The sequence below is a fragment of the Coregonus lavaretus genome (assembly GCF_964263955.1).
Source record: "Coregonus lavaretus genome assembly, chromosome: 15".
In the NCBI taxonomy this organism is placed as follows: Eukaryota; Metazoa; Chordata; class Actinopteri; order Salmoniformes; family Salmonidae; genus Coregonus; species Coregonus lavaretus.
Genome location: NC_140002.1, coordinates 6556972 through 6845329, shown reverse-complemented (window position 1 = coordinate 6845329; position 288358 = coordinate 6556972). Strand labels below are relative to the sequence as shown.

Here is a 288358-nt window from a genome sequence, read left to right as displayed (position 1 = left end):
ATGTATTGTAATGACATTCTGAGATTGTCATTAGGCCTACACTTGTAGCCTGAATTGATGCATCAACTGTTGTCCGGTACCAACTCAATGTAATGAAGGTGTTCCTAATGTTTGGTATACTCAGTGTATATACTGTATTCTAGTCATTGAACACTGGTCACTTTTAAAAAGTGTACATACTGTTTTACCCACTTTATGTATACTGAACAAAAATTTAAAAAACTCAGTATGTAACGTATTGGTCCCATTTTCATGAGCTGAAATAAAATATCCTAGAAATGATCACATGCACACAAAAAAAAAAGCTTACTTCTCTCAAATGTTACGCACAAATTTGTTTACATCCCTGTTAGTGAGCATTTCTCCTTTGCCAAGATAATCCATCCACCTGACAGGTGTGGCATATAAGAAGCTGACTAAACAGCATGGTCATTTCACAGGTGCACCTTATGCTGGGGAAAATAAAAGGCCACTCTAAAAATGTGCAGTTTTGTCACAAACCACAATGACATAGAGGTCTCAAGTTTTGAGGGAGCGTGCAATTGGCATGCTCACTGCAAGAATGTCCACCAGAGCTGTTGCAAGAAAATGTAATGTTCATTTCTCTACCATAAACCGCCTCCAACGTCGTTTTAGAGAATTTGGCAGTACATCCAACCGGCCTCAAAACCGCAGACCACGTGTCACCACACCAGCCCAGGACCTCCACATCCGGCATCTTCTCATGCAGGATCTTCTAAGAACAGCCACCCGGACAGCTGATGAAACTGTAGGTTTGCACAACTAAAACTTTATGAGCAAACTGTCAGAAACCATCTCAGTGAAGCTCATCTGCGTGCTCGTCGTCCTCATCAGGATCTTGACCAGACTGCAGTTCGGCGTCGTAACCGACTTCAGAGGGTAAATGCTCACCTACGATGGCCACCGGCACGCTGGAGAAGTGTGCTCTTCACGGATGAATCCCGGATTCAACTGTACCGGTCAGATGGCAGACGTGTATGGCGTCGTGTGGATGAGCGGTTTGCTGATGTCAACATTGTGAACAGAGTGCCCCATGGTGCCGTGGGGTTATGGTGTGGGCAGGCATAAGCTACAGACAAGGAACACAATTGCATTTTATCGATAGCAATGTGAATGCAGAGATATCGTCCTGAGGCCCATTATCGTGACATTCATCTGCAGCCATCACCTCATGATAATGCGGTAATTTCCTTCTTTGAAATGCTTGCGTTTATATTTTTGTTCAATGTATATATACACACTGTATTCTAGTCATGGCTCATCCTACACAGTGCATTCAGTTTATATTTTTGTTCAATGTATATATACACACTGTATTCTAGTCATGGCTCATCCTACACAGTGCATTCAGAAAGTATTCAGACCCCTTGACTTTTTCCACATTGTTACATTACAGCCTTATTCTGAAATATATATATATTTTTATCTCATTAATCTACACACAATACCCATTATGATAATGTGAGAACAGGTTTAGACATTTTTGCTAAAGTATTACAAATAAAAAACAGAAATATCTTATTTACATAAGTATTCAGATCCTTTGCGATGAGACTCGAAATTGAGCTCAGGTGCATCCTGTTTCCATATATCATCCTTGAGATGTTTCTACAACTTGATTAGAGTCCACCTGTGGTAAATTCAATTGATTGGACATGATTTTGAAAGGCACACACCTGTCTATATAAGGTCCCACAGTTGACAGTGCATGTCAGAGCAAAAACCAAACCATGAAGTCGAAGGAATTGTCCGTAGAGCTCCGAGACAGGAATCTGGTGAAGGGAACCAAAAATGTCTGCAGCATTGAAGTTCCCCAAGAACAGAGTGGCCTCCACCACTCTTAAATGGAAGAAGTTTGGAACCACCAAGACTCTTCCTAGGGCTGGCCGCCCGGCCAAACTGAGCAATCGGGGGAGAAGGACCTTGGTCAGGGAAGTGACCAAGAACACGATGGTCACTCTGACAGAGCTCCAGAGTTCTTCTGTGGAGATGGGTGAACCTTCCAGAAGGACAACCATCTCTGCAGCACTCCACCAATCAGGCCTTTATGGTAGTGGCCAGACGGAAGCCCCTCCTCAGTAAAAGGCACGACAGCCCGCTTCGAGTTTGCCAAAAAGGCACCTAAAGACTCTCAGACCATGAGAAACAAGATTATCTGGTCTGATGAAACCAAGATTGAACTCTTTGGCCTGAATGCCAAGCGTCACGTCTGGAGGAATCCTGGCACCATCCCTACGGTGAAGCATGATGGTGGCAGCATCATGCTGTGGGGATGTTTTTCAACGGCAGGGAAGGGGAGACTAGTCAGGATCGAGGGAAAGATGAACGGAGCAAAGTACAGAGAGATCCTTGATGAAAACCTGCTCCAGAGCGCTCAGGACCTCAGACTGGGGCGAAGGTTCACTTTCCAACAGGACAACGACCCTAAGCACACAGCCAAGACAACGCAGGGGTGGCTTCGGGACAAGTCTCTGAATGTCCTTGAGTGGCCCAGCCAGATCCCGGACTTGAACCCAATCTAACATCTCTGGAGAGACCTGAAAATAGCTGTGCAGCGACGCTTCCCATCCAACCTGACAGAGCTTGAGAGGATCTGCAGAGAAGAATGGGAGAAACTCCCCAAATACAGGTGTGCCAAGCTTGTAGCATCATACCCAAGAAGACTCGAGGCTGTAATCGCTGCCAAAGGTGCTTCAACAAAGTACTGAGTAAAGGGTCTGAATACTTATGTAAATTTATTTTTCACTTCTTTATTTGTAATACATTTGCAAACATTTCTACAAACCTGTTTTTGCTTTGTCATTATTGGGTATTGTGTGTAGATTGATGAGGGAAAAATGTAATTTAATCAAATTTAGAATAAGGCTGTAAGGTAACAAAATGTGGAAAAAGTCAAGAGGTCTGAATACGTTCCGAATGCACTGTATAACTACTGCTGTACACACCTTTTCTATTCATATACTGTTCATACAGTTTAGTCATTCGCTCTGGATAAGAGCGTCTGCTAAATGACCAAAAATGTAAATGTAAATTTAGCAAGCATTTCGCTGCACCTGCGATAACATCTGCAAATCTGTGTACGCGGCCAATACTGATTCCGGACAGGGCTGAACTGTAGTTTGCTATTCTTTACATGTTGGGCTAGGCCTATATCCTGATCATGTGACCTGACCAGTGAAAAACACCTGGCCCTGTAGTATCTACTAAGATGAGTCATCTGTCATCCATGTTCCTTAAGAGGGTCTTCTTCCAGGAAACTGCTGGGAGGAGTGCCCAGCCCTAGTCTTCCTATAACCCATATGATAAGAGATTTACAGGCCAGACTCAACTACTTTCATAGGCTATATTACCTCATTTTGAAAAGTAGACCTCTTCATCCACCAGCTTGACAACACAAGCCCCAATGAATTGGATATGAAGAAGATGCCAAACAATTGCCTGAAAACACACGCTACAGTAGACTTCATTTGCAGCACTGTCTGTAGGAAATAGCCCTAGGCCTGCCCCGCTTTCAACTCGGAGGAAAAAGACAACTCATGAAAACAATGGCAGCAGCATTCTGTAGTATACCGACGGCTTCTGAGCTACTAAAACTGTATTGACTATACCTCAGAGCTAACTGGGTTAGTGAGAGCAGCTTCTGCTGTGGCACGCACTATTCTTCCTGAGGCCAGGGTAGTCGGCCGGGTGAGAACAGGGTGTGCGTTCCAAATGGCACCCTATCTCCTATGTAGCGCACTACTTTTGACCAGGGCCCATAGGGAATGGGATGCCATTTGGGACACAGACAGTGAGTGCAGTATGGGGCCGGCCGGGGCAGGAGGCGACGGAGGCCAGTATTGTGTTCAATTCAGGCCAGACAGACCCCAGTCTCTTAAAGTCAATGTGGCCCACAGGGGCCATCCACTCAATATGCAGGGACCGCTCAGAGCATCCTCTCACTGGGGGGCAAGGCCAAGCCAATGGTTGTCTAGATTTAAAAACACTGATGGTCTATAGGCTAAGGTCTACAACTGGCCTCTGTTCCAGAGAGCCCACCCTACCTAATAATAATAATAATAATAATAATAATAATAATAATAATAATAATAATAATAATAATAGCCATTTAGCAGACGCTTTTATCCAAAGCGACTTTTCATGCGTGCATTAATTTTACGTATGGGCTAACAAACCCATAGCCAACAACAAGTCTGCTCCCTTTCAGTCATCGATCAGACTAAAGCAGATCATCAATAGCCCCAGACAGGATGTCAGAATCACCAGCGTAAACAATTCAAATAAATTGTCTCCCCCGTGGAGTGCTGTAACTCAAATCACACCACAACAAAACTCCAGCTCAAGGCTGCTTTGCAAGGTGGGGGTCAATTCCATTTAAATGAGCCTACTCTAAGTTCATGTAATCAATAGGCAAATTCCAATTGTGTAAGCTATTTAAATGCAATTTACACACACCCTGTTCCTTTGACTTGAACTATGTTGGTAGGCTACATATCGGTGAGACGCTGGAACTCAAGTTTACGCCTCCAACCATGTAGCTTATCTCAGGTAGACTGTGACCTTGTGTTCAAGCTCACCCACGTGGAATATGTCTCCCTGTCCTTTTGCCCTGAGAAGTTGGCTGGGGGCAAGACGCACTCTACGGTGACCCAGAGGGTCACAAAGTGGCCCGACCCCATCTGTGATATCATCACAGTGTGGAATAATGCATTATAGGGCTGAATACATTTAGTCGACTGGTCGATTGTTTGGTCGATAGGCTGTTGGTCGACCAACATTTTTTTTTGTTGAGCAGTGGCAAATATATTTTACAAAATTATGGCACTGGAGACACCTTGTCTGATTCACGCCTGTTTGAGTGGACTGATCTATTGCGGAGGCCGAGGGGATGGCACACCAGTATCACCAGTAGTATATTTAACGTTAATTACCATAATTTCTAATATACAATGTTTGTTTGGTTACAGTAATTTCTGTTAATGCATTCAATATATTATTATTACAGTCTTACTATTGTCATTGTAGGAGCGGACACATTGTTTGCAGAGCGCACAACCTAGGCTACACTTGTGAGAAAACACTTTTGGTTAATTTCATTCCATTTACCAGTTCTCAATGTATTCATTGTCTTTTGTTTGGAGTGCTCCTGTCAATCTTGAGTAAGAACACGCACCTGATTACGCATATAGAAGTAGGACTAGTCTACCTGGCCTGCGCGCAAATGTAGTGCCCATTTGGAGATCTGATACTATTTCTGACTGTCTTAACTCACCATCACTGTGGAGCTTCTCAAAGTATTTATTTATTCGCCTCAAAACAGCAAGTACAGGAAGTCTGTTTTTACATCCATTGAGAATGACAACAGTTCCTCAACATAGCCTATTTGAAAAATCTTTCTAGCACTCTCCCTTTCGATTACCACTCAGCATGAAAGGGAGAAAAAATATGTCATGCTCTGATCCGGTGGAAAAGTCATAAAATAGGCCTACCTGATTACTTCTTATCCCTTCCGCAAATAGCCTATAGTAGTATATGTTTGTTTATCCTGAGCTCACTGGCCTAGGAAACTGAGGGCCCAGAATATTTTATACAATGTTGCTAGTTGATACAATGTTTCAAATTCCTTGCAGACAGGCCATGCATAGCCAATGTAATTTATAGGATAATTAATTTTAAAAAAATCAGGATATTTTCTACCTGTAGGCTGCAATGTTTTTATTTGTTGGCTTTACCAATTTGTAAGTCGCTCTGGATAAGAGCGTCTGCTAAATGATGTAAATGTAAATGTAATGGTTGGCTACTTTTACATATTGGCAATGGCAATAGAAGTTACGTTTTAGATTTGTATAATTTTCATTTGGATAGAATTTTGATTAACCACATGACAATGATTTTGAGATATGAAGACTTTATTATAAATTAAATTAAAACTGTTCCACAAAATGTGCATATGAAAATCATCACTGGCACGCAGATCAGTAGAAATGTTAGGATAACTTGGCACTCCAAGTGGAAAAGGTTACAGACCGCTGGTGTAGCCTATTACCGGCAACTTCAGGAGCGTAGCGGCAGATTCTGCTGAGGCCAGCGGCAGCGGCCGGCAGCGGGAGGAGGGGGGTTGGGAACGCCCTCTTTAGTCATTTGTGTTTCTTCATTTTTAATCGCAGCGCTTAAAGCATCAGACAAGCTCAGTAGCTTACATATAGTTGATTTTATTCAAACATAGGGTGTGTCTATATGGAAAAATACACATTTTAAAATGTCACCTTTTTTCATTTTTTTCGGGGCAGCCCTAATCCATTAACAATGCCAATTGACAACAGAAAGGATTTAAAGGAATAATCCACCCAAAACCACTAATAACTTTAATTTACAGTGTTAAATAACACAATATTTTTTGTGAACAAATGTTTCATTTTGCCGTTATAATAAGGTTGGTAGCAAAATGGAAAATCGTTGTGGAAATCTGATGCAGCTCAAGTCGACTACAAAATCCGCAATGCAATGCTCTCTCTATGGGCTGCCTGGTAAGCCAGCAAGCAAACGTTGCTACACACAATAACCTCAAAGACAATATGAGCATGTAATGTAGCTAGTTAAAACCGCACTACCAATATAGGAGTCTACAATCTCACCATGTTCAACCTTTAAATCGATGTGCCTCACAGAGTGGAGTCTAACAGTCACAAGATGGGAAACGTTGCCCATGCTACTTCAAAAGGGACGCACGGTGCATTCTGGGCGATTCTGGGACAAGGGGCCCTCTCCTTCAAGGAGTGAATGCGAATATATTGGGCACAAGCTAGAAAACCCAACATTAGCACGAATTTCATCAACAAGAAGTACAACATTACAAATATTTTCCGAGATGTGAGAATTAACTTGCTATCTGTAGTATCGTATAGCTTTGAAATTGTGACATTATGTACTTTCGATGAAAATAGTCACATTTCTCGACATATACACTGACTTTGAGAAGGGATTGCGTGACGATTAGTTAAGCAAATGTGTGACGCAGCATGACAACGTGAACACGATTGGTCCACAGTCTGCCGGGTGGGGCGTGATACGTTCATTGGATTCTTATCTCCTTTCTATAACATCTCTGGCAACCGCAGACAAATAGGAAAAATATGCTAGACTCTGTTAAATTACACATTTCTAGGTAGGAAATATCAAATGGCTCATTCGAGAGAAGACATCCTCCCGAGTTATGACATCGGCCAGTATTGACATTTTTGTTCAGTTAAGAACAAATTGTTATTTAAAATTACGGCATCCCAAAAGGCCTCCTGCGGGGACAGGGCCTGTAATTAAAACTATAGGACAAAACACACATCACAACAAGAGAGACACCACAACACTACATAAAGCGAGACCTAAGACAACAACACAGCATGGCAGCAGCACAAAACATGGTACAAACCTTATTGGGCACAGACAACAGCACAAAGGAAAGAAGGTAGAGACAACAACAATACATCATGCGAAGCAGCCACAACTGTCAGAAAGACTGTCCATGACTGAGTCTTTGAATGAAGAGATGGAGATGAAACTGTCCAGTTTTAGTGTTTGTTGCAGCTTGTTCCAGTCGCTAGCTGCAGCGAACTGAAAAGAGGAGCGACCCAGGGATGTGTGTAATTTGAGGACCTTTAACAGAATGTGACTGGCAGAATGGGTGTTGTATGTGGAGGATGAGGGCTGCAGTAGGTATCTCAGATAGGTTGGAGTGAGTCCTAAGAGGGTTTTATAAATAAGCATCAACCAGTAGGTCTTGTGACGGGTATACAGAGATGACCAGTTTACAGAGGAGTATAGAGTGCAGTGATGTGTCCTATAAGGAGCATTGGTGCCAAATCTGATGGCCGAATGGTAAAGAACATCTAGCCGCTCAAGAGCACCCTTACCTGCCGATCTATAAATTATGTCTCCGTAATCTAGCATGGGTAGGATGGTCATCTGAATCAGGGTTAATTTGGCAGCTGGGGGTGAATGAGGAATCGTGAAATCTGACATGTATGATAGATGTTTTTGCAATCTAAAAGTTGTATTCCTATTAACTTCCAGTGTAGTGAGAGCGACTTTATCACGGTGCTACGTAAAACCGGCCATATTTCTGCCTGCTTGAACGCCAATAACTCAGATACACATGAAAACATTAAACTGACCCAGGGAATCGTTATAACATCTCTCAGAGATGCAAAAAAACAATAACATTCAAAATCGGTTAACCTTTCCTTTAACACATAATGTTTCACTTACAACTGACATTATCTGATCATCTGACCATGTCAGTTTACACAAAATCAAAATGTACAATAAAATAATGCTCTCCATTTCGCATAGGTGTATGCTTGACAAAAATTTTGAAATAGTAGAAGATTAGAGATGCCTATTTTTTTTAAATCACTCGAGGTATGGTTGTGCTATATATCGAATTCATTTGATTAATTAGAATGTATGTTTTAGTGCGATGTTCCAAATGCCGGTATCGCAAGAATTTAGGTAATTATTTTTTTGTTTTTTTTGGTCTCGTCTCCTTTTGTGCACTTTCACCCTCACACACAGACACCAAGCCCCTCCCCCTGCCACTCACAAAGATAACTTATTCCTCTCTGACGACAAAATGTTTAAACTCGCTATCTGCATTTGAGGTTTGGTCCAACAAAATCGGTCACAGACACCGAAATGGTTAGAGACATTATTTTACTGTAATAAACGAGAACTTAACCTTTCTAACGATACCCTTTTTATGTCTCAACTCCGAAAATGTAGAACAGAACAGACCCTACTAAAACCAGAGGATTAATTAACATATTGTGGAAAATTAATGCTCCGTTTCTGTCGCTAGCAGCATTTTAGCCACAGACTAGTCTGTGTTTTATAAATGTACAATGAGCATAAACATATGCATTTATAAGGAATTGGGAACTCGTTCTCATTCTGAGAAATAAGGTAAGCCACTTGAATTCAACATCTAAACAGTGAACAGGCTGTTGTTCAAACAGTTGGAGACGGACTGGAAGGTCCATTCATAACAGTTCAACTGTTCTACTTTGTTAGCAAGCAAATAGACTTGAAATAAAGATTAGCTAGCTACTCACTAGCATGTGGTGCTTGAGATATTGTTTATGAGACCTGTGTTAATTTTCTAGAATGCCTGCTACAAGAAGTTGGTCATTATTAGTGGATGTACAATGTGCATGGTTTGGGTTAAATGTGTAACAAAAAAGGTACTTTCATAGACAGACTTTAAAGCCAGATCAGTGATTATTGCAAATAAGCAAATTAAATTAAATTAAATGATTAGTGTGTCTTATGGTGGTGGAAGGCTTATATTTAGCCTACGTATAATTTTACAAGCCCTGAATTCATTTGATTATTCCAAACTGTTTGAAATGCAGTGTATCAACCTTTAAATTGTGCAACAAAGCTTATTTAGAGAAAAAGCATACGTTTGAAAAAAACAAACATTATCTTTATATAAAAGCCGCAAAGGACATCAGCAATGATATTGCAACTGATCATATAATTGAACTGCAATCCAATTATATATATGTCCTTTTGTTTCCAGGGTGACACACAGGTACAGTATTGCTGCCACCTTCTGGCACAGAGGCTGCCTGCTCCTCAGTTGACCCTGTACAATAATTATAACTAAACTCTTTCTCACTACAGAAGCACAACCCTGTCTATAGACTAGAGTTCAAATGGTATTTAAAGTCTACATTAAAATATACAATTACAGAGGGGGCATTGTACATAAAACTACAACACACCCATTCAGGCTGCAGAACAAGCAACCATTTACATAGACTTCTAAAACCTACTGTCAACAGTAAAAAAATAACATCTGAAGACTTCATACATTCACTGCCATTCACATTTCATCCTGGTATCTTAAGCATGACGGAAAAACAGGAGACTCTCTATACCTCATTTCATAATACACACATTATTTGAGGCTTGGAGTACACCCAGGCAGAACTGAGTGAATGTAGGCTAACTGTAGTGCAGGGCCATGCACCCTTCTCACCTCAATGGCCTCTTTAACCCCCTAAAACAATATGCTCAGAGAAACTGAGCATTTCAGATCAAAACTCTAAAACCAGAGAGGCTGTAGTAGCAGTATGCTACTAATACAATCCTTACTCAAGGCTTAATAGAGTTTCCATTAACGGGTTGACGCATGCGTGCCTGTAATGTGAGATATGACCAACGGTCTTAAGTGGGATAAAATCATAAAGCGTCAAAGCGCTCGGGTAATCCCCTCTGCTGTTAGCGCTTTATCAAGGGGTCAAATCAGGCGTTCAGTTAGGACTACAGCGCTTAAATTTTGCCATACTACTGAACGTCAACGTATTCAAATGGAGCTTAGCCTTAGTAGCCTACATAGAGTTTGGAGCTTTTAGGAGAGTGCAGTCGGGTTTCTCGGCCCCCGAAGTCCAGACTTTCAGCACGGTGATCCCTTACGGAGTAAAAATAAAAAGTGGGTCTTTGGTGAAGTTCTTAAAAGCATGTAAAAATAAAAATAAAAAAAATAGGAGCTTATGAAAAGGCCAGCTAGTAATAGGGCATCATGGAAAAGAGAAGGTGGTAGATGGCTACACCCACCACACTACAGTACAGTTGCCATCTCTCCACCAGCCAGCCCTGTGCCAGAACAAAAAAAAGTAAAACGCTCATCTGGAAAACACAAATCTTGACATTGTCACGGAAACCCTGGAAAATTTTACCCATTACGTAACCTAGCTAATTCGCAGAGACCTTGCCAAGCTTTGAAATATATTTAGACTGAAGAGAACAGTGAAGTTATGACAGCAACTTGGAGCCTCAGGTTTTTGGCATCCTAATAACTCCAAGTCATAATCTAAGTTATGAACAACCTGTAGGTTTACTCTTTATTGTAAATTGTAGCTATAACAAAAAGTTACGGTTAATTTTTTTTCTCTATCCCCAAGCCTGGAAGTCAACTTGTGGGAGAAGCAAAGTGTGGTTAATCTACAACAAAGCAGATGTTCTAGAGAGCAAACAGTGCTGAGCTCACTGTGGTGAGGCTGTAGCCCCACTGCTGACAGCTCAGCCGACAGTAAATGTTTGAGGCTGGGCAGCTGGGCTTACACACACACACACACACACAATACTGTAGATAGCTAATACATACATCCCTGACACACAGGCAAACTGCAGGTTCTGTGAGGCTGTGGGCTACAGGCTTTCACTTGTCTCAGTCCACAGGGTGCCTGCTAAGCCTAGCTAGGTGTCGAAGGCAACTCAACAGCAGTGTTTTAATCACAGACTGACTTCTGCTGTGCTACAATGAGTCACGTACAGTAACATTTATCAGACAGCTGTGTATTGGCTGGTGGATATTAAATACACTAAAATTGACACTTAACAGGCAGTGATATTATAAAAGGACGGCACATTAGGGATTAGCTATAAATTAGAGAGAAAAAGCCCTCAACCACATCCCCCGGTATGAATACATTTGCATCATGGGAAATCAGAAGGTATGTTGGCTGAACATGGCTAGCATGATGGTGACTACAGAGTCACTCATCACCTCGGCAGCATTAACATGTCTGTAGCCCGGGGGAATGGCATTTTATCAGGGGGACTGAGAAGGAACACGCTGAACAACAGATTGAACTTGAGTGCTTGTGTAGCTTGCTGCTTACCCTTTTGTTCCTAGTCCCACACAATACATTAACCGAGCAGGACTGATGGAAGTTCAACCACTAAGAACAGGGTTTTTTCTCCATGGAGCTTAGATTTTATTTAGCATTTTTAAAGCTAATTTCCTGCAATTCAACATATTCTGCCATGGAGCTGAGAATTTAGCAGTTTTAAAGCTAGTTTTCCTGCCATTCTATGCATTTTGCCATGGATAATGCTGTGTTCTTTTGCTCAAACATAATAACAAAATTAATATTGCTAAATTCATTATTTTTTGGAATTTTCAATTCTCCATATCTATTTTTTATTTTGGTGATTGTTATTTATCAAAGATTATATTATTTAAAAATAGCTCCATTATCTTTTCTACATACTTTATATCTGGTTTTAGCCGTTTAAGTTTACACTTAAGGCGTTTTTCCATCCCGAAAATCCATTAAAAATATATTTATTTACAGGTGAAGGCGGAAGTTTACATACACCTTAGCCAAATACAATTAAACTCAGTATTTCACAATTCCTGACATTTCATCCTAGTAAAAATTCCCCGTCTTAGGTCAGTTAGGATCACCTCCTTATTCTAAGAATGTGAAATGTCAGAATAATAGTAGAGAGAATGATTTATTTCAGCTTTTATTTCTTTCATCACATTCTCAGTGGGTCAGAAGTTTACATACACTCAATTAGTATTTAGTAGCATTGCCTTTAAATTGTTTAACTTGGATCAAATGTTTTGGGTAGCCTTCCACAACCTTCCCACAATAAGTTGGGTGAATTTTGGCCCATTCCTACTGACAGAGCTGGTGTAACTGAGTCAGGTTTGTAGGCCTCCTTGCTCGCACACACTTTTTCAGTTCTGCCCACAAATGTTCTATAGGATTGAGGTCAGGGCTTTGTGATGGCCACTCCAAAACCTTGACTTTGTTGTCCTTAAGCCATTTTGCCAGAACTTTGGAAATATGCTTGGGGTCATTGTCCATTTGGAAGACCCATTTGCGACCAAGCTTTAACATCCTGACTGATGTCCTTCCTCATGATGCCATCTATTTTGTGAAGTGCACCAGTCCCTCCTGCAGCAAAGCACCCCCACAGCATGATGCTGCCACCCCCGTGCTTCACGGTTAGGATGGTGTTCTTTGGCTTGCAATCCTTCCCCTTTTTCCTGCAAACATAACGATGGTCATTACAGCAAACAGTTCTATTTTTGTTTCATCAGACCAGAGGACATTTCTCCAAAAAGTACAATCTTTGTCCCCATGTGCAGTTGCAAACCGTAGTCTGGCTTTTTTTAATGGTGGTTTTGGAGCAGTGGCTTCTTCCTTGCTGAGTGGCCTTTCAGGTTATGTCGATATAGGACTCGTTTTACTGTGGATATAGATACTTTTGTACCTGTTTCCTCCAGCATCTTCACAAGGTCTTTTGCTGTTGTTCTGGGATTGATTTGCACTTTTCGCACCAAAGTACGTTAATCTCTAGGAGACAGAACGTGTCTCCTTCCTGAGCGGTATGACAGCTGCGTGGTCCCATGGTGTTTATACTTGCGTACTATTGTTTGTACAGAAGAACAGACTTGTGGAGGTCTACAATTTTTTTGCTGAGGTCTTGGCTGATTTCTTTTGATTTTCCCATGATGTCAAGCAAAGAGGCAATGAGTTTGAAGGTAGGCCTTGAAATACATCCACAGGTACACCTCCAATTGACTCAAATATGTCAATTAGCCTTTCAGAAGCTTCTAAAGCCATGACATCATTTTCTGGAATTTTCCAAGCTGTTTAAAGGCACAGTCAACTTAGTGTATGTAAACTTCTGACCCACTGGAATTGTGATACAGTGAATTATAAGTGAAATAATCTGTAAATAACTGTTGGAAAAATGACTTGTGTCATGCACAAAGTAGATGTCCTAACCGACTTGCCAAAACTATAGTTTGTTAACAAGAAATTTGTGGAGTGGTTGAAAAACAAGTTAATGACTCCAACCTAAGTGTATGTAAACTTCCGACTTCACAACTGTATATTTCACACGCTCTATGTGGCCCATGGTGACAGGTACAGCACATCTGAGGAGCTCAATAGAATGCACATGACCCTCCCTGCTGCTGCTCCCGTCCTCCTCGCTACCATCCAGCAGCCCTTCAACTAGAAGGGGGGGGTTACAATGAGCTCCAGCAGCCCACTGGAGGCCTGAAACGGACCTCAACTCACACAGCATGTGCAGAGCCTCTTAGCCAGGAGAGACATAGCCACTTGCTGCTGTCAGTGTGTGCTGCTGTTGTCTGATAAGAACAGGATGAAATGGTAACAATCACAGGGCAATAAATGAGTGTACGTACTCCTTGACAGTGTGTCATAGGGCAGGAGGTGAGATATATTTGTGTGGACTTTCACAATACGTCTGAACATCCTGTAGTAGAATGTAGGGTCGGGCGATGTCAGCCTTTGTCCTATCGTGATTATGTAACCAAAAAACAATTTTATATATACAGTGGGGAGAACAAGTATTTGATACACTGCCGATTTTGCAGGCTTTCCTACTTACAAAGCATGTAGAGGTCTGTCATTTTTATCATAGGTACACTTCAACTGTGAGAGACGGAATCTAAAACAAAAATCCAGAAAATCACATTGTATGATTTTTAAGTAATTAATTTGCATTTTATTGCATGACATAAGTATTTGATACATCAGAAAAGCAGAACTTAATATTTGGTAGAGAAACCTTTGTTTGCAATTACAGAGATCATACGTTTCCTGTAGGTCTTGACCAGGTTTGCACACACTGCAGCAGGGATTTTGGCCCACTCCTCCATACAGACCTTCTCCAGATCCTTCAGGTTTCGGGGCTGTCGCTGGGCAATACAGACTTTCAGCTCCCTCCAAAGATTGTCTATTGGGTTCAGGTCTGGAGACTGGCTAGGCCACTCCAGGACCTTGAGATGCTTCTTACGGAGCCACTCCTTAGTTGCCCTGGCTGTGTGTTTCGGGTCGTTGTCATGCTGGAAGACCCAGCCACGACCCATCTTCAATGCTCTTACTGAGGGAAGGAGGTTGTTGGCCAAGATCTCGCGATACATGGCCCCATCCATCCTCCCCTCAATACGGTGCAGTCGTCCTGTCCCCTTTGCAGAAAAGCATCCCCAAATAATTATGTTTCCACCTCCATGCTTCACGGTTGGGATGGTGTTCTTGGGGTTGTACTCATCCTTGTTCTTCCTCCAAACACGGCGAGTGGAGTTTAGACCAAAAAGCTCTATTTTTGTCTCATCAGACCACATGACCTTCTCCCATTCCTCCTCTGGATCATCCAGATGGTCATTGGCAAACTTCAGACGGGCCTGGACATGCGCTGGCTTGAGCAGGGGGACTTTGCGTGCCCTGCAGGATTTTAATCCATGACGGCGTAGTGTGTTACTAATGGTTTTCTTTGAGACTGTGGTCCCAGCTCTCTTCAGGTCATTGACCAGGTCCTGCCCTGTAGTTCTGGGCTGATCCCTCACCTTCCTCATGATCATTGATGCCCCACGAGGTGAGATCTTGCATGGAGCCCCAGACAGAGGGTGATTGACCGTCATCTTGAACTTCTTCCATTTTCTAATAATTGCGCCAACAGTTGTTGCCTTCTCACCAAGCTGCTTGCCTATTGTCCTGTAGCCCATCCCAGCCTTGTGCAGGTCTACAATTGTATCTCTGATGTCCTTACACAGCTCTCTGGTCTTGGCCATTGTGGAGACTGTTTGATTGAGTGTGTGGACAGGTGTCTTTTATACAGGTGACGAGTTCAAACAGGTGCAGTTAATACAGGTAATGAGTGGAGAACAGGAGGGCTTCTTAAAGAAAAACTAACATGTCTGTGAGAGCCGGAATTCTTACTGGTTGGTAGGTGATCACATACTTATGTCATGCAATAAAATGCAAATGAATTACTTAAAGATCATACAATGTGATTTTCTGGATTTTTGTTTTAGATTCCGTCTCTCACAGTTGAAATGTACCTATGATAAAAAATTACAGACCTCTACCTGCTTTGTAAGTAGGAAAACCTGCAAAATCGGCAGTGTATCAAATACTTGTTCTCCCCACTGGATACACAGCTGCGGAAAAAATTAAGAGACCACTGCAAAATTATGAGTTTCTCTGGTTTTACTATTTATAGGTATTTGTTTGGGTAAAAATATATATATTTTTTTATTCTATAAACTACTGACAACATTTCTCCCAAATTCCAAATAAAAACTGTCATTTAGAGCATTTATTTGCAGAAAATGACAACTGGTCTAAATAACAAAAAAGATGCAGTGTTGTCAGACCTCAAATAATGCAAGAAATCTATATTTGGTGGAATAACCCTCATTTTCAATCACAGCTTTCATGCGTCTTGGCATGCTCTCCACCAGTCTTTCACATTGATGTTGGGTGACTTTATGCCACTCCTGGCGCAAAAATTCAAGCAGCTCGGCTTTGTTTGATGGCATGTGACCATCCATCTTCCTCTTGATCACATTCCAGAAGTTTTCAATGGGGTTCAGGTCTGGAGATTGGGCTGGCCATGACAGGGTCTGGATCTGGTGGTCCTCCATCCACACCTTGATTGACCTGGCTATGTGGCATGGCACATTGTCCTGCTGGAAAAACCAATCCTCAGAGTTGGGGAACAACGTCAGAGCAAAAGGAAGCAAGTTTTCTTCCAGAACAACCTTGTACGTGGCTTGACTCATGCGTCCCCAGATCATCACCGATCCTACACCAAATTTCACAGTGGTTGCGAGACACTGTGGCTTGTAGGCCTCTCCAGGTCTCCGTCTAACCATTAGACGACCAGGTGTTGGGCAAAGCTGAAAATTGGACTCATCAGAGAAGATGACCTTACTCCAGCCCTCTACGGTCCAATCCTTATGGTCTTTTGCAAACCTCAGCCTGGCTCTTCTTCGCTTCTCATTGATTAAGGGCTTTTTTCTAGCTTTGCACGACTTCAGCCCTGCCCCTAGGAGCCTGTTTCGAACCGTCCTCGCTGTGCACTTCACCCCAGCTGCCGTTTGCCATTCTTTTTGTAGGTCACTTGATGTCATCCTACGGTTGTTGAGTGACATTCGAATGAGTTGGCGGTCATCCCGGTCAGTAGAGTCGTTTTCGCCCTCTGCCGGTCTGTAGCTTTGTTGTCCCCAATGTCTGCTGCTTGACCTTGTTCTTATGAACCGCCGTCTTTGAAATGTTAAGGATGGAAGCAACCTGACGCTCACTGTATCCCTCTGCCAGTAAAGCCAGAATTGAACCCTTGTTTTCCTCACTCAAAACTTTCCTTTTCAACTCTTTTGGCATGGTCAATAGTTATTTTTTGATTAATATTACTTTTGAGGTACTATTAGCACGGTTTTTGCCATCCAGCTGGTACTATTGCAAGATGATAGTGATGACCACAGCAGTGGTTTTTATACTTTTCCTCGTTAAATAAGATTTGGTTCATGTGCTCACCTAATCATTACCTAATTCAGTAGAATGAGGTGTGCCTGTGTTGGAATTCAACAGACACTGGAATGGAATGGCTGGCATACATGTAGAGATGCTGATTTAACAAAAATTTGCAGTGGTCTCTTAATTTTTTCCACAGCTGTATATATACAGTACCAGTCAAAAGTTTGGACACACCTACTCATTCAAGGGTTTTTCTTTTCTTTTTACTATTTTCTACATTTTAGAATAATAGTGAAGACATCAAAACTATGAAATAACACATGGAATCATGTAGTAACCAAAAAAAGTGTTAGACAATCAATATACATTATATATTTGAGATTCTACAAAGTAGCAACCCTTTGCCTTGATGACAGCTTTGCACACTTGTTATTTTTCTATTTTTACTTATCTATTTTTTACTTAACACTTATAGTTCTTAAAACTGCATTGGTTAAGGGCTTGTAAGTAAGCATTTCACTGTAAGGTCTACACTTGTTGTATTCGGTGCATGTGACAAATAATCTATTTGATTTCTTTACTTCACGGCACCAGTCAAGTTCAAATAGTCTAAACCATTCTCTGTCACAAGACTATGTCATCACCATTGACGGTGGTTGTCAATAATAATAATAATAATAATAATAATAATAATAATAATAATAAGCCATTTAGCAGACGCTTTTATCCAAAGCGACTTACAGTCATGCGTGCATACATTTTTGTGTATGGGTGGTCCCGGGGATCGAACCCACTACCTTGGCGTTACAAGCGCCGTGCTCTACCAGCTGAGCTACAGAGGACCACCGATCATCGCCGATAGACGATGCTATCGTAATAATCGCCCAACCCTAGTAAGGTTAGACTACATGAGCTGGCAAAATCATTCCAGTTCACTTTAAACTTGACATTGCATTCAACTTATGGAGGCATACCTTCATAACATAAGCCAAAGATACATAGCCAACAACACACGAAGACAACAATTCTCTACAGGTCTCCTGCATGTGTGGATTTACCAGACTTGGGGGGAACGGTGCGCTGACGCCAGACAATCCCAAGCTAATTGGATTCCCACACCTATAAAAGGGCCAACCCCACTAAATAAGTCATCCATTTAAGCGGAGGCCTCAAGCTGACAAGCATGGGGAGTGGAGGAGTTAGCAGAGCCCGTCATTAAAAACAAATCTTCTACGTGACTTCTCACCTCCTGACCCCTCCACCTTGTTGCCCACTTGGTCACCCGCTGCTCTGAGGCTGAACACTTCAAAATCACAAAGAGTGAACAGCCTGAGGGGTGGGCACTTCAGTGAACCAGCTCAGATTCCTGGCATGCCGGAGGTGTGGATGCCGCATTCTTGTCGCAGGCGTCAGGGCTTCAAACAGTCAGTTCAGGTCCAGTTCAGGTCCAGCTTCATTATTTCATGTTAGTAGTCCCAGTAGAGGCAATGTTCAGAATCAGCACATTCTGTGGGCGTGTGTCAAGTTGTGAGGTCTTTGATCCGTGTGTTTTGAAGCAATATTTAGCTGTGTCCTGCCAGTATTAGTGTAAAAAAAAATGGCCTTTGAGAGATGACTGGGCGGGGCCATAGCCTTGCAATTAAACACAGCAAACCAAGCAACGGGTGATCCACTTCCAGAGCAGTGTTTAGAGAGGACCAGACAAGAGCGAGGGAAAATGTGGGACTCACTGCAATAAGGTATTTTGTTGTAGTGGGTGACTCCACTTTTCCATAGTGCGATCAACAGGGGTGTCTCCACATTGACAAAATGGTACTGGTTTAAGACCAATGACAGTACATGGATTATACCCTAAACAAGTAACATCAAACAAAGTGTCAATATTTAATCTTAGGGAACATAATGGCAGCATGGCTCATCAGCTCAGGAAACGGTGATTGTTATGCCTAATTGCATGAGCAATGTTCTACTCTAAATTGGCAAGATTATATTACTAGCTTTTTTTTTTTTTTTTTTTACATAACTTCTTACAGGGAATGCAATGCAAAAGAGAGAGAATGACCATAGCCCAATCTAGACTATTCTGTCCAAAGACACTCAAAGAAACCGCACATTTTCCAGATCATTCTCTAGCCTGTTGAGCGGAATGTTATTGTGCTAAATTAAGTCTCAATGGGTTCTAGACAGGATGTTTGTAACCTAGCTAGATATTTGAGCTGGCTTGAAAGAGTAGGAGAGGAGTTACAAGGCCCGCTTTTCTTTATATATATATATAAATAAATAAATAAATAACTCACCCAGAGAAGAGTTAAACTGACACAGACAGGGATTCCAAACCAGTTTTGCAAGGTAATAAATACACTTTAATAAGACTACCATGGCGACAGTTTTAACACAAGAGCTTGTACATTTACATTTTAGTCATTTAGCAGACACTCTTATCCAGAGCGACTTACAGTTAGTGAGTGCTGAATTTTTTTTTTCTCATACTGGCCCCCCGTGGGAATCGAACCCACAACCCTGCCGTTGCGAGCGCCATGCTCTACCAACTGAGCTACACGGGGCCCTACCGTAGTCTACTTCCGGTAGTCCCTATAGAGAGATAAGAACAATAGAAGCAAACATAAAAACATGTCACTCTTTAACCAGTTAAATGTAACTACATGTCGTCTACGTAATCCCCAAAAGTAATGATTTATTATTAAAGGGCCATAAACAATAACTAGTAATGCTGCATACCCCAAAAAGGTTAAAATCGCACCTTTCTGGAAAAAATAGTTATAAATTGCTGAGGTGTAGTAACTTTTGAAGACAAGCTCATGTACACAGTACAAAAATGATAAAAAATGAGTTTATTCAAAAAAACTTTATGAATAAGGCTTGAAATTACTTATGCTTTCTAAATAAAGTATAATCAAATTATAAAAACGACTAACTATAAGATTTCACCTTCCTTAGAACTGTAAAATACATATTTGTACACTTAGTGTTAAAGAAAATTTGCATATTTTCTAAAGGTCTCTCGATCAGAATGTCACAGAGCTCTGGATTGGCTTCCTGAACTTGTTAGGAACTGACCTTTCATCTCATATTAATCTTGTCCATCTATGACAAACAGAAAATGTTTTTTTGTTTTGTCAGTGGCTGTGAGATAGGGTTCAGCCAGGAGTTGATGGACAGTCGGAAGAGTGAATTAAAATGGTATAAGGACTTCCCAGCTTCAAGTGGTGCCAGATTTCACATCCTATGTCACACAGGTGGAAATGAAGGAAAGGAAGGGAAAGGGGATACCTCTGTGTCCGTGAGAACCAGGGCTACCGCTCAATGCAAGCCATTTCGATCTACGGTGCCGGCAGATGGATTTATACGCGGAAATGTCAGTCAGAACCGGTACAAGAACCACACAGGGGGCTTTACATTTAAGAGATTTTTAAAAAGACATAGAATCCTGATTTTTGGAGGGTTTGGACACATGCCCTTCATTTAAAATAACAACCTTGCAAAACGAAGAAATTATTTTCAGGACATGTTCTTTTCAGGAATTCAACAGGAATTCCCATTGCTCCACCACAGTGAAACGTTGACCTTTGTGACTAGTGTAGCCTTCCTACTTCAGAGTGGCCTGCAGCGTCTGCTTTCACTATCAGTAAAGTGGCTCTGAGGGAATATTCCTCTTCACACCTAGAGTACTGCATGGAATGCTGCTTTACACTAGAGGTCTGCTTGGGAATTATTTATTCATCCCGCTGCTGCCTGCATCTTTTCATACTGCACCCGCCCACACCCGCTGGCTTTCTGTCTGACTCCCACCCGCTACCGCAAGAACTGGTCCTGAATACAACCGCAGTCCCGCAACGTTATTTTAGGCGTATGTGACGACGCAGCTCACTCGCCAGCCATGGTCGCAGCAATTGCGCGCCCTATAGGCAATATAAAAATGCACAAAAATAACCTAAGAAATAGGTTAAATTACCAGAGATTCTCACGTGGCCCATTATATTAAGCTATCGGTATTACTGGGCTATATCAGCTAATTGGCTAGACATAGCTTGAAGAGAGTTGGAGAGACTTGCACTTTCTCTTGAGCTATATTTAGGAGTGGAGTGGGACGATTTTCAGACACACAAATATGGGTGATCAATATTTATTTCTAGGCAATATAGTAAACTATAGCCTAATCATATTAAGAAGTACATTTCATTGGAAAAATAACTGCCTACTCTGTTTTATTGACACCACACATATACTAGGTGCACTTGATCTCGCACGCCCAACAAGGAGAGGAAGGCTACTTAAGTTGAAGCAGCGAATTCTGAGTGTGTGAATAATGCGACAATGATGTGCTTTTAATACAATAAGTAGGCTAACGCATACAAAGTAAAAAGATGACCGTTTCCAAATAATCTACGGGACAACAAAAATATTTTCAGCGCAAAGTTGTCTGATCTGACCGCCCGCTCCCAACCGCAGCATGAAAACTGCTGACTGCGCCGCTATGATCTCTGTCCTGACCCGCAGGTGAATGCAGCCTCTACTTCACGCCACACATTTGCTTGTCTTGTACCAACACAAATACGTTTTAGAAGTAGGCCTACTAGACAATATCTGAAACAAGCAGCAGCTCATAGACCAGACAGCGTGATGTCATTGAGATCCTGTGGATGAGATGTAGTGGCCTAGTTGGTGGTGAAAGTTTATTTGGAACCTATAGGCTATAACGTTTGAACCTGCAGCCAGCCAGATTGGCCTACTACTGCACAATCAGTGACTTGACTCGCTGGCAACAATTTAAAGCGCATTCTCTGGCCCTCTAATTTGTTTGCTTGATCTGAACCATTGGGATTTTATTAGTGTATACAAGGAGTGCTTTCAGGGTCCCAGGTAGGCCGTGATTGCTCACCGAGTCCCTCCAGAGACCGTACAAGAACATATACAGGGCTCGACATTAAATATTGTCCGCTTGCCCAGGGCAAGTAAAACAAAATTGTTAGACAAGCAGATTACAGATTGAACTGGTCCGAATGGACAACATTAAACAAATTAAAAATAACGCTACAATCACAATATCTAACAATCAGGTTACTCCGATCATAATTGGATCAAAGTGTCTTTCGGATGCAATGTTTTACTCACCGTCCTCCCAGTCTCTGCACAGCGCATCGGGGTATAATTATTGTAGGCCTGCATTGACAGGCACGAGCGTTCTTTCAATCATGCAGTCAGTCACGAGATGCATTCTTTAGATCAAAGCGAGCTGCATTTGCACATTTGTTGATAATAATTTCTAGTGAGTTATTTTCCCAGTTATAGCTCACTTTTGGTCAGCAATGAAAATCCTGAAAAAGTAATGGTGTGTGCATCACCGGAGTGTGCCAGTGGTCCATTGCCAGAGGCGAGAGAGCAAGAGAACGATTTGCTCAGCAGGTAAGATAATGATATACAACAGACTAACTAGATAGCCAATTCAAAACATAGTGTAGTTTGGCTGGTTAACTATTTAGCATGCATTAATGTCATGTCTGATGTCCTAAAATAACTTTCCACCGGCACTCGTATATAACTGAAAATGGCCAACACAGTTGATACCGGTGCGCAGCTGATGAAACCAATGTTGCATACTGTTGTAAAACCGTCTCAAGCGCTCAAAATTGGCTAGGATTCTCCTCTATTCAATACTGCCCATGTAATTCTGACCAACTTAACAAATATTATTTGTTTTATTGACAAGTAACTCCTATGCTGTCAAGATCTCCCCTGATCACCTGAAGATTCTTACCTTACAAATTACAGTGCATTCGGAAGGTATTCAGACCCCTTGACTTTGTCCACATTGTTACGTTACAGCCTTATTCTAAAATGGATTACATTGTCCCCCCCATCATCAATCTACACATAATACCCCATAATGACAAAGCAAAAACAGGTTTTTAGAACGGAAATATTACATTTACATAAGTATTCAGATCCTTTACTCAGTACTTTGTTGAAGCACCTTTGACAGCGATTCTTGGGTATGACGCTACAAGCTTGGCACACCTGTATTTGGGGAGTTTCTCACATTCTTCTCTGCAGATCCTGTCAAGCTCTGTCAGGTTGGATGGGGAGCGTCGCTGCACAGCTACAGTTGAAGTCGGAAGTTTACATACACTTACGTTGGAGTCATTAAAACTCATTTTTCAACCACTCCACACATTTCTTGTTAACAAACTATAGTTTTGGCAAGTCGGTTAGGACATCTACTTTGTGCATGACACAAGTCATTTTTCCAACAATTGTTTACATACAGATTATTTCACTTATAATTCACTGTATCACAATTCCAGTGGGTCAGAAGTTTACATACACTAAGTTGACTGTGCCTTTAAACAGCTTGGAAAATTCCAGAAAATGATGTTATGGCTTTAAAAGCTTCTGATAGGCTAAATGACATAATTTGAGTCAATTAAGGTGTACCTGTGGATGTATTTCAAGGCCTACCTTCAAACTCAGCGCCCCTTTGCTTTACATCATGGGAAAATCAAAAGAAATCAGCCAAGACCTCAGAAAAAAATGGTAGACTTCCACAAGTCTGGTTCATCCTTGGAAGCAATTTTCAAACGCCTGAAGGTACCACGTTCATCTGTACAAACAATAGTACGCAATTATAAACACCATGGGACCACGCAGCCATCATACCGCTCAGGAAGGAGACGTGTTCTGTCTCCTAGAGATTAACGTACGTTGGTGCGAAAAGTGCAAATCAATCCCAGAACAACAGCAAAGGACCTTGTTAAGATGCTGGAGGAAACAGGTACAAAATTATCTATATCCACAGTAAAACAAGTCCTATATCGACATAATCTGAAAAGCCGCTCAGCAAGGAAGAAGCCACTGCTCCAAAACCGCCATAAAAAAGCCAGACTACGGTTTGCAACTGCACATGGGGACAAAGATCGTACTTTTTGGAGAAATGTCCTCTGGTCTGATGAAACAAAAATATAACTGTTTGGCCATAATGACATTTACATTTACGTCATTTAGCAGATGGTCTTATCCAGAGCGACTTACAAATTGGTGCATTCAACTTATGATAGCCAGTGGAACAACCACTTTTTTTTTTTTTTTATGGGGGTGGGGGGAGAAGGATTGCTGTTATACTATTCCAGGTATTCCTTAAAGGGGTAGGGTTTCAAGTGTCTCCAGAAGGCGGTCAGTGACTCCGCTGTCCTGGCGTCGTGGGGGAGCTTGTTCCACCATTGGGGTGCCAGAGCAGCGAATAGCTTTGACTGTGCTGAGTGGGAACTGTGCTTCCGTAGAGGTAGGAGAGCTAGCAGGCCAGAGGTGGATGAACGTAGTTCCCTCGTTTGGGTGTAGGGTCTGATCAGAGCCTGAATGTAAGGAGGTGCAGTTCCCCCACAGCTCCGTAGGCAAGCACCATGGTCTTGTAGTAGATGCGAGCCTCAACTGGAAGCCAGTGGAGTGTGCGGAGGAGCGGGGTGACATGAGAGAACTTGGGAAGGTTGAACACCAGACGGGCTGCAGCGTTCTGGATAAGTTGAAGGGGTTTAATGGCACAGGCAGGGAGCCCAGCCAACAGCGAGTTGCAGTTTTTTTTTTTATGGGGGGGTGGTAGAAGGATTATTGACCATTGTTATGTTTGGAGGAAAAAGGGGAATGCTTGCAAGCCGAAGAACACCATCCCAACCGTGAAGCACGGGGGTGGAAGCATCATGCTGTGGGGGTGCTTTGCTGCAGGAGGGACTGGTGCACTTCACAAAATAGATGGCATCATGAGGAAGGAAAATTAGGTGGATATATTGAAGCAACATCTCAAGACATCAGTCAGGAAGTTAAAGCTTGGTCGCAAATGCGTCTTCCAAATGGACAATGACCCCAAGCATACTTCCAAAGTTGTGGCAAAATGGCTTAAGGACAACAAAGTCAAGGTATTGGAGTGGCTATCACAAAGCCCTGACCTCAATCCTATAGAAAATGTGTGGGCATTTTACCTCAAATACCTCATTAAATGGGGGCATAGACTATATAAACCTTCTGGTCTTTTGTTTCTACAACAGAATCACACATCAGTGCTTTTCTGTGTGATAGAATCCAGGGACCTTACCATATAAGAAAGGTTTAGCCTCTCATGGATGGACCACACAATCTTCTGAAGAACAACACATGGTGCAACCAGAAGGAGAACCCGTTCTTATCTTTTATACACATTTTGAAAAATCTGTCTTTGGGGAATCCAGAGAGATCCGCTCAAACAGAGACAATTCCAGTTCCCAGAGTAAAACATCCACCACAATGTTATGCCTATAAAATAAACCAGTGTGATATGAGATCCATCATCTGGTGCCTGTTACTAGGTGAGCTTTGAAAAGATGGTGTGGACTGCTATAAAAATGTCTGATACCCATGCTATACTAAATAGCAGCATAGTAAATCATGCACTTCTACTGGCACAGGGGATAGAGGAGGATGATGAACTGGAAACTCAGGACATCAGTTTGTCCCAAATGGCACCCTATTCCCTATATAGTGCACTACTTTTGACCAGGGGCCATGGTGTATTACTTAGGGAAAAGGGCACCATTTGGGACGCCGCCCATACCTGCAGCATAAACATCACACACAAAGCCCAACATCTGAGAACAACGCATGCCTCTCTTGGCCTACAAGGTAACCAGTTTCAAAAAGCACCACATTTTCATTCATATCACTCACAGGACATCAAACTTATCCCTCCTAAATAGTCATTTTTATCAACTGTTTGTTTATGTTTGAGGACTAAAACATGTTTGTTAGAGAGAGTTTGTTGTCACTTTGTATTATGTACGCACTCTCTGAAAAGGTGCAAAGAGTACTTTCTAGTCATTGAGTGAAAACAAACAGTGGATCAGTGAAAATAAAATAGGCTTTTGAACTGGGCTGTAGGTCGTGTTTAACCGATTGTACTTTGAAAAAATGCTTGCAATTCAAAATGGTATGCAGCTAAACACAGTAGGCTCCTTAGGGATCTAGTATAGCAAAAGAAGTGCCAACACAGCTGCGACTCAAGTTTTAATGGGCTGAGGTTTGGATTGTCAGAGAATAACAGTGACTAAAACTGCTGATGGATTGCTAAATGCTGATGTTTACATAATGAAGTTCTGTATCTGTGGGATGACTGGGGAATGAAAGGACGATGGATAATGTAAGTATTCTAAAAGTAGAAGCAGACAACCACATTTAGATTTAGGAGAGAGATTCTCCTTCCTCACAAAACTCCTAACAGTAATCAAACTGACAGTCACAGAGAGATACTATTGAAAATAGTTGGCCTGAGCCCGGCCCTATAATAGGTCAACAATTGCATAATAATTTAACATTTCAAGATGCAGCTTTTCAGAAAACTAAAAAAAGGAGACTATAACGTTAATGAATGATCTTAGTGACGTCATTTAAATATGATTGACAACTCACTCACGCAGTAACGTTAGTTAGCGTGCTTGCTCTCATGTTGTTGGATAGCCAACTAGCTTAGTAACTTCAGTACACACAACACAAATAAAATAATAGCTAGATGGTTCATTCATATTTTCCTGCTAACAAAACCAACTCCGTGACTGGCTGGATGAATGGTTAAAACGCTGCTCCTCATCAACTCGTGCTTTAGCATGCTAACTAGCTAAATTACTCCAGCTAGCTAACAGTAGTTAGCTACTTTAGCTTTCTGACTCTTGAGAAATTCAAACCAAGAACACACAGCTTAGCTAGCTTCAGCTTGCTTACCTCTGCTGTCCGCAGTGATGGAGGTTTCTTTAAAGCTTGTTTGAAATAATTGTCCATTGATCCAGTCATTGTCATAACTTCACACCAGAATCAAATCCTCAAGAGATCCCAGTCTCACTTTTTAAGGCCGATACCGCTAAACTTCCATCCTGTTGCTCTTTCCTCGCCCGAGCATGGAGTGAAAATGCCTTGTAAAAATGACCACAAGACTAACCTCAAGAACGCAACTGTTCCCCATAAAATTTACCAAAAGTAAATAATACAAAAATGGATGTGAAAATCCTTGTGTAGAACGAGATGCATCTTTAGCATCCAGTTAGAAAGTTGCCTCCCTCTGATCATCAGTTCTTCATTTGGGACGAGTTGATTTCTGTCTCGACGCCGGAGTCGAATCTTTGATCCCTCCTGTTCATTGACAGCTCAAGAACGCAGAGGAGGCTATCGAACAAATTGCGCTCGAGCTGCGACTAGTGTATAAAAAATAAAACAGTAATAACGTTATATTATTCAACAAAACGTACATCAAAAGGAAGTTAATAGTAAAACAGTAGATAATGCGCAAACTAGCCCTTCACTTCTTCAGCTTGCCTTGAGCAACAGGCTACTCTATCTGTGGGATAGCTGCTAACGTTTCCTCACTCCTCCCAGTTCTCAAAAACCAATCTCATCAGCTGATAAACCCTCGGCTTTGAAGTGTTTTTCAGAGCCACCAACTCTCTGTCCTTCTTGCAAAATCAAGCCAACTGTTTTCTATACTGTAAGATATTACACTACACGTGTTAAGCTCCTGCATAAATAAAATATTAGTCTATCAGCTTCAGGTAGCTGGGAGTCGGTTTTTGTTATGCATTAAAAAAGTCACTCCTTGTTGCGCTCGGTCGTCATTAGTTACCACAGCCACAAAGTCATAAACTGTACATTTTAACTTCTTAAAATGTGATTTTAAACCTAACCTTAACCAGACTACTAACCTTATGCCTAACTCTAACCTTAAATTAAGACCAAAAAGCAGATGTTTGTTTTCATGGGTTTAAACGATGTAGCAAATGTTGACTTTGTGGCTGTGGTAACTAGTGGAAAACGTTGCGCTCACTCCCTCGTTGATGTCCAGAATATCGCGAGAGAAACATATTACTTTCCATCACTGACAGCAGTGAAAATAATAACATTTACATCATTTAGCAGACGCTCTTATCCAGAGCGACTTACAAATTGGTGCATTCAATTTATGATAGCCAGTGGGACAACCACCTTTATTTATTTTTATGGAGGGTGGGGGAAGAAGGATTACTTTATACTATACCAAGTATTCCTTAAAGAGGTAGGGTTTCAAGTGTCTCCGGAAGGTGGTCAGTGACTCCGCTGTCCTGGCGTTGTGGGGGAGCTTGTTCCACCATTGGGGTGCCAGAGCAGCGAAAAGCTTTGACTGGGCTGAGCGGGAACTGTGCTTCAGTAGAGGTAGGGGAGCTAGCAGGCCAGAGGTGGATGAACATAGTTCCCTCGTTTGGGTATAGGGTCTGATCAGAGCCTGAAGGTAAGGAGGTGCCGTTCCCCTCACAGCTCCGTAGGCAAGCACCATGGTCTTGTAGTAGATGCGAGCCTCAACTGGAAGCCAGTGGAGTGTGCGGAGGAGCGGGTGACATGAGAGAACTTGGGAAGGTTGAACACCAGACGGGCTGCAGCGTTCTGGATAAGTTGAAGGGGTTTAATGGCACAGGTAGGGAGCCCAGCCAACAGCGAGTTGCAGTAATCCAGACGGGAGATGACAAGTGCCTGGATTAGGACCTGTGCCGCTTTCTGTGTAAGGTAGGGTCGTACTCTGCAAATGTTGTAGAGCATGAACCTGCAGGATCGGGTCACCGCTTTGATGTTAGCGGAGAACGACAGGGTGTTGTCCAGGGTCACGCCAAGGTTCTTTGCACTCTGGGAGGAGGACACAATGGAGTTGTCAACCGTGATGGCGAGATCATGGAGGGGGCAGTCCTTCCCCGGGAGGAAAAGCAGCTCCGTCTTGCCGAGGTTCAGCTTGAGGTGGTGATCCGACATCCACACTGATATGTCTGCCAGACATGCAGAGATGCGATTCGCCACCTGGTTATCAGAAGGGGGAAAGGAGAAAATTAATTGTGTGTCGTCTGCATAACAATGATAGGAGAGACCAAGTGAGGATATGACAGAGCCAAGTGACTTGTTGTATAGAGAGAATAGGAGAGGGCCTAGAACTGAGCCCTGGGGGACACCAGGGTGAGAGCACGTGGTGCGGAGACAGATTCTCGCCACGCCACCTGGTAGGAGCGACCTGTCAGGTAGGACGCAATCCAAGAGTGAGCAGGGATCGAGTGTAGGTTTTTTGAGGAGGGGTGCAACTCTCGCTCTCTTGAAGATGGAAGGGACATGGCCAGCGGTCAAGGATGAGTTGATGAGCGAGGTGAGATGGGAGAAGGTCTCCGGAAATGGTCTGGAGAAGAGAGGAGGGGATAGGGTCAAGCGGGCAGGTTGTTGGGCGGCCGGCCAGCACAACAGCATCCAAAGTAGTTTGTAGAGTGTAAGACTAAGACGTTGTTGGGGGGGAGCTAAACTGACATATGGAATTGTTTAAGATGGTCATACTATGGATCACTTAGCTATGTGATTCAGAATTTTAGGACCCCTTTAGGTATCAAAAATATATATAAAAAAATTTGGGGACAAAATATTGATTTTGGCCTTGACTACTAAAGCCCAAAGAAATGCATTGAATAACACATTCAAAACTCATGAAATATATATTTACACATATTTAACCCCTTTTTGAGAATCTCCCCTTTCCACAGTGGGGTCCAATTAGTTTGTAGTCCAAACAGAAGGTGACACATCGACAGTACCGACGAGGTCAAACCGTTCGGACACTACAGACGTTTTTGTGATAAGACCAATTTTCGGGATGTCTCATGTTCTGAAACACCGCTCTTCGCTCTGCCACCCTTCAATGCAGATGTGGAAGTGCGACACTGGCAGATGCGGTGGATTGAGACACATCCAATGCAAAAAAAACAACATCTCGCTTACATTGATGGATTTTGATAGGGATTTTTTAAATGTAATTTAGATTGAAATGACTCAAGGGGGTTAAGGGCATATAATCCAACAACCCTTCAAGGCATTTATTTGGTCTGATTTAATTTATATACGATTTAATGCCTAAATCATGCACGAGACCGTGAGTGACAACGCCAACCTTCGTTGTTTAACAGTTTTTTGGCATGTTGAAAACCGCTCAATGTAACTAAATTTAAAGTCAACCCATGATATTAAAGGCTCTTTAGTGACCAGGCTATTAAAAAAGCTCCCAAGGCACTTCCCTATGTGAAAAAGGTAATGCAGTAAGCTGCAGTAATTTTGTTCGCCATTTCCCTTTTAATTGGCATCATTCTTACTGAAATGAAACATGAATTTGGACTGAAACATTAATACTGAAAGTATGTACTGAGACACTTGCATCTACAACATTGGCATCTTTATTGCACAACATTCCCTTAAAATTGGGAAAGTATCATTTTAGAAACAATTCATATTCAAAAGACATTATGTACAAATAAATGGAAATAAACTGAATATGTACAATTTACATGAACCGTTACACACCATACTAAATCATTTATTCATATTCATGTATAAAGAGAACAGTAGATATAAAGTCATACCTCAGAGAAATAATCAGGGGCTTTACAAAATGCAATAAGAAGAACATATCCCGAAGTGCCTAGCATCTTACATGATATGCATGTAAAAATCATTTCAACCAGCAAAATAAAAATTATTCAGAAGCCCCTGATCCATTCATGCCACATGTCCATTAAGACTCCATTGCATGGCACACTCTCCAGACAAAGTACTTCCAAATCAAATGCAACATCAATTATCATGGTTGGTAAAAAATATTTGTAAAAAAAAAAATTACAACAAATCTGTGGTATAGATTTGTGGTTTTGCGCCTTGCTTTTGTAAAATCAATGCAGCGTAAAAAAAAAAAATGTGCTAACATATATTCCACAAACTCTCCCTTTGTAGCATGCAATACAGCCGTAAACATGGTATAATGGTGGCAAAGCAATACAAATGTTTTAAACTTGTGAAAATATTTCAGTTTGAAAATATATGTAGATCATTATTTAGAAATTAGTTATTGTTGTATTCCAAAGATAAATACAAAAAGGTTTTCCCCGTTTTAAAATATGAAATTATTAACATCCCTTTTTCAATAGAGTACAGCATTGGGTTCGCATTTTTATTTGAACATTCCACTGATTAAAAATACAAATAATTATCTCAGGCTTTTCTAGTGGGCAACTATAAAAAGCGTGTAGCATCGATTTCCCACTAAATATCTGAGGTAGTGCTGTACCTGTGATCAAGCGTGTCAAAGCTACACGTATCATTTTTCAAACTGCAGTTAAGAATTCAAATGAAATGTGTATAAATTACCCAGATATGACCTCCAGGCCTAAGTTTATATAATTAGTGTAGTTCATTTTCAAATGAAATCCAATGAATTATGGATCATTGAGGGAAACATTTCAGGTCAAGTACACTTGTAAACAAATACATGAAGAACACAGAAACATAATTGACAAAGTGAATTTGATCATATTCTCTATAATATTTACTACAAGTAACAACAAAACTCATCCTATCTATCACCTGTGCTTCCTGGATAAACGGGTTAAAAAAATTGCATTGATTGAATTGATGTCTTGATTATTATTCATACTCAACAGAAAAAGTATTTGGCTTTCTTGTCCTTTAACAGGGTTAAAATAATCTGGATGCAGAGGAAGGGGAAAACATTCAAAAATAAGAGAATGCGCCACAGCATTCCTCTCTGGCCTGGAGTGGGCCAGCAGAGCTTCATCTCTTACAAGCAGAGGAAACCGTGGACAATGCTGTCCCCTTGTGGCAGTATGTCTGTATGCCCAGTGGCAGCAGCAGTAGTAGCCAAGGTCTCGGATCCATCCAGGAGGCCCTTCTGCATCTCAAATGAAACCCTATTCCCTACATAGTGTACAACTTTTGAATAGTATGCAATTTGGGATGCACACCCTGTCCAGGAGACTGCACTGCACCGGCCCTCTCAGAGCATCAGCAGGACGTCAGTGGACAGGGTCAAGCCGACATGTCGGGTCAGGGTGGAGCACAGTATCCTGCTCCTCCAGTCCACAGTCACACTCCATCTCTGGCTTTGGTTCCATCTATTATAGCAGTATTTGGGCCACATAGGGAGAGTGAGTGCTTGCCACTGCTGCCAGCAGGGGAAGGTCACTGGACTCAATACTGAAATGACAAGAGCCATGCTTAGAATATTGTACATAGTTGAGCAACAGAACAACAAGCCAAGGGTATATTCTCCTAACTCAGTTACTATGATTGTTATTAAGATGTGAATAACACAGTGCAGTATTTTAAAGGCCCAGTGCAGTCAAACACTTGATTTCCCTGTGTTTTATATGCACTGAGTGTACAAAACATTAATGACACCTTCCTAATATTGAGTTGCGCATGAGGTTGGAATAATACTGTCAAATTGTGAACATTATGATAATGCCCTTTTAGTGTAAAAGCTGTTTGAAAAGACTGCCTGAAATTTCAGCATGTTTTGGTTGTATGGAGTTTTGGCCTGCCTGGTGACATCACCAGGCAGTAAATAAGTTAATAGACCAATAAGAAAGAGTTCCAAACCTCTCTGCCAATAACAACTCTGTCCTAGCAAAATTCTTGAGAAATTGCTCTAGCTAAGAAGCTACTTTTGACCATTTTAAATGAAAACAATCACAGTTAGGTACTTAATTGTTACCCAGAAATGATTTGATATTGAGATAAAAACAGCTGCATTGGGCCTTTAAGAACAGAAAGACAACATGGATTACAATACTTATATTTTAGAATAAATGGTACCCTATTCCCATAGGGCTCTAGTCAAAAATAGTGCACTATATAGGGAATAGGTGTCATTTTGGATGCAGAGCCACTGTATAAAGACAGTTTAGGTGCTCACCCCAGGACCATCCCCAGCTCCTTGACGTGCACTCTAGTCTGTCCCTTCAGGTACTCTGCCAGCATTTTACTCTTGAAGTAGATCTCCTGGAGTCTGTCCTCAAGGTGCATTATGCACTGAGGAGAGGGATGTCAATCTAATTACAACTTTATTACTGATTACCCTTGTGTTAATGATTAACCTTTTGTTACTGAATAGATTTTTTTTACAATGCTAATAACTGCATAGTTATTTGGCATTTGTATGAACTTACAAAGTTGGGGGAGAGGTTAATCTTGTAAAGCAGGTGGGTGGACTGGAGCAGGCTGGACACGAGGCTGGACACCAGGACCTCCTTCCCCAGTTTGTTGTTGTCCGTGGCTCGTCTCTGGCTGCTGGCTACCTGCACCGTCCACTTATCAGTGTCTGCGATAATGCAGACCGCCTCTGCAATGGGCTCATCCAACACTGGATGCTGCGAAAAGAATAAGAAAACTTTTGGCTCCGACAGATGCAGACCAGATACAGTGGTGCTCTCCTGTTGATGCCTTATGTTCCTCAAGCAAGCATAAAAAGGAATTAGTTAGTTAGGCTCTCATGAAGACTCATAATCCAGTTAACACAAGCTTCAGTGCTTCAGGTATAAAGCAGTCTCTTACCTGTACAGCGTGGGCTAATTCTGACATGAGGCCCTGCCTTAGTTTGTCATCGTTGGGCATCCCCTGCAGAACAAAGTCTGGCACATAGGTTGTGCAGTACCCTCCGAACAGTGACCTCCCAAAGTTGGCAATGCTCGGTTTGGAGAAATGCTCCACCAACTTTGACCTGTTGATTTAAAACATGGCATAGATAGACAACATCAGAACATATTCTAACCCAGAAATGTAACTCCCATAGAAGTTGATATGTGTCTTGAAAACATAATATGAAGGCAAACACGTTTTTAATGTTGACATCAATAGCACTGTGTGTATCTCACCCAGGGAAGGGGATCTCCACCTCCTCCTGCCACTCGTCTGGCTCCTGATCCTCTCTGTAGTAGGTGCGGCCATCACTCTGCCTGTGGATATCCTGCCCTGCGTCTTCGCTCTCGCTGTCCCCCAGCGCACTGTCTGAACTCTCGTTCCGGGGGATCTCACAGTCATTAAGCGGGGCTCCCTTCTTTTGTTGGTCCCCTTTGTGGTCCCCTTCCGGGATGGTTACTGAAATCAGGATGCCCATGTCCTGCTCAGCAGAACAACTTCTACAGGAGCGTGATTTCGATGTGTCTGTGGAGCCACACCTACACCTGGTCTGGACGTCATCCTCCCTCCCACACCTGGTCTGGACGTCATCCTCCATCCCACACCTGGTCTGGACGTCAGCCTCCCTCCCACACCTGGTCTGGACGTCAGCCTCCCTCCCACACCTGGTCTGGACGTCAGCCTCCCCCCCACACCTGGTCTGGACGTCAGCCTCCCCCCTACACCTGGTCTGGACGTCAGCCTCCCCCCTACACCTGGTCTGGACGTCAGCCTCCCCCCTACACCTGGTCTGGACGTCAGCCTCCCCCCTACACCTGGTCTGGACGTCAGCCTCCCCCTTACACCTGGTCTGGACGTCAGCCTCCCCCCTACACCTGGTCTGGACGTCAGCCTCCCCCCTACACCTGGTCTGGACGTCAGCCTCCCCCTTACACCTGGTCTGGACGTCAGCCTCCCCCCTACACCTGGTCTGGACGTCAGCCTCCCCCCTACACCTGGTCTGGACGTCAGCCTCCCCCCTACACCTGGTCTGGACGTCAGCCTCCCCCCTACACCTGGTCTGGACGTCAGCCTCCCCCCTACACCTGGTCTGGACGTTAGCCTCCCCCCTACACCTGGTCTGGACGTCAGCCTCCCCCCTACACCTGGTCTGGACGTCAGCCTCCCCCACACCCACACCCACCTGCCCTGTCCCCTTCTGTCCCTGATCCCCCTGCTCCTTACAGCAACTGCTACTCTGGACTCCCGAAGGGTCCAGCAGCTCTTTTTGGGTTTTGTCTGTGCCGCTTGACAAGTCCAGGCATTTCACCACGTCGTCTATAGTCCTGGTCTCTACAGGGTTGTCATCACTGAAGTACTCGTCGAACAGCTCCAAGCACCCCTCCTCGCTGACAGGGTTCCACTGGGGCATCTTACTGGAGACACGCATCAGAGTCTTCTTTCCGCCCGCGTTGGTCTTGGTTTGGTCCGGTGATGTGCTGGTAGTAGACTTCACCATATGATCGCCGCCTTCGCCGCACCCACTCTGCTGCTGCTGTTCTTGTTGTTGTTTTAGCGGTTGTTGTAGTAGCGGTTGTTGTAGAGGTTGCTGTTGTTGTTGTAGCGGTTGTTGTTGTAGCAGTTGCTGTTGTTGTTGTAGCTGTTGTTGTTGTTGTTGTTGTAGCAGTTGCTGTTGTTGTTGTAGCTGTTGTTGTTGTTGTTGTAACGGTTGTTGTTGTTGTAGCAGTTGCTGCCGCTGTTTCTCCTTGATGCATTTCTTGTGCTTCTTAATGTCCTCCTCCAGCTTCCTCCTCCTGCTCTCTGTGTCTGACCCTGGAGACTGGGGGTCGCCGATGAGAAACAGCACTTTGGTGGCAGGCTCCTCCTGGTGGTTTGACAGAAAGGGGCCGGGTACAGGTACAGGTATGGTCTTGTCAGGGGGCTTCTTCTCCAGTGGTATCCCTGAAGAGCGGAACACCTTGATGGGCAGACTCCCCATCTCCTCCTCGCTGGCCTTGACCTCTAGCTCGGCCTCAGGCTTCGTCTCCAGCAGCACACAGGCCTGCTCCCTGGGGAAGGCCGACCCCACACGCACCACTGTTTCCAGCTTGGCCTCCACACAGGCGGTTGGTGACTCCTTGAGCGGCGTGGGCTCACTAACATCCTCCGTGTGGATGATGGGCACAGCGTTAGTGTTGGTGTTGTGGCTGGAGTGGGCCTGGGCCTGCAGGCCACTGCTCTTGGAGCCCTGGCTGTTGTTACTACTGTCTCCCTCCTCAGGGTCTGTGTCTGTGTAGGTGCTGCTCTGTAGGCTGTTGTTGCTGTCTGAGCGGTAGCTGCTGTCCTCTCGGGGCTCGGAACCCTGGCTCAGGTAGTTTCCGCTGGGCTTGTGCACGGTGACCAGCACATAGTCTGACTCCTCCACCTCCCCACGCTGCAGCGAGGTGGTGATGAGAGAGCCTGGAATGACGATGGCCTCGTCCTCAGCGCTGTCCAGCATGTGGGTCTCCAGCAGCTCCGAGCAGCGGATGAAGTAGGTGAGCACATAGAGGAGTCTCTGGACTAGCTCCCGTCTCCGACCCACCACCACCGTCCTGGACAGACGCACCGGGGAGCCGATGGCCCCATACAAGTCACCTAAAGGCACAAGACACCACAGTTAACTACACATTTCTTATTTTCACTTTGTTGCATATGTAAAGCCACATTTAGAATATGAAAATGTGGTCAAATATGTATAGCTTATTTTTTCCATTTAACATTTGGGAGTGAAGGAAATCTCCAACAGCATGTATCCTGTTCAACCACTAGGTGGAGTTGTACACCAACGTTCCAAACTGTTGCCTGTACTGAAATGTAGCCCACTATCTGGTATTTACAGCTAGTTATTGCTAAGTATAGGAGCATCTTTTAATAGTTGACTATACAGAGATATTATTTACCATGAACTGAGTGATAATGAGTTTTTTACCATCAGACAGCTTGAAAAAGCTATAATAACAAACACGTTGGAATGTAATTTAAGGATTTTGAGCACTGGCTAGTTGACTGCGATTTCTAATAGCCTGGGTAACATTTGGGTAAAAAATCTTTGCCTTGGGTTATTTGAAAATACACAATTTCACAGGCCTGTGGAGCTAGTTTGGCACATTTCCTACTAGCTTGGTCTGAAAAGTACAAGCCTCTGGCAAGATTAATCTCCATCCCACATGTGCGTGGACTCCCTCATTCTGTTCTATCTATCAGAAACACTAACACATAAGACTGAAGAGGTTTTCAACCAGAGTCCTGGCCTGTAGTCTGTTCTTACCGAGCTGGGCCCACAGTGGGTTGTACGGGTGGCTCTTGGCCAGCCTATCCACGCTCTGAGACGAGTGTTTCTCCAGGAACATCTTGATGGGCGGCTGTCCGTTGGGCATGACAGTGGGCACCCAGGCCAGGTGGTTGGTGAGGATGGCTGTGAGGAGGGCAGGGAGGAACCTGGGAGAAGAAGAGAGAGCGGTCGGGTCAGGCACCTTCTCTCCAAAGACTTGGTATGTCCCAAATGGCACCCTATTCCCTATGTAGTGCACTACTTTTGACCAGGGGAAATCGGGTGCCATTTGGGACACAGAACTCTAATGTCTACCGCTTTCACGCTCATTTTTCTTAATCTCCACCACCACCGTTGCCTCGTGTTCTGCTACTTCCCTCTTCTCTGATCATTCAGAGCTACGTCACAGCGGTCAATGGTCAGTCTAAATCACGAGGCAGACCTTCGTAGACTACTGCATACTAATGCAGTGAGTGGAACATCGGAGAAGTTCTATGGATGTCTTGCTACCAATTGATACATCGACAAATGATTCAGCTTGGTTTTGTAACATCGACAGTAACAAGCTAAAGATTGGCAGGGATTTCTGACTTTTCAGCTCATTCACTATTGAATGCAGTAACACACAAAACAAAGTATCGCGCACACACACACAGACAGGCATACAGAGACAGACAGGAGCACTCAACTGGTTCTTTGAGGCCTGCTCCATGAGCAGGGCGAGCTCCCTCATGAACTGTCCACAGAGCTGGTTCTTCTCGGGGGCTCCAGACATCATGGTGAGCCAAACGGGCTCGGCCACACGGGGCATGGTGTAAAGGTTGACGATGGTCGTCCTGGAGTGAGGGAGGGAGAAACACAAGCCATCATTGTCTCGGGGTGAACAAGAGGGCCTCAGTTCTCAGTCCAGGCCCTGCTTACAAGGGACACCCTCTCTGAGGCAATTCAGCGTCTGGAAATTCCACAGCGGGCAGCCATCCAGAGCTTTACACAGAGCTGAGGGAATCTCTGAGGATGGAGGAATGTGTGGAATTATATGGGGCGGAATTATAGTTTTAGAGCCCAGATGTTTGCTGATGACTGAGGAAAACAAGTAGTGGAACTATCGAACAAGAGCTACAGGTTATAGACAGGAGAAGACAGGTAGTAAGGAGATTGATGATTGGTACATGGTCTTTCCCTGACAAGAATTCACAGAAATGAAAGATAAACACCAATAACCCCACTTGAAACCAGGGCTCAAGTTGCCTGACCGACAGGCTGAAAAGGCACCTCCTGTTAAAACTGTAGCGTTGTTTACATAACATTTTGGGCTATGCTGTTTTTTACTGACTTGGCAAATTTTGACACATTGCTAGGAAATATGCAGAAATGGCCTAACTAGAATCCTGTTATAATTCAACCAACACGTAACTCCAGAACCTTTTGATAAATTTGATCCCAGCAACACTTCTCAGTATCTGATATGTAGTAACCTATTAAAAGCCCCTGGCATGGCATGGGTCGTGACGTGGGGAAGCCAGCTCAGGGTCTTGCCTTACAGTCTGAACTTTAAGGTAGCGATGGACGTGAAGGTACGTCCAGTGGACATTTATAAAACCGACCGCATCTAAGTTTAGACTTAATTAATTCCCTCTGACCTCAATACCGATTGTGCAGGCAAAAGCATATCAAGTCAGTCAAGAAACAAAGAGACTCTTGAGCAGGGGTGCGTTCAGTTCGATTCAACGTTTGCTACATTGCCTGACTGTTTGTACTAAACGACACGTTACCCCAAAACAGCCTTTGAGGTAAGTCTGCTCCCGTTTGGTGGGTGTGGCCTGATCAATATGGGTGTGACCATTTAGAAAATTGCAAAACTCCCTCTGGAACACCAGAATTCTTCAACTGGTCATTCAGTACATTACCATTTCCGTTAAATTAACAACTGAACACCGCTCTGTGGTACCGAAAGCACTCGTTTTCTTCATATCCCAACCCTGGCAGATATCCAATCAGCATGTGTGTGCGTGTGCAGTGCCTCCCGTGGCTATTGGTGTTTGTTAGGCCAGACTGGGTCATGTAGAGTAGAGTATTACTTTATTAATACCAACTTGGGAAATTGTTTTATCACAGCATGCATCATTAATGACTTACAATGACAGGACACGCAACAATGACCAACACATGATTTTAAAAAAACGACACATTAAGAAACAAAGGCATATGCACCATAGTACCCCTAAAAGAATAGTCTGATTCAAGTGCTGTTTTCTATCCTACTCTGGGGGAAAAACTGTCAACATCAAATGGCATTTCTTCATTTTATGCGCCATCATGTTCCATGACCTAAGAGGCCTAACGGTTAAACACACATATACATCAGGGGATGTATATTTACACGTTGAAGGTGAGATTTTTTTAAATATTTGTTTTTCCCCAGTGAAATTGATCGTCCTGCTGATGGCACTGACATATAATTCATTATTCTGGTAGCCTGGACACTGTTTGAGGAAGATAGTGTTTCCTCAGCTGGGGCTCGGGTTGCTGTGGCACCGCGCCAGCAGGCATATGACTGCAGCAATGGGAAGCCTTCAGCTAGGAGAAAGAGTCTGAGCATGTGGCCATTGGCCAGTGGTGCAGAGACACAAACCGCCCCACACGTCTCTCCTTTCCCTCCCACCGCGTCAGTGGCTCTGCAGCAGTGGGGTTCCCAGCATGCACTGGGAGCAGCATGGGTGTAGCCGGCACTTCATCACCGTGTGCGAGTGTGGACAGGACAGGTAGGGACTGCGTGCTCCCTCTCTGCTTACAGTGCAGATTATTCATGTGCTTATTTTGGCTGGGCCTGAGAAAAAACTCTGTGTGGACACTACCCAGTTAGGAAGGTTAGACGATATCTACGTCACACTAACTATTAAACTAAGGTGTGGATTAATGATCTACTACACTCTAACACGGATAAAATATACAGAGTCCCTATTGCAACAAACCATACCTCTCAAACCCACTCCCTCCCTGGGCTCCTAGGTAACAAGCTAAGGGATTTGCCTCTGCTACATTCTCAGTGTGGTTTGCCTTGGTCTCAGTAAACAAATGAAAGTAACAGTAACTCACCTGAATTCATTGAGGCCATCCACCATGCGGCTGTAGGCCAGAGCCCTCTGACTGGCGTCAGCTGATCGCCGGCTCATTTTCATGGCCTTTTAAATGAGAACAGAGGCATGCCATGTAATTAAAGAGGGAGGGGAAGAGTGGGGAGAAGAGTGGCAGGCTGCACTAATTCACAAGAACAGAGAACAATAAATACATACAGCCTCAAGTAAACATGGTACTGACAGATCTAACACAGAAATCAATGGATTCTATTTTAGGCCAACATACAGTGCATTCGGTAAGTACATTCGGAAAGTACAGCAACCCAAGTGACTTTTTCCACTTTGTTACGCTAAGCTGCACAGCTATTTTCAGGTCTCTCCAGAGATGTTAGATCGGGTTCGAGTCCGGGCTCTGGCTGGGCCACTCAAGGACATTCAGAGACTTGTCCCGATGCCACTCCTGCGTTGTCTTGGCTGTGTGCTTAGGGTGGTTGTCCTGTTGGAAGGTGAACCTTCGCCCCAGTCTGAGGTCCTGAGCGCTCAGAGCAGGTTTTCATCAAGGATCTCTCTATACTTTGCTCCGTTCATCTTTCCCTCGATCCTGACCAGTCTCCCAGTCCCTGCTGCTGAAAAACATCCCCACAGCATGAGGCTGCCACTACCATGCTTCTCCGTAGGGATGGTGCCAGGTTTCCTCCAGACCTGATGCTTGGCATTCAGGCCAAAGAGTTCAATCTTGGTTTCATCAGACCAGAGAATCTTGTTTCTCATGGTCTGAGAGTCCTTTAGGTGCCTTTTGGCAAACTCCAAGCTGGCTGTCATGTGCCTTTTACTGAGGAGTGGCTTACGCCTGGCCACTCTACCATAAAGGCCTGATTGGTGGAGTGCTGCAAAGATGATTGTCATTCTGGAAGGTTCTCCCATCTCCCCAGAGGAACTCTGGAGCTCTGTCAGAGTGACCATCGGGTTCTTGGTCACCTCCCTGACCAAGGCCCTTCTCCCCCGATTGCTCAGTTTGGCCGGGCGGCCAGTTCTTGGAAGAGACTTGGTGTTTCCAAACTTCTTCCATTTAAGAATGATGGAGGCCACTCTGTTCTTCGGGAACTTCAATACCGCAGAGGTTTTTTGGTACCCTCACCCAGATCTGTGCCTCGACACAATCCTGTCTCGGAGCTCTACGGATAATTACTTCGACCTCATGGCTTGGTTTTTGCTCTGACATGCAATATCAACTGTGGGACCTTATATAGACAGATGTGTGCCTTTCCAAATCATGTCCAATCAATTGAATTTACCACAGGTAGACTCCAATAAAGTTGTAGAAACATCTCAACGATGATCAATGGAAACAGGATGCACCTGAGCTAAATTTGGAGTCTCATAACAAAGGGTGTGAATACTTATGTAAATTAGGCATCTTTTTTTCTTTTCTTTTTTTTACATTTCCAAAAATGTCTACAAACCTGTTTTCACTTTGTCATTATGGGGTATAGTGTGTATATTGATGAGGAACATTTTTTATGTAATCCATTTTAGAATAAGGCTGTAACATAAGAAAATGTGGAAAAGGGGAAGGGGTCTGAATACTTTCAATGCACTGTACATTTTATATGTTTAAAGCCTTGAGCAAGTCTGATTAAATGTAGTACACTGCTCAAAAAAATAAAGGGAACACTTAAACAACACAATGTAACTCCAAGTCAATCACACTTCTGTGAAATCAAACTGTCCACTTAGGAAGCAACACTGATTGACAATACATTTCACATGCTGTTGTGCAAATGGAATAGACAACTACGGTGCAGTCGTCCTGTCCCCTTTGCAGAAAAGCATCCCCAAAGAATGATGTTTCCACCTCCATGCTACACGGTTGGGATGGTGTTCTTGGGGTTGTACTCATCCTTCTTCTTCCTCCAAACACGGCGAGTGGAGTTTAGAGCAAAAAGCTCTATTTTTGTTTCATCAGACCACATGACCTTCTCCCATTCCTCCTCTGGATCATCCAGATGGTTATTGGCAAACTTCAGACGGGCCTGGACATGCGCTGGCTTGAGCAGGGGGACCTTGCGTGCGCTGCAGGATTTTAATCCATGACGGCGTAGTGTGTTACTAATGGTTTTCTTTAAGACTGTGGTTCCAGCTCTCTTCAGGTCATTGACCAGGTCCTGCCGTGTAGTTCTGGGCTTATCCCTCACCTTCCTCATGATCATTGATGCCCCACGAGGTGAGATCTTGCATGGAGCCCCAGACCGAGGGTGATTGACCGTCATCTTGAACTTCTTCCATTTTCTAATAATTGCGCCAACAGTTGTTGCCTTCTCACCAAGCTGCTTGCCGATTGTCCTGTAGCCCTCCCAGCCTTGTGCAGGTCTACAATTTTATCCCTGATGTCCTTACACAGCTCTCTGGTCTTGGCCATTGTGGAGAGGTTGGAGTCTGTTTGATTGAGTGTGTGGACAGGTGTCTTTTATACAGGTAACGAGTTCAAACAGGTGTAGTTAATACATGTAATGAGTGGAGAACAGGAGGGCTTCTTAAAGAAAAACTAACAGGTCTGTGAGAGCCGGAATTCTTACTGGTTGGTAGGTGATCAAATACTTATGTCATGCAATAAAATGCAAATTAATTACTTAAAAATCATACAATGTGATTTTCTGGATTTTTGTTTTAGATTACGTCTCTCACAGTTGAAGTGTACCTATGATAAAAATTACAGACCTCTACATGCTTTGTAAGTAGGAAAACCTGCAAAATCGGCAGTGTATCAAATACTTGTTCTCCCCACTGTATGTGAGGACCTCCTCACCTGTTCGATGGCACTTTTTAGTTTGTTCATGTGGCTCTCGAAGAGGGGGAAGTGGGAGAAGAAGAAGTCTTGGAACTTGATGTTCTCCTCTTCGTCCTGGGAGAGGAGGAAGATGACGCCGATGGCAATCTTCTTCTTCCTCGCCACGCCCAGGCTGGGACCTCCGCTCTCGTCCGACATGTTGAAGCTCTCTTCCACAGACCTGGAGCAAGGTGGACACATAGAGAAGTACTATGGAGAAGTGGACAGCAGGATTCTTAACAGGCTACAGTCAAAGGTGAAAATAAAAGTAAGTATGATGGCATAAACTCTCAACCTGTGGCTGGGGGAAAACCATGGACAATAGGTAACAACAACTAGCCATGGATCTTCTAGATGGCTACGATGGTGTCGATATAGCCAGGACTGAGGTGCTGATCTGTATCACGTCTTTGCAGTGTGATCAGTCAACATTTTAGTCATTTAGCAGACGCTCTTATCAAAAGCGACTTACAGTTAGTGCATAAATTTTTCATACTGGCCCCCCGTGGGAATCGAACCCACAACCCTGGCGTTACAAGCGCCATGCTCTACCAACTGAGCTACAGGAGGCTACATGTTTGAAATGTATGCACTCACTAACTGTAAGTTGTTCTGGATAAGAATAAGAGTGTCTGCTAAATTACTCAAATGTAAATGTAAATGTTTCTCTGCATCTAAAAAGACACACATACACAAATTCATGGAGCTCTACAGCTCACCTATGACTTCTGGGAACTGATTGTAGGCCAATACATAAATGTCATTTGTAACAGTCTACTGGTCATTTACTATTCAAAGCCAATGCCAGTGACAGTGTAGCTAATATGTGTAGTTAGAACTCAGAGTGAGTCATTGGGCCCACACAGTATCATCACCCTACTGTCCAGTTATTTGTATACGCCCCCATGGGTGTACGAGAGGCCCTAACAGGGGGGACACCAGAAGGAGAGTGTGTGTCTGTATAATTGTGTGTGTGTGTGTATTTGTGTTGAACTGCTGTCTCTCACCATCTTGGGAAGACCCCGTTCTCCAGACTGGTGGTCTGGCTGCGGAGCCAGCGTCTCTGGTAGCTACTGGCCTGACTGCTGGTGAGGGAGGAGCCCGGGGAGGGGAACGGAGTAATCAACAGACTGCTCAGAGACGCTGTGTAGGGAGGGAGGGAGAGGCAGAGATGGAACGAGTGAGAAGTATGTAAGAGGGGAAGATGGGAGCACAGAGAGAGAAGTGTAGAAGCCATAGAAGTGTAGAGAGCAAAAAAAGAGGAGTTGAGGAATGAGAGAGAGGAGACAACAGAAGGAGAGAACAGAAGAGGGGGGAGGGTGATTCAGTCAGTGAGGTTACTCATACACAACAGAACAGGGGAAAATCACATAGAACACGTCCACACTGCATTAGTTCAGCTTCCCACAGCCCACCCTGATTATTAGAGCATGGCTGGGACATTCTATAATCACCTCACAGTCACGATATTACAAGAAAAGCTGGCCCAATACCAGGTACAGTTGAAGTCGGAAGTTTACATACACTTGGAGTCATTAAAACTTGTTTTTCAACCACTCCATACATTTTTTTGTTAACAAACTATAGTTTTGGCAAGTCGGTTAGGACATCTACTTTGTGCATGACACAAGTAATTTTTCCAACAATTGTTTATAGACAGATTATTTCACTTATAATTCACTGTATCACAATTCCAGTGGGTCAGAAGTTTACATACACTAACTTGACTGTGCCTTTAAACAGCTTGGAAAATTCCAGAAAATGATTTCATGGCTTTAGAAGCTTCTGATAGGCTAATTGACATCATTTCAGTCAATTAAGGTGTACCTGTGGATGTATTTCAAGGCCTACCTTCAAACTCCGTGCCTCTTTGCTTGACATCATGGGAAAATCAAAAGAAATCAGCCAAGACCTCAAAAAAAAAAATGGTAGGCCTCCACAAGTCTGGTTCATCCTTGGGAGCAATTTCCAAACGCCTGAAGGTACCACGTTCATCTGTACAAACAATAGTACGCAAGTATAAACACCATGGGACCACGCAGCCGTCATACCGCTCAGGAAGGAGACGCGTTCTGTCTCCTAGAGATGAACGTACTTTAATGCGAAAAGTGCAAATCAATCCTAGAACAACAGCAAAGGACCTTGTGAAGATGCTGGAGGAAACAGGTACAAAAGTATCAATATCCACAGTAAAACGAGTCCTATATCGATATAACCTGAAAGGCCGCTCAGCAAGGAAGAAGCCACTGCTCCAAAACCGCCATAAAAAAGCCAGACTACGGTTTGCAACGGCACATGGGGACAAAGATCGTACTTTTTGGAGAAATGTCCTTTGGTCTGATGAAACAAAAATATAACTGTTTGGCCATAATGACCATCGTTATGTTTGTAGGAAAAAGGGGGTCGCTTGCAAGCCGAAGAAGAACACCATCCCAACCGTGAAGCACGGGGGTAGCAGCATCATGCTGTTGCTCACATCAACACCATTATCCCAGAAACCCTAGACCCACTCCAATTTGCATACCGCCCCAAAAGATCCACAGATGATCCACAGACTGATGCAATCTCTATTGCACTCCACACTGCCCTTTCCCACCTGAACAAGAGGAACACCTACGTGAGAATGCTTTTCATTGACTACAGCTCAGGATTAAACACCATAGTGCCCTAAAAGCTCATCACTAAGCTAAGGATCCTGGGACTAAACACCTCCCTCTGCAACTGGATCCTGGACTTCCTGACGGGCCGCCCCCAGGTGGTAAGGGTAGGTAACAACACATCTGCCACACTGATCCTCAACACGGGGGCCCCTCAGGGGTGCGTGCTCAGTCCCCTCCTGTACTCCCTGTTCACCCATGACTGCATGGCCAGGCACGATTCCAACACCATCATTAAGTTTGCCGACGACACAACAGTGGTAGGCCTGATCACCGACAAAGATGAGACAGCCTATAGGGAGGAGGTCAGAGACCTGGACGTGTGGTGCCAGGACAACAACCTCTCCCTCAACGTGACCAAGACAAAGGGGATGATTGTGGACTACACAAATAAAAAGAGGACTGACCACGCACCCATTCTCATCGACGGGGCTGTAGTGGAACAGGTTGAGAGCTTAAAGTTCCTTGGTGTCCACATCACCAACAAACTATCATGGTCCAAACACACCAAGACAGTCGTGAAGAGGGCACGACAAAGCCTATTCCCCCTCAGGAGACAGAAAAGATTTGGCATGGGTCCTCAGATCCTCAAGAAATTCTACAGCTGCACCATCGAGAGCATCCTGACTGGTTGCATCACCGCCTGGTATGGCAACTGCTCGGCCTCCGACCGCAAGGCACTACAGAGGGTAGTGCTTACGGCCCAGTACATCACTGGGGCCAAGCTTCCTGCCATCCAGGACCTCTATACCAGGCGGTGTCAGAGGAAGGCCCTCAAAATTGTCAAAGACTCCAGCCACCCTAGTCATAGACTGTTCTCTCTGCTACCGCACGGCAAGCGGTACCGGAGTGCTAAGTCTAGGTCCAAAAGACTTCTCAACAGCTTCTACCCCAAAGCCATAAGACTCCTGAACAGCTAATCATGGCTACCCAAACTATTTGCACTGCCCCCCCACCCCATCTTTTTACGCTGCTGCTACTCTGTTAATTATTTATGCATAGTCACTTTAACTCTACCCACATGTACATATTACCTCAACTAGCCGCTGCCCCCGCACATTGACTCTGCACCGGTACCCCCCTGTATATATAGCCTCCCTACTGTTATTTAATTTTACTTCTGCTCTTTTTTTCCTCAACACTTTTTTGTTGTTGTTTTATTTTACTTTTTTAAATAAAAAAATTAATGCATTGTTGGTTAAGGGCTGTAAGTAAGCATTTCACTGTAATGTCTACACCTGTTGTATTCGGCACGTGGCCAATAAAATTTGATTTTATTTTATTAACTTTGCTGCAGGAGGGACTGGTGCACTTCACAAAATAGATGGCATCATGAGGAAGAAAAATGATGTGGATATATTGAAGCAACATCTCAAGACATCAGTCAGGAAGTTAAAGCTTGGTCGCAAATGGGTCTTCCAAATGGACAATGACCCCAAGCATACTTCCAAAGTTGTGGCAAAATGGCTTAAGGACAACAAAGTCAAGGTATTGGTGTGGCCATCACAAAGCCCTGACCTCAATACTATAGAAAATGTGTGGGCAGAACTGAAAAGGCGTGTTCGAGCAAGGAGGCCTACAAACCTGACTCAGTTACACCAGCTCTGTCAGGAGGAATGGGCCAAAATTCACCCAACTTATTGTGGGAAGCTTGTGGAAGGCTACCCGAAACGTTTGACCCAAGTTAAACAATTTAAAGCAATGCTACCAAATACTAATTGAGTGTATGTACACTTCTGACCCACTGGGAATGTGATAAAATAAATAAAAGCTGAAATAAATAATTCTCTCAACTATTATTCTGACATTTCACATTCTTAATATTAAGTGGTGATCCTAACTGACCTAAGACAGGGAATATTCACTAGGATTAAATGTCAGGAATTGTGAAAAACTGAGGTTAAATGTATTTGGCTAAGGTGTATGTAAACTTCAGACTTCAACTGTATGTGGAGGGTGTATGCTGCTCACGTTGTCGTCGTGTAGGCATAGCTCAATGAAGGGACGCCAAATGTGTGGGTGATTGATGACTAGGGGAGGCGTATGGGTATAGGAGGAGTTGAAGGAGAGTGTGTGTGTGTGTGTGTGTGTGTGTCTGTGTGGGAGACGAGAGGGGACCAAATTAGAACTTAATTTACTAGTACCGGGTTTTGGGAGCTGCTATATTTAAGCATATGCATGTGACGCGGGTGTTCAACAGAAAGTGAGATTCCCCTCATGCCGGCGATGCAAGGGCTGGGGGTCAGTTTCCACTGCACAAGGTTTTCCAGCACCTCTCTCTCCTCCACACCCCTATAGAGGACGGAGGAGGGCTAAACTCTGGCAGCGGGGTCAATGGAAAGGTGTGTCCGTAAACGTCTCCGCTGTGCCATCATTACAGAGGAGGGATAAGCTGGTGTCCCAAATGGCACCCTAACGCCCTACATAGTGATCTACTTTTGACCAGAGCCCTATGGACCACTGTCCTGGTGTCACTCTCACTCCAGTTTGACCTTGAAGAGAAGGAATGCTGTGTGGAGCTGACTGGTCTGCAGCCGTGACCCAGTAGAATAGGGTTTCATCTAAACCGATTAGTTGCATCCCTCTTGTTAAGAGATGGTTCAGCGAGAGAGAACACACTGAGGTGAATCTAGTGCTAAAAACCTGCTCACCTAGTTGCATCATCTCAGAGACACAAAGAAGGCTTAGTATGAGTGGAGGGTGTCTAGAGAGGCCAATCTTGGATTTAGTTAAGAGTCATTACCTGATCTGGCGATACCGCTGTCTCTCTCGTCGTACAGGCTTCTGCACGGCATGTCCATGGGGTTACTGTGGCCTGCAGGAGAGAGACAGGAGGGGAAAGACTGAGAAACAGATCAGGAACGACTCAGCTCAGCAATACTGAGGAGCCCAAGCAGGGAGGGGTGCGAGTGCTTTTCCCACCACCACTCTCAAAGCATGGGGCCACCTTCACCACCACCGAACATTCATTTCACAATGATCAAGTCCACAAATGACATACCACCACAGTGCAAGACACTTCCTACAGGCAAAACCATAAGCAGGTGCTGGCCCTCTACTATAGTACAGTGGTGTGTTGTTCACTCTAACGCCACTCTGTTGAAGAAGGTGCAGCATCGGCAATACACAACAAACAACATGTACGCTTGTATGTTCTCAGATGTACTTAACATCTCGTTAACACACAATAGGCAAAATTACAAAATGAATGTTCACGCTATAGTTTACGAGTGCAGAAACCGCAAACCCTTCATTTGCATGTGTTGCAAAGGCACCATTTGGTGTTGTCCTGTTGATATGATTTACGGTCAAATCAACACTAGCTTTGCTGCAAAGTGTCTGTGCCCCGCCCACCCTGGCCTGCGACCTAATGAGCATTCCACTATTGCATAACTGAAGAGCTACATGCCGTGCCACAGAGCTGTGGCTTACAGAGGGCTGCATGGAAGCTATTTACCGAAATCACCACCCCTGTCACCAGGTTATGGTAGGGAGGGAGGGAGGGAGGGAGGGAGGGAGGGAGGGAGGGAGGGAGGGAGGGAGGGGAGATGGGGGGATGGATAGATTATGGTACGGAGGGTGGGAAGGAGTGATGGAAGGAGGATGGGAAGGAGTGAGGGAAGGTGTGTGGGAAGGAGTGATGGAAGATGTGTGGGAAGGAGTGATGGAAGGTGTGTGGGAAGGAGTGATGGAAGGAGGCAGTGAGGACAGTAGGGAGTACAACAACCAGCAGCAAGCACTCTAAAGCAGATATTGAGCATGCCCGTAGTACACTTGCAGACACATGCAATGTATGTACACGAGCATGCAACTGCACACGAGCACACTGCAAACCTGAAAAGAAAGAGGCACTCTTGATGAGGCGGAGAGGGCCCTGCTCAGAGAAGGCCCGGCGCGGGCTGCAGAGCTGAGAGAAACCTGCGCAGCACAAACGGATGGGGAGAAGAGACAAGCAAAACAAAACAGGACATGAACCACGGTTAGTAGTGAAGCAGGAGGTCAAATATAACGTACACACCCCAACCCGACGGAGAGAGGGGACAACCTGAGGCAGTTTGGGACAGGCAGCCCAATTCTGATATTTTTTCCACTAATTGGTCTTTTGAGCAATCACATCAGATCTTTTCACATCAGATCTTTTTCATTGTGGTCCCAAACTGCTTCAGGTTGTCCTGAAATGGACGTTAAAGAGGGAAAAGAACACACAAAAAATGTGCCTGGAGAATACACCTGGATTCAATTCAAGTCAATTCACACGTAACAAACTTACAAAGATAGTCAGTGTCTGACAAGGATTTGCAACACAGATAACATACAGTATATACATGAATAAAACGATAAATTAAACAAGTTAAACAAAACGGTGCTTCAGTACTACCAAAATAACTGAAATGGCATAGGTGCTGATATGTACAATATATATCCATTCGTGTCCTTTATGTGCCAGTCAGTTGTACTGTAGTGCTGTGGTCCTGTCTGTAGTTGTTGTTGTGGTTACCTATGTTCCCCAGGAGGCCGTTGGTCACAGTGTTCTGATCCGGCCTCAAAGCATTGGGGTCCTGACCCATGAACTCCAGGCTGTCTTGCAGTCTGCCAGGAGCACAAAGACAACGGCACAGGTTCAAAGGGTATCAGGAGAGATTGATATCAAGAATAGAAAGAGGAGAAGAAAGTTAGAGAGAGAGCAGGTTTAGAAAGGAGAGAGAGCAGGTTTAGAAAGGAGAGAGAGCAGGTTTAGAAAGGAGAGAGAGCAGGTTTAGAAAGGAGAGAGAGCGAGAGAGCAGGTTTAGAAAGGAGAGAGAGCGAGAGCGCAGGTTTAGAAAGGAGAGAGCAGGTTTAGAAAGGAAAGAGAGCAGGTTTAGAAAGGAGAGAGCATGAGAGAGCAGGTTTAGAAAGGAAAGAGAGCAGGTTTAGAAAGGAGAGAGCATGAGAGAGCAGGTTTAGAAAGGAGAGAGCAGGTTTAGAAAGGAGAGAGCGCGAGAGAGCAGGTTTAGAAAAGAGAGAGCAGGTTTAGAAAAGAGAGAGCACGAGAGAGCAGGTTTAGAAAGGAGAGAGAGCAGGTTTAGAAAGGAGAGAGCGCGAGAGAGCAGGTTTAGAAAAGAGAGAGCACGAGAGAGCAGGTTTAGAAACGAGAGAGCAGGTTTAGAAAGGAGAGAGAGCGAGAGCGCAGGTTTAGAAAGGAGAGAGAGCGAGAGCGCAGGTTTAGAAAGGAGAGAGCAGGTTTAGAAAGGAGAGAGAGCAGGTTTAGAAAGGAGAGAGAGCAGGTTTAGAAAGGAGAGAGAGAAAGCGAAGGAGGGGTGAGGGCAGAGTGTGGTAGTAGGGCTTACGTGTTAAGGCTGCCATAGACACTGCTCCCTGTTCGGGCTGTAAACACTTTACTCAGCATCAGCTGAGGGGGTGACCTGTGGACAGACAAGGGAGGGAGAAAGGGGGAGAAAACAAAGTCACGATGACTTGGTGCTCCTGACGTGTGTTATGTATTTAAGTGTAATAATGACATCACATCAGGACAACTGATGTATACATTTCTCTGATCTCTGCTTCAAAGTGCTGTGTAGGACAGACTGCAGGGTTTCCGTTAGGAAAATGTGGCGCTGAACATTTGACACGCAGCATTTACATTTTACTGGACATTAAAGAAATTTCCCGGGCCAATTTGCATTGGGTGCATAACCTGATTAGGGCATCCACCCACAGTGCTCAGGATGACAGAAATCACATTTAGCATTTAATCTTAAAAGAACATGCAACTCGAGGATGCAACAGCATTTTCCTCAGCCAACAATGAACAGCAAAATCACTAGCCTATGTCAATCTACTTTCCACTATAGTAGAAAAGTTTACCTATTCTATTGGTCAGCTTGTCGTTCTGTGCGAGAAATAAAAAGTATATTCCAAACACTCTGGGACAGTTGTGGGACGATAGATCCCAAATTCATACAACCAGTAGGCCTCGGCTACATCCAAAAAACGTTAGAAAGCAATGAGGCTCATGCAACAGATCAGAACGTTTAGCTTCAAATTCAGAATGTTCGTTCCATAATGCAATTAGCGGGAAAACCTTTGTCAAAAGCACACCGCACATGTGAGCGGTTTCATGAAACCGATGAAAATATCCATTCAAAATTTAGAAAGAGGGGAGATTTAAAGATGCAACAACTAGCATGGGTTGATAATATGACTAGAATTGTGCCTTTGGCTACTGGACAATTTAAAAAAAAGTTGATTACAAAACCAATAGAACAGGAGAGAAATAGGCTACTGGTTTCAATGGCATAAAATAATTTCCTGTACGTTTGGTTGGATTTTGGCTAGGCTACTTTGAAGCAAGGTAAGACATAATATGTAGTGAAACGTTCAGGTTTCAAAAAATTAAGTATACGTTTTCAAAATGAATACTGCCTCCAGCTCATTGCAAAGTTGTGTATGACACACTGAAGCCTGCCTAGCTGCCTATGCACTTGAATGGGAAGCACACTTCAATTACCAGTTGAAAAATACAAATACATTTAGTAGCCATTTTTAATTGTGGCCATTGTTTTTAACACGTGATTACATTTAGAACTGTTGTGCAATGATTGGGCTTATGAAAAGCACACGTTTCACTCCAGCAGCAACAAACAGCTGTTTGATGAGCTGTAGCAGCAGCTCTCACGCTACATCGACCGGTATTTCAATCAATGAACAGGCTAAAATGCATTATTTCGCAATGGGATTTTATTTTTATTTTTTACAATTGGCCGGCGTCAATTTTATTTAAATCGGCTTTTCATATTATAATTTTTTGTCAAAAAACGGCTATTACCGGCTAACGGAAATCCTGACATACTAACTGTAACTGACTTCCCTCCCCCTCTTGCCTTGTTCCCTGGATCTCACCGTATCTGGTGGATCTTGAGTGTGGAGCCCTTGTAGCTCATGGCCACCGAGCCAAACATCATCTCCCCCAACATGTTGGCGTCAGATGAACACCGCAACCCCTGAGACACAGGAGAGGAGGGGGAGAGGGGGAGAGAGGGAAAGGAGGTGGAGAACAGAGAGCAGGTGAAGAGAGAGGGTGAAGAAGGTGGAACGGGACTGACATAATAGGTTTTGAGGGTCGTTTGATCATGATATAGGGACTGTTCTCACTCATAGAGATGTACAAGAGAGCTCATCTATCAATGAAACTTCCCATTCTAAAACAGGCTTTGGTCCAAGTGCACCCTCTATCACACACTACGTTCTCACCTGGAAGCGCAGCCCTTGTTCCCTGGGTTCCCGGGGCTCGGAGGCGCAGGAGCTGTCCAGAGAGTTGGAGCTGCCCGCTGTAGGCCTCAGCTGGCAGCACTTCCCATACATCTTTACCTGGGCCTCGCTACTGCACATCTTCTGCTGTGGGGAAGACCACACAAATAACACATTCACATATGTAGAATATGGCCCTGGTCCTAGCATAGGAGTTTCTCTAGTTTCACTATTTGGGATGTTGGTGCAAGTGTTTTTGACTGGCTACCCTTTTACATTGCTCCGGCAAAAGTGACGTTTCTTCTCCACGATGAGTCTGGATTTGCCTCCTTCCTTGACGAGTTCTAGAATGCGAACACATTCTGACCATTCTGATTTGTCCCAGAAACCGATGGGTTGGGCCAGCGCCGGCCTACATGATGGCGTTAACAACTTTGATACTCTTGATTCATTAGAGACTCCAATCGCTGATTAATTTCTGTAAACAATGCTCCTCATTTTGAAGTCACAAACGACTTCTAGGATGGCAGTTTCAGACAATGTATGTAGTGATCGATAGAGCAGCGGAATTAAATTCAGGGTGAGTCACCAGGTAACGAGTGTTTAGTCACGCCTATCACATAAAGAATAGGCATATAGTCTCTGTCCTAGGATTTGAGCTGTTTTCTGATCTTTAAACACTAATGCTGCATATATTTTGCAGTGTACTATATGTATTTAGGGCACACAGTATTCTTACATATACTGTTGCATTCCTAGTGTGTGTAACAGTACAATATATCCGCAAATAATATGACCGTATAGCAACTAAAACGTTGTTCTGTTAATGCTTTATGTTATAGGCCTACATCACTTAAATACAGTGTATTGAGTGCACTAGTTTGGAAGAAACTAAATATGTTAGTGAAGTAATAAAAATACAAAAATAACAAATCAGGCCTCTGTCTCGTATTTCTAAGCAAACACAACCAACATACAGTATTTACACAGGCTTTCTTTACCTCTTGATATGAGATGATTGATGTCAGAGCATACAATGTTCTATCCGTTAGTCACAAATCCATACAAACTAAACTCCAATCTGCTTTCCCCCATGTGATGTGCCAGAGAATGGCACCCTATATTGCACTGGAATGCTTTTGTGGACTGCGTGCCTTGCTTTGCTATGGTAATGGCTCGCATCAAACAAATGTCTGGCCTGCCCCGATAGAGAACAAAAAGGCCTGGAACATGTGAATGGCTGTCATAGGACTTCCTCAGGAACTTGCGAGCTGGAACTACCTCCCTCTCATTGCTCTCCCTCTAGCTCTGCTACCCCTCTCTCTAGCTTGCACTACCTCATTGCTCCCCCCCCAGCTTGCTCACTCTCTCTAGCTTGCTCTCCCCTTCTCTCTCTAGCTTGCTTCTCTCTCTAGCTTGCTCTCCCCTTCTCTCTCTAGCTTGCTCTCCCCTTCTCTCTCTAGCTTGCTCTCCCCTTCTCTCTCTAGCTTGCTCTCCCCTTCTCTCTCTAGCTTGCTCTCCCCTTCTCTCTCTAGCTTGCTCTCCCCTTCTCTCTCTAGCTTGCTCTCCCCTTCTCTCTCTAGCTTGCTCTCCCCTTCTCTCTCTAGCTTGCTCTCCCCTTCTCTCTCTAACTTGCTCTCCCCTTCTCTCTCTAGCTTGCTCTCCCCTTCTCTCTCTAGCTTTCTCTCCCCTTCTCTCCCTAGCTTGCTCTCCCCTTCTATCCCTAGCTTGCTCTCCCCTTCTATCCCTAGCTTGCTCTCCCCTTCTCTCTGAGGCTTGCTCTCCCCTTCTCTCTGAGGCTTGCTCTCCCCTTCTCTCTGAGGCTTGCTCTCCCCTTCTCTCTCTCGAGGCTTGCTCTCCCCTTCTCTCTCAAGGCTTGCTCTCCCCTTCTCTCTCAAGGCTTGCTCTCCCCTTCTCTCTCGAGGCTTGCTCTCCCCTTCTCTCTCTCGAGGCTTGCGCTCCCCCTCTCTCTCTAGCTTGCTCTCCCCCTCTCTAGGGAGAAACAATATCAGGCAATAAAGCATGATGTGCTAGGGGTCAGACTTCACGTTAACCATGCTGCAGAAATGCATTGCTTGGCAATGACAAACATAGGACACACTTGTTGAATAGACAGGCATAGCTAATGATGGCCCTTATCCATTAAACTTATTGCTTTCTAATCCTAACATGTACAACAAGGATTTAGAACAGGTTAAAGTAAATGCACACATTCTATTTGTCAACACCACAGTAGATTGCAGCAAGTAACCCATGACAGCACAATTACAAAAGGGCTGAAGACTTGAGAGAGGGAGTCAGTCACAGAGACTGTGGTCATGTGAGTCTGGAAGTATGCTTACACATCAGTGGCGGGTGTCAGCTGATGCCATTATTATTGGAGATCTGAGCTCCAGTTCAAACCAGTCAAGCCCTCTTTAATATAGCCACAGGAGTAGCTCTAGACAGCATTTCCTATTTCCCCCACACTGTGGTGTACATCCCCATAAAACACCCCCGTCAGTCAGTCACACTTATCCCTCACCCCAGTGTCACTCACCGAAGCAGGGGCATCCTCCGCGCTCCTCTTTTTGGCACTGGAGTCGAAGAGGACATTTCTCCCCCGTCGCTCACAGTCTTGGTACAGTATCAATCTGATCTGGCTAGGGTCCAGCTGTGGGGATGACCAGCTGGAGAGAGAAAAGGAGGGAGGATAGAGGACACAAGGATGAAGCATATGACCACGTTGGCACTACTAGCAATGAATGTAGACCTTCTACTAAAACTGTCAAACTCCCAAAACATCAACAGCACGTCGAGACAGACATTCCCCAGTCAGACCTGTCCTCACACAGTCAAAGTAGCAAAGGCCATCAAATGAAACTGGGTCTGGTTACATAAGTATGAATAATCATAAAATGTAAAGCGAGGTGACAGTGATGGACTGACAGTTGGTTAATAAACTCTTAATCCGTCAGCCCTTTGGGTCGTCAGCCCTTTGGGTCGTCAGCCTTTTGGGTCGTCAGCCCTTTGGGTCGTCGTGCCATTGCTGCCATTCCATCCATCATACCGTCGCCTGCCTGATGGGGACGAGAGACGGCTATGGTCACCCACTATCCTCCACCACAGGGGGGAGCAGAGACAGCTATGGTCACCCACTATCCTCCAACACAGAGGGGAGCAGAGACAGCTATGGTCACCCACTATCCTCCACCACAGGGGGGAGCAGAGACAGCTATGGTCACCCACTATCCTCCACCACAGGGGGGAGCAGAGACAGCTATGGCCACCCACTATCCTCCACCACAGGGGGGAGCAGAGACAGCTATGGTCACCCACTATCCTCCAACACAGAGGGGAGCAGAGACAGCTATGGCCACCCACCAGCCTCCACCACAGGGGGGAGCAGAGACAGCTATGGCCACCCACTATCCTCCACCACAGGGGGGAGCAGACACAGCTATGGTCACCCACTATCCTCCACCACAGGGGGGAGCAGAGACAGCTATGGTCACCCACTATCCTCCACCACAGGGGGGAGCAGACACAGCTATGGTCACCCACTATCCTCCACCACAGGGGGGGAGCAGAGACAGCTATGGTCACCCACTATCCTCCACCACAGAGGGGAGCAGAGACAGCTATGGCCACCCACCAGCCTCCACCACAGGGGGGAGCAGAGACAGCTATGGCCACCCACTATCCTCCACCACAGGGGGGAGCAGACACAGCTATGGTCACCCACTATCCTCCACCACAGGGGGGGAGCAGAGACAGCTATGGTCACCCACTATCCTCCACCACAGGGGGGAGCAGACACAGCTATGGTCACCCACTATCCTCCACCACAGGGGGGGAGCAGAGACAGCTATGGTCACCCACTATCCTCCACCACAGAGGGGAGCAGAGACAGCTATGGCCACCCACCAGCCTCCACCACAGGGGGGAGCAGAGACAGCTATGGCCACCCACCAGCCTCCACCACACCACCAGCCGTGTGATTAGTTCTTATTAAGCCTAGAGTCTAAAGCCCCCCGTCTCAGTCCCCAGTATCTATGCTGCAATAGTCTATGTGCCGGGGTGGCTAGGGTCAGTCTGTCCTATCTGGTGTATTTCTCCTGTCTTATCTGGTGTCCTGTGTGGTCTTAAGTATGCTCCCTCTAATTCTCCCATCTCTCTCTCGCTCCCTCTCCCATCCCGGAGGACCTGAGCCCTAAGACCATGCTTCAGGACTACCTGGCCTGGCGACTCCTGGCTGTCCCAGTCCACCTGCTCGTATTGCTGATCCAGTTTTTGCTTTTCTGCAAGCGGCTATGGAATCCAGACCTGTTCACCGGACTTGCTACCTTATTCCGGACCTGCTGTTTTGACCCTCTCTCTCGCTCTACCGCACCTGCTGTCTCGACCTCTGAATGCTCGGCTATGAAAAGCCAACTGACATTTACTCCTGAGGTGCTGACCTGGTGCACCCTTCATAACCACTGTGATTATTATTTGACACTGCTGGTCATCTATGAGCGTTTGAACATCTTGAAGAATGATCTCCACCCCTCAGAGCCTGATTCCTCTCTAGGTTTCTTCCTAGGTTCCTGCCTTTCTAGGGAGTTTTTCCTAGCCACCATGCTTCTACATCTGCAGTGCTTGCTCTTTGGGGTTTTAGGTTGGGTTTCTGTATAAAGCACATTGTGACATCTGCTGATGTAAAAAGGTTTTTATAAATACATTTGATTGATGAAGGAACTTTTAAATCAAATTCTCCATTGCTGATTGCTCATCTCAAAATTGTTCAAAACATATTTACATTTTAGTCATTTAGCAGACGCTCTTATCCAGAGCGACTGACAGGAGCAATTAGGGTTAAGTGCCTTGCTCAAGGGCACATCGACAGATTTTTCACCTAGTTGGCGCGGGGATTAGAACCAGCGACCTTTTGGTTACTGGCACAACGCTCTTAACCACTAAGCTACCTGCCGCCCCATTATTAGCCTAACACATAATGGCTATATATTATTCAACTTGATTCAGCGTCACAATTATCTGGGTACAATATTCCCTTTATGTCCCCATCATCAAACCTTCACTCAATGACAGCACTAATCAAGCAGATTAACAAAAAACAAGATTCAAGAAATTAAGGCTAGAAAGCAAATAAGGTGATGGTACCGTACATGAAGCCTAGTCATCATCCTTGGACTCAGTAAAGGACACCAAAGTTCCAGACTTGTCCATGAGGCCTACCCTGGGATGAATCAGCATTCTAAAGGCAGGCCAAGAATACTCCCATCCCAATTGTAGAGAGCAGAGCAGAATAGCTAGTCAAACACTCTGCCTGCATCCCAAGTGGCACCCTATTCCCTATATAGTGCACTACTTTTGACCTCTGCTCTGCTCTGGGGTCTGAATTGGGACGCAGCCTGAGACAGCCCAGGTTTTCCATAGCTCCATCTGTTCAGAAACCTATTCCCCCCAGACAACTAAGTCATCAATGATGTCCGCTCTGAGGCATGCATGAGGTATTCACTGACGGATGAAGAACAGATTTGTCACCAACACACATTAGGCTATTCATATCCAACTAGTCTCACTATGGCCTTCAGTTTTAGGCAGTGTGACGTAAATACTGTACAGCCTACATTATGGGATCCAATGACAGTCCCGCCAGCCTAGAGCCCCTGTCAATGTTTCAAGACCACGTTATTACTGCTCAGCACGCTGCTTTGATAGCCATCTTCTCATATAACCTTGGGAGTAATACGATTCAGCCTAACAAACAGACTATAAAAACAAAACAAGCTTTGCAAATCATTTCAGCAGCTAGGATACTCAATTGAGTCGAATCAGCACTCTCTTATCAGAGCAGAAGTCAGCAGAGGAGAAGGTGGAGCAGTTTAAGAACTTTGTATCATTGAACCAAGGAGAGAGAGAGAGGAGAAACAAGGAAACAGACCCTGTGACAGTCAGACATCAGCAGAGCCATTCATAAAAATATCAGCACATGACTACAAGACTGTTACATACAGCAGCACTGACCTCCATTAGGACTGAGCCTATAAAGAGCCTACACAAAAGGCCTAGAAACAACATTCATTTCCTTGTAGAAGCCATCTCTCAAAGCATACAAGTGTTTCTCTATCTCTCCCTAAGTTTATGATTGTTTAAAATGTACTACTAGTTCGCCTTCGTAATAACAACAACAATTTCCTTATAGATCAAGTCTATCAATCAGAGCTACAAATAAGCAATGTGTGAGCCGGAGCCCTGCAGTGCCAAAGTAAACTCACTAAAAATTACAGAAGACAGACAGCCTTTGACTAAAAGGCGGTAAACACTGGTTCCAAATAAAGAAGCAACTCTAAGCCGTCAGAGCAGTAAATCTCCACCACATTAAGTTGCATAACATTGCAGCACATTTACACCACTGTCTCTCCTATATTCATTTAGCAGCAGCCGCTGTAAAAAACATGTCTTTATATATACACACTTCTTCTTGCTTTTAAATGGATAGTCATTGGCTAAATGACTGGAACTCGCTGGCCTCCGCTAGTAGTAATGCACTCAACCCCCCCCCCCCCCCCTTGCTAATTGTGATAATCTATAGCACCACCGCTGAAAAACGAGTAGATCCAAGCACAACACACACACTCTGCAGCTCTCTCTGTGAACCTGAAAATACCCTCCAGTTAGGAATTCTAACCACATTCAAATCCAACACAGTCAAAGCCTAAAACAGTATCACAAAAACCCCACAATAACGATGCATGCAATAAGCAGCAAACTGGGTAAATATTACTGGGTACCTGGGCATCATTGTGCGTCTGACAGTCTTCCCCCCTCTCTCCCCCAGAGTGTGGCTAAGTATAGCGCTGAACTAAATGCACACAACAACATGAGACTGTCAGGTGATCTTTGCGCTGTGCTGGACAGCGCCTGGACAAAGGCATCCAGGCACTGACCACTGGGCGGGCGTCTTGTCCCCCTCTGAAACTGAAGAAAGAGACCGGCAGAGCTCTACACTGGAGGACTTTACAGGGAATAATCTGTCCTCCTCTCTGTGACCTCAAACAGCCCTCCCTCCCACCGGACTGGCACGTGCTACTCAGGCCATTGGCACACTGTGTGACCGTGTACTTATGACGTTCAAAACAACTGGGAACTTGGAAATCTCCAACTTGCGAGCGTTCAAGACAACTGGGAACTTGGAAATGTCCGACTTCCGAGCATTCAAGGCAACAGGGAACTTGGGGAGGGGGGGGACGAGCTCTGACTGGGGAAAAATATTTTGAACGGTCATCGAACTCGGAATTCCAAGTCGGAAACTCTGACATCTTTCTAGAGCTCCGACTTTCCGACCTAAAGATCATTGACATCATGATTTGACATTGTTTTTTTCAGAGTTCCCAGTTATCTTGAAAGCACCATTATGTTCCATAAATAATCAACCTAAGCTGTGACGCTTTTCCTACGTCTGATGGTGGGGGTCGTTTTTGAATCCACAGCGGGTACTATTCCAGTGAGCCGAGCCAGCTAGGCTATATTATAACACTCTGGGCTGAAAATTAAACCCTGCTTTAGGACACTGTTGGCTAGAATAGCCTAATCACGCTTTCTTGTGGGTGAAAGAGGACACCTGCTTACCCCTCCTCATTGTCCACTCCAACACAGTCAAACACACAGCAACTGGATCTGTGGGCAACACACACAAACCCCTACTAGTTTTGCACGGTATACCGAAATGTTGGTACTTTTCGATACCCCAAAAATTATAATACTGTTCGGTACTAGAATTTGTCATGTTCGGTACTTCTGTCAAATGTGTCTCACGTGATTGAGAGGATCAAGTCTATTAGCACACCCCCTTTATAGCGCGAAGAGACAAGTGCCTGCTCCACTTCCTCAAATCATTGTTATGAACACACTTGAATAACGCAACACGGCATGTAAAAGTGTTGAAACTGTTCATTACTGTTCGCAAAACAATGGCCATATGGGCTAGAACACTTTCACAATGCAAGACGATACCGGTAGCTTTCAGCTTTAATTAAATGTAGGCTAACTTTCCTTGCTAGTTCACAGCTGAAGCAAACATCAATTCACTACCCTAGTACTTTGCTTGTGATAATATGCTAACTATAACGCAAAATATACTGATTTCAATGCTTGTCACAACTTTCAATGCTGATCCATAGCCAAAAAGTCAGATTCCACAGCCACGTTCTGCCTCGCTAATGACATCATCACTTTCCTAAAGAGACAGCACACACTTTTATAAAAGAGATTGCGTCAATGCAATTGTTGATCAGTACAATAAAATAATATATTCTCCTAGCAGTTGCCAATAAAATAAGTCCAAAAATGGAAGGGATTGTTCGTAATCTGTAGCCCCATGAAATCAGCTAAAACAAGCTCAATAACTCAATGCATGCACCACACTCCTATTGAATAATATGCATTCACCTGTATTGTGAATAGGCTACATCTTGATTTACCCAGTTTATCAAGAAATTGTCCATTCAAATAAATGATTATCATTGTTGTTTTGTAGTTAGATTTGTACAATTGATTCATTAATAGATACATGGTTGTCTTTAAAAAAATACAAGAATACTTGTTCAAATGTAATGATATTGAACTCAAAAGATGCCCAACGATTGAACAGAGCAGTAGCTGAGTTTATCTGGCTGGATCAAGTCCCACTCTATATGACTTTGGCTAATAAGCCTGTTTGTTTGTTGTGGTATTGTTTTGGTATTGTTGGTAGACTAGTGATACTAAACCTGGTATCGAAGTCAGAATTCTGGTACATTGACAACACTGACCCCTACTACAAATAAAAGAGTGTGTGTGTGTGTGTGTGTGTGTGACCCCTCGAAGAGTGTGTCAAGATGTGAAACCCCTCTCTCTGGGACAGGGTCAGAGGGCACTGGAGGAAGTGGGAACCCTCTCTCCAGTCTCTCACAACCTCAGACAAGTCAGAAGATGCTAAACACACACAAGCTTCAAAATGTTCAAGTCAACATCTATTTACTTTCTTTGACAACAGGAATGACTGGATACTACTAAACAGTTTCTTCCGACGGCCCTACCATGGCTGGCTCACTGAGACACCTGACCGACAACCTGTTGTGTTTCCTTGGTTTCAGCCAGGTGAGCACTCACTTCTGCATTCCACACTCACATGATCTAATGAGTCACATGATCCATGAGTGTGTGGATGACATCACATCCACATCCCTAGGCCAACCATGTTCAACCACTGATTGTTCAATGGATAGGAATCCAGAGGAAACCATAAACCCAAGGTCTGTGTGTCTATGACGGAGTGGATTCTGCTCCATGGCGAGTGTGTGTAAGAATGTTGTGTAATGTGTTTACTTTACGCCAGTGGAGGCTGCAGAGGAGGACGGCTCATAATAATGGCTGGAACGGAGCAAATGGAATCAAACACATGGAAACCATGTGTTAGACGTAGTTGATACCATTTCACCTATTCCGCTCCAGCCATTACCATGAGCCCATCCTCCCCAATTAAGGTGCCACCAACCTCCAGTGCTTTAGGCATCTTATCAGACTTGCCAAACTAACATTCTCTCTGGGGAAAATAAAGTTATTCTATGTTATAGTGCTGAGCAAGAACTGATTTTTTTCCTTTTTTAAAACAACGAATTGACCAATGTCGGTTCAATTATTTGAATTTCATTTCATTCTGGTTTTTTTTCCTCTGAGCTCAATGCGCATATTGTGCCATTTTTACTAGCGATAAATCAGATCAAGCCTGAACTGTGCGATGTAGTTAGGAGTTGTAGTTTACAACAGGCCAATATTCTACATACAGTCGTGGTCAAGAGTTTTGAGAATGACACAAATATAAATTTTCACAAAGTCTGCTGCCTCATTTTTCATGATGGCAATTTGCATATACTCCAGAATGTCATGAAGAGTGATCAGATGAATTGCAATTAATTGCAAAGTCCCTCTTTGCCATGAAAATGAACTTAATCCCAAAAAAAACATTTCCACTGCATTTCAGCCCTGCCACAAAAGGACCAGCTGCCATCATGTCAGTGATTATCTCGTTAACACAGGTGAGAGTGTTGACGAGGACAAGGCTGGAGATCACTCGGTCATGCTGATTGAGTTAGAATAACAGACTGGAAGCTTTAAAAAGGAGGGTGGTGCTTGAAATCATTGTTCTTCCTCTGTTAACCATGGTTACCTGCAAGGAAACACGTGCCGTCATTGCTTTGCACAAAAAGGGCTTCACAGGCAAGGATATTGCTGCTAGTAAGATTGCACCTAAATCAACCATTTATCGGATCATCAAGAGAGAGGTTCAATTGTTGTGAAGAAGGCTTCAGGGCGCCCAAGAAAGTCCAGCAAGCGCCAGGACCATCTCCTAAAGTTGATTCAGCTGCGGGATCGGGGCACCACCAGTGCAGAGCTTGCTCAGGAATGGCAGCTACAGTCCCCTGTAGCTCAGTTGGTAGAGCATGGCGCTTGCAATGCCAGGGTTGTGGATTCGTTTCCCACGGGGGGCCAGTATGAAAATGTATGCACTCTGGATAAGAGTGTCTGCTAAAATGACTAAAATATCAAATCAGCAGGCAGGTGTGAGTGCATCTGCACGCACAGTGAGGTGAAGACTTTTGGAGGATGGCCTGGTGTCAAGAAGGGCAGCAAAGAAGCCACTTCTCTCCAGGAAAAACATCAGGGACAGACTGATATTCTGCAAAAGGTACAGGGATTGGACTGCTGAGGACTGGGGTAAAGTCATTTTCTCTGATGAATCCCCTTTCCGATTGTTTGGGGCATCCGGAAAACACCTTGTCCGGAGAATACAAGGTAAGCGCTACCTTCAGTCCTGTGCCATGCCAACAGTAAAGCATCCTGAGACCATTCATGTGTGGGGTTGCTTCTCAGCCAAGGGAGTGGGCTCACTCACAATTTTGCCTAAGAACACAGCCATGAATAAAGAATGGTACCAACACATCCTCTGCGAGCAACTTCTCCCAACCATCCAAGAACTGTTTGGTGAGGAACAATTCCTTTTCCAGCATGATGGAGCACCTTGCCATAAGGCAAAAGTGATAACTAAGTGGCTCGGGGAACAAAACATCGACATTTTGTGTCCATGGCCAGGAAACTCCCCAGACCTTAAACCCATTGAGAACTTGTGGTCGATCCTCAAGAGGCGGGTGGACAAACAAAAACCCACAAATTCTGACAAAATCCAAGCATTGATTATGCAGGAATGGGCTGCCATCAGTCAGGATGTGGCCCAGAAGTTAATTGACAGCATGCCAGGGCGGATTGCAGAGGTCTTGAAAAAGAAGGGTCAACACTGTAAATATTGACTCTTTGCATAAACGTAATGTAATTGTCAACAAAAGCCTTTGACACTTATGGAATGCGTGTAATTATACTTCAGTATACCATAGTAACATCTGACAAAAATATCATAACACTGAAGCAGCGAACTTTGTGAAGACCAATACTTGTGTCATTATCAAAACTTTTGACCACGACTGTAGTTCAGAGCAGAAAGCATGGTCATTAACTACAATGACCATAATCCATTGCGCACCTACTTGTCCGGTCTGTGTGTTTCTTTAACGTCTGCTACATTATGTTAGTGTGGGGCAGACACAGAGAGAGAGAGAGGAGGCAGAAGAATGCGTGATCAAGAGGTATCTCTACATGGAAAATACATGATCTAAGTGATTAATAGTTGGCATTCAGCAGTCATAAGAACTACTCAAATAGTGATTTTGTCAGACAGCATAGACAGCAGCTCTATAGAGATGAGATGACTTGGAGTGAAATAATGAAGTCATCAAATAAAACAAATGTAATATATACAAGTGAAATATACTATTAAAGTAATGTGAATAAATGATGGTTAATAAGTGATAAGCAGTACATGGGCAGTCACTACCATCATCAGACTTTTAATTGTTTTATTCTGTTTTGTTACAGTATTCAACCCACATAATGCATAGTGCCATTTCATATTTTTCAAAAATTATCAAAACCGAAATCCAACAAAACCGACCTCAAAAAGCACTACTCAGCACTAATGTTATCAACAATCTCAGCCAAACCTGTCTGTTTTGGTTTTATTGCTGAATAACCAACCCGTCTATGTTTCTTTTCCTTTTAGATTTACCCCACACCAGAGGGCATTGTTTTATGTTTATGTAAGCTCTAGTGTTACTGTTAAAGCTGGGCGATATGGACAAATGTAACTATTTTGCTCGATAAGGATCAACACTTTTTATGGACAGTTAGTGAAAACATTTTTGGGGTGCCAAGACAGACAACGGAGATGGTATAGCCTATGATTAAAAAAGTAAGCTATTTCATCTAACATATCCAGGGAATGCATGATTGATATTTTGATGTGCAACCTGTCAAAATAGGATCCAGAATGATCAGATTTATTTGTGGCTCTTCAGGGATGAATTTGCTGACATATTTGTGCATAGACCTACTGGCCCAGGCCAGGGGTATTTACATTGTACATTTTAGTCATTTAGCAGACACTCTTATCCAGAGCGACTTACAGTTAAGTGAATGCATACATTTTCATACTGGCCCCCCGTGGGAAACGAACCCACAACCCTGGCGTTGCAAGCGCCATGCTCTACCAACTGAGCTACAGGGGACTCTTACCCTTACCCTACGACACGTGTCAAATTCATTCCACGGATGGCCGAGTGTCTGCGAGTTTTCGCTCTTCCCTTGGACTTGATTGATAAATGAAGGTCAATAATTAGTAAGGAACTCCCCTCACCTGGTCGTCTAGGTCTTAATTGAAAGGAAAAACCAAAAACCAGCAGACACTAGGCCCTCCATGGAATGAGTTTGAAACCCCTGCCCTACGAGGTCTGAAGGCGACTGCTGGTTCTCTGTTGTACCTGCTGATTAATTTCACCCACCTGGTGTCCCAGCCTAAATCTGTCCCTGATTAGAGGGGAACAATGAAAAAAACACAGTGGAACTGGTTTAGAGGTCCAGAGTTGAGTTTGAGGGGCCTAGGCTCTATTATTCACCACCTGAGGAAGTAGGAACTCAAACCACTTAGCTAGATTGCCAACTATAAATATGATCTTGTTGCTAGATAGAATAATCAATTATTCCTACATGGTGAGAAAACAAAAAGGTGAAAAATAAATTGTATACTCACAGAAAGCTGTGACTCTCCTCTCTGTAACTAAATTTAGCAAAAAAAAGAAACATCCCTTTTTCAGGAACCTGTCTTTCAAAGATAATTTGTAAAATTCCAAATAACTTCACAGATCTTCATTGTAAAGGGTTTAAACACTTTCCCATGCTTGTTCAATGAACCATAAACAATTAATGAACATGCTCCTGTGGAACGGTCGTTAAGACACTAACAGCTTGCAGACGGTAGGCAATTAAGGTCACAGTTATGAAAACGTAGGACACTAAAGAGGCCTTTCTACTGACTCTGAAAAACTCCAAAGAAAGATGCCCAGGGTCCCTGCTCATCTGCGTGAAAGTGCCTTAGGCATGCTGCAAGGAGGCATGAGGACTGCAGATGTGACCAGGGCAATAAATTGCAATGTCCGTACTGTGAGATGTCTAAGACAGCGCTACAGAGAGACAGGGCGGACAGCTGATCGGCCTCGCAGTGGCAGACCACGTGAAACAACACCTGCACAGGATCGGTACATCCGAACATCACACATGCGGGACAGGTACAGGATGGCAACAACAACTGCCTGAGTTACACCAGCAACGCACAATCCCTCCATCAGTGCACAGACTATCCACAATAGGCTGAGAGAGGCTGGACTGAGGGCTTGCAGGCCTGTTGCAAGACATCACCGGCAACAATGTCGCCTATGGGCACACACCCACCGTCGCTGGACCAGACAGGACTGGCAAAAAGTGCTCTTACATTTTACATTTCAATTTAAGTCATTTAGCAGACGCTCTTATCCAGAGCGACTTACAAATTGGTGCATTCAACTTAGGATAGCCAGTGGGACAACTACTTTTTTTTTTTTTTAATTTATGGGGGGTTGGGTAGAAGGATTACTGTTATTCTATTCCAGGTATTCCTTAAAAGAGGTAGGGTTTCAAGTGTCTCCAGAAGGTGGTCAGTGACTCTGCTGTCCTGGCGTCGTGGGGGAGCTTGTTCCACCATTGGGGTGCCAGAGCAGCAAATAGCTTTGACTGGGCTGAGCGGGAACTGTGCTTCCGTAGAGGTAGGGGAGCTAGCAGGCCAGAGGTGGATGAACGTAGTGCCCTCGTTTGGGTGTAGGGTCTAATCCTGAATGTAAGGAGGTGCCGTTCCCCTCACAGCTCCGTAGGCAAGCACCATGGTTTTGTAGTAGATGCGAGCTTCAACTGGAAGCCAGTGGAGTGTGCGGAGGAGCGGGTGACATGAGAGAACTTGGGAAGGTTGAACACCAGACGGGCTGCAGCGTTCTGGATAAGTTGAAGGGGTTTAATGGCACAGGCAGGGAGCCCAGCCAACAGCAAGTTGCAGTAATACAGGCGGGATTACTCTTCACTGACAAGTCACGGTTTTGTCTCACCAGGGGTGATGGTCAGCTTTGCGTTTATCGTCGAAGGAATGAGCATTACACCGAGGCCTGTACTCTGGAGTGGGATCAACTTGGAGGTGGAGGGTTCATCATGGTCTGGGGCGGTGTGTCACAGCATCATCGGACTGAGCTTGTTGTCATTGCAGGCAATCTTAACCCTGTCCGTTACAGGGAAGACATCCTCCTCCCTCATGTGGTACCCTTCCTGCAGGCTCATCCTGACATGACCCTCCAGCATGACAATGCCACCAGCCATACTGCTCATTCTGTACGTGATTTCTAGCAAGACATGAATGTCAGTGTTCTGCTATGGCCAGCGAAGAGCCCGGACCTCAATCCCATTGAGCACATCTGGGACCTGTTGGATCAGAGGGTGAGGGCTTGGGCCATTCCCCCCAGAAATGTCTGGGAACTTGCAGGTGCCTTGGTGGAAGAGTGGGGTAACAACTCACAGCAAGAACTGGCAAATCTGGTGCAGTCCATGAGGAGGAGATGCACTGCAGTACTTAATGCAGCTGATGGCCACACCAGATACTGACTGTTACTTTTGATTTTGACCCACCCTTTGTTTTAAGGACACATTATTTAATTTCTGTTACTCACATGTATGTGGAACTTGTTCAGTTTATGTCTCAGTTGTTGAATCTTGTTATGTTCATACAAATATTTACACATGTTAAGTTTGCTGAAAATAAACGCAGTTGACAGTGAGAGGACATTTCTGTTTTTGCTGAGTTTAGAACAACAATAGTTGCTTTGAAAACCGTCTTTGTCCCGCAATTGCATTTTGAGCTATGGTCATATGCTTGTGCTTATCAGAACGCATCTCTCCCTCCTCTGTGCTCACAGTGGGGAAAGGGAGTGAGATTGTCTCGGTCACACAGCATCCGACAGCAAAACAGGGACAGGCAGATACTTTCATAGCAGGAATCAACATAATGCATAGGCTATTACTTTTGACCAAATATTGGTTTTAGATTGTATTTTTTTCCGCAGGAATCTGCAAAAATTACCGACCTAAGCAAAATGCTGCGGTAAGAGAAGGGCAATGTCGTCGTCGGTAATTTTCGGTTTATCTTTGCAGCTCTGGTTATTTTCTAGACACTAAAGATTTGTGGCGAGCAGATCAACAACATCTGCATCATTCAAGACTGTTGCTTTGTGAGAAGGTGTTTAAGTTCACAGTTATCCATTGTTATGTAAATGGAAGCTGAAAGGTACCAGTGGCCATGCCTTTTTAATTGTTTTGTCATTTAGCAGATCCAGAGCGACTTACAGTTTAGTGAGTGCATACATTTTCATACTGGCCCCCTGTGGGAATTGAACCCACAACCCTGACGTTGCAAACGCCATGCTCTACCAACTGAGCTACACGGGCCTTGGCTCCAAGTTAGAGCAGGTCAGCTGGAGCCATGGCCCATTGAGACACGGGTGCCGGCCCGCATAGATGGAAAAGGAAAAGTCAGTATTTTGGGTAAAACACTGGAGTAAATCCTAATTAGAAATGCGGTATAAAAGCTCCTACAACATTGACAGTCTCACTCGCTGAGAAAGAAAGTAGGCAATCAGGCGACTGTGGTTCCATCCCAAAATGTCACCCTATTCCCTTTTCTAGTGCACAACCAGAGGGCTCTGGTCAAAAGTAATGCACTAGGGAATAGGGTGACATTTGGGACGCAGCCAGTGTAATAGCGCATTTTCTGGTTAGATTTGATAATCCCACAAACTCCGCACTGTGTCAGTGTGCTGATGTCTAAAGATAACACTGCCACCTCACACCATCTATGATATGGGACTCTGTCTCCTAAATAGGTTAGGGCTAGATTACATTCTGATAGGCCTTTAAAGTTTTCATATCAGTCTGTGGAGTGTAACATCAAACATGATTCATAATCTGATTCCTGCTGTAATTGTCCACACCCAGCAACACCACACAAAAAGGAGACTGCCGGTACCACGGCCCTATTATGCAAAAGCAGTATTAGCGGTGATAAACACACCAAACCAAAGGCGTTCTGGTAAAGTTCGTTCGGGGATAGGCTGGCTACCTAGCATTATTGATACCACAAGCCGTGTTCCATAACTCTCTGCGTCCCAAATAGCTCCCATTCCCTTTGCAGTTCACTACCTCTGACCAGGGCCCATAGGACTCTAGTCAAAAGTAGTGCACTAGCCTATATAGGGAATATGGTGCCTTTTGGGAGACAACCTCTTGGAAAGTTAGCATTAAAACCAGGGTTAGAATTGAGAGTTACATTAAAATCAAGAATAAATGCAGGTACACTTCAAAAACCAGCTTTTCAAAGGCTTTGATGTGGTTTATGAAGAAACCCTGATTGTGCTGCTAACTAACAGAGCATAGAATAGTTCCAGAAATAGGCCTAGTAGGTTACACAACTGTACATTTGATAGCCTAAATCTCACACAAACAGGCTGATTAATAGGCTAGTCTTTCAATTAAAAAGGGGCAATCTGCTAAATGAACAAAGTGGCTCCCCTCCTCTGTTTTAGTAAAGTTAAAGTAAGGCTGACCCAAATTAGTCGACTGGTCGATTGTTTTGTCGTTAGGCTGTTGGTCGACCGAGATTGTTTTAGTTGAGCAGTAACAAATATTATATACACTACCGTTCAAAAGTTTGGGGTCACTTAGAAATGTCCTTGTTTTCGAAAGAAAAGCAATTTTTCTATCCATTTTGCGGGTACTATTTAATGAAGCGGCAAAAGGGTTTTCTAATGATCAATTAGCCTTTTAACATGATAAACTTGGATTAGCAAACACAACGTGCCATTGGAACACAGGACTGATGGTTGCTGATAATGGGCCTCTGTACGCCTATGTAGATATTCCATAAAAAAATCTGCTGTTTCCAGCTACAATAGCCATTTACAACATTAACAATGTCTACAATGTATTTCTGATCAATTTGATGTTATTTTAATGGACAAAAAAAAAAGCTTTTCTTTCGAAAAAAAGGAAATGTCTAAATGACCCCAAACTTTTGAACGGTAGGGTAGTTTATTTTATTAAAACACATAGGGTGGGTCTATATATGAAAAAATACACAATTTTTGGGGGGGACCAATCAATTGGTCAAAAGAACAGAACTTCCAGTCGACCAATTATTATTTTTTGGTCGGGGACAGCCCTAAGTTAAAGGAAAATATATTTGGGTATTTGTTTCATTAGTCCATTGTTGACATAGTCCCAAAATGTTGTTGCATTACAACCTGTAATTGAAATTGATTTTTATTTGGATTTCATGTAATGTACACACACAAAATAGTCCAAATTGTTGAAGTGAAATGAAAAAAATAACTTATTTCAACAAATTCTGAAAAATAAATAACGGAAAGTAGTGCGTGCATATGTTCATAGCAATTTGCATTGCTATGAAGCCCCTAAATAAGATCTGGTGCAACCTTCAGAAGTCACATAATTATTTAAATAAAGTCCACCTGTGTGTAATCTAAGTGTCACATGATCTGTCACATGATCTCAGTATATACAGTGGGGAGAACAAGTATTTGATACACTGCCGATTTTGCAGGTTTTCCTACTTACAAAGCATGTAGAGGTCTGTAATTTTTATCATAGGTAGTACACTTCAACTGTGAGAGACAAAATCTAAAACAAAAATCCAGAAAATCACATTGTATGATTTTTAGGTAATTAATTAGCATTTTATTGCATGACATAAGTATTTGATCACCTACCAACCAGTAAGAATTCCGGCTCTCACAGACCTGTTAGTTTTTCTTTAAGAAGCCCTCCTGTTCTCCACTCATTACCTGTATTAACTGCACCTGTATAAAAAGACACTTGTCCACACACTCAATCAAACAGACTCCAACCTCTCCACAATGGCCATGACCAGAGAGCTGTGTAAGGACATCAGGGATAGAATTGTAGACCTGCACAAGGCTGAGATGGGCTACAGGACAATAGGCAAGCAGCTTGGCGAGAAGGCAACAACTGTTGGCGCAATTATTAGAAAATGGAAGAAGTTCAAGATGACGGTCAATCACCCTCGGTCTGGATCTCCATGCAAGATCTCACCTTGTGGGGCATCAATGATCATGAGGAAGGTGAGGGATCAGCCCAGAACTACACGGCAGGACCTGGTCAATGACCTGAAGAGAGCTGGGACCACAGTCTCAAAGAAAACCATTAGTAACACACTACGCCGTCATGGATTAAAATCCTGCAGTGCACGCAAGGTCCCCCTGCTCAAGCCAGCGCATGTCCAGGCCCGTCTGAAGTTTGCCAATGACCATCTGGATGATCCAGAGGAGGAATGGGAGAAGGTCATGTGGTCTGATGAGACAAAAATAGAGCTTTTTGGTCTAAACTCCACTCGCCGTGTTTGGAGGAAGAAGGATGAGTACAACCCCAAGAACACCATCCCAACCATGAAGCATGGAGGTGGAAACATCATTCTTTGGGGATGCTTTTCTGCAAAGGGGACAGGACGACTGCACCGTATTGAGGGGAGGATGGATGGGGCCATGTATCGCGAGATCTTGGCCAACAACCTCCTTCCCTCAGTAAGAGCATTGAAGATGGGTCGTGGCTGGGTCTTCCAGCATGACAACGACCCAAAACACACAGCCAGGGAAACTAAGGAGTGGCTCCGTAAGAAGCATCTCAAGGTCCTGGAGTGGCCTAGCCAGTCTCCAGACCTGAACCCAATAGAAAATCTTTGGAGGGAGCTGAAAGTCCATATTGCCCAGCGACAGCCCCGAAACCTGAAGGATCTGGAGAAGGTCTGTATGGAGGAGTGGGCCAAAATCCCTGCTGCAGTGTGTGCAAACCTGGTCAAGACCTACAGGAAACGTATGGTCTCTGTAATTGCAAACAAAGGTTTCTGTACCAAGTATTAAGTTCTGCTTTTCTGATGTATCAAATACTTATGTCATGCAATAAAATGCAAATTAATTACTTAAAAATCATACAATGTGATTTTCTTGATTTTTGTTTTAGATTCCGTCTCTCACAGTTGAAGTGTACCTATGATAACAAATACAGACCTCTACATGCTTTGTAAGTAGGAAAACATGCAAAATCGGCAGTGTATCAAATACTTGTTCTCCCCACTGTATATATACACACACCTGTTCTGAAAGGCCCCAGAGTCTGCAACACCACTAAGCAAGGGGCACCACCAAGCAAGCGGCACCAAGACCAAGGAGCTCTCCAAACAGGTCAGGGACAAAATTGTGGAGAAGTATAGATCAGGGTTGGGTTATAAAAAAATATCTGAAACTTTGAACATCCCACGGAGCACCATTAAATCCATTATAAAAAAATGGAAATAATATGGCACCACAACAAACCTGCCAAGAGAGGGCCACCCACCAAAACTCATGGACCAGGCAAGGAGGGCATTAATCAGAGAGGCAACAAAGAGACCAAAGATAACCCTGAAGGAGCTGCAAAGCTCCACAGCAGAGATTGGAGTATTTTTCCATAGGACCACTTTAAGCTGTACACTCCACAGAGCTGGGCTTTACGGAAGAGTGGCCAGAAAATAGACATTGCTTAAAGAAAAAAATAAGCAAACACGTTTGGTGTTCGCCAAAAGGCATGTGGGAGACTCCCCAAACATATGGAAGATGAGACTAAAATTGAGCTTTTTGACCATCAAGGAAAAGATTGCTGTACACCAGCAGAACCCATCCAACTTGAAGGAGCTGGAGCAGTTTTGCCTTGAAGAATGGGCAAAAATCCCAGTGGCTAGATGTGTCAAGCTTATAGAGACATACCCCAAGAGACTTGCAGCTGTAATTGCTGCAAAAAGTGGCTCTACAAAGTATTGACTTTGGGGGGGGTGAATAGTTATGTACGCTCAAGTTGTTTTTTGGTCTTATTTCTTGTTTGTTTCACAATAAAAAATATTTTGCATTTTCAAAGTGGTAGGCATGTTGTGTAAATCAAATTATACAAACCCAAAAAAAATCTATTTTAATTCCAGGTTGTAAGGCAACAAAATAGGAAAAATGCCAAGGGGGGTGAATGCTTTCGCAAGCCACTGTAACTTTCAAAATACACAAATCCTTGCATGATACAATTTGCATCATATGATGCAAAACGCAGCAGCATATTATGGGATGATTTCTGTATTTTGAAAGTTACATATCACTTAAAACAGGGGAAGGAAGACATTGGGAGTAAAAAAGCAATAACTTTCCCTCATCTAACCTGGCAGTTACGTTTATAGATTGTGACTGACTGGGGAATACAGACATGTGATACTCTGGCAGACGTTATGATTGATGATCCCTCACATGACACACACACTGTTTTGAAACTATGTGCAAAGGGCCGGGAGAAGGAACTTAAGCCTAGATTTCTCCTCTCTCAGCCATTTCACTACTACGGCTTAAGGCTTAATAGACAAACAGAAATTGAAAATCTGAAAAACAGAACTGGCCCATGACATTTCTCCCGCTCTTACCACTCAATACAACATTCAAAAATATATAAGGTAACCAAACGAACCAGAAAAACAGATGTTTAAAAATCACAACAAAACCATTATGGCCCTCCAGATTAGGGTACATTATCTATATTGATCTGGCTGGGGAAGGAGCAGTGTGTTAAGTCCACACTTCAGGCTGTGCTGTGGTACAGGAAGGAAGTTGTTTGCAGCAGGGGAGCAAACAAAGCCCTTGGGTGGGATCTCTCAGCAATGTACAGTATGCTGCCCTTGGGTCACTCATAGCCAGGGAAATACGAGCACTGTTTAGGTTTTCCTCAGAGGGTCAGCCAACCTGCTGCCCTGCCTGGTATTCTTAGGGAGGGATAGTGCAGTGATGTGGCAGTGCTGTTCCAGGCCCAGTCCAACAGAGCCTCCTTAACATTAAGTTTTGCTTACTTGTCTCATATTGATAAAACTATGGGTTTAGGGAAGAGTCATTGATAAGTAGGCGGCACAAAGTTAACTTTTTCACAGTGACATCTCCATCCCAGCGTGTTCGAGCCCTCACAAACTGTTCCAGATGAAAATATCTTCTTAAGGCTCAATCACAGGTGTCAGTATACGAGTAGTGTCACTGTCAGATAAGCAAATCAATAATTTTGTAGTAAGAGACACCAAAGTGTTGCTTCTTCAGACCTGTGCCTGGGTGTTCCAGTGAACACCTGTCTGTCAGTCCTGCGTGTCTGATGAATGAAGCCTGTGTGCCAAAGAAATGTACTGACGTGTGGGCCAGAAAGGGAATAGTAAGCCATGCCCCAATCGAAGCCAAAGTGTGAAATGCACTCTGCTCCATTTATCTCCCTCAGACAGGACATATTTCTGGCTGTAGAACGTGGTTGACACATACAGTGGGGAGAACAAGTATTTGATACACTGCCGATTTTGCAGGTTTTCCTAATAATATGCCATTTAGCAGACGCTTTTATCCAAAGCGACTTACAGTCATGCGTGCATACATTTATTTTTTTTTTTATTTTTTTTTGTGTATGGGTGGTCCCGGGGATCGAACCCACTACCTTGGCGTTACAAACGCCGTGCTCTACCAGCTGAGCTACAGAGGACCACTATTTCCCAATGTTTACACAAGTATTTGATACACTGCCGATTTTGCAGGTTTTTCTACTTACAAAGCATGTAGAGGTCTGTCATTTTTATCATAGGTACACTTCAACTGTGAGAGACGGAATCTAAAACAAAAATCCAGAAAATCACATTGTATGATTTTTAAGTAAGTAATTTGCATTTTATTGCATGACATAAGTATTTCATACATCAGAAAAGCAGAACTTAATATTTGGTACAGAAACCTTTGTTTGCAATTACAGAGATCATACGTTTCCTGTAGGTCTTGACCAGGTTTACACACACTGCAGCAGGGATTTTGGCCCACTCCTCCATACAGAACTTCTCCAGATCCTTCAGGTTTCGGGGCTGTCGCTGGGCAATACAGACTTTCAGCTCCCTCAAAAGATTTACTATTGGGTTCAGGTCTGGAGACTGGCTAGGCCACTCCAGGACCTTGAGATGCTTCTTACGGAGCCACTCCTTAGTTGCCCTGGCTGTGTGTTTCGGGTCTTTGTCATGCTGGAAGACCCAGCCACGACCCATCTTCAATGTTCTTACTGAGGGAAGGAGGTTGTTGGCCAAGATCTCGCGATACATGGCCCCATCCATCCTCCCCTCAATACGGTGCAGTCGTCCTGTCCCCTTTGCAGAAAAGCATCCCCAAAGAATGATGTTTCCACCTCCATGCTACACGGTTGGGATGGTGTTCTTGGGGTTGTACTCATCCTTCTTCTTCCTCCAAACACGGCGAGTGGAGTTTAGACCAAAAAGCTATATTTTTGTCTCATCAGACCACATGACCTTCTCCCATTCCTCCTCTGGATCATCCAGATGGTCATTGGCAAACTTCAGACGGACCTGGACATGCGCTGGCTTGAGCAGGGGGACCTTGCGTGCGCTGCAGGATTTTAATCCATGACGGCGTAGTGTGTTATTAATGGTTTTCTTTGAGACTGTGGTCCCAGCTCTCTTCAGGTCATTGACCAGGTCCTGCCGTGTAGTTCTGGGCTGATCCCTCACCTTCCTCATGATCATTGATGCCCCACGAGGTGAGATCTTGCATGGAGCCCCAGACCGAGGGTGATTGACCGTCATCTTGAACTTCTTCCATTTTCTAATAATTGCACCAACAGTTGTTGCCTTCTCGCCAAGCTGCTTGCCTATTGTCCTGTAGCCCATCCCAGCCTTGTGCAGGTCTACAATTTTATCCCTAATGTCCTTACACAGCTCTCTGGTCTTGGCCATTGTGGAGAGGTTGGAGTCTGTTTGATTGAGTGTGTGGACAGGTGTCTTTTATACAGGTAACGAGTTCAAACAGGTGCAGTTAATACAGGTAATGAGTGGAGAACAGGAGGGCTTCTTAAAGAAAAACTAACAGGTCTGTGAGAGCCGGAATTCTTACTGGTTGGTAGGTGATCAAATACTTATGTCATGCAATAAAATGCAAATTAATTACTTAAAAATCATACAATGTGATTTTCTGGATTTTTGTTTTAGATTCCGTCTCTCACAGTTGAAGTGTACCTATGATAAAAATGACAGACCTCTACATGCTTTGTAAGTAGAAAAACCTGCAAAATCGGCAGTGTATCAAATACTTGTTCTCCCCACTGTATAAGTGAGGGTATTTATCATCGGGAGTCTCGCGAGTGACACCTGACATTTTTCTTTAAATTTAAATTTTTGGCCTATAATTCACAAATAACATTATATATTTTGGGATGATATGGATGACATGACGCCAGTATTTAAGAATTTATAAAAGGATTTCCCAATGCGCAGTAACAGAAGGTCAATGTCATCAATGCTTTGTAAATTCATGGTAATCAGAGAAACTATAGCACAACTAATGTATTTACTGAGCCTTCACAGCGCAGCGTCAGTTTACCAGCCATCTAGCTGTCATTGGCCCAGCCATTGAGCAGTCACGTGCACCGTTGCACGTACACACAACTACTGTGCCTGCGACTGGGTACAGTAGCATACATGCAGGTTGTACTTGGCACCAAGTGATAATACTCTTGAATTGTAGCTAGTTAGTTATGAATTCTTGTTGTTTGTGTGAACAGATATTCAACATAAAACCGATAACTTACAGTGGATAACTTACACACACCAAGATTAACACCCTATCCAGCACAACACAAAATAGTAACATCATTTGCTTTGCCTCGTGTTACTTTGTCTTCAAGTAATTTCCAACAAAAGAGCGGAGGCATTGCCTTACTTTCTACAAAGACCCAAATTCTTTCTCAAGCGATTTCACGATGTGGTTGGAGTGGGTTAGCTGCAGTTAGTTGGTGGCAACAATTAAAGGCAGCATACAGTTGCCGTTATCGGAATGCTAGGTGGTTAAAACACGTTGCATATTACGGATTGCATAACTGTATCTTAATACCTAATACTCGTGACAACTTCTGCTCACCCCTTTCACAAGAGAATGAGCTGCTCAACTAACGTTAGCTAGCTATAGCTTGCAGCTTATTGTGGATAGCATGCGCACGTACCTGAACGCGGGGTCCTCTTTGTTGCATCTTGGGGGCGGCGAAAATGAATTTCTCTTATTAAAAAGTTTCTGGAAAAGAGTTGGAGGCATTTTGTACCAAATTATTTGGTACAGAAAGTCTCACTTTCTTTCAAATCCAAGTGCAGCCCTAGTTCCTTGAAACTAACTCCATTTGTGTCAGAGTCATATGACAGGCATTAGTCACACGAACTGCTTGGAAACCCACTAGTTTTCTGATTGGACGACGATCCACTGCTCCTCGAAAATACTTGATTGGCTGATATTTTTGGCCAAGCACCACGTGGTCAAAATAATCGCTCTGTTTATGTTTTGGCTTAAAGTTACAATACGAGACACCAAATAAAATGTACATTCAACACCTAAAACATAATAAATAATTTGTATACATCACAGTCCAATTCTAAGCCTGAAATATATTTCACATGTTCAGTCAAACAAGCTCAGATACAGCAGGACTGTATTTTATCAATTTATTATGTTAACAATTAAATTAAAATATTTGAACATTATGTATCTACATTATCTATTACAGAAACAGAATTTCATAGTTGTTTTTATTTTATTATTTTAAACCATGACAACCTGTCCATGGACTGTGAAAACCTTTGGGGATCAGAATTGTCCTAAAAGAGAATGAAGAAAATGGTCATTGTGAGATTAATGTTTAGAGAAAATGGCATGTAAAATAAGGTTAAAATATGATCTTCAGACAATGTGCTTTGTTTGCTTTCTCACCTGTATTGATGACAGCTTTTACAAGTTGTGGTAGCTTTACGTCCTGGAGGGCTGGAACCGGCACACCTTCCACAGATGGTTCAGCCCTTTAAACTACTTGGTACTTACATCTTTGAACTGCAGAGTGAATAAAGCACAATGTTCAATAACAACAATGGAAAATGAACAAAAGTAGCAGCAGATCAATCATACTCAACCATTACTATAAATTATAAAAACAAAACAGTATGTTTCATGGAAAGGCCAGCAGGGATTTCTCCCGAGTAGGAAAAACCTCGAGCCCGATTTACAGCTAATAACTAGAGCCAAAAGCTTTTTCTGGGGTGTATTTACTACGGAAACTGTTTACTGTTTAAAAACCAAACGGAAGCAAACAGTAGTGAGTGCATACATTTTCATACTTTTTTCTGTACTGGTCCCACCATGATCTACCAACTGAGCCACAAAGGGGCAAAACGAGAGTTTCTATTCAGGTAGGTCCCTCCCCGTTTCATTCAGTTTGCTTCCATTTAAGAAATGTTTTGCAACAGAATTGGCGTAATGAATACACCCCAGGTTCGGTCACATTGGTCAGGAAAAACTCCTGGCCCTACTCATGGAAATACTTCAGAGGACGCAATGAAAGGTCTGATGAGAAGAGAGGCATGACCTCTACTGGACGTCTCAAGTAATGACATTTCTGCAAGACATTTCTGTGCATGGTATAACAGAGTCCTGCAGATATTTTTTTTACTAACATCTGCAGGACTTCATCCTATGTAGAAATTGTGCTTACCAAACAACATCACCCTCATCTTCAAATGTATCTGTCGAACGCCCACCAACATCAACATTGGCGAATATACTCTGGTGACAAAAAATACCAGGACCATGGTCAGTCAAACAACATACCATGACAGCAAATCCCTGATACATGGCATCTGAAATCATCCAGAGACTGACCATTCAGAGAGGATGCTTACCCTCATGGAGGAGTACCTCTGCCTCAACTTTTGAAAGAAGGTGTCTTTTTCTTTCTTGTCTGCAAAGTCAAAGGACTTGGCTTGCTCTGGTGAGTGATGTGTGGGTCTTTTCAGGACTTGTGGGACTTCTTCAGGGGCAGCAGTCTCTCTGTTGTCTACTGTGTCTCTGGTCCTCTCACTGACTTCACTGGCCGTATGGTCACTGACAGGCTCCACATTGTTCACTACCATCTTCTCAGCGGTAACAGAGCCACTGAATGTTACTCTCTTCCTGCATTTGATCTTCCTGGGTCTAATCGTCACTGGCTGTGAGAGGAGGACTTCATTACTAACTGACATTCTTACACTTGCAGATGATCCACAGTTTCTCTTTACATGCCACTTGTAGCTCAGATAGAATCTGAGAAATACAAGACAGGTGAGCGTTTTCATACCCTTGGTCTTTTCTTGGGGACTGAGGGCACAGTTACTCCTCCAGCTAGGGGTGTGCTTTCAATGGACACATAGGCATTGAACAGCTTGTCTACAAATACATGGAAATTATATGTGTTCTCCTGTTTTTGTTAGGCATAATAACAATTTTAAAAAATTACATAAATGACTGTATTAGTTATTTAAAATCAGGATAAAATATATTATTTGTAAGTCGCTCTGGATAAGAGCGTCTGCTAAATGACTTAAATGTAAATGTAAAATTATAAGCAAATACCTGAAGATGTACTTCTAATGGGTAGTGCTAAGTGGCTGTGAAAAAAATGAATGTTATTTGTTAGAATATAAATTACTTTTAATTCTATGAAAAAGTTAATTTCACATCTTATAAAAAGGGGCGGGGCCATTCAATCAAATCTACCTTTTTTCCTGATCTTTTCCATCATTCATTTGGGAGATGTCTGCAAAGAAAGAAAAGTACATTTTGTGAACATTAGGAAGCATGGAATACTAAACCTCTCCAAGGTTGACAAGGTTTCAGGGTTCTTTAAAAAAAAACACTTGTGTGTCCCAAATGGCACCATTTTCCCAAGATAGGTCTCTGGTCAAAAGTAGTGCACTATGGGCACAGATAAAAAATAGTAGTCTATAAAGTGAATAGGGTGCCATTTGGGAAACATCATGTATGTCCAGTATTGTGCTGTATCTCTTACCAATGATGGAAGACAGGTTAGGAGGCTGCTGCATATGGATGTCCTCAGCATGGCTGACATCTAGGAGAGTGGAGTTCTTTACATGCAGGTCCAACATCTCCTCACTGGGGAAGGCCACTATCTCTTCTAAACCGCAAAAAAAGATTGAAAAAACCCTGTCACTCAACTTCTTAGGGCATGGGCCGTCAGCCATGTCTTTTTACAGTGCCTGTTGTGTCCTAGACCAACACACACACCATAGACTTCCTCTCTGCGGAACAGCTCAGGTGAGGGCAGACTGCTGGAGCTGGTATCGCTGGAGATGATGTCAGCAGAGTCAGTCTCATCACAATCCAACAGGAGGGAGGAAACACCCACTTGTGAAACTGCACATAGAAAAAACATTACGTTCAATAATTAACTTTCTGACCCATTCATTTGCAATTACCAATCCAAAAAACACGAAGGACCAAAGTGAGCATGGGTTTATCCATGAACTGACAAAAAAACATGTTCCAAACTCAACTTGAACTGTCTTCTGTGCTTGAATGTATTGTGCTCTCCTGAAAAGAGAAAATGGAGCGTGATAAGTTAAAGTAGAGTGAATTGGAGGTGATGCGAACTGGTTTAATGAATGTTTTCACTCACAGTTCCATTTGATTCCAGCATTCTGTTCATCCAGGGAGCAGTTGACGAGACAGATCTGTTGAGGTAAGCATAACAATGGGATGTACTAGGAATGATAATTCACGTTAATGCTAGCTACAAATCTTATCTGTCTGCATCCCAAATGGCACCCTACTCCCCATTTAGAGAACTAATTTGATAGTGCTCTGGTCAAAAGTAGTGCACTATATAGGAAATAGGGTACCATTTGGGACTTAACCCTTTTCTAACTGTTATAAATTGTTGAGCAGATGAAGCAACTCACCCGTGGTCAGTGCATGTTGACTCATTTATGGGTGACAGAACATGGCCTTTTGGCCGTGCGCAGAGGGGTTTAGGGAAGAGTCGTTTCAGTTCTGAAATTTAAACAAAAGATGTGATCAGCTTGCCTGGCATCCAGACCAATTTGCTTCTGCCAGGCAAGCTATCAGCAACCATAGTAGTCAAACCTAATGATCGGCTATGAGCAAGGTTTAGCTTCCTCTGCTTGGGAATGAGTATACTGCTGGGCTTGGTTAACTTTTTTTGTCCACCAGTTGTGCTGCATGTAAGGTACCAGTCAAACGTTTGGACACACCTACTCATTCTAAAGTTGTTCTTTATTTTTTACTATTTTCTTAATTGTAGAATAATAGTGAAGACATCAAAACTATGAAATAACACATATGGAATCATGTAGTAACCAAAACAGTGTTCGACAAATATTTTATATTTTTCAAAGTAGCCACCCTTTGCCTTGATGACAGCTTTGCACACTCTTGGCATTCTTTCAATCAGCTTCATGAGGAATGCTTTTCTAACAGTCTTGAAGGAGTTCCCACATATGCTGAGCACTTGTTGGGTGCTTTTCCTTCACTCTGCATTCCAACTCATCCCAAACCATCTCAATTGGGTTGAGGTCGGGTGATTGTGGAGGCCAGGTCATCTAATGCAGCACTCCATCACTCTCCTTTGTCAAATAGCCCTTACACAGCCTGGAGGTGTGTTTTGGGTCATTGTCCTGTTGAAAAACAAGTGATAGTCCCACCAAGAGCAAACCAGATGGGATGGCGTATCGCTGCTGAATGCTGTGGTAGCCATGCTGGTTAAGTGTGCCTTGAATTCTAAATAAATGCCTGACACCCCCCCACCATCACACCTCCACGCTTCACGGTGGGAACTACACATGCGGAGATCATCCGTTCACCTAATAATAATAAATAATATGCCATTTAGCAGACGCTTTTATCCAAAGCGACTTACAGTCGTGCGTGCATACCTACTCTGCGTCTCACAAAGACACAGCAGTTAGAACCAAAAATGTCAAATTTGGACTCATCAGACCAAAGGACAGATTTCCACCGGTCTAATGTCCATTGCTCGTGTTTCTTGGCCCAAGATTCTTCTTCATATTGGTGTCCTTTAGTATTGGTTTCTTTGCAGCAATTCGACCATGAAGGCCTGATTCATGCAGTCTCCTATGAACAGTTGATGTTGAGATGTGTCTGTTACTTGAACTCTGTGAAGTATTTATTTGGGCTGCAATCTGAGGTGCAGTTAACTCTAATGAACTTATCCTCTTCAGCAGAGGTAACTCTGGGTCATCCTTTCTTGTGGCGGTCCTCATGAGAGCCAGTTTCATCATAGCGCTTGATGGTTTTTGCGACTGCACTTGAAGAAACTTTCAAAGTTCTTGAAATGTTCCATATTAACTGACCTTAAAGAAATGATGGACTGTCATTTCTCTTTGCTTATTTTAGCTGTTATTGCCATAATATGGACTTGGTCTTTTATCAAATAGGGCTATCTTCTGTATACCACCCCTACCTTGTCCCAACACAACTGATTTGCTCAAACCCATTAAGAAGGAAAGAAATTCCACAAATTAACTTTTAAGAAGGCACACTTGTTAATTGAAATGCATTCCATGTGACCACATCATGAAGCTGGTTGAGAGAATGCCAAGAGTGTGCAAAGCTTTCATCAAGGCAAAGGGTGGCTACTTCGAAGAATCTCAAATATAAAATATATTTTGATTTGTTTAACACTTTTTTGGTTACTACATGATTCCATGTGTGTTATTTCATCGTTTTGATGTCTTCACTATTATTCTACAATGTAGAAAATAGTTTTAAAAATAAAGAAAAACCCTTGAATGAGTATGTAGGTCCAAACTTTTGACTGGTACTGTAGATCCGTGTGTAGCTGGTTGTCTGAAACTGTTTTTGTAATCCTTTATAGATTGCTACATCTTATCTGTGTATGAAGATATCAGGGGAGAGATGGTCTTCAGGACAGGTATAATCATAGTAGCTCATACTGTCACTGAAAGGCATCCCATTTCTTACTGCCTCTTGTGCCACCTGACTTCAAAGGTGTATCGCGACTCTGCCTTCTGGAGCTGCGGCTGAGCATTCCTTCTCGTCTTGTGATGGTGTCATCACTCCGACGTTTTGAACGAACCATTCCATCAAAAACAAGATTATTCTTTGGAGAGAAAAGTTAGTTTAATCAAAACACTATTAGGAGGCTCATAGATGTATTTACATCCACTTTATATGAAGTCAAGGTGAGAATGAACTTTCAAACTTGTTAGCTAGCTAACGTGTTTGAGTGACCCGATAATGACGCCTGCTAAATTAGCTACAGTAGCTAGCTAACGGTAGCCAACATTTGTTTGTTTTTTTGGCCAGGCAGGTGTTTCACTTGTTAGATCAAGGTATAAAGCCAGCAAACCAACTAATCAGAAAGATACAGCTTGAACAAACTATTCTTCATTCAATTATTAAAACGTTGTCATTGGCCAAAGCTCTTTTTTTTTATTTTTCTCACAAACCTGTAGGCCTCTGGAGCGTCAGCAGCTTCTTCTTTGGTATTATGGCGGTCCAAAACAAATATTATAGGTGCATGGCGCCACCTACTGTATTGGCTGTGTATTAGCCTACTATTCTGTGGTATGAATTCATTACACTTTGTGAAAAAAATGGCACCCATTAAAACCTAACCACTATTCCACTACTTCGGCCCTATCTGATCCTACTCCAGGCCAGCAGCCTTGAAGGATGGGACACTATCATTCAAAACATCTTGTAACTCTTCTGCAGTAAAATCTCATACACCCAAGTAGTTCTCTGTAGCTGCCACCAGAACATCTATCCTCTGTGATTTAAGTTCCATTGCTGCCGTACAATTGACAACCATGGCCATGAATGCCAAAAAAACAACCTTACTGAAGCACATGTTATTCCTATCCCTCTCTATTAGCCTCGGCCAACATCTTCCTCTTCTACTCTCTTTACTGTCTCAGCATACCACACCTTCTGCACTACTCTGAACCTGGCAACCTCAACCTGCCTTTCACCGGACACCTCTGATCTCCAGCACCATGGGTACCCCTACAGTTAACACACACAACTCTTTCCACCAATACTCCACATTCCTTTGTCTCATGTCCTCCTGAACACTTCTCACATCTAGGAACCTCCCTCCTACATACTGCTGCTACATGACCATAAGCTTGACACCTAAAACACTGTAGTGGATTGGGACAAAAGCTCTCACGGAATAACTGACACATCCTAACTTGACTTTATCTGGTAAAGACTCCGCATCAAAACTCGGTAGTACTGACAGTGTCTTCTCTGTTTCACCACAATCTCCACTGGGTCTTCGTCGCACCAAACGGCTGGCGTCACAAACACAGAGAGTCTTCAACGTCAGTTGACCCTCCTCAACACTTAACGCCACTCCAGTTATCACTCCTTTCAACAGTATGTCACACTTCTTGTCCCCAGTCGCGTGGTGCGACACGATTCCACTTTGAGTCACTTTCACCAACCTAACATTCCCCAACCTCTTCTCCACCCAACCTGACACCACATATGGATCAGCCAGAAGGCAAGAATCCATTCTCTCCAAAAATCTCGCTCCAACTGGGCCAAAATCATCTTCATCACCATCGGGAGGAGGCTCAAACTCTGCGGTCTTCACAGCACCTGCCACCGCAGTTAATTCATCCTCACTCTCGTCATGTTCAATTTCCTTCTGCAGCACTCCATATTTACTCTTAATATGTTCCCCTTTCTTCCTTTTTTTTCCTGCCAGCCTTCTTATCAACCTCTATGGGTTCCTCTGACTCCACCTCCAAGTCTGACAACCAATCGGGTGTAGGCCTACCTGTCATCTTGTCCCCCCCAAAAAGCTCTTAAAAAAAAAGATGTGTGGCGATGTTCCCCATAATTATGTTGGCGCTCCTTGCTGGCCATGAAAATCAAATGCAAAAATAGAGTACGGTAACACTGTAGCAGGTTTGAGACATGACCACTCACCTAAAATAGTGTCCATTAGTCAAAGAAGGAAAAACACTGAGTATTAAAATATACAACATGTACAGCTTTATTCCTGTCCTACCTACCGATCTTAGATTTACTATAAAACATATTATTCATATATTTTTTAACATACTACAGGATTCTTTATGACCTGCCCTGTTTACATTCATCAGTTGGAATATTACTATGTAATCTTCATTGATTCCTAACCAGTCCCATGGTTTCACTTGCAATTATATAAAAAAATGTCATACTTTAAATTCATTTACAAAAGTGCTGTACAAGCATGCCTGTTCTTCCAGATGCAATGTACACAATCCTCATACCCTCCCCAAATAGTCCTATGTCAATCACATCTTATCTGTGAAGTGGATTCATGTGATCGTCTGAACGGCTTGTATGTAAGTGACTCATTTTTGTGGTTTGATGTTTAGTGACAGTTGTAGACCTATTTGTCCAGGCAGAAATGACTGAAAGTAGCCTCAACATGGTGAGACCTGGAAAAACTTGCCCCGATGGAGGAGGACATTTGTCAACGGCCTATGCTCCTACATCTGCATTGCTTGTCAAGTAACAGACACATCTCAACATCAACTGTTCAGAGGGGACTGTGTGAATCAGGCCTTCATGGTCGAATTGCTGCAAAGAAATCACTACTAAAGGACACAAATAAGAAGAGACCTGCTTGGACCAAGAAACACGAGTAATGGACATTAGGCCGGTGGAAATTTGTCCTTTGGTCTGGAGTCCAAATATATTTTGATTTGTTTAACACTTTTTTGGTTACTACATGATTCCATATGTATTATTTCATAGTTTTGATGTCTTCACTATTATTCTACAATGTAAAAAATAGTAAAAATAAAGAAAAACCCTTGAATGAGTGGGTGTGTCCAAACTTTTGACTGGTACTGTATCTACTGCTGTACTACATTTGTGATTCTTTTTTTACATTTTGTATTATTGTGTGCTTGTTTGACTATTACTGCATTGATTGATAGGAACTAGAACAGAAGTATTCATTGCACCCTCCATAACACCTGCTAAACTGTGTACGCAACCAATACAATTTGATTTGATCTCATCACCCTATATCACGACCGTGATCATTGCTATTATACTGCGAGATTCAGGCCCTTGTTCTACTTACCCAGAGTCAGATAAACTTGTGGATACCATTTTTATGACTCTGTGTGCAGTATAAAGTAAGTTAGCGGTAGTTTCGGAAGCAAACGCTTACTAGCGTTAGCGCAATGACTGGAAGTCTATGGGTACGGGTACAGAGACATAAAAATGGTATCCACGAGTTCATCTGACTCTGGGTAAGTAGAACAAGGGCCCGAATCTCGCAGGATCCCTTTAAAGGTCCAATGCAGCCGTTTTGATCTCAATATCAAATCATTTCAGGGTAACAATTAAGTACCATACTGTGATTGTTTTTCAAATAAAATGGAAGAAAATATTGGCAGAGAGGTTTGGAACTCTTTCTTATTGGTCTATTAACTTATTTACTGCTTGGAATACCATGGAAGGCCAAAATTCCCTCCCACCAAAACAGGCTAACATTTCAGGCGTTTCTTTCAAACAGCTCTTACAATAAAAAGGGCACTATCATAATTTTCACAATTTCACAGTATTATTCCAACCTCCGGGTGGAAATATATATAAACACAGGAAAATCACATTTTTGACTGCACTGGGCCTTTAACACTTTCTGTCTATATCGCCCAGCCAAATGAGTATGTGTTGCAATGCAAAGGTAATTCTGTTTTAGTTTGTTTAAGCATCACTTGACATGGAAAAGAATAAAGAAAGAATAAATTAAAATCATTCCAGAATGTATTTTATTTTTCTCTGCTCCATCCCCACCCCACCCCTAATCCCTGTTGCTGCACTCATTCAATACAAGGATATGGTGCTGATTCCATTTGACAACAGATTAAATAAAGTTACAATTCATTTCACTACACGCAAAAAATCCATTCAAACCATTGCTTAAATATGCTTATGTCTAATTGTCCTTAATATGTACATCTACATAGTAATAATTTGGGACTGAAATTAACTCAAAAGCCCATACATTTGTACAACATAAACCCACTTTTTCACAGTCCATTTTGTTTTAACCTCCGTCAATGAGTGGAGCCTGTCGATCTCGACTACATGAGAAAGCCTTGCAGTATGACGGTTGACGGTGTTGGTATACCAGGGGTGTTTTCATTAGTCGGATTCCGTTGCAAAACGTTTTGCATTGCAACGGAAAGCATTTACCGTTTGCTTCCATTTGGTTGCTAGAGTAAACAGAATAAACGGAATGAAACGGGGAGGGGCCTACCTGAATTTGTCCAATAAAAACTCTTGATTTTGTTGCAAAATATTTTACGTTTTGATTGAACTGTTTCTGTTGCAAAACGTTTTGCAACAGACAAAATGTTTTTACACCCCTGTTGACTGCCTTAAAAGCCCAGGACTCATTTTGAAGTCTCCTGCAACAACGGTCCCAGCAATGCAGGGCACACTGCATGCAATGCCTTTAGCCGAGGTCGGTATGTTCTTACCAGGCAAATTCTCTGAGCACATCATGGAGAAAAACTTAAAGATTGCATCAGTTTTTTGTAATGATTTGATAGGCCTACAAAAGAAAGAGGAACATGCAGGCTATGTTGACTGTCTGATGCTGGCGTTTCAAGATAAGAGATGAGGCTGATTTGGTTTTAGCTCTACATTGAAAAAGAAATAAAAAATGTATTGTCACATATACCTAATACTGTAGGTGAAATGTGTTGTTTCACACGGTCAGCCATAGTAGTACGGCGACCCTGGAGCAAATTAGGGTTTAGTGCCTTGCTCAAGGGCACATCAACATATTTTTCACCTTGTCGGCTCAGGTATTCGAACTAGCAACCTTTCGGTTACTGGCCCAATATGCTAACCGCTAGGCTGCCGTGGAGCAGCAGACAGCATTCGGTCAGTGGGGGTCTAAGTTGATTCTTCCTTCCTGACCCACGGTCAGTAACTTGTTTGATTGGTTTGAGTCTGTTTTGTGGTTGGATGGGGGTGAAGGGGAGTGAATTACAAATGTTAATGAGGAGTGATGTTGCTGAGAAACTGGCTTTTATTTGGTGGTCGTGGTAGTATTTCACATGGAGATGTTTTCGTACAGGTCTTCGATCTTCTCCTTAAAAAACTCCCTCAGCTCGGGTCTCTTCGCTTTTAATGTGGGAGTCAACAGGCCATTCTGTATGGAGAACTGCTCGTTATGGATGTATATGTTTTTCACCTTGGGAGAGACAGAATACATTAGATCCTTTGTCAGGTCAAGTGTGCATATCAGCTGTTTGTCATCATCATCTAGCAATTCTCTTTCAGACAGTTGTCATTTGCCCTCACCAATGAACACCTCACAATTGACACACGCACACACACACCTGCTCAAACGAGTGGAGGCCACTGGCCTTTCCCAGTCGCTGCAAGTCTTCCATGATGGCTTTCTTCAGGACCTTTACACAAACACAGACAAGACACCATACCATAACTCTAAGACAATACCATGTATTATGTTATGTCGGTCTATTCAACAAAAGGACAGGGTGCAACTAAAAGGGTTCAACAAGTTGCCCTTTCCTTTTCTTTACTCAGTTTACTCAGGATCTGAGGATCTGATGATCTTTCTCTAAAGCGCAGTACCTACACATTAATGGTGTGCAACAGGAATCCTTTCTTTTGATTACGTCAATCTATTCACATCTATTTACATAGTTGATTATTTCAACCCTCTCCTTCATCATGGCAACAAACAGAATGAAAACGCCATTGAATGTAGACGATGGGATTGAAATCACGTACAGTATTTTTACAGAGGTCCCGATAGCTCCCCTCCATGCCTTTCTTCAGGGCCCAGGCAGGCATCGTCTCTGGGTCAGGAACAACTATGGCAACCAGACAGGACTGGAAGAGAAACACACCAAGTAACCTTTAGAAATGAGAAATAATCAGATGTTGTCTGTCTTTATCGCTCTCTCTTTCTCTCTCTCGATGGGCTTAAGTAAGTATGTGTCTCTCTATGAAACCAGCTGTGCATAAACAGTATCCAGCATAAACTGTGGCTTTAACCCATTACAGTCTATGCCCTGTCTAAGCCGGAGGAGGAGGGGGGGGGGGGGGGGGGGGGGGGTTCTACTAAGCTATATGGAATTGTTTTAAGAAAGTCATACCAAGGATCATTTAGCTATTTGATTTTGAATTTTAAGATCCCTTGAAGTATCAAAAAAATGTCAACAAAAATTATTTGATTAAAAAAAAAATGTTGGCCTTACTGCTATTAGCCCATATAAACTCATTGAATAACATATTCACTATATGGAACAACAGATAGTCCCAACAAAAAATCTAAAGGAAGTTTGTTCTGAAGTGTCTGTCCTATATCTGAGAGATTTAAGAAAGATCAGGAAGGTTTTGTTATTTTTTATTTTTACATTTAATTAACCTCTTATGTTTGGCACTAAACAGTCTCCGTATATACACTGTACAAAAATATAAACGCAACATGAAACAATTTCAAAGATTTTACTGAGTAACAGTCAATTTAAATAAATTCATTAGTCCCTAATCTATGGATGTCACATGACTGGGAATACAGATATGCATCTGTTGGTCACAGATACAGTGGGGGAAAAAAGTATTTAGTCAGCCACCAATTGTGCAAGTTCTCCCACTTAAAAAGATGAGAGAGGCCTGTAATTTTCATCATAGGTACACGTCAACTATGACAGACAAAATGAGATTTCTTTTCTCCAGAAAATCACATTGTAGGATTTTTAATGAATTTATTTGCAAATTATGGTGGAAAATAAGTATTTGGTCAATAACAAAAGTTCCTCAATACTTTGTTATATACCCTTTGTTGGCAATGACACAGGTCAAACGTTTTCTGTAAGTCTTCACAAGGTTTTCACACACTGTTGCTGGTATTTTGGCCCATTCCTCCATGCAGATCTCCTCTAGAGCAGTGATGTTTTGGGGCTGTCGCTGGGCAACACGGACTTTCAACTCCCTCCAAAGATTTTCTATGGGGTTGAGATCTGGAGACTGGCTAGGCCACTCCAGGACCTTGAAATGCTTCTTATGAAGCCACTCCTTCGTTGCCCGGGCGGTGTGTTTGGGATCATTGTCATGCTGAAAGACCCAGCCATGTTTCATCTTCAATGCCCTTGCTGATGGAAGGAGGTTTTCACTCAAAATCTCACGATACATGGCCCCATTCATTCTTTCCTTTACACGGATTAGTCGTCCTGGTCCCTTTGCAGAAAAACAGCCCCAAAGCATGATGTTTCCACCCCCATGCTTCACAGTAGGTATGGTGTTCTTTGGATGCAACTCAGCATTCTTTGTCCTCCAAACACGACGAGTTGAGTTTTTACCAAAAAGTTCTATTTTGGTTTCATCTGACCATATGACATTCTCCCAATCCTCTTCTGGATCATCCAAATGCACTCTAGCAAACTTCAGACGGGCCTGGACATGTACTGGCTTAAGCAGGGGGACACGTCTGGCACTGCAGGATTTTAGTCCCTGGCGGCGTAGTGTGTTACTGATGGTAGGCTTTGTTACTTTGGTCCCAGCTCTCTGCAGGTCATTCACTAGGTCCCCCCGTGTGGTTCTGGGATTTTTGCTCACCGTTCTTGTGATCATTTTGACCCCACGGGGTGAGATCTTGCGTGGAGCCCCAGATCGAGGGAGATTATCAGTGATCTTGTATGTCTTCCATTTCCTAATAATTGCTCCCACCGTTGATTTCTTCAAACCAAGCTGCTAATCTATTGCAGATTCAGTCTTCCCAGCCTGGTGCAGGTCTACCATTTTGTTTCTGGTGTCCTTTGACAGCTCTTTGGTCTTGGCCATAGTGGAGTTTGGAGTGTGACTGTTTGAGGTTGTGGACAGGTGTCTTTTATACTGATAACAAGTTCAAACAGGTGCCATTAATACATGTAACGAGTGGAGGACAGAGGAGCCTCTTAAAGAAGAAGTTACAGGTCTGTGAGAGCCAGAAATCTTGCTTGTTTGTAGGTGACCAAATACTTATTTTCCACCATAATATGCAAATAAATTCATTAAAAATCCTACAATGTGATTTTCTGGAGAAATAAAATCTCTATTTGTCTGTCATAGTTGACGTGTACCTATGATGAAAACTACAGGCCTCTCTCATCTTTTTAAGTGGGAGAACTTGCACAATTGGTGGCTGACTAAATACTTTTTTCCCCCACTGTACCTTAAAAAATGTTTGCCTCATGTAGCGCCACACATCTCCTTCGCATAGAGTTGATCAAGCTGTTGATTGTGGCCTGTGGAATGTTGTCCCACTTGTCACGGTTTCGGCCGAGGCTGCCTCTCTCCCTTGTTCGGGCAGGCTTCGGCGTTCGTCGTCTCCGGAATTCTAGCTGCCACCGATAGATGTTTCATGTTCGTTTGCTTTTGTCTGTTTGTTTCCACATCTGTTTCTGTTTTACGTAATTAGTGTCCTATAAGTTTCTCGTTGTGTTTGTCTAGTGTTGTGTATGATTGTTTCCGTCAGTGTTGTGTGTTGCTCGGTTGAGCGTATTTCTCCACTGTGCTGGAGCTTAGTTGCACTTGTGTGTGCACCGTTTCATTTTGTCGCACCTGTTAGTGCGCATTTGCCTTTCGCCTTCGTGCGTGGTTTTGCTGTCGGGCTTAGTTGTCCTGTTGCCTGTGTTGGGCTAGAAATACAGCTTTTGGAACCTTCAGTCTGCGTCCTGCATTTGATTCCTACACTACACCATACTACACGCCCTGACAGAATCATACACCTCCAATGGAATCAGCAGGAGCCGAAGCAGCCCAGACGAGACTGGAAGCCCAGGTTCGGGACCAGCAAGAGCAGCTCCTGCAGATGGGGAACGCCCTGCAGGAGGTGATTACCACACTCCGAGGCTGGGGTTCGCCTCCACCGCCGCCCGCCCTGCCAGCACCATCGGCCAGCCCGCCCATTCCAGCGCCGGAACCTCGAGGAGTCCGACTATCTCTCCCGAGGGCCTACGACGGGACCGCGGCTGGGTGTCAGGGATTCCTGCTCCAGGTAGAGCTATACCTGGCCACCGTGCACCCGGCACCTTCAGGGCACGAGAGCGTGTCCGCCCTGATCTCCTGCCTGGCCGGAAAAGCGTTGGAGTGGGCCAACGCGGAGTGGAGGAAGATCGACGCCACGACGATTACGTACACCGAGTTCTCCCGCCGCTTCAGGGCGGTGTTTGACCATCCCCCGGAGGGGAAAGCGGCGGGGGAGCGTCTGGTCTTCCTCCGGCAGGGGAGGAGAAGTGCCCAGGAATTCGCGCTCGAATTCCGTACTCTAGCGGCAGATGCAGGGTGGAATGATCGGGCCCTCATCGATCTATACCGATGCAGCCTACGAGAGGACGTCCGTCGGGAGCTGGCTTGTAGGGACACCAGCCTCACTTTCGACCAGCTGGTGGATATGTCCATCAGGCTGGATACCCTGCTGGCTACCCGCGGACGTCCTGCGGAGGGTCCGTCCATTCCACCCTCCAGCGCCTCCGAGCCTTGTCCTATGGAGCTCGGGGGCGCTGGCGCTAGAGAGAGGAGGAGTCGGCAGGCTAGGGGGTCCATCCACTGCACCAACTGTGGTCGGGGAGGACACACCGCGGCTAGGTGCTGGGGATGGCCTCCTAGGGGAGATGACGACAGGTCCCGCACTGGGGATTCCCTCCAGGTGAGTAGGCGCCCCACTCACCCAGAGCTCTCTGTTGCCCATTTTTGTATGCCTGTACGTTTTCCACAGGTAGCACCTCATTCCCAGCATAAGGCGCTGGTAGATTCAGGCGCGGCTGGGAATTTTATTGATAAAAAGTTTTGTTTAGCGTTAGGGATTCCCCTCATTCCTGTTGATGTTCCTTTTCCCGTTCACGCCCTAGATAGTCGTCCGTTGGGTACGGGCTTGATCAGGGAGGTCACGGCGCCACTTAGGATGTGTGCGCAGGGGGATCATCAGGAGATGATTCAGCTGTTCCTGATTGACTCTCCTGCGTATCCGGTGGTGCTGGGCATGCCCTGGTTGAGTACCCATAACCCAGTGATTTCGTGGCAGGAGAGGGCTCTGATGGAGTGGTCTGCTCAGTGTGTGGGTAGATGTTTGGGCGTTTCCGTAGGGGCTACCTCGGTGGAGAGTCCAACCCAGGTGCCCGCATTGCACGTTCCACCTGAGTATGGGGATTTGGCTATTGCGTTTAGTAAGGCGAGGGCGACGCGGTTGCCACCCCATAGGCAGGGGGATTGTGCGATAAACCTCCAGGCAGGAGCTGCGCTCCCACGGAGCCATGTGTATCCTCTGTCTCAGGAGGAGAAGAAAGCTATGGAGATTTACATAGACGAATCGCTGAGACAAGGATACATACGGCCGTCCACTTCCCCCGCGTCCTCGAGTTTCTTTTTCGTGAAGAAAAAGGATGATGGTTAGCGCCCATGCATCGATTACCGTGGTCTCAATCAGATTACGGTGAAGTATAGTTATCCACTCCCGCTGATTGCGACCATGACTGAGTCGTTGCATGGGGCGCGTTTCTTCACGAAACTAGATCTCAGGAGCGCGTACAACTTGGTGCGCATCAGGGAGGGTGATGAATGGAAAACAGCCTTTAGTACCACCTCGGGCCATTACGAGTATCTGGTCATGCCATACGGGTTGATGAACGCTCCATCAGTTTTCCAATCATTTGTGGATGAGATCTTCAGGGACATGCAGGGGCAGGGGGTGGTGGTGTACATTGATGACATTCTCGTGTACTCACCTACCCGTGTCGAGCATGTGGCCCTGGTGCGCAAGGTGTTGCGGAGGCTGGTGGAGCACGACCTGTATGTGAAGGCAGAGAAGTGTCTGTTTTTCCAGGAGTCGGTCTCCTTTTTGGGTTATCAGTTGTCTGCGTCAGGGGTGAGGATGGAGGTAGACCGGGTGTCGGCCGTGCGTAATTGGCAAACACCAACCACTGTGAAGGAGGTGCAGCAGTTTTTGGGGTTTGCAAATTACTACAGGAGGTTTATCCGGGGTTTTGGACAGGTGGCAGCTCCCATCACGTCTCTGTTGAAGGGGGGTCCGGTGCGTCTGCAGTGGTCGGCCGAGGCGGACAGGGCATTTGGGAGGCTGAAGGACCTGTTTACCTCGGCCCCGGTGCTGGCGCATCCGGATCCCTCTTTGCCGTTCCAAGTAGAGGTGGACGCGTCGGAGGCCGGTTTAGGAGCCGTGCTTTCACAACGATCTGGCGCGCCACCTAAACTCCGCCCCTGTGCTTTTTATTCTAAGAAGCTCAGTCCGGCGGAGCGGAACTATGACGTAGGGGACAGGGAGCTGTTAGCCGTGGTACAGGCTCTAAAGGTGTGGAGGCACTGGCTTGAGGGGGCTCAACACCCTTTCCTCATTTTGACGGACCACCGTAACCTGGAGTACATCCGGGCGGCGAGGAGGCTGAACCCTCGCCAGGCAAGATGGAGTATGTTCTTGACCAGGTTTACGTTTAAGATCACGTACATCCCTGGGTCACAGAATGGCAAGGCAGATGCGCTGTCTCGGCGGTATGACGCGGAGGAGAGGTCCGTGGAGCCCACTCCCATACTGCCTGAGTCGTGTCTGGTGGCACCGGTAGTGTGGGAGGTCGATGCTGAACTCGAGCGGGCGTTAGGCACCGACCCTAGTCCACCACAGTGCCCGGAGGGTCGGAAGTACGTTCCGCTCGAGGTTCGGGATCGATTGATCTATTGGGCTCACACGTCACCCTCCTCTGGACATCCGGGTATCGGCCGGACAGTGCACTGTCTTAGTGCCAAGTACTGGTGGCCCACGTTGGCTAGGGATGTGAGGGTTTATGTTTCCTCCTGCTCGGTGTGCGCCCAGTGTAAGGCGCCTAGACATCTACCTAGGGGTAAGTTGCTACCCCTGCCCGTTCCACAACGGCCATGGTCCCACCTCTCAGTGGACTTTATAACAGACCTTCCCCTCTCCCAAGGGAATACTACCATCCTGGTCGTTGTGGACCGGTTCTCTAAGGCCTGTCGTTTGCTCCCCATGCCGGGTCTTCCTACGGCCCTGCAAACTGCCGAGGCACTGTTTACCCATGTGTTCCGGCACTACGGGGTACCCGAGGACATTGTGGCTGATCGGGGTCCCCAATTCACCTCCAGAGTCTGGAGAGCGTTTATGGAGCGGTTGGGGGTCTCGGTGAGCCTCACCTCGGGTTACCACCCGGAGAGCAATGGGCAGGTGGAACGCGTAAACCAGGATGTGGGTAGGTTTCTCAGAACATACTGCCGGGACCGGCCGGAGGAGTGGTCAAGGTACGTTCCCTGGGCCGAGATGGCCCAGAATTCCCTACGCCATTCCTCCACTAACCTAACTCCATTTCAATGTGTGTTAGGTTACCAGCCGGTTCTGGCACCCTGGCAGCAGAGCCAGATCGAGGCTCCTGCGGTGGATGAGTGGGCGCGGCGCTCGGAGGAGACTTGGAACGCTGCACACGTCCACCTGCAGCGGGCCCTCCGACGTCAGAAGGCGAGCGCTGATCTCCACCGCAGTGAGGCACCGGTGTACGCACCTGGTGATCGAGTCTGGCTCTCTACCAGAAACCTGCCCCTCCGCCTGCCCTGTTGGAAACTGGGTCGGCGGTTTGTAGGGCCATTTAAAGTCCTGAGAAGGTTGAACGAGGTATGTTATAGATTACAGCTACCTGTGGAGTATAAGTGTATTAACCCCTCGTTCCATGTGTCCCTTCTCAGGCCGGTGGTAGCGGGCCCACTCCAAGAAGATGAGATCTTGGAGACTCCTCCGCCCCCGTTGGACATCGAGGGGGCACCGGCGTACTCCGTGAGATCCATCTTGGATTCGAGACGTCGGATGGGGGGTCTCCAGTATCTAGTGGAGTGGGAGGGGTACGGTCCGGAGGAGCGGTGCTGGGTGCCGAGGAGAGACGTGTTGGACCCGTCGCTCCTGACGGAGTTCCATCGGAGGCATCCGACGCGCCCTGCGCCGCGTCCCCCTGGTCGTCCCCGAGGCCGGAGTCGGCGCACGTCTGGAGCCGCGCGTCAAGGGGGGGGTACTGTCACGGTTTCGGCCGAGGCTGCCTCTCTCCCTTGTTCGGGCAGGCTTCGGCGTTCGTCGTCTCCGGAATTCTAGCTGCCACCGATAGATGTTTCATGTTCGTTTGCTTTTGTCTGTTTGTTTCCACACCTGTTTCTGTTTTACGTAATTAGTGTCCTATAAGTTTCTCGTTGTGTTTGTCTAGTGTTGTGTATGATTGTTTCCGTCAGTGTTGTGTGTTGCTCGGTTGAGCGTATTTCTCCACTGTGCTGGAGCTTAGTTGCACTTGTGTGTGCACCGTTTCATTTTGTCGCACCTGTTAGTGCGCATTTGCCTTTCGCCTTCGTGCGTGGTTTTGCTGTCGGGCTTAGTTGTCCTGTTGCCTGTGTTGGGCTAGAAATACAGCTTTTGGAACCTTCAGTCTGCGTCCTGCATTTGATTCCTACACTACACCATACTACACGCCCTGACACCACTCCTCTTCAATGGCTGGTTGAAGTTGCTGGATATTGGTGGGAACTGGAACACGCTGTCGTACATGTCGATCCAGAGCATCCCAAACATGCTCAATGGGTGACATGTCTGGTGAGTATGCAGGCCATGGAAGAACTGGGACATTTTCAGCTTCCAGGAATTGTGTACAGATCCTTGCGACATGGGGCCGTGCATTATCATGCTGAAACATGAGGTGATGGCGGCTGATGAATGGCATGACAATGGGCCTCAGGATCTTGTCACGGTATCTCTGTGCATTCAAATTGCCATCGATAAATGCAATTGTGTTCGTTATCCGTAGTTTATGCCTGCCCATACCATAACCACACCGCCATCATTGGGCACTCTGTTCACAATGTTGACATCAGCAAACCGCTCGCCCACACAATACTATACAGGTGGTCTGCGGTTGTGAGGCTGGTTGGACGGACTGCTAAATTCTCTAAAACGAAGTTGGAGGAGGCTTATGGTAGAGAAATTAACAATCAATTCTCTGGCAACTGCTCTGGTGGACATTCCTGCAGTCAGCATGCCAATTGCACACTCCCTCAAAACTTGAGACATCTGTGGCGTTGTGTTGTGTGACAGAACTGTACATTTTAGAGTGGTCTTTTATTGTCCCCAGCACAAGATGCACCTGTGTAATGATCATGCTGTTTAATCAGCTTCTTCATATGCCACACATGTCAGGTGGATGGATTATCTTGGCAAAGGAGAAATGCTCACTAACAGTGATGTAAACAAATTTGTGCACAACATTTTAGAGAAATAAATGTGCATATGGACAATTTCTGGAATCTTTTATTTCAGCTCATGATACATGGGACCAACACTAAACATGTTGCTCTGTCAGGAGGCTGATGTGGATGTGGTGTAGGAATCAAGCGCAGGACACAGAAGCTTCGTCTAACCAGACTTTACTAGACTACAAAAAATAACAAAACGGGCCTAAACAAACCCGGAGGCGAACGATTACGCAACAGTGCGTAAAACACCAAAACACTGATAGCGCACGAAAACAGTGCGACGGTCCTAAACAAGCAATAGGCAAAAGGACAGCACCAACAGACAGGCGGAACAATTACACACAACACACGACTAACAAACGAGAAACTTATAGGATACATAATTAACACTAACAGGGAACAGGTGTACAAAGAAGACAAAACCAAACAAACATCGATAACATACAACGGTGGTAGCTAGTACTCCGGGGACGACGACCGCCGAAGCCTGCCCGAGCAAGGAGGAGGAGCAGCCTCGGCCGAAACCGTGACATGCGTTTATATTTTAGTTCAGTATACTTCCATTAATTTTTCCAACTTGTACGGGGGACCTTCAGACGAGTCTTGTGAGGCCTGTGGGCGTCCTAGAGCAAAACAACATATTCGTGTTCGTGAGAGTCTCACCTTTCCACAGAGGGGTCATATTAGTGGGAAGCCCAAACTGTTCGGACGCTACAGACAGAAGTTGGCAGATCGGCTGTACCGACTTCAGGCGAGTCCCAAGACTCTTGTGGAGGCCGTAGCGCAAAACGGAGAACACCATTGTGTTGGTGAGAGTGTCATCTTTCCACAGAGGGGTCATAATAGTCAAACCGTTCAGACACTAGAGACGATTTTGGGTAAGACTTTACTTGAAACACAGCGTCATAACACATTATGACACGGTCATAACCTGTCATAATATGGTCATAACACTGTCATGACCCATATTTACACCTGTTGTGACATATATTGTGTTATTCTATGGCTGGTTATGACACCTACATAAGAGTGTCAAAACTCACATTTATTCAAATTATTTATTTCCCTGCCAAGAAGTTTCCTTTTGTTTAAAAGTTTGTTTCTTAAGTCCTTTGTTGTTGTTGTAATTAATTATTTACAGTCGTGTTTTTTTCCATCATATTTTAAATAACCTGCTGAAAATACACTTTATGACACTTTCATGAAGCATTGTGACCATCCTGTGTCACTTTACTTGGACTAAGAAAATACACTTTATGACACGGTCAAGAAGCATTGTGACCATCCTGTGTCACTTTACTTGGACTAAGAAAATACACTTTATGACACGGTCAAGAAGCATTGTGACCATCCTGTGTCACTTTACTTGGACTAAGAAAATACACTTTATGACACGGTCAAGAAGCATTGTGACCATCCTGTGTCACTTTACTTGGACTAAGAAAATACACTTTATGACACGGTCAAGAAGCATCGTGACCATGACCTTATGTCAGTCATCAGTCAAAAAGAGGGTGCCTTATCATGCTCCTGAAATCTGCTCATAAGCAACAGAGCATTGGGGTAGGTGCATGTTTTGTGGGTTTTGACATTCTTATGTAGGTGTCATAACCAGTGATAAAATCATGCAATATACAGTATGTCACAACAGTTCTAAATATATGTGTCATGACAGTGTTATGACCATATTATGACTGGTTATGACAAGTTATGTCAGCTGTTATGACATATTATGACTGTGTCATAACGTGTTATGATGCTGGGTGTCAAGTAAGTGTTACCTGATTTTGTGAGAAGACCAATTTTCGAGATGTCTCATGGTCTGACAAACACCGCTCGAGCTCTGCCACCTTTCACCGCAGATGCGGAAGTGCAGATGCAGTGAATTGCAAAAAAATTTAAAAAATATCTCTAGCTTAAACTGGCAGATTTTTATGGGGATTTTTTGTATTATGCTAATGTCTAGCTGTGTGCCAGTGGTTCTGGGTCCAGTGCCCATCTTTAATGATAATGCCCAAACAACTCTTACCATGGGCTGTCATGCGATAACAACGAAGTGGTTAGGGAGATCACCTGTAGGCTGTCACCATGGACGTAGAGCTGGGTCACGGGCTCACAGCGGATGTAAATGTTCTCTATCTTCTCAGGAGAGATGTACTCTCCCTGGGCCAGCTTAAAGATGTGCTTCTTCCTGTCAATGATCTTTAGTGTACCGTTCTGAGGAGAGGAGAGGAGGGCAGACGTCAAAAATATGCTCATACCTTACATTTTAATTGAGATACTTGTGAATGTCAAGTTAGGATTTGGCCCTAATATTGAGGGTACATAACACAAGGAAGGCAAATAGATGTTTGAGGAAAGGTATTTTCAAGGGAAGGGTCATAAACAAGCATGTGTACGAACAGGTAACCATTTCCCTATGTCTCCGGTGTGGAGCCAACCGTCTGTGTCCAGGGTTTCAGCAGTCCTCTCAGGGTCTTTGAGATAGCCCTTGAAAACATTGGGTCCTTTCACACACACCTAATGGATGATCAGCGAGAGGGAGACAGCCACAGAGTGAGAATGAAAGAGAATGTGTTCAGCACCCAACTATCACATTGACCAATGTTTACATAGCCTCAGTGATCAATTGTCTATGGCCCTGTTCAAATAGGGATTATCCTAAAATATCCATGATGATTTATTGAACTCACCTCTCCTTCTCCCTTGCATGCAAAGTAGTTCTTCTCAGCCACATCCACCAGCTTGATGAGGTTACATGGCAATGGTGCCCCAACATGACCTAGAGTTAGTCATCAAACCAAGGAGAAGTATTAGAAACAAATCTAGTGTACAGACAGCTGTGAAGTCATGTCTTAATTTGTTTGACTGAAGTCATTACATAGTAAATTGGCTGCCACCAAAAATGATGCATTTATACAGTATCAAGCCAAGCAGCAACGTGAAGCTGAAAATACGAAAATATAGAATCAAACCAGTAGGGGGAGCAGTTGGATAATATTTTCCAATTATAGGGTGTGTGAAGATCTGAAATTGTTATTCCCCACTGAGACCCCTGAATGTCATCCACACACATTCAGTTGTGTCTGTTGCCAAACTAACAGTGGGCTGCCCCACTGCCCAGGTACTGTAAGAGCACAGTGCCTTATTAAGAGAGTGTACTGATCAGGGTTGCCATGTCCACGTTTTTCCTGCCAATTTAACTACTTTGAAAACAATGTCGCGGGTGAAAATGTATTGGTCGCGGGTTTTTGGGCTACTTCTAAATTGTACCGCCGCTGCCATGGGATTATCATATATCTTTTTGAATCTATTTATTTCACTGTGACCTGCTGCTACTGATAATCAGGTAGTGGGGCAGTCGGTTGCTGAGTGAGTGAGTGGTATTGATGGAGGGGGAGGGCCTTGTGTTGAGAGAGGCTGCAGCAGGCAGCAGGCAGCTGAGTCACGTGGGTGAGGGAGAGCAGCACATGTGCACGTCATGACAAGTATTGTGAGAACAACAAACGAATAACAGCACTAGTTCCATATGTATTTATAGTGCAGAGGAGTATAATGCACAGGGCCTATATAAGTCCAGAGTAGCTTCCGATCCCTTGATCAAGATCACACAAAAACATTTTTTATGTAAGCAATACCACCCTGCAGTATACCACCCTGCAGCATACCATCCTGCAGCATACCATCCTGCAGCATACCACCCTGCAGCATACCACCCTGCAGCATACCACCCTGCAGCATACCACCCTGCAGCATACCACCCTGCAGCATACCACCCTGCAGCATACCACCCTGCAGCATACCATCCTGCAGCATACCACCCTGCAGCATACCACCCTGCATCCCACTGCTGGCTTGCTTCTGAAGCTAAGCAGGGTTGGTCCTGGATGGGAAACCAGATGCTGCTGGAAGTGGTGATGGAGGGCCAATAGGAGGCACTCTTTCATCTGGTCAAAAACAAAAATCCAATCCCTCAGGGCAGTGATTGGGGACATTGCCCTGTGTAGGGTGCTGTTTTTCGGATGGGATATTAAATGGGTTTCCTGACTGTCTGTGGTCACTAAAGATCCTATGGCACTTAATGTAAGAGTAGGTGTGTTAAGCCTGGTGTCCTGGCTAAATTCCCAATATGTCCACCTAATCATCCCCAGCTTCCAATTGGCTCATTCATCCACCCTCCTCTCCCCTGTAAATATTTACCAGGTTGTTGCTGTAAATGAGAAATAAAACTCAGTCAACCTAGATTGTCATTATGGAGACACCTATTTGGCAACTCCTCTTGCTGAAAAAACAACAACGTTTTCAGGCCTTGCGGGCGGGTTTTGAGTGGTCCTTGGACTAGAAACTTTTGCTAGACCTTGCAAAGTCTGCATCATTAAATAATATGTAATAAGTAATGACATTACTAGGCAGACAGGAGATCATGGCTGTATTCCAAATTACACCCAATTCCTTATATGGTGCACTGCTTTTGACCTGGGCCCATAGGGCTCTTATATAGGGAATAGGGTGCCATTTGGGACGCAAACGATGGTTCAATGGGTTGATAGGTGGTTCAGGTGTTACAGCTACTATAGCATCCATTCAAATGTACTGCAGCTCAATATATTACCAGTGTAACCTTTGGCCATCGCTGTTTCACAGAGACAATAAAGTGTCTGTTGCATGGTTGGGTTGTCATACCGAAACTGCCAACGTGTTGTACCACAGCACAGTACGTGGGTAAATACTGTCTGCGATCCACAGGTCTTTGACCTAACTGTAATTAGGCCTCCCGACCAGTTGCCCCTGTTATCACACATTACAGAGGGGAAATGGTTGTGGCCGTGACACCTGCAGCCAGCCGGAAGCCACAGAGCTAAAAACAGTGAGAACCTCAAAGCCTGTGTTTGTTTGTGTGAGTCTGAAGCTGAAAGCACTTACGTGCGGTGGAGGAAGGAGTTCGCTTCAGCTGTATATTACGTGTTGCGTCGGTGCTTCCGCTGAAAGTATGTGATCCTGACTCATAACCCCATCTCCTCAGGACATGGAGGGCCTTGTTGATATTGGCATCAGTCAGCAGCAGCAGCTACAGTCAGTCACACTATAATGTTTCCCCAACACACAGCGTGTTATCTCTGTGTGCTTGTGTTTCCACCGTTGTAAAACCTCTGAGACTTTCACCCCAGTGGTGAAGTATAAGGCTTTTACAGTTTTTCTCAATTGCTAAAACACTAAACCCTATTGTCTGAACCAAATGCTCAGTTGCCTGAACCCACTGATTGAATCAATCACTCTTTTGGCAAAACCATAAGCACTTTTCACCTGTTTAGACATAACTTGCCAACACATTTTCATTGTGATGCACCCGTGCTGCATAATGGTGAGCACAGGTGACAAAAGTCAAACACAATTAGAGCACAGGTGTCACTACTTGAACACAACAACTCAAAATTGATCACACTTGTGGCTAATGATGTGAGGGAACATATACAGTAAGCCAGTTCAGAGAGCACTGGTTTGTGAGGCCCTACAATGGATAGAAATCTGAGAGGAAGAGTTCGTGTGAGAGGAGGTCGAGGTGGTCGAGGTGGTCAGCGAAGACAAAGAACAGTAATATCTGATGAAATCAGAGCTACTATGATTGACCATGTTCTTGTCCATGGTATGAGCATGAGGGAGGCTGGACAAAGGGTACAACCAAACATCAGTAGATTCACTGTGTCCACCATAATCCGAAGATTTAGAGAAGAGAACAGGTAATTACCTTTTTTTGACATTATAGTACAGTATGTAAATGTTGACAGCAATTACTGTATGACATACTATATACTGTACCACACAAAGGGTACAACCAAACATCAGTAGATTCACTGTGTCCACCATAATCCGAAGATTTAGAGAAGAGAACAGGTAATTACCTTTTTTTGACATTATAGTACAGTATGTAAATGTTGACAGCAATTACTGTATGACATACTATATACTGTACCACAGTATACTGTATGTAAATATATGTTTCAGTACATCACTGTACCAATGTACTGTAGTATTGTAATGGAGGGTTGGTCTAACTGTTTGTAGGCCTAGTATTCCATGTATATTTTTTGTAACTCCATGTTCTCTTTTTGTAGAATTGAAAGACTGCCACATGGGGGTGGGAGGACAGGTATGTTCTCCCCACACCAAGAGACCATAATTGTTGATATGGTCCGTGAGAACAATGCCATTAAACTGAGCGAAATTCAGCAGAAGATCATTGAGGACCATTTAAATTTTGAGGGTATCAACAGTGTCAGCCTCTCTACTGTTGATCGTGTCCTCAAGCGCAACAGACTGCGCATGAAACAGCTATACAGAGTGCCCTTTGATCGCAACTCAGACAGAGTCAAAGAGCAAAGATTCCAGTATGTACAGGTTGGCATATATCCAGACACATTCAATGTTGATTACTCTAAGTAGTGATTTACTGTAGTGGCCTAAATCACTTTTTCCGTATCACTTACAAAACTATATCTATTTCTACAGAGGGTTTTTCAACTGGATGCAATGGAAAGACCCCATCAATACATCTACATGGATGAAGCTGGGTTTAATCTCACCAAAAGGAGAAGGAGAGGCCGTAATGTGATTGGCCATCGGGCCATTGTTGGTGTTCCTGGGCAGCGTGGTGGCAATGTCACATTATGTGCTGCCATCAGCAATCATGGGGTTGTCCACCATCATGCCAACCTGGGGCCCTACAACACTCACCAGCTCCTCATTTTCCTCAATCACATGCGAGATGCTTTGTTAGGGCAGCAGGATGAGCATCCCATCTATGTTGTTGTTTGGGACAATGTGAGTTTTCACAGAGCCCTCCAGGTTAGAGAGTGGTACAATATGAACCAAGGTTTTATCAATCTTTGCCTTCCACCGTACTCCCCTTTCCTAAACCCCATTGAGGAATTATTCTCCTCATGGCGGTGGAAGGTATATGAATGCCAACCTTACACCAGGGTAAATCTCCTGCAAGCCATGGGACTTGCCTGTGGTGACATAGGTGTGGAGGCATGCCAAGCCTGGATACGGCATGCCAGGGGTTTTTTCCCCCGTTGCCTGGCCAGACAAAATGTGGCCTGTGATGTGGATGAAGTCCTGTGGCCTGACCCAGTACGGAGACATGATGCTGTGGCTGAGTAATGCACTTATTTGTATATTTTTGTACTTTATTTTTACATGGGCTTACTGTACACAAGTGGCAAACGCATAAGATTTCTGTTTGTTTTTACAAGTGCTACATGTAAATGCACAATATTTCTGTTTTGTCTTTTTGTACAAGTGCTAAATGCACAGTTTTTGTTTTGTTTTGCAACATGCATTTAGCCTACAGTGAACAATAAACATTTATTTCTCCAGCTTCATGTCCTGAGCATTGTGTTTTCTATTTTTCTACGTAGTGTTTAGTGACTGTTCAGTAGTGTTTTTTATTTTGATTGACTCGGGGCACGATTTGACAACATAGTTCAGTTTTGAGCACAGATTGAACTGTTTTGAGGTGAAAGTTTGGTTTTGCAAGAAGAGTCTGAGGTTTTGTGAATGTAGCTTGAAAATTGGGTTTTGTGTTCACAGTTAAGAGAAAAGGAGAGAAGCTTTCAAGAAATGTGTCTTAGCAATCGAGAAAAACTGTAAACAGGCATGGACTAGAACTGACTGTACTCAGATGTCATAAAGGCACTCTTGCTCCCTGGCCTACTGTAGGAGTGCGTCCCAAACTGCTCTCTATATATAGTGCACTACTTGGGTGTACTGGGAGTGGAACAGCTGTTGACAGGTTGAAGAGAAGAGGAGAGAACAGGAGAGGAGAAAAGAGAAGAGGAGAGGAGAGGAGAGGAGAGGAGAGGAGAGGAGAGGAGAGATAAGGTCACCTGAGGTCCAGTCTCCAGGAGTGGTGAAAGTACAGCCAGCAGTACACTCTGTCTGGCCATATGCCTCATACACCTACAAACAGCCAGGACAGATAGGATGTTAGCAGGATGTGATATGATCAGCCTGATGGTTTGTCTGTGTGCACTCATGTCCATGTGAGTTTGTGTCTGCATGTGTTTGTTTCTTTGTCAACACACGTGCGTGTGTGTGTGTGTGCGTGCATGTGTATGCTTATGCATGCAGCTGCGTGTGTGTGTTTATGCAGGCATGTGTGTGTGTGTGTGTGTGTGTGTTTGTGTCCCTTGCCTGACAACCCAGTGCAGCCCTGAGAAACCCCAGTACAGTGGGGGAGGCCGGAGCAGCTCCAGTTACAATCATGCGTAGCCTCCCACCCAGGCTGGCCTGCAAAGGAACACAAGACTATTACACAACCCAAACTCCCACAACACAACAGGAATGCAGTCTGTGTTGTTGAAACACAATGCATCCTGCCTGCCTAGCAACACTGCCACGGGTCACACAGTGCATATTCCCATTTTATTGCCTGTACAGACACAGCTCAGATCCATCCATCCATCCATCGATATATACATCCATCCATCCATCCGCCGTATCAGGCCACTCATAGGCAGGAGGGAGAGGAGAAGAGGAGGAGTGTAGAAGAAGAGGAGGGGAGGTGGATACCTGTATCTTACTGAAGAATATCTTATCCCACAGGCTGTCCATGCGGATGATCCCACTGCTGACCTCTGCCCCTTTTCTCTTAGCTGCAAAGTTCAGCAGCCAACGCTTCAATGGTGTGTTGGCCTGGCTGAATATCTGTAGAGTACACACAGACAGTCAAGAGAGGGGGTGAGATGATATAAGATATGGAGAATGAGGAGGTGTGTGTGTGTGTGTGGGGGGGAGGGGGGGGGGGGGGGTAGAGGGGTGGTTCTCTCACCTTGTCATACATGCGGTTGAGCAGTCGAGGTACCACAGGGAAGATGGTGGGCCGTAAGGCCTTCATGTCATCAGGCAGCAGGCGGATATCGCCTTGGAAGAAACCGATCCTGCCACCATGACAATACACCACAGACTTGGGAAACAGAGAGAAATAACATAACAGTGACAACTGAGTCAAAAAGCACTTATGCATACAGTTGCATAGATCTGGCCTAATGTCGCTTTCAAGACAACTCGAAACTCGGAAACCCCGAAATGTCCACTTGGAAACTCGAGCTCTGAGTTTCCCACTTGCAAAATATCAGAATTGACCAATAGGTTCCGAGTTTCTGAGTTCTCTTGAAAGCACCACGATTCACCCCCAGTTCCTGTTTTGGAGGGCATGATGAGGACAGGCTCTGCAGGAACTGTCTTTTTTTATTTCATGTGTTGACAGACATGATTTGCATAATAGATTGGAACACCCTGGCAGGGACCATAATACTTACTGTATGTGGCATAGCCTATTCACAGAGTTCTACACGGAGAACATGAGCTGTTCCTTTCGGGGATTAATTTATAGGCATTTACATATTTACGTAGAAGTCACATGCATTAACAGTATCTGTGTGTGTGTATTCTTGTGAACGTGAAGTATGTGCCTGCTTGTGTTGGAGGGGAAGAGAGGTGGTTTCCTGTGTCTGTGTCTCACACACTGACAAAGAAAAAACACATACTGCCGTGTGGCAAAACAAGAAGGTCGGTTGAACCTGTATGGTTGCTTTACCCCCTCAGTACTGAAGCAGGTCCAGTGACAGCTTTGTTGTTTTACTCATAGTAGTTATTCAAAAGAATAGGGTCGTTTATGACTGATCCAAAATCAGTAGTTAGGGACTGAAAACACGAGCTGTGGAACCGGTATCGGAAACAATAGACCAAGGCTGCGTTCTAAATGGCACCCTATTCCCTTTGTAGTGCACTACTTTTGACCAGGTCCCATACCGCACTGGTCGAAAGTAGTGCGCTATATAGGGGATAGGAAGCTATTTAGGATGCACCCCAAGCTAGAGGCGGCATGGGGGGGTTAACGGCCCCCACAAGTTTCCTGTGGGGGCGAAGCTGTTAGAACTGGCTGAAATAATGCACACCCATGACTGTATGAGCCAGCTTATCCAGTGGAAGCAGATATTGTTTCAATAAAACAGCTGATTTGATATGTCACAATGAAATCCAATCACAGATAACCAGGTCAATAACAGCCAAGGACAAGGGCAATCGCCAAGATCATTCATGTCTGGAAACACATGTACATGCGTACACACACACACACACACATACACACACACACACACACACACACACACAAACACACAAAGAGGAGCAAGCACACGCCCACACCAACAATTATACAGATGAAAGCTTAGTGTGGGCTTTGTTTGGGACATTACCTCGATGAGTCTCTCAAACATGTGAGCCAGAGGCAGGAAGGAGATAAGAACGTCATCTTGGTTTGGGAATATGACTTTCTGTGGCATGGGGGAGAGAAACAGTGGTTAGATAGGGGATTAGAACCGTCCCTTCGGGTACACACCGGTTGAATTAACATTGTTTCCACATAATTTCAACGAAATTACATTGAACCAATGCGAAATAGACGTTGAATTGACGTCTGTGCCCAGTGGGGTTTGTTTCCCACCACTCAACTGTCAAACATGCTCTTATTTTTTATTTTATTTTATTTAACCTTTATTTAACCAGGTAAGCCAGTTGAGAACAAGTTCTCATTTACAACTGTGACCTGGCCAAGATAAAGCAAAGCAGTGCAATAAAAACAACAACACAGAGTTACATATGGGGTAAACAAAACATAAAGTCAAAAATACAAACAGAAAATATATATACAGTGTGTGCGAATGTAGTAAGTTATGGAGGTAAGGCAATAAATAGGCCATAGTGCAAAATAGTTACAATTTTGTATTAACACTGGAATGATAGATGTGCAAAAGATGATGTGCAAATAGAGATACTGGGGTGCAAATTAGCAAAATAAATAACAATATGGGGATGAGGTAGTTGGGTGGGCTAATTTCAGAATGGCTGTGTACAGGTGCAGTGATCGGTAAGCTGTTCTGACAACTGACGCTTACATTTAGTGAGGGAGATAAGTGTCTCCAGCTTCAGAGATTTTTACAGTTCGTTCCAGTCATTGGCAGCAGAGAACTGGAAGGAATGGCGGCCAAAGGAGGTGTTGGCTTTGGGGATGACCAGTGAGATATACCTGCTGGAGCGCAGACTACGGGTGGGTGTTGCTATGGTGACCAGTGAGCTAAGGTAAGACAGGGATTTGCCTAGCAGTGATTTATAGATGACCTGGAGCCAGTGGGTTTGGCGATGAATATGTAGTGAGGGCCAGCCAACAAGAGCGTACAGGTCACAATGGTGGGTAGTATATGGGGCTTTAGTGACAAAATGGATGGCACTGTGATAGACTACATCCAATTTGCTGAGTAGAGTGTTGGAGGCTATTTTGTAAATGACATCGCCGAAGTCAAGGATCGGTAGGATAGTCAGTTTTACGAGGGCATGTTTGGCAGCATGAGTGAAGGAGGCTTTGTTGCGAAATAGGAAGCCGATTCTAGATCTAACTTTTGATTGGAGATGCTTAATGTGAGTCTGGAAGGAGAGTTTACAGTCTAACCAGACACCTAGGTATTTGTAGTTGTCCACATACTCTAGGTCAGACCCGCCGAGAGTAGTGATTCTAGTCGGGTGGGCGGGTGCCAGCAGCGTTCGGTTGAAGAGCATGCATTTAGTTTTACTAGCGTTTAAGAGCAGTTGAGGCTACGGAAGGAGTGTTGTATGGCATTGAAGCTCGTTTGGAGGTTTGTTAACACAGTGTCCAATGAAGGGCCAGATGTATACAAAATGGTGTCGTCCGCATAGAGGTGGATCCGAGTTTCACCAGCAGCAAGAGCAACATCACTGATATACACAGAGAATAGAGTCGGCCCGAGAATTGAACCCTGTGGCACCCCCATAGAGACGGCCAGAGGTCCAGACAACAGGCCCTCCGATTTGACACATTGAACTCTATCTGAGAAGTAGTTGGTGAACCAGGCGAGGCAGTCATTAGAGAAACCAATACTATTTAGTCTGCCAATAAGAATGCGGTGGTTGACAGAGTCGAAAGCCTTGGCCAGGTCGATGAAGACGGCTGAGCAGTACTGTCTTTTATCGATGGCGGTTATAATATCGTTTAGGACCTTGAGCGTGGCTGAGGTGCACCCATGACCAGCTCAGAAACCGGATTGCATAGCGGAGAAGGTACGGTGGGATTCGAAATGGTCGGTGATCTGTTTGTTAACTTGGCTTTCAAATACTTTCGAAAGGCAGGGCAGGATGGATATAGGTCTGTAACAGTTTGGATCTAGAGTGTCACCCCCTTTGAAGAGGGGGATGACCGCGGCAGCTTTCCAATCTCTGGGGATCTCAGATGTTACGAAAGAGAGGTTGAACAGGCTAGAAATAGGGATTGCGACAATTTCGGCTGCTAATTTTAGAACGAAAGGGTCCAGATTGTCTAGCCCAGCTGATTTGTAGGGGTCCAGATTTTTCAGCTCTTTCAGAACATCAGCTGTCTGAATTTGTGTGAAGGAGAAGCGGGGGGTTGGGGGGCATGGGCAAGTTGCATCGGAGGGTGCAGAGCTGGTGGCCGGGGTAGTGGTAGCCAGGTGGAAAGCATGGCCAGCCGTAGCAAAATGCTTGCTGAAATTCTCGATTATTGTAGATTTATCGGTGTTGACAGTGTTTCCTAGCCTCAGTGCAGTGGGCAGTTGGGAGGAGGTGCTCATATTTTTATCATAAGAGTTATCTTAATGAGAAACAGAAATGATACACGAGCTCACAAAAACAAATACATTTGTGCATTGTACATTTCAGTCTTGTTATTGTCCCATGTAAGATATGGGACTTTAAGCAATTTAGTGAGTCTTGCACTTAATATAGTTACATAAATGGGAGAAAAGCACCTACTCAAGATAAATACTGTACAAGGGAAATTTCTCCACAGAAATGGTCAGTTACACATAGTCCGATTGAACTTACATCTGTCACTTTGAGGAAGCCTGAGAAATCAGCCACAACATTCCCGTGTGTCAGCATAACTCCCTTTGGGTTTCCTATGTAGGAGAGGGACAGAAAACAGTGCAACAAAATCAATGGACTTCTCCTCCTCCACCTGCTCTCAACAATGGATAGCATTGTCTCCGTCCCAAATGGCACCCTAATCCCTTATAGTGCAATACTTAGGGCTATGGTCAAAGGTAGTGGACTATATATGGAAAAGGGTTTCCATTTGGGACCCATCCAGTATCAAACGATGGAAAACAACAAGGTTAGATATATATATGGAAAAACAAGTTAGCAGCCTAGGAACTAACAGAATGATCATTGTGCCACTTGTTTTTCAGGCTACACATGAACATTTTGCTTTGCCATAGTGGGAGCAACCTGAGTTGAATCACCCTGTAACAGCCTTTGTAACACACACACACTCAGAGAGACAGGAGTTTAGATAGGCCTCAGGGCAGGCGTGTAATAAGGGCACCAGGGGTAAACATGCTTCAGGCTGATGGAAGTTACACTGAAAGACCAACAGGTGGCACTCTTTCTACTACTGCAGTGGGCTGCTTTGCCACTTGTGACTAAAGCTGTGGTTACATGTCTGGAAATACCGGGGGTTTCTACATGTCTATATGACTGTATTTGTGGCCAGACCGTAATAAAATTACCAAAACAATTAGGTTGTTACATTGTAACTAGATAGTAATTATAAAGGTTATACCCTACTGGGTTTCACTTTACATTAAGTTGCTTGCTCCTGGGTAGGTACATGACAATTACAAGTATATCCATTGTTATTATATTAGACCTTTGAGCCAGGTCATAACATAGAAATAAACTAATTGAATATGACCAGCAGTTAATGACAGGGTGTGCCGTGTTACAATTGTTGTTACCAGGTCCAAGCCTATTTATCAATCCTGGTATTACATGTGGATTCAATGGTAGTGGCACCTTGTAGTTTCATGTAACAAGGACAGATTTTGGTTTGAGTTATTGACATGGTAATTCACAGGTGACTTTCAAACGTGTAATTACAAATTATTAGTTACAAAGTGGAACAAGAAATTCTGTAATATCTGATAGCGTTACAACCTAATTACCATGTAATTACATAGTAACACCTACTGTATGTAACCACTATATTGTTACTGCAGTTATTATTGTGTAGTTGCATAGTAATAGGGGTAACTTAGTGTTACCCAATGAATTTAGCTGTATTGATTTTCTCTCGGCACCATGGCAGAAAATGTAGAATCACACAAAATGTTCTTTAAAAACGAAAAATTTCTCTCAGTTCCATAGAGAAATGTGTATAATTTCAGGAAATTCGCTTCAATGCAAAAAATGTTCTGTAATATTCAGCTGTGCCGACGGGCCGACCGCGTCCATTGCCACGCCCCCCTGCCACGCCCACCACCTAAGCCCCTTTTTGATGCAGAAAAAAACCTGTAACTACCTTTCCCTCTGAAGTCTCACTGTTAGGGGCCCTACCATGACCATTACTGTACCATTTCAACCCTGATACTTGGCATTGGCCTGAAGTGGTCAGGGGGAAGCCTCTTCCTGTTAATCTGTCACACACGATGGGAGAAACAATAGACACACTTCATAAAGTTGTCATGAAACAGACCAAAACTACCGACAGGGTTGGACTTGAATCAGGGATTGTGGATGAACTCTCAAGATAGTACATTACTGTGTTAATACACATCAATACTGTGATTAGCTTGTAAGAATAAGACACTTCGGGGTGTTATAGTTTGTGGCTGGATGGAGATACCTGTGGTACCACTGGTGAAGCACACGATGGACAGGTCTTCTGGTGTAGGTGGCTGTAAGGAACAAACGCACAGTCAGGATATAGTCAGAATGAGATCATGAACTCATTGATATCAACTTTAGATAATAGTCAACATTACATTAGCCCATCTCAGGCATTTAAAGTAATATGTGACTGTAGAAGATGGTCACATAAAACAAGAATACAAGCACTCACAGACTTAAAGTGCTATGTGAGATCAAAAGGGATATTAATACGGTACACATTTCAAGCAGCGGTTACTACAGTAACAGACAGCTAAAGAATGTTTGTGTGTATGTCTACTGTGTTGTCTCGGCTCGTGTGAGCCAGAGATCTCTAGTCTAAAATATGTCCAAAACATAACAAAACATAGTCAGCACCACTCTGAGGACTTCCTGCATTCTGCCTGTGCAGAGCGTGGCTGACAGGGACAGACTGTTTACATCTCAAGGCTATTCAAAATATATGTATTTGTGATCTGTGCTGCCTAACCACAAAGTTGCATCATGCGCCGATTAGACAAGACTTACTGAGACAGACAAGATTACAGAGAAGACCTCGCTTTGAACTCTGCTCAACTAATGAATGATTTCCCTAGCTGGACGGGCTATGACAATATGGCTGTGGTACACATATACTGATACAAAACTGCTTACTCCCCTAGCACCAAAACACTCAATGGATGCTGTCCAATTGGCACCGTGTTCCCTATTTAGTGCACTACTTTTACTGTGGGCAAAAGTAGTGCACTAAATAGGGAATAAGGTGTGAATTGGGCAGCATCTATTGAGTAAGGAATAGGGTGCTATTTGAGACGCAGACAACTAACCAGACCAGACATGCAGGCTGCACTCACCAGGGGCTTTCTGTGGTTCGCTCTGCCCAGATCCTGGATGGGACGGCAGCATGCAAACAAGCACAACATCTTGTGTTTAGATAATCATTAGAAGAACCATAAAACACAGCCAGAATAAAGTGGAGGGGACTGAATATCTGAACAACTCTCATGTCCCCACAAAAGAGATGCTTGCATAGTTTTACGCTAGATTAATTTAATAAACTGTAACAGAAGCATTCTTTCTTTATTTGCCTACATGTATGAGCTAACCATAACTTTTGATTGTATCATAATGTTTGTTTTACGTTGACATGGTAATTTACAGCAAGGAAGTGAGAAAGGCTAGACCTGTTCAAGATTCCATCATGTTCTGCAGAGATAATAATGCATATCTCTTGCCCTCAGAGGGCTAGTACATGGATTACAGTAAATACTGTACATACTGCAGTCTTTATTAAGTTGTAGCCTACACACCAGTCATACATTAGTGTTTGGAGTACATAGACATGGAGCCATTGAAGTGTTGTTCATACTTCTCCAAAGAATCAGTCATGTGTGGCTTGCATACAGTGGAAAGGGGACACAGCTGAGCTACAGGTCTCTGTATAGACAGGGTTGGGCTTTAAAAAAAAAACAATGTGTTACATTATATTAGCTGAGCTGAGGCCCCTCTCCCTCCCTACCTGGGGCCCCTCCCTCCCCTCTCCACGAACATCTACTCTCCCCCATCCCCCCTGCCCCCCTACACCCTCCCTACCTCCACGTCTTGCAAGGACTGGACGATGACCCCGCAGCCCGCCCCCTCCTCCATCAGGGCAGGTTCAAAGGGGTCCATGAGGATGATCCTTTTCAGCCCAGGGGTCTCCTGCCTCTCCACATTACCCAGAAGCACCTGGGCCTTCTCAGGCTTGTCACAGATCACCGTGACAATGTCCGCTGAAAGACAGCACACAAAAGCCCAGCACGCTGTGAAAACTAGAACACACACACATACATGATCCAATCAGCTAGTAAACACACAGCTACTGCTCTACACACAGATTTCCATTTCACTGCCTTGGAGCAGAGACAAATTCTGTTGGGACACTGGGCCAAAACCACTATGTCACTGAGGGGCAGTTGGAAATGATGAATAAAATGAGAGAGTTTGATGTCAGTTAACTGATTAGTGTCAAACTGAAGGATGGAAAGCCCTGAGGACATGGGGAAGGAGGAGAGTGTAACGACAGAGAGAGCTCAAGGCCTGCTCCCTTCCTCCCAAACCAACTGAGCTAAGCTCATTACCTCCAGCATAAGGCGAAGGTGAGCCCTAACCTGATTCCTCTGTGTGTGTGTGTGTGTGTGTCGTTAAAGGGATTGTGTGACTTAAACACAACAAAACAGAATTCTCTAGTCTAAGGACAACTGCTCAGGAAGGGAAGGGCGAGCATCTCAGTTTTTGAGCTTCATCTACATTTACCAGAAGCTCTTATCCAGAGCAACTTACAGTTAGTGAGTGCATACATTTTCATACTGGCCCCCCGTGGGAAACAAACCCACAACCCTGGCGTTGCAAGCGCCATGCTCTACCAACTGAGCTACAAGGGACGTATAGCAGGGATGTGCAACTTTGATAGGGGTGGGAGCCACAAAAAAACTTAACTCATCACAAAGGGTTGCTCGCGGGTCTGCGTACCCACATGTGCACACCCTCGACTGAGTTTCCCAAAATTCATTTATAATAATATACAGTACCAGTCAAAAGTTTGGACACACCTACCCATTTTTTTACTATTTTCTACATTGAAGAATAATAGTGAAGATTTCAAAACTATTAAATAACACATATGGAATCATGTAGTAATCAAAGAAGTGTTAAATCAAATTATATTTTATATTTGCACACTCTTGGTATTCTCTCAACCAGCTTCACCTGGAATGCTTTTCCAACAGGCTTGAAGGAGTTCACACATATGCTGAGCACTTGTTGGCTGCTTTTCCTTCACTCTGCGGTCCAACTCATCCCAAACCATCTCAATTGGGTTGAGGTCAGCTGATTGTGGAGGCCAGGTCATCTGGCAGCACTCCATCACTCTCCTTCTTGGTCAAATAGCCCTTACACAGCCTGGAGGTGTGTTGGGTCATTGTCCTGTTGAAAAACAAATGATAGTCCCACTAAGCCCAAACCAGATGGGATGGCGTATCGCTGCAGAATGCTGTGGTAGCCATGCTGCTTAAGTGTGCCTTGAATTCTAAATAAATCACAGACAGTGTCACCAGCAAAGCACCCCCACACCACCACACCTCCTCCTCCATGCTTCACGGTGGGAACCACACATGCGGAGATCATCCGTTCACCTACTCTGCGTCTCACAAGACACGGCGGTTGGAACCAAATATCTCAAATTTGGACTCATCAGACCAAAGGACAGATTACCACCGGTCTAATGTCCATTACTCATGTTTCTTGGCCCAAGCAAGTCTCTTCTTCTTACTGGTGTCCTATAGTAGTGGTTTCTTTGCAGCAATTCGACCATGAAGGCCTGATTCACACCGTCTCCTCTGAACAATTGATGTTGAGATGTGTCTGTTACTTGAACTCTGTGAAGTATTTATTTGGGCTGTAATTTCTGAGGCTGGTAACTCTAAGGAACTTATCCTCTGCAGCAGAGGTAACTCTGGGTCTTCCTTTCCTGTGGCAGTCCTCATGAGAGCCAGTTTCATCATAGCGCTTGATCGTTTTTGTGGCTGCACTTGAATAAACGTTCTAAGTTCTTGAAATGTTCCGTATTGACTGACCTTCATGTCTTAAAGTAATGATGGACTGTCGCTTCTCTTTGCTTATTTGAGCTGTTCTTGCCATAATATGGACTTGGTCTTTTACCAAATAGGGCTGTCTTCTGTATACCACCCCTACCTTGTCACAACACAACTGATTGGCTCAAACGCATTAAGAAGGAAAGAAATTCCACAAATTAACTTTTAACAAGGCATAAATTGTAGAAGGGGCAAAGTAGGGCATGTGCCGACACAATAGGTTTCGGTGGGTTGGCATACACCTGTATGGCGTAACCCCCGCCTAGTTATAGAATTACACCAGCCCACAACAAGCTCCCGCAGCCAGTGGTGTGTATTCATGGTAGCCTAGGACAACAAAAACTAAAAGCATGTGCTGTATGACAGAGTCATAGACCATTTAGGCAACATGAAAGAGGAGGATAGCATTGGCTGTTTTTTCTGTTTGCACACACACACACTCACACACACACACACACACACACACACACACACACACACACACACACACACACACACAGAAATCAGAACCATGGACAGCCACATCATATTTAGGTTACGTTGATTGGACTAAATCGTTTTTGATATCTTTTAGTTGTCACTGTTTTAGACTAAGCAGAGCTGATTAGATAATGTTGAAATGTTGAAGTTGAAATGGTGCTGGAATAGTGGAGGCAGCTCCTGTTTTCTTTAAGACTTGCGGTAACTCTCCATTGTTCTAAATCAATAGTTGTTTAGTAGTCCGAACATTTCGGAAACATTACCTTGCTTGACCATGCTGTAGGTCATATGTAACTGTTTGTTACATGCAATATGTTTTGTGGACTTCACCGGACAGATCTCCGGTTTTGTGATGAAACAAAGGTTTGGTTGAATTTATTCTGCCACTGTGTCTTCTTATTGTCTCCGCCTTAGGTCTATATATCACGATGGCAAGGCATATTGTCACGCCCTGACTCAGGGGACGCTTATATGTTGAGTCAGGGTGTGTATATTCCTTGTTGTGCTTTTTCTATGTTGTCGATCTAGTATGTGTGGATCTATGTTGGCCGGTGTTGTTCCCAATCAGAGGCAGCTGTCGCTCGTTGTCTCTGATTGGGGACCATACTTAAGCAGCCTATTGGCACTGTCTAGTTGTGGGATCTTGTTCCTTGTAAGGTATGTTGTGTGTTCTACCTTGGACTTCACGTTTCGTTTCCTTTATTGTTTTGTCGTGTGTTAAAGTTTAATAAACATGTACGCATATCACGCTGCGCCTTGGTCTGACCCGTCATTCAACGAACGTGACAGAAGATCCCACCAAACGAGGACCAAGCAGCGTGCCCAGGCGAAGCGAATAGCCATGTCACAGGTGGGCAAATTGTGGTCATGGGAAGAGATATTTGCGGGGAGAGGACCATGGGCTAAGGTAGATGCCCAGGCAGGAGAGGTGCAACGGCAACACGGAGGAGGCCGGTCGAGGAGGAAGCCCGAGAAGCAGCCCCAAGAACATTTTTTGGGGCGGCACACGGGGTGGTTGGCGGAGCCTAGTGTCAGAGCAGAGCCAACTCCCCGTACTCACGCGATGAAGCGTATGACTGGGCAGGCTCCGTGTTATGCGGAGCTACGTACTGTGTCGCCAGTGCGCTGACACAGTCCTGTACGTCCTGTGCTTGCACCACGCACGTGCCGTGCGAAGATGGGCATCCAGCCAGGACGGGGTGTGCCGGCTCAACGCTCCTGGTCTCCAGTACGCCTCCTCGGTCCCGCATATCCTGCGCCAGTTCTACGAACTGTATCGCCAGTGCGCGTGCACAGCCCAGTGCGTCCTGTGCTGATGCCTCACACATACTGTGCGGAAGTAGGCATTCAGCCAGGACGGGTTGTGCCAGCTCTCTGCTCCAGACCTCCAGTCCGCCTCCAAAGTCCGGGCCGGCCTGTTCCTGCTCCTCGCACAAAGCCAGTGGTGCGCGTCGCCAGCCCGGCCCGGCCTGTTCCTGCTCCTCGCACCAAGCAAGAGGTGCGCGTCACGAGCCCGGCCTGTTCCTGTTCCTCGCACCAAGCCAGTGGTGCGCGTCGCCAGCCCGGCCTGTTCCTGCTCCTCGCACCAAGCCAGTGGTGCGTGTCGCCAGCCCGGCCCGGCCTGTTCCTGCTCCTCGCACCAAGCCAGTGGTGCGCATCGCCAGCCCGGCCCGGCCTGTTCCTGCTCCTCGCACCAAGCCAGTGGTGCGCGTCGCCAGTCCGGCCCGGCCCGTTACTGTCCCTCGCACCAAGCCAGTGGTGCGTGTTCCTAGTCCGGTCCGGCCCGTGCCTGCTCCTCGCACCAGACCAGTGGTGCGTTTGTCCAGTCCGGCACGGCCCGTGCCCGTTCCACCGGTGCCTGGTCCGGCACCGGTCAGCTGCTCCACTCCGGTGCCAGAGCAGTCCGCTCCACCAGTGCCTGATCCAGTGCCGGTCAGTTGTTCCACTCCGGAGCCAGAGCAGTCCGCTCCACCGGTGCCTGATCCAGCTCCGGTCAGCTGCGCCACTCCGGAGCCAGAGCAGTCCGCTCCAGCGGGGTCTAGTCCAGCTCCGGTCAGCGGCTCCACTCCGTAGCCAGAGCAGTCCGTTCCAGCTGGACTAGGCACCGGTGGAGCGGACTGCTCTGGCTCCGGAGTGGAGCCGCTGACCGAAGCTGGATCAGGCACCGGTGCCCAGTCCAGCTCCGGTCAGCAGCTCCAGTCCAGATCATGACGTCAGCCCCTCTCCAGGTTCAGGGTCTCCCACACCAGGGTCCAGACAGGGCCTGGCGTATCGTGGGAAGAAGGAGAGGGGAAGCAGCGCGCCGAGGTCCAGACCAGACCAGGGGCGCAACAGGGAGGCGGAGAGTGAGAGGTCGTCACGCCCCGAGCCGGATACGCCTCCGAGGCGGAATGCCCACCCGACCCCTACCCTGTTATGTTTATGTTGTGCGGTCGGAGTCCGCACCTTTGGGGGGGGGGGGGGGGGTACTGTCACGCCCTGACTCAGGGGACGCTTATATGTTGAGTCAGGGTGTGTATATTCCTTGTTGTGCTTTTTCTATGTTGTCGATCTAGTATGTGTGGATCTATGTTGGCCGGTGTGGTTCCCAATCAGAGGCAGCTGTCGCTCGTTGTCTCTGATTGGGGAGCATACTTAAGCAGCCTATTGGCACTGTCTAGTTGTGGGATCTTGTTCCTTGTAAGGTATGTTGTGTGTTCTACCTTGGACTTCACGTTTCGTTTCCTTTGTTGTTTTGTCGTGTGTTTAAAGTTTAATAAACATGTACGCATATCACGCTGCGCCTTGGTCTGACCCGTCATTCAACGAACATGACACATATAAACTAACAGGTTATAGAGCAAACAATGCAATTATCACAACTCATAGGTTGTAATATAGCTTTTTATTCTGGATTGGCACCGCTAATCACACCGCTAATGCCAGCAGTACACTTACAGTAAGGCTCTGTCCCAAATGGGTCTCTATTACCTGTGTCGTGCACTACATTTGACCAAGGCCCATAGAGGTGATTAGGGTGCCATTTTGGACGTACAAATCTGAAATCTGCTAGTCTTACCAGTGTTGATGATGTACCGTATGGCATCAGGCCCTAGTGTGTCATACAGAGGCACCACCACCATAGAGTAGGTGTAGCAGGCCAGCTCCGAAATGATCCACTGCAATTAGAGACAGACAGGTCAAAAGGAGGCCAGGGCACCGTTGACATAATGAGCAATAAATAAAAAAAAGCCTCCACAAAAGGTAGTTGGAGCTGTTAACCTTTATATCATGTCAAAACATTTGTGAATCAGTGTCTTGTCCCAAATGGCACCATATTCCCTATATAGTGCACTACTTTTGATAGGGGTCTGGTCAAAAGTAGTGCATTATGTAGGGTATAGGGTGCATTTTGAGACACACATAGTGTCTCGCTGTGACGATGACCTCACCTCTGGCCTGTTCTGTGCAAACACTCCGATGAACTGATCTTGGCTTGGTGTGCAGCCCTGGCTCAGAAGCCCCGACCCCAAGTACTCCGCCCGGGTTGTGACCTGGAAGTGGACATGAATGGGACAGCAGCTGAGCGTATTGTGAAACAAGAAATATGTCAGTATTAAAAATTAACAAACAAGCTCGTATGCGCTATGCTCTCCTCAACTGTCATGATGTCATAGATGAAATAATGGAGCGGAGTGTTTTTGTAAATACAGAATCCTTCCTGCTGCACCATTCCAACGCTTAGGTGTTTATAAGCTTCCTAAATAAATCCCTCTCAGTAACATTGAAGAGAAAATACCATTAACAGAATGCAGAAGATAAATCCCTCCCATTTTGATCATGTTTGGAAGCCATAACCCATGAATAAATGTGTGTGTTAAAAAGTCCAGTAGTTCAGTGCAGTGGTACAGAAAGCTTTAGTGTAAATCAACTTGAAATAATACTCTGTGTTGCTACAGATTTTTGAGAAGCAGCATACGTAGGGGAGACTGTAAACTGAGCCTGTACATCTGTTGATCAACCACATGGCATGACCAAGCGTAATACAAACCACAAGGACTGAGTTACACACAGAGCTATAGATTGCACTGGCCCTATGAAAGAATAGACCACACAGAGCCTGTGGAGTAAAGCAGAGACCTGCTCTTGTGCTTCAGTGTTCTGCACAGAGGTAGTTCTACTCTGTGCTTACCTCTTTATAGGACAGCCACTTGTAAGGCTTGTTGGGTAGCCGGGAGCCTAAGCAAGGTCCATCACCTGCAGACAATACAACAACTGGACGAGTCAGTGAATTTACAAAAACACAGAAACCCCCAAAGGATCACATGACTGACACTCATTATGACCATGCATAATCTCTATTCCTCTATCTATTCCTCTTTAGCAATCTCTTTACTGGCTACTAACTACAGTTGGTCCTCAGCATTATGTTGGAGTCAGTCAGTCAGTCATTCAGTCAGTCAGTCAGTCAGTCATTCAGTCTATTTAGAGCCATATATAGAGAGATACTTTCTACATGTATATACAGTCTAGTCTGTCTACAGTCTGACTTTAGGCCTCACCTCAGATGCTACTTCCAATGTTCTCAGTTGCCATTGTAATCTAGATAGCACTTTTTCCCTCACCAGACAGACCAAACAAATAGACCAAACAGACAGTGAACCAGCACTTTTTCAGACCACAGTGCCAGTGTGTGTGTGTGTGTGTGTGTGTGTGTGTGTGTGTGTGTGTGTGTGTGTGTGTGTGTGTGTGTGTGTGTGTGTGTGTATACACACCGGCTATGTGGAGACCTCTCTGGAACACCTCATACATGGTTTTGGCATCCTCGTGATAGTGTGTCAGCAGGTTATTGGGGCTGTCCCCCAGCATGGACCTGCGAACCCCATCTTCATGCTAGAGACAGACAGACATGAGGAGATAGACACAGACAGTGAGGCTAGGACACACACATAGACACACACACACACACACACACACACCAAAATAACAACATGGCTATTTCTGAATGTAGTCCAAATATATATTCGAAATCCAAATTGTTACCCTTTATTCTCTAAGCTATGGGAGCCATTATTATCATTGATATTATGCAAATTGCCAGCTATTATACATGCTTCAACGGGTACTGAAGCCTCAGGGCAGAAAGAGAAATTGGTTTACATGCCGAATATCCGTCTTTATGCCTTATTCTGATTGAAGCCAGAGTGGTTTCTGACACCTAAGTCAGTCTATGATTGTTAATAAATTCATTTTAGACTGAAACAGTTGCTGGCCATAAAGTTAAGTGAACGAGGCTTGTTAATTCTTAAAAGTCCAAGCCGTTGGGGTTCTAAGATGACATTTACATTTTAGTCATTTAGCAGACGCTCTTATCCAGAGCGAATTACAGTTAGTGAGTGCATACATTTTCATACTGGCCCCCCATGGGAAACGAACCCACAACCCTAGCGTTGCAAGCGCCATGCTCTACCAACTGAGCTACAGGGGGATTGTTTTAAGATGGTCATACTATGGATCATTTAGCTATTTGATTTAGAATTGTAGGACCCTTTTAGGTATAGAAATATATACACTACCATTCAAAAGTTTGGGGTCACTTAGAAATGTCCTTGTTTTTGAAAGAAAAGCAATTGTTTTGTCCATTAAAATAACACCAAATTGATCAGAAATACAGTGTAGACATTGTTAATGTAAATGGCTATTGTAGCTGGAAACTGCAGATTTTTTACGGAATATCTATATAGGTGTACAGAGGCCCATTATCAGCAACCATCAGTCCTGTGTTCCAATGGCACGTTGTGTTTGCTAATCCAAGTTTATCATTTTAAAAGGCTAATTGATCATTAGAAAAGCTTTTTGCAATTATGTTAGCACAGCTGAAAACTGTTGTGCTGATTAAAGAAGCAATAAAACTGGCCTTCTTGAGACTAGTTGAGTATCTGGAGCATCAGCAATTGTGGGTTCGATTAAAGGCTCAAAATGGCCAGAAACAAATAACTTTCTTCTGAAACTCGTCAGTCTATTCTTGTTCTGAGAAATGGCTATTCCATGCGAGAAATTGCCAAGAAACTGAAGATCTCGTACAACGCTGTGTACTACTCCCTTCACAGAACAGCGCAAACTGGCTCTAACCAGAATAGAAAGAGGAGCGGGAGGCCCCGGTGCACAACTGAGCAAGAGGACAAATACATTAGAGTGTCTAGTTTGAGAAACAGACGCCTCACAGGTCCTCAACTGGCAGCTTCATTAAATAGTACATGCAAAACACCAGTCTCAACGTCAACAGTGAAGAGGCGACTCCAGGATGCTGACCTTCTAGGGAGAGTTGCAAAGAAAAAGCCATATCTCAGACTGGCCAATAAAAATAAAAGATTAAGATGGGCAAAAGAACACAGACACTGGACAGAGGAAGATTGGAAAAAAGTGTTATGGAGAGACAAATCGAAGTTTGAGATGTTCGGATCACAAAGAATAACATTTGTGAGACGCAGACCAAATGAAAAGATGCTGGAGGAGTGCTTGATGCCATCTGTCAAGCATGGTGGAGGCAATGTGATGGTTTGGGGGTGCTTGGTGGTGGTAAAGTGGGAGATTTGTACAGGGTAGAAGGGATCTTGAAGAAGGAAGGCTATCACTCCATTTTGGAATACCATGCCATACCCTGTGGACGGCGCTTGATTGGAGCCAATTTCCTCCTACAACAGGACAATGACCCAAAGCACAGCTCCAAACTATGCAAGAACTATTTAGGGAAGAAGCAGTTAGCTGGTATTCTGTCTTAATGGAGTCGCCAGCACAGTCACCGGTGAAATCTCTTCAGATTACCTCAACAAATTGACAACTAGAATGCCAAAGGTCTGCAAGGCTGTAATTGCTGCAAAGTTTGAAGGACACAATTATTATTTCAATTGAAAATAATTATTTCTAACCTTCTATTCAACTCATTTCATGTATGTTTTCCTGGAAAACAAGGACATTTCTAAGTGACCCGAAACTTTTGAACGGTAGTGAATATAAATACATTATTTTATAAAATATTGAATTTAGCCTTTACTACTATAGCCCAGAGAAACGCATTGAATAATACATTCATAAATGGCAAAAAAGACAGTAAAAAAAAGATATGAGAACACTCAGCAAATATCTAACTTTTTTTTAGATTCGGACCAGCTCCGCAATGCCGTCTCCTCCCAAGAAGCCACCATTGGGAGGCAATAGGAGTTGCTGCGTGGTCTTATGGAGTGTTTCCAGACCTTGGCCGAACGCCATGACTGCGTGTTGAATACATTGCTGGAGCAATTCTGCAGGTTGTCTGTTAGGCAGCCTACCACGACGGTAACCTCCCAGCCCCTCAGTAACCCGGCTGTCAACTGCGCGTCTCTCCTGGCCAGCCCGGCTTCCTGAGAACCCAGCTTACCTCCACCGGAACGCTTTGCTGGAGAGTCGGGAACCTGTCGGGTGTTTATCGCTCAGTGTTCCCTCATCTTTGAGCTGCAGCCCTCCTCCTTCCCCTCGGACCGCTCGAAGATAGCGCTGATGTCCGGGAGGGCTCTCGCCTGGGCTACGGCAGTGTGGGAACAACAGTCTGCCGTGTGCTTCAGTCTGGAGGAGTTCGTGGACGTGGTGAAGAAGGTTTTAGATTCTCCATTGTCCGGGAGAGAGGCTGCCCGGAAGCTATTCCAGCTTCGGCAAGAATCCCGCAGTGTGGCAGTCTATGCGGTGGATTTCCGCACGTTGGCGGCTGAGAGTGCATGGAACCCGGAATCGCTGTTCGACACGTTCCTGCACGGGTTATCGGAGGAAGTTAAGGATGAGCTAGCAGCCCGGGAACTACCTACGGATCTCGACTCACTTATCGCCTTGACTATCTGGATCGATGGGTGGCTTCGGGAACGTAGGAAGGAGAGGAGGTCCGATTCCACTCGCCCGCCCAAGGATTCCACCTCGCCCTCTGAGGCATCCCGGAAGTCCCCTACGTCTCAGTCTCCGAGAGAATCCGAGGCTACCCGAGTTTCCCCAAGAGTTTCCTAAGTCTGTCGATTCGCCTCTTCCCGAGCCGATGCAACTATGCAGAGCTAGGTTGTCTCCAGCCGAACGTTTATGCAGGCTTAACACTAAGAGCTGTCTGTATTGCGGGACTACTGGTCATTTCGTGTCCTCCTGTTCACTAAAAGACCAGGCTCACCGGTAGGGGCGAGTACTCTGGTGGGCCATACAGAGAACTTTCCCTCTCCCCGTACTCGCACCCCTCTCCATGCCACCCTGCTGTGGGGGAACCAGTCGAAATCTCTCCAGGTACTCATCGACTCAGGGGCCGATGAGAGTTTTATGGACGCTACCATGGCATCCGAGCTGGACATCCGGGGTTACAGCACCCTGGCTTCTCCCCTGTCTGCACTCACCTCTCCCAAGGTTCCGTTCAAGTGGTCCCCAGCGGCGGACCAGGCGTTCCAGGACCTCAAACATCGCTTCACCACAGCTCCCATATTAGTTCATCCTGACCCATCCCGTCAGTTTGTGGTGGAGGCCGACGCTTCGGATGTCGGAGTAGGGGCTGTCCTGTCCCAGCATTCTGCCCTGGACCTCAAACTGCATCCCTGCACCTTCTTCACCCATCGTCTTAACGCCACGGAGAGGAATTACAATGTGGGGAATCTTGAGCTTCTTGCAGTGAAGATGGCATTGGAGGAGTGGAGGCATTGTTGGAAGGGGCGGAACATCCATTCATTGTGTGGACAGACCACAAGAACCTGGAATATCTCCGCACTGCCAAGCGTCTCGATTCCAGGCAAGCTAGGTGGGCCCTGCTTTTCACCCGATTTAACTTCTCCCTCTCCTACCACCCGGGTTCCAAGAATATCAAGCTGGATGCGCTCTCATGCCGCTATAGCCCCACGGCTACCCCATCGGACCCCGAGACCATCCTCTCCACCTTGTGTCTGGCGGCGGCTCTCAGCTGGGGAATTGAGAAGCAAGTCCGTGAGGGGCAGTATTCCCAGCTGACCTGGAAACAACTCTTTGCTACTTGTCTCCGCTAACCCCACCACCTGGAGCCAGCAACTCGTGTGGGTTGAGTACGCCCGCAACACCCTTCCCTGCTGTGCCACTGGTCTCTCGCCTTTTGAGTGTTCCCTGGGATATTAGCCCCCGCTCTTCCCAGAGCAAGAGGAAGAGGTCGGCATACCCTCGGCCCAGATGTTCGTCCACCGCTGTCGTCGTCCCTGGAAGAGAGCCCGGTCGGCTCTTCTTAAGACCACCTCCAGATATCGACGACAGGCGGACTGCCACCGGACCCCGCTATCGTCTCGGGCAGAGGGTATGGCTTTCCACTCGGGATCTGCCCCTCCGGGTGGAGTCCTGCAAACTTTCCCCCCGTTTTATCGGCCCTTTCCCCATCTCCAAGATCCTTAGCCCCTCTGCTGTTCGTCTTCTGTTGCCCCGTACCCACCTTATATATCCCACTTTTCATGTGTCTAGGATTAAACCTATGTCTCACAGCCCTTTGTCTCCTGTTTCCAGTAGCCACACCTACAGAGCGCGTTACACGACTGAATAAGGTAAGACTGAAAACCAAATACTGAGAAGTGCGTAGGAAAGGCATAAATTCCTAAGTCTGAATCAGCCCAAAAGCATCTCAGAATGTTCTAGGATCAGGTACACCCTGTATTTATTACAGTTTTTCTCAATTGCTAAAACACTAAACCCTATTGTCTGAACCAAATGCTCAGTTGCCTGAACCCACTGATTGAATCAATCACTCTTTTGGCAAAACCATAAGCACTTTTCACCTGTTTAGACATAACTTGCCAACACATTTTCATTGCGATGCACCCGTGCTGCATAATGGTGAGCACAGGTGACAAAAGTCAAACACAATTAGAGCACAGGTGTCACCACTTGAACACAACAACTCAAAATTGATCACACTTGTGGCTAATGATGTGAGGGAACATATACAGTAAGCCAGTTCAGAGAGCACTGGTTTGTGAGGCCCTACAATGGGAAGAGTTCGTGTGAGAGGAGGTCGAGGTGGTCGAGGTGGTCAGCGAAGACAAAGAACAGTAATATCTGATGAAATCAGAGCTACTGTGATTGACCATGTTCTTGTCCATGGTATGAGCATGAGGGAGGCTGGACAAAGGGTACAACCAAACATCAGTAGATTCACTGTGTCCACCATAATCCGAAGATTTAGAGAAGAGAACAGGTAATTACCTTTTTTTGACATTATAGTACAGTATGTAAATGTTGACAGCAACTACTGTATGACATACTATATACTGTACCACAGTATACTATAAGTAAATATATGTTTCAGTACATCACTGTACCAATGTACTGTAGTATTGTAATGGAGGGTTGGTCTAACTGTTTGTAGGCCTAGTATTCCATGTATATTTTTTGTAACTCCATGTTCTCTTTTTGTAGAATTGAAAGACTGCCACATGGGGGTGGGAGGACAGGTATGTTCTCCCCACACCAAGAGACCATAATTGTTGATATGGTCCGTGAGAACAATGCCATTAAACTGAGCGAAATTCAGCAGAAGATCATTGAGGACCATTTAAATTTTGAGGGTATCAACAGTGTCAGCCTCTCTACTGTTGATCGTGTCCTCAAGCGCAACAGACTGCGCATGAAACAGCTATACAGAGTGCCCTTTGATCGCAACTCAGACAGAGTCAAAGAGCAAAGATTCCAGTATGTACAGGTTGGCATATATCCAGACACATTCAATGTTGATTACTCTAAGTAGTGATTTACTGTAGTGGCCTAAATCACTTTTTCCGTATCACTTACAAAACTATATCTATTTCTACAGAGGGTTTTTCAACTGGATGCAATGGAAAGACCCCATCAATACATCTACATGGATGAAGCTGGGTTTAATCTCACCAAAAGGAGAAGGAGAGGCCGTAATGTGATTGGCCATCGGGCCATTGTTGGTGTTCCTGGGCAGCGTGGTGGCAATGTCACATTATGTGCTGCCATCAGCAATCATGGGGTTGTCCACCATCATGCCAACCTGGGGCCCTACAACACTCACCAGCTCCTCATTTTCCTCAATCACATGTGAGATGCTTTGTTAGGGCAGCAGGATGAGCATCCCATCTATGTTGTTGTTTGGGACAATGTGAGTTTTCACAGAGCCCTCCAGGTTAGAGAGTGGTACAATATGAACCAAGGTTTTATCAATCTTTGCCTTCCACCGTACTCCCCTTTCCTAAACCCCATTGAGGAATTATTCTCCTCATGGCGGTGGAAGGTATATGAACGCCAACCTTACACCAGGGTAAATCTCCTGCAAGCCATGGGACTTGCCTGTGGTGACATAGGTGTGGAGGCATGCCAAGCCTGGATACGGCATGCCAGGGGGTTTTTCCCCCGTTGGCTGGCCAGACAAAATGTGGCCTGTGATGTGGATGAAGTCCTGTGGCCTGACCCAGTACGGAGACATGATGCTGTGGCTGAGTAATGCACTTATTTGTATATTTTTGTACTTTATTTTTACATGGGCTTACTGTACACAAGTGGCAAACGCATAAGATTTCTGTTTGTTTTTACAAGTGCTACATGTAAATGCACAAGATTTCTGTTTTGTCTTTTTGTACAAGTGCTAAATGCACAGTTTTTTATTGTTTTGCAACATGCATTTAGCCTACAGTGAACAATAAACATTTATTTCTCCAGCTTCATGTCCTGAGCATTGTGTTTTCTATTTTTCTACGTAGTGTTTAGTGACTGTTCAGTAGTGTTTTTTATTTTGATTGACTCGGGGCACGATTTGACAACATAGTTCAGTTTTGAGCACAGATTGAACTGTTTTGAGGTGAAAGTTTGGTTTTGCAAGAAGAGTCTGAGGTTTTGTGAATGTAGCTTGAAAATTGGGTTTTGTGTTAACAGTTAAGAGAAAAGGAGAGCAGCTTTCAAGAAATGTGTCTTAGCAATCGAGAAAAACTGTAATTATGATCTAAAAAAACAAAACTGATCCTAGATCAGCACTCCTTTTCTGAGACAATTTTTGCAAATACAGATCCAGGTGGAGTATTATATCGTGATTCGTTGGCTTACCGCCACTTCCTCAGACTGGTGTTGGAGGTTGCAGGGAGGAGAGATGGCACGTGGCCGGGTGGCCAGCCAGTAGGCCAGCACGGCGGTCAGGGCACCGATGCCCACCAGCGTGGAGATGGGCAGGGAGCGGAAGAACTGGCTTAACTCATCCAGCTCGGGCAGCTGTAGACTGCTCTGCAGCTCCTGGGTCTGCATCCTCTCCATCAGGGTGGAACTCAGCTCTGGGGTGGGAGAGGAGGAGATGGGGGGGGGGGGGGGGGGGGGGGGAGGAGGGAGAGCGATGGGGACGAAGAGGGGTAGGGAGAGAGGGAGAGAGAGGGAGAGGGATAGAGAAGGGAAGAGAGGGTGACAGAAAGAGAGGGGAAGATAGAGGGGAGAGAGGGGAGAGGGGGGAGGGAAAGAGAGGGGGAGAGGGGGCGGAGAGAGAAGGGGAGAGACAGAGGAGGGAGAGAGGAAAAGAGGGTGAAATGAATTGAAAGGGTGCGGCAGAGCCAGAGAAAGAGAGGTTAGATGCAGGGTTATGACTTACAGAATAAGGTTTTAGCTTGATCCCACAGCACAGTATATCTTCACTATATAAAGTATGTATTGTACCGTGCAGTTCTAGAAGTCAGAAATTAATTTACAAAACCCTAATTCAAATACAGTACAAAACTATACAATCAGGCCTGAAGCCTAGCCCATGATGTGGTTTAATATACATTCTTCAGTGTGGTAGGTTGGTGGACGGTTGAAATGCTGAATGTGTTTCTCCTGTCCTTAGTGGTGCAAGTAACACATAACAACACCGCCCCGCCAATCAGATTCACTTCCTTGTTGTTCTTGGTTCACTATGCAGAAGAAATAGACTGCAGCAACGACAGTTACAGCAGCCACTGAGTGAAACCCCCCATATACCAAAAGAGAACAGGACACACTTCCTCTTCTGTCAAAACTGACACGTATGAGTGTTTTTAACTACACTGTATACAGTGGGGGGAAAAAGTATTTAGTCAGCCACCAATTGTGCAAGTTCTCCCACTTAAAAAGATGAGAGAGGCCTGTAATTTTCATAATAGGTACACGTTGAGAGACAAATTGAGAGAAAAAATCCAGAAAATCACATTGTAGGATTTTTAATGAATTTATTTGCAAATTATGGTGGAAAATAAGTATTTGGTCACCTACAAACAAGCAAGATTTCTGGCTCTCACAGACCTGTAACTTCTTCTTTAAGAGGCTCCTCTGTCCTCCACTCGTTACCTGTATTAATGGCACCTGTTTGAACTTGTTATCAGTATAAAAGACACCTGTTCACAACCTCAAACAGTCACACTCCAAACTCCACTATGGCCAAGACCAAAGAGCTGTCAAAGGACACCAGAAACAAAATTGTAGACCTGCACCAGGCTGGGAAGACTGAATCTGCAATAGGTAAGCAGCTTGGTTTGAAGAAATCAACTGTGGGAGCAATTATTAGGAAATGGAAGACATACAAGACCATTGATAATCTCCCTCGATCTGGGGCTCCACGCAAGATCTCACCCCGTGGGGTCAAAATGATCACAAGAACGGTGAGCAAAAATCCCAGAACCACACGGGGGGACCTAGTGAATGACCTGCAGAGAGCTGGGACCAAAGTAACAAAGCTTACCATCAGTAACACACTACGCCGCCAGGGACTCAAATCCTGCAGTGCCAGACGTGTCCCCCTGCTTAAGCCAGTACATGTCCAGGGCCATATGAAGTTTGCTAGAGTGCATTTGGATGATCCAGAAGAGGATTGGGAGAATGTCATATGGTCAGATGAAACCAAAATATAACTTTTTGGTAAAAACTCAACTTGTCGTGTTTGGAGGACAAAGAATGCTGAGTTGCATCCAAAGAACACCATACCTACTGTGAAGCATGGGGGTGGAAACATCATGCTTTGGGGCTGTTTTCTGCAAAGGGACAAGGACGACTGATCCGTGTAAAGGAAAGAATGAATGGGGCCATGTATCGTGAGATTTTGAGTGAAAACCTCCTTCCATCAGCAAGGGCATTGAAGATGAAACGTGGCTGGGTCTTTCAGCATGACAATGATCCCAAACACACCGTCCGGGCAACGAAGGAGTGGCTTCGTAAGAAGCATTTCAAGGTCCTGGAGTGGCCTAGCCAGTCTCCAGATCTCAACCCCATAGAAAATCTTTGGAGGGAGTTGAAAGTCTGTGTTGCCCAGCGTCAGCCCCAAAACATCACTGCTCTAGAGGAGATCTGCATGGAGGAATGGGCCAAAATACCAGCAACAGTGTGTGAAAACCTTGTGAAGACTTACAGAAAACGTTTGACCTGTGTCATTGCCAACAAAGTGTATATAACAAAGTATTGAGAAACTTTTGTTATTGACCAAATACTTATTTTCCACCATAATTTGCAAATAAATTCATAAAAAATCCTACAATGTGATTTTCTTGATTTTTTCCCCTCATTTTATCTGTCATAGTTGACGTGTACCTATGATGAAAATTACAGGCCTCTCTCATCTTTTTAAGTGGGAGAACTTTCACAATTGGTGGCTGACTAAATACTTTTTTTCCCCCACTGTATACACACACACAAGTATGTGGACACCCCTTCAAATTTGTGGATTCGGCTATTTCAGCCCCACCCGTTGCTGACAGGTGTATAAAATCGAGCATATAGCCATGCAATCTCCATAGACAAACATTGGCAGTAGAATGGCCTTACTTAAAGGGCTCAGTGACTTTCAACGTGGCACAATCATAGGATGCCACCTTTCTAACAAGTCAGTTTGTCAAATTTCTGCCCTGCTAGAGCTTCCCGGGTCAACTGTAAGTTCTGTTATTGTGAAGTGGAAATGTCTAGGAGCAACAACGGCTCAGCTGCGAAGTGGTAGGCCACACAAGCTCACAGAACGTGACCGCCGAGTGCTGAAGCACGTGAAAATTGTCTTTCCTCGGTTGCAACACTCACTACCGAGTTCCAAACTGCCTCTGGAAGCAACGTCAGCACAATAACTGTTCATCGGGAGCTTCATGAAATGGGTTTCCATGACCGAGCAGCCGCACACAAGCCTAAGATCACCATGCGCAATGCCAAGCGTTGGCTGGAGTGGTATAAAGCTCGCCACCATTGGACTGGAACAGTGGAAACGCGTTCTCTGGAGTGATGAATCACGCTTCACCATCTGGCAGTCCGACGGACGAATCTGGGTTCGGCGGAGGCCAGGAGAATGCTACCTGCCCCAATGCAAAGTGCCAACTGTAAAGTTAGGTAGAGGAGGAATAATGGTCTGGGGCTGTTTTTCATGGTTCATGCTAGGCCCCTTAGTTCCAGTGAAGGGAAATCTTAACACTACAGCATACAGTTTGTGGAAGGCCCTTTCCTGTTTCAGCATTACAATGTCCCCGTGCACAAAGCGAGGTCCATACAGAAATGGTTTGCCGAAATCAGTGTGGAAGAACTTGACTGGTCTGCACAGAGCCCTGACCTCAACCCCATCAAACACCTTTGGGATGAATTGGAACGCCGACTGCGAGCCAGGCCTAATAGCCCAACATCAGTGCCCGACCTCACTAATGCACTTGTGGCTGAATGGAAGCAAGTCCCCGCAGCAATGTTCCAACATCTAGTGGAAAGACATCCCAGAAGAGTAGAGGCTGTGATAGAAGCAAAAAGGGGGACCAACTCCATATTAATGCCCATGATTTTGGAATGAGATGTTCGACGAGCAGGTGTCCACATACTTTTAGTCATGTAGTGTACATCCCTATCAGTACCATCTCTCTGGGAAGGTTACAGCAAGGTTACAATAACAAGTCATTATGGTAATACTATTAATGCTCAGAATGATATGTGATACATGGTACAAGGGGTTGCTTTACATGAACTGATTTCCACACTGCTATACCCATAGAAATAAGAATGAATAGAAACGGTGTCTCCATTCAAGACAATTGCCAGGGTTAGAGCTTCCAAGTCCATTCCATTCATTCTTATTTCTATGGCTATACCATCCTGACCTTCCTCGTTTCAGTGTATTATATCACATAAGCCTAGGTCTAGAAGTTCAGTAGCTAGTGGTGTTGCTGTCCATTAGACTAGATGTTGACGCCCAGAGGTGGCAGACAGCAGCCTCTGTCCGATATCCATCTCTGGGTTTTTCTCATCCTTGATGAGGGTGAATTGTACTGCCAGGAAGATCAAAGAGCAGAGCTACACTGGCCATCACACACATACACAGAGCCCATTGATGCACATGATTTACATGTGGCTACCCTGCCAAGAGAGCATAGAAAAGTCAACAGACCTAAAACATGATGTGTAAATCTATTGTCACACAGAGGGGATGGTGGTGTAATGTGACCTAGCCACGGCTCCATTTCGAGCGTGTCTGTCGAGGCCCACAGGGGTTAAGTTGTTATAGAGGAAAATATCAGTCTTCCTGTGATACAGCGCATTCGGAAAGTATTCAGAACCGTTGACTTTTCTCCCACATTTTGTTACAGCCTTATTCTAAAATGGATTAAATTAATTCTACACACAATACCCCATAATGACAAAGCAAAAACAGGTTTTTAGAAATGTTGGAAAACCTCCCCAGAAATATCACACCTACATAAGTATTCAAACCCTTTGCTACAGTGAGGGAAAAAAGTATTTGATCCCCTGCTGATTTTGTACATTTGCCCACTGACAAAGACATGATCAGTCTATAATTTTAATGGTAGGTTTATTTGAACAGTGAGAGACAGAATAACAACAATAAAATCCAGAAAAACGCATGTCAAAAATGTTATAAATTGATTTGCATTTTAATGAGGGAAATAAGCATTTGACCCCTCTGCAAAACATGACTTAGTACTTGGTGGCAAAACCCCTTGTTGGCAATCACAGAGGTCAGACGTTTCTTGTAGTTGGTCACCAGGTTTGTACACATCTCAGGAGGGATTTTGTCCCACTCCTCTTTGCAGATCTTCTCCAAGTCATTAAGGTTTCGAGCCTGACGTTTGGCAACTCGAACAGTCAGCTCCCTCCACAGATTTTCTATGGGATTAAGGTCTGGAGACTGGCTAGGCCACTCCAGGACCTTAATGTGCTTCTTCTTGAGCCACTCCTTTGTTGCCTTGGCCGTGTGGTTTGGGTCATTGTCATGCTGGAATACCTATCCACGACCCATTTTCAATGCCCTGGCTGAGGGAAGGAGGTTCTCACCCAAGATTTGACGGTACATGGCCCGTCCATCGTCCCTTTGATGTTGTCCTGTCCCCTTAGCAGAAAAACACCCCCAAAGCATAATGTTTCCACCTCCATGTTTGTCGGTGGGGATGGTGTTCTTGGGGTCATAGGCAGCATTCCTCCTCCTCCAAACACAGCAAATTGAGTTGATGCCAAAGAGCTTGATTTTGGTCTCATCTGACCACAACACTTTCACCCAGTTCTCCTCTGAATCATTCAGATGTTCATTGGCAAACTTCAGACGGGCCTGTATATGTGCTTTCTTGAGCAGTGGGACCTTGCGGGCGCTGCAGGATTTCAGTCCTTCACGGCGTAGTGTGTTACCAATTGTTTTCTTGGTGACTATGGTCCCAGCTGCCTTGAGATCATTGACAAGATCCTCCCGTGTAGTTCTGGGCTGATTCCTCACCGTTCTCATGATCATTGCAACTCCACGAGGTGAGATCTTGCATGGAGCCCCAGGCCGAGGGAAATTGACAGTTCTTTTGTGTTTCTTCCATTTGAGAATAATCGCACCAACTGTTGTCACCTTTTCAACAAGCTGCTTGGCGATGGTCTTGTAGCCCATTCCAGCCTTGTGTAGGTCTACAATCTTGTCCCTGACATCCCTGGAGAGCTCTTTGGTCTTGGCCATGGTGGAAAGTTTGGAATCTGATTGATTGATTGCTTCTGTGGACAGGTGTCTTTTATACAGGTAACAAGCTGAGATTAGGAGCACTCCCTTTAAGAGTGTGCTCCTAATCTCAGCTCGTTACTTGTATAAAAGACACCTGGGAGCCAGAACATTTTCTGATTGAGAGTGGGTCAAATACTTATTTCCCTCATTAAAATGCAAATCAATTTATAACATTTTAAAAATGTGTTTTTCTTGATTTTTTTTGTTATTCTGTCTCTCACTGTACAAATAAACCTACCATTAAAATTATAGACTGATCATTTCTTTGTCAGTGGGCAAACGTACAAAATCAGCAGGGGATGAAATATTTTTTTCCATCACTGTATGAGACTCGAAATTGAGCTCAGGTGCATCCTTGAGATGTTTCTACAACTTGATTGGAGTCCACCTGTGGTAAATTCAATTGATTGGACATGATTTGGAAGGTACCACAGTTGACAGTGCATGTCAGTGCAAAAACCAAGCCATGAGGTCGAAGGAATTGTCCGTAGAGCTCCGAGACAGGATTGTGTCGAGGCACAGATCTGGGGAAAGTTACCAAACAATTTCTGCCTGATTGAAGGTCCCCGAGAACACAGTGGCCTCCATCATTCTTAAATGGAAGAAGTTTGGAACCACCAAGACTCTTCCTAGAGCTGGCCACTCGGCCAAACTGAGCAATCAGGGGAGAAAGGCCTCGGTCAGGGAGGTAACCAAGAACCCGATGGTCACTCTGACAGAGCTCCAGAGTTCCTCTGTGGAGATGGGAGAGCCTTCCAGAAGGACAACCATCTCTGCAGCACTCCACCAATCAGGCCTTTATGGTAGAGTGGCCAGACGGAAGCCACTCCTCAGTAAAAGGCACATGACAGCCCGCTTGGAGTTTGCCAAAAGGCACCTAAAGAACTCTCAGACCATAAGAAACAAGATTCTCTGGTCTGATGAAACCAAGATTTAACTCTTTGAACCTGAATGCCAAGCATCACGTCTGGATGAAACCTGGCACCATCCCTACGGTGAAGCATGGTGGTGGCAGCATCATGCTGTGGGGATGTTATTCAGCGGCAGGGACTGGGAGACTAGTTAGGATCGAGGGAAAGATAAACGGAGCAAAGTACAGAGAGATCCTTGATGAAAACTTGCTCCAGCATGCTCAGGAAAAGTCTCTGAATGTCCTTGAGTGGCCCACCCAGACTTGAACCCGATCGAACATCTCTGGAGAGACCTCAAAATAGCTGTGCAATGACGCTCCCCATCCAACCTGTCAGAGCTTGAGAGGATCTGCAGAGAAGAATGAGAGAAACTCCACTAATACAGGTGTGCCAAGCTTGTAGTGTCATACCCAAGAAGACTTGAGGCTGTGATCGCTGCCAAAGGTGTTTCAACAAAGTACTGAGTAAAGTGTCTGAATACTTATGTAAATGTATATTTCAGTTTTAAATGTTTAATACATTAGCAAACATTTTCGAAAAACCTGTTTTTGCTTTCTCATAATGGGTTATTGTGTATACATTGATAAGGGGGGAAAAAACTATTTAATCAATTTTAGAATAAGGCTGTAACGTAACAAAATGTGGAAAAAGTTAAGGGGTAAATAATAAATAAATAATAATAATATGCCATTTAGCAGACGCTTTTATCCAAAGCAACTTACAGTCATGCATGCATACATTTTTGTGTATGGTTGGTCCCGGGGATCGAACCCACTACCTTGGCGTTACAAGCGCCGTGCTCTACCAGCTGAGCTACAGAGGACCACGGGGTCTAAATACTTTCCGAATGCACTGTATAAATAGCCCCTTTGCTACATAACCCAGTGACACGGCTATACAGACCCTGGCAGGGAGACCTTTCCTGCTTCCAAATGGCATCCTAGTCCCTTTAATTTCCCACTACTTTTGATCAGGACCTATAGGGCTCTGTTCAAATGTAGTGAACTATATAGGGAATAGGGTGTCATTTGGGACACAGACTGAGTTAATCCGTGCTGGTGTGATTTCTGGGTTACAACAGTCCCTGATGAGCCTGCCTGGCCACACCATCGCTGTGGGAGAGGGGAAGCCTGCTGCTACCAGGCAACAGAGAGAGAGACTGTGCATGTTGTGTATGTGAATGCTTGCGATTGTGTGTGTTACTGTAAACGTGTGTGGCGGAGTAGATGCTCTGTAGTAGCCTGGGGGATATGAATATAAGTCAGTGTGTGTGCGTGGGTGGTAACTGTAGGCTACACTGAATTAATGAATGAATTACATTTCATTTTCGTGTCAAATCGCCAATTGGCAACCCATCCCTTATGGGATTAATTGACACAAAAACAAACATTACAATAATTCAGTGACAATTCTTCTTTGAGTGTTCTCTGCAGTGCGCATCGCACATAGAGTGAAACATTTTAAGGTAAAAATCAATACATAATAGTAAATAAGGTTATCCAAACAATAATGATATCCCTAGAGCAGTAAAATATTTTTTTCTATTTTGTTGCCTTACAACAACTATTCAGATACTCCAATCTTCGCTGTGGAGCTTTGCAGCTCCTTCAGGGTTATCTTTGGTCTCTTTTTTGCCTCTCTGATTAATGCCCTCCTTGCCTGGTCCGTGAGTTTTGGTGGGCGGCCCTCTCTTGGCAGGTTTGTTGTGGTGCCATATTCTTTCCATTTTTTTATAATTGATTTAATGGTGCTCCGTGGGATGTTCAAAGTTTTTGATATTTTTGTATAACCCAACCCTGATCTGTACATCTCCACAACTTTGTCCCTGACCTGTTTGGAGAGCTCCTTGGTCTTCATGGTACCGCTTGCTTGGTGGTGGCCCTTGCTTAGTGGTGTTGCAGACTCTGGGGCATTTCAGAACAGGTGTACATATACTGAGATCATGTGACAGATCATGTGACATTTAGATTGCACACAGGTGGACTTTATTTAACTAATTATGTGACTTCTGAAGGTAATTGGTTGCACCAGATCTTATTTAGGGGCTTCATAGCAAAGGGGGTGAATACATATGCACGCACCACTTTTCCATTATTTATTTTTTAGAAAGTAATTTTTTTCATTCCAATAAATTTAAATTACTAGTCTTAGGCTAGTTGAATCGAACATGCTAGCCTGAAGAATGGGTACATGCTTGAACAACACTGGCATACTGGTCCATCTTAGGGGATCACATTGTGCTTCATTGTCTGTGTGTCAATGTATTATTCATTCTAATGACACCAAACTAGCTGACACTGTTGAGGCTATTGATTTCAAGGTAGAGCCATTAAAAGTTCTGGTCTGGGGAAGTCTACCCACCTCAACACAAACACCAGTCAACCTGCTGTTCAAAGTGCTTGTTTAACAGTTGTTATAACGGCCATTGATTTCACTAATATACTGAACATGAAACACCAGAGACAAACAGGCTGGGCCAGAATTAATCACACGGATATGGATTGATGATGTAACTACATGTCTACTTACGTCCTTGTTACAATGTCATGTAAAGTCACCACATTAGTCATCACATTGTAGCTACTCTGTAACAATGCCTATGCAACGTAAAGCGTTCACAAAATCTTGGGAGAGACTTTATAGGCCTAATAGTGTATTAGAGAAAGTTTTTCATCCAACTGTTGACTGAACCTTTCCATATCAGCTGACACTAGGCCAGGCTAAGCGTTGTCCAGGTGGGATACAAAAGTAAAATACCCAATCAACCTTTGAGGAAGTCAAGCCCCAAGTTGGAGAGTAAGAAAGCTTGGATGTAAACAAGGGGGCTAACAGTTGTAGACCCTTCCCCTAATGATGGCAGCCCATCATAGTCATTAGCCTATCACCAGAGTGTATCTGTATCAGGGTTAGAGGGTTAGCCTATCCTCTCATCCAATAGGAATTCTCTGCACTTTGTCCTATAGTAACCCAGCCTTACACTAAGCTACTGGAGGATCACTCACACACAGGTCAGAGCCAGCTATATTTAGCCCAGGAAGAGTACTACTGTACTGGGCACAGGCCAGCTGAAGAGCTGCTCAGGCAAACGCTGCATCCCACAATTCCACCACATCATCATCCTCAACAATAATGACCTTGATCAGATGGACCAATCACAGAAGTCGCCTTACACAGCCTTATTTGTGTCATTAGGGACACAGTGAGCTCAAGATCTCTGTGGCTGGAGGGGTACGCAGACAGCAAGATATACGTTAGTTTCCTTTATTTAATTCCCACCGCAATGCAGCAGTTACACTGTAAGGCATTTTGAACTCAAATACTTCTAGTACGTTGTACTCAAAGTCAATGAAAAGTCATTATTACTTAAAATGTGTATGTGGTACTGACTCAAAACTAAATGAAAAGTCACACCAACATTTTTTTTTTAAAGATAACAAATTAACTTTTTTCCCAGCATGCTCTACTGAAGGTAGATTTTTAAAAATTGTTTTTAATAGCTGTGTTTTTGCATGTACATGGAGTGATTGATTGAATAACTGTTATGCTACACAAATATATATTTTTCTAAACTAATCCAATCATTGAATTTTTGCACCCGTTACTGAAATGGTTGTTCCAGTTTAAATGGCTTAGGTAGTTTGCTCCCACTGTTCTTAACCCTGGCAGTCATTATCAATGCAGGTTGCGGGTGAATACAAATTTCAGCTATTGGACAGGAATTACACATCACTTTGCAAGCCAGCATAATGTGATTTACAGTTAGGGTTTCAAAATTCTGGCAAATTTTCCAGGTTTTTCAGAAATCCTGGTTGGAAAATTACTAGAATTGTTTTGGGTAAAGTTAGTGGAATTTTGCAACCCTACTTACACGCCTGACGTGGCCTATAAACTATGAGTTTCAGGCCACTGTATAAGGCCTTATAATATATGTAATGGTTCAATTATATTAATAAAATTCGCCTAGGAACTCACTTGCTGAAGGCCACAGGACTGAAAATGAAGAAATTTAACAACCATGTCTCTGTCACTAAAAAATACAGTCACGGGTGGTAACTCTACAATTCAATCGAAAAGGCATACTGGGAAATGATTGGAGGCATGGCTTAGTGGGGGCATTAAATGTAAGTATATCTTACAAAAAAATAGCATTTGTATTACTCATATGAAGGTAGTACTGCTCACTTAAGCTATTTAAGTTTCTTAAAAAAAAATTTTTTGGGTAATTGGTTTCCTCAAAATGTTTGAGTAGCCAGAACTTATCCGGTTTTACAGTGTAGAGTCCATTTAGTTAATTTTCCATATATGTACTGTTTCTTTCCTTATCAAATTCAATTTTATTTGTCACATGTGCCGAATACAACAGGTAGACCGTACCGTGAAATGCTTACTTACAAGCCCTTAACTAACAATGTAGGGCGGCAGGTAGCTTAGTGGGTAAGAGCGTTGTGCCAGTAACCGAAAGGTCGCTGGTTCTAATCCCAGAGCCGACTAGGTGAAAAATCTGTCGATGTGCCCTTGAGCAAGGCACTTAACCCTAATTGCTCCTGTAAGTCGCTCTGGATAAGAGCGTCTGCTAAATGACTAAAAATAGTAAATAAATAAGTAAAATAAGAGTTGAGAAAATATTTACTCAATAAATAAACTAATGTAAAAAAAAAAAAAAGTATGTAGCTAGGCCTACTGTGTCCTTGGTTACTGTACATGTAGCCTACCGGTAGCTTAGGCGTTGTGAATGGAAGGTGTTGGCTGACCTCTGAGGCTTAAGTCAAGGGGGAGGAACACCCCATCTGCAGAGTGTACCCAGCAATAAGCCTCTGCTGCCATGAGATTACGGCCTGTTAGCACAGAAGTAACCCCCTGCTCTGCCTTTTCTATTTAAAGTCACCTCTCGCTCTCTCTCTCTCTCTTACTCTCACTGCCTGTGACCACCCAGTCACTTCCTCCCAACAGTGTCACCTCTGCAGATCCACAGCCACTTTAAGCCCATTCTACGCATGCTGCGCACATCCACACACTCCATGTGAGTGCACTGGCTGGTTTCTAGGCTAACGACATATGGAGGATCTCATTGGTTAAGAAAAAGGCAAGCGTGGAGGGTGCTTTAAAAGTGGTTAGGGTTCAGCATCAATACACAGGCCCACTTCAACACACCAGGAGGAAAAGCAGCAACACTAATAAGGAAGCAGGGCACACTAGCCTCTCGTAGTGTGTGTCTGTGGTGTCTGGGCCTCTGGGCAGATTTCACATTGCCTTCTGCAAACCTGTGATTACCCCCCACCGCTGGGAGATTACGCTCAGCGAGGACAGCAAGGGGGTAAAGGAGAAGCGCATTTGGCCTAGTTTGTGCCTGGCTGGCCACCGTATCACACCACCCTCAGCAGACGCTGCAGCTACTCTCGCTCTCTCCCCCATCCTCTCCCGTCCTCCCTCCCCCCTCTCTAAACCCACAGTGCCTCCCTTCCTCCAGCAAATCACATGTGTCATTTTACAGACTGTATACTACAGTACTGAGTACATTCACACATATACAGACAAACGCACAAATGCAAGTGTACACGCTCAAACAAACACATCCACATACAAACAAACAGGATTGACTAATAAAGTGAGCAAATACATGAGTCATTTTAAAAGAGATGGGTGATGTCAGGCAATGCTTTTTCTAGTTAACAGTGATCTAATGAAACCCAGTAAAGCGTGTGATGCATCAGGAGAGGATGTAACCCTTGTTCAGCACATTCCGTTTGGTCAATGCAGTCCAATAACCCACATTCAAGAAATGGGAACGCTTGTGATGCTGAAACATCCACACCATCGACCCCCATTCTTCATAACCCTCACAACTGTCTGAGTGAGGCTGAGCAATATCCATCCATTATGTTTTAATACTAATATATGTGATGGACTATATGAGAAGTAGACATATAATTTCCCCTCTTTAAAAATGGAATGCAGTTACATAAATATGAACCTGTTAATTAAGCAATAAGGCCCGAGGGGGTGTGGTATATGGCCAATATATCATGGCTAAAGGCTGTTCTTATGCACAATGCAACGCGGAATGCCTAGATACAGCCCTTAGCCATGGTATATTGGCAATTGACCATAAACCCCTGAGGTGCCTTATTGCTATTATAAACTGGTTTCCAACATAATTAGAGCAGTAAAAATAAACATTTTGTCATATGGTCTGATATAACATGGCTGTCAGCCAATCAGCATTCAGGGCTTGAACCACCCAGTTTGATGTGAATTGACACCTCACACATATATAGTAGTAGCATAGCCTACTGTACAGTAGCCAGACCTAACTGAAGAGGTAATGGCTAAAAAGGTTATGCTAAATATTGCAAATATGCATCACCCCCAAGAGCTTCATTTTATGTACACTCTTCGAATGCAATATTCCTAAATTACAGAGACAACACACAACTACCACTGGTAGGCCTATAATATTACTTCATACAGCTTAGCTAGGTTCCATGATGACTTAAATATACGCTGATTGAGAAATGCAGCTTACAATGTTCAGAAAATACAGAATTTCAGCAAAACCTTTAAACTGAGAAGCACATGTACTTTCTCAATCTGTGATGAGTGGAGCATGTGTCTCATCCTGTAAATTATTGAAAGGGGAAAAATAATAGGTTTACCTGTGTAGTACCTCAGATGTTAAAACAATGCACTATGCATGACGAGGAGTAGCATTTGACAGCGTACAATGGCAGTAAAGTAAACGTTGTGAACGCAACAGAAGTACTGGTCTTAGGCTAGTCTACTTTATATTTTGGGCACGAGGTTACTATAGATCAAACATGCTGATATGTTGAGTATATGGCCAAACGTATTTTAAATGGTCACATTTTTCCCCATGCCCCTGAACTGGCAGAATAAAACGGCGTCTTACAGACCGTTACTCCAAAGAGCGCTATATGCGCTCGGACTGGCTGCAGTGTTTCAGGACCCTCACCATTGAACAGCTCCTTCCAATCAGACAAGCCCGCTTCAGCGCGTGAAGGTGCACGTCACACTATGGCAGGGGTAGATTTAGAAGAAGAAATCCATCCGCAGCCACTTTGGCACGTTGCAATAAAGGCATATCCTACATTCAATTATGTATTACAAAATGGACAATATTTTGTTGATCTATGTATATCTGACTGTCTGATAATAGCCTACATTTACGCCGATGCATGCTAACAGCAGTCATTGAGCCATTGATAGGCAACATGCAGTTGCTAAGTGGTTGAGAGATGAGCGTTTTCATTATGCAGAGATAGCCTTCATTTTGAAGTCTGTCACGTGGAGTTACTTCGTTAACAAAATAGGCTACAGTAAATATGTATAATTCATTGAAACACAAAATAATATCTAGGCCTATCTGAATAAAAAAATTTACCGACCCATTTGTCCTATGCGCAGAGTTTTTGGCGTTATAATAATATGTCATTTAGCAGACGCTTTTATCCAAAGCGACTTACAGTCATGTGTGCATACATTTATTTTGTGTATGGGTGGTCCCGGGGATCGATCTATCATCTATGCTATGATCTTGCCCATGCCATGCCATATGCCTGTAATTGCAAGGCCTGCTTAGAATAAAATCGTTATTCCATGAAAATGTCCCAACAACTGGTGTAGCCTATTATTAAGAGTAGTTAATCAAATAGGCTACGTTATAATGGTGCACTCCCTGTCAGGCCGGCAGGTACGCACATAAAGATAACCTTTCCAAGAGGCATTCCGTGTAGGCCGGACGCGAATAATGTACGTACATGTCTCCAGAAAATGTACATACATATCATCCAGGCCACTCTATAGCCTATTCTAAATATGGAAGCTGCACCCGTAAAAATAATTCATCCTATATGAATTGTAAATCAGTAAGCTGTCTCACAATTTCAGAGAGGCTGCGCCCATGCAAGACATGGCACCTGCTATTCTATGGTGAACATAATGAATGAAAATATATGAAACTCACCTAATATAATCCAGATAGATCCAGAGATCAGAACGAAGGCAAGCATTCCTTTCTCATTGAGTCTGCTTTCGCAGCACACAGCCCGGTGCAAGAGCCTACAACTGCAGCATCGACTGCAGTACTAGCCGGCAATCTGGGAGATTATGAGAACCACCGAGTAATACTACACTACTGCGAGCCAGTCAATGCAGTTTGCAACGTCCAACCGGTTACAGTAGGCTATTTGCCTTGGATAACATAAATAGTGCACACGAGAAGATATGAAAAATGCCTCCTCAAATATGAACGAATACAATTCCTCCTGGACTATATATTGTATTTAACCTCTAGGTAGTCTATACACTGCCGTTCGCAACGGCCTACCCACTGAAATTAAAGGTTTTAGCCTGCGTTAGAGGGGAGATGCGCGGGTAGCAAGGTTATGCAGAGATAATTGTAGAGGTGACGTGCACTATAGCCGTAGGCTATTATAGTGGGTCAATGTCTTATTCTTTCCTTTTTATTCATTACACGAATACATTTATATTACCAACATGCAAGGCAGCATAGGTGCTGTGTATAAATGTGTTAACAGACCAAATTGATGTTTGATTTTTGTACATGATTAGGCTTTTCGATTTAGATAACGTTCATAATGATGTCTGACAATAGGTCTGTGTGGTCTCTGTCCTGTAAAAGCTGTAGCCTACATATATGCATTTTATTATCGGGGAGGTATATCGCCTAGGCTACAGTAGGCTATGCAAGTTATAGCGGGCTCTAGAGTTGGGTTTACTAGGTACGTTTCAGTAAGTCTGCATGGGGAATATGTTTGGGTCCTGCTGATTCACATTTCCGGGAGAGGGAGATGGGTTGGAGATACACTTGTCACGTGACACGACACTACCCCTGAATTAACATCACCTTGAAAATTCACCCTCCACAGCAAAGGGAGCGCCCATCCCTGCTGCTGTAACCTCATCCCCAGGTTATTGCGCACAGCCAGGGCTGGTCCTGGGCATAAGCGACATAAGCGGTCGCCTAGGGCCCCGGACCCCCTAACTCAGCCAGGTCTCAACTTACTGTTGAGCGCTAGAATAGTAGAATACACGAGGTGCAATTTCAAAATGTGGTTGTGCATCAGCAGTTATCCTCTTGCTATGTCAGTCAAACTGCAATTTTTTCTCTCTGCAAAACGAGCATCATGGCATGAAATTAGTTATACAATTTGAACATTTTCTCTCCAACCAATGGCAAAATGCCTTGAATTGCAGAAAACTTGCTTTAAAACGTCAACATTTTGTCTACACCCCATATATTCTTCAAATAGCCACCATTTGCTTTGATGACAGCTTTGCACACTCTTGGCATTCTCTCAACCAGCTTCATGAGGTAGTCCCCTGGAAAGCATTTCAATTAACAGGTGTGCCTTCTTAAAAGTTAATTTGTGGACTTTCTTTCCTTCTCAATGCGTTTGAGCCAATAAGTTGTGTTGTGACAAGGTGTGGGGGGTGGGGGGTGGGGGGGTATGTTATGCAACTGCTTAATTTGGACACAATTTTGAGTAGGCCTAGCCTACACATGTACCCATTGTATTTTTGAGGGGGGACACATTTTAAGCAGCCTAAGACACTTTTTGGAGGAAGTCTCCTGAGGAAGCCAGGGAGGGAGCCATGGAAGGGAGGAATAATTGCCTTTTGTTGTATCAAGTGGGTCATAGTCAGGACCTCCCATCTGTCACTTACTGTCGTGCCACCAGCCACATCCTTCTCCTCCTCCCGCCGCAGAAAATACAAACATGGCCACATTCAACATGTTAAACAAAGGCAGGCATCCAGATCACACAGGTGAATGGATTCTGTTTACATCCCAAATGGCACCCGATTCCCTTTATAGTGCACACTTTTGATCAAATGTCCATAGGGCTCTGGTATAAAGTTGTGCACTATATAAGGAATTTGGGATGCACACACTAACTGAGGGGGGAATCAAGGAAGGCCATGCAAGAGTTGCTTACCGAGCAATTACCTGACGGACAAGAGGGATTTCATTGCATGATTGCAATGTCCCTGGATGCAGAAAGAGACGTTTGAGTACACAACACACACACATGGATATACGTGTTAACAGAGTGAAACTTATACTGCACAGGGACAGCATGCCTCTTTCCCCCAGCTGCTTGTTCTATCCATGTGATTTGAAAGCTCCACACATAAAACATCCTCCCACACACTAACCCCTCCTCCTCCTCCTCCCCTATCTTCCATGCCATAAAGAATGTCAGGTTATCTATATAATCTTGAGGCCCTCTTATCTTACTGCTCAGTGTTAAGGCATGGCATGGAGGCTACCTTTTCCTCAGCAGTTTAACATTCAGACAATTATATTATATATTTTGATTTACTTTTTTTATTTAACCTTTATTTAACTAGGCAAGTCAGTTAAGAACAAATTCTTATTTACAATGACGGCCTACCAAAAGGCAAAAGGCCTCCTGCGGGGACGGGGGATTAAAAATAAAACTATAGGACAAAACACACATCACGACAAGAGAGACACCACAACACTACATAAAGAGAGACCTAAGACAACAACATAGCATGACAGCAACACATGACAACACAGCATGGTAGCAACACCACATCATAACAACATGGTAGCAACACAACATGGCACCAGCACAAAACATGGTACAAACCTTATTGGGCACAGACAACAGCACAAAGGCAAGAAGGTAGAGACAACAATGCATCACGCGAAGCAGCCACAACTGTCAGTAAGAGTGTCCATGACTGAGTCTTTGAATGAAGAGATGGAGATGAAACTGTCCAGTTTTAGTGTTTGTTGCAGCTCGTTCCAGTCGCTAGCAGCAGTGAACTGAAAAGAGGAGCGACCCAGGGACGTGTGTACTTTGAGGACCTTTAACAGAATGTGACTGGCAGAATGGGTGTTGTATGTGGAGGATGAGGGCTGCAGTAGGTATCTCAGATAGGTTGGAGTGAGTCCTAAGACTCAGATAGGTTGGAGTGAGTCCTAAGAGGGTTTTATAAATAAGCATCAACCTGTGGGTCTTGCGACGGGTATACAGAGATTACCAGTTTACAGAGGAGTATAGAGTGCAGTGATGTGTCCTATAAGGAGCATTGGTGGCAAATCTGATGGCCGAATGGTAAAGAACATCTAGCCGCTCGAGAGCACCCTTACCTGCCGATCTATAAATTATGTCTCCGTAATCTAGCATGGGTAGGATGGTCATCTGAATCAGGCTTAGTTTGGCAGATGGGGTGAAAGAGGAGCGATTACGATAGAGGAAACCAAGTCTAGATTTAACTTTAGCCTGCAGCTTTGATACGTGCTGAGAGAAGGACAGTGTACCGTCTAGCCATACTCAAAAGTACTTGTATGAGGTGACTACCTCAAGCTCGAGGTAAACTAAGCAAAAAAAGAAACGTCCCTTTTTCAGGACCCTGTCTTTCAAAGATAATTCGTAAAAATCCAAATAATTTCACAGATCTTCATTGTAAAGGGTTTAAACACTGTTTCCCATGCTTGTTCAATGCACCATAAACAATTAATGAACATGCACCTGTGGAACGGTCATTAAGACACTAACATCTTACAGATGGTAGGCAATTAAGGTCACAGTTATGAAAACGTAGGACACTAAAGAGGCCTTTCTACTGACTCCGAAAAACACCAAAAGAAAGATGCCCAGGGTCCCTGCTCATCTGCGTGAAAGTGCTTTAGGCATGCTGCAAGGAGGCATGAGGACTGCAGATGTGGCCAGGGCAATAAATTGCAATGTCCGTACTGTGAGACGCCTAAGACAGCACTACAGGGAGACAGGACGGATAGCTGATCGTCCTCGCAGTGGCAGACCACGTGTAACAACACCTGCACAGGATTGGTATATCCGAACATCACACCTGCGGGACAGGTACAGGATGGCAACAACAACTGCCCGAGTTACACCAGGAACGCACTTACCTCCATCAGTGCTCAGACTGTCCGCAATAGGCTGAGAGAGGCTGGACTGAGGGCTTGTAGGCCTATTGTAAGGCAGGTCCTCACCAGACATCACCGGCAACAATGTTGCCTATGGGCATAAACCCACCATCGCTGGACCAGACAGGACTGGCAAAAAGTGCTCTTCACTGACGAGTCGCGGTTTTGTCTCACCAGGGTGATGGTCGGATTCGCGTTTTTCGTCGAAGGAATGAGCGTTACACCAAGGCCTGTACTCTGGAGCGGGATTGATTTGGAGGTGGAGGTTCTGTCATGGTCTGGGGCGGTGTGTCACAGCATCATCGGACTGAGCTTGTTGTCATTGTCGGCAATCTCAACGCTGTGCGTTACAGGGAAAACATCCTCCTCCCTCATGTGGTACCCTTCCTGCAGGCTCATCCTGACATGACCCTCCACTATGACAATGCCACCAGCCATACTGCTCGTTCTGTGCGTGATTTTCTGCAAGACAGGAATGTCAGTGTTCTGCCATGGCCAGCGAAGAGATCTCAATCCCATTGAGCATGTCTGGGACCTGTTGGATCGGAGGGTGAGGGCTAGGGCCATTCCCCCCAGAAATGTCAAGAGAACTTGCAGGTGCCTTGGTGGAAGAGTGGGGTAACATCTCACAGCAAGAACTGGCAAATCTGGTGCAGTCCATGAGGAGGAGATGCACTGCAGTACTTAATGCAGCTGGTGGCAACACCAGATACTGACTTTTACTTTTGATTTTGACCCCCCCTTTGTTCAGGGACACATTATTCCATTTCTGTTAGTCACATGTCTGTGGAACTTGTTCAGTTTATGTCTCAGTTGTTGAATCTTGTTATGTTCATACAAATATTTACACATGTTAAGTTTGCTGAAAATAAACGCAGTTGACAGTGAGAGGACATTTCTTTTTTTGCTGAGTTAGTAATCACACCAGTGGGGAGAGGGGCATTCTTCTTACCAAACCACATTACCTTTGTTTTGGAGGTGTTCAGAACAAGGTTAAGGGCAGAGAAAGCTTGTTGGACACTAAGAAAGTTTTGTTGTAGAGTGTTTAACACAAAATCCGGGGAGGGGCCAGCTGAGTATAAGACTGTATCATCTGCATATAAAGGGATGAGAGAGCTTCCTACTGCCTGAGCTATGTTGTTGATGTAAATTGAGAAGAGCGTGGGGCCTAGGATCGAGCCTTGGGGTACTCCCTTGGTGACAGGCAGTGGCTGAGACAGCAGATATTCTGACTTTATATACTGCACTCTTTGAGAGAGGTAGTTAGCAAACCAGGCCAAAGACCCCTCAGAGACACCAATACTCCACAAGAGTGGAATTGTCTACCGTATCAAAAGCTTTGGCGAAGTCAATAAAAAATAGCAGCACAACATTGCTTAGAATCAAGGGCAATGGTGACATCATTTAGGACCTTTAAGGTTGCAGTGACACATCCATAACCTGAGCGGAAACCAGATTGCATACCAGAGAGCAAACTATAGACATCAAGATAGCCAGTCAGTTGATCATTGACAAGTTTTTCCGACACTTTTGATAAACAGGGCAAAATAGAAATTGGCCTATAACAGTTAGGATCAGCTTGATCTCCCCCTTTAAATAAAGGATGCATCGTGGCTGCCTTCCAAGCAACGGAAACCTCCCCAGAGAGGAGAGACAGGTTAAAAAGGTCAGAGATAGGCTTGGCGATGATAGGGGCAGCAACCTTAAAGAAGAAAGGATCTAAACCATCTGACCCAGATGGTTTTTTGGGGTCAAGTTTAAGGAGCTCCTTTAGCACCTCAGACTCAGTGACTGCCTGCAGGGAGAAACTTTGTAGCGGGGCAGGGGAAAAAGAGGGAGGAGCATCGGGGCAAGTCGCATTAGAAGGGGTAGGAGATGAGGAAATGTTGGACGGGCAATGAGGCATGGCTGAGTCAAATAGGAATCCTGACTTAATGAAGTGGTGATTAAAGAGCTCAGCCATGTGCTCCTTGTCAGTAACAACCACATCATCTACATTCAAGGACATGGGCAGCTGTGAGGAGGAGGGTTTATTCTCCAGGTCTTTAACCATTTTCCAGAACTTCTTGGGGTTAGACCCACAGAGAGAGAACTGCTTCTTAAAGTAACTAACTTTGGCCTTCAGGATAGCCTGTGCACTTATTTATCATTTGCCTGAACGAGAGCCAGTCAGCCTGATTATGCGTATGCCGAGCCTTTTGCCAAATTCAATTCTTGAGGTGGAGTAACTCTGCCTGATCACGGTCGAACCAGGGGCTGAACCTGTTTTTAATTCTCATTTTCTTTATGGGGGAGTGTTTGTTAACAATACCACTGAAAATATCAAAAAAGAAGGTCCAAGCGTCTTCGACAGAGGGGATCAAGCTGATTCTATACCAATTTACAGAGGCCATGTCATGAAGGAAGGCTTGCTCATTAAAGATTTTTAGCAAGCGTCTATGACAAATCAGAACAGGTCGTTTCACTGAGCAGCCATTACGAACACAGGCTGTAAAACAATGATCACTAAGGTCATTACAGAAAACACCAGACTGATCCCTATCAGGATTATTTGGATAACATCAAGGAGAGTAGCCTTTTCTGGGTATTTGGAGTCATACCTTGTGGGATTGGTAATAATCTGAGAAAGATTTAGGGAGTCCCATTGCTTTAGGACTTGGTCAGGTGGTTTAAGCATGTCCCAGTTTAGGTCACCTAGCAGGACAAATTCAGACTTAGTGTAAGCTTAGGGCATTTAGGGTACAGGCCGGTGCTGATGGTGGACGATAACACCCAGCAACAGTGAAACAAAGAGCTATTTGAAAATGTAATGCTTAAAACCAGCAAATCAAATTGTTTGGGGACTGACTTGGTGGAGACAACCGAGCACTGAAGGTGTTCCTTGGTAAAGATTGCCACTCCACCACCTTTGGAAGATCTGTCTTGCCGAAAAAGGTTATAACCAGAAAGGTTAACATCAGTGTTCAAAACACTCTTTCTTAACCACATCTCAGTAATGACCAACACATCTGGATTGGAGCTGTGAACCCACACTTTCAATTGATATATTTTAGGTAATAAGCTTCTAGTGTTAACGTGCAGAAAACCTAGGCAATTACGAGAGCAAAAATCAGTGAAACATATCAGAGCACAAGTCAGAATTGGGGCTAGCAACAGTAGATGGGCCAGGGTGTACATGCACATTTCCAGATATCATCAGCAGTAATACAATCAGGTCACGGCAGAGGATAGGGACATTTATGACATTTGAATGTGCATCGGATGGCAACAAGATAATATTGTACAGCAATTTCATCAGGTAACATGAATACAAAGCCAGCAAGAGGTGGTTAGAATAGGATGGGAGGCCAAGAGTCTGTGTAACCAATAGAGAGTCAGAGTCCCGAGTGTGGGAATAAACATAGTCTGTCCCACGGTTGGGTAAACAAGCAAGTTCATAGTCAACAAAGCACGCAGGAGTCATGAGGCAAATAGCATAAAGGACAAGAAAAAAAATAAACGACTTGGGGCTAGCCATTGTAAGTTCAAAGAGTCACTTATAGACACGTATCTAATCTGTTCACACATTTAATTTGGGTTTTTGTTTTATAAAGACCCAGGGGCTTCAGTGTATTTATTTCTGATAGATATTCTGTGACTGATTTAGAAGTCAATAGACATGCCGGTTGCTTCACAAGGCCTTTAAATTAATCAATCAAAAATGATATTAATGCGGGCCTCCCGAGTGGCGCAGCGGTCTGAGTCACTACAGATTCGGGTTCGATCCCGGGCTGTGTCGCAGCCGGCCGTGACCGGGAGACCAATGAGGCGACGCACAATTGGCCCTGCATCTTCCGGGTTAGGAACGATTTGAAGGAATGATGGATGGCGCTAAATACAGGGAAATTCTTGAGGGAAACCTGTTTCAGTCTTCCAGAGATTTGAGACTGGGACGGAGGTTCACCTTCCAGCAGGACAATGACCCAAAGCATACTGCTAAAGCAACACTTGAGTGGTTTAAGGGGTAACGTTTAAATGTCTTGGAATGGCCTAGTCAAAGCCCAGACCTCAATCCAATTGAGAATCTGTGGTATAACTTAAAGATTGCTGTACACCAGCGGAACCCTTCCAACTTGAAGGAGCTGGAGCAGTTTTGCCTTGAAGAATGGTTATGCACACTCAAGTTTTCTGTTACTTTGTCTTATTTCTTGTTTGTTCCACCCCAAAAACAATTTTGCATCTTCAAAGTGGTAGGCATATTGTGTAAATCAAATTATACAAACCCCCCAAAAATGCATTTTAATTCCAGGTTGTAAGACAACAAAATAGGAAAAATGCCAAGGGGGGTGAATACTTTCGCAAGCCACTGTAACATGAATAGAATATTTGAAGCAGGTTGCTGTCTATATTTCCATTTCAGTCAGACAGATTTGTGGTGAGTTGCAATTTAAAGATCCAATCAAGCCGTTTTTATCTCAATATCAAATCATTTCTGGATAACAATTTAGCACCTTACTGTGATTGTTTTCAATTAAAATGGTCAAAAAGAAACAAAAATGACTTTTTAGCAAAGATAAATTCTCAAACAATAACATTTATTGGACTGTCTGGGAGTGGTCTGAGTGGGAAGGGGAAAACTGAAAACTAGTTGTTATTGGCAGAGAGGTTTGGAACTATTTTTCTTATTGGTCTATTAACTAATTTACTGCCTGGTGATGTCACCAGACAGGCCAAAACTCCATCCCACCGAAACAGGCTGAAATTTCAGGCAGTCTTTTCAAAAACCTCTTACACTAAATGGGCATTATCATAATTTTCACAATTTCAAAGTATCATTCCAACCTCATAGTGTGGAAATATACACTGAACAAAAATATAAACACAATATGTAAAGTGTTGGTCACATGTTTCATGAGCTGAAATAAAAGATCCCAGAAATGTTCCATACACACAAAAAGCTTATTTCGCTAAGATTTTGTGCACAAATTTGTTTACAGCCCTGTTACTAAGCATTTCTCCTTTGCCAACATAATCCATCCACCTGACAGGTGTGGCATATCAAGAAGCTGATTATACAGCATGATTATCCTTCGCCTCTCCCGAGTCCGTACGGGAGCTGCAGCAATGGGACAAGACTGTAACTACCAATTGGATATCACGAAATTGGGGAGAAAAAGGGGTAAAACGTTTAAAAAAAACAAAAAAAACAGCATGATTATTACACAAGTGCACGTATGGTAGAGAACATTCAATTCTCTGGCAACAGCTCTGGTGGACATCCCTTCTGGGGACAATAAAAGGCCACTCTAAAATGTGCAGTTTTGTCACACAACACAATGCCACTGATGTCTCAAGTTTTGAGGGAGTCTGCAGTTGGCAGGCATGCTGACTGCAGGAATGTCCACCAGAGCTGTTGCCAGATAATTGAATGTTAATTTCTCTACCATAAGCCGCTTCCAACGTCGTTTTAGAGAATTTGGCAGTACGTCCAACCGGCCTCATAACCGCAGACCACGTGTATGTTATCGTATGGGCGAGCAGTTGGCTGATGTCAAGCTGTGAACATGGCAAGTGAACAGTGAATACAATTATTTTTGGAGGTCACTAAACCATTGCAATCACATTTTGCACTTTGTCCAACAGAAAAACACGGTCAATGATTGTCATCATCCCTCAATTATAAACATAGCTTGAGAAATGACGTAATCTCATTTGGAAGCTAATTGTATGCTTTACAGATGTAGACTGACTGGCTCCAGATTGGATTAGATTCAGGCCGGTGATGCTGTTACACTATGCAACCAACTGTGACATGGTTTGCTATGGCCCTGGGTTGGTTTGAGTTTGTTGCTAGTTAATACACTGTTGTAGTCAGACATGAGTTAGCTAGTACCACCATAGCTGCATCCAATATTTATTTGTGCCCTGGACATAGGTTGCACCTCGGAGGCTATTTGTGAGTGTTTCGTCTAAGTTACACCAATTTAGAGTGGCATGGAAATCCAATGACATTGCTAAAGTAGGCAAATAATTTGTAGGAAACATCTTTGCCATATTATGATGTATTCTAATTTACTTTAGAGAGATGGAAATGTTGCAGTTACTGTTACTAGCGAAGTTAATCAAAAATAGCTAGCAATGCTAATGTTAGCTAGCTAAAATACGGTGGTCCCCTCAAAGAAGCTAACTTCCTGCAATTTTACATATTTTGACATTGGGCAAAGAGAAAAATGTGCAGTTTTATAGCTAATCTCATGGTATTCTACACGTTTTGCCTTGAGGCTGAGAGAAAATGTAGCATATTAAAGCTAACTGAAGGTAAAATGTAGTTGTGTTGACTGAAAAAGGCACTGGATTATATCCATCTTGTTTGATAAATTAACAAATGAAATAGTCAGTGGCAGGGTGCATATAGCCATATAAGCACAGTGACATATCCTTACTGCAGTCATTTTCTTGGCTTATTGGGGTGGCTTTCAGTTAGTTATTTTTGGCAACCCATCCCATGAGATTGAATGTCATTCCAGGTCATCTGTTCTGTTATATTTCTTCAAATCTGACTAACCCAGTTTACTGCTTGCTAAGAATTCTATCTGATGGTGTTTGCATGTTTAGGTGAAAATACATATAATATCCCATTTGGAACACTGACAAGTAAAAATTGTTTTAATTTGTAAATATATTTGTATTTTTTTTTTTTTTAATCTGAGTGGGTGGGCCTGGCTACCGAGTGGCCAGTCCGCCCCTGTTTGTTTATCTTATGTAAACAAGAAACGCACTGTTGACAGCAGTGACTTACATTAAGTCTGGACTGGAGTCTGTGACACAACTCTGTGTCAACTGAACAGTCAAGACTGCCCCTGTCGGTGATTTTAATACTGTCCTACACCATTTCCCGGAAAAGCGCAACTCGACTACCATTTATTCTTTAGGGCTTGCCCTCGCCTGAACTTTGGCTGTTGTTTGATGCTTTGCGGGATATAGTTGCATCAATTACAGAATAGGACACTAACCCTCTGGTTGCATTTGGTTTACTTATGCTATAAAATAGTGCAATCTTATTCTCTAATTATGTGTCATTATTTAGGATATCGGCTGCATTAAATTAAACGACGGGAATACGTGTGGAATGATTACTTCACTGAGCCAAGATATTGTAAAATGAAACGTCATGATACTGCTACGTGCAGCATCGTGCAATATATGCGTTTATTGGGTCTGCTCAAGACTTCCTCGTTACGCCTTCTCTCACAACAGCATGGTTTCTCGGAAATCATGTTGCCTGAAGTTTGAGCGCGCCTGCATTGAGGTGCCTCAGCGCAGATGCCGACTGCTGCCAAAACTGCCCCCCCACCAATGAAGTGTGTGCATGATACTGTATTAGGGAAATCCCACCCACTTTATATAAAAAGCCGTTTCCTTGAGCAGACTGTACACACTGCCAATGAAGACCAGAGTGGATATTAACGTTACAAGCAATCACAGAGGAATAACATCCCGCTCCATCTTCACTAAAGGGAATACCTGCTTTTAGGCTCAATTACAAATCACCGGGATTAAGCGACATCATATTGCAGCTGTAAGTTATTTTATTTTATTATTGCATGCACAAGGCTACGTAGAAACGTTGTGTTTGTGCTAGTGCTCTTTGTACATATTTACAGCAGATATACTTGTAATTTATAGTATAGGCTATTTTCTATTCAATTGACTGGGATTTGGTTTTCCATGTGTGCAGCAGCGTGCGTTGTCATTGGGCATATATATCCCACATATTTTGACAGATTTTATTTACACTGACAGGAGGCTAGAACTCGAGGTGCGCTCATTTGTGAATTTAACGAGAAGTGGAACAATGCAGTTATAATTAATGCAACATTGCACTAGTATATTTATGACTTTTTAAAAGTTCTAGTTAAAATATAAAGTTGCAAGTTTTAGTAGGTCAAGGTTGCAACACTAATTTAGAGGCACTGTAATGCATTGGTCAAAATATGCATGCGCTTGTTCAGTGCACGACTAAAGTTTGCGTGGTTGAATACGTCTGTTAGTTCTTTTGAAGAGCTTCTAAAGAACCCGCTTCCTTTAACCTCGAATGCAACATAAATAGCGATATAGCATCAGGTGGTGGAAAAAGTACCCAATTGTCATACTTGAGTAAAAGTAAAGATACCTTAATAGAAAATGACCCAAGTAAAAGTCAGTCACCCAGTAAAATACTACTTGAGTAAAAGTCTAAAAGTATTTGGTTTTAAATATACTTAAATATCAAAAGTAAATGTAATTGATCAAATATACTTAAGTATCAAAAGTAAAAGTACAAGTATAAATAATTTCAAATTCCTTATATTAAGCAAACCAGATGGCACCATTTTCTTGTTTTTATTTATTTATTTATGAATAGCCAGGGGCACATTCCAAGGGATGTAGCTCAGTTGGTAGAGCATGGCGTTTGCAACGCCAGGGTTGTGGGTTCGATTCCCACGGGGGGCCAGTATTAAAAATAAAGTAATGTATGCACTCACTAACTGTAAGTCGCTCTGGATAAGAGCGTCCGCTAAATGACGTAAAATTTAAACACTCATTCACATCATTTACAAATGTGTTTAGTGAGTCTGCCAGGTCAGAGACAGTAGGGATGATCAGGGATGTTCTCTTGATAAATGTGTGAATTTGACAATTTTCCTGTCCTGCTAAGCATTCGAAATCGAACAGGGAAAATGTATGGAGTAAAAAGTACATTATTTTCTTAAGAAATGTAGTAAAGTAAAAGTAAAAGTAGTGAAAAATATAAATATTAAAGATACCCCAAAAAACGACTTAAGTCAAGTACTTTACACCACTGTATAGCATAACCTTTCAGCTGCTTGAATAAGATAATTAAAACACGTTTAAATAATTTTAATGTAGTTCTAAAATGCACATTATAGACATACTAGAAGTACTGCTCTCTTTCACTTTCTCTTTGCACAGATTTCCAGTAATTTGCCAGTTGTTGGCAATGGTCATAGTCGCTACATCACATTTCCTGGTCATGAACTTCACTGAGCGCACTAAACATCTGCACTAACTGAGCAGGGTAGTGGGTGGGAGTGACATGCTTGTACATCTAAATACCATGTGTTTAAAACTAAGCTTATCTCTTCTCCTTGATCTCCCAGGAACCATGCCTGTGTCTAGGATGAGAATGAGGCCTTGGCTGGAGGATAAGATTGAGTCCAACTCCATCAGTGGATTGGTGTGGGTGGACAAGGTAATACTTTCCTGCTCGTCAAACTCATCTAACGCTTTTTTTAGACAATACTCCCTGAAACACTGCAGTGGGACACTGTCATTTTAAGAAGAGTACTCAGTCGAGACATTGACAACTCAAAACAGATTTAGTACTATTACCCATGAACAGGACTACTCAAAACTAGGCATGTACAGGAGAAGCTGGGGTGAGAGAAAGGAGGCGCTAATTTGAAACCCATTTCTTTGTGGTTTTGTCCAGGACAAGAAGATTTTCTCCATCCCATGGAAGCATGCTGCACGTCACGGATGGGACCTGAACAAGGATGCCTGTCTATTCAAGCAATGGGCTATGCACACAGGTGAGAAAATGACACGTAACTAGACTACCTACTCTCATAATAATGGACTTTCACCTAGATTAACAATATGCACTTCAGCACCTCAGGGTTTTTCAATATACTTTCTGCATCATAATAACAATGATATTACTTGTCTGTTGATGCAGGGAAATTCATACAAGGCGAGACTACACCAGACCCTAAGACATGGAAGGCTAATTTCCGCTGTGCAATGAACTCCCTTCCTGACATCAAGGAGGTGAAAGACAAGAGCATCAACAGAGGGTCTGGAGCGGTGCGCGTTTACAGAATGCTGAACGTCTGCACAAAGCCAAATAACAAGAGGTCAAAAGCAAAGGATGCAAAGAATAACAACAAGGTAAGGTTATATTACTTTTGAACTGCAACCCTCTTTAGAATCCCTTTATCATCACATGTAGTACTGTTTTCCCTCTGCTGAATAAAGACCGGTGCATGTGTATTTAGCTGGCTGTATAAAGACCAGTGTCAACAGAGATGAATATTACAATCTTATTTCATGTTTTGCTGTTTTCTCTTCTAGGGGTTAAACATCAAGACAGAGGAAATGGACTACAGTGAAACCCATTGCCCAGAGGACCGCAACACCAACACACACCTGCAGGAGGTCAGAATGACACAGGAGAGCACAGTCGACAGCACAGTCGACAGCACATACAACCTAGGTGAGACCATCACAGCAGCGTCATATCTTGATGGCTCTGTCAATGATTACCAGACTCTGATATACAAACGCTGCAGAATTTACATTAAACATTGTCCCAACAAAAGAAACAAAGGACAAGAGACTATGAATTCACTGATTCGTTCACAAAACTGCATGTGAGATGTGACTGAACGTGAGGATTCAAATGAATGGTTGTCCTTATGGTTTTCTTTGTCTTTTCTATTAAGGTTTTACAAAGTACGACCCTGATGTTACAGACTTTCCCACCTCTGTGGAAATAGGCCCAGACAGCACCAATGCTGATGTTCCAGACTTTTCCACCTCTGTGGAAATAGGCCCAGAAGGCACCAACGAATACTACCCGTCTTTCCAAGTGTCACCGGATCACTCCACAGGTAAGATTAAGCTTGCTTGATGCTTGGGTTTGATTCAACTCTTTGTGTTTCAGTGTTGGCTGCAAATATAATTGAGGTTTGCACAGCAATGCTCATGTCAATTTTCCTTCTTCAACTTTACAGACTATGAAGAGAGTCTAGATATGAATGAAGAAACCCTTATTGAGGTAAGTTTGTCTCTACCAGTACACGTTCAGTGTGCTTTTTTCATTATCAGGAATACCCATGTTTACCAGATATTCTGCATTGAATACAAAAAATTATAACACAGTTAAACCAAGCAAAAATGCAACCAGGCTTATCCCCTGTGTTTTGCTCTTTCAGATTGCACAGCATTGGGAGCAATTGGAGCAATTGGAGCAATTGGAGCAGCAAGACAGTGTAAACATCAAGGGTTTCCTGAGCAATGAAGTAGCCACAGCAGAGTCATACAACACAGCAGAGTCTAATCACAGTCCAGAGAGCCAATGGAGTGATAACTCAGGTAAATGATGCTAGAGGGAATCAGGCTGTTTGTTATACTGTACTATTCAACAGCAGGATTTCATCATGTCTGCATGTATTGTCTTTGTGTAACATTTGCTAGTCAAAATTAAAGACTACAACAGGAAAATAAAACTCTGATGGAATCCAAGGGCCTTTAGAAACAGATTTGTAAAAATAAAATAAAAATGAAAAACGTTCATTTGTAAAACGCTGAGTCAGACGATTGAGGAACGTATTTCAGTCAATAGTATTTCCTTCTCATATGCATAAGGTGTGAAACATGATAATGCATGTAAGGTAAACAGATGGCAGGGACAAGAACTGAATGATCACACCGGAGCCTAAGTTTCCCTATTTAATTTTTTCATTACATCAGAATCCTCTAACACGGCTGCTCTCAACATTGCACAACATAAGAGGTAATCTGTAACTTCATTCAGCTGTGTTTCTCTTGCATCACTGACCGGCTTTGTTTTGTTTTGTTTGTCTTATAGGGTCAGAAATAGAGCTGCGGTTATACACAGAACTGAGCCCAGGACAACCAATGGCTGAAGATCTCCTCTCTTATACTGACCACTGGGCCCTGAACAACACACTGAACAACAACATGACCAGTTATCTCCAACAGATCTCCTGCCCACTCTGAGCCCAGCCTACTCTTTCTCAGACACTGTTCAGAAACAAAATACTTTACTCTGACTCTACAGCCTCAAAGACTTCTTCTTTATTTCGTGACCTCTGAACCTTAAGCTACACCATGTTTGCCATTTGACCTCTGCTGCTCTGTGACAGTTGGAGGATCTCTGAAGTAATATAGCATTTTTTTACAGGAAGAAGACATTTTTACCAAGTGTCATGCTCTCTACTCTGTTTCTGTCTTTGTTAAATCGTTGTGCTCATAGCTGTATTGTTAATTTACAAGATCCATAGTTGTAATGAGGGCACCTATCCCGTTGCCAGGACAACACAGAAACTCTCCACCTGGGTGAGCAATGCTATCAGTTTTTTCTGTTTTACTGTGAATTTTCTTAAATGTAATTTACACTTGTATATACCCAGGATGATAATCATTCATAACAAACTATTATAAAAAAATGTCTGTTCATTTGGTGAAAGGTCTTAAAGATGTGTTGTTTTGTGTATTGAATCTGTAAATACTGTATTTGTATTGAATATTTGTGTCGCGATTTGTTTTATACAAAATAAATAAAATACCAACTTATTTTGTAGTGCATATAGTATAATATACTTATTATCTAATACTACTTATATCTGCCATGACAAAGAGGACAGACTTTTAGAGAGGTTTTGATGAGCCTGTTTGACCTGATTTGTTAGTTAGCAGCACTGCAGTGACAACAGCCTGGTGCAAGGTTATAGTAACATTACAGTGTAATAATCGTAAAATCAATCAAATACATTTGAAATAACATTTTCTTGGAAACAGATTAGTTTTAAAGGGAGTCTCTTAGTGGCAGTCATCAAAGTGGCAGGGCTTTTAACTGAGCATGAAAGGGTTTATTTTAATGGTGAAGGTCACTTAACACAGCATTGTGTGTATATATCACATGATTAATCCTAGCTGTTGTAAACTACTTTCATCAATACATTAGAGAGGAATTACATTCTCAGACTCAAGCCTATTAAACACTGTTGAATACTGATGCACATTTTTTCATGTCAGGTTTGTTACATTCTAGAAAAGGTTAACAAATATGGCCATATGGAGTTTGAGATATATTCCTCACAAGTTGTGACCTGAACAGACTACTTGACAATTATTGGAAACCTTTCAGAGCAATCACGATACGCATGCCAGGGCAGGGTTTTTCCAGGTAATAGGCTATACATCAGCAGTCTTGGCCTAAATACCGAACCTTCCCTTATCATCTGACCAAGAAGTGTTCAGTATCTAGTGGATCTTCCACAATCCTCAGGGGGGTTTCTACTAGATAACACAGCCACAATGTCAAAATTGGCACAAAAAAATATTAGTCTTAATTTCAGGTTAGGGTTAGGCAGAAGGTTAGCAGTGTTGTTAAGATTAGGGTTGATGTTAGGGTTAGGTTTAAAATCAGATTTTAAGAAGAGACATTGTAGAAATGGGTGTGGTTTAGCCATAATTATGACTTTATTGCTGTGTTAACTAGTGACGACAACTCAGGGGAACTTTTTAAACATTTGTCCCAGACACCTGCTCTCTCCGCTAGCAAAATGTTACACTAACCAAACTCCACCACTGTATCTGAGAGGGAGAAGCATTCCTTCCTTAATTACCTCGTACCCCTGCACATCGACTCAGTACTTGTACTCCCTGTATATAGCCTCATTAGTGTTATTCATTATTCACTGTGTATTTATTCCTTGTGTCACTATTTCAAATTTTTTATTTAATTTTGTACCTTTATCTTTAACTCTGCATTGTTGGAAAATGACCTCTAAGAGCATTTCACTGTTAGTCTACACCTGTTGTTTATGAAGAATGTGACAAATTCAATTTGATTTGATTTAAAGAACTAGCAAGATCGATAACAGTAGCTCATACTAAACATTAATTTCTTCCAAAAAGCAAAGTACATGTACTGCTTCTAATTGACAGAGACTTGACTGCACATGGAATGTGCACAGAGCTGTAACCAGGGTTTAAGACATTATCACTTTGGCTGCTGTAGGTTCATTCACCTCAGTCTATCTACAAACACATAGGCTATGAGCTATACAATTGTACTGTTATACCACTGAAAGGGGGGAAATATGATAAATGATTCACACTGACACGTAGCATCAGCGACTGTTCATTCAATTATAATGATGAATTGCATAAAATCCCCAACTTTTTAAATATATCTATTTTCTTAAATTACATAGCATTCACATTTATATTCCTAGGCATTACTAATCAAGCTCCGCACAAACAGACATCAATGGAGCACACAGATGATCGTATTATCACATTCACATTAATTAGAATAATACTTACGATTCTGTATTAATATCAGTGATGTAGTAGTAAAAACAAAAAGTGGGTAATGGGTAAACTATAAACTCCAGTGGGCGATCGAGATAACACGAACAAACATCGATATAAATGAAAACGTAGGACATTTTTAGAACTGTATTTTTTGCGTTTTGATTGCATTTTAGTGTAGGCCTATAGGGAAGATAGGCCATGTACAGATGTTCATATTGAAACCTATCTTCTTTTTTAAAGTTCCTAACTTGTTTGATGAGATTAGTACATTTCTTCTCAGGAGACCCCATATGGGGCCCCGACCCCAAGTTTGGGATTGTCAGTAGTTACCACAGCCACAAGGTCAAAATTGGTTAATGAAAACAAAAATTATATTTTTGGTCTTAATTTAAGGTAAGGGTTAGGCATAATGTTAGCAGTGTGGTTATGGTTCAGGGTATAGTTTCAAATCAGATTTTAAGAAGTTACATTGTAGAAATAGGCAGGTTTTAACCATAATTATGACAACCCAAGTTTGGGAACCACATTTTAGTCATTTAGCAGACGCTCTTATCCAGAGCGACTTACAGGAGCAATTAGGGTTAAGTGCCTTGTTCAAGGGCACATCGACAGATTTTTGACCTAGTCGGCTCGGGTATTAGAAGCAGCGACCTTTCGGGTACTGGCACAACGCTCTTAACCACTAAGCTAACTGCCGCCCTAGGTACTAACCTCTCTCTCTGCTTGCTTCCTTTTTCTCGGTCTCCTCTGCTTCCTGCATGCATAGAGAGAAATAGTAATGGCGTCTTTTTGTAGGCACTAACTTCGCCATCGCTCATTGGACAAAGCCTATGAGGAAAATGAATGCAGTTTTTGGATAAACACAGAAAATAAGGTACGTGGTTAACACAAGTTTAGGAGATCTTATACGTTTTATTCTATGAGATAATCTCCATCAGCTAATGCAACTTTACGTGAATTTATGTACAAAGAAAAAACACAAATGCTTCATAATTCATAAAGGTCATGTTAACTGACTGCTATTATTTCATAGAACAAGATGTATAAGATCTCCTAAGCCTGTGTTAACGTCAGACATTATTTTCGGCATTTATTCCCAAACCCTATTCTTTTCCCATTACATTTTCCCATTGGGATGGCTGAACAAACCAGAGTTAACTTATTTCAGGATATTAGGACTACAAACTGGCGAGTTTTATTGCAACCCGCCTAGACAACAGATATACACTTACAAATTCCAGTCGGCCACACTGGAATTGAATAAAAAGACACCATCTCAGGTTCCAGCCTTCCAGGGCACACCAAATTTCACACATCATGGGGATCTGTGAAGTGATTGTGTAGTACAAGCCGCTTCATCCAAAGCCCCATGCTCCTCTTCTCCGCTGATGGCAGCCAGACCGGCAGGCAGGCAGGCAGACAGGAGCACTTTATGCACTCTAATAGTATAACTTCAGCCGGAGGAGCTTTAGACGCCCATTTGTGGGACTTTCTCTTTGTAAACAGACTAATACTTAGAAGCAAACGTATTATTCTCAGTTACTTAATCTCTAAGGCATGGCGTGGACGCTATAGATATTGTAAACAGATGCCATAATTTACAACATATGGATAAATAAAGCACTATGTCATCTTTTTCAAAACAATGGTTCAAGCCCTCCCATCAAACCAAGCCTGTCATGAGTCAATGACTTCACTGGAGCCTGGAGTATACTGGCACAACCCAGACTGGTTATGGTTGTATAAATCATATTATTTCGCCCGTGTTACTACTCAAACAGCCCTTCTCTAAAGATCTTCTACCTTCCATAAACTACCCACTGGGCACAGATGTCAGTTCAACGTCTAGTTTTGATTTACATTTGGTTCAGTTGTCAACTAACGTGAATCCAACTTGAAATCAACAAAACATTTCATTAGATTTAGGTTAAAAGTTGGGTAAAAAAAAAAAGTCCTTATGTTGATGCTTTTTTGCAAATCCAATCAGTTTTTCATGTTGATTCAATGTCATGACGTTGATTTTTTTGGTTGAAATGACGTCAAAACAACGTTGATCGAACCAGTTTTTGCCCAGTGGGTTTAGACGCCCATTTGTGGGACATTCTCTTTGTAAACCGACTAGTACTAGTAGGTATTAGTACTAGTACTTTCCTTATTCTCATCTCTAAGGCATGGCATGGAGGCTAACTTTTCCTCAGCAGTTTAACATTAAGAAAATTATATTATATACACGTATCTAATCTGTTCACACATTTAATTTGGGGTTTTGTTTTATAAAGACCCAGGGGCTTCAGTGTATTTATTTCTGATAGATATTCTGTGACTGATTTCAAAGTCAATAGACATGCCGGTTGCTTTACAAGGCCTTTAAATTAATCAAAAATGATATTAATGCATTATATGCCAATGCCCTCAGAAGAGTTGTAATCATTATTAGGCTACCATGCATATTCAACAATAATAGGCCTACAGTGGGGGAAAAAAGTATTTAGTCAGCCACCAATTGTGCAAATTCTCCCACTTAAAAAGATGAGAGAGGCCTGTAATTTTCATCATAGGTACACGTCAACTATGACAGACAAATTGAGAAAAAATAATCCTGAAAATCACATTGTAGGATTTTTAATGAATTTATTCGCAAATTATGGTGGAAAATAAGTATTTGGTCACCTACAAACAAGCAAGATTTCTGGCTCTCACAGACCTGTAACTTCTTCTTTAAGAGGCTCCTCTGTCCTCCACTCGTTACCTGTATTAATGGCACCTGTTTGAACTTGTTATCAGTATAAAAGACACCTGTCCACAACCTCAAACAGTCACACTCCAAACTCCACTATGGCCAAGACCAAAGAGCTGTCAAAGGACACCAGAAACAAAATTGTAGACCTGCACCAGGCTGGGAAGACTGAATCTGCAATAGGTAAGCAGCTTGGTTTGGAGAAATCAACTGTGGGAGCAATTATTAGGAAATGGAAGACATACAAGACCACTGATAATCTCCCTCGATCTGTGGCTTCGTAAGAAGCATTTCAAGGTCCTGGAGTGGCCTAGCCAGTCTCCAGATCTCAACCCCATAGAAAATCTTTGGAGGGAGTTGAAAGTCCGTGTTGCCCAGCGACAGCCCCAAAACATCACTGCTCTAGAGGAGATCTACATGGAGGAATGGGCCAAAATACCAGCAACAGTGTGTGAAAACCTTGTGAAGACTTACAGAAAACGTTTGACCTGTGTCATTACCAACAAAGGGTATATAACAAAGTATTGAGAAACTTTTGTTATTGACCAAATACTTCTTTTCCACCATAATTTGCAAATAAATTCATTAAAAATCCTACAATGTGATTTTCTGGAGAAAAAAAATCTAATTTTGTCTGTCATAGCTGACGTGTACCTATGATGAAAATTACAGGCCTCTCTCATCTTTTTAAGTGAGAGAACTTGCACAATTGGTGGCTGACTAAATACTTTTTTTCCCCACTGTACATAACATGAATAAAATATTTGAAGCAGGTTGCGGTATATATTTTACTTTTCAGTCAGACAGATTTGTGGTGAGTTGCAATTTAAAGATCCAATGAAGCCGTTTTTATCTCAATATCAAATCATTTCTTGATAACAATTAAGTACCTTACTGTGATTGTTTTCAATTACAATGGTCAAAAATAAACAAAAATAGCTTCTTAGCAAAGAGCAATTCTCAAACAAGAACTTTGCTAGGACTGTCTGGGAGTGGTCTGAGTGGGAAGGGGAAAACTGAAAACTAGTTGTTATTGGCAGAGAGGTTTAGAACTCTTTTTCTTATTGGTCTATTAACTAATTTACTGCCTGGTGATGTCACCAGACAGGCCAAAACTCCATCCCACCGAAACAGGCTGAAATTTCAGGCAGTCTTATAATAATATAATATGCCATTTAGCAGACGCTTTTATCCAAAGCGACTTACAGTCATGCGAGCAAACATTTTTGCGTATGGGTGGTCCCGGGGATCGAACCCACTACCTTGGCGTTACAAGTGCCGTGCTCTACCAGCTGAGCAAACACCTCTTACACTAAATGGGCATTATCATAATTTTCACAATTTCACAGTATCATTCCAACCTCATAGTGTGGAAATATACACTGAACAAAAATATAAACACAATATGTAAAGTGTTGGTCACATGTTTCATGAGCTGAAATAAAAGATCCCAGAAATGTTCCATACACACAAAAAGCTTATTTCGCTAAGATTTTGTGCACAAATTTGTTTACAAATCAAATCAAATCAAATTGTATTGGTCACATGCGCCGAATACAACAGGTGCAGACATTACAGTGAAATGCTTACTTACAGCCCTTAACCAACAGTGCATTTATTTTAAACAAAAAAAGTAAGAATAAAACAACAACAAAAAAAAGTGTTGAGAAAAAAAAGAGCAGAAGTAAAATAAAGTGACAGTAGGGAGGCTATATATACAGGGGGGTACCGTTGCAGAGTCAATGTGCGGGGGCACCGGCTAGTTGAGGTAGTTGAGGTAATATGTACATGTGGATAGAGTTAAAGTGACTATGCATAAATACTTAACAGAGTAGCAGCAGCGTAAAAAGGATGGGGTGGGGGGGCAGTGCAAATAGTCTGGGTAGCCATGATTAGCTGTTCAGGAGTCTTATGGCTTGGGGGTAGAAGCTGTTGAGAAGTCTTTTGGACCTAGACTTGGCACTCCGGTACCGCTTGCCGTGCGGTAGCAGAGAGAACAGTCTATGACTAGGGTGGCTGGAGTCTTTGACAATTTTGAGGGCCTTCCTCTGACACCGCCTGGTATAGAGGTCCTGGATGGCAGGAAGCTTTGCCCCAGTGATGTACTGGGCCGTACGCACTACCCTCTGTAGTGCCTTGCGGTCGGAGGCCAAGCAGTTGCCATACCAGGCGGTGATGCAACCAGTCAGGATGCTCTCGATGGTGCAGCTGTAGAATTTTTTGAGGATCTGGGGACCCATGCCAAATCTTTTTAGTCTCCTGAGGGGGAATAGGCTTTGTCGTGCCCTCTTCACGACTGTCTTGGTGTGTTTGGACCATGATAGTTCGTTGGTGATGTGGACACCAAGGAACTTGAAGCTCTCAACCTGTTCCACTACAGCCCCGTCGATGAGAATGGGGGCGTGCTCAGTCCTATTTTTTTTCCTGTAGTCCACAATCATCTCCTTTGTCTTGGTCACGTTGAGGGAGAGGTTGTTGTCCTGGCACCACACGGCCAGATCTCTGACCTCCTCCCCATAGGCTGTCTCATCGTTGTCGGTGATCAGGCCTACCACTGTTGTGTCGTCGGCAAACTTAATGATGGTGTTGGAGTCGTGCCTGGCCATGCAGTCATGGGTGAACAGAGAGTACAGGAGGGGACTGAGCACGCAGGATCCAGTTGCAGAGGGAGGTGTTTAGTCCCAGGATCCTTAGCTTAGTGATGAGCTTAGAGGGCACTATGGTGTTGAATGCTGAGCTGTAGTCAATGAATAGCATTCTCACGTAGGTGTTCCTCTTGTCCAGGTGGGAAAGGGCAGTGTGGAGTGCGATAGAGATTGCATCATCTGTGGATCTGTTGGGGCGGTATGCAAATTGGAGTGGGTCTAGGGTTTCTGGGATAATGCTGTTGATGTGAGCCATGACCAGCCTTTCAAAACACTTCATGGCTACAGACGTCAGTGCTACGGGTCGGTAGTCATTTAGGCAGGTTATCTTAGAGTCCTTGGGCACGGGGACTATGGTGGTCTGCTTGAAACATGTTGGTATTACAGACTCAGTCAGGGACATGTTGAAAATGTCAGTGAAGACACTTGCCAGTTGGTCAGCACATGCTCGGAGTACACGTCCTGGTAATCCGTCTGGCCCTGCGGCCTTGTGAATGTTGACCTGCTTAAAAGTCTTACTCACATCGGCTACGGAGAGCGTGATCACATAGTCATCCGGAACAGCTGGTGCTCTCATGCATGCTTCAGTGTTGCTTGCCTCGAAGCGAGCATAGAAGTGGTTTAGCTCGTCTGGTAGGCTTGTGTCACTGGGCAGCTCGCGGCTGTGCTTCCCTTTGTAGTCTGTAATAGTTTTCAAGCCCTGCCACATCCGACGAGCGTCAGACCCAGTGTAGTATGATTCAATCTTAGACCTGTATTGACTCTTTGCCTGTTTGATGGTTCGTCGGAGGTCATAGCGGGATTTCTTATAAGCGTCCGGGTTAGAGTCCCGTTCCTTGAAAGCGGCAGCTCTACCCTTTAGCTCAGTGCGGATGTTTCCTGTAATCCATGGCTTCTGGTTGGGGTATGTACGTACGGTCACTGTGGGGACGACATCATCGATGCACTTATTGATGAAGCCAGTGACTGATGTGGTGTACTCCTCAATGCTGTCTGAAGAATCCCGGAACATGTTCCAGTCTGTGCTAGCAAAACAGTCCTGTAGCTTAGCATCTGCGTCATCTGACCACTTTTTTATTAACCGAGTCACTGGTGCTTCCTGCTTTAGTTTTTGCTTATAAGCAGGAATCAGGAGGATAGAGTTATGGTCAGATTTGCCAAATGGAGGGCGAGGGAGAGCTTTGTATGCGTCTCTGTGTGTGGAGTAAAGGTGGTCTAGAGTTTTTTTCCCTCTGGTTGCACATTTAACATGCTGGTAGAAATTAGGTAGAACGGATTTAAGTTTCCCTGCATTAAAGTCCCCGGCCACTAGGAGCGCTGCATCTGGATGAGCGTTTTCCTGTTGATTAATGGCCTTGTACAACTCATTCAGTGCAATCTTAATGCCAGCATTGGTTTGTGGTGGTAAATAGACAGCTATGAAAAATATAGATGAAAACTCTCTTGGTAAATAGTGTGGTCTACAGCTTATCATAAGATACTCTACCTCAGGCGAGCAAAACCTCGAGACTTCCTTAGTATTTGATTTTGTGCACCAGCTGTTGTTTACAAATATACACAGACCGCCACCCCTTGTCTTACCAGAGTCAGCCGTTCTGTCCTGCCGATGTAGCGTATAGCCTGCTAGCTGAATGTTATCATTGTTGTCGTTCAGCCACGACTCCGTGAAACATAAGATATTACAGTTTTTTATGTTTTGTTGGTAGGATAACCGTAATCTTAAATCGTCCACTTTATTTTCAAAAGATTGAACGTTGGCTAATAGGATTGATGGAAGAGGCAGTTTACTCGCTCGCCGTCGGATCCTTACAAGGCACCCCGATCTTCGTCCGCGATATCTCTGTCTCTTCCTCACGCGAATGACGGGGATTTGGGCCTTGTCGGGTGTCTGTATGATATTGAAGAAAAACGAGGAGCCCTGTTAGTGAGCATTTCTCCTTTGCCAACACAATCCATCCACCTGACAGGTGTGGCATATCAAGAAGCTGATTAAACAGCATGATTATCCTCCGCCTCTCCCGAGTCCGTACGGGAGCTGCAACAATGGGACAAGACTGTAACTACCAATTGGATATCACGAAATTGGGGAAAAAAAGGGGTAAAACGTTTTTTAAAACACAAAAAAACCCCAGCATGATTATTACACAGGTGCACCTATGGTAGAGAACATTCAATTCTCTGGCAACAGCTCTGGTGGACATCCCTTCCGGGGACAATAAAAGGCCACTCTAAAATGTGCAGTTTTGTCACACAACACAATGCCACTGATGTCTCAAGTTTTGAGGGAGTCTGCAGTTGGCATGCTGACTGCAGGAATGTCCACCAGAGCTGTTGCCAGATAATTGAATGTTAATTTCTCTACCATAAGCCGCTTCCAACGTCGTTTTAGAGAATTTGGCAGTACGTCCAACCGGCCTCATAACCGCAGACCACGTGCATGTTATCGTATGGGCGAGCAGTTGGCTGATGTCAAGCTGTGAACATGGCAAGTGAACAGTGAATACAATTATTTTTGGAGGTCACTAAACCATTGCAATCACATTTTGCACTTTGTCCAACAGAAAAACACGGTCAATGATTGTCATCATCCCTCAATTATAAACATAGCTCGAGAAATGACGTAATCTCATTTGGAAGCTAATTGTATGCTTTACAGATGTAGACTGACTGGCTCCAGATTGGATAGATTCAGGCCGGTGATGCTGTTACACTATGCAACCAACTGTGACATGGTTTGCTATGGCCCTGGGTTGGTTTGAGTTTGTTGCTAGTTAATACACTGTTGTAGTCAGACATGAGTTAGCTAGTACCACCATAGCTGCATCCAATATTTATTTGTGCCCTAGACACAGGTTGCACCTCGGAGGCTATTTGTGAGTGTTTCGTCTAAGTTACACTAATTTAGAGTGGCATGGAAATCCAATGACATTGCTAAAGTAGGCAAATAATTTGTAGGAAACATCTTTGCCATATTATGATGTATTCTAATTTACTTTAGAGAGATGGAAATGTTGCCGTTACTGTAACTAGCGAAGTTAATCAAAAATAGCTAGCAATGCTATTGTTAGCTAGCTAAAATACGGTGGTCCCCTCAAAGAAGCTAACTTCCTGCAATTTTACATATTTTGACATTGGGCAAATAGAAAAATGTGCAGTTTTATAGCTAATCTCATGGTATTCTACACATTTTGCCATGAGGCTGAGAGAAAATTTAGCATTTTAAAGCTAACTGAAGGTAAAATGTAGTTGTGTTGACTGAAAAAGGCACTGGATTATGATCCATCTTGTTTGATAAATGAACAAATGAAATAGTCAGTGGCATGGTGCATATAGCCATATAAGCACAGTGACATATCCTTACTGCAGTCATTTTCGTGGCTTATTGGGGTGGCTTTCAGTTAGTTATTTTTGGCAACCCATCCCGTGAGATTGAATGTCATTCCAGGTCATCTGTTCTGTTATATTTCTTCAAATCTGACTAACCCAGTTTCCTGCTTGCTAAGAATTCTATCTGATGGTGTTTGCATGTTTAGGTGAAAATACATATAATATCCCATTTGGAACACTGACAAGTAAAAATTGTTTTAATTTGTAAATATATTTGTATTTATTTTTTCTAAATCTGAGTGGGTGGGCCTGGCTACGGAGTGGCCAGTCCGCCCCTGTTTGTTTATCTTATGTAAACAAGAAACGCACTGTTGTCAGCAGTGACTTACATTAAGTCTGGACTGGAGTCTGTGACACAACTCTGTGTCAACTGAACAGTCAAGACTGCCCCTGTCGGTGATTTTAATACTGTCCTACACCATTTCCCGGAAAAGCGCAACTCGACTACCATTTATTCTTTAGGGCTTGCCCTCGCCTGAACTTTGGCTGTTGTTTGATGCTTTGCGGGATATAGTTGCATCAATTACAGAATAGGACACTAACCCTCTGGTTGCATTTGGTTTACTTATGCTATAAAATAGTGCAATCTTATTCTCTAATTATGTGTCATTATTTAGGATTTGGGCTGCATTAAATTAAACGACGGAAATACGTGTGGAATGATTACTTCACTGAACCAAGATATTGTAAAATGAAACGTCATGATACTGCTACGTGCAGCATCATGCAATATTTGCGTTTATTGGGTCTGCTCAAGACTTCCTCGTTACGCCTTCTCTCACAACAGCATGGTTTCTCGGAAATCATGTTGCCTGAAGTTTGAGCGCGCCTGCATTGAGGTGCCTCAGCGCAGATGCCGACTGCTGCCAAAACTGCCCCCCCACCAATGAAGTGTGTGCATGAAACTGTATTAGGGAAATCCCACCCACTTTATATAAAAAAAACGTTTCCTTGAGCAGACTGTACACACTGCCATTGAAGACCAGAGTGGATATTAACATTACAAGGAATCACAGAGGAATAACATCCCGCTCCATCTTCACTAAAGGGAATACCTGCTTTTATGCTCAATTACAAATCACTGGGATTAAGCGACATCATATTGCAGCTGTAAGTTATTTTATTTTATTATTGCATGCACAAGGCTACGTGGAAACGTTTGTACATATTTACAGCAGATATACTTGTAATTTATAGTATAGGCTATTTTCTATTCAATTGACTGGGATTTGGTTTTCCATGTGTGCAGCAGCGTGCGTTGTCATTGGGCATATATATCCCACATATTTTGACAGATTTTATTTACACTGACAGGAGGCTAGAACTCGAGGTGCGCTCATTTGTGAATTTAACGAGAAGTGGAACAATGCAGTTATAATTAATGCAACATTGCACTAGTATATTTATGACTTTTTAAAAGTTCTAGTTAAAATATAAAGTTGCAAGTTTTAGTAGTAGGTCAAGGTTGCAACACTAATTTAGAGGCACTGTAATGCATTGGTCAAAATATGCATGCGCTTGTTCAGTGCACGACTAAAGTTTGCGTGGTTGAATACGTCTGTTAGTTCTTTTGAAGAGCTTCTAAAGAACCCGCTTCCTTTAACCTCGAATGCAACATAAATAGCGATATAGCATCAGGTGGTGGAAAAAGTACCCAATTGTCATACTTGAGTAAAAGTAAAGATCCCTTAATATAAAATGACCCAAGTAAAAGTGAGTCACCCAGTAAAATAGTACTTGAGTAAAAGTCTAAAAGTATTTGGTTTTAAATATACTTAAATATCAAAAGTAAATGTAATTGATCAAATATACTTAAGTATCAAAAGTAAAAGTACAAGTATAAATCATTTCAAATTCCTTATTTTAAGCAAACCAGATGGCACCATTTTCTTGTTTTTATTTATTTATTTATGAATAGCCAGGGGCACACTCCAACACTCATTCACATAATTTACAAATGTGTTTAGTGAGTCTGCCAGGTCAGAGACAGTAGGGATGATCAGGGATCATGTTCTCTTGATAAATGTGTGAATTTGACAATTTTCCTGTCCTGCTAAGCGTTCAAAATCGAACAGGGAAAATGTATGGAGTAAAAAGTACATTATTTTCTTAAGAAATGTAGTGAAGTAAAAGTAAAAGTAGTGAAAAATATAAATATTAAAGATACCCCATAAAACGACTTAAGTACTACTTTAAAGTATTTTTACTCAAGTACTTTACACCACTGTATAGCATAACCTTTCAGCTGCTTGAATAAGATAATTAGAACACTTTTAAATAATTTCAATGTAGTTCTAAAATGCACATTATAGACATACTAGAAGTACTGCTCTCTTTAACTGATTTGCACAGATTTCCAGTAATTTGCCAGTTGTTGGCAATGGTCATAGTCGCTACATCACATTTCCTGGTCATGAACTTCACTGAGCGCACTAAACATCTGCACTAACTGAGCAGGGTAGTGGGTGGGAGTGACATGCTTGTACATCTAAATACCATGTGTTTAAAACTAAGCTTATCTCTTCTCCTTGATCTCCCAGGAACCATGCCTGTGTCTAGGATGAGAATGAGGCCTTGGCTGGAGGATAAGATTGAGTCCAACTCCATCAGTGGATTGGTGTGGGTGGACAAGGTAATACTTTCCTGCTCGTCAAACTCATCTAATGCTTTTTTTAGACAATACTCCCTGAAACACTGCAGTGGGACACTGTCATTTTAAGAAGAGTACTCAGTCGAGACATTGACAACTCAAAACAGATTTAGTACTATTACCCATGAACAGGACTACTCAAAACTAGGCATGTACAGGAGAAGCTGGGGTGAGAGAAAGGAGGCGCTAATTTGAAACCCATTTCTTTGTGGTTTTGTCCAGGACAAGAAGATTTTCTCCATCCCATGGAAGCATGCTGCACTTCACGGATGGGACCTGAACAAGGATGCCTGTCTATTCAAGCAATGGGCCATGCACACAGGTGAGAAAATGACACGTACCTAGACTACCTACTGTGGAATAGCCCCTCTCATAATAATGGACTTTCACCTAGATTAACAATATGCACTTCAGCACCTCAGGGTTTTTCAATATAATTTCTGCATCGTAATAACAATGATATTACTTGTCTGTTGATGCAGGGAAATTCATACAAGGCGAGACTACACCAGACCCTAAGACATGGAAGCTTAATTTCCGCAATGCAATGAACTCCCTTCTTGACATCAAGGAGGTGAAAGACAAGAGCATCAACAGAGGGTCTGGAGCGGTGCGCGTTTACAGAATGCTGAACGTCTGCACAAAGCCAAATAACAAGAGGTCAAAAGCAAAGGATGCAAAGAATAACAACAAGGTAAGGTTATATTACTTTTGAACTGCAACCCTCTTTAGAATCCCTTTATCATCACATGTAGTACTGTTTTCCCTCTGCTGAATAAAGACCGGTGCATGTGTATTTAGCTGGCTGTATAAAGACCAGTGTCAACAGAGATGAATATTACAATCTTATTTCATGTTTTGCTGTTTTCTCTTCTAGGGGTTAAACATCAAGACAGAGGAAATGGACTACAGTGAAACCCATTGCCCAGAGGACCGCAACACCAACACACACCTGCAGGAGGACAGAACGACACAGGAGAGGACAGTCGACAGCACAGTCGACAGCACATACAACCTAGGTGAGACCATCACAGCAGCGTCATATCTTGATGGCTCTGTCTATGATTACCAGACTCTAATATACAAATGCTGCAGAATTTACATTAAACATTGTCCCAACAAAAGAAACAAAGGACAAGAGACTTTACAACGTACGACCCTGATGTTACAGACTTTCCCACCTCTGTGGAAATAGGCCCAGACAGCACCAATGCTGATGTTCCAGACTTTTCCACCTCTGTGGAAATATGCCCAGAAGGCACCAACGAATACTACCCGTCTTTCCAAGTGTCACCGGATCACTCCACAGGTAAGATTAAGCTTGCTTGATGCTTGGGTTTGATTCAACTCTTTGTGTTTCAGTGTTGGCTGCAAATATAATTGAGGTTTGCGCAATGCTCATGTCAATTTTCCTTCTTCAACTTTACAGACTATGAAGACAGTCTAGATATGAATGAAGAAACCCTTATTGAGGTAAGTTTGTCTCTACCAGTACACGTTCAGTGTGCTTTTTTCATTATCAGGAATACCCATGTTTACCAGATATTCTGCATTGAATACAAAAAATTATAACACAGTTAAACCAAGCAAAAATGCAACCAGGCTTATCCCCTGTGTTTTGCTCTTTCAGATTGCACAGCATTGGGAGCAATTGGAGCAATTGGAGCAATTGGAGCAGCAAGACAGTGTAAACATCAAGGGTTTCCTGAGCAATGAAGTAGCCACAGCAGAGTCATACAACACAGCAGAGTCTAACCACAGTCCAGAGAGCCAATGGAGTGATAACTCAGGTAAATGATGCTAGAGGGAATCAGGCTGTTTGTTATACTGTACTATTCAACAGCAGGATTTCATCATGTCTGCATGTATTGTCTTTGTGTAACATTTGCTAGTCAAAATTAAAGACTACAACAGGAAAATAAAACTCTGCTGGAATCCAAGGGCCTTTAGAAACAGATTTTGAAGTATTTCCTTCATCATTTGCATAAGGTGTGAAACATGATAATGCATGTAAGGTAAACAGATGGCAGGGACAAGAACTGAATGATCACACCGGAGCCTAAGTTTCCCTATTTTATTTTTTCATTACATCAAAATCCTCTAACAAGGCTGCTCTCAACATTGAACAACATAAGAGGTAATCTGTAACTTCATTCAGCTGTGTTTCTCTTGCATTACTGACCGGCTTTGTTTTGTTTTGTTTGTCTTATAGGGTCAGAAATAGAGCTGCAGTTATACACAGAACTGAGCCCAGGACAACCAATGGCTGAAGATCTCCTCTCTTACACCGACCACTGGGCTCTGAACAACACACTGAACAACAGCACGACCAGTTATCTCCAACAGATCTCCTGCTCACTCTGAGCCCTGCCTGGATCTCCTGCCCACTCTGAGCCCAGCCTGCTCTTTCTCAGACACTGTTCAGAAACAAAATACTTTACTCTGACTCTACAGTCTCAAAGACTTCTTCTTTATTTCGTGACCTCTGAACCTTAAGCTACACCATGTTTGCCATTTGACCTCTGCTGCTCTGTGACAGTTGGAGGATCTCTGAAGTAATATATACTTTTTTTACAGGAAGAAGACATTTTTACCAAGTGTCATGCTCTCTACTCTGTTTCTGTCTTTGTTAAATCGTTGTGCTCATAGCTGTATTGTTAATTTACTAGATCCATAGTTGTAATGAGGGCCCCTCTCCCATTGCCAGGACAACACATAAACTATCCACCTGGGTGAGCAATGCTATCAGTTTTTTCTGTTTTACTGTGAATTTTCTTAAATGTAATTTACACTTGTATATACACAGGATGATAATCATTCATAACAAACTATTATAAAAAAATGTCTGTTCATTTGGTGAAAGGTCTTAAAGATGTGTTGTTTTGTGTATTGAATCTGTAAATACTGTATTTGTATTGAATATTTGTGTCGCGATTTGTTTTATACAAAATAAATAAAATACCAACTTATTTTGTAGTGCATATAGTATAATATACTTATTATCTAATACTACTTATACAGTGGGGGAAAAAAAAGTATTTAGTCAGCCACCAATTGTGCAAGTTCTCCCACTTAAAAAGATGAGAGAGGCCTGTAATTTTCATCATAGGTACACGTCAACTATGACAGACAAATTGAGCTTTTTTTTCTCCAGAAAATCACATTGTAGGATTTTTAATGAATTTATTTGTAAATTATGGTGGAAAATAAGTATTTGGTCACCTACAAACAAGCAAGATTTCTGGCTCTCACAGACCTGTAACTTCTTCTTTAAGAGGCTCCTCTGTCCTCCACTCGTTACCTGTATTAATGGCACCTGTTTGAACTTTTTATCAGTATAAAAGACACCTGTCCACAACCTCAAACAGTCACACTCCAAACTCCACTATGGCCAAGACCAAAGAGCAGTCAAAGGACACCAGAAACAAAATTGTAGACCTGCAACAGGCTGGGAAGACTGAATCTGCAATAGGTAAGCAGCTTGGTTTGTAGAAATCAACTGTGGGAGCAATTATTAGGAAATAGAAGACATACAAGACCACTGATAATCTCCCTCGATCTGGGGCTCCACGCAAGATCTCACCCCGTGGGGTCAAAATGATCACAAGAACGGTGAGCAAAATCCCAGAACCACACGGGGGGACCTAGTGAATGACCTGCAGAGAGCTGGGACCAAAGTAACAAAGCCTACCATCAGTAACACACTACGCCGCCAGGGACTCAAATCCTGCAGTGCCAGACGTGTCCCCCTGCTTAAGCCAGTACATGTCCAGGCCCGTCTGAAGTTTGCTAGAGTGCATTTGGATGATCCAGAAGAGGATTGGGAGAATGTCATATGGTCAGATGAAACCAAAAGAGAACTTTTTGGTAAAAACTAAACTCGTCGTGTTTGGAGGACAAAGAATGCTGAGTTGCATCCAAAGAACACCATACCTACTGTGAAGCATGGGGGTGGAAACATCATGCTTTGGGGCTGTTTTTCTGCAAAGGGACCAGGACGACTGATCCGTGTAAAGGAAAGAATGAATGGGGCCATGTATCGTGAGATTTTGAGTGAAAACCTCCTTCCATCAGCAAGGGCATTGAAGATGAAACGTGGCTGGGTCTTTCAGCATGACAATGATCCCAAACACACCGCCCGGGCAACGAAGGAGTGGCTTCGTAAGAAGCATTTCAAGGTCCTGGAGTGGCCTAGCCTGTTTGACCTGATTTGTTAGTTAGCAGCACTGCAGTGACAACAGCCTGGTGCAAGGTTATAGTAACATTACAGTGTAATAATCGTAAAATCAATCAAATACATTTGAAATAACATTTTCTTGGAAACAGATTAGTTTTAAAGGGAGTCTCTTAGTGGCAGTCATCAAAGTGGCAGGGCTTTTAACTGAGCATGAAAGGGTTTATTTTAATGGTGAAGGTCACTTAACACAGCATTGTGTGTATATATCACATGATTAATCCTAGCTGTTGTAAACTACTTTCATCAATACATTAGAGAGGAATTACATTCTCAGACTCAAGCCTATTAAACACTGTTGAATACTGATGCACATTTTTTCATGTCAGGTTTGTTACATTCTAGAAAAGGTTAACAAATATGGCCATATGGAGTTTGAGATATATTCCTCACAAGTTGTGACCTGAACAGACTACTTGACAATTATTGGAAACCTTTCAGAGCAATCACGATACACATGCCAGGGCAGGGTTTTTCCAGGTAATAGGCTATACATCAGCAGTCTTGGCCTAAATACCGAATCTTCCCTTATCATCTGACCAAGAAGTGTTCAGTATCTAGTGGATCTTCCACAATCCTCAGGGGGGTTTCTACTAGATAACACAGCCACAATGTCAAAATTGGCACAAAAAAATTTAAGTCTTAATTTCAGGTTAGGGTTAGGCAGAAGGTTAGCAGTGTGGTTAAGATTAGGATTGATGTTAGGGTTAGGTTTAAAATCAGATTTTAAGAAGAGACATTGTAGAAATGGGTGGGGTTTAGCCATAATTATGACTTTATGTCTGTGTTAACTAGTGACGACAACTCAGGGGAACTTTTCAAACATTTGTCCCAGACACCTGCTCTCTCCGCTAGCAAAATGTTACACTAACCAAACTCCACCACTGTATCTGAGAGGGAGAAGCATTCCTTCCTTAATTACCTCGTACCCCTGCACATCGACTCGGTACTGGTACTCCCTGTATATAGCCTCATTAGTGTTATTCATTATTCACTGTGTATTTATTCCTCGTGTCACTATTTCTATTTTTTTATTTAATTTTGTATCTTTATCTTTAACTCTGCATTGTTGGAAAATGACCTCTAAGAGCATTTCACTGTTAGTCTACACCTGTTGTTTATGAAGAATGTGACAAATTCAAATTGATTTGATTTAAAGAACTAGCAAAATCGATAACAGTAGCTCATACTAAACATTAATTGCTTCCAAAAAGCAAAGTACATGTACTGCTTCTAATTGACAGAGACTTGACTGCACATGAAATGTGCACAGAGCCATAACCAGGGTTTAAGACATTATCACTTTGGCTGCTGTAGGTTCATTCACCTCAGTCTATCTACAAACACATAGGCTATGAGCTATACAATTGTACTGTTAAACGTAGGACATTTTTAGAACTGTATTTTTTGCGTTTTGATTGCATTTTAATGTAGGCCTATAGGGAAGATAGGCCATGTACAGATTGAAACCTATCTTATATTTTAAAGTTCCTAACTTGTTTGATGAGATTAGTACATTTCTTCTCAGGAGACCCCATATGGGGCCCCGACCCCAAGTTTGGGATTTGTCACTAGTTACCACAGCCACAAGGTCAAAATTGGTTCATGAGAGCCAGTTTCATCATAGCGCTTGATGGTTTTTGCGACTGCACTTGAAGAAACGTTCAAAGTTCTTGAAATGTTCCACATTGACTGACCTTCATGTCTTAAAGTAATGACGGACTGTCGTTTCTCTTTGCTTATTTGAGCTGTGCTTGCCATAATATGGACTTGGTCTTTTACCAAATAGGGATATCTTCTGTATACCACCCCTACCTTGTCACAACACAACAGATTGGCTCAAACGCATTAAGAAGGAAAGAAATTCCACAAATTAACTTTTAAGAAGGCACACCTGTTAATTGAAATGCATTCCGACTACCTCATGAAGCTGGTTGAGAGAATGCCAAGAGTTTTCAAAGCTGTCATCAAGGCAAAGGGTGGCTATTTGAAGAATCTAAAAATATATATATATATTTTGATATGTTTAACACTTTTTTGGTTACTACATGATTCCATATGTGTTATTTCATAATTTTGATGTCTTCACTATTATTCTACAATGTAAAAAATAATAAAAATAAAGAAAAACCCTTGAATGAGTAGGTGTGTCCAAACTTTTGACTGGTAGTGTACGTTGGAGGCGGATTATGGTAGATAATTTATCATTAACATTTTCTGGCAACAGCTCTGGTGGACATTTCTGCAGTCAGCATGCCAATAGCACGCTCCCTCAATACTAGAGACATCTGAGGCATTGTGTTGTGTGACAAAACTGCCAATTATAGAGTGGCCTTGTATTGTCCCCAGCAGAAGGTGCACCTGTGTAATGATCTTGCTGTTTAATCAGCTTCTTGATATGCCACACCTGTCAGGTGAATGGATTATCTTGGCAAAGAAGAAATGCTCACTAACAGGGATGTAAACAAATTAGTGCACAAAAGTTGAGAGAAATACGTTTTTTGTGCGTATGGAAAAATTCTGGGATCTGATTTCAGCTCATGAAACATGGGACCAACACTTTACATGTTGCGTTTATATTTGTGTTCAGTATATATACGGTGCCTTCAGAAAGTAAAGTTAGAAGTATTCAGGCCCCTTGACTTTTTCCGTTATAGCCTTGTTCTAAAATTGATTAAATTGCTTTTTCCCCTCATCACTCTACACACAATAGCCCATATTGACAAAGCAAAAACTGCTTTTCAGAATTTTTTGCTAATTTATTAAAAATAAAAAACAGAAATATCACATTTATATAAGTATTCAGACGCTTTACTCAGTACTTTGTTGAATCACCTTGGCAGTGATTACAGCATAGAGTCTTCTTGGGTATGACGCTACAAGCTTGGCACACCTGTATTTGGGGTGTTTCTTCCATTCTTCTCTGCAGATCCTCTCAAGCGCTGTCAGGTTGGATGGGGAGCGTTGCTGCACAGCAATTTCCAGGTCTCTCCAGAGATATTAGATTGGGTTCAAATCCGGGATCTGAATGGGCCACTCAAGGACATTCAGAGACTTGTCCCGAAGCCAGTCCTGCGTTGTCTTGGCTGTGTGCTTAGGGTCGTTGTCCAGTTGGAAGGTGAACCTTCGCCCCAATCTGAGGTCCTGAGCGCTCTGGAGCAGGTTTTTATCAAGGATCTCTCTGTACTTTGCTCCGTTCATCTTTCCCTCGATCCTGACTAGTCTCCCAGTCCCTGCCCCTGAAAAACATCCCCATAGCATGATGCTGCCACCACCATGCTTCACCGTAGGCATGGTGCCAGGTTTCTTCCAGACGTGACGCTTGGCATTCAGGCCAAAGAGTTCAATCTTGGTTTCATCAGACCAGAGAATCTTGTTTCTCATGGTCTGAGAGTCCTTTAGGTGACTTTGGCAAACTCCAAGCGGGCTGTCATGTGCCTTTTACTGAGGAGTGGCTTCTGTCTGGCCACTCTACCATAAAGACCTGATTGGTGGAGTGCTACAGAGATGGTTGTCCTTCTGGAAGGTTCACCCATCTCCACAGAGGAACTCTAGCGCTCTGTCAGAGTGACCATCGGGTTCTTGGTCACCTCCCTGACCAAGGCCCTTCTCCCCCGATTTCTCAGATTGGCCGGGCGGCCAGCTCTAGGAAGAGTCTTGGTGGTTCAAAACTTCTTCCATTTAAGAATGATGGAGGCCACTGTGTTCTTAGGGACCTTCAATGTTGCAGAATTTTTTGTGTGCCCTTCCCAAGATCTGTGCCTGGACACAATCCTGTCTCAAAGCTCTATGGACAATTTGTTCGACCTCATGGCTTGGTTTTTGCTCTGACACGCACTGTCAACTTTGGGACCTTATATAGACAGGTGTGTACCTTTCCAAATCATGTCCAATCAATTGAATTTACCACAGGTGAACTCCAATCAAGTTGTAGAAACATCTCAAAGATAATCAATGAAAATAGGATGCACCTTAGCACAATTTCAAGTCTCATAGCAAAGGGTCTAAATACTTATGTAAATAAGGTATTTCTGTTTTTTATTTTTAATACATTTGCAAAAGTTTCTAAAAACATGTTTTCGCTTTGTCATTATGGGGTATTGTGTGTAGATTGCTGGATAATTTGTATTTATTTAATCAATTTTAGAATATGGCTGTAATGTAACAAAATGTGAAAAAAGTCAAGGGGTCTGAATACTTTCCGAAGGCAGTGTATAGTACACAATAAAGTAAATTACCGGTCAACATCTAAATATTGCTCCCAGCGTTGATCAAAGCTCAGAAAGCTTATATTATTGATCTGACTGAGTTGTAATTGCGCCTGCCTCTTTGCGAAGTAATGGAATCATGAACAGCGGTTTGATCGTTATGTTAGCCTGTGTAGGCTACTAAGTTCACATTATAACTTTGCTTTACAGAGAGAAGGCTACTGAGACAGACAATGACGTGGCACTCAGTGGTGAGGCTGAGGCAGGTTGCAATGCATGCAGGAGGAAGCAGTGGAGATGAAACAGAGAGAGAAAGGAAGCAAGCAGAGAGAGAGGTTCGTACAGTGGTTACCAAACTTGGGTCGTCACGAGTTATCATTGCCACAAAGTCATAATTATTGCTAAAACCTGCCTATTTCTACAATATCGCTTCTTAAAATCTGATTTTAAACCTAACCCTAAACCTTAACCCTCACCTTAACCACACTGTTAACCTTATGCCTAACCCTAACCTTAAATGAAGACCAATATTTTTTTTTGCCAATATTGACTTTGTGGATGTGGTAACTAGTGACAACCCCAAACTTGGGGTCGTGGCCCCATGTGGGGTCTCCTCAGAAAATCTGTACTAATCTTATCAAACAAGTGAGGAACTTAAAACAAAGAAGATGTTTAAATGTTTCATGGCTTATCTTACCTATAGGCCTACATTAAAATGCAATCAAAATGCAAACAATACCGTTTTAAAAATGTCATACGTTTTTGTTTATATCGGTAGTCGATCGCCCACTGGAGTTTATAGTTTATCCATTACCCATCTTTTTTTTTTTTACCACTACATCACTGATATTAATACAGAATCGTAAGTATTCGAATAATTGATGTGAACGTGATAATACAATCATCTGTGTGCTCCATTGATGTCTGTTTGTGCGGAGCTTGATTAGTAATGCCTAGGAATACAAACGTGAATGCTATGTAATTTAAGAAAAGAGACATCTATTTAAAGAGTTGGTGATTTTATGCAATTCATCATTACAACTGACTGAACAGTCGCTGATGCTACGTGTCAGTGTGTATTCATCCCCCTTGGCGTTTTTCCTATTTTGCTGCATTATTTTGCTGCAACCTGTAATTGAAATGTTTTTTTTATTTGGATTTCATGTCATGGACATACACATAATAGTCCAAACTGGTGAAGTGAAATGAAAAAAGTAACTTGTTTCAAAAAAGTATAAAAAATGAATAACGGAAAAGTGGTGCATGCATATGTATTCACCCCCTTTGCTATGAAGCCCCTAAATAAGATCTGGTGCAACCAATTACCTTTAGAAGTCACATAATTAGTTAAATAAAGTCCATCTGTATGCAATCTAAGTGTCACATGATCTGTCACATGATCTCAGTATATATACACCTGTTCTGAAAGGCCCCAGAGTCTGCAACACCACTAAGCAAGGGGCACCACCATGCAAGCGGCACCATAAAGACCAAGGAGCTCTCCTAACAGGTCAGGGACAAAGTTGTGGAGAAGTACAGATCAGGGTTGGGTTATAAAAAAATATCTGAAACTTTGAACATCCCACGGAGCACCATTAAATCCATTATTTAAAAATGGAAAGAATATGGCACCACAACAAACCTGCCAAGAGAGGGCCGCCCACCAAAACCCACAGACCAGGCAAGGAGGGCTTTAATCAGATAGGCAACAAAGAGACCAAAGATAAACCTGAAGGAGCTGCAAAGCTCCACATCGGAGATTGGAGTACCTGTCCATAGGACCACTTTAAGCTGTACAGTCCACAGAGCTGGGCTTTACGGAAGAGTGGCCAGAAAAAAGCCATTGCTTAAAGAAAAAAATAAGCAAACACGTTTGGTGTTCGCCAAAAGGCATGTGGGAGACTCCCCAAACACATGGAAGAAGGTACTCTGGTCAGATTAGACTAAAATTGAGCTTTTTGGTCATCAAGGAAAACGCTATGTCTGGCGCAAACCCAACACCTCTCATCACCCCGAGAACACCATCCCCACAGTGAAGCATGGTGGTGGCAGCATCATGCTGTGGGGATGTTTTTCATCAGCAGGAACTGGGAAACTGGTCAGAATTGAAGGAATGATGGATGGCGCTAAATACAGGGAAATTCTTGAGGGAAACCTGTTTCAGTCTTCCAGAGATTTGAGACAAATGGACGGAGGTTCACCTTCCAGCAGGACAATGACCCTAAGCCTACTGCTAAAGCAACACTCGAGTGGTTTAAGGGGAAACATTTAAATATCTTGAAATGTCTTAGTCAAAGCCCAGACCTCAATCCAATTGAGAATATGTGGTATGACTTAAAGATTGCTATACACCAGCGGAACCCATTCAACTTGAAGGAGCTGGAGCAGTTTTGCCTTGAAGAATGGGAAAAATCCCAGTGGCTAGATGTGCCAAGCTTATAGAGACATACCCCAAGAGACTTGCAGCTGTAATTGCTGCAAAAGGTGGCTCTACAAAGTATTGGCTTTGGGGGGGTGAATAGTTATTCACGCTCAAGTTTTCTGTTTTCTTGTCTTATTCCTTGTTTGTTTCACAAAAAAATATATTTAGCATCTTCAAAGTGGTAGGCATGTTGTGTAAATCAAATGATACAAACCCCCAAAAAGGCAACAAAATAGGAAAAATGCCAAGGAGGGTGAATACTTTCGCAAGCCACTGTATTTCCCCCCTTTCAGGGGTATAACATTATAATTGTATAGCTAATAGGCTATGTGTTTGTAGATCGACTGAGGTGAATGAACCTACAGCAGCCAAGGTGATAATGGCTAGGGTCATTTTTGCTTGTTTTTGTTGTCCTCCAAATAGCATTGAAAAGTTTTTAAATTTGTATTTGTATTTATTAGGGATCCCCATTAGTTTCTGCCAAGGCAGCAGCTACTCTTCCTGGGGTCCAAACACATTAAGGCACTTACATTACATATAAAACAAAGATAAAACAGTACATCATATAACAGTATTACACTACTACATATCTACAATACAAAATGTATAATACCACCATACAACAATATTACAATGTACGTGTGTGTCGAGTGGGAGTGCAAGCACTTGTGTGTGTGTCTCTTCACAGTCCCACGCTGTTCCATAAGGTGTATTTTTACTTGCTTTTTAAATCTGATTTTACTGCTTGCATCAGTTACCTGATGTGTTATAGAGTTCCATGTAGTCATGGCTCTATGTAGTACTGGACTTGGGGATTGTGAAGAGACCTCTGATGGAATGTCTTGTGGGGTAAGCATGGGTGTCCGAGCTGTGTGCTAGTAGTTTAAACAGACAGCTCGGTACATTCAGCTTGTCAACACTTCTTACAAAAACAAGTAGTGATGAAGTCAGTCTCTCCTCCACTTTTAGCCATGAGAGATTGACATGCATATCATTCATGTTAGCTCCCCCGTGTACTTTTAAGGGCCAGCCGTGCTGCCCTGTTCTGAGCCAATTGTAATTTTCCTAAGTCCCTCTTTGTGGCACCTGACCACAATACTGAACAGTAGTCCAGGTGCGACAAAACTAGGGCCTGTAGGACCTGCCTTGTTGATAGTGTTGTTAAGAAGACAGAGCAGCGCTTTATTATGGACAGACTTCTCCCCATCTTAGCTACTGTTGTATAAATATGTTTTGACCATGACAGTTTACCATCCAGGGTTACTCCAAGCAGTTTAGTCACCTCAACTTGCTCAATTTCCACATTATTCATTACAAGATTTAGTTGAGGTTTAGGGTTTAGTGAATGATTTGTCCCAAATTCAATGCTTTTAGTTTTGGAAATATTTAGGACTATCTTATTCCCTGCCACCCATTCTGAAACTAACTGCAGCTCATTGTTAAGTGGTGCAGTCATTTCAGTCGCTGTAGTAGTTGACGTGTATAGTGTTGAGTCATCCGCATACATAGACACACTTGATTGGTAGGCTATTGGTCGGCTATTTGAGCCAGTAAAGGGGGCGTTACTATTCTTGGGTAGCGGAATGCCTTTTGCTTCCCTCCAGGCCTAAGGGCACACACTTTCTAGTAGGCTTGAATTGAAGATATGGCAAATCGGAGTGGCAATATCGTCCGCTATTTTCCTCAGTAATTTTCCATCCAGATTGTCAGATCCCAAAATGTTGTTTAGGGTGCTCCAAAGCTTTTTACTATCATTCTTTATATAAATTGTTTTTGTATCATAGTATAGTTTTTTATTTTTATTTATTTAGTTTAGTCACATGATTTCTCAATTTGCAGTACGTTTGCCAAATCGGTTGTGCTGCCAGACTTATTTGCCATACCTTTTGCCTCATCCCTCTCAACCATACAATTATTCAATTCCTCATAAATCCAAGGGGATTTACCAGTTTTTACAGTCATTTTCTTAATGGGTGCATGCTTATTAATAACTGGAATAAGCAATTTCATAAATGTGTCAAGTGCAGAGTCTGGTTGCTCCTCATTACACACCACAGACCATCAAATATTCTTTACATCATCAACATAAGAATCACTACAAAACTTATTGTATGACCTCTTATACACTATATTAGGCCCAGCCTTTGGCTACTACATCCTATGGATTTGGATACTGCTTTAAAGCAAAATTCTGCAGCATTAGTAAAGACGTGATCAATACATGTTGATGATTTAATTCCTGTGTTGTTTGTAACTACCCTGGTATGTTGACTGACAACCTGAACCAGGTTGCAGGCACTGGTTACAGTTTGAATTTTTTATCTTGAGTGGGCAGCTTGATGAAAGCCAGTCAATATTTAAATTACCCAGAAAATATACTTCTTGCTGATATCATATACATTATCAATTTCACACATATTATCCAGATACTGACTGTTAGCACTTGGTGGTCTATAGCAGCTTCCCACAAGAATGGGCTTTAGGTGAGGTGGACCCACAGCCATATTACTTCAACAGTATTTAACATGAGATCCTCTCTAAGCTTTACAGGAACGTGGTTCTGAATATACACAGCAACACCGCCCCTGTTGGCATTTCTGTCTTTTCGGTAGATGTTATAACCATGTATTGCTACCACTGTTTCATCAAAGGTATTATCTAAGTGAGTTTCGGAGATAGTCAGAATATGAATGTAATCTGTTACAAGCAAGTTATTGACTTCATGTACCTTGTTTCTTAGGCTACATATGTTACTATGGGCTATTTTTAGCACTTTTCTGGGTTGCTTGATTGTTTTTAATGCTTTACTGGGTAGCTTATCAGAAGTAGACTTGCTCATGTTATTTATATTGGAGCTGATAGTGCGTGTTGAGCTGCACACAGTGGCCTTTCTACTAGCCTCAGTGCTAACAGTGTAACTGTCACACCCTGATCTTTTTCACCTGTCTTGTACTTGTCTCCACCCCTTACTCATTCAAGGGTTTTTCTTTATTTTTACTGTTTCCTACATTGTAGAATAATAGTGAAGACATCCAAACTATGAAATAACACATATGGAATAATGTAATAACCCAAAAAGTGGTAAGCAAATTAAAATATATTATATATTTGAGATTCTTCAAATATCCACCCCTTGCCTTGATGACAGCTTTGCACACTCTTGGCATTCTCTCAACCAGCTTCATGAGGTAGTCACCTGGAATGCATTTCAATTAACAGGTGTGCCTTCTTAAAAGTTAATTTGTGGAATTTCTTTCCTTCTTAATGCGTTTGAGCCAATCAGTTGTGTTGTGACAAGGTAGGGGGGGGGGGGGGGGGGGTATACAGAAGATAGCCCTATTTGGTAAAAGACCAAGTCCATATTATGTCAAGAACAGCTCAAATAAGCAAAGAGAAACGACAGTCCATCATTACTTTAAGACTTGAAGAACTTTGAAAGTTTCTTCAAGTGAAGTCGCAAAAACCATCAAGCGCTATGCTGAAACAGGCTTTCATGAAGACCGCCACAGGAATGGAAGACCCAGAGTTACCTTTGCTGCAGAGGATAAGTTCATTAGAGTTACCAGCGTCAGAAATTGCAGCCCAAATAAATGCTTCACAGAGTTCAAGTAACAGACACATCTCAACATCAACTGTTCAGAGGAGACTGTGTGAATCAGGCCTTCGTGGTCGAATTGCTGCAAAGAAACCACTACTAAACGACACCAATAAGAAGAAGAGACTTGCTTGGGCCAAGAAACACAAGCAATGAACATTAGACAAGTGGAAATGTGTCCTTTGGTCTGGAGTCCAAATTGGAGATTGTGAGATGCGGTGTGGGTGAATGGATGATCTCTGCATGTGTGGTTCCCACCGTAAATCATGGAGGAGGAGGTGTTATGGTGTGGTGGTGCTTTGCTGGTGACACTGTCTGTGGTTTATTTAGAATTCAAGGCACACTTAACCAGCATGGCTACCACAGCATTCTGCAGTGATGTGCCATCTCATCTGGTTTGGGCTTAGTGGTACTATCATTTGTTTTTCAATAGGACAATGACCCAACACACCTCCAGGCTATGTAAGAGAGAATGCCATGAGTGTGCAAAGCTGTCATCAAGGCAAAGGGTGGCTATTTGAAGAATCTCAAATATAAAATATATTTTGATTTGTTTAACACTTTTTGGGTTACTACAGGATTCCATGTGTGTTATTTCATAGTTTGGATGTCTTCACTATTATTCTACAATGTAGAAAATAGTAAAAACAAAGAAAAACCCTTGGATGAGTAGGTGTTCTAAAACTGTTGACCGGTAGTGTAGGTAGGGAACCCCCCATACCTACCTCACTAAAACTCAAACCCTGGTTACGGCCCTGGATGGTGAATATTGCTTGTCCGCCTGCGGCTAACTCTAGCAGGCTTGTAACTGCACGTGCATGTTGCACGTGGCTAGTCACATGCCGAACTCTTCATTGAGACAATGCTGAAACATCAATCCATGGATCAGTGCCACATTTTCATTTGTGTCGAAATCAATGAAGGGCCGTCTTTAGAAGTGCCTTCTTTCTTTTATTACTTTGGAGTGCTTGGCTGTGCTTATCCATGCACGAGCACCTTTTTCCCCACTGCTATCGATAAAATAATTGTATTAAGTCATACAAAAGTTTTACTGTGCTTGAAGTATCAAATGCATTTGTCATTACTAAATGTGTAATGTGATGCGTATGACAATTTTTTAACACACAAAAACACATTTGATTCATAAAATATTTAATCAGTTGTCTTCCTCAAATGAAGTGGATTAATCTTTGCGAGAGGGAAATAATCTGGTTCATCAACTCAGGGCTCAGACACTTCATTCAGGATAAATGTAGTTAGCCCTGATTTAGCCTGCCCAGGAACAGGTTAGTTCTGAAGGATTCGTTGCCATAGAAATTTACCTGGCTAAAAGGTGAGTCATTTTCCTAGTACAGATTATCCCGAGTTGAATAAAAAAAATAGTTCCCTCGTTATGTCGAGATAATGACTTAAGAATCTCATGATCAGGACATAACAAAATATGTTTTGCCTAGATCACGAGATAATCAAAAGTACCATGCATCATGTGGTCCTCTGTAGCTCAGCTGGTAGAGCACGGCGCTTGTAACGCCAAGGTAGTGGGTTCGATCCCCGGGACCACCCATATACAAAAAAGTATGCACGCATGACTGTAAATCGCTTTGGATAAAAGCGTCTGCTAAATGGCTTATTATTATTATTATCATCCATTCATTTGTTCAGATGCATGATAACCACTTAATCAAGCAGCCCTATGGCTGCGTTAATCGCAATGCGGGGCATTTAAGGCCTGAATGATGCCTGACAGGCAGCCCGTCTCCCAGGCTGCGTGCTGCCCCCAAGACCACAGACAATCGCATGTAAGGAACAACACAGCTAACTTTGCTAGTCTTGTGAGCTAGCTAGTTAGCTACGTAGTGTTGTTAGCTAGTTAGCAAGCTAGCTTGTTATCTATGCTGGTTGTTAGCTTGCATAACTGATATGTGAATAATTATAAAGGACACTTCACCATTCCCACCACCCTCTTTCTGGGTGTACCTGCAGATGGGTTCTTTGAAAAGCCAAACAAAGACATGGAAGTCAAGTCTGAAGATACAGTAAACAGTTACCGGATAGTCTGGATTTTCTATCAACAAACTGTCTGTTGATAAGCAACTGCTTGCTAAGATTACGGTTAAGGTTAGGGCTAGGGTTAGGGTTAAGTTTAGGGTTATGATAAGGGTTAAGGTTAGGGTTAGTAGATAGTTAGTTGAAATATTACAGATAGTCTGTAGAACATCTACAGATGGACTATACAAATAAAGTACTACCCAGTTACCATAAATAGCCTTACTTGCCCAGGCATGGCAATCTAGCTTTACCTCCTGCACACTACCAACACCAGTCCTTTAATCGGTATGCCATGCTCTTTCCGGGTGTGGTTGCATGGGTGGTTGCGTGCCAGTGTGTAGGTGTAGCTACAGAAGGGTTGCTGAAAAGCCAAACAAAGGCATCTAAAACCTGAAAATCAAATTGGTCTGTTATTGTTTTGTTTGGAATTTGTTATGATTCTTAACATTCAAACATGTCTGCTGCTTATTAATTTGAGGTAGTGAGTTTGATGAATGATTTAGTGGTGAAGGAAGTTCTTGAACAGAGGGGTTTAAAGTGGAGGTGATGGCATTGTGTTTCACCAAGATCATGCAACATGATCTCATCAACGGAGGTCTTGAGCTTCACGTTACGTTTCTAACAGAACAATAGTATCAGCACCATATCACAGTGTTTATGGATCTCCCATTTCTGCATGTCCATCCAATGTGATTATATGCCTTAGTGCAATAATTAATCTGTAATAGTGGAGTTTGCATACACCAAACTGAGTTTAATATCAGCAAATGTACATATGTTCAAAATGCATGCATATCAGTTGTGTCTAGACAATGACTCCTAAATGGATTCCATTGTTGAGCATTGGTATTCAGAATGGCTGTCCTAAATCTGACTGTAGAGGCCTCTGCTCTTTTCTAATCCACTCTACTTTCTCTGTCTATTGGCATCTTGTCATTCAGTAGGCCTGTGATCATAAATCAATCCTGTTGGCTCTTTCACACATTATCTGGTGCCAAGACATGCGGGCAGGTGTAATAAGGCAGGTGATAAAGCCAAGGTGTATCTGTCGCATCTGGCTTCCTTAATCAGCCAATGGAGAACAATGAGCTCTGATTATCATCAAACAGCTGAGTGATTGGTTACTTGGTAACCCTTGGCTTTGATTGAGTGAGGGCAAATTATAACCCATCATTTTGAGATAACATTTTAAAAAAACATTATTGAGATTGTTGAAATATCAACCTCACCCTCAGTTTCATTGAGATATTTAATCATTAAATTCTCGACCTGAGAGCTTAATTATCACACCTCTCACCCTTTCTGTCACCCGCTTTGTATGCTTAACCTGTGTCAGTGAGAGTCTGCATCCCTGAGCACTATCCTAAGAATGTAGTTTTATGTGTGAGATCACAATTTATCTATCTCATGATCATGGCAAAACAAAAGTTGTTTTGTCGAGATCACAAGATAATTTTCTGGTGATCACGACATAACAAAAGTTGTTTTGTCGAGATCACAAGATAATTTTCTGGTGATGACGACATAACAAAAGTTGTTTTGTCGAGATCACAATAACATTTTCTGGTGATCACAACATAACAAAAGTTGTTTTGTCAAGATCACGAGATAATCAAAAGTACTATGCATCATCCATGCATTTGTTCAGATGCACGATAACCACTTAATCAAGTATTCAGACCCTTTGTTGAAGCACCTTTGGCAGCAAGTACAGCCACGAGTCTTCTTGGGTATGAAGCTACAAGCTTTGCACACCTGTATTTGGGGACTTTATCCCATTCTTCTTTGCAGATTCTCTCAAGCTCTGTCAGGTTAGATGGGGAGCGTCGCTGCACAGCTATTTTCAGGTCTCTCCAGAGATGTTAGATCGGGTTCAAGTCCAGGCTCTGGCTGGGCCACTCAAGGACATTCAGAGACTCATCCTGAAGCCACTCCTGCGTTGTCTTGGCTGTGTGCTTAGGGTCGTTGTCCTGTTGAAAGGTGAACCGTCGCCCCAGTCTGAGGTCCTGAGCACTCTGGAGCAGGTTTTCATCAAGGATCTCGCTGTACTTTTCTCTGTTAATCTTTCCCTCGATCCTGATTAGTCTCTCAATGCCTGCCACTTGGTTTTTGCTCTGACATGCCCTGTCAACTGTAGCACCTTATATAGACAGGTGTGTGCCTTTACAAATCATGTCAAATCAATTGAATTTACCACAGGTGGACTCCAATCAAGTTGTAGAAACATCTCAAGGATGATCAATGGAAACAGGAAGCACCTGAGCTCAATTTTCGAGTCTCATAGCAAAGGGTCTGAATACTTATGTAAATTAGGTATTTCTGTTTTTTATTTTTAATACATTTGCAAACATTTATAAAAACCTGTTTTCGCTTTGTCATTATGGGGTATTGGGTGTAGATTGATGAGGGAAAAAATTAATTCAATCCATTTTAGAATAAGGCTGTAACGTAACAAAATGTGGAAAAGGGGAAGGGGTCTGAATACTTTCCAAATGCACTTTACATAATGCACTGACTGCTAATCTACCTGCAAGGAGCTTTACCTATGAAACAGCCTACAAGGTAGGATCCTGATTTATCAGCCTCTGAAACTACTATTGAATCTGATCAGGCTCTGAGGCTGAAATGTAATCTGATCAGCCTGTCAGGAATGGAGCTCACCCCCTCTGTAAATGTAAATATTATCCATAAAATATGAAGTGTCCCTCACAATTATACACATAACAGTTATGCAATCTAACAACCAGCATACAGTGGGGAAAAAAAGTATTTAGTCAGCCACCAATTGTGCAAGTTCTCCCACTTAAAAAGATGAGAGAGGCCTGTAATTTTCATCATAGGTACACATCAACTATGACAGACAGAATGAGAATTTTTTTTCCAGAAAATCACATTGTAGGATTTTTAATTAATTGATTTGCAAATTATGGTGGAAAATAAGTATTTGGTCAATAACAAAAGTTTCTCAATACTTTGTTATATACCCTTTGTTGGCAATGACACAGGTCAAACGTTTTCTGTAAGTCTTCACAAGGTTTTCACACACTGTTGCTGGTATTTTGGCCCATTTCTCCATGCAGATCTCCTCTAGAGCAGTGATGTTTTGGGGCTGTCGCTGGGCAACACGGACTTTCAACTCCCTCCAAAGATTTTCTATGGGGTTGAGATCTGGAGACTGGCTAGGCCACTCCAGGACCTTGAAATGCTTCTTACGAAGCCACTCCTTCGTTGCACGGGCGGTGTGTTTGGGATCATTGTCATGCTGAAAGACCCAGCCACGTTTCGTCTTCAATGCCCTTGCTGATGGAAGGAGGTTTTCACTCAAAATCTCACGATACATGGCCCCATTCATTCTTTCCTTTACACGGATCAGTCGTCCTGGTCCCTTTGCAGAAAAACAGCTCCAAAGCATGATGTTTCCACCCCCATGCTTCACAGTAGGTATGGTGTTCTTTGGATGCAACTCAGCATTCTTTGTCCTCCAAACACGACGAGTTGAGTTTTTACCAAAAAGTTCTATTTTGGTTTCATCTGACCATATGACATTCTCCCAATCCTCTTCTGGATCATCCAAATGCACTCTAGCAAACTTCAGACGGGCCTGGACATGTACTGGCTTAAGCAGGGGGACACGTCTGGCAATGCAGGATTTGAGTCCCTGGCGGAGTAGTGTGTTACTGATGGTAGGCTTTGTTACTTTGGTCCCAGCTCTCTGCAGGTCATTCACTAGGTCCCCCCGTGTGGTTCTGGGATTTTGCTCACCGTTCTTGTGATCATTTTGACCCCACTGGGTGAGATCTTGCGTGGAGCCCCAGATCGAGGGAGATTATCAGTGGTCTTGTATGTCTTCCATTTCCTAATAATAGCTCCCACAGTTGATTTCTTCAAACCAAGCTGCTTACCTATTGCAGATTCAGTCTTCCCAGCCTGGTGCAGGTCTACAATTTTGTTTCTGGTGTCCTTTGACAGCTCTTTGGTCTTGGCCATAGTGGAGTTTGGAGTGTGACTGTTTGAGGTTGTGGACAGGTGTATTTTATACTGATAACAAGTTCAAACAGGTGCCATTAATACAGGTAACGAGTGGAGAACAGAGGAGCCTCTTAAAGAAGAAGTTACAGGTCTGTGAGAGCCAGAAATCTTGCTTGTTTGTAGTTGACCAAATACTTATTTTCCACCATAATTTGCAAATAAATTCATAAAAAATCCTACAATGTGATTTTCTGGATTTTTTTCTTCTCATTTTGTCTGCCATAGTTGACGTGTACCTATGATGAAAATTACAGGCCTCTCTCATCTTTTTAAGTGGGAGAACTTGCACAATTGGTGGCTGACTAAATACTTTTTTCCCCCACTGTATATAACAAGCTAGCTAGCTAGCTAGCTAACAAGTAGCCAAGTTGCAGTGCCTTCAGAAAGTATTCACACCCTTGACCTTTTCCAAATGTTGTTGTGTTACAGCCTGAATTTAAAATGGATTCAATTGAGATTTTTTGTCACTGGCCTACACACATTATCCCATAATGTCAAAGTGGAATTATGTTTTTCGAAATTGTTACAAATTAATTAAAAATGAAAAGCTGAAATGTCTTGAGTCAATAAGTATTCAACCCTTTTTGTTATGGCAAGCCTAAATAAGTTCAGGAGTAAAAATGTGCTTAACAAGTCATATAATAAGTTGCATGGACTCTGTGTGCAAGAACAGTATTTTTTTGTTGTTGTAATTTTACCCCCTTTTTCTCCCCAATTTCGTGATATTCAATTGCGATCCAATTACGATCTTGTCTCATCGCTGCAACTCCCCAACGGGCTCGGGAGAGGCGAAGGTCAAGTCATGCGTCCTCCGAAACATGACCCGCCAAGCCACGCTTCTTAACACCCGCTCACTTAACCGAAGCCAGCTGCACCAATGTGTCGAAGGAAACACTGTTCAACTGACGATCAGAGTCAGCCTGAAGGCGCCCGGCCCACCACAAGGAGTCGCTAGAGCGCGATGAGTCAAGTAAAGCCCCCCCGGTCAAACCCTCCCCTAACCCGGACGACGCTGGGCCAATTTTGCGGCGCCCTATGGGACTCCCGGTCAACCCCAGGCTGTAGTGACGCCGCAACACTGCGATGCAGTGCTTTAGACCGCTGCGCCACTCGGGAGACGGCAATAACTGTTTTTAACATGATTATTGAATGACTACTTAATCTATGTATCCCACACATACAATTATCTGTAAGGTCCCTCAGTCGACTAGTGAATTTCAAACAAAGATTCAACCACAAAGACTAGGGAGGTTTTCCAATGCCTCACAAAGAAAGGCACCTATTGGTAGATAAAAAATATATATATAACATTGAATATTGAATATCCCTTTGAGCATGGTGAAGTTATTAATTACACGTTGGATGGTGTATCAATACACCCAGTTACTACAAAGATATAGGCATCCTTCCTAACTCAGTTGCCGGAGAGGAAGGAAACCGCTCAGGGATTTCACCATGAGGCCAATGGTGGCTTTAAAACAGTTACAGAGTTTAATGGCTGTGATAGGAGAAAACTGAGGATGGATCAACAACATTGTAGTTACTCCACAATACTAACCTAATTGACAGAGTGAAGGAAGCCTGTACAGAATACAAATATTCCAAAATATGCATCCTGTTTGCAACAAGGCACTAAAGTAATATTGAAATAAATGTGGCAAAGCAATTAACTTTTTGTCCTGTTATATTTGGGGCAAATCCAATACAACACATTACTGAGTACAACACTCCATATTTTCATGCATAGTGGTGGCTGCATCATGTTATGGGTATGCTTGTAATCATTAAGAACTGGGGAGTTATTCAGGATAAAAAAGAAATGGAATGGAGCTGAGCACAGGCAAAATCCTATAGGAAAACCTGGTTCAGTCTGCTTACCACCAGACACTGGGCGATGAATTCACCTTTCAGCAGGAGAATACCTTAAAACAAAAGGCCAAATCTACACTGGAGTTACTTACCAAGAAGACAGTGAATGTGGCCGAGTTACAGTTTTGACTTAAATCTACTTGAAAATCTATGACAAGACCTGAAAATGGTTTTCTAGCAATGATCAATTACCAATTTCACAGAGCTTGAAGACAATCCAGGTGTGAAAAGCTCTTGGAGAATTACCCAGAAAGACTCACAGCTGTAATCGCTGCCAAAGGTGGTTCTACAAAGTATTGACTCAGGGGTGTCAATACTTATGTAAATATTTAATTTTCAATAAAATTGCAAATATTTCTAAAAACATGTTTTCACTTTATCAATATTGGGTATTGTGTGTAGATGGGTGAGAAAATTCAGGCTGTAACACAACAAAGTATGTCAAGGGGTATGAATACTTTCTGAAGCACTGGAGCTGCGTTGTTGCTTGCTTGCGATTGGCTGTGGTCTTGGAGGTGGTATATAGCCTGGGAGACAGGCCTGCCTGTCAGGCATAGTTCAGGACTTAAATGCCACACGAGCACTTAGATGCCTCAAGAGCTCTTAGCTCAAGGTAAGGGACATTTAGCTTGCTAACATTCTAACTTATAAACTGATAATGAGCACCAAACACAAATGAAAGCATGATGTTAGCATGAAATATACCATTCCTTAGTGTAGCAATCAATAAAAAGATATGCGCTGATCCACCGTAAGCTCTGCCGCCTCAGCCATACTGTCAATATATCATCAATGCATCCACTCCTATTTATAGAGTTTATCTTGTGATCTCGACAAAACAACTTTTGTTATGCCATGATCATGAGATAAATAAGTTGTGATCTCGACATAAAACTACATTCTTAGTATAGTGCTCAGGGATGCAGACTCTCACTGACACAGGTTAAGCATACAAAGCGGGTGACAGAAAGGGTGAGAGGTGTGATAATTAAGCTCTCAGGTCGAGAATTTAATGATTAAATATCTCAATGAAACTGAGGGTGAGGTTGATATTTCAACAATCTCAATAATGTTTTTTTTAAATGTTATCTCAAAATGATGGGTTATAATTTGCCCTCACTCAATCAAAGCCAAGGGTTACCAAGTAACCAATCACTCAGCTGTTTGATGATAATCAGAGCTCATTGTTCTCCATTGGCTGATTAAGGAAGCCAGATGCGACAGATACACCTTGGCTTTATCACCTGCCTTATTACACCTGCCCGCATGTCTTGGCACCAGATAATGTGTGAAAGAGCCAACAGGATTGATTTATGATCACAGGCCTACTGAATGACAAGATGCCAATAGACAGAGAAAGTAGAGTGGATTAGAAAAGAGCAGAGGCCTCTACAGTCAGATTTAGGACAGCCATTCTGAATACCAATGCTCAACAATGGAATCCATTTAGGAGTCATTGTCTAGACACAACTGATATGCATGCATTTTGAACATATGTACATTTGCTGATATTAAACTCAGTTTGGTGTATGCAAACTCCACTATTACAGATTAATTATTGCACTAAGGCATATAATCACATTGGATGGACATGCAGAAATGGGAGATCCATAAACACTGTGATATGGTGCTGATACTATTGTTCTGTTAGAAACGTAACGTGAAGCTCAAGACCTCCGTTGATGAGATCATGTTGCATGATCTTGTTGAAACACAATGCCATCACCTCCACTTTAAACCCCTCTGTTCAAGAACTTCCTTCACCACTAAATCATTCATCAAACTCACTACCTCAAATTAATAAGCAGCAGACATATTTGACACGTCACGGCAAAGTTATTAAAATGAATGTTAAGAATCATAACAAATTCCAAACAAAACAATAACAGACCAATTTGATTTTCAGGTTTTAGATGCCTTTGTTTGGCTTTTCAGCAACCCTTCTGTAGCTACACCTACACACTGGCACGCAACCACCCACGCAACCACACCCGGAAAGAGCATGGCATACCGATTAAAGGACTGGTGTTGGTAGTGTGCAGGAGGTAAAGCTAGATTGCCATGCCTGGGCAAGTAAGGCTATTTATGGTAACTGGGTAGTACTTTATTTGTATAGTCCATCTGTAGATGTTCTACAGACTATTTGACTGTTTACTCTATCTTCAGACTTGACTTCGATGCCTTTGTTTGGCTTTTCAAAGAATCCTTCTGCAGGCACACCTACACACCGGCATGCAACCACCCATGCAACCACTCCCGGAAAGAGGGGCACAGCTAGATTACCTTTGCCTTGCCAAGTTATTTGATGACAGTGTAGCAAAGTAACCAGTAATGAAACTCATTCAATCACAGCTACTCCTCACAAAAGTAACTCAGGCTACTGATGCACATTCACGGTGAGTAATATATCTCCTCTTCAAAAGCAGCCATTATGGTTCCAGTACTAGAAAGAGGGGTCAGGTACAGTGGGGGAAAAAAGTATTTAGTCAGCCACAAATTGTGCAAGTTCTCCCACTTAAAAAGATGAGAGAGGCCTGTAATTTTCATCATAGGTACACGTCAACTATGACAGACAAAATGAGAAGAAAAAAATCCAGAAAATCACATTGTAGGATTTCTTATGAATTTATTTGCAAATTATGGTGGAAAATAAGTATTTGGTCAATAACAAACGTTTCTCAATACTTTGTTATATACCCTTTGTTGGCAATGACACAGGTCAAACGTTTTCTGTAAGTCTTCACAAGGTTTTCACACACTGTTGCTGGTATTTTGGCCCATTCCTCCATGCAGATCTCCTCTAGAGCAGTGATGTTTTGGGGTTTGTCGCTGGGCAACACAGACTTTCAACTCCCTCCAAAGATTTTCTATGGGGTTGAGATCTGGAGACTGGCTAGGCCACTCCAGGACCTTAAAATGCTTCTTACGAAGCCAGTCCTTCGTTGCCCGGGCGGTGTGTTTGGGATCATTGTCATGCTGAAAGACCCAGCCACGTTTCATCTTCAATGCCCTTGCTGATGGAAGGAGGTTTTCACTCAAAATCTCACGATACATGGTCCCATTCATTCTTTCCTTTACACGGATCAGTCGTCCTGGTCCCTTTGCAGAAAAACAGCCCCAAAGCATGATGTTTCCACCCCCTTGCTTCACAGTAGGTATGGTGTTCTTTGGATGCAACTCAGCATTCTTTGTCCTCCAAACACGACGAGTTGAGTTTTTACCAAAAAGTTCTATTTTGGTTTCATCTGACCATATGACATTCTCCCAATCCTCTTCTGGATCATCCAAATGCACTCTAGCAAACTTCAGACGGGCCTGGACATGTACTGGCTTAAGCAGGGGGACACGTCTGGCACTGCAGGATTTGAGTCCCTGGCGGAGTAGTGTGTTACTGATGGTAGGCTTTGTTACTTTGGTCCCAGCTCTCTGCAGGTCATTCACTAGGTCCCCCCGTGTGGTTCTGGGATTTTTGCTCACCGTTCTTGTGATCATTTTGACCCCACGGGGTGAGATCTTGCGTGGAGCCCCAGATCGAGGGAGATTATCAGTGGTCTTGTATGTCTTCCATTTCCTAATAATTGCTCCCACAGTTGATTTCTTCAAACCAAGCTGCTTACCTATTGCAGATTCAGTCTTCCCAGCCTGGTGCAGGTCTACAATTTTGTTTCTGGTGTCCTTTGACAGCTCTTTGGTCTTGGCCATAGTGGAGTTTGGAGTGTGACTGTTTGAGGTTGTGGACAGGTGTCTTTTATACTGATAACAAGTTCAAACAGGTGCCATTAATACAGGTAACGAGTGGAGGACAGAGGAGCCTCTTAAAGAATAAGTTACAGGTCTGTGAGAGCCAGAAATCTTGCTTGTTTGTAGGTGACCAAATACTTATTTTCCACCATAATTTGCAAATAAATTCATTAAAAATCCTACAATGTGATTTTCAGGATTTTTTTTCCTCAATTTGTCTGTCATAGTTGACGTGTACCTATGATGAAAATTACAGGCCTCTCTCATCTTTTTAAGTGGGAGAACTTGCACAATTGGTGGCTGACTAAATACTTTTTCCCCCCACTGTATGTACTGTTTTGGCAGTAGCAACTGCAGTGCATTACAATACTAAGTATGCCATTCAGTGCACTTTTGACCAGAGACCTAATGGCCCTGGTCAAAAGCAGTGCACTAAATATGGAATAGGATACATTTGGGTGACAGCCAAAGAGCTGAGAGCAGGCTGAGAAGAAGAAAGAGATCCCTTGGTGATTCAGGCTCTTAGTCTCCCTGCCTCCCAAATGGCACCCTATTCCCTAAATAGTGTACTACTTTATACCAGAGCTCTATAGGTAGTGAACTATACAGGGAATAGGGTGCCATTTGGGATGCAGCCTCTGCGTCTGTCTGCTGATTTACTGGAAAAACCAGAGACTCCTTTCTGAAACACACAGAGACCAGGAATGTCTGGCATTGCCAGTGTGACATCTATAATGTAGTGGAAGGGCGTGGGTTGATAAAGTTTATCAAAAAAAAAAAATGTACATTGCATCTGTTGGAATTTAAAGCAGGGCTGTTATGGTAAATAGGGTGCAGAGTATAAAGACTACTGCATTAACACAACACATTGGTGCGGTTTGCAGGCTATATGACCAAATTGCCAATTTATAGATCATTATGCAATGTTGATCTGAATACAGAACATATCATGGATGATGCCATTGTAGCTTAACTTTCTACCAAGAGTATAGCTATTGATCTGTAAATGCAGATTTTCATACTCTGAGCGTAACCTCAGAGTGTAAAAAGGATGTAAAAAATATCCTTGTAACATGCAACAGTGTTCTTTGCAGACGTAAAAAGAAGATACAGTCTTCATACATTTTACAGTAGTATATCAGTTCAAGTAGGCCTTCCCTTTTAGTAAATTGTGAGATCAAGAGTAGGATGGATAAACAAAATCCATCAAGTTGCTGATTGACATTGAGTCTTTGGGAATAAGGCCTTATCTGAGCATGCAGTTCCCATGTATGACCATGTGGACTGCACAGGAAGCTCATATCATCTGTAGTAGGCCCCTAGGCCTCATTATGTAACTAAGAGAGTGGCCTGTCTTTAACATGGTGACACACGAAGCATCGTGACACTTGTTGTCGGGAGGGGGGTGGGGGTCTTGGGTGACTGACAAGCAACCCTAGTTGCTACGAGGGGATGGGAAGGGGTGGAAAACATGGCTTCCGGGAGTGGGGGGATTGGATGGAGACATGTTGGCTGGGTGGGGTTGGTGGAATGGGATGGGATGGGATGGGAGGCTGGGGGTGGAGGCCCACTTTAAAAAATAAATAAATTATTAAGGATACTGAATGTATTATTACTTAAACTTTTCTAATGTTTATTTTATTTATTTTGTATTCTTTTTGTATTCTTCTTCATCTGAGTGACAGCCCACAGGTACAATGTATGAGATAACTAATAGAAAATATTGGAATATGAAATTATATGAATTTAAATACTGTAACTGTAAACCCAACGAAAAAATGACAACAACAAAAAATTGGTCCAAAAAAAGGAAGCGTTGTGACACTGAACAAAGGCCTCCCACCACAGTCATGTGTATATATATCATACTCTCTGTGTATGAAAAACACCAAGACAGTTGTGAAGAGGGCACGACAACACCTTTTCCCCCTCAGGGGACTGAAAAGATTTGGCATGGGTCCCCAGATCCTCAAAAAGTTATACAGCTGCACCATCGAGAGCATCCTGACCTGTTGCATCACCGCCTGGTATAGCAACTGCTCGGCATCTGACCGTAAGGCACTACAGAGGGTAGTGCATACAGCCCAGTACATCACTGGGGCCAAGCTTCCTGACATCCAGGACCTATATACTAGGCGGTGTCAGAGGAAGGCCCAAAAAATCGTCAAAGACTCCAGTCACCCAAGTCATAGACTGTTCTCTCTGCTACCGCACGGCAAGCGGTACCGGAGCGCCAAGTCTAGGACCAAAAGGCTAGCCATAAGACTGCTGAACAATTCATCAAATGGCCAACCGGACTATTTACATTGACCCCCCCCCTCCCCAAATTACCTTGACTAACATGTACCCCCGCACATTGACTCGGTACCGGTACCCCCTGTATATAGCCTCGTTACTGTGGTGTAATTTCCTTGTGATACTTTTTGATTTTTGTAAAAAAATATATATAAAAAAAAGTTTATTTAGTCAATATTTTCTTAACTCTATTTATTGAACTGCATTGTTGGTTAAGGGCTTGTAAGTAAGCATTTCATGGTAAGGTCTACACCTGTTGTATTCGGCGCATGTGACAAATACAATTTTATTTTATTTTATTTGAAGTTCATGTCGCAAAAACTGCTTTCAGGTCTCATTGAAGTGCTTCTAAGCATGTGAGAAATGTGAAAAGTCAGTGTCAAGGCAGCAATACTCTATGCATATAAACTTAGCTAAACAACAGAAATAAGTATTTATTTCAACCCAAAATCCCTACAAAGACTTGGGGCCGGTTTCCCAAAAGCATCTTAAGGCTAAATTAATTAGAACAAGTATCATTGGTGACCACTCAAGTGTTGAAACATCATAATCACGTGCAGAAACCAGAATTAAAAAATACAGTAGCAGAAGTGAAAAACAAAACCACAAAAACTATTTGGGGATAAATCAGATATTATACAAGGTATCCAAATTACAACCTTGAACCTTTCTTCATCCTCCCTCAGACCTGATAAATCGAACGCGGTTCACCTGGGGTGGCTTCCATTCATTGCCAAGTATCATGATGTTTTGAGAGTAATACAATAAATACAACTAACTTACAGTATGACAAACTCAAATGGCAGCACTTTTTTGGTCTGTAGCAGGCGGTGACTTCTGCTCTAAATTACAGATCCAATTTATTGAAAATCACGTGACTTTTCCTAAGGCTGCAGTGTGGGCCTGTGACCAGGGAGTGTTGCCACTGAGAAGAAGACAGAGGCATTTACAAGAAACACTCCATTTGGAATCCACCCTTAATTGTTCACATGGGGAGGCTTCCATTCATTGTCAAGTATCATTATGTTTTGTTTGCTACGGTTTTTTTCTTCTATAGATAGGGTTAGCTGAGAATGTGACGAAATGTATGTGCACACTTCAATGGGGCAGAAGTCCGTGTGTTGTTGTGATTCTGGATGGCCAGATAGCTAACAACAATGACAAGAAACTGCCATGTTGGGAATCATAAATGGCTCGTTTCAGGTAGTTTCATCTTACCATGTCTTGTTTTGAGGTGTTTTGACTGATTTCATGTCAATGCTAATATGGCCAAATATTCGCTAGCTAGATAACCAATAACTATAACGATGTATTTGAGAGACAACAATTGTTTTGTGCTCTTTGTGCCAATTTTTGTATGTTTTCAAAAAACATTGGAGACGAAATATAGTTTACATGTTGTCAACAAACTAAGCCAACCCGGTCTGTTTTGCCCAATAGTTGTGTACGCGTCAGTTTTGTTGCTAAACAAGCAACCCATCTATAGAAAACGGAACGTTAACGGACATGTGATTATCCAGCAGCTGTAATGTGTATCCCTCTCAGACAGTAATGCCAAACAGTGTCATAGTGACATTCCAGTAACAAAGACCTCACAATAGGCTAACCATGTCATGGACAGTTGTTTTCAATGTGTATGATGACGACAGAGACAATACAACTATAATTATGATAATTACTGCAATGGCTCAGCCCAGTTACTGTTTACACTTACAAAACAACTAGGCTATATATCAGTGGCTGACTTGACACACATACCAAAGATGTGCTATTTAGGCCACGATCACTATACATCAGCAGCATAAAAAAAATGTTTGTTATGAAAGACTTGATTGATCCTTGATGTGAATCTGAATGTGGATTTAAGCAGGATATAGTTTGTTTTCTGTGGGCTAATTGTTTGAGGTGAATACCTGTAGACTGCTACAAATCAGGATTACAAAGTACTAGACTTCACATGATTGGAATTCTGTCTCACAAGTCTGGGTGCATTGCATTTTCGGACCTAGTTGGTCACAATTACCTTGATCACTATCACTGCCTTACAGTTAAGACAAACATCCTGCTTGGCAGTGTTCCACACATGCAAAACTCTATAAAAACACATCACTCAGTGTTCTGGCTCCATCATACAAATAGAGTGAGAGATCATCATGCTGACTTTGATACCTGTAATAGGTCTTTACTTATAATTCAAGATGATTACCTGCATACACAAATGCCTACCAGTGCATTGTAGACAAGCATGCCATTTCTAACCAACTTTAGGCTTAGTGACAAAACCAGCCATCCAAAACACCATGTCTCTCTTCACAGTCATGCAAGTACCACACACAAATTGTTTCACAAGAACAATACTGTCATGGTAATAACCACATGACACCTGGTTAAGATTAGTTTATCTGTGTTTTCATTGTTATAAACTGAACTAGAGTCGAGGAGCCGAGTCCTCGCAAGAACAGGTTTAAGGGCAAGCAATGTTTTTAGAGTATACTATTGGCGACATCTTGTGGTCTTTTATGAAATAGTTATTTAGCCTGTGTGAAGTTGTGCATTTCTTGCCAATAAAAGCCAATGTTGTTGCATCAATCACATATGTCACAAGGAAAGATTTAATATGATGCATTGATTTAATAAATTAATCAATGGGCCAGCCTACACAGAATATTTGGGAATTAATAAAACCGTACCCTACACATTTAAACAAGGCAACAGTAAACATGTCGTCCCCCACGAATGATGCAGATTGTCATTATATTGACCAGATACACAAGAGGCCGATCTAAACATTTAAATGTCTTCAAAAATGGAAGGCAGTTAGCCTGGGTACCAGTCCAGGCCTTGACATTCAGATACATTTGCCAGTGCCACACGGGGCTATTGCGAAGTGAAAATTACTGTCCCCGCCCGGCAGTACTTAATTTGACCCGGATCCTGTTCTCCGTTTTGGACTGTTTTGTTCCGGAACCTATTTGGCCGGATCCGGTACCTCTCATGGCATGAAAAATAATTGTCACTTTTTGCAATGTAACAATTCTAACAAAAGCGATCAAAGTTAATTCGAGTTGACTCTTCGTTAATTATTCTGCCCCCACAAAAAAAAACGTAATGTGAAAAGGTAGATTTTCAGCCCGAGCCTAATATTGTTGGGCCGGCCCGGGTTTATGGTTTGCGTAACATTGTAACCTGTGTTTGAGACCAACGCGTGGCGGTGGCTGTGTGAGAAGCGCGACAGTATCGCTCACATAACTAGAATGAGATTCACTTTATTTGATCTCTCTCCCTCTCTGCACTGATAGACATGAGCCTGTAACTCTCATCTCTCCAGCGTTGCACTTCATCATTTATTTCCTTATAGAATCGCGCGAAGGGTTCTGAAGGAACTGCAGCACCCTTTATAAATGTAAATACATACAAAGTTAGATTATTACTGCTGTCTGTTCAGAAATAAATGAAATAATTCAGAATAGCCTACTAGAAGGCCTACAATTTTGCCACAGAGATCAATAGTTTATTTTATTTTTTAAAGCTGAGCTGTTGACTGTAGCCCAATAACAAGGAATAGCCTACTGTCGGGAACGTGCCGCAAATATGTCAGGTGAAAAAACAGCATGCAGACAAAACAGGCCTTTCGCAATATTTAAAATACAATCGAAGGAAAACACCGGTTGGAAAGCAAATGGCTCCTGCTGAAATGAGAAGTCTATGCTGTAGGCTACCAAAATATTTGACCAACTTCCAAATATTGTTTTACTAAGTAAAACAAGAGAGAGATAGGCTTTTGGCACGAGCGTATCTGCCATCACCAGTGAGTGAGTTGTGCATCATTGGGTGAGTCAGTGAAACTGGAAAGCATTTTTAGGACTATAATTTCCTTCTCATATTGTAGTCTACAATATGTCTCCACACACCTAGGCCTAGGGCTAGGCTATTGATGGATTCAAGACAAGGTCGTTTTTATTGATCTCAGATTCTCAGTTTGTCAGTGTTAAAGTAGTCTGCCATTTCGATCATTTGTGCGGTATTAAAAAAGATTCTGCCAAAGTCTCCAGTCATGTAAAATGAAGTAGAATTGCATGAAATGCGTTTATAAAAGGCCACATATTCCCCGGACCCCATGTGTGCAACTTCTGCAAGTGCCTCTGCTCTACTGCTCTATGCCACCACGCAAATGCGATGATATGCATGCAATGCTTTATTATAAAGCTGATTTTTTTTTTCTCATGCGTTCCGGAACTTCAGAACTCCCCAGGTCACCCCTTCTCGCGCTCACTTTTTGTTCCGGCACCTCCCGATTTACAAATTAAGCACTAGTCCCGGGCCAAGATCACGTGAAAGCAAGTTACACACGCAGAATTTCAATCTTGGGTGATTTCATCTTTCATTTGCAGTATGGGCAAGTACCTTATATTATAGCCATAACATCAGATATTTATGCTGATTGTAAAAATAAAAAAATAAAAATAAAAATAACATCCCCGCCTCTCAATGATGACATATAGCATATATTAAACCGTTTAAGATGTAATGTAACCTCCAGAAATGAGCCCAATAACATATTGATAAAAAGCAATATATTTAGGACCTGTACATGGTCCATGTAAATCCGAGACACTCCATTTAGTGTGATATGTTATGTTTCATATGGTATGTATTAATTTGTGGATGTCCATCACCCATTTTGTATGATATGTTATGAATTACAATTCGTTTTATATGTTACGAATTTGCAAAATGTACAATACGTTACAAATTTGTAAAACTTACTATATGTTACGAATTAGCAAAACATATACAGTACCAGTCAAAGGTTTGGACACACCTACAGGGAGGCCTATAGGGAGGAGGTCAGAGATCTGGCCGTGTGGTGCCAGGACAACAACCTCTCCCTCAACGTGACCAAGACAAAGGAGATGATTGTGGACTACAGGAAAAAAAAGAGGACTGACCACGCCCCCATTCTCATCGACGGGGCTGTAGTGGAACAGGTTGAGAGCTTCAAGTTCCTTGGTGTCCACATCACCAACGAACTATCATGGTCCAAACACACCAAGACAGTCGTGAAGAGGGCACGACAAAGCCTATTCCCCCTCAGGAGACTAAAAAGATTTGGCATGGGTTCTCAGATCCTCAAAAAATTCTACAGCTGCACCATCGAGAGCATCCTGACTGGTTGCATCACCGCCTGGTATGGCAACTGCTTGGCCTCTGACCGCAAGGCACTACAGAGGGTAGTGCGTACGGCCCAGTACATCACTGGGGCAAAGCTCCCTGCCATTCAGGACCTCTATACCAGGCGGTGTCAGAGGAAGGCCCTCAAAATTGTCAAAGACTCCAGCCACCCTAGTCATAGACTGTTCTCTCTGCTACCGCACGGCAAGCGGTACCGGAGTGCCAAGTCTAGGTCCAAAAGACTTCTCAACAGCTTCTACCCCCAAGCCATAAGACTCCTGAACAGCTAATCATGGCTACCCGGACTATTTGCACTGCCCCCCCACCCCATCCTTTTTACGCTGCTGCTACTCTTAAGTATTTATGCATAGTCACTTTAACTCTACCCACATGTACATATTACCTCAACTACCTCAACTAGCCGGTGCCCCCGCACATTGACTCTGCAACGGTACCCCCCTGTATATATAGCCTCCCTACTGTCACTTTATTTTACTGTATATATAGCCTCCCTACTGTCACTTTATTTTACTTCTGCTCTTTTTTTCTCAACACTTTTTTTGTTGTTGTTTTATTCTAACTTTTTTTGTTTAAAATAAATGCACTGTTGGTTAAGGGCAGTAAGTAAGCATTTCACTGTAATGTCTGCACCTGTTGTATTCGGCGCATGTGACCAATAAAATTTGATTTTGATTTGATTTGATTTGACCTACTCATTCAAGGGTTTTTCTTTATTTTTACTGTTTTCTACATTGTAGAATAATAGTGAAGACATCAAAACTATGAAATAACACATATGGAATCATGTAGTAACCAAAAAAGTATTAAACAAAATTTGAGATTCTTCAAATAGCCACCCTTTGCCTTGATGACAGCTTTGCACACGCTTGGCATTCTCTCAACCAGCTTCACCTGGAATGTTTTTCCAACAGTCTTGAAGGAGTTCCCACATATGCTGAGCACTTGTTGTCTGCTTTTCCTTCACTCTGCCGTCCGACTAATCCCAAACCATCTCAATTGGGTTGAGGTCGGGGGATTGTGGAGGCCAGGTCATCTGATGCAGCACTCCATCACTCTCCTTCTTGGTAAAATAGCCTTTACACAGCCTGGAGGTGTGTTGGGTCATTGTCCTGTTGAAAAACAAATGATAGTCCCACTAAGCCCAAACCAGATGGGATGGCGTATCGCTGCAGAATGCTGTGGTAGCCATGCTGGTTAAGTGTGCCTTGAATTCTAAATAAATCACAGACAGTGTCAACAGCAAAGCACCCCCATACCATAACACCTCCTTCTCCATGCTTTACGGTGGGAACTATACATGCAGAGATCATCCTTCACCCACACCGCGTCTCACAAAGACACAGCGGTTGGAACCAAATTTCCACCGGTCTAATGTCCATTGCTCGTGTTTCTTGGCCCAAGCAGGTCTCTTCTTATTATTGGTGTTCTTTAGTAGTGGTTTCTTTGCAGCAATTCGACCATGAAGGCCTGATTCACATAGTCCTCTCTAAACAGTTGATGTTGAGATGTGTCTGTACCTTGAACTTTGTGAAGCATTTATTTGGGCTGCAATTTCTGAGGCTGGTAACTCTAATGAACTTATCCTCTGCAGCAGAGGTAACTCTGGGTCTTCCATTCCTGTGGCGGTCCTCATGAGAGCCAGTTTCATCATAGCGCTTGATGGTTTTTGCGACTGTACTTGAAGAAACTTTCTAAGTTCTTGAAATGTTGCGTATTGACTGACCTTCATGTCTTAAAGTAATGATGGACTGTAATTTCTCTTTGCTTATTTGAGCTGTTCTTGCCATAATATGGACTTGGTCTTTTACCAAATAGGGCTATCTTCTGTATACCCCCCTACCTTGTCACAACACAACTGATTGGCTCAAACGCATTAAGAAGGAGATAAATTCCACAAATTAACTTTTAAGAAGGCACACCTGTTAATTGAAATGCATCCAGGTGACTACCTCATGAAGCTGGTTGAGAGAATGCCAAGAGTGTGCAAAGTTGTCATCAAGGCAAAGGGTGGCTATTTGAAGAATGTGTTATGTGTTATTTCATAGTTTTGATGTCTTCACTATTATTCTACAATGTAAAAAATAGTCAAAAAATAGAAAAACCCTTGAATGAGTACGTGTGTCCAAACTTTTGATTGGTAGTGTATGTTACAATTTCTTGCTAGGTGGCTAATGTTAGCTAGCTGGCTAACGTTAGCTAGGCTAGGGGTTAAGGTTAGGGTTAAGTTTAGGAGTTAGGTTAAAGAGTTAAGATTAGTGTTAGGGGACGGGTTAGCTAAAAGGGTTAGGGTTAGGGTTAGCTAACATGCTAAGTAGTTGCAAAGTAGCTAGCTAAAAAGTAGTAAGTAGTTGAAAAGTTGCTAATTAGCTAAAATAGTCTGTGATGAGATTCCAACTCAGCCCACCCATCCACCCTACTTTTGTTTTTCCCTTAAGTAACCATATGTCTTATGTGACCATACCAAATGTAACATATCATACTAATTTGAGTGTCCCGGATTTACATTTACTATGTTACGTCTATGAGACCAGGCTGCAACATCAGGCAGGTGTGCTATTTTAGCAATCAGCATTATCACCTGTCTGATGCAGCATCGTGGCTACATGGATGAAGCATGGGGTAGCTCCTCTGCATTGTTTACCCCAATGGGATAATCATTAGCTAGATCACAGACTATGATCTTGTTGCTTGTTTAATGTTCAAAGAAAAACTCCCACGGGCACAAATAAAATCATGTGATTTTTCCACTCTCTATAGGCCTACAGTTCATGGATCTTTCTATAAATAATGGGGCCAATGTGTGACATTGGGATCAACATTTCAATTTTTTTTTAAACAAAAATAAAATGGTTTTTTATGCAGTTCAACATGTGTACTTAGAGGAATAAAGGTGAATGTATCCAAATTGGCCCATAACGCCACCTATACAACAACATAGGCCTAGGACTATACATCCTTTAAGCAGGGTTCATACAGACATTGGCAAGTCAAATTCAAGGACTTTTTCAAACACTTAATTGTAATTTCCAAGGACCTAAATGTTATGCAATTGTATCATTTATATAATTGTACATATAGGGTCTAATATAGAACCCCCTCCCCCCAAAAAGCAAAAACTGTCAAAGAAAGTAGGCCATTACCACTTTAAGAATGAAAAAATGTTTATGCCTTGAAATTCAAATTATTATTACATTCCAAAATATGTGAGAATAATGTGGACATTGCCCACGGCACAACAGTGGTAGGCCTGATCACCGACAACGATGAGACAGCCTATAGGGAGGAGGTCAGAGACCTGGCCGTGTGGTGCCAGGATAACAACCTCTCCCTCAACGTGACCAAGACAAAGGAGATGATTGTGGACTACAGGAAAAAAAAGAGGACTGAGCACGCCCCCATACTCATCGACGGGGCTGTAGTGGAACAGGTTGAGAGCTTCAAGTTCCTTGGTGTCCACATCACCAACTAACTATCATGGTCCAAACACACCAAGACAGTCGTGAAGAGGGCACGACAAAGCCTATTCCCCCTCAGGAGACTGAAAAGATTTGGCATGGGTCCTCAGATCCTCAAAAACTTCTACAGCTGCACCATCGAGAGCATCCTGACTGTTTGCATCACCGCCTGGTATGGCAACTGCTCGGCCTATGACCGCAAGGCACTACAGAGGGTAGTGCGTAAGGCCCAGTACATCACTGGGGCAAAGCTTCCTGCCATCCAGGACCTCTATACCAGGCGGTGTCAGAGGTAGGCCCTCAAAATTGTCAAAGACTCCAGCCACCCTAGTCATAGACTGTTCTCTCTGCTACCGCACGGCAAGCGGTACCGGAGTGCCAAGTCTAGGTCCAAAAGACTTCTCAACAGCTTCTACCCCCAAGCCATAAGACTCCTGAACAGCTAATCATGGCTACCCAAACTATTTGCACTGCCCCCCCACCCCATCTTTTTACGCTGCTGCTACTCTTAATTATTTATGCATAGTCACTTTAACTCTACCCACTTGTACATATTACCTCAACTAGCCGGTGCCCCCCGCACATTGACTCTGCACCGGTACCCCACTGTATATATAGCCTTCCTACTGCTATTTTTTTCTCAACACTTTTTTGTTGTTGTTTTATTTTACTTTTTTAAATAAAAAATAAATGCATTGTTGGTTAAGGGCTGTAAGTAAGTATTTCACTGTAATGTCTACACCTGTTGTATTCGGCGCATGTGGCCTATAAAATCTGATTTGATTTGATTTGAGATTGGATGGATGCATGCATGCGTGGCGATTTTTCTGTAGTCGATGTGGCCGACGCAGACACACATGATAAAACCATGAATAACGGTTGAATTAATCTCACCATCACTATTTTTATAACGAGAAAGTGGCCAAAAACAAGGTTCCTTTTTTAATGGATGGATTTGTATGGAAAGCCAAATTGAAGACAACATTGCTTGTTGTAATCTCCAATAACCGCACGTGGTTTTACCGCAATAGAGTGGCGAAACACCCTTAAATTGAAGCGGCGGGAAACAAACGAAAGTGGCCACATCTCTCACAAACACTGATCAAAAATGAAATCACAGATCATTATAAGGGAGCATGAGAACTTATAAATGGTCTACAATAATTACATGGACTTTCAAGCACCAAATTGAGTACCAAAGGTAGGACTATTCCAGTAGTTGAATTTCTGAGCTCCAAATTCAAGTTCAAGTAGGCTACTTCAAGCCCCTTGTATTGTTTAAAATTGCAGCTGTAACATGGAAAACAAAATGTATTTGTCAGGTTATTTCATTAACAGATCATATTGTGAATAAGCCCATTAGGCTATGTAAGTTGTTGTCATATCCAGAAAAATTAAATAGGAAGAGCATTGGGTGTTGTGCAATAGTCTATCCTACACAATTTTCCAATCCGAAGCACAAAAACGCACACACTAAAAAATGCTGTGTCAATAATGTCCCAAATATGAGTAATTTCTGTAACCCAGCGCAGGGTCACTATAGTACACACCCAGCATTGGGTTATTTTGACCCAGCATTGTTGGGTTATGTGAATGACCCAACACCTTGGGTTACGTGAATGACCCCAAAATGTTCTTATTTTGACCCAGCAGTGGGTTTCTTTTTACTGTTTTTCTGGGTTATTGTTATTTATGTTTTTTGACCCAGCAGTGGGTTATTTTTTACTTTATTGCTGGGCTATTTTTTCTACCTTCTCTCTATTACAGACTCTTAATTTTCTAAAGGTAGAAATACTGCTAACAATAACAGTCAATGTTACTACAAAGTCTATGAAATACTTAAAATGGCATATGGCCAATCATGACCAATTGTAAATAAAATAAAATATACCTTTTTTTCAGATATTAATTTCAGCTACAAAATGAAGTCATGCAAACTATAAACAACAAATAAGTTACACACAAATAAAACAACTTTAGAAGTACAATCCATAATTTTAAAAAATCACAGCAGCCCTACCAATTAAAGCTGAGGGAAAGGGACTGAACCCCTATCAGGTATACATTTTCAATATGTATTCATGTAAAACAACAACGAAACATGCTTTCTGCTCCAGAGCCTGCCCATTCATGATGGTGAATGCCAGGGGAGTAGAGGCGATTGTCCCCGAGAGTCAGAACGAAGGGTTCGGGTCTCTTGTTCTTTTGGTCGCCTGACAGAGATATTCAGCCATATTGGTTCCAGCCTGGGGATTAGAGAATATGATTATAAAATGTTGAACAATAATCAAGACACTCATCACACTCTTGCAGAAGCCCGCGCGCGCATGCACACACACACATTGTGGCCTTTCCTATTGCTCAGAACATGCTATACTCCTATACAGTTCATTGCTGTGAACAGGACATTCATCTGCATTGAGCTGAGTCCAGCCACTCTGTGTGGTTCACAGCAGGGGTGAGAAGAGCACTGAAATTGCCTGCTCAAGGAGCAGTACTGTTACTTCAATGACATTTTACTCAAGTAGAAGTAAAATGACTGACTTAGAAAAACCGTCAAAAAAGTACAAGTACTTGGATAAACTACTCAATTACAGTAATGAGAGTATTTGTAATGAGTTACTTCCCACCTCTGGTTTACAGTATTACATATGAAATAGTATTCAATATTCCACATGTACACTGAGTATACAAAACATAGCAACTCAATATTAGGAATGTTTGGTATACTCAGTGTATACTTACACTACATTATGACTTTCGGGCCTCATCAATGCTTGGGCGGGCAGTCTTCTTTCCACATCGTTACACTGGTGGGAAAAACACTCTCAGGATCATGTCTTCTTTAAATAAAAAAATAAATTGGTCATTTAGCAGACGCTCTTATCCAGAGCGACTTACTTAGTACCTGGGGAACAAAGACATAACAAGCTTTTATTTCATTTCAATTTGTAGCTACCGGAATTCTGTACACAGGTGCTGGGAGAAGCACTCTCCGGTCCATGCAGCCTCTAGTATCTGGGCAGTGGGGGACTAAGACATAACTTTAACACAGTTTAAAGATGCAGTATGTAACTTTTAGGGCGACCCCGAAAAAATGTACATAGAAATGTGAGTTATAGATCTGTCATTCTCATTGAAAGCAAGTCTACGAATCTGTTCTATGTGCCTATTTCTATGCTTCTCGTTTTTAGGCTTTGTTTTTGCAACTTTTGTACACCAGCTTCAAACAGCTGAAAATACAATCATTTTGGTTATGGAAAGTTTTTTAGTTTTTTTTGACAGCGGTTTAAATGGCACAATGACTACACTATACTTGCTTGTTTTGTCACAAACTGAAATTAGTTGAACTATTATAATTTTAGCATGCAAGAAATGGCGTAGCGATTTCTGCATAGTGCATCTTTAAGTGGAGAGTCAAAATGGATAGCCTAAACTTCGATGAACAATTGAGACAATCATTTTCATTTGATTATAATGTTAAAGTAACTGTCTGTATCCAGACTGAGACTAGCTAGCTAGCTAAATCAGAAACAATTAGGCTAAAAATCATACAGTAACTGAACCACCATAAAAGCATGAGATATAAGCTTGCCAACTAGCTACAACCATGTTAAATTAACTCAGAGACAGGGACTACGCCTAGCTAGCTTAATAAAATCTATAGCTAGCTGGTCTAGCTAGCCAAACCGGGTGAGAAACCTAAGCTGTGTTCGAATACTCATACTAACCGCACTAACCGTACTATTTGTGACGTAAATTAAGTATATAGTATGCTTATTGGTCATAGTATAGATATAGTTAGCATGCCAAAAGTTCCCGGATGTCGTACTACATTCACCAAAAATAAGAAGTATACAAGCAGTGGACACTATTTCCATGCTTTTAGGGCCCATAATGCAATTCTTCCGAAAATGGGCGTGGCTTCACATCCTTTTCAGATTTAAAGAAAATGGCGGAAAATATGCAGCCATAGTCCAACAAGAGCGGATACAAATTAATTGCTTTAACTAATTATGACAAATGTTAAGAAAATAAGTTACCTTGCACGTTATGTTGGCTGACAATTTGTTAGCTACGCTATCCTTACGAACCGCATATCATTACAGCAGTATGTACCGGTATGTTACCTAGCTACCTAACGTTAGGAGGCTACTAATACATCAAACTTGCCAGTATATTAACTATATGCTATCTAACTAACTACCCAACGTTTATTGACTTGATTCTTAGCTAAGTGGTATAGTCGTTGTGCGTTCTCAATGGACATTCGGGTGCTTTCGTTAATTCGCTCTGGCTATCTACTCCGATTTTAGAGTTAGAGCGCTCTCGTCTGAGCTAACTGACGTGAAACAATGCACCACACAGAAACGTTAACATTAGGCTTACAGGAGACAAGCTTTCTACAGGCACTGACATAGCTAGCTATACAAACTTTAACAAAAACCTAAAATGTTTGCTACCACACACAGCACTGGCTAGCTAGCTAATGCTTGAGCTAGCATGCATTGGGTTGTTTGCTAGCTAGTTTGCTAACTAAGATACCCTAAAATTCTCAATGACTGAGATGATATGTAATTATGATAGCTACGACTATTTAACCTGAATGGAAAGTTAGTAATGTTAGCTAGCTAGCTTTTTACTCACCGTTTTTGGTCAGCCACAATGCCTTCCCCATTTGTCGAAAAGTAATTCCACTCAGCGCCAGCTGCACTGTCTGGTAGACTTGTTACACAGCTGCAACAATTCTCATTCATGAGCTTACCAGATCACTTTGATGTTCTATATTTGGTGGGAGAATGAACCCACCCACTGGTCATATCTCAATAACCAAGCATTAACAACCCAACCTTGCTCTTTTTAAAGAAAACAACCCAACTAAGTGACCCAATGCCTACAACCCAGCAAATGGGTCATCCAAACAACCCAGCATTTGTTAGGGTGTATGAAAACATGAACTCATTACCTTGATGCTTTCTAACGTCAACAATCAAAATATGTGTTAAACAAATCAAAATATATTTTATATTTGAGATTCTTCAAATAGCCACCCTTTGCCTTGATTTCATAGTTTTGATGTCTTCACTATTATTCTACAATGTAGAAAATAGTAAACATAAAGAAAAACCCTTGAATGAGTAGGTGTGTCCAAACCTTTGACTGGTACTGTATATATTTTGTTGTTGCTCAAGCTGAGTGGGTGGGCCTGGCTACCCACCTGTGGCTACGCTCCTGGCTTCCTACATCCACTGAGACTGTGTGAGTATCCAGGACCTAGCCTACTAAGGCAGGACTCACTCTAGACAGAGGGAAGACTTTGACATTCGTGCCTCTGCTTGGAAACCAAATGCTGGTTGATAACAAGTGTGAAGCATCAGACATTGGGAAGATTGTGAAGGATTAAATACAAATGTACTTATGAAAGCATGATGAACTGGCCAGGTGAGCTCGGCAGATGTTGCCGGGCCAGCGGGCAGCCCTGAAAGTCAATCCCTACAGTCTCTTTAGCTAACCCACTCCCTGTACTCCATTTCATGCGCCAAAGAAAAAATGCCACCTGCTGGAGAAGACAGATTTTGGGCCCAGTTATCCCTCTCCCTTCTCCTCTTCCTTTCTGGCGTTACTCACACATTTCAGTTAATTAATATAGCTCCCGCCTTGGGCCAATCAGTGTAATTTTGTAAATGCCGGATCTCTATGGCAAGATGCATAATTCACCCAAGTTTAGTCAAAATCAGGCCAGTGCTGTCAGATATCTCGTGTGACTAACGAACGAACGGGCGGACAGAGACCGATCCACAGTCCCCTCCCAGATTTCATCATGGGGAAAATTAAACCCTACCAGTGACAATTTGCCTAGGGTTCCAATATACACAAACTCTGACACCAAAGAGACTTTAACGTAATGATATTCACATTTATCTGCAACACGTTCAGCACGCAAGTACACACACACACGGCACACACACACACACGCCTTAAAACACGACAGTCAAAGAGCTGTATTTGAAAATGACATGCATGTTAAAAAGGGACCTATCCATTCTAAACCCTGATCAATAATAAAGCCTGAATGAAACAATGTTGCTTATGTTTTAGCCTACAGCAAGTCAAGGTATGTGGGGATGAGTTTCCTAGCAGCCTCTTTACAGTCCCTCACTTTTACTTTTGCTTTCTCACATAGGATATGGCTAACAGCTTATAACAAAGCATGAACATGTATTACTGCTTTATTATCAATACACAATTGAGTGTATTACAGTATTATATTCTTACACAAACAACAACAAAATACACAACCATGTTTTTACCAATCTTCTGTGAAAACATTGCTAAGGTAGCCACTAAGACCTTATTCATTCTTATCCTATCCTTGGATATTTACATTATGCAAACTCACCTTAAATGCAGTGAGACGATGATATTCCATAGTAAAATATCCTAAATATAAATAACGTTTGAGGGACCCAAGTATAAAAGGCTTGCACTGTGTTTTAATGGCAGTCCATTTTACTTTCACTTTTTGTTTTGATTGAATGGGGGAGGGCTCTGGTATAGAAGCTATGCGCGTCTATATAAAGGAAATAGATTTTTGATCAGCTCAGGAAATGTAAGCATATTAGTGATGATATTGCAAATATACACTGAGTGTACAAAACATGAATGACATAGACTGACCAGGTGAATCCAGGTGAAAGCTATGATCCCTTATCGATGTCACTTGTTAAATCCACTTCAATCAGTGTAGATAAAGGGGAGGAGACAGGTTAAATAAGGATTTTTAAGCTTTGAGACAACTGAGACATCGAGTGTGTATGTGTACCATTCAGAGGGTGAATAGGCAAGGCTTAAAATCGAAGTGCCTTTGAACAGGGTATGGTAGTAGGTGCCAGGTGCACCAGTTTGTGTCAAGAACTGCAACGCTGCTGGTTTTCTTTCACACTCAACAGTTTCTCGTGTGTATCAAGAATGGTCCACCACCCAAAGGACATCCAGCCAACTTGACACAACTGTGGGAAGCATTGGAGTCAACATGGGCCATCATCCCTCTGGAACGCTTTCGAAACCTTGTAGAGTCCATGCCCGACGAATTGAGGCTGTTCTGAGGGAGTAAGCAAAATATCGGGACGTCCGCAACAACTAAGAGCGTTGAAGCATGAGGCTAAAATGATCTACTGTTTTGGCCCAGTAGCTACCACATTGTATCAGTGTGAAGCACACTCGTGCACATGCGTAGGTACTATGTGTGACAGTGAGTTTATCTTAATACCTGCGGTGCTGCTCGTGGCAAATGTCATAACGCTGAGTCTACCTTTAATGCCTGGACTGAGTGATAAGACTCTGATATCTTAAACATATCTAGGAATAAAACAAATACAATGGAGAGTACGACTTACTACAAAAGAGAACAAATTAGTATGATTGAGTCCATGTTGCAGCTCCGTAGAATGTCCAATAAATTATATTTCTTGTCCATCTTTTCAAGGGCGTCCTCAACCGATTGTAGGAGAGAAATAATGTATGTTTTAAAAACTTTGAAGTTAGCAATGTACATTCCCTGCCCACCTCAGGATTTCCCCCTTTCTAACCTCAATTTTGCTGCGTTTGTGAGGTGTAGCCATAATTCACTTGTCACATAACCTTATTGTCACTATATCTGTATTGTAATTTTTTTGGCAATAAACACTCAAACTCTTTGTAGCTATAGTGCATGTGTGAGATTTTCTGCTAGCCTCTAATCTAGACCTACTCAATAAAGATAACTTCTTACCTCCACTGCTCTAAGGGAGTGAAGATGACCTCTGGTGCTGTGACTCTGTTCCTCCTGGCAGCGTCTCTCAGTATGGCCTCAGCCTCCCCCCATCTTCCCTGAGACAGCAGCCATCTGGGAGACTCTGGGATGAACCAATCAAACATACAGTACATTAGGTAGTACAGTTAGACCAGGTCCAGGGCACCAAGAGCCACCTCCTGTCACGGATTAAGGAGGCCACCGCTGGCATGAACATTTGGCCCAAACCAGATCCCACAGGTCAAAGGTGTATTGTGCTTATTGGATAAATCTGACATTTGCATGGAAGTTGGACAGTTAAGAATTAATGTTAGTTTATTATTACAGTTTGTCACAAACCTAACACATAAGCTACCACATAGTTGGAGAATCCACCAAAGCCCACAAAGAAGAAGATGGCGCTGAATGCCTTCCAGTTTGGGGTGAATAACTGGGCGAAGATGGCTACAGTCTGTAACATCATCATGGAAAAAAGCATCGGCCTTGATGATTCCATACATTTTTGGTATAAGAAGTTATGAACAGCTCTAATGGGCTTATTATTTAGATTATTTCTGGAAATGAACAGATACACTTTGAAGATATGGAAGTAAGAAAAGTATTCCCCGTGAACTGCTCCATTCCAAATCAAGTCTATCAACTGTTAAGTCATAACATCCTTTTTGTCGCATGATACTTTTCATTTTGATAACGCAACGTAAGAACCACAGAAGTTCTTATGAATGTTATTCTTCTTTGTTCTTTCCAAACTTGTCTTTGTAATACACACCTGTCGGACAGCTGTCCTGTGATGAAGTCTTGAACCAGAACATCAAGGAACTATATTGAGGAAATCAGAGGCTCTTTGTACTCAATGTCACATAACATGACCCACTGCAAAACAAACAAATAAACCATTAGAGTTAGAAAGAGAACTCTAGATGGATAAAACCTGTTTTAGCATGGACATTGCCATTGAGGGCTTCCACCATTTTAAAGTTGTCAACTGGGTAAGACTTCCTATAGTCCCAGTTGGTATTAGATAGAATGTCGCGGCCCCGCCCCCCAGTGGGAAAAACAACCTGTGGTTACCCGATTGTCTCACAGCAAATACTTGACCTTTTTCAAATGCAATTTTCTTGTTGTCTGCTTGTTTTAGTCAATTACAAAACTACATTGAAGAAAAGTACAACATGTCTAAAGATTACTTTTCAACATTGCCTGCTCCCGACAAATATAATATTGTAGGGCTTCCCTAATGCCCCTTTCATGACGGTGCTAGCAGCCACGTGAGTGAGTGCTAGCTAGCTACCAACCAGAACATTAAGCTAGCCAAGATCCAACAACACAAACAAACAGACTATACAGCTACAAGTAGTGAGTGGAGTTACAAATGGACTATACTAAACAAGTTAAATATCTTACCTGTAATTACATGTTTTCCACACACATAGCTATGTGTAGCCTACTTGGACACAGGGGCTATGTTCCAAAATGCATACTTGTGTTCTACCTAGACTGTATGGCAAGAACAAAAAGGCAAGTATGTACTAAGTTTACAGGAAGTTCTATAAGCGTACTTGGGAGGTCTGGAAAACAAAGCACGCATGGGAGCATACTTTTTTGTTCCCTTCACCGGGGAGGCTATCCCATAACACCTTGCGACACAGTGAAAATTCCCAAACTTCCAACTTGAGAGAAAATGTTCCAGAGGAAGAAGTCTGTAAAATGTAAGTATTATGTTTATCTATTCACCAAATTATGAAAAAAAAAAGAAAGGAAAATCAGTTTCATATGAATTTTGAATTAAAATGTTGAGTCACTGCTGTTTATCAGCCAGCTAGCCAAGCTAAGTTAGCTCGTTGGACACGATGGCTAGCTAGCAGGCGATCTAGTCCTGGTTATCAGCTGTTTAGGGATGTACAACTAAACAAACTAATCGTCAAATCAGCAGTGTCAATTGTGAACATCCAGACAGTTTTCTTTATCCTGAATTGGTGAACTTGCTTGCCAGCTAATCATTTACATTTTACATTTACGTCATTTAGCAGACGCTCTTATCCAGAGCGACTTACAAATTGGTGCATTCACCCTATAGCCAGTGGGATAACCACTTTACAATTTTTTGAAATTATTATTATTATTTTTTTTTTTTGGGGGGGGGGGGGTAGAAGGATTACTTTATCCTATCCCAGGTATTCCTTAAAGAGGTGGGGTTTCAAATGTCTCCGGAAGGTGGTGAGTGACTCCGCTGTCCTGGCGTCGTGAGGGAGCTTGTTCCACCATTGGGGTGCCAGAGCAGCGAACAGTTTTGACTGGGCTGAGCGGGAACTATGCTTCCGCAGAGGAAGGGGAGCCAGCAGGCCAGAGGTGGATGAACGCAATGCCCTCGTTTGGGTGTAGGGACTGATCAGAGCCTAAAGGTACGGAGGTGCCGTTCCCCTCACTGCTCCATAGGCAAGCACCATGGTCTTGTAACGGATGCGAGCTTCAACTGGAAGCCAGTGGAGTGTGCGGAGGAGGGGGGTGACGTGAGAGAACTTGGGAAGGTTGAACACCAGACGGGCTGCGGCATTCTGGATGAGTTGTAGGGGTTTAATGGCACAGGCAGGGAGCCCAGCCAACAGCGAGTTGCAGTAATCCAGACGGGAGATGACAAGTGCCTGGATTAGGACCTGTGCCGCTTCCTGTGTAAGGCAGGGTCGTACTCTCCGAATGTTGTAGAGCATGAACCTGCAGGATCGGGTCACCGCCTTGATGTTAGCGGAGAACGACAGGGTGTTGTCCAGGGTCACGCCAAGGCTCTTCGCACTCTGGGAGGAGGACACAACGGAGTTGTCAACCGTGATGGCGAGATCATGGAACGGGCAGTCCTTCCCCGGGAGGAAGAGCAGCTCCGTCTTGCCAGGGTTCAGCTTGAGGTGGTGATCCGTCATCCATACTGATATGTCTGCCAGACATGCAGAGATGCGATTCGCCACCTGGTTATCAAAAGGGGGAAAGGAGAAGATTAGTTGTGTGCTAATGACATACGCAGCGAATCGTTTTTTCCCCAATTTGTTTTCATGACATTGGCTTGGCAGGACAAAATAGTTGTGCCCGACTAGTTTGGAGGGTAGACATTTGAACAAAATCTGATTAAAAATGTAATAAATGCAGCAGGCTGTGTTCTGTTTAATCTAAGCTTTCTAGTCAGCCAAGTTATTTGTGCATTTAATATTGCAGATTGATTGTGTCTTTTATCAATGTAATTGTCTGCATCATTTCCAATCCCCCATATATATTTTTATTTAAAAATATATACTGTATATATTATTTTAAATATATATATATAATTTTTTTTGTGTGTGATATGTTTCTTTAATTATTTTCCCCTAATCCTACAACCCCTCCCTTAATTGGAGTAAACTAATGGACAACAACACTTAGGCTTCTACTTCCAGCTTATACATACTATATACATTTTACGGACACAGTATATTTTACATGGGTTATCCTTAAATTGTTTTTAGTCCCATCCTCCAGCTACACCATTCAGTTTCAGTTTTGATTTGTATTTGCCATATATTTTTCAACTGTGCTGTTTCATAAATGTTCTGAACCTTTCTATTCTCATAGTTTTTACAGATAGTAAATTAAGAAATTGTTGTTTTGCTAAGATTATTATTACATTATTGATAGATTGACTATGACTTTTCAAATCACCCAGCAGTGCTATTTGCAGAGTTAGCTCCAAGTAAATGTTGCAATTCTTCAGCCATTCCTGAACATGTGACAAAAGACAAGCTACATATGGACAGTACCAAAACAAATTATGTAATGATTCTGTCTCTTCGTAGCAAAATCTTCAGAGTTGGGATGGTTGTGTCCCCCATTCTATACCATTCTATTGGTTGCAAGACTTTTGTATAATAATTTAAATTGAAAAACTCTACGTTTTGAATTCGGTGTTGTTTTGTGTATCAGTTCCTAAACCAGGTGCCATGGAATCGGTACATCGGAAATCTCTTCCGAACTATTTTGCAATCTGTATGGCACAGCTGTACATTTTTTGGCCCTTAAATGACACTAGTATACTTTTTTATTTATGAAAATATTATTTTACCAATTTTGATCTTTAATGCAGGGCCGACTTCCACTTGCCCCTTCAATTTTTGCAGTAATGCTGTGATTAGTTGCTTGTAATTTTGGAGAGAGCAGACATATCCATATATTTTTGTTAGCTGCATGTGACAACTCCACCAGTCCTATTTATGATATAATTTACAAAGATTATACCGTTTGTATTTATTTTTCTCCAAAAATAAATAATTATTTTTTGAGATTTAAAAAAAACCCATAAGCAAATAGGTAAACTGGGATATGACTAAAGAGTTAATCAGGGTGATTTTTCAACAAATAGAGAGGTATTTTGCTTTCAACTTTCCATTGAAATGTATTGCAGTGAGATCATTTCTTTCTTTCAGGATATGAATACCGAGTACAGTTGAAGTCGGACGTTTACATACACTTAGGTTGGAGTCATTCAAACTCGTTTTTCAACTACTCCACAAATTTGTTAACAAACTATAGTTTTGGCAAGTCGGTTAGGACATCTACTTTGTGCATGACACAAGTAATTTTTCCAACAATTGTTTACAGACAGATTATTTCACTTATAATTCACTGTATCACAATTCCAGTGGGTCAGAAGTTTACATACACTAAGTTGACTGTGCCTTTAAACAGCTTGGAAAATTGCAGAAAATGATGTCATGGCTTTAGAAGCTTCTAATAGGCTAATTGACATCACTTGAGTCAATTGGAGGTGGACCTTGTGGATGACTCTTTGCTTGACATCATGGGAAAATCAAAAGAAATCAGCCAAGACCTGAGAAACAAAATTGTAGACCTCCACAAGTCTGGTTCATCCTTGGGAGCAATTTCCAAACGCCTGAAGGTACCACGTTCATCTGTACAAACAATAGTACGCAAGTATAAACACCATGGGACCACGCAGCCATCATACCTGTCACGCCCTGGCTCTGGGACTCTGTTATGTTGAGCCAGGGTGTGTTGTTTTTGTGTGCTAGGTTGAGTAGCTAGTTTATTTTGTTTCTATGTTGGCCGGTGTGGTTCTCAATCAGAGGCAACGTGAATCAGCTGTTGCTTGTTGTCTCTGATTGGGAACCATACTTAGGCAGCCTGTTTTCCACAGTGTGTTGTGGGATCTTGTTCCGTATGGTTTGTGTTGTAACCAAGGACTTCACGTTTCGTATCATTTATTGTTTTGTTCGCTGATAAATAAAGTATGTTCACATATCACGCTGCGCATTGGTCCACTTCCTCCGACGATCGTGACAGAAGATCCCACCATAATTGGACCAAGCAGCGTGTCCAGGAGCCAACGCCAGAGGTGACTCTGATGAATATCAACCTCGACTGGGTCAAGCAGCGTGAGGAGGAGAGAGGCTGGACTTTGGAGCAGAGGAGCGAGAGTCTGGCGAGAGCCATGGAGGTCTGGCCCATGGGGAGGAGAGACGGCCAGACATTTTTTAGGGGGGGCTCACGCCGTGGATGACGGGGCAGCAGGAGGCCGGGATAGAGTGGTTCAGCGGGTTGGCATAGGAGGCCGCCAGGTTACGGGAGTCACTGGTCACCAGGGGGAAGGAGAATGTAGAGGCACGGCGAGAGGTACTGGGGTGTGTTGCCAGTCCGGTCCGGCCCGTTCCTGATCCCCACGTAGGGCCAGTGGTGTGTGTCCCCAGTACGGTCCGGCTTGTTCCTGTCCCTCGCACAGAGCCTGTGGTGCGCGTCGCCAGCCCGGTCCGGCATGTTCCTGCCCCTCGCACCAAGCCTGTGGTGCGCGTCGTCAGCCCGGTCCGGCCTGTTCCTGCTCCCCGCACCAAGCCAGTGGTGCGCTTCGTCAGCCCTGTTCGGCCCGTCCCTGCTCCCCGCACCAAGCCAATGGTGCGCGTCGTCAGCCCGGTCCGGCCCGTTCCTGCTTCCCGCACCAAGCCAGTGGTGCGCGTTGTCAGCCCGTTTTGGTTCGTTCCTGCTCCCCGCACCAAGCCAATGGTGCGCGTCGTCAGCCCGGTCCGGCCCGTTCCTGCTTCCCGCACCAAGCCAGTGGTGCGCGTCGTCAGCCCGTTTTGGTTCGTTCCTGCTCCCCGCACCAAGCCAATGGTGCGCGTCGTCAGCCCGGTCCGGCCTGTTCCTGCTCCCCGCACCAAGCCAGTGGTGCGCTTCGTCAGCCCTGTTCGGCCCGTCCCTGCTCCCCGCACCAAGCCAATGGTGCGCGTCTTCAGCCCGGTCCGGCCCGTTCCTGCTTCCCGCACCAAGCCAGTGGTGCGCGTCGTCAGCCCGTTTTGGTTCGTTCCTGCTCCCCGCACCAAGCCAATGGTGTGCGTCGTCAGCCCGGTCCGGCCTGTTCCTGCTCCCCGCACCAAGCCAGTGGTGCGCTTCGTCAGCCCAGTTCGGCCCGTCCCTGCTCCCCGCACCAAGCCAATGGTGCGCGTCATCAGCCCGGTCCGGCCCGTCCCTGCTCCCCGCACCAAGCCTGTGGTGCGCGTCGTCAGTCCGGCACAGCCCGTGCCTGTTCCACCGGTGCCTGGTCCGGCACCGGTCAGCTGCTCCACTCCGGAGCTAGAGCAATCCGCTCCACCAGTGTTCAGTCCAGCTCCGGCCAGCAGGGCCAGACCGGACCAGGGGCGCTTTGGGGGGTTAGAGAGGGAGTGGGGATCATGCCCGGAGCCGGAACCGCCTCCGAGGAGGAATGCCCACCCGGCCCTCCCCTGTTCGGTTAATGTTTGGCGCGGTCGCAGTCCGCGCCTTTGGGGGGGGGGAGGGGGGGGGAACTGTCACGCCCTGGCTCTGGGACTCTGTTATGTTGAGCCAGGGTATGTTGTTTTTGTGTGCTAGGTTGAGTATCTAGTTTATTTTGTTTCTATGTTGACCGGTGTGGTTCTCAATCAGAGGCAACGTGAATCAGCTGTTGCTTGTTGTCTCTGATTGGGAACCATACTTAGGCAGCCTGTTTTCCACAGTGTGTTGTGGGATCTTGTTCCGTATGGTTTGTGTTGTAACCAAGGACTTCACGTTTCGTATCGTTTATTGTTTTGTTCGCTGATAAATAAAGTATGTTCACATATCACGCTGCGCATTGGTCCACTTCCTCCAACGATCGTGACAATACCGCTCCGGAAGGAGACGCGTTCTGTCTCCTAGAGATGAACGTACTTTGGTGCGAAAAGTGCAAATCAATCCCAGAACTACAGCAAAGGACCTTGTGAAGATGCTGGAGGAAACAGGTACAAAAGTATCTATATCCACAGTAAAAACGTGTCCTATATCGACATAACCTGAAAGGCCTCTCAGCAAGGAAGATGCCACTGCTCCAAAACCGCCATAAAAAAGCCAGACTACGGTTTGCAACTGCACATGGGGACAAAGATTGTACTTTTTGGAGAAATGTCCTCTGGTCTGATGAAACAAAAATAGAACTGTTTGGCCATAATGACCATCGTTATGTTTGGAGGAAAAAGGGGGTCCCTTGCAAGCCGAAGAACACCATCCCACCCGTGAAGCACGGGGGTGGCAGCATCATGATGTGGGGATGCTTTGCTGCAGGATGGACTGGTGCTCTTCACAAAATAGATGGCATCACGAGGAAGGAAAATTATGTGGATATATTGAAGCAACATCTCAAGACATCAGTCAGGAAGTTAAAGCTTGGTCACAAATGGATATTCCAAATGGACAATGACCCCAAGCATACTTCCAAAGTTGTGGCAAAATGGCTTAAGGACAACAAAGTCAAGGTATTGGAGTGGCCATCACAAAGCCCTGACCTCAATCCTATGGAACATTTGTGGGCAGAACTGAAAAGGCGTGTGCGAGCAAGGAGGCCTACAAACCTGACTCAGTTACACCAGCTCTGTCAGGAGGATTGGGCCAAAATTCACCCAATTTATTGTGGGAAGCTTGTGGAAGGCTACCTGAAACGTTTGACCCAAGTTAAACAATTTAAAGGCAATGCTACCAAATACTAATTGAGTGTATGTAAACTTCTGACCCACTGGGAATGTGATGAAAGAAATAAAAGCTGAAATAAATCACTCTCTACTATTATTCTGACATTTCACATTCTTAAAATAAAGTGGTGATCCTAACTGACCTCAGACAGGGAATTAATTTTTACTAGGATTAAAAGTCAAGAATTGTGAAAAACTGAGTTTAAATGTATTTGGCTAAGGTGTATGTAAACTTCCGACTTCAACAGTATACAGTGGGGAAAATATGTATTTAGTCAGCCACCAATTGTGCAAGCTCTCCCACTTAAAAAGATGAGAGAGGCCTGTAATTTTCATCATAGGTACACGTCAACTATAACAGACAAAATGAGAAAAAACATTCCAGAAAATCACATTGTAGGATTTTTAATGAATTTATTTGCAAATTATGGTGGAAAATAAGTATTTGGTCAATAACAAAAGTTTCTCAATACTTTGTTATATACCCTTTGTTGGCAATGACACAGGTCAAACGTTTTCTGTAAGTCTTCACAAGGTTTTCACACACTGTTGCTGGTATTTTGGCCCATTCCTCCATGCAGATCTCCTCTAGAGCAGTGATGTTTTGGGGCTGTCGCTGGGCAACACGGACTTTCAACTCCCTCCAAAGATTTTCTATGGGGTTGAGATCTGGAGACTGGCTAGGCCACTCCAGGACCTTGAAATGCTTCTTACGAAGCCACTCCTTCGTTGCCCGGGCGGTGTGTTTGGGATCATTGTCATGCTGAAAGACCCAGCCACGTTTCGTCTTCAATGCCCTTGCTGATGGAAGGAGGTTTTCACTCAAAATCTCACGATACATGGCCCCATTCATTCTTTCCTTTACACGGATCAGTCGTCCTGGTCCCTTTGCAGAAAAACAGCCCCAAAGCATGATGTTTCCACCCCCATGCTTCACAGTAGGTATGGTGTTCTTTGGATGCAACTCAGCATTCTTTGTCCTCCAAACACGACGAGTTGAGTTTTTACCAAAAAGTTATATTTTGGTTTCATCTGACCATATGACATTCTCCCAATCCTCTTCTGGATCATCCAAATGCACTCTAGCAAACTTCAGACGGGCCTGGACATGTACTGGCTTAAGCAGGGGGACACGTCTGGCACTGCAGGATTTGAGTCCCTGGCGGCGTAGTGTGTTACTGATGGTAGGCTTTGTTACTTTGGTCCCAGCTCTCTGCAGGTCATTCACTAGGTCCCCCGTGTGGTTCTGGGATTTTTGCTCACCGTTCTTGTGATAATTTTGACCCCACGGGGTGAGATCTTGCGTGGAGCCCCAGATCGAGGGAGATTATCAGTGGTCTTGTATGTCTTCCATTTCCTAATAATTGCTCCCACCGTTGATTTCTTCAAACCAAGCTGCTTATCCATTGCAGATTCAGTCTTCCCAGCCTGGTGCAGGTCTACAATTTTGTTTCTGGTGTCCTTTGACAGCTCTTTGGTCTTGGCCATAGTGGAGTTTGGAGTGTGACTGTTTGAGGTTGTGGACAGGTGTCTTTTATACTGATAACAAGTTCAAACAGGTGCCATTAATACAGGTAACGAGTGGAGGAAAGAGGAGCCTCTTAAAGAAGAAGTTACAGGTCTGTGAGAGCCAGAAATCTTGCTTGTTTGTAGGTGACCAAATACTTATTTTCCACCATAATTTTCAAATAAATTCATTAAAAATCCTACAATGTGATTTTCTGGATTTTTTTTTTTCATTTTGTCTGTCATAGTTGACGTGTACCTATGATGAAAATTACAGGCCTCTCTCATCTTTTTAAGTGGGAGAACTTGCACAATTGGTGGCTGACTAAATACTTTTTTCCCCCACTGTATATATAAATATATACACAACAGTAGACAATATAATGCTATTACATCATAGTTTAATGTCCCTTGGTCCTACAGCATCTGCCATCTTAAGAGTTGGAATGTTCACGACTGGTTTGCCTTCAACCACTTTTTCAGGTTTGCCTTGAAGCAAGTATAGGTATGGCACTCTCTCACATTGGTTGGCATGTTGTTCCATTATCTAGACGCTCTGACTGAAAAAGCTGTCTGGACAAATTTGATGGACCTAAACTGAGTTGAGCAGTCCCCCCTGGTTGAAGCCTCTGTTTTTTTCTGTTGTCCTGGTATTGTCCTTGCAATATGTAACAAACAGCTTAAGAGGTGGTGGGGCAAGGTCATGAGTGATCTTAAACAGCAGAGACATAAGAAGCTGTCAAAGCTCCGTAGGTTCAATTTCTATATGATATTGCAGTGGTGATATGTGTTTGGTTTTTTGTCCAGCACTTTCAGAGTTTGTTTATAGAGCTTTTGAAGTGGTTTCATTGCTGTGATATTAGCTTGTGACCAGGTTGTGACACAATACGAGAGATGGGACAAAATCATTGAGTGCATGTACAGTTTAGCAGCATCTGTTGACAATTGGTTTCTGATAAATTTGATATTTACCAGGTTGCGTTTTGCTGTTCAAGTTACATTTGTATACATTTTTTGAAGGATAGGTTAGAGTCAATAATTATTCCTAATTATTTAAAATATGACACCTCTTCGATCCTCTGTCCCTTTACAGTTACAGTACCTCAGGCTGATGGGTCTCACTGTTGCTGATGGAGAAAAACATGCAGACAGTTTTTGTTATGTTCAATGTTAAACATGAGTGGTCCAACCAGTCAGCTATTTTGTCCATTGATGCTGTAAGTTTACGAGCAGCCTGTTGCTTTGTCTTGGCATGGACATAGAAGACTGTGTCGTCTTAATACATCTGCATTTTGATCACGGGACATACAGAGGGCAGGTCATTGTCATGGAAATCCAACACAGGGACACAATGTCAATATTAAATGAATCACTCTTTATTGTCAGCAAGCTGGAGAGGTCACAGTCAAACTTAGATGCATACAGTGAGGGAAAAAAGTATTTGATCCCCTGCTGATTTTGTACGTTTGCCCACTGACAAAGAAATGATCAGTCTATAAATTTAATGGTAGGTTTATTTGAACAGTGAGAGACAGAATAACAACAAAAAAATCCAGAAAAATGCATATCCAAAATGATATAAATTGATTTGCATTTTAATGAGGGAAATAAGTATTTGACCCCCTCTCAATCAGAAAGATTTCTGGCTCCCAGGTGTCTTTTATACAGGTAACGAGCTGAGATTAGGAGCACACTCTTAAATGGAGTGCTCCTAATCTCAGCTTGTTACCTGTATAAAAGACACCTGTCCACAGAAGCAATCAATCAATCAGATTCCAAACTCTCCACCATGGCCAAGACCAAAGAGCTTTCCAAGGATGTCAGGGACAAGATTGTAGACCTACACAAGGCTGGAATGGGCTACAAGACCATCGCCAAGCAGCTTGGTGAGAAGGTGACAACAGTTGGTGCGATTATTTCAAATGGAAGAAACACAAAATAACTGTCAATCTCCCTCGGCCTGGGGCTCCATGCAATATCTCACCTTGTGGAGTTGCAATGATCATGAGAACGGTGAGGATCTTGTCAATGATCTCAAGGCAACTGGGACCATAGTCACCAAGAAAACAATTGGTAATACACTACGCTGTGAAGGACTGAAATCCTGCAGCGCCCGCAAGGTCCCCCTGCTCAAGAAAGCACATATACATGCCCGTCTGAAGTTTGCCAATGAACATCTGAATGATTCAGAGGAGAACTGGGTGAAAGTGTTGTGGTCAGATGGGACCAAAATGGAGCTCTTTGGCATCAACTCAATTCGCCGTGTTTGGAGGAGGAGGAATGCTGCCTATGACCCCAAGAACACCATCCCCACCGTCAAACATGGATGTGGAAACATTATGCTTTGGGGGTGTTTTTCTGCTAAGGGGACAGGACAACTTCACCGCATCAAAGGGACGATGGACGGGGCCATGTACTGTCAAATCTTGGATGAGAACCTCCTTCCCTCAGCCAGGGCATTGATAATGGGTCGTGGATGGGTATTCCAGCATGACAATGACCCAAAACACACGGCCAAGGCAACAAAGAAGTGGCTCAAGAAGAAGCACATTAAGGTCCTGGAGTGGCCTAACCAGTCTCCAGACCTTAATCCCATAGAAAATCTGTGGAGGGAGCTGAAGGTTCGAGTTGCCAAACGTCAGCCTCGAAACCTTAATGACTTGGAGAAGATCTGCAAAGAGGAGTGGGACAAAACCCCTCCTGAGATGTGTGCAAACCTGGTGGCCAACTACAAGAAACGTCTGACCACTGTGATTGCCAACAAGGGTTTTGCCACCAAGTACTAAGTCATGTTTTGCAGAGTGGTTAAATACTTATTTCCCTCATTGAAATGCAAATCCATTTATAACATTTTTGACATGCGTTTTTCTGGATTTTTTTGTTGTTATTCTGTCTCTCACTGTTCAAATAAACCTACCATTAAAATTATAGACTGATCATGTCTTTGTCAGTGGGCAAACGTACAAAATCAGCAGGAGATCAAATACTTTTTTCCCTCACTGTAAAGTACCGGTCTGAAGTGAGCCCTGCCGGGGCAGTCCCGTTAGTTCTCTTATATACTGCTTACAAAGACAAGTTATATTTGCATGATTTAGCTTATTCATTATTCATAATGAATTCATCATTAAAGTTTGGTTCATGCATGTGACCGACCAATACCTCACAAGGCTTCTTCTCTCCAAGCTGAGACCTTGAAACTGAGATATCCCTTTACGTTCTCAAAATAATGTTCTGGGTGTACTACTAAATTGCTTATACTGTTAGTGAGGATTCCTCCCAGGCACGATCAATCAGTCACTTGGATGAACCCAGTCGAATTGGTTATTAGAAAAGCACAAACATAAAATGTTCCTTCACATTCCCGCCTCTTATCACTGTGATAATTATCGTACAATTGTAAGGTAAGCATTAGATTATAGCTTCTATCAAAAGGTTACCTAGAAAACCATTGCAGTAGAATGTTTTAACTTAAGACCTTCGCTTCATACAGTTACACATATGCTTCATTACACAATTTATTTTATGGATTCTGGCAATGACATTTCAGCTGGAGATTTTTTTGCGAGTGGCATGTTATTGACAGATCGGTATCTCAGTGCATTTTTTTGTGTAAATTATTATAAATTTCGCAGTGTGCAGACCTCCACAATCAACCTGATACCCCAAACAAACAATTTTGGACAAGCCTAAATCAATTTACGGGCACGGTTGACCACCCCCCTCCCTCCAGGTACTCATTCTTCTGGCGTTTCTTCATTTTCTTCTTCAGATAGTGTTTCAGTTCGTCCTCCCAATGGCACATGTTCAAAGTGGATGGCCCTTGATAATGTCCCGATTTCAATATCTGGGGAATAATCAGATTTTCCCAAGCAGACGAATCTCACCATTTTCCCAAGCAGACGAATCTCCTTTACGGTCCATTATGTCTTGTCCATTTTCCTACCAGTACACCAGCAGCATGAGAGAAGTTTGGACGGGATCTCTCTCCATGCTCACTCCACGTGGACTCATGTCGCACTCCTGAGAGAAGATAGCTTCAACTGGATGCTGTGCACAGGTTGCTGGCTCGGACTCAGGTCTCTGGGCAGAAGTGGTGAAGGACCATGGTAAACGCCATTGTCGCCATTACTTCAGCCGGTTAGAAGGAGTGAGGCTCACACTCTTCTTGGTCGAATTATCCCTTCCGTGCATCTAGATACCATCTGTGGTCATCTTCGCCATAACCTCAAGAGAGGACAGACCAGAACAACCGTTTAGTTTAGGGCATTTCTGATTCAGGAAATCCAGACAAACAATTTACTGTATGACAAATTATTACTACTACCAATATTCTTAATACAAATGTCAGAGACAAACGTCAAAGAGAATAACAACACAGTTGAAACCATTTTTGCAAATTGGCTTATAGTCCACTATCATCTTGGCGATCTCACCGCAGAGTTACAGGGTCAGGGAGTTAGAGGGCTAATCCTTCGGGAGAAATCCCGACCATCCAGCAGACCAATCTGATGAGATTTTTATTGAAGCAAGACAAAAACAAAACAACATCAATACACACAAAACAAACAAAACAAAAACACACTTCTTCCCTTTTGACAAATGACTCACATCGTGATTCATGCATCCCCAAAAAACTACAACACTGCCGGTTAAATCAAAATAACAAATCAAATTAGAATTACAACCCTTGATAACGCCATCTTAAAATAATTGTATCCCATAAGGTATTTCAAGGAATAGTAAAATAGACTAGAGACAGGTTTCCCTCATTCAGGGGCAGTTCTCTCGCTCTCTCTCCTTCTCGTGGTTGGAATCACACATAGGACTATTCATAAATTATAAACTTCTAATTATCAGTGTTTACATAATACATTTAAATCTCACCCAATGTCTCTAGCCTTTCTAGTGAGGGTGATCAGGCCTCACCAGAAAGGCAGAACAGAGGTCAGATGTCATTCAACCCCATTAAGTGAGTGTTTCTTTCCCTTTTCTTCCCCTGTACCTCAGACATTATTTAAAGACATTTCAAACATTTACTGTATCAGGTTTACATTGTATCAGGTTTTCAGTACATTTCTTATCAAGAGAATTTACATGTGTGTAACCGAAACTCGGAAAATAGATCCTTCAGAAAATGTCATTTGTGTGCTCTTTAAGGTGCAGCCTTTCTTTTTCTCCCCAATTTCGATCTTGTCTCATCGCTGCAACTCCCCAACGGGCTCGGGAGAGGCGAAGGTCGAGTCATGCGTACTCCGAAACATGATCCGCCAAACCGCGCTTTTTAACACCCACCCGCTTAACCCGGAAGCCAGCTGCACCAATGTGTCGGAGGAAACACCGTTCAACTGATGACCGAAGTCAGCCTACAGGCGCCCAGCCCGCCACAAAGAGTCGCTAGAGCGCGATGAGCCAAGTAAAGATCCCCCGGCCAAACCCTCCCCTAACCCGGACGACGCTGGGCCAATTGTGCGCCGCCCTATGGGCCTCATGGTCACGGCCGGTTGTGACACAGCCTGGGATCGAACCCGGGTCTGTAGTGTAATGGGACATTTTTAATTGTATGTGTCCACATAACTGAGTATGTGACAAACCTTGTGAAACTGTCCTATTATAATCTCCTGTTCTTCTGAGGATAATTCTGTGTTGCAAACCAGCTTGCACCTGCGTCCTTGTATAGATAAAGTCCCGCCCAAGAACAGGAGACTATAAAGATATGCTGTAAAAGACTACAGAAGAAAGAGCTGGAAAGACCCTAGGTGGAGAGGCCCGCACCAGGTGTTGCTGACTACCTCGATGGCGGTGAAAGTAGCAGAGAGAGAAACCTGGATCCATGTGTCCCACTGTAGGAGAGTTCCAACCCCAGAAGAGGAAGATGGCCTCGCCACTGTGTAGCATTGTTTTATTTTCTGTCTGTCTGTGTCTTTGCAGCAGTGACTCTCAGCTTCCCTATTGGTAAGCTGCCAGAGGGACACACTCCACAGACCAATGTTGATAAATTGAGAAAGATTCTGCCTGAGCCTGAGACCCTAGTGACGGAAGAAGGTCCCGAGCCAAAGGGACCCGACACCGGCCCGGAGTAGAGGCCCAGAAGTAGATGGTCATCGTCGAAAGAGAGCCCTGCTGGGCCCTCACAACAATGAGGACAATTTGTTCTTATCTAGAGCAGAAGAAATGGTTGCTAATCTTACATCTGGACAAAAAGAGTGTTGGGTGTGTGGGTTGGGGCCAGTTGAGGTAGGAGCAGGTTTACCGCTTGTGGGAGTTCCCATAGGGGTACATTTGAATATGCAAATGGTCTTACCATTCTTAGTGGAGATACCATGTAACCATGACGTTCTCTGTATTACACAACCACACAGGCCCACCGTCGTTTGCTAGGCCAGATAATACCGGGTTTGGAGGATGGACAATGCAACTGTGTTTAGCAGTTGTCTTAGCCATTGTACTGATTTTCCTGCTCATCCTCATGTTGAAGTTTTGCTGCAGTATGTGTTTAAAACTGGTAACAAATTCAAGGCCAAATGTAATGTTAAATGTTGCCATGACCCAGGGCCAGAATGCAGGTTATGAAGGATTAGCTGAGTTACCCTTTACTGCTGAAGACAGTGATGTTCGACCTGTTGCATACTTAGAAATGCACCAGTTGTAGACAGAGGTTTGCTCTCACAAGGTCGGCTCAGTGGGAGTGGAATATTGGCTGAACGCCCAGACTCTGTGGTTGCCAGGTATTCTCTCGTAAGCAGACGCACTCTGAGAGCAAACACTTTGCTGAGAAAGGATGCACTTGGCTATCTTTGTTATAACTAATCATCAGCAGAAACTGGCAAGTTAGAAATGTATATGGTGTGTGTAAAGGGTTAAAGGTTTTAAACTCAGCTTCACAACGGATGAGACTTCCATGGAAGAATTGGTGGACTACAGGATATTGTGCCTTTAGAAGCTTGCTACATTTAAAATTGATTAAATCATTGCTAAGGAATTATCAAAAGGGAGGAGTGTAATGGGACATTTTAAATTGTATGTGTCCACATAACTGAGTATGTGTCTAACCTTGTGAAACTGTGTGAAACTGTCCTATTATAATCTCCTGTTCTTCTGAGTATAATTATGTGTTGCAAACCAGCTTGCACCTGTGTCCTTGTATAGATAAAGTCCCGTCCAAGAACAGGAGACTATAAAGATATGTGCTTATCACCCAATTCTTCAGAATTCAGACTGTCTACACTGCGCTGTGTAACTCTGTTCCCTCTGAGCTCAGAAATAAAGAATATTAGTTTGACTTGGACTCCAGCAAATCCTTATTTTATAATATCCGACCGCTGCGCCACTCGGGAGGCCCCAAAGGTGCATCCTTTATAACCCGTGAAAAACCCACTAAAACCAATATAAAAAGACCCCACACAATAAATCAAACACAGTATTAACACCACTAACAAATATTCATAACAGGTGGGTTGTGTGTAGGTGCTGGCTTATGTGGTAAAACGAAGGTAAAAACAAACAAAATGGCGAGGCCTTACTTAATTTGGAAGCTCCCTTAACTGCCGGATCCTGGTAGCTTTATATTGTATAGTAAACAGTCTCAATAACTGCTCTCCTAAGGCACCTGCCTCAGGAAGCCTTCAAATGGAGAGGTACAGAATCATTGGTAAACTTGGTGGTGGACATTCATCAGTCCTGGAAGAAAATAAATGAACATTTACTTAGTTTTGACAATGCTACATCTTACATCTTAAATTCGTATTCTATTTAACATGGCTTAGATTTTTATCTTAAAATGTATTACCGGGGTGGAGGAAATCCCATAAGCGTTTATAGTTTTATTGATTAGGGGTAAGTCAGGTCCTGTACTTTTACCAAAAGTGGATATGCGCCAATCTTTGTCTGAGACTTTATTTCCCAGAGCCTTTAGACAGTCATACAATGCTTTAATCCAATCTTTGTCTGAGACTTTATTTCCCAGAGCCTTTAGACAGTCATACAATGCTTTAATCCAATCTTTGTCTGAGATTTTATTTCCCAGGGCCTTTAGACAGTCATACAATGCTTTAACCTTATCTTTATCTTCATCAAATGATCCATAAAGGGACCACTCTTAACATTTCTCAGAATACTTTTTATACCACTTACGTACGTCTACGTGTGGGTATGCAAGTTGTATATTGTTATTATTTTTTCCATTGTTACTTCATCAAATCTTTAGTAACCCATTATACCTCCTTTACACTAGTGTTCTATTTATACAGCATATTCGGGAATAGTACTCTCTCCTTTCATATCCATCACATAGAGAATCCCTATATAAGTTATACAGTTGAAGTCGGAAGTTTACATACACCTTAGCCAAATACATTTAAACTCAGTTTTTCACAATTCTTGACATTTAATCCTAGTAAAAATTCCCTGTTTTAGGTCAGTTAGGATCACTACTTTATTTTAAGAATGTGAAATGTCAGACTAATAGTAGAGAGAATGATTTATTTCAGCTTTATTTCTTTCATCACATTCCCAGTGGGTCAGAAGTTTACATACACTCAATTAGTATTTGGTAGTGTAACCCTCTCACCAGGCTCGAATTTGACTCTCACAATATTACCTTATTTAGAATATCTGAACAGCATGGGATATTAGGTGAGAAGGACATCTCCAATAAGAATCCCTATTGTAAACTTGCTAGGGTGAATGACAAATAGGGTATTAACTTCAGATATAATTATTATAGACTTGGTTATTATTATAAGGATATGCTTTCCCATGCATTAAATGAAACTGAAACAGTAAATGACTCCACTAATACAACAAACATAAGGTTCAAGATCTATATTAATCAAATGTTCAATGTATCACATCAAAATAAATAAAAATAATAAACCCCAATGATTTTTCCACAACCCATGTCCAAATTATTTGCAAGCTTGCTTAAACCCTGGGCGTGCGTTGGAGCTCATAAAAAAATGACGACATACATAAAGTCCCGAAGTCCACCCCACATTTGTAGTTACTCACTACTTGTAGATAATGCCTCAGCAAAATATAGTAGTTCCGTGCAGGTGTCCTCACAAGATCCACAGCGAACACAGCTATCAATGCAGCCAGTACTCGGTAGCAGCAACAGACATCCGTTGGAAACCCGAACTCGTTGATCGTCACAAGCAATTCTCTCCAAGTCTTGCACGATGCTAGGCTAACCTCTAGGATGTCGAATGTCTCCACAATGCGACGGCAGCTTCAGTCTCCACTAGGTCTTTCTTAACGAAATAATAAACACTCTTATAGAAATAAAATCAGGATTTCCCTTTAAAAAACTCTGTAGGTATGGTTTTGTTCTCTCTTTGTCGTTTCCTTTGGTTGTTTTTCCTTCACCAACCCCACTAATGTCTCTCCTCTCCCTTCTTTCAACCTTTCCCTCTCCTTTCTTTCCCAGCAACCAGTCCACTCTCCCATTGGCCACAACTTAACAAGTTACCTCATTGGTCAAAACTTTAACGAGATACGTGGGAAACTTAAACTTAAAAGTAAACCAACCTATTCACTTGTACTTTTTTTTTTAACATTGCTTCAAAAGAAATGCATTAATGACATTACAAATCAGGAGCTATTCGATCACCTTTTAAATCTAATACCAATGAATTATAACAAATAAACTCTATACAAACCTTTTTTGATATACTAAGAGGACCGTTATTAGCATGTTTTAACCACTCCTATGTAAATGGTAGATTATCTGACACTCAAGAAGAAGGTCTGATCTCATTATTACTGAAACAGGATACAAGTGGAAAATATAAAGATCCAGTCCATTTACAAAATTGGAGGCCCCTTACACTTCAGTGTTGTGATGCAAAAATCCTAGCAAAATGTATAGCGCATAGAATTAAAAAGGTATTGTCGGATATTATTCATTCTAATCAGACAGGTTTTTTACATGGAAGATACATTGGAGACAATATAAGGCAAGTATTGGAAACAATAGAACACTATGGAAAATATGGGAAACCAGGCCTGCTATTCATAGCAGACTTCGAAAAGGCATTTGATAAAGTTCGACTGGAATTTTATATATAAATGCCTGGAGCATTTCAATTTTGGAGAATCTCTTATAAAATGGGTCAAAATCATGTATAGTAACCCTAGGTGTAAAATAGTAAATAATGGCTATTTCTCAGAAAGTTTCAAACTGTCAAGAGGAGTGAAACAAGGTTGTCCACTATCGGAATTTCTATTTAGTGTGGCCATCGAGATGTTAGCTATTAAAATCAGATCCAATAATAATATCAGAGGATTAGAAATACAGGGCTTAAAAACAAAGGTGTCATTGTACGCAGATGATTCATGTTTTCTTTTAGATCCACAACTAGAATCCCTCCACAGCCTCATAGAGGATCTAGATACATTTTCTAACCTCTCTGGATTAAAACCAAATTATGACAAATGTACTATATTACGTATTGGATCACTAAAAAATACAATTTTTACATTACCATGTAGTTTACCAATAAAATGGTCTGATGGTGATGTGGATATACTTGGAATACATATCCCAAAGGAAATAAATGATCTCACTTCAATACATTTTAATAGAAAGTTAGCAAAAATAGATAAGATCTTACTACCATGGAAAGGAAAATACCTGTCAATTTGTGGAAAAATCACCCTGATTAACTCTTTAGTATTATCCCAGTTTACCTATTTGCTTATGGTCTTGCCTACGCCTAGCAAACAGTTTTTTAAATTATATGAGAAAAAAATATTCAATTTTATTTGGAACGGCAAGCCAGACAAAATTAAAAGAGCATATTTATATAATGAATATGAATTTGGAGGACAGAAATTATTAAATATTAAAGCATTAGACCTATCACTAAAATCTTCAGTCATCCAAAAGTTATACTTAAATCCGAACTGGTTCTCAAGCAAATTAGTAAGATTGTCTCACCCACTGTTCAAGAAAGGCCTTTTTCCCTTTATTCAGATTACAACCTCTCACTTTCAGTTATTTGAAAAGGAAATAATCTCCCAAATGTCACCATTTCTAAAACAAGCCATAGAAAGTTGGTTGCAATTTCAATTTAATCCTCCAGAAACGACAGAACAAATAATGCAACAAATATTGTGGTTAAATTCAAATATACTAATTGACAAAAAACCTTTATTTTTTGACAGAATGTTTAAAAAAGGTATAATCTTCGTAAATGATATCATCGGTAGGACTGGTGGAGTTATGTCGCACATGCAGCTAACAAAAACATATGGAAATGTCTGCTCTACCCAAAATTACAACCAAATAATTGCAGCCTTACCGCAAAAGTGGAAGAGGAAAGTTGAAGGGGGAGAAAGTAAGGAACTTGTCTGTCGGCCTTGCATTAAAGAACATAATTGGTTAAGGAAAACTGTGATAAATAAAAAAGTATATCAGTTTCACTTAAGGACCAAAGGATTGACAGCAGTCCCATATAGATTGCAAAATAGTTGGGAAGAGATCTTTGACGTACCGATCCCATGGCATAGTGTTTATGAACTGACACGCAAAACGACACCGGATTCAAAAATTAGAATCTTTCAATTTAAATTATTATATAAAATTCTTGCTACCAATAGAATGTTATTTATATGGGGGATACAATCTTCCCAGCTCTGCAGATTTTGCTGTGAAGAGATAGAATCATTAGATCATTTGTTTTGGTTCTGTCCATTTGTAGCTTGTTTTTGGACACAGGTCCAGGAATGGCTAAAGGATTGCAATATTTACCTGGAACTAACCTTGCAGATAGCATTACTGGGTGATCTGAAAAGTCATAGTCAATCAATCAATAATATAATAATACTTTTAGCAAAAATGTTTATTTTTAATTCACAATCTGTAGAAGCAATGAGAATAGAAAGGTTCAGAACTTTTGTAAAACATCACAGTATGGTTGAAATATATATGGCAAATAGAAATCCTATATGGATGGTGTTAAGAGATAGATGGGAGGTATTGAATAGAGTTGAAGGATGGGACTAATAACAAATAACAACAAATAATAACAAAGATAGCTAATAATGTAAGCATACTGTGTCCATAATAAGTATATAGGTTGTATGTTGGGAGCTTTTGGGAAAGAGCACAGTTAGAAAGATATGGCATTTAGAAGCAAACCGGATGGACATCATGAAAATGATCGGAGAGGTTGAGAGTAGAAGAAGTTTAGGAGCAAAAAAATAAATATATATATATATATAGAATTATTGTAAAATTAACTCTGTCTATAAGATGTAGATAGTAAGTATAGACCGGAAGTAGAGGCCTGGGCGTTGTTGTTCACTAATTTACTCCAAGTAGGGAAAGGATGGTGGGGTTGAAAAGTAAAGGGGTTTTAGAAAAAAAAAAAAAAATAATAAACTCTATACTTGGTTTTAACAAGGTATTACAGTAGCATTGCCTTTAAATCGTTTAACTTGGGTCAAATGTTTTGGGTAGCCTTCCACAAGCTTCCCACAATAAGTTGGGTGAATTTTGGCCCATTCCTCCTGACAGAGCTGGTGTAACTGAGTCAGGTTTTTAGGTCTCCTTGCTCGCACACGCTTTTTCAGTTCTGCCCACACATTTTCTATAGGATTTAGGTCAGGGCTTTGTGATGGCCACTCCAATACCTTGACTTTGTTGTGCTTAAGCCATTTTGCCACAACTTTGGAGGTATGCTTGGGGTCATTGTCCATTTGGAAGACCCATTTGCAACCAAGCTTTAACTTCCTGACTGATGTCTTGAGATGTTGCTTTAATATATCCACATAATTTTCCTTCCTCATGATGCCATCTATTTTGTGAAGTGCACCAGTCCCTCCTGCAGCAAAGCACCCCCACAGCATGATGCTGCCACCCCCGTGCTTCACGGTTGGGATGGTGTTCTTCGGCTTGCAAGCCGACCCCTTTTTCCTCCAAACATAACGATGGTCATTATGGCCAAACAGTTCTATTTCTGTTTCATCAGACCAGAGGACATTTCTCCAAAAAGTACGATCTTTGTCCCCCTGTGCAGTTGCAAACCGTAGTCTGGCTTTTCTATGGCGGTTTTGGAGCAGTGGCTTCTTCCTTGCTGAGCGGCCTTTCAGGTTATGTCGATATAGGACTTGTTTTACTGTGGATATCGATACTTTTGTATCTGTTTCCTCCAGCATCTTCACAAGGTCCTTTGCTGTTGTTCTGGGATTGATTTGCACTTTTCGCACTAAAGAACGTTCATCTTTAGGAGACAGAACGCGTCTCCTTCCTGAGCGGTATGATGGCTGCGTGGTCCCATGGTGTTTATACTTGCATATTATTGTTTGTACAGATGAATGTGGTACCTTCAGGCATTTGGAAATTGCTCCCAAGGATGAACCAGACTTGTAGAGGTCTACAATAATTTTTCTGAGTTCTTGGCTGATTTCTTTTGATTTTCCCATGATGTCAAGCAAAGAGGCACTGAGTTTGAAGGTAGGCCTTGAAATACATCCACAGCTACACCTCCTATTGACTCAAATTATGTCAATTAGCCTATCAGAAGCTTCTAAAGCCATGACATAATTTTCTGGAATTTTCCAAGCTGTTTAAAGGCACAGTCAACTTAGTGTATGTAAACTTCTGACCCACTGGAATTGTGATACAGTGAATTATAAGTGAAATAATCTGTCTGTAAACAATTGTTGGAAAAATTACTTGTGTCATGCACAAAGTAGATGTCCTAACCGACTTGCCAAAACTATAGTTTGTTAAAAATAAATTTGTGGAGTGGTTGAAAAACAAGTTTTAATGACTCCAACCTAAGTGTATGTAAACTTCCGACTTCAATTGTTAATCTTAGATATTCACATCCACACCACTCCATGTGCATCTTCAACGATTCAATAACACCTCTTGCTCAATAACACCTCGTGCTATTATTAGTGGTTCTCAGAAAACGTAGACACTCAGAAATGCCTACTTTTCTATTGTTACATCCTATGTACCATATGTATTGTCAACGGTTCTCTTGCTGCTACTTCCTATACCTATAAAATAACACCTTGTGCTATTACCATGGGCAGTGGTGGACAGAACCCCTATACAATGTTATAGATCGAAAAACTCAGCTCACAGAACTGGTTGGTGTATTCATTCAGACACGCACCTCTTTCACACCAGAGCTAGTCCTCTGACAGCTCTCATTCACTCAGTACCACTCGTTCTCCAAATGTCAATCTCTTAACAATAATAATATCTCTTATTATCCAAACTTCAATCAGTTTACCACTTTATTATCCAAATGTCAATCTCTTAACAATAATAATATCTCTTATTATCCAAACTTCAATCAGTTTACCACTTTATTATCCAAATGTCAATCTCTTAACAATAATAATATCTCTTATTATCCAAACTTCAATCAGTTTACCACTTTATTATCCAAATGTCAATCTCTTAACAATAATAATATCTCTTATTATCCAAACTTCAATCAGTTTACCACTTTATTATCCAAATGTCAATCTCTTAACAATAATAATATATCTTATTATCCAAACTTCAATCAGTTTACCACTTTATTATCCAAATTTCAATCTCTTAACAATAATAATATCTCTTATTATCCAAATGTCAATCAGCTTAACAATAATAATATCTCTTATTATCCAAATGTCAATCAGCTTAACACATCCACTCACACAACGCTCACATCCACATTCACTTAGTACTATTCCCAAACCCACTCTGTAATCTCCCTTATTACTCAGTAGTCCCAGACTACTTTACCCTCCCAGACACTATGGTATCTTTCTAGTAGTCCCAGACTACAGTGGTCCCAGACCACATAGACGTCATTTCTTCATTTTTATGTTTACTTTTATTTTTTATATTAATTTAAATTGACTTACTGAAATTCAGTCGCTCTGTCCCTCAATTGTTCACGGATGATGTGTCTCCTCCTGGGCAGCTCGCAGTAAGGGTCTGGGCGGGTCCTCGTCGTCTTTTGGTCAGATGGGAATTTCTATCACGCCTTAATGCGCCAATGGTTTTCCGTCGCAGACCCCCACTGGAAAGCTCCGCAGTCAGAATCAACCATCCTGTTCGTTGACGCCAAATAGTAGTGGAAATTTAACACAGGGACACTCGAAGTCAATATTAAATGAATCACTCTTTATTGTCAGCAAGCTGGAGAAATCACAGTCAAACTTCAATGCATAAAGTACCGGTCTGAAGTGAGCTCCGCCGGGGCAGTCCTGTTAGCTCTCTTATATACTGCATACACAGACAAGTTATATTTGCATGATTTAGCTTATTCCTTATTCATAATTCATTCATCATTAAAGTTTGGTTCATGCATGTGACCGACCAATACCTCACAAGGCTTCTTCTCTGCAAGCTGAGACCTTGAAACTGAGATATATCCCTTTCCATTCTCAAAACAATGTTCTGGGCGTACTGCCAAATTGCTTATACTGATAGTGAGGATTCCTCCCAGGCACGATCAATCAGTCACTTGCATGAACCCAGTCAAATTGGTTATTAGAAAAGCACAAACATAACATTTTTCCTTCATCTGCATTTTGATCTCGGGACATGCAGAGGGACCCCAATAGAGCAGTCAACGGATGTTGACAGTGTGCCATTGATTTTGTTGCATTGTTTTCTTTTGGTTAGAAAGGATTCCATCAAGCTGTTTGCGATAACTGATAGGTTGTGGCTTGACAGTTTGGATAGCAACACATAGGTTTTATGGGTATTATGACACCTCCACTGTGGGGTTCTATTGGAAAGAATGTTTGTTTTCCCCAATTTGTGGGGGTGGTCGAGGGGAATTCCTTATTATTACATGAATATTAACTTGGAGTATTGGTTAAGGAAGGATCACATGATTCCATCGGGGTCATCAGGCAGGATCAGCCAATGAATTATACTCGTGAGCAAACATTCCATAACTGCAGGTGGCAGTATATACCCTCTCAGTTTGTTTGCCAAATCATAGAAGCAGTAGATGTAGTAGAAGAAAATTGACTACTTCAAAATGGAGATTGACTCAATGGCGCTGCCCGTTCGCTCAGAGACGCCATAATTGGACATATATAGAGTTGAATTCTCTATCATTCTCTATGAGACTGACAGATCACCTACTAATCAGTGTAGCTCCCAGCCTAGCATGAGGGTAGCCACTTGATTTACTTCTGGGGGCAAAAGTGTAAATATCTGAACTGGCGGAAACAGAATTCAGTTTCTCACCACCACAGAAGCAATAGAAACCTTCCTGTTAAAATCCCTGCCTCCACTTGAAGTACACACCTTGATTTGTCTACAGAATCAGTGATGCTGTGCTCTTCACAGAACATTGTTTTCCCCAATCACAGACGGTTAAAGGCAATTCCACCGTAACTGAGTGATGCTTTGCCTGGAAACCCGACGTTGAATTGCATTGCTTCAGGTGATAGAAATCTGAACGCACTACCAGCACTTTGAAAATGTTATGTAATTATACTTTCCTGTGGATATATTGTCTCACATTCCTACCACCAAAAGGACCAACCGCATGGACAACCGATAATGTATATTAAAATATAATTTTATTCAACATTCTGGCTTTTAGAGGTTGTGCGAGGAAACTTTCCTGATTCAAACGCTCATTTCTGCTGACATAAAATTCAATGTAATTCAACATTGGGTTTCCAGGCAAAGTGATGCTGAGACTCAGATTTGATCACTTTAAAATGTATGTCAAACAAAAACTAATAATTGCAAAGTTACATTTACATTTTAGTCATTTAGCAGACGCTCTTATCCAGAGCGACTTACTGTAAGTGAATTCATCTTCGTCCTAATCCAGGCACTTGTCATCTCCCGTCTGGATTACTGCAACTCGCTGTTGGCTGGGCTCCCTGCCTGTGCCATTAAACCCCTACAACTTATCCAGAACGCCGCAGCCCGTCTGGTGTTCGACCTTCCCAAGTTCTCTCATGTCACCCCACTCCTCCGCACACTCCACTGGCTTCCAGTTGAGGCTCGCATCTACTACAAGACCATGGTGCTTGCCTACGGAGCTGTGAGGGGAACGGCACCTCCTTACATTCAGGCTCTGATCAGACCCTACACCCAAACGAGGGCACTACGTTCATCCACCTCTGGCCTGCTAGCCCCCCTACCTCTACGGAAGCACAGTTCCCGCTCAGCCCAGTCAAAGCTATTTGCTGCTCTGGAACCCCAATGGTGGAACAAGCTCCCCTACGACGCCAGGACAGCGGAGTCACTGACCACCTTCCGGAGACACTTGAAACCCTACCTCTTTAAGGAATACCTGGAATAGTATAAAGTAATCCTTCTACCCCCCCTCCCCCATAAAAAAAAATAAGAAAACAAGTGGTTGTCCCACTGGCTATCATAAGTTGAATGCACCAATTTGTAAGTCGCTCTGGATAAGAGTGTCTGCTAAATGATGTAAATGTAATCTTAAAATAGCTAGGTGAGACAACCACATATCACAATCGTAGTAAGTACATTTTTTACTCAATAAAAAAGGTTATCAATATCAGCGCTAGAAGGAAAAGTCAACAAACCATAAACAAACCATACAACTCTATGCACAAGGACTACTTTTAACAATTTCCACTGAACATTTTACAAAGACACATTTACTTGAAGAACAGTGCAGATGCAAAGTTTGGTAACAGAATGACAGCACAAACAGCACAAGCCGTCATTCTGTTACCAAACTTTGCATCTGCACAGTTTAACTTTAAAAACAGTGAGATTTCTTGCACCTGCACAGTTGAACTTTAAAAACAGTAAGATTGTTTTGCATCTGCACAGTTGAACTTTAAAAACAGTAAGATTTTTTTGCATCTGCACAGTTGAACTTTAAAAACAGTAAATTTCTTGCACCTGCACAGTTGAACTTTAAAAACAGTGAGATTTCTTGCACCTGCACAGTTGAACTTTAAAAACTGTGAGATTCTTTGCTTCTGCACAGTTTAACTTTAAAAACTGTGAGATTTTCTAGTGTCCTATAGCAGTCTTTCTATATTTGCCAATTTAACCTGGATTCTAAGGATATGTACATATGATTTCAGACACTTGTGTTGTATTGTAAAATGTGTAATGTTTTACATGGTAGAATGAATGTATATCAGGAATATCCCTGACTGACTAGTGACGAATGTTGACTGGTAGACCTCTTTGCTGTATTTCCAAGCAACTCTCCAGCTCAATTTCACTCACATAGAGTACCACAGTATGAGTCACAATACCCATAAAACCTAGCGGTCAAACAGGGAAATAGTTCCTATCGTTTTTCCACCATTAATTTTTCCCATAGGGGATTTTAGAAACACTTAAAATAAGGGCTGTGTTTCGTGTAGGCTTACTCTGGCGTGACGTTTTGATAATCGTGTAAATCTCTCTAGGACAAGGTGACTTATCAATATATTTGCCTGTATTTACCCCCCCAAAATGAAATACTAATTAGCTGCTAATGTGGCTATCATAAAGAACTACAAATGCCATGATGATCTGGACAAGATTGCCCAATCGAGGCAAAGGTACGAATTTCTGTATTAACTATATAAATGTTAGCTAAATGTAGTAATGAATAAATTGGCAACATTTCTTTAAATGGACAATTCTGTGAACTGTCTTGTGGAAGTTTTAAATCGACACAATCCCTGTTAGAAAAGGTGACAGCTAGAGATGACCTACAGGAGCTGGCAGAAATGTGCAGTTTTGTAAGATCTCTACTTTGATGCCAATTAGCATTTTTTGAATCTGAGAGTAAATAGTCCCGACTATATTGATAAAAGTAATCTTGTCCGAGAGAGATTTACATGGTTATCAAAACCTCACCTCAGGGTAAGCCTACACGAAGCACTGCCTTTATTTGAATTGTTTCTAAAATCCCCTATGGGAAAAATGAATGGTGGAACAATGATTGGAACCATTTCCCTGTTTGACCGCTAGGTTTTATAGGTATTATGACACCTCCACTGTGGGGCTCTATCAACATCCACATTTGGGATGATATTAAGGTTGGAATAGTTTCTAGAGTAGACCTGAGCAATAGCTACGCTGTAACCAATGTTCCCTCTAAACTGCACACGTGCTCGGCCGAGCACTTCCTTTAGGACTGCCGTGCAGAAGAAATGCCATGCTGCACAGAGAAGCAAGAGATTGAACTTCACTGATGCCCCATGTACACTAGCACGCGGTAAATCGCTGTGTGCCGCTTCAGCCACTCTGGCTCGCTTGTGGGCGTGCTGGCAGCATTTGGCAGCACGTTCGATTGTGTGTCAAGAATTCAGCATAGCAAGTTTGTATGAAGGTCTGGTTATTCACAGGTAAATAGTCATATGCTCTAAACTGCTTTGGTAACAACCAAACTTTGCTGCCCCGTTTCCAATCGTCCACATGGCTGGGAGAACCTATTCAAGTAAGTAAATACAATTTGAAAATGTAAAAAAAAAACTGTTATCAGCTAACTAGCTACAGTGCATGCTAACTCAAATGAGCTGCTAACGTAGCTAGCTATCTAGCCAACTTTACATACTGTATAGATAGCTAGCTAAGTGAATAAAATTTGACCAGCTACCTAACTTCATATCAGCTAGCTATCTTGATGTATTTATCACTGTAAAAAACAAACTCGAAATGCATTTGTATGTAGCTAGCTAACAGCCATGGAGGAGGGTGAAAGGATAGCAGCCCCATCTGTCAAAGTGACAGAGTAGGCTATTCTGGATAGGGCAGGTACTTTTGTGTAGTTCCAGTCCCTAGAAGTGAGGACGGAGATAATAGTAACATAATATTCATTGCGGTCTAATTTGAGAATAATGAAGTCTGTATCTTGTCCTTGTCCTGAGGTTTTCTGTCCTCAGATACAGAGAGCTGTGAAAGCCTGTCTGCAGATGAAGAGGTCCCAATGAAGATCAGTGGTTCTCAGTCCTGGTCCTGGGGACTCAAAGGGGTGCACATTTTTGTTTTTGCCTTAGCACTACACAGCTGATTCAAATGATCAAGTCATCATCAAGCTTCAAGTGGTATTTATGTATTCATTTGTGATGCTTTCCTTGATATGATCCTGCTGTTGTCACATGCTACACATGCACGTGTGTGCACATGCATCTATCTATCCAATGTTATCATGATTTGTCATAAGGGATATTATACTTTAGTAATCCACAATGACCTGGTGATGTAAAAGTCTAATAATGACATTCTTCCATATTCGCTTGTAACGCCAAGATAGTGGGTTCGATCCCCGGGACCACCCATACACAAAAATATGTATGCACGCATCACTGTAAGTCGCTTTGGATAAAAGTGTCTGCTAAATGGCATATTATTATTATTATTTTTTATTATTATACCTGAACTGCACCTTTATTTGCCAAGGTAGAGTACATGATCAGTGAATATATTTAAATGTACAGGCTAAAATGTGGGGATCTCATGCATGATAATAACTACATGTATATACGACTTGCATCCTTGGCACAAAGTTATTATATTCTACTCAATCCATAGGCTTCATTAATGTCATTCAGACTGTTTTGAAGTTGATACAACCGGCTATGATAGCTGAGGTTCATAGCTAGGTTCTGAACTGATATCTATACCAAACGTTTTAGGGTCCATACACAGATCGGCTACATAGCTAGCTACACATCCATAGGCATACAGGTATTTTTTTATCCTCCACTGTACAATAAGCAAGAAAATAGTTAGCTAGCTACGTTACTTCAGCTGCATTGCATAGCAAATATCAGCAAGGCAAGCTTAAAAATTGTACAGTAAATTTACAGTAAATGCTTTAGCTAGCTAGATTCTTTACATCCAATGTTTCACAAGACGACAGCCTGGTTTGCTGATTGTTTCAGGATTCCCTAAAACATTAAACAACCAGAATTACAATTTCATACTCCTGTCACAACGCCAATAAAGCTAGCCAGCTAGCTGGCAAATGTTAGCTAGTCAGCTAGCTTGCTAAATAGCGATTTTCGTAAATTAACTTTATGACAAAGAAATATGCATAATCGTTTGTCTCTACATTAACTAACATATTCCTCTCAACTGTACATTCGTTATGACGTTATAATTACTTACATTAGTTTCCATTCTAGTATTGTTGTCAGCCATCTTTGCTGAAGAAAGTATCCAGCGTTGGGTCGCAAACGTCAAATTCGTCATGGGAACCACTCGATATGATTGGTCATCATCCAGCGGTCGCCGCTGCTGATTTACATAAAGCTGGGAAATGTTTAACTTTTTCACCGCCTCCAACCGCCGCCCAAAGGTCCCCAGCCTTCTCAGTTTCTCACCGCTTTCCTTCCATTGAAAATGAATGGGAAGCGGTGTTTCACAGCGCGGTACCGCGTACTAGTGCACACAGGGCATGAGTTCGCCCCATTAGTTTGCACTATATAGATACACGTTTTTTTCTGTGATGGAATCAACATTATATCAGCCCCTTTTCAATGCAACAAACCAAAAGAAATCTAACTTTTCAAGACTGAGTCTATGATTTTGTTGTAGGCAGAGCCAGAGCGCAACACAGTAGAATTATATTGGTGGTTAGCCCATGAGCAGTCTTTTCAATCACCCACGAGTGATTGCGCATTTCAAATCAGTTCAGATCAGTGCCGCGCGTGTCCACATTTGTTGATATTCTTTGCTAGTTAGCGAGTTATTAGCCAAGTTATATATAAGTAAGTATAGCTCAGCAATGGGGAGTTACTGCTTCCTACAAGAGCACAAAACGTGTAGGCTACATTTGAAGCTGTCTTTGAAAAGCCAGTCAGGTAAAAAGTTTATGTCTTAATTAAAGGGGTAGTGTTGTATTTTGAGACAGGCTTGAATATGCAAATAAGCCAATAGGCAGAGAGGTAGCCTACATTGTCCAATTCTCTGTATGATAATAATAATACATTTAATTTTGTAAAGCGGTTTCTTGCATCATTCAACACAATACAATGTATTTTACAGTCACCTATTTGGCCCATGGTGTTACAGACCAAGTAAAAAATAATTAATTAATGTCAAGCCCTTCATAATGTAAAAACGTTTTTAATGTAGGCCTGCATTGAACAACACATATATGCTACTGTAGGATATATCATATAAATCAAAAGCAATTTCCATGTGAAAATGTTATGGGATTCGCTCCATTGGTTTTGTTGGTAGGCGTACAATTATGCTCAAATAGCCACAATATCCAGTTGATTACTGTCTAAAACTGTAAGGGTACTGTAAACGCACGTACTGTAAATGCACAAAATTCTCACAATGTTACATTTTCTGCTCACAATACCTCAAATTTGCTCAGTGCCCAAAAATTTTACATGGAACATTGGCTGTGACGCACAATTTATTGTCTCTATGGGGATGATCATTTCTCCACATCTCACTAACCACATTTCCATCCAACCATTTCATGCGTATGATTAAATTACGCATGAAAAAAGTAATGACCGTTTTAGTGTCGGTAAAATTAAGTATGCGCAAATATTGATATAATAACCATCATATCGAAGTAAACTTGGGAGTCACGCAATGATATGTTGTGTATTCCTCCCACTACGACTCAAGAAAGCATGCAGTTTATTTAGGCTACAGATTAAATAAATTATGAACTTCACAGGGTGATGAACGTGCAAGGTGATGAGCTTGATGCTCCTTTCCAATAAATGTCGAGGGTCTTATTCTGGTGACATGATGATCGATGCTTGGCTACCTTTGGACAAATATAAAATAATATCACTCTTATCCATAATAATCTCATAGTGTAGGTAGCCTACCCACACTGTATCTGCGAACTGTTGGCTAGAGCGCATGTGCCAATAGTGGGCACATTTACTATATAATACAACAGTGTTTGTGACAAAACCATCAGTAGAGTTGAAAATGTGATGGAAACCCATTTAACTTGTATTTTTCATTCGATACGTTGGAATTGAACGGTAAACGTTATTTTTATGTGCACTACGTCATCACGCACAGCCTTTTATCAGCAAAAAGTATGTTTGATGGAAACATCTCTGGTTGAAAATGAGCATAGTGTTTTATGCAGATTTTATAATATTCGCATGAAAATCTGTCGCAAATTGGATGGAAACCTAGCTTCTGACATTATTCTCCTCATGAATATACTGTAGCATTTGTGTGGTGGTGTATCACCGACAAACACTATATAAATACCAACAAACCCTTTGAAGGAGTAGCCTTCACTGTGATTTATATATATTGATTAATATAGGATCCTAAACTGTCAATTCATTATCACATCCTTCCAGTTAATTGATATTTATTCATCAACTCAACCTTTACCTGTTGGTTTGAATGATAGAATGAGTTACATGTCCCTTTAATTCTGTGATCTGAGTGCACGCAAGCCCTGTAAATTAGCGTATTGCTCACACCTGTGGCCTGCTGCCTGAAACATTTCCGTTTGTTTAAATGTTCAGCGTGCTAACGGGACTGCTGGTATATCTGCAAGTTTTTTATACAAATAATCTATTTATTACGATATCACCATCTCTGTCTCATCAATGTTAGAAGGCATTGGCCAGCTTTCTCACAAACCCTTTTGGGAGGATGCTGGCAGCCAATGCAAAGAAAATCGTCTGCTGAAAGGGTCCCCATGTTTCCAAGAAATGTGATTTAATTTGATCATAATCACGAACTTGGCTACTCCCGCTTACACTGTCATTCAGTTGCTTGGCCATTGCACACTAGTGGAGCAGCAGCCAATGATTAGGCTAGAGCAGTTATGAGACTCTTAATACATAACTCAACAGTTATGCAGTTATGCAGTCTCAGCCGGGCATCTACATTATTTCAAGAGGATCTTGTCTTTATCTTTTAACCTCTGCACAATTCATGTCCAAATGCTGAGATAAGTTTTGTAACTTAACCATTTGTTTTGTCTGCTGGTTGTATGAAGATTATGTGTACAGTATAGTACAGTCATTTAAAATCCTTAACAGTCAATCGAAGTTACATAATAAACAAAAATCCCCATCAGAATCCGTCAGTTTAAGCTAGATATATATTTTGCATTGGGCTGTTTTTTCAATCCCCCGCATCCACCTATGTCGGCCTTCCGCGTCTGTGGTGGAAGGTGGCCGAGCTACAGCAGTGTTTGTCAGACCATGTCACATCCTGAAAATTGGTCTTCTCACGAAAACGTCTGTAGCGTCCGAATGGAAAGATGAGACTCTCACGAACACGATGGTGTTCCCCATCTTTCTCTATGAACTCCACAAGCTCCACGGGACTCGTCTGTAGTCTGTAACGCTGATGTGCCAACCTTTGTCTGTAGCATCCGAAACGTTTGGGCTACAAGCTTATATGACCCAACTGTGGAAAGGGGACTCTCATGAACATGATGGTGTTCTCCATTTTGCTTTACGACCCCCATAAATATCTTAAGGTAACCCATACGCAGACGACCAGTGGCGGCTCCTGAAAAAATTCTCAGGAGGGGCAATTTTTCTGATGATTTAGGTGACCTACACACATTTAAAAAAAGATATGTCCAGCAACAACATGAAGACAGGGGCAGCATATAAGTCAATACCAGAAGCATTTATTGACTGATCTGGGGAGATGGATTCCAGTTTCTGTGACAGATTATAAATAATCTCTGATGCCTTTGTTATATTAGCTTTTGGTTGAATGTACTGTCGTAGTAAATATATAATGTTATAGCTTGGTCTGACTAAAATCTTGTGCATGACCCATTTTGTGTTGGGCCTTTGTATTCAATACAATGAACAAGAGTCCTATCTTGTCAGCCTTGTCAGCAGGTGGCTAAGGATAACACCCACGCCATAGGTCTCTCAGTTCTTCCAACTCACGAGTTCTTGCCCTGAGGACACACACACACACACCCACACACACACACACACACACACACACACACACACACACACACATCATCACTGATAAACACACACACACACACACACACACACACATCATCACTGATAACAAACACACACACACACACACACACACACACACACACTGATAACAAACACACACACACACACACAAATCCTCTTCTCTTAGGCTGAACATCTGAAGACAGAGAACCCGACTCAGAGCCAATGCAACAGTGACACTAGCCTGGAGGTGACATCGCCCAACTCATCAGGACCAATCAGAAGATCAGAACTACTAGATTCAACCTACTTCATTTTATTGTATAAAATGTCAGCACACAATGTTTAGGGGCTCTTCTGATAAACTCCCTACGAGTTTGACGAACGGGTCCGTGCACGCGATTCCAGATATCTTTACCTCTGAATAAACTGCCTTATATTATATAATTATCCACCTTGTCCAAAAGTCTCTACTTTTTCTCCGTTCTCCAGTAAACTTGTTTTATCAACAATAGTAAGGTTCAATGGCACAGAAAGCAGTTCAATGTCGGGGTACAGAGTCGCTCTCTTACCAGGATCGCGGTCCGCTCTGACCAGGGTGAAGGTGGCCGGCTCCACCTCTCTGTCCGGGACTCTGTCATCCAGTCAAGTCTCCCAGCTGTATTGGGATTTTGCTGCCAGCAGCGTTTTCATTATTTAGTCCGTTCGTAGCGGGTATGTACACGATCAACAAGATCAGTCCAAAACCGAAGATCAGTCCAAAGCAGAATGTTTGCAGAATGTTTGTAAACTAAGTCTACAAATTAAAAACATAAAATAACGCCACACAGCAGGTCGCAACATAGACGCTGGTAGCCGCCATTGTCTTAGTTACGTTCAACGTTACGTCACGTATGACGAAAGCGCGTAAGTGCATGCACACAGACACCCATAGAGAATGTATTGAAAGCTTTGAAATGTGAAAAAAATAGATTTTACATGACAGGCTATGAGAGACTTCTGGGCGATTTTCAACCTGACTGAAATCGCCCAAAAAACGGGCGGGGCCATTTGAAGCACGACTTTAGCCTGATTTGACATTTAGTGGCTGGCAGATCAGACGTGAACACTGATAACTGCTGTTGCCGTGATATAATTGATTAGAAAAAAAATCCCTTCCTTTTCCCGTTTGGCAGTGCGTCGCCCATATCGCCCTATTGAACAAGCCGTCCATGCAGACGACACAATTTTGTATACATCTGACCCTTCATTGGACACTGTGGTCCTCTGTAGCTCAGCTGGTAGAGCACGGCACTTGTAACGCCAAGGTAGTGGGTTCGATCCCCGGGACCACCCATACACAAAAAATTTATGCACGCATGACTGTAAGTCGCTTTGGATAAAAGCGTCTGCTAAATGGCATATTATTATTACTGTGTTAACAAACCTCCAAACGAGCTTCAATGCCATACAACACTCCTTCCGTGGCCTCCAACTGCTCTTAAACGCTAGTAAAACTAAATGCATACTCTTCAATCGAACGCTGCTTGCACCCGCCCGCCTGACTAGAATCACTACTCTCGGCAGGTCTGACTTAGAAAATGTGGACAACTACAAATACCTAGGTGTCTGGTTAGACCGTAAACTCTCCTTCCCGACTCACATTAAGCATCTCCAATCCAAAGTTAAATCTAGAATCGGCTTCCTATTTCGCACCAAATCCTCCTTCACTCATGCTGCTAAACATGACCTCGTAAAACTGACTATCCTACCGATCCTTGACTTCGGCGATGTCATTTACAAAATAGCTTCCAACACTCTACTCAGCAAATTGGATATAGTCTATCACAGTGCCATCCGTTTTGTCACCAAAGCCCCATATACTACCCACCATTGTGACCTGTACTCTCTCGTTGGCTGGCCCTCACTACATATTCGTCGCCAAACCCACTGGCTCCAGGTCATCTATAAATCTCTTCTAGGCAAATCCCCGCCTTATCTTAGCTCATTGGTCACCACAGCAACACCCATCCGTAGTATGCGTTCCAGCAGGTATATCTCACTGGTCATCCCCAAAGCCAACACCTCCTTTGGCCGCCATTCCTTCCAGTTCTCTGCTGCAAATGACTGGAACGAACTGCAAAAATCTCTGAAGCTGGAGACACTTACAGTGAGGGATTTTGTACGTTTGCCCACTGACAAAGACATGATCAGTCTATAATTTTAATGGTAGGTTAATTTGAACAGTGAGAGATAGAATAACAACAACAAAATCCAGAAAAACGTATGTCAAAATTTTCTATAAATTGATTTGCATTTTAATGAGGGAAATAAGTATTTGACCCCCTCTCAATCAGAAAGATTTCTGGCTCCCAGGTGTCTTTTAAACAGCTAACGAGTTGAGATTAGGAGCACACTCTTAAAGGGAGTGCTCCTAATCTCAGTTTGTTACCTGTATAAAAGACACCTGTCCACAGAAGCAATAAATCAATCAGATTCAAAACTCTCCACCATGGCCAAGACCAAAGAGCTCTCCAAGGATGTCAGGGACAAGATTGTAGACCTACACAAGGCTGGAATGGGCTACAAGACCATCGCCAAGCAGCTTGGTGAGAAGGTGACAACAGTTGGTGCGATTATTCGCAAATGGAAGAAACACAAAAGAACTGTCAATCTTCCTCGGCCTGGGGCTCCATGCAAGATCTCACCTCGTGGAGTTGCAATGATCTTTTTATTTATTTTTATTTTATGTCATTTAGCAGACGCTCTTATCCAGAGCGACTTACAGGAGCAATTAGGGTTAAGTGCCTTGCTCAAGGGCACATCGACAGATTTTTCACTTAGTCGGCTCTGGGATTAGAACCAGCGACCTTTCAGTTACTGGCACAACGCTCTTAACCACTAAGCTACCTGCCGCATCATGAGAACGGTGAGGAATCACCCAGAACTACACGGGAGGATCTTGTCAATGATCTCAAGGCAGCTGGGACCATAGTCACCAAGAAAACAATTGGTAACACAGTACGCCGTGAAGGACTGAAATCCTGCTGTGCCCGCAAGGTCCCCCTGCTCAAGAAAGCACATCTGCCCATCTGAAGTTTGCCAATGAACATCTGAATGATTCAGAGGAGAAGTGGGTGAAAGTGTTGTGGTCAAATGAGACCAAAATCAAGCTCTTTGGCATCAACTCAACTCGCCGTGTTTGGAGGAGGAGGAATGCTGCCTATGACCCCAAGAACACCATCCCCACCGTCAAACATGGAGGTGGAAACATTATGCTTTGGGGGTGTTTTTCTGCTAAGGGGACAGGACAACGTCACCACATCAAAGGGACGATGGACGGCGCCATGTACCATCAAATCTTGAGTGAGAACCTCCTTCCCTCAGCCAGGGCATTGAAAATGGGTCGTGGATGGGTATTCCAGCATGACAATGACCCAAATCACACGGCCAAGGCAACAAAGGAGTGGCTCAAGAAGAAGTACATTAAGGTCCTGGAGTGGCCTAGCCAGTCTCCAGACCTTAATCCCATAGAAAATATGTGGAGGGAGCTGAAGGTTTGAGTTGCCAAACGTCAGGCTCAAAACCTTAATGACTTGGAGAAGATCTGCAAAGAGGAGTGGGACAAAATCCCTCCTGAGATGTGTGCAAACCTGGTGGCCAACTACAAAAAACGTTTGACCTCTCTGATTGCCAACAAGGGTTTTGCCACCAAGTACTAAGTCATGTTTTGCAGAGGGGTCAAATACTTATTTCCCTCATTAAAATGCAAATCAATTTATAACATTTTTGACATGCATGTTTCTGGATTTTGTTGTTGTTATTCTGTCTCTCACTGTTCAAATAACCCTACCATTAAAATTATAGACTAATCATGTCTTTGTCAGTGGGCAAACATACAAAATCAGCAGGGGATCAAATACTTTTTTCCCTCACTGTACCTCCCTCACTATCTTTAAGCATCAGTTGTCAGAGCAGCTTACCAATCACTGCACCTGTACACAGCCCATCTGTAATTAGCCCACCCAACTACCTCATCCCCATATTGTTATTTACATTGTTATTTATTTTGCTCATTTGCACCCCAGTATCTCTATTTGCACATCATCTTCTGCACATCTATCACTCGTGTTAATACTAAATTGTAATTATTTTGCACTATGGCCTATTTATTGCCTTACCTCCATAACTTACTACATTTGCACACACTGTATATATATTTTCTATTGTGTTATTGACTGTACGTTTTGTTTATTCCATATGTAACTCTGTGTTTGTTGTTTTTATCGCACTGCTTTGCTTTATCTTGGCCAGGTCGCAGTTGTAAATGAGAACTTGTTCTGAACTGGCTTACCTGGTTAAATAAAGGTGAAATAAAAGAAAAGAAAAAAGAAAAGAAAAAATACAAATGGATGGAAGTATAGAGGTAGTTTTGTGTCAACAAAAATAAGGGGTTAAATATGTGTAAAAAAAACAAAATATTTCCTGAGTTTTCTTATATCTCCTAGATATAGGACAGACACTTCAAAACTTTATTCCTTATTATTTATTTTTTGACTGTCTTTTTTGCCATTTATGAATGTGTTATACAATGTGTTTCAATGGGCTATAGTAGTAAAGGCCAAATTCAATATTTTATCAACTAACTTTTTTATATATATTTTTTATACCTAAAGGGGTCCTAAAATTCAAAATCAAATAGCTAAATGATCCATGGTATGATCATCTTAAACAATTCCATATGTTAGCTTAGTAGAAAAAAGTACAAGATTTACAATTTAGATTCCTTCCGAAACTCTGATTTGCTAACTACGTTTTCGGTGTCTTGGTCTGTGTTGCATCGACACCTGTAGAACAGATGAAAACACATGTTTGAAACAATTCTTCATCAAGATGGATGCATGAAGGTACGTAGAGACGGACGGACAGTCAAACTCACCCTTTGATATGCTGCATCTGTGAGATGGTCTCTGGCAAAACCTTGCCATAACTCTCAGGTAAAATGAAGCAGAACAGACCCCCAAGTATTGCAAGGCTACCAATCAATATGTATGGTAGGTATTTGTTGTAATTTCCTGCAAATAAAAAAGAGACATTTTCAATATCAAGGGAGAGGTCAGAACATCAGCAAACCAAATTAACAGTGAGAGACATTGTCGATTACATCCACTCAATCTTGTTTATCTCTACAGAACAAAGAAAGGGATAGTGATCCAGGTCTTACAAGATTGGATATATACTTTAACAGTCCAATATTGACATTGATGATTGATTAATGAACTGATTGATTGATGAACTGATTTATTGATCAACTGATTGATTGGTCTTACCAAGGTAGATGATGAAGGGTGAGATGATGGTTCCGATTCGTGCTGCCATGGAGCACGTCCCCATGGCCATGTTCCTCACCACGGTGGGGAAGAGCTCCGACGTGACGGCGTACACTACACAGAACGCTGCCGTGATGCCAAACTTCCCTACCATCTCCAGGAAGACAGCCACTCCTGGGAGATCTGAAATATAGAGAGACAACAAGGTGTACATTAGGTGACGTCTATATAGATCTGTAAATGAGACTCCCTCTGTGATGGTCAATTAATTTTACCTGTTGGGACCATGTTAATGAAGAGAATAACAGCTCCCCCTAGGAAGAGAGTGGAGGACTGGCAGAACCTTCTGGAACAGTATCTGAGCAGCAGCAGGGCAATGAAATAGGCTGGCACTTCCGCAGCTCCAGACAGGAAGCAGTTGATATAGGGATTTCCATTGAGGTTGGAGGTGTTCAAAAGCAGGGCGAAGTAGCCACACGTGATAATAATCCTGCAGAGAGGGAAATCAAACATACAGAGCCGAATGAATTAGATGAACAGTAACAAACAAAGTCATATTCAAAGTAAAATTCAGAGTCATTAAATGACAATTCCACCCAAAAACGATCTTTTGGTATTTGTTTCATTAGTCCATTGTTGACATAGTACCAAAAACAAAACATTTTGGGACTATGTCAACAACATAGTTTTTGGGTGGAGTTTTCCTTTTAGATTGTGTAGGACTTGTGTTAACAGATTCAGATGCTAAGATTTACCACAGAAGGGAACACAGAATTATAATTGAAAGCATGTTGCAGCTCCTCATGACATCCAGAATGTTGTGTTTCTTGTCCTTCATGGCCAGAGAATCTTCTACCTGGAGATAAGTGGGTAGGTCATCATTAGGATACACCATTTAGAAGAGCAAAATGCATAATGGATGAAATTCCTAAGAGTAGATTGCCCCTGTATTTTATTCCCTGTGTCTCTCTTTCAACTCCATAAGCACAGAGTCCACTGTCTCACTTTCATTATTCTGCAGTGCTACAATGCATTGGTTAAAAGATAACACTTCAGAAACCTCAACTAGAGCCAGGTCAGAGTGAGCGGTCAAGTATTCTGATGAATGACACCATAAAACAGGAATGCAATTTTTATTTTACCTTTATTTAACTAGGCAAGTCAGTTGAGAACAAATTCTTATTTTCAATGACGGCCTACACCGGCCAAACCTGGACCAATTGTGCGCCACCCTATGGGACTCCCAATCATGGCCGGTTGTGATACAGCCTGGAATCGAACCAGGGGGTCTGTAGTGACACCCCAAGCACTGAGATGCAGTGCCTTAGACCGCTGCGCCACTCGGGAGCCCAATGCATTAGTCTCTCCAATGATTTACCAATGGTTATTGATCAACTTCATTCAGTATATGTATTGTAGCAGCAGCAAAAAGGACTTTGACTTCAACTGGATAGGTACCAAAAAATATATTTACATTTCTACATGTGAATCAAAGACAGAATTTTTTTTTGTAATTCCTCTGCAGATGGTTTTTGTTACTCCATATCCCTAGGAAGGTTTATTTTATTAAATCATGTAAGATAAACTGTAGCTAAGTAAGCTAGCTTACCTCTGAGGGAGTGAAGATGACCTCTGGTGCTGTGACTCTGTTCCTCCTGGCAGCGTCTCTCAGTATGGCCTCAGCCTCCTGCACTCTTCCCTGAGAGAGCAGCCATCTTGGAGACTCTGGGATGAACCTATACCAATACATATGCACAGTTATATAAACGTTACTGAAGCCCTATGTGAAATCAGGCTAATGTTTCTATTTGACATAGATAAGAAGTACCTTGCTAAAAGAAGAGGACACAGAGCATTAACATAGTAGAAGGTTTTGTGGCAAACATATTCCTGTGGGGATAAATTGTGTTTACCACCATAAGGGGAGGTATATGATTCCAGAGCCTGCCATGGGCACCAGCAACCACCTCCACTCACGGATGAAGTATGCCACAGCCGGCATGAACATGTAGCCAATCGCAGAGCTCAGGAACACTCCGAGAGCGGAGAACACCACACGAGCTCCAGGGCTCAGTATTTCTGTCCCTGATGAACAGATAAGCAAGTTCAGTAAATTGACCAAATGTACAAGAGATACTGTAGACACAAGTCATGCTTATTTTCAACCTACCAAGAACATACGCTATGACATAGTTGGAGATTGATCCAGCACCAGCAAAGAAGAAAAAAATACTGAATGCCTCCCAGTTTGGGGAGAATATTTGGGCGAAAGTGGCCACACTCTGGATTATCATCATAGTAAAGAGTGCTGGCTTTCTTCCAAACCTGTTGATGAAAAAATATGTAAGGTCACACTGTCTCACACGATTCTCCATCAGGACTGAGGTACACAGTATACAGTACAGACCTGTCAGACATCTGGCCAGAGATGAACGTTCCCACCAGCGCACCAAAGTAGTGAATTGAAGTCGTCAAGGGAACTTTGTATGCATTGTCACACACCACATCCCACTGCAAAATACACATATTTCCTCATTTACACAAATGCCCCTTCACTCCTTTTACAAAAAGTGAAACTGCAGTTAGAGTGCAGTTACTGTGTTATTTTAAAAAGCCAGTAATTGCAGTATAACTGCAAAATAAACACAGTTGAATTGCTAAATTACGGCATTAGACAGCAAAGTGACACAGCAGTTTGTTTCTGGATGCAGTAATTGCAGTACAACTACAACATAACGACAATGTACTGTACTGTAACTGCAATGTGTTGTTGTAAGGGTTTGGGTAAACCAACAGTGCAGTCCAAAGTGTTTGTGTAAGCATTTAAAGTTCATCATTCACATATTTGATTTTCATACTCTTTTTATCATATAGAATTCTTTAGGTCTTTGGTAATAGCTAATAATGTTTGCAGTGATTTGCAATACATTTCTCACCTCAGTGACAAATGTTGACTGGTAGACCTCTTTGCTGTATTTCCAACCGTCCAAGCAACTTTCCAGCTCAATATCACTCACGTTGACATCCACATTTGGAATTATATTTAGGCTAGAGTAGTTTCTAACTGTCTCCAGTTTGAGCCTTGAGCAAGAGCTAAGCTGAGATGAACCAGATATTGTCTCCATTGGGATGGTCACATTTCTCCACATCTCACTGATATTATACTCCTCAGGAACATAGCATTCATGTGGCGGTGTATCACCTACAAACACTATATAAATACCAGTAAACCCATTGGGCAGAATGCTGATGGCCAATGCCAAGAAGATTGTCCGCTGAAAGGGTCCCCATGTTCCCAAGAAAGATGTGATTCCATCGTAATCTCTCATGTTGCTGCTGTGTTCAGTTGACCTTTGAGTCCAGTAACTTATTCACTTGCCTGTACTGTATAGCTGCTCCAGACGTTGTTGTAGTGTTGTTGGACAGCATCTGTCACCTAAATTGACACCAGCAACAAACATCAGAGCTCTCGCCTTTCATGCACCAACCCTTCTTGAAAGCAGGTAGATAACATTGTATCAATGCATCTTGAATTGCCCCCACTCTGTATTGGTAATGTATTGGGAGGTCATTAAAAGTGAGAGTTAATTATTATAGGATCTCACTGTCTGCTGGTGGTGGAACTCAACATTGATGTGAGGACAACAGTTGAAGAAGGATAAAACATCTGGGAAGGGGGCCAGAGCGGCCCACCTCAACGACACTAACTGTAGCCTTATCACACATTTTACATTTTACATTTTAGTCATTTAGCAGACGCTCTTATCCAGAGCGACTATACAGTTAGTGCATGCATTTTTTCCCCATACACACCTTCCCATACCTAGTTAATGATTGGCTAAGACTCACACATCAGAGTTTGCTCTGTAAAAGTAACAGACAAGTGAGTGTGCGTTAGGATCCGATTGAGCCGATGAGTTACTTATGCATTATAAGCAGCCTGTTTGACAGCAACCTCTTAAGCTGACACTAAATGGCATCATTTTATGTTTTTATTTAAGTTTTTATGTATTAAAACAAAAAACTATAAGTCTGACAGCGCCAGATTTGTTCAAGTATGGGTAGCTCCAGCCCAATATGGCGACAGAGAATGGGCGGGTGGGTGTGTCGAAAGGAGTGGGTGTATGGAAAGCGAATCAGCTAATTGGGCAGATTTGTTGCCATTTAAAACCATTTTGAGTGGCTGATTGGGCTGCGCGATGAGTCAATAAGCCGGCGACCAGTACACTGGTGTGGTATTGAGGCAGTGTTGTAATACTCTCGAGACCACATATTGAGTGTCTCGGTCTTGTCTCTGTGTTCAGTGGGCATTGCTTATACTCACTTCTTATTCACTACTGATGAGTATCAAAGTAGTGTAGTTGTCATGACTTCGACCGAGGCTGCCTCCCCTCCTTGTTCGGGCAGGCTTCGGCGTTCGTCGTCACCGGAGTACTAACCACTGCCGCCCCAATCATCATCACAATTGTCTTGTCTTGTCAATCATACACACCTGGTTCTAATCCCCTAATTAGTATGTGTATAAGTGTTCCCTCTACTCCCTTGTCCTTGTGGGTGATTGTTTATTTGTGGAGGTTAGTGAAGCTCGTGGAGCTCATGTATTTTTTATCGACGGGAGAATTTCCCGTGTGCCTTGTATTTTCCAGTGCGCCTGTTTTGTGGCCTGGAGTGTGTTTGACGCATTTCTGCGTAAACCTGTATTTTTGCAGATTAAAGCCTGTTATTCTGTGATTTACCCTCCTGCGCCTGACTCCTTCAACACCACCTCATTACAGTAGTGGTGGTATACGAATTATCAATTATGGAGTACAACCAGTGGCGACCCGTCATTCAGGGCAGCACCTGTTTTGAGTCCCACCTGTTAAGCTAAAGAAATATATATACAAAAAATAGATACAGTGCCTTGCAAAAGATAGATACAGTGCCATCCCCCTTGGCGTTTTTTCTATTTTGTTGTATTACAACCTGTAATTTAAATGGATTTTTATTTGGATTTCATGTAATGTACATATACAAAATAGTCCAAATTGGCGAAGTGAAATAAAAAAAATTACTTGTGTCTTCAAAGTGGTAGGCATGTTGTGTAAATCAAATGATACAAACCCTCCAAAAATCAATTTTCCAGGTTGTAAGGCAACAAAATAGGAAAAATGCCAAGGGGGTGAATACTTTCGCAAGCCACTGTATCTGGGACACCGCCCACCCAGTGAATTCCTCTGTGTGTGTGTGTGTGTTATTTTGGCATTAATACGTGTAAAAAAATTATAATTGAGTAAATAAAGCTGCATGCAAACATGGCCTCTTTTTTTGCTTTCTTGAGTAAGGCAGCTCCAAAATGCAGGTGTTTCAGCCAAGCTCAGTGCTTTCTGTTGTGGTGGGGCAGCCAGCGGAAAATACGGAGCGTACGGGTTGGTAATGTTCTCTAGTTGAGCCGTGATTGGCTCAGTGTTCTGTCACTCATGGGGACAGTAGGTCAGGTCGGGGAGAGCTCGAAAATTCAAGCCCCTTGGGTGCTGCCATACAGTTACATTAGAAGTGCCCATCCAAGAAGGCTCAAGGTCATTGGCCACAGATCAAATGACGTCAAATCACGTTATATCTACGTACAGTAGCTTGATTGGTGTGATCATACTTTCAAAATCTTAGCTAGCAAGCTAGCAGTCATCATCATGAATCAAGTCGACAATCTACTGGCAAATCCTTTTCAATCCATGTCATATGAAGAGAAATTATGAAGAGAAATTATAGATAAAACGTATCGGTGCTCATCGGCCATTGGACATAACAATTACACAACATGTTGGAAATAGCAAATTCAACAATGAGTGGTTTGGAAGGAATCCGTGGCTAGCTGCGAGCATCGCAACGCAATCACTAGCCTGCTATTCAGTGGTGGAGATGTGTGGTCCAAGTCTGGGTTTAAGGGTCTCTTTTCCAAGCTTAAAAGGATAAACATTCAACATTGACCATGCTGTCAATCCAACATGACTTATGCCGCGTTCAAAACAGCTGGGAACTCTGCTGAATGAACTGTTTCGCTGCCAGACAAGGCTCCGCTGATAGCCAGGTGTAGCAGTGGTAAGGTGTTGGGACTGCTGTTGGGACTCTGCTGTTGGGACAGCTTTATGTAGGACCTAACAGTTTGTGGGCACCGTTTGTCACTATTATAATCCAATTAATGTATTGTTTAGTGTTGTGTTGTGGCTTTGCTGGCATGCATCATTTGTTTTGTATTGTTGAGAGCCCCACCTAAAATTGCCACTGAGTACAACAGTACTCATGCACAAAATAGCCTACACAATAGCAAAGCACGTGAAAGGCACATGCGCGCCACACACACAGCCTAGTTTCAGCGGAATATCATCTGCAGGCAGCAAGAGTGGGCAGCTCTCAACTGGTTTTGTCATGGAGCAGCTCACAGAAGAATGACATCGGTAGCCGGTAGGGTAGGAAAGATGTTTCAACTTATGATATCTACCAGTAAATGCTAACTAAGGCAACAATGGGTATACAAAACAGATATTGAAAAAGTTTAGTCCGAAGTGTTGGTTAGGCTATTTGTGATGTGCAATGGTCATCGTGTGCTGTTTGCATCAGGGGCGTAGACATGGATGGGCCTTGGTGGGTAGAGGCCCACCCACTGGGGAGCCAGGCCCTGACAGGCCCACCCAATCTTATTGATTTGGTTTAAGCATTGTTGTCGACTTAACCATCACATTTGTTTTCTATAAAATAAATATTTTCACACAGCGTGCCTTTCCTTCGCTGAGTGGGCCGTTTGGGAACTTTTTGGCAAAATTAGAGTATACCCAATTCTCCAGGCACCACTATACCACTGCATAGGGCCAATGGAAAGACAGTGTCACTGGTGTAGAGAGGAGTAGGCAGGAGGCAGTCGCAGGTTTAGAACTGAGTTTATTTAAGCACCATAGATCAAAGTGGGACGAAACCCAAATGCTGTTGGCTCAAAATATCTCTTCATAAACAAAAAGGCACAGAGGAAACCCAAAGTGATGAATATGACTGGTGTCAGTAAATGTAGGCAAAAAAAGTAATAGTTAGTCAAGAATGCTCTAGATAACATTTAAACAGCCTAACACGCTCTGCTATGACGAGTAAAATGGTCAGAGTGACGTGTTCTCTCATTTGTGTCTGGAAGTACACATAGCTTGCTAGCAAGCTAGCCAACTTTAGTCAGTTAGCTTGGGTGCTTGGTTGGGACAAGCATGCATTGGCAGGCCAGCTGCAGAAGAAAGAGGAGGCTACTATTCCTGATCGTTTATCACTGCCAATTCTGACGGCCAACTAGCTGAAAAGGTTTGAGAGGGTTTATCTAATGTTCCTTTGTTAGATTTTAGCTCATCTTGCTCTGGCTAGCATTAGTTGTTTATCTTGTTGTTGTTAATGTGCATAACTGAGGGAGAGAGCGCCTACCTTTTCATGGTTGTTTGATCAATAGGACTGTAAAGTTCCCAAATGTAAGAGAAATCCTGTGGTGTTTACATGGCTTTTGGCGAATGCGTTCTACTGATCTGAAGTCGTGCTGTTGTAACTGCCTGTAAACTAGCCGGTGCCCCCGCACATTGACTCTGCAACGGTACCCCCCTGTATATATAGCCTCCCTACTGTCACTTTATTTTACTGTATATATAGCCTCCCTACTGTCACTTTATTTTACTTATGCTCTTTTTTTCTCAACACTTTTTTTGTTGTTGTTTTATTCTTACTTTTTTTGTTTAAAATAAATGCACTGTTGGTTAAGGGCTGTAAGTAAGCATTTCACTGTAATGTCTGCACCTGTTGTATTCGGCGCATGTGACCAATAAAATTTGATTTGATTTGATTTGATTTGAAACAGACAGTCCAGTTCAAAGTGAATTATGGCAGGCCCTTGTGGCAAATGGCTTGTTTGTAAAAAGGTCTGATTGGCTATAGTCTGTGTAGACTCCGGTCCTGGACAAGACAGATGTTGTATTTACTGCAGTGTCTATTAATTGTCCAAACGCACATCCGCTTTCCCACCCTATATTGCTAAATAATTTTCACAAATGCCTTAGTAAACATAATTCCCAAACATTCTAAGAAGTTATGAAAAGTCAAAATGTGATTGGTTGATTCCACCGTCACGCCCAAATTTTGCCCTAATAACGTTGAATTGGAGATGCCTTTATCTAGCTTCTGATGGACTAGCCAATGGCTGACTTAGCTAGCTGGATATATCTCCCCAGAGACCAGCGATGAAAAATCCTTCCTGGGGGTGTATATGAACAGATTTTAATAAGATTGAATGTTGCTACAATGCTGTCAGTTCACTTTAAATGCAACAATGTTTCACACACAAGTTATTATTAAGGAGATGGCTAACCACAGCAAGCGTGCTGCAATAAAAAACACAGTTCCACTCACCAGATGATGCTCATTTGAAACGTTACTTCTTGTTGAAAGTTATTCTTGAACAGGGAGAAGCTAACAAATTAGCAACAACATCCTTATTGATAACACCTGCTGCAGTCGCTGCAAAATAGCCTACAACAAAAGCTAGCTAGCTAGACTGTGGGAAAACTACTGCTCGCTATTGCGCAATGACCTCTTGGCCTTCAAGAAGGCAGAAATGTCCATACGTTTTTGTAAAACGGTCCCACTCATTAAGTCAAAATGTGATTGGTTGATTCCACTGTCATTCCAAAATGTTGCCCTAATACAGTTGAATGACAGATGCCTTTATGTAGCTTCTGATGGACTAGCCAAAAGCTGACTTAGCTAGCTAGATTTATCTCCCCAAAGACCAGCAACGAAAAATCCTGATTGGATATTCTTTTCCTCTTCAATGTTAACCATTTCCTTTCCAACAAATACTGAAGAGATTAAATCAGAACATCATTGAAAATAATAATATAGTTATCATTATTATTATTATATCATTATAATCATTATTTTATAAATACTTAGCCCTTCTTTGAAAGCGTAGAAGGCCCATTCTCCCCCACTGTGTTTGGGTTAGTAAAAATGTGTGGCTCTATTTTCCTTCAACTTGCATTTATTCACTATTTTGAATGTCTAAAGAATCCATATGTTGTTCTGAAATATGAACACAGAAATACTGGACATTTTGACCTCTTATTATGGTGGTGATTTGACAAAATTACAATCATGGCCTTGAATTGGGCTCGGTCTTGACTCAGTCTCAGAACCCTTGTCCCACTCCTGGTCTTGGTCTTGACTCGGTCTCATCCCCCCTCTGGTCTTGTTCTTGACTTGGACTCGATTTGCTCCGGTCTTGGTCTTGAATCGGTTTTGCTTTAGTTGGTCTCGAACACAACACTGGATCGAGGTGCCTGCCGAGGTGAGGTGCTTCCTACTGGGCAGCTGAATCACAGTGTCGCCGCCTCGCCGGCTGTAGCTAACGTGGCCATTTTTTCTATGCCATGATTTTATTTCAAGTAGGATAGCAGCCTACACAAGAAATAACTAATATTGATAGACATCTAGATGTCACTTTGATGCAAACAGTAAATACAGTCTACTCAATGGGGAGGGCATGAACGGTAACAACACTGGGACACAGTGTCCTTCGCTCTCGCTTACCAAGCACTACTGTCCCGCAAAGAGCTGACTAGGTGAAAGATCTGTCTGTGCCCTTGAGCAAGGCAGTTAAGGCTAATTGCTTCTGTAAGTCGTTATGGATAAGAGCATCTGCTAAATTACTCAAATGTAAATGTAAGTGGCTACCTAGTAGCCAATATCAGGGTGACAGTCACAGTAAGCACACGCATACAACGCATACAAGCAACAGTACACCCATCATCAGTACTTTTAATAAAAATAAACAATCATCAGTTTAAAAAATATATATACAATTATTTTTGTAAAACTAACAGTTAAATATGTCTTAGACTCATGCTCTGCATTCAAAACAGAAGTCCAAACTTTCACGGTAGGGTAGTTGTGTGGTAAGAAACAGAAGAATTCAAACCAAAGCTCAATCAAAACCGTCTAACCTACAGCAGAGCGCTTTCGACACACCCACTCATATCCTTTCGACACACCCACTCCTTTCCACACGCTCAGTACTTTCCTTTCGACACACCCACTCCTTTCCACACGCTCAGTACTTTCCTTTCGACACACCCACTCCTTTCCACACGCTCAGTACTTTCCTTTCGACACACCCACTACTTTCCACTTGCCCACTACTTTCCTTTAAACACACCCACTTGCCCATTCTCCGGTTGTCATGTTGGGCTGCAGCTACCGCCTTCTCGATTTTTCGGCTGTCTGCTGTGCTTCCAATGATATGTATTATACTACACCCCCTAATTACATATGCATGCCAGCTACATTTTCATTGACTCATGAGCTGTCAGTATCAACAGCTAAGTGCTTTGTACCATTATTTTAGTCTCGACCGGGAGATTCCAAAAACATATATTTTGTCGCTGGAGGACCTGACATCAACCCCCCAGACCTCTTAAAAGGTAAAAAGATAAATCAATAAATATGCGTGTGTTTGTCTGATTTGGACACAAGGTATACCAAACGAATGAACATGTCAATAGGCTTTGTTTGGTGTAGCATTTTAATTTGTCCATGTCTGGCAGAGGGGGCCAACCAATGATTTATATATATATACTAGATTACTGAATCGAATCAAATCTAATTTTATTTGTCACAGGCGCCTGTCGTATCGGGTGAATGGTGGCAATTATTGCTGATAAACAAAGGAGTCCGCTCATACTGAACTTGGATCATAAGGTTTATTCATATCACAAGCTTCAGCATAAGTGACAGATGTCATGACATCCGGAGAACGGCGTCCCAGATTGCAATGGCCGTTCTGACTTCTCTTTGTCTAGCCCCTACTTATAAACAATGCAAAAAGATGGGTGGCTCCCTCTTCTGGCCAATCACCAGTCTCCCCTGTCTACAACACACTTCCTGTCTGTTGTATGTGACGTTACACTAAAACATTCCCTCTTGATACTAAAATCAACATTCTTTCAGTTCCACTTAAAAACATTTAACAAAGGCATAATCCTAATACACGACACGCCGAATACAACCGTACGACCTTACTGTGAAATGCTTGACGAGCCCTTCTCAGCAATGCAGAATAGTATAAAATAGTAACACAAGAGGAATAAAATAAAATACACAAGAATAGAGCTACGCTGAATCAAAATATAATCATGCAACAATTTCAAAGATTTTACTGAGTTACATTTCATATAAAGAAATCAGTGAATTGAAATAAATTCATTAGGCCCTAATCTATGGATTTCACATGACTGGGAATACAGATATGCATTTGTTGGTCACAGATACCTTTTTTTAAAAGGTAGGGGCGTGGATAATATAATAGTAATATGCCATTTAGCAGACGCTTTTATCCAAAGCGACTTACAGTCATGCGTGCATACATTTTTGTGTATGGGTGGTCCCGGGGATCGAACCCACTACTTTGGCGTTACAAGCGCCGTGCTCTAGCAGCTGAGCTACAGAGGAAAACCAGTCAGAAAACCAGTCAGTATCTGGTGTGACCTCCGGATCTGGAGGTCCTGGTCTGGTGTGGTTACACGTGGTCTGCGGTTGTGAGACTGGTTGGACGTACTGCCAAATTCTCTAAAACAACGTTGGAGGCGTCTTATGGTAGAGAAATGAACATTCAATTCTCTGCAAACAGCTCTGGTGGACATTCCTGCAGTCAGCATGCCAATTGCACATTCAAAGAGAGCTTCTGGATATCAGGACAGCGATTACTCACCTGGTATTGGACGAAGACTTTTTCTTCAACGAGGCGTTCACGAAGGATATTCTACAGACTCCCGACAAGGCCCAGATCCCCGTCATTCGCGTGAGGAAGAGACGGAGATATCGTGGACGCAGATCCGGGTGCCTTGTAAGGATCCGACGGCGAACGAGTAAACTGCCTCTCCCATCAATCCTATTAGCCAACGTTCAAGCTTTTGAGAATAAAATGGACGATTTAAGATTACGGTTATCCTACCAACGGGACATTAAAAACTGTAATATCTTATGTTTCACGGAGTCGTGGCTGAACGACAACAATGACAACATTCAGCTAGCAGGCTATACGCTACATCGGCAGGACAGAACGGCAGACTCCGGTAAGACGAGGGGCGGCGGTCTGTGTATATTTGTAAACAACAGCTGGTGCACAAAATCAAATACTAAGGAAGTCTCAAGGTTTTGCTCGCCTGAGGTAGAGTATCTTATGATAAGCTGTAGACCACACTATTTACCAAGAGAGTTTTCATCTATATTTTTCATAGCTGTCTATTTACCACCACAAACCAATGCTGGCATTAAGATTGCACTGAATGAGTTGTACAAGGCCATTAATCAACAGGAAAACGCTCATCCAGATGCAGCGCTCCTAGTAGCCGGGGACTTTAATGCAGGGAAACTTAAATCCGTTCTACCTCATTTCTACCAGCATGTTAAATGTGCAACCAGAGGGGAAAAAACTCTAGACCACCTTTACTCCACACACAGAGACGCATACAAAGCTCTCCCTCGCCCTCCATTTGGCAAATCTGACCATAACTCTATCCTCCTGATTCCTGCTTATAAGCAAAAACTGAAGCAGGAAGCACCAGTGATTCGGCTAATAAAAAAGTGGTCAGATGACGCAGATGCTAAGCTACAGGACTGTTTTGCTAGCACAGACTGGAACATGTTCCGGGATTCTTCAGACAGCATTGAGGAGTACACCACATCAGTCACTGGCTTCATCAATAAGTGCATCGATGATGTCGTCCCCACAGTGACCGTACGTACATACCCCAACCAGAAGCCATGGATTACAGGAAACATCCGCACTGAGCTAAAGGGTAGAGCTGCCGCTTTCAAGGAACGGGACTCTAACCCGGACGCTTATAAGAAATCCCGCTATGACCTCCGACGAACCATCAAACAGGCAAAGAGTCAATACAGGTCTAAGATTGAATCATACTACACTGGCTCTGACGCTCGTCGGATGTGGCAGGGCTTGAAAACTATTACAGACTACAAAGGGAAGCACAGCCGCGAGCTGCCCAGTGACACAAGCCTACCAGACGAGCTAAACCACTTCTATGCTCGCTTCGAGGCAAGCAACACTGAAGCATGCATGAGAGCACCAGCTGTTCCGGACGACTATGTGATCACGCTCTCCGTAGCCGATGTGAGTAAGACTTTTAAGCAGGTCAACATTCACAAGGCCGCAGGGCCAGACGGATTACCAGGACGTGTACTCCGAGCATGTGCTGACCAACTGGCAAGTGTCTTCACTGACATTTTCAACATGTCCCTGACTGAGTCTGTAATACCAACATGTTTCAAGCAGACCACCATAGTCCCCGTGCCCAAGAACTCTAAGATAACCTGCCTAAATGACTACCGACCCGTAGCACTGACGTCTGTAGCCATGAAGTGCTTTGAAAGACTGGTCATGGCTCACATCAACAGCATAATCCCAGAAACCCTAGACCCACTCCAATTTGCATACCGCCCCAACAGATCCACAGATGATGCAATCTCTATCGCACTCCACACTGCCCTTTCCCACCTGGACAAGAGGAACACCTACGTGAGAATGCTATTCATTGACTACAGCTCAGCATTCAACACCATAGTGCCCTCTAAGCTCATCACTAAGCTAAGGATCCTGGGACTAAACACCTCCCTCTGCAACTGGATCCTGGACTTCCTGACGGGCCGCCCCCAGGTGGTAAGGGTAGGTAACAACACATCTGCCACACTGATCCTCAACACGGGGGCCCCTCAGGGGTGCGTGCTCAGTCCCCTCCTGTACTCTCTGTTCACCCATGACTGCATGGCCAGGCACGACTCCAACACCATCATTAAGTTTGCCGACGACACAACAGTGGTAGGCCTGATCACCGACAACGATGAGACAGCCTATAGGGAGGAGGTCAGAGATCTGGCCGTGTGGTGCCAGGACAACAACCTCTCCCTCAACGTGACCAAGACAAAGGAGATGATTGTGGACTACAGGAAAAAAAAGAGGACTGAGCACGCCCCCATTCTCATCGACGGGGCTGTAGTGGAACAGGTTGAGAGCTTCAAGTTCCTTGGTGTCCACATCACCAACGAACTATCATGGTCCAAACACACCAAGACAGTCGTGAAGAGGGCACGACAAAGCCTATTCCCCCTCAGGAGACTAAAAATATTTGGCATGGGTCCTCAGATCCTCAAAAAATTCTACAGCTGCACCATCGAGAGCATCCTGACTGGTTGCATCACCGCCTGGTATGGCAACTGCTTGGCCTCTGACCGCAAGGCACTACAGAGGGTAGTGCGTACGGCCCAGTACATCACTGGGGCAAAGCTCCCTGCCATCCAGGACCTCTATACCAGGCGGTGTCAGAGGAAGGCCCTCAAAATTGTCAAAGACTCCAGTCACCCTAGTCATAGACTGTTCTCTCTGCTACCGCACGGCAAGCGGTACCGGAGTGCCAAGTCTAGGTCCAAAAGACTTCTCAACAGCTTCTACCCCCAAGCCATAAGACTCCTGAACAGCTAATCATGGCTACCCGGACTATTTGCACTGCCCCCCCACCCCATCCTTTTTACGCTGCTGCTACTCTGTTAAGTATTTATGCATAGTCACTTTAACTTTACCCACATGTACATATTACCTCAACTACCTCAACTAGCCGGTGCCCCCGCACATTGACTATGCAACGGTACCCCCCTGTATATATAGCCTCCCTACTGTCACTTTATTTTATTGTATATATAGCCTCCCTACTGTCACTTTATTTTACTTCTGCTCTTTTTTTCTCAACACTTTTTTGTTGTTGTTTTATTCTTACTTTTTTGTTTAAAATAAATGCACTGTTGGTTAAGGGCTGTAAGTAAGCATTTCACTGTAATGTCTGCACCTGTTGTATTCGGCGCATGTGACCAATAAAATTTGATTTGATTTGATTTGACATTCCCTCAAAACTTGACACCTCTGTGGCATTGTGTTGTGTGGCACAACTGCACATTTTAGAGTGGCCGTTTATTGTCCCCAGCACAAGGTGCACCTGTGTAATGATCATGCTGTTTAATCAGCTTCTGGATATGGAAACATGCTCACTAACAGGGATACACAGCCTCCTGAGGGGGAAGAGGCAGTGCCGTGTCCTCTTCACGACTGTGCGTGTGTGTGTGTGGACCATGTTAAGTGCTTTGTGGATGCCAAGGAACTCGAAGCTCTCGATCCACTCCACAACAGCCCCCATCAATGTGGATGGGAGCGTGCTCGCCCCTCTTTCTCCTGTAGTCCACGATCAGCTCCTTCGTCTTACTGACTTTGAGGGCGAGGTTGTTGTCCTGGCACCACACTGCTAAGTCTCTACCTCCTCCCTCTAGGCTGACTCATCGCCGTCGGTGATCAGACCTACCACCATAGTGTGATCAGCAAACTTTATGATGGAGTTGGAGTCGTGCATGGCCACGCAGTCGTGGGTGAACAGGGAGTACAGGAGGGGACTCCTGTAAAACAAAACATAAAGTAAAAAATACAACAGAAAATATACACTGCTCAAAAAAATAAAGGGAACACTTAAACAACACGTCCTAGATCTGAATGAATGAAATAATCTTATTAAATAGTTTTTTCTTTACATAGTTGAATGTGCTGACAACAAAATCATACAAAAATTATCAATGGAAATCAAATTTATCAACCCATGGAGGTCTGGATTTGGAGTCACCCTCAAAATTAAAGTGGAAAACCACACTACAGGATGATCCAACTTTGATGTAATGTCCTTAAAACAAGTCAAAATGAGGCTCAGTAGTGTGTGTGGCCTCCACTTGCCTGTATGACCTCCCTACAATGCCTGGGCATGCTCCTGATGAGGTGGCGGATGGTCTCCTGAGGGATCTCCTCCCAGACCTGGACTAAAGCATCCGCCAACTCCTGGACAGTCTGTGGTGCAACGTGGCGTTGGTGGATGGAGCGAGACATGATGTCCCAGATGTGCTCAATTGGATTCAGGTCTGGGGAACGGGCGGGCCAGTCCATAGCATCAATGCCTTCCTCTTGCAGGAACTGCTGACACACTCCAGCCACATGAGGTCTAGCATTGTCTTGCATTAGGAGGAACCCAGGGCCAACCGCACCAGCATATGGTCTCACAAGGGGTCTGAGGATCTCATCTCGGTATCTAATGGCAGTCAGGCTACCTCTGGCGAGCACATGGAGGGCTGTGCGGCCCCCCAAAGAAATGCCACCCCACACCATGACTGACCCACCGCCAAACCGGTCATGCTGGAGGATGTTGCAGACAGCAGAACGTTCTCCACAGCGTCTCCAGACTCTGTCACGTCTGTCACGTGCTCAGTGTGAACCTGCTTTCATCTGTAAAGAGCACAGGGCGCCAGTGGCGAATTTGCCAATCTTGGTGTTCTCTGGCAAATGCCAAACGTACTGCACGGTGTTGGGCTGTAAGCACAACCCCCACCTGTGGACGTCGGGCCCTCATACCACCCTCATGGAGTCGGTTTCTGACTGTTTGAGCAGACACATGCACATTTGTTGGCTGCTGGAGGTCATTTTGCAGGGCTATGGCAGTGCTCCTCCTGCTCCTCCTTGCACAAAGGCGGAGGTAGCGGTCCTGCTGCTGGGTTGTTGCCCTCCTACGGCCTCCTCCACGTCTCCTGATGTACTGGCCTGTCTCCTGGTAGCGCCTCCATGCTCTGGACACTACTCTGACAGACACAGCAAACCTTCTTGCCACAGCTCGCATTGATGAGCCATCCTGGATGAGCTGAACTACCTGAGCCACTTGTGTGGGTTGTAGACTCCGTCTCATGCTACCACTAGAGTGAAAGCACTGCCAGCATTCAAAAGTGACCAAAACATCAGCCAGGAAGCATAGGAACTGAGAAGTGGTCTGTGGTCACCACCTGCAGAACCACTTCTTTATTGGGGGTGTCTTGCTAATTGCCTATAATTTCCACCTGTTGTCTATTCCATTTGCACAACAGCATGTGAAATGTATTGTCAATCAGTGTTGCTTCCTAAGCGGACAGTTTGATTTCACAGAAGTGTGATTGACTTGGAGTTACATTGTGTTGTTTAAGTGTTCCCTTTATTTTTTTGAGCCGTGTATATACAGTGTGTGCAAATGTAGCAAGTTATGGATGTAAGGCAATAAATAGGCTATAGTGCAAAATAATTACAATTAGTATTAACACTGGAATGATAGATGTGCAAGAGATGATGTGCAAATAGAGATACTGGGGTGCAAATGAGCAAAATAAATAACAATATGGGGATGAGGTAGTTGGGCGGGCTAATTTCAGATGGGCTGTCTACAGATGCAGTGATCGGTAAGGTGCTCTGATAACTGATATGTAACTCTGTGTTGTTGTTTTTATCGCACTGCTTTGCTTTATCTTGGCCAGGTCGCAGTTGTAAATGAAAATGTGTTCTCAACTGGCTTACCTGGTTAAATATAGGTGAAATAAAATAAATAAATAAAATGTAGGGGCTTCATAGCAAAGGGGGTGAATACATATGCACGCACCACTTTTCCGTTATTTATTTTTTAGAATAATTTTTTTTCATTTCACTTCACCAATTTGGACTATTTGGTGTATATCTATTACATCCATTTAAAATCCATTTAAATTACAGGTTGTAATGCAACAAAATAGGAAAAACGCCAAGGGTGAAAATGTCTCTGCCCACCAAAACGCTGCCTCTGAGTGAGCGGTTTCTTGCTTGTTTATGGCTCCATACAGTTTGTTGAGTGCCTTAGTGGTGTTGGCTTGTGCAGGGATGTAGACAGCCATGATAATTATGGATGAGAACTCTCTTGGTAGAATAAAAAAAGAAAAAAAAAACATATAAATTGATTTATTTTTCGTCTCTCTGTTTCATAATTTTCCTTCATTTCGCAAGAGGCTGAATGTATCTCACCGGAGAAAGCATCTGAGCGAGCGAAAACAGCACCCCTCTGTCTCTATACAGTGGGGGAAAAGGTGTTTAGTCAGCCACCAATTGTGCAAGTTCTCCCACTTAAAAAGATTAGAGAGGCCTGTAATTTTCATCATAGGTACATGTCAACTATGACAGACAAATTGAGAATTTCTTTCCCAGAAAATCACATTGTAGGATTTTTTATGAATTTATTTGCAAATTATGGTGGAAAATAAGTATTTGGTCACCTACAAACAAGCAAGATTTCTGGCTCTCACAGACCTGTAACTTCTTCTTTAAGAGGCTCCTCTGTCCTCCACTCGTTACCTGTATTAATGTCACCTGTTTGAACTTGTTATCAGTATAAAAGACACCTGTCCACAACCTCAAACAGTCACACTCCAAACTCCACTATGGCCAAGACCAAAGAGCTGTCAAAGGACACCAGAAACAAAATGGTAGGCCTGCACCAGGCTGGGAAGACTGAATCTGCAATAGGTAAGCAGCTTGGTTTGAAGAAATCAACTGTGGGAGCAATTATTAGGAAATGGAAGAAATACAAGACCACTGATAATCTCCCTCGATCTGGGGCTCCACGCAAGATCTCACCCCGTGGGGTCAAAATGATCACAAGAACAGTGAGCAGAAATCCCAGAATCACACTGGGGGACCTAGTGAATGACCTGCAGAGAGCTGGTACCAAAGTAACAAAGCCTACCATCAGTAACACACTACGCCGCCAGGGACTCAAATCCTGCAGTGCCAGACGTGTCCCCCTGCTTAAGCCAGTACATGTACAGGCCCGTCTGAAGTTTGCTAGAGTGCATTTGGATGATCTAGAAGAGGATTGGGAGAATGTCATATGGTCAGATGAAACCAAAATATAACTTTTTGGTAAAAACTCAACTCGTTGTGTTTGGAGAACAAAGAATGCTGAGTTGCATCCAAAGAACACCATACCTACTGTGAAGCATGGGGGTGGAAACATCATGCTTTGTGGCTGTTTTTCTGCAAAGGGACCAGGACGACTGATCCGTGTAAAGGAAAGAATGAATGGGGCCATGTATCGTGAGAATTTGAGTGAAAACCTCCTTCCATCAGCAAGGGCATTGAAGATGAAACGTGGCTGGGTCTTTCAGCATGACAATGATCCCAAAAACACCGCCCGGGCAACGAAGGAGTGGCTTCGTAAGAAGCATTTCAAGGTCCTGGAGTGGCCTAGCCAGTCTCCAGATCTCAACCCCATAGAAAATCTTTGGAGGGAGTTGAAAGTCCGTGTTGCCCAGCGACAGCCCCAAAACATCACTGCTCTAGAGGAGATCTGCATGGAGGAATGGGCCAAAATATCAGCAACAGTGTGTGAAAACCTTGTGAAGACTTACAGAAAACGTTTGACCTGTGTCATTGCCAACAAAGGGTATATAACAAAGTATTGAGAAACTTTTGTTATTGACCAAATACTTATTTTCCACCATAATTTGCAAATAAATTCATTAAAAATCCTACAATGTGATTTTCAATATTTTTTTTTCTCATTTTGTCTGTCATAGTTGACGTGTACCTATGATGAAAATTACAGGCCTCTCTCATCTTTTTAAGTGGGAGAACTTGCACAATTGGTGGCTGACTAAACACTTTTTTTCCCCACTGTATGTGTAGCCCATCTATCTGATGCTGTCTGGTCAAAAATAGTATGACATTGTTGCCGTCCTTAGCATTGAATACAAGGGAATCCAGCGAGCATTTGGCCTCCCTTAATAAAAAAAGTATAAAATAATAGCCAATCAGCGTTGAGCTAAACTGAGTGAGCTCAACAGTGAATGGTCCTGGGGCACCAAAAAAAGTGTCAAGGGAAGCCAGCTTGGATTTGGATTCACACCAATCACATCAAAAGCAAAACGTCATTGACAGAAAAAACTTGAATTGTTGCATATCGTTGTATCGTTGTTCTCTGGTGGCTAGCTAGCTAACATTGTCCCTTTCCTAAATTAGCCATAAATGGAGATAGGGATTTGGACTTGTGGTTTTACTTAATACTCCGTACTGGCCAATGCTTATAATGGTGATTCTGATCCATCCATGAATTCATACATTGTGCCCCTGGCCTGAGAGGATGGAAGTTCAATATGTAGCTAGATGTAGTAGGGTAATGTTAACTAGCTGGCTTGTTGATTGATGACCACCCAAGAGCATTGTGCATGACTACAACAGAATAATCATATCTCCACCTTAAAACAATCCTTATTGCTTTGTTCTGTGCAATCAGCCTCCTAATCTCACTTGCTGATGCATTTTCCCAGACCACAGAATAGTGAGTCCCAATTAATGCTTGGGTTGTTTGCTTAAGAATCTTTCCCGGTAAATATTTAGCTATCTTTCTGATCATGCATGCAGTTTTAATATATATTTTTTTACATAGATGAGTTACTTGAGATGACCATGATAAGCAGTTGTCTAGCTGCACCCCTAGTAGTTTGGTTTCTGCCACTTCCTCAATTTATACTCCCCCCATACTTAATCGCATCACAGGTTTTGTTGGCCTTTTCCTGGTGGAACAGACCAACTTAACCTTGGTTTTCTTAGCATTCAAAACAAGTTTGTTCCGGCAAACCCACTCCCTGATATTTCCCAGATCTACTTGTAGAGCTTGCTGTACCTGTTGAACCGATTTGTCTTTCTGAATAAATTGTAGTATAATCTGCAAATATAGTAGCTTGAGTTTCAGATAAGGCATAAGGAAGGTTGTTGGTATATATTAAGTAAAGAAGTGGCCCAAGGCAGCTGCCCTGAGGTATTCCACAGTTTAAAGCATGAGGGGAAGAAAACGGCCCATTGATATAGGTGGACTGTTTCCTGTCAGTTAGATATGACTGTAACCAATTCAATGTTGCCTCCTTAAACCCATAATGCAATTATTTTCTCAAAATTATTTAATGATCCACTAAATCAAATGATGCACTGAATAAAAAAATGTGTACACCCACAAACCTGTCATTATCCATAGCATTGAGCCACTGGTCAGTCAAGTCAACCACTGCAGTGGTAGTGGAATGGTTTTTGTGATAAGCATGCTAATTGGCTGTGAACAGATCATTCTTTTCCATGTACTCCCATATTTGTCTACTCACAATACCCTCCAATATCTTACTGAGTGAAGGGAGTAGACTGATTGGTTGACTATTGGCAGGAGTAATGGGTTCTTTGCTGTCGGGATTGGACACAGTTTAGCATGCTTCCATACATTTGAAAATTGCCCCTTTTCTAGTGTCCATTAAATATGTATTTCAGTGGAGCTGCAGTCCGGGGAGCAGCATAGTGAAGTAAAACAATTGTCCATAAGATCATAACCTGTAGATTTACCATTGGGTAATGACTTCAATAGGTTTAACACCTCCTCTACTGACACCAATGGTAGACTAAAATAGCAGGGTTTTTTTCTTCATTATATGATCATCAATCCATTGGACAATAGCTTGTTTGGAAGAATGGGTGTTTACATGATCTCTCAGTAAATTTGTTTTCTTTGTAAAAACAATCTGCAAAATGATTGGCAATATCAGCTGGGTTTGTTGTTGTTCTCCCGTCAACCTCCACACTAGATGGCCATGATGAGATAGATGTACCAAGTAAGCCCTTAACTGTATTCCATAGCGTTTCTGAATCATTTTTACAATCAATAGAAGCATTTTTGTCCTACAATTTAATTTAACTGCATAATTACATAGTGTTCTATAATTCTGTTAATTCATTTCTAGTTTAGATTTTGCCATATTTCTTTGAGAGAATGCCTCACCCAGTTCATCATCAATCCATGGAGATGGACGAGCCCCAACTGTACTCTTTCTTACTGGGGCATGATGGTCCATTACCCCAGTGAGCAAATCAATAAAACATTCCGTAGCGTGATTTAAAGAAGGATTACTTTATCCTATCCCAGGTATTCCTTAAAGAGGTGGGGTTTCAAATGTCTCCGGAAGGTGGTGAGTGACTCCGCTGTGGGGTGGGGGGGGGGGGGGGGTAGAAGGATTACTTTATCCTATCCCAGGTATTCCTTAAAGTATTGACCACAATCCTTGGGGGTTTCTTTGGAACCTTGGTGTTCATGGTTATGGTCACAATATTATGGTCTGTCCAGCCCACTGGCATTGATCTGGCCTTTAAGCATTGCAATGGTATATTACAGAAGATCAGATCAATGCACGTGTCCGAACGGTGACCCAACTTAGTTGATGATCTTGTAGTGTCATTAACCATTTGTTTCAATCCACAGCTCTCGGCATATCTCAGTAATTGTGTTATGTTTGAATTATTCTGATCCTTCCAATTTAAATTTAAATCACCCAAGATGAATACATCTCTGTTACTATCGGTGGCGTGGTCAAACCCAGTGCATAAGTCATCCAGATAAGACACCTTAGAGCTAGGAGGTCTATACACACATCCTACCAATATGGGTGCCTGGTGAGGCAGATGTTCTTGAGCCCATTGGGCCTCTATTTGACATACATTAAGGTCATCCCTCCTCTTAAAAGGTTTATGATTCTGAATGTACAGTGCTACACCCCCACCATTCCTATTCCTGTCCCTTCTAAGTAGGCTATATCCATGAATGTTAATTTGCTCATCATTAATGGATGCATCCAAATGTATTTCGGTTAAAGCTAAAATATGAATATCATTTATGTTGACCAAGTTAAAAACCTCATGTATTTTGTTAGGAAGGCAGCATACTTTAACCTGGGCTATATGCAGCCCTTTCCTTGTCAAGTGAAGGTCAATAGAGCGTGGATTCATTATAGTTGAAGTCGTCATGATAAAACATTTTTTTTTTTTTATGTCATGATACACTACAACACACAAGCTCAGATTTGAACATTGGATTCAAATAGCCAGGGAGTTACTCTAGAGCCTTGGTGATGGCAACTGTATCGTGACTCTAGAGTAACTCCCTGGCTATTTGAATCCAATGTTCAAATCTGAGCTTGTGTGTTGTAGTGTATCATGACGACTTCAACTATAATGAATCCACGCTCTATCACCAAGGAGGCTCGTTGATTCAGGCAACGCTTTTCTTTCATAATGGGATACAGTTTTTTTCTCTTTTCATTGATCTCTGTGGGGAAGTGATCATTAATATTCATTCCAAAAGCAGTGTCTCTGAGTTCTCTACCCCTGCTCTTCACCATTTCCTTTTGCTGAAAATGTTCAAAACATACAATAATAGCCCGTGTCCTATTCCCAGAGGCCTTACCCATTCTATGGATTCTGGAGAAAGTGACATTACACACGACATCTGTAGGCAGTTTCAGTTGAGTTTACATAAAGTATTGGACAGTGTCCTCACAGCCTGTGCTGTTGTCATTCTCTGATATGAGATTGTCCCGCATTGATCGACACTGTACATCAAGCAAGGTTTCTTTAAGTTGTTTGTTCTCCCTTTGCACCACCTCCACCTTGCCATGAATAGAGTCTACAGTACCTTTCAGCTCCGTGTTCTCTTTCCTCAGATCATCAATCTGGCATCGGCTGAATTCTAGACTGGCACATAATGCATTGATGTCCTCTCGTAGTACAGTATATCCAAGATATCATGTTTGGCAAGCCTTTCATTGATGGATTTCAGCAAGTCAACATTCATCACCGTGAACTTCTCCCCACTCTCCACACGTGCCCTCTTGCTTCAAATCAAATCAAATCAAATGAAATTGTATTGGCCTCATGCGCCGAATACAACAGCTGCAGACATTACAGTGAAATGCTTACTTACAGCCCTTAACCAACAGTGCATTTATTTTTAATAAAAAAAGTAAAATAAAACAACAACAAAAAAGTGTTGAGAAAAAAAGAGCAGAAGTAAAATAAAATAACAGTAGGGAGGCTATATATACAGGGGGGTACCGGTACAGAGTCAATGTGCGGGGGCACCGGCTAGTTGAGGTAGTTGAAGTAATATGTACATGTGGGTAGAGTTAAAGATGGGGTGGGGGGTGGGGGTGGGGGCAGTGCAAATAGTCCGGGTAGCCATGATTAGCTGTTCAGGAGTGTGCTTGGGGATGGTGTAGCCATGATTAGCTGTTCAGGAGTGTGCTTGGGGATGGTTTGGTGTTATTGTTGATACCGCTCGGCCAACTTTGTTTTGTTGATTGTGTTTGTTGTCCGAAACAGTGCTAGAATCCTCCGAAACCTGCAACATATGTCTTTAAGCTCGTAAGTATCTCTCGTCAATGAATCATTCAAGCTCTTCAATGGATTCTGAAGCATCCAGCGTGTTTGCAGGCAGAGTAAAAAACAACAATGGATGTATCTTTCTGGACCTATACAGGCCGTCAGTAGATACACCCAATACAAAAAATATTAAAAAGTAAAGGCCCAGTGCACTACTTTTGTGAGAATTTCATTATTTATTTAAAAAATATATATGTATATGGACACCCACATCATATTTAGCTTACGTTGATTAGACAAAATTGTTTTTGGTATCTTTTAGTTGTTACTGTATTAGACTAAGCATATGTGATTTGATGATGTTCAAATGTTGAAGTTGAAATGGTACTGGAATAGTGTAGGCAGCTCCTGTTTTCTTTGCAACTTGTGGTAACTCTCCATGGTTCTAAATCAATAGTTTAGTAGGCCGAAAATGACGGAAACATTAACTTGCTTGACCATGCTGTAGGTCATGTAACAGTTTGTTACATGCAATATGCTTTGTGGACTTCTCCGGACAGCGATGAAACAAAGGTTTGGTTGGATTTATTCTGCCACTGTGTCTTCTTATTGTCTCGGCCTTAGGCCTATATATCATGGTGTCAAGGCACATGAACTAACAGGTTATAGAACAAAACTCAATTATCACTACACATAGGTTGTAATATGGCTTTTTTTTCTGGCTTCCCCAGTGATTTTACCCACACACCGCTTCTGTCTCTCTGATAGGAGACACTTGAACGAAGCTCATCCATCTTATTTTCGAGTGATTGGACATTTGCCAATAGAATGGAGGGGAGCACGGTTCGGTTTTCTCTTAGCCTCAATTTCACCAGGACTCCACCTCGTCTCCCGCGTCTATGCCTGCAGCGCTTTGGTAGCCCATGGAACAAACGAATAGGGTCCGGTGTGAACAGCTGAATCAGAGTTGAAGCCATATTTGAAGTCAAAATCGAGGTTAGTAACTGTCGATCTGATGTCCAGAAGGGTTTGGCAGTCATATGTGATAATAGTATGAACTTTCTGTACAAAAAAGTCAGGATAAACACAATAAAAGTTACTAAATAGCAGAGTTGGAACTCGTAAGATGTCGCCCTATATACTGTACATATGTATATAATGGTGTTTAGAGGCAGTATGGACATTATATGAATACAAAAGGTGTGTACAGCAGTAGTACAGCAGTACAAAGTAGAGTTAAAGTGCGCGTTAGAGTGGATCACTTTTGTCAAGTCGATGGTCACGCCTTTCAAAGTGTGTTGTATTATGAGGATAGAAATTGTCCGGCTTGCGCCAACATGTCGACTGCATGAACTTTAAAAAAACCATGTGATCAAAGGTCATGAAGTTTTCACTGGGGTCGACTGCACGTTTCAGCAGTTGCTATTCACCCACTTCATCCTGCAGCCATCGCCTGCATTGTGGGAGGCTTTTTTGTCAAGCAATCATTAGGTTGTTTTTGTTTGACCCACGTGAACGTGACCAAAGATGTGACTGAAACAGGAACCAACTTTGCTGTAATTCATGTATACAATGGATATGTACAAATGAATGGGATATTTGAGGCTCTCGCTCTCACCAATTGATTGTACAATGTACACACATACGCTGAGTATACCAAACATTAGGAACACCTTCCTAATATTGAGTTGCACTTGTTGTGGCAGATTTGTCCTTATACTGTTCAAAGAACCAAAGTATTTCCAGAGTTTGTGTAGAATTAAGATAGACTTTATTGCAATTTAGACAAAGCCGAGGTGGTCTGCAGAGCATCTGATTTTCCACCTCCCAGCTCTCAGTTCATATAGTCATTTTACATACATTTTAGCTTAACCCCTCCCTCTTTGGTTCCACCACCACTGTCTCCAGTTTTCACCTCTTGACCGCTCCGCCCACTCCCTTATAGTGGCGAAATCTGACTTCCCCTCCTTCTATGTAGCCCTGTCATGTAAAAAGAATCATGTTCAGTTTGAACTCTGTTCAACCCTGGCTCACCCTGGCTCGACCTGGAGATTGATTGTGGACATGGCAGATCCACAATCAATCTCTCAAACATACCCAAGCCCAACCCCTCTCTCCCACCCTGTCATGCTGTAATTAATCAAGAAGACGCCCAAGGAGAGACAAAGGGTTTAGCCTGAACTCTGTTCAACCCTGGCTCATTCCAGGGATATGCCTAAGGAGAGCCACAGGGTCACAGTTTGGTTTCAGTCACTGATAAGATAAGACAACTGTAGAATTTGACCCGATGACAGGTCAGATGCCCATTTTACACACACACAAACCTAGTGAGAGGAACTAGTTAAGTTATTGCCTAGCAACAGAGATGTACCAATCTAAAAAATCAATTTAAATGTAAAAATCCACATCACACATCCCCCTTTTTCCCACAGAACAGCCTCAATTTGTTGGGGCATGGACTATACAAGATGTTGAAAGCATTTCACAGAGATGCTGGCCCATGTTGACTCCAATGCTTCCCACAGTTGTGTCAAGTTGGTTGGATGTCCTTTGGGACCATTCTTGATACACACGGGAAACTGTTGAGCGTGAAAAGCCTAGCAGCGTTGCAGTTCTTGACATCAACCTGTGTGCCTGGCACCCACTACCATACCCAGTTCAAAGGCACTTCAATATGTTTTCTTCCCCATTCACCCTCTGAATGGCACACACTCCTCCCCTTCATCTACACTGATTGAAGTGGATTTAACAAGTGACATCAATAAGGGATCATAGCTTTCACCTGGATTCACCTGGTCAGTCTATGTCATGGAAAGTGTATATTTTCAGTTTGTAAGTGTGTGATATGAGGGTTGGAAACTACTATACAACCTCATCTCCCCCCTCTCGCTCAATTGATTTCAACGTGATATCGATAATGAGTGATTGACAAATAAGTGTTGCGTTTATCTTCCCGTTTTGGCGACCACCAAATCAACATGCATCACTCCAAAATGTAGCTGACTGTCTACTGCAGGTTGTTCTCTAACCAGTGATGTAAAAAATATCTCCAGTTTCCATGTGTTTTTTTTGTTGTTATGTAAGTTTCAACAGCACCTACAACCTGATTTCCCCCCTAATCGATATATCAGTGATTTATTGCTAGTTGTCAAAACCACAGCGTTTTTGGTGCGTGTGCAGTTTAAAAAAAGACAAGTAATATGATTACTATTTTTGCACATATATGTGTAGATAGTACATTTTATGTTTTTGTTTTCAATATATCACAAACTGTTTCTGCATATTGGTTATTTATTGGGACACGTGTTTTGACATTGGGCTTTATATCAAAAATGTCTTGTCAACAGGAAGCAGCGACAGAATCATTTTCAACTTAAGTTGTAATTTTTTTTATTGTCATTTAGCGGACCCTATGAGCGACTTACAGTTATTGCATTCATCTTAAGATAGCTAGGTGGGACAACCACATATCACAGTCATAGTAAGGACATTTTCCCTCAAAGTAGTGTAGTGTCTGAGGAGTTATGACTTTGCTAACGTTTTCAAGTGGAACCTGAGAGGATGTTTATTCAGTTTTAGAGGGACACCCCATAGAACAGAAGAAGTCTGTTGTGTGGAGACAGGTGATTGGTCTGTAGGGGAACACCCATATCAGATTACATAGAATATATACCACAGTTGGGACAAATTAAGACAGAATAATCAGATTTGAGATGGGGCGATTATTCTCCGGGTATCTGCAGGTATCTGTAAATCGACGCTGTAACCCTTTGTTATGAATAAACCTTATGATGAAAATACAGCGTCAGCGGGTTCTCCTTGGTCATCACAGCATAATTAGCAACGTTTGCTCGACACAACAGTAGCTATCAGCAAAATGCGGAAAAAGTCAAGGGGTCTGAGTACTTTCCGAAGGCACTGTACGTTTAACTTTAAACATACATTTTTATTGTACTTAACCAGGTAAAATCTGCTGAATGAGTCCAAAAACGTGCTGCGATTGATATATTTTGATGACATACCAGAAATCACCAAAACGGGTTTGCCCTGCCTAGTAGTAGTCTACAGTCTTATACAATGAATGAGTCTGTTCACCATTTTGATGGTGCATAAACATCACAATAACTGCCAATAATAAGCGTTTATTAAAGTATTCACTTTCAGGGATTTTTTGCATTTCTCACCACTAGAATGAGAAAGATACCTCATTATTAGTTCACCAGCAATACTAACACAAATACTTATTGGCCAAAACAATACATAAAAAACACTTATTTCAAACAAAAATTCCTAACCCTATACACTAACAACACTTCACAATTTTCTGTACAGCAGTCTAACTCAGAGCAACAAAACAAGTAAGTCTAACCAATTATTTTCTGAACAGCCTTTCCAGTGCACAAAGTTACCCAAAGTAACGGTAATATTATAAATAGACAAGATGGCACTTAATTGAAACTAATTTAGAATAATTCAGCTCTCTCTTGCATCATGTGCAACACATTGTTGCATTGCTTACTTTACCATCCAAGTCAATTTTCTCAGCTTTCTAATGGGCGTCATAAAAAAAGAAGTTTTGAGATAAATCTTGCTGCAAATATTGTGGGTAATACAATATTTTTTCTGTCTTTTTTTTTTGGTTATACATTGCTATTTGGCTGACAGAAAATGGAACCCCTGTTCCATCAGGAATTCTCACACTTACACAGTACAAGCATTTCCATAGCCATGTCACCTCAGAATAGGTAACTTGTACTGTGGTGCAGTCCTGTATTGCAGCATCTGGTGCCCCACACATTACGTCTACATTGGATATCATAGAGAGTATCCTGCTTTGCAGAGTTTTGTTGGGTCATATTAAGGAGAGTTGATTGGGCAATCCAGGGTTTCCTATTAGAATTTGACCTCATTTAATATTGCTGGGGTATCTCCTCCTTTCTTCAGGATATTGGCATTCCTTGGCACTTGTCTGCACAACCTGTGAAGATATTAAAGTTGGATTTAAAATTCACATTTGTTATATCATAACAAATACTCTTAATTGAACTGAACATTCCAATGCTGTATTTCAGAGTAGGGCATACCCTTTGCATTGCTGCATCTGCTCCACTGTCTCTGGTAGCTCTTTGCGGAATGTCTCTGGCAGGAAGAGGTTCAAAGCAGACGAGGCGACCGTCATACTTCCCATTATAATGTAGGGGAGGTACTTGTTAATGCTGCCTGTGAACACCAAAAGTACATTGTGCTTGAAGACAGACAGACCTTAACTGATGAAAATATTTGTTGTGAAATCCATTAATTGTAAAACAGGATTTTGGGTACAATGAATGCATGGATGACGTGCAATGAAAATGTAATGGGGTTTGTATTTTGTAAGATGTCTGCCATTGAAAAATGTGAATCCTGATGGTAACCAAACACTGTGATTGTACCTAGGTAGATGACGTATGGGGCCGCAATAGTCCCGATCCGAGCAGCTGAAGAACACATTCCGACGCCAGCACTCCTGACAACAGTGGGGTAGATCTCTGCGGTGTAGATGTAGACTACGGTGAATGACATGGTGAAGCCAAACTTCCCGACCATCTCCACAGCTATAGCAACACCTTGCAGATCTACAGGATAGAGAAAGACATTTTGAGATAGTTGTGAGAATACAAGCTTTTTTCAGAGGGGGAATGAACGAGAACAGCAGAAAAATAAGATTTGATATTAAATATTTGATTAAAAATACATGAATCCTCTTAACCTTTACTTTGCCCTTTGCTATACATTTTATGATATTTGCCCAAGTTTATTGGCTTTGAATCACACTACAGTGAAGTGTGTGTGTGTGTGTGTGTGTGTGTGGAGGGGGGGTTACCCTACATATGCCCCACATATGCCCCCAGTGCTCAGCAGATCTTCCCCATTCTCATTTATGTGCAGGTTGGCATGCCCTGGGAGAACGGGAGGGGTGAATGTGCACGTAGTTCAAATTCCAGTAGTAGCAGTTCTGGTAGCGAATCATAAGTGCTTCAAGAGTGCTCATCTCACCCAAGATCCGCTCTTCTTCTCCCTGGGCATGCTCTTCTTAACTTTGATACTTCTGTTTGTGAGCTTGTTGATAGAATTGTTAATATTGCATTGTATCTTGTTGTGAGGGATCACTGCAGGACTTCTGTAGGAGCGCTGACACTGAAGATGTTGTTAAATGTTGTGTATGGAGCTCTCCATTTTCAACCTTGAATATTGATTGAATAATTTAGGCTATGTGAAGCTAATAAATAAAATAAATAAAACAAGCTTTACATTGAAATCTCTGTTCGCTCATTTCTGTGCTTCACACCTGTGAACCTGTGTGCTTATTAGTAATATTCTTATTTATCACAGTTCTGCTAGCAAACTTCAACTGGTCACTTTGTTGATTTACAATGAATGAATAACTAAACATGTTGAAAAACATATCTAACGTGATTACCAGATACTACGTTCATTTGATTATCTCTTATCATCTAGCGATTTGATCTTATATAAGATTATACAATCTTAAACAATCAAAATTCAAAGTCTTACTCTCGGGGATGAGTTGGATCAGGAAAAGCATTCCTCCTCCTATTAAGAGAAAAGCTGACAGTAGTGGTCTTCTCGGACAGTTCCTGAGGAGCACTGTAGATACTACATATGCTGGGACTTCAGTAAGAGCTGATAAGAAACAATTTAGATAAGGATCTCCATTCAGATTGGAGGTGTTTAGCGAGAGTCCATAATATCCAACGTTTACTGCCATCCTGAAAAGACACAATAGAGATGATAGAGCTTGAATGAAACTCAAAACACAACTAAACACCAGTTTATTCATTACAAATTATTGACTGTAGTATAGTGGGTCTGTGTGTGTGTATGTGCCGAAGTGCTTCAAACCTAAACATTATGCTATAACCTATATCGATAACCTAATATGATATACATCCAATCTATTATTATTATTATTATTATTATTATTATTATTATTATTATTATTATTATTATCTCTGATAGAATAGAAACTCACCATAAAAACAAA

General features: G+C 42.9%; 8 protein-coding genes and 1 long non-coding RNA gene across 10 annotated transcripts in view; 2 read left to right on the top strand and 7 right to left on the bottom strand.

Annotated features, from left to right (window-relative positions):
• The window catches only part of LOC311142612 (rap guanine nucleotide exchange factor 6-like), a gene marked incomplete at both ends in the record, with an annotated part of 41824 nt that extends 37124 nt beyond the window's left edge, over positions 1-4700 (bottom strand). The window contains one exon of the mRNA XM_084178275.1: positions 4599-4700. Within this exon, the coding sequence (XP_084034401.1) occupies positions 4599-4700 (102 nt within the window). The remainder of the gene's footprint in view (positions 1-4598) is intronic.
• A 25645-nt stretch (positions 4701-30345) lies between these two features.
• On the bottom strand, positions 30346-77470 carry LOC311142440 (folliculin-interacting protein 1-like). The gene is made up of 19 exons (XM_084178087.1): positions 77301-77470; positions 55237-55366; positions 52701-52841; positions 52350-52450; positions 50798-50872; positions 49969-50060; positions 49305-49388; positions 48214-48285; positions 43821-43956; positions 42793-42994; positions 40006-40091; positions 37599-37745; positions 36907-37076; positions 34763-36233; positions 33854-34162; positions 33534-33699; positions 33149-33349; positions 32896-33011; positions 30346-32174 (listed from the first exon to the last, which is right to left on the bottom strand). The coding sequence occupies exons 1-19, from the start codon at positions 77387-77389 to the stop codon at positions 32096-32098; spliced, it is 3867 nt and encodes a 1288-aa protein (XP_084034213.1). The 5' UTR covers positions 77390-77470; the 3' UTR covers positions 30346-32095.
• A 407-nt stretch (positions 77471-77877) lies between these two features.
• Positions 77878-80693, bottom strand: LOC311142674 (uncharacterized protein). The gene is made up of 10 exons (XM_084178328.1): positions 80668-80693; positions 80399-80527; positions 80163-80288; positions 79871-79910; positions 79727-79761; positions 79452-79540; positions 79018-79323; positions 78831-78901; positions 78056-78172; positions 77878-77943 (listed from the first exon to the last, which is right to left on the bottom strand). Exons 3-9 carry the CDS (start codon positions 80257-80259, stop codon positions 78160-78162), a joined length of 651 nt encoding a protein of 216 aa, XP_084034454.1. The 5' UTR covers positions 80260-80288; positions 80399-80527; positions 80668-80693; the 3' UTR covers positions 77878-77943; positions 78056-78159.
• A 91-nt stretch (positions 80694-80784) lies between these two features.
• Positions 80785-83655, bottom strand: LOC311142553. The gene is made up of 4 exons (XR_014614341.1): positions 83623-83655; positions 83135-83273; positions 81073-81163; positions 80785-80844 (listed from the first exon to the last, which is right to left on the bottom strand). It is a non-coding gene; the product is annotated as an uncharacterized lncRNA (long non-coding RNA).
• Positions 83656-86940: 3285 nt separating this feature from the next.
• On the bottom strand, positions 86941-216278 carry LOC311142944 (long-chain-fatty-acid--CoA ligase 6-like). The gene is made up of 21 exons (XM_084178707.1): positions 216149-216278; positions 128359-128579; positions 121062-121179; positions 120479-120543; positions 119739-119840; positions 119366-119465; positions 113789-113967; positions 113050-113082; positions 112173-112224; positions 110372-110445; positions 107716-107793; positions 106287-106421; positions 106028-106162; positions 105650-105745; positions 105343-105415; positions 100150-100238; positions 99860-99976; positions 99530-99673; positions 88964-89065; positions 88546-88617; positions 86941-88397 (listed from the first exon to the last, which is right to left on the bottom strand). The coding sequence occupies exons 2-21, from the start codon at positions 128560-128562 to the stop codon at positions 88257-88259; spliced, it is 2109 nt and encodes a 702-aa protein (XP_084034833.1). The 5' UTR covers positions 128563-128579; positions 216149-216278; the 3' UTR covers positions 86941-88256.
• Positions 154541-159497, top strand: LOC311142015 (interferon regulatory factor 1-like). Its single transcript, XM_084177560.1, has 9 exons — positions 154541-154688; positions 156271-156362; positions 156603-156702; positions 156849-157060; positions 157244-157385; positions 157615-157782; positions 157906-157949; positions 158107-158266; positions 158763-159497. Exons 2-9 carry the CDS (start codon positions 156276-156278, stop codon positions 158912-158914), a joined length of 1065 nt encoding a protein of 354 aa, XP_084033686.1. The 5' UTR covers positions 154541-154688; positions 156271-156275; the 3' UTR covers positions 158915-159497.
• LOC311142673 (interferon regulatory factor 1-like) lies at positions 170789-175634 on the top strand. 2 transcript variants are annotated; one of them, XM_084178327.1, is made up of 9 exons: positions 170789-171118; positions 172549-172640; positions 172881-172980; positions 173141-173352; positions 173536-173677; positions 173854-173967; positions 174088-174131; positions 174289-174448; positions 174871-175634. In XM_084178327.1, exons 2-9 carry the CDS (start codon positions 172554-172556, stop codon positions 175020-175022), a joined length of 1011 nt encoding a protein of 336 aa, XP_084034453.1. In that variant the 5' UTR covers positions 170789-171118; positions 172549-172553; the 3' UTR covers positions 175023-175634. The 2 variants fall into 2 exon arrangements, with proteins under 2 accessions (XP_084034453.1, XP_084034452.1); XM_084178326.1 differs by having other exon boundaries at positions 170970-171118; positions 173830-173967.
• A 40367-nt stretch (positions 216279-256645) lies between the features above and the next one.
• slc22a4 (solute carrier family 22 member 4) lies at positions 256646-260533 on the bottom strand (the record flags this gene model as incomplete). Its single annotated transcript, XM_084178968.1, has 10 exons — positions 256646-256721; positions 256814-256949; positions 257205-257387; positions 257480-257694; positions 257960-258060; positions 258814-258940; positions 259118-259289; positions 259375-259529; positions 259612-259715; positions 260141-260533. The coding sequence occupies 10 exons, from the start codon at positions 260531-260533 to the stop codon at positions 256646-256648; spliced, it is 1662 nt and encodes a 553-aa protein (XP_084035094.1).
• A 25673-nt stretch (positions 260534-286206) lies between these two features.
• slc22a5 (solute carrier family 22 member 5) overlaps positions 286207-288358 on the bottom strand; it is a gene marked incomplete at both ends in the record, with an annotated part of 5362 nt that continues 3210 nt past the window's right edge. Inside the window, 5 exons of the mRNA XM_084178274.1 lie at positions 286207-286291; positions 286398-286533; positions 286746-286928; positions 287869-288083; positions 288347-288358. The exon at positions 288347-288358 is cut by the window's right edge and continues 86 nt beyond it. Of these exons, the coding sequence (XP_084034400.1) occupies positions 286207-286291; positions 286398-286533; positions 286746-286928; positions 287869-288083; positions 288347-288358 (631 nt within the window). The remainder of the gene's footprint in view (positions 286292-286397; positions 286534-286745; positions 286929-287868; positions 288084-288346) is intronic.

Coding starts and splice junctions, on each gene's coding strand:
- LOC311142674 (XM_084178328.1), bottom strand. CDS start 80,259: ATGTTGGACCTGCATGTAAAGAACTCCACTCTCCTAGATGTCAGCCAT. Junction 79,911..80,162: donor TAACCTGTCTTCCATCATTG/GTAAGAGATACA, acceptor CTTTCTTTGCAG/ACATCTCCCAAATGAATGAT. Junction 79,324..79,451: donor TCCCCAAGAAAAGACCAAGG/GTATGAAAACGC, acceptor CTCCTCTCACAG/CCAGTGACGATTAGACCCAG.
- LOC311142673 (XM_084178326.1), top strand. CDS start 172,554: ATGCCTGTGTCTAGGATGAGAATGAGGCCTTGGCTGGAGGATAAGATT. Junction 173,968..174,087: donor GTCACCGGATCACTCCACAG/GTAAGATTAAGC, acceptor TCAACTTTACAG/ACTATGAAGACAGTCTAGAT. Junction 174,449..174,870: donor CCAATGGAGTGATAACTCAG/GTAAATGATGCT, acceptor TTTGTCTTATAG/GGTCAGAAATAGAGCTGCAG.
- LOC311142440 (XM_084178087.1), bottom strand. CDS start 77,389: ATGCCTCCAACTCTTTTCCAGAAACTTTTTAATAAGAGAAATTCATTT. Junction 55,367..77,300: donor AAAGAGGACCCCGCGTTCAG/GTACGTGCGCAT, acceptor TTCTCTCTCCAG/CTGGTCATCCCCACAGCTGG. Junction 34,163..34,762: donor GAGGCTGACGTCCAGACCAG/GTGTAGGGGGGA, acceptor CGTCCAGACCAG/GTGTAGGTGTGGCTCCACAG.
- LOC311142944 (XM_084178707.1), bottom strand. CDS start 128,562: ATGGAGAGGATGCAGACCCAGGAGCTGCAGAGCAGTCTACAGCTGCCC. Junction 121,180..128,358: donor ACCAGTCTGAGGAAGTGGCG/GTAAGCCAACGA, acceptor GTCTGTCTCTAG/CATGAAGATGGGGTTCGCAG. Junction 88,618..88,963: donor GGGACCTCTGTAAAAATACT/GTACGTGATTTC, acceptor GTTTGTGTAAAG/GTCCTGAAGAAAGCCATCAT.
- LOC311142015 (XM_084177560.1), top strand. CDS start 156,276: ATGCCTGTGTCTAGGATGAGAATGAGGCCTTGGCTGGAGGATAAGATT. Junction 156,703..156,848: donor GCAATGGGCTATGCACACAG/GTGAGAAAATGA, acceptor CTGTTGATGCAG/GGAAATTCATACAAGGCGAG. Junction 157,950..158,106: donor ATGAAGAAACCCTTATTGAG/GTAAGTTTGTCT, acceptor TTGCTCTTTCAG/ATTGCACAGCATTGGGAGCA.